Source organism: Lates calcarifer, linkage group LG21 (assembly GCF_001640805.2).
Source record: "Lates calcarifer isolate ASB-BC8 linkage group LG21, TLL_Latcal_v3, whole genome shotgun sequence".
Classification (NCBI taxonomy): Eukaryota; Metazoa; Chordata; class Actinopteri; family Centropomidae; genus Lates; species Lates calcarifer.
The window spans coordinates 19,016,933-19,260,130 of NC_066853.1; the positions used below are offsets into that span (position 1 = coordinate 19,016,933).

At 40.6% G+C, this 243,198-nt stretch overlaps 15 protein-coding genes, 2 long non-coding RNA genes and 1 other non-coding gene across 25 annotated transcripts; 12 read left to right on the forward strand and 6 right to left on the reverse strand.

Moving 5' to 3' along the window:
- Positions 1-8,597: 8,597 nt before the first annotated feature.
- On the reverse strand, positions 8,598-30,412 carry cog6 (component of oligomeric golgi complex 6). Of its 2 annotated transcripts, XM_018665449.2 has the most exons (19): positions 30,204-30,412; positions 29,743-29,886; positions 29,089-29,160; positions 28,820-28,878; positions 21,977-22,088; positions 21,390-21,472; positions 21,067-21,137; positions 19,958-20,051; positions 18,069-18,197; positions 17,159-17,250; positions 16,622-16,686; positions 16,414-16,505; positions 15,907-16,024; positions 14,884-15,015; positions 14,549-14,716; positions 13,931-14,038; positions 12,131-12,184; positions 11,929-12,009; positions 8,598-9,980 (listed from the first exon to the last, which is right to left on the reverse strand). In XM_018665449.2, the coding sequence occupies exons 1-19, from the start codon at positions 30,336-30,338 to the stop codon at positions 9,837-9,839; spliced, it is 1,953 nt and encodes a 650-aa protein (XP_018520965.1). In that variant the 5' UTR covers positions 30,339-30,412; the 3' UTR covers positions 8,598-9,836. The 2 variants fall into 2 exon arrangements, with proteins under 2 accessions (XP_018520965.1, XP_050921350.1); XM_051065393.1 differs by having other exon boundaries at positions 8,598-12,009.
- LOC127139030 (uncharacterized) lies at positions 12,129-18,157 on the forward strand. The gene is made up of 4 exons (XR_007808853.1): positions 12,129-12,275; positions 12,852-12,963; positions 16,628-16,691; positions 18,026-18,157. It is a non-coding gene; the product is annotated as an uncharacterized LOC127139030 (long non-coding RNA).
- Positions 30,413-31,848: 1,436 nt separating the features above from the next.
- On the forward strand, positions 31,849-74,323 carry lhfpl6 (LHFPL tetraspan subfamily member 6). The gene is made up of 4 exons (XM_018665573.2): positions 31,849-32,156; positions 33,208-33,727; positions 70,115-70,213; positions 73,464-74,323. The coding sequence occupies exons 2-4, from the start codon at positions 33,343-33,345 to the stop codon at positions 73,580-73,582; spliced, it is 603 nt and encodes a 200-aa protein (XP_018521089.1). The 5' UTR covers positions 31,849-32,156; positions 33,208-33,342; the 3' UTR covers positions 73,583-74,323.
- Positions 42,387-50,478, reverse strand: LOC127139041 (uncharacterized). Of its 2 annotated transcripts, none has more exons than XR_007808866.1 (3): positions 45,052-50,478; positions 44,490-44,542; positions 42,387-44,305 (listed from the first exon to the last, which is right to left on the reverse strand). It is a non-coding gene; the product is annotated as an uncharacterized LOC127139041 (long non-coding RNA). The 2 variants fall into 2 exon arrangements; XR_007808865.1 differs by having other exon boundaries at positions 44,926-50,478.
- Positions 74,324-83,651: 9,328 nt separating the features above from the next.
- Positions 83,652-83,724, reverse strand: trnak-uuu (transfer RNA lysine (anticodon UUU)). Its single transcript has one exon. It is a non-coding gene; the product is annotated as a tRNA-Lys (tRNA).
- A 695-nt stretch (positions 83,725-84,419) lies between these two features.
- On the forward strand, positions 84,420-89,498 carry nek3 (NIMA related kinase 3). Of its 5 annotated transcripts, none has more exons than XM_051065610.1 (14): positions 84,420-84,500; positions 84,659-84,782; positions 85,272-85,365; positions 85,482-85,579; positions 85,669-85,752; positions 86,124-86,191; positions 86,277-86,363; positions 86,993-87,047; positions 87,252-87,560; positions 87,706-87,820; positions 87,999-88,166; positions 88,283-88,414; positions 88,573-88,690; positions 89,087-89,498. In XM_051065610.1, the coding sequence occupies exons 2-14, from the start codon at positions 84,666-84,668 to the stop codon at positions 89,151-89,153; spliced, it is 1,512 nt and encodes a 503-aa protein (XP_050921567.1). In that variant the 5' UTR covers positions 84,420-84,500; positions 84,659-84,665; the 3' UTR covers positions 89,154-89,498. The 5 variants fall into 5 exon arrangements, with proteins under 5 accessions (XP_050921567.1, XP_050921566.1, XP_018520937.1 ...); XM_051065609.1 differs by having other exon boundaries at positions 84,493-84,558; XM_018665421.2 differs by having other exon boundaries at positions 84,493-84,558; positions 87,252-87,452.
- Positions 89,499-99,103: 9,605 nt separating this feature from the next.
- lpar6a (lysophosphatidic acid receptor 6a) lies at positions 99,104-101,919 on the reverse strand. Its single transcript, XM_018665610.2, is given in 3 exon segments — positions 99,104-100,358; positions 100,360-100,996; positions 101,375-101,919. Coding segments are annotated over 2 exon segments (1,092 nt in total). The 5' UTR covers position 100,996; positions 101,375-101,919; the 3' UTR covers positions 99,104-99,902.
- A 5,326-nt stretch (positions 101,920-107,245) lies between these two features.
- On the reverse strand, positions 107,246-117,232 carry rcbtb2 (regulator of chromosome condensation (RCC1) and BTB (POZ) domain containing protein 2). The gene is made up of 12 exons (XM_018665581.2): positions 117,005-117,232; positions 115,490-115,624; positions 114,643-114,793; positions 113,900-114,066; positions 113,649-113,807; positions 113,140-113,247; positions 112,901-113,043; positions 112,387-112,577; positions 111,297-111,423; positions 109,176-109,315; positions 108,937-109,067; positions 107,246-108,825 (listed from the first exon to the last, which is right to left on the reverse strand). The coding sequence occupies exons 2-12, from the start codon at positions 115,613-115,615 to the stop codon at positions 108,685-108,687; spliced, it is 1,584 nt and encodes a 527-aa protein (XP_018521097.1). The 5' UTR covers positions 115,616-115,624; positions 117,005-117,232; the 3' UTR covers positions 107,246-108,684.
- A 1,712-nt stretch (positions 117,233-118,944) lies between these two features.
- Positions 118,945-162,768, forward strand: fndc3a (fibronectin type III domain containing 3A). Its single transcript, XM_018665535.2, is given in 27 exon segments — positions 118,945-119,449; positions 122,582-122,725; positions 133,549-133,624; positions 144,176-144,252; positions 144,358-144,604; positions 144,886-145,185; positions 146,018-146,076; positions 147,358-147,524; positions 147,652-147,711; positions 147,804-147,879; positions 147,881-147,943; positions 148,770-148,823; positions 148,935-149,059; positions 149,249-149,423; positions 150,035-150,121; positions 152,705-152,843; positions 153,495-153,563; positions 153,693-153,811; positions 154,884-154,989; positions 155,215-155,390; positions 155,562-155,675; positions 155,836-155,985; positions 157,491-157,837; positions 158,654-158,866; positions 159,243-159,409; positions 160,627-160,751; positions 162,000-162,768. Coding segments are annotated over 26 exon segments (3,726 nt in total). The 5' UTR covers positions 118,945-119,449; positions 122,582-122,614; the 3' UTR covers positions 162,324-162,768.
- Positions 162,769-167,607: 4,839 nt separating this feature from the next.
- Positions 167,608-171,389, forward strand: mlnr (motilin receptor). The gene is made up of 2 exons (XM_018665432.2): positions 167,608-168,394; positions 170,756-171,389. The coding sequence occupies exons 1-2, from the start codon at positions 167,608-167,610 to the stop codon at positions 171,061-171,063; spliced, it is 1,095 nt and encodes a 364-aa protein (XP_018520948.1). The 3' UTR covers positions 171,064-171,389.
- Positions 171,390-177,780: 6,391 nt separating this feature from the next.
- zgc:153184 (uncharacterized protein LOC751652 homolog) lies at positions 177,781-192,438 on the forward strand. Of its 2 annotated transcripts, none has more exons than XM_018665609.2 (6): positions 177,781-177,983; positions 188,666-188,749; positions 188,927-188,998; positions 189,550-189,618; positions 190,554-190,775; positions 191,450-192,438. In XM_018665609.2, exons 1-6 carry the CDS (start codon positions 177,978-177,980, stop codon positions 191,876-191,878), a joined length of 882 nt encoding a protein of 293 aa, XP_018521125.1. In that variant the 5' UTR covers positions 177,781-177,977; the 3' UTR covers positions 191,879-192,438. The 2 variants fall into 2 exon arrangements, with proteins under 2 accessions (XP_018521125.1, XP_018521124.1); XM_018665608.2 differs by having other exon boundaries at positions 177,783-177,983; positions 188,663-188,749.
- A 2,330-nt stretch (positions 192,439-194,768) lies between these two features.
- Positions 194,769-199,292, forward strand: LOC108876239 (TPA-induced transmembrane protein homolog). The gene is made up of 7 exons (XM_018665611.2): positions 194,769-194,798; positions 195,253-195,330; positions 195,518-195,595; positions 195,965-196,097; positions 196,393-196,553; positions 197,288-197,358; positions 197,447-199,292. The coding sequence occupies exons 1-7, from the start codon at positions 194,769-194,771 to the stop codon at positions 197,631-197,633; spliced, it is 738 nt and encodes a 245-aa protein (XP_018521127.2). The 3' UTR covers positions 197,634-199,292.
- Positions 197,859-204,930, forward strand: guca1c (guanylate cyclase activator 1C). The gene is made up of 5 exons (XM_018665430.2): positions 197,859-198,002; positions 202,090-202,362; positions 202,847-202,996; positions 203,488-203,575; positions 203,921-204,930. The coding sequence occupies exons 2-5, from the start codon at positions 202,168-202,170 to the stop codon at positions 204,055-204,057; spliced, it is 570 nt and encodes a 189-aa protein (XP_018520946.1). The 5' UTR covers positions 197,859-198,002; positions 202,090-202,167; the 3' UTR covers positions 204,058-204,930.
- A 1,281-nt stretch (positions 204,931-206,211) lies between these two features.
- On the forward strand, positions 206,212-206,982 carry thrsp (thyroid hormone responsive). The gene is given in 2 exon segments (XM_051065533.1): positions 206,212-206,603; positions 206,605-206,982. Coding segments are annotated over 2 exon segments (414 nt in total). The 5' UTR covers positions 206,212-206,307; the 3' UTR covers positions 206,723-206,982.
- Positions 206,983-207,073: 91 nt separating this feature from the next.
- On the reverse strand, positions 207,074-208,488 carry ndufc2 (NADH:ubiquinone oxidoreductase subunit C2). The gene is made up of 3 exons (XM_018665532.2): positions 208,225-208,488; positions 207,822-207,965; positions 207,074-207,264 (listed from the first exon to the last, which is right to left on the reverse strand). The coding sequence occupies exons 1-3, from the start codon at positions 208,361-208,363 to the stop codon at positions 207,215-207,217; spliced, it is 333 nt and encodes a 110-aa protein (XP_018521048.1). The 5' UTR covers positions 208,364-208,488; the 3' UTR covers positions 207,074-207,214.
- Positions 208,489-209,298: 810 nt separating this feature from the next.
- rab30 (RAB30, member RAS oncogene family) lies at positions 209,299-213,553 on the forward strand. Its single transcript, XM_018665531.2, has 5 exons — positions 209,299-209,460; positions 210,798-210,896; positions 210,991-211,074; positions 211,185-211,368; positions 211,827-213,553. The coding sequence occupies exons 2-5, from the start codon at positions 210,804-210,806 to the stop codon at positions 212,075-212,077; spliced, it is 612 nt and encodes a 203-aa protein (XP_018521047.1). The 5' UTR covers positions 209,299-209,460; positions 210,798-210,803; the 3' UTR covers positions 212,078-213,553.
- A 1,386-nt stretch (positions 213,554-214,939) lies between these two features.
- prcp (prolylcarboxypeptidase (angiotensinase C)) lies at positions 214,940-227,456 on the forward strand. Its single transcript, XM_051065413.1, is given in 11 exon segments — positions 214,940-215,124; positions 215,259-215,559; positions 219,666-219,806; positions 219,922-220,023; positions 220,225-220,406; positions 220,775-220,901; positions 220,903-220,933; positions 222,257-222,429; positions 225,203-225,370; positions 225,489-225,676; positions 226,430-227,456. Coding segments are annotated over 10 exon segments (1,515 nt in total). The 5' UTR covers positions 214,940-215,124; positions 215,259-215,379; the 3' UTR covers positions 226,653-227,456.
- Positions 227,457-227,636: 180 nt separating this feature from the next.
- On the forward strand, positions 227,637-233,103 carry LOC108876108 (protein FAM181B). The gene is given in 4 exon segments (XM_018665424.2): positions 227,637-231,087; positions 231,089-231,159; positions 231,162-231,235; positions 231,238-233,103. Coding segments are annotated over 4 exon segments (1,230 nt in total). The 5' UTR covers positions 227,637-231,055; the 3' UTR covers positions 232,291-233,103.
- Positions 233,104-243,198: the final 10,095 nt, after the last annotated feature.

The window sequence follows — 243,198 nt, forward strand, 5'->3', positions numbered from 1 at the left end:
ATGTAATTAGAAACTAGCTTCTGGACTCACAATGTCACAAATACTGGATTTTTGTAAAGTTTTAGCAAAATAAGCATAAGATAGTGATCATGTTCCTTTCTAAGAGAGGACCAGACTTTGCCTAACAGGTAAACGAACCTCAAAATGAGGTTTGTGAGACAAAACCTTGGAAAACAGATCTTTTTAGCAATTTGGCATGTTGCCTGTTACAGATGTTGGGCTCAGGCAAAGGCAAAAAGCAGCACAAATCCACATAAATCACACAGCAAGACAAGTGGAAAAGTGTTTTGTGAAAACCTAATCCTCCATTCTTGAATTTTATCTAACTTCCTACTGTGATTTCCTATCTCAGGTCAAACATGACTTCCTACTTCTTGATCAATCTGGAGAATTTCATATCTCAGAGCCAAGATATCACTTAAGAGAAAGTCAAGACCTTTCGGCGTATGAATGGGAGGAAATGGCTGGAGAGTTTACCCACCATGCTAGTCATTCCAAAATAACACCCTTTCTTTGCCTCCCTGCTCTCAGGTTAAATACCAAAGCTTGTTTTCCCTGCAGAGATTTGATTTGCTTCCATGATTTGAAAGTGAGCATTTAAAAAAGCATTCTGTGGAAAGTTTTCAGATCTCTCTCCTCTTTCACCCCCACCCCCCACCCCACCCCCCACAGTGAAAACAGGGCCCGATCTGGCCCTGGCCCCGGCCCCCGGCTTGTTGGGACAGCTGCTCAGATGATCTGGGCTCTCTGCAGGTTCCATGATTCACTTTCTGAGTCAACACCACGAACTTGAGCTCTAGCCTTGATGCAGTCGTGATTCACGGGCAGATTTGTAAATTTGAATGATTGCTCAATTTGATGTGTATGGCATAAATACTTCAGTGTTTAATCTCAAGTGTGTAAGAAAGGCCAATAAAACAAAAACCAAAACATGTACAGTATAAAAATTTAGAATAATATATACATTCTATCATTCCAAAACAAGGGCACTGTAGAGCTTTGATAATTTTTTTTTTTTTTAAGACAGAAAACATTTCCTCTCTCTTCCATCTGGTGCACAAGGCACATATTGCTTTGTGTTTGTTGTCATGAGATTTGAGTTTTACAAATTATTTTGAGATAATGAGGAATTTTCTGCCGTGTTTGGAGGGTAATTATCACAACACAATTTTTGTGACGACAAGAGAGGAGCAGCTGAACCAGTGTTACAGCTGACAGTCACACATGTGAGATCCATTACCTATAAACTGGTCATTTGCTAGATCTTTTTTTTTTGTTTGTTTTGTTTTTTTGTTTTTCACTGTTGCTGAAATATTAGAAGGGGAAAAACTGCTGTAAAAATTCAAGCCGTTTATTTTGTTTCATAACAGTTATTTTTGTGCTCACAACTTTCACATTTTGACATAGGTGTTGTACTTTGCCACAGTGATTCTGAAAAACTTAATTGCCATTTTCCCCCTCCAAACTCCAAACTATTATAATACAAATTGAGCTTAAGTCACGTAATGATGACGCTCTTCCAGACTTCACAATTATTGCTCAACAACATGGCTAGTTTATCCAGTTTTCCATCTCCAGAACTCATCTGCTACAGTGATGGGCTCTTTTGCAAAAAATATACTTTTACTGGAGTTAAATTTTTACATATTTCCACTTTATATTGACAGAACACATTTTTCTCACTCATTGCCCATTGGATAACTTCAAAGAATGTATGTAATGACCTGGAAGAATGCAGTCTGTAGTGTGAGAAAGCACACTCCTTTTTTTTTTTTTTTTCTTTTTTCTCTGACATGGGGCATTACCAGAAAAGCTTCCAGTCACACCCATACGATGAGGAAAGGGTGAAGGTTTTAGTGTGGCTGATCTGGATTGCTCTGGTTCTGCTGCTCACCCTGGACTGAATTAGCAAGCCCGTCTTTCAACCGGTACCTCCCTTACCAGTCTGGCATGGAGAGTGTGTGGGCTGGGATGGATTAATGATGTCAGGCCAGCAGTTTTGTCACTGCCACTCCCAGTCTGCGTATAAAGCCACTAATCACCAATCTACCTTCGGCAGACTGCTCTGAGTTCCCTACTCATGCTAAATATTATTGTTGTGAGTTGTAGGTCTAGTGACTCATACTTTCCATTGACATCTTACTCATTCAGTTGCTACAATGGGAGGGAGTGGCTTTCTGCTGACACAGTGGTACACACATTCCCACACACTTCTCCATATTCAGCCGTATTCAACTGTAGTCTACGCTACAAAAAGTTCAGTTGTGTCTTTAAAGCAGCATAAGCCCTTCTGGAATCTCTACCAGTGACTAATAAATTGCAACAGCACCATTTTTTTCTGTATGGCTTTCAGTGGCCTGTGAGTGAAACAGATAATAAAGTTGCAAGTTCAAAATACAAGTGAAATGAGAAAATCCATCGGAAAATGGAGAAACACAATATAAAAACACATTTTTGTTGCTCATGGCAATCTGTCAGTTGAAAGTTGAAAATGGGAGTACCTGAAGATGAAGATGGAAGTTTGGGCTTTGTTTTTCAAAGCTGAGAGGTAGCTAACTTGAAGGAACTAGCACTGACAGACAGTGACCACGTCGCATCACCACATATCTTCTGCTAAAAGTAGCACTTGGACACACAACAAATGGTACAGCCAATGGCTGGATAGCCAGTTGTCTGCCAACATGTACATTCTGTGCCTGCATGAGAGGAAATCACTAGCGGATTGTCTATATGTGTCCTCCATAAAACTCTGCAGAAAGATGAACAAAACAAACTAGCAAACCACCGTGATGAGTCTGATTAAAATCGTGTCATTTGGTCAGAGCACAGATTACAAATGTATCTGATAAAAGGTGGATCTGGCATCATAAAGTTTTGCTTTGTTATGTGTCAGCATGGTAAAAGGAAAGGTGTAATATGGAGCAACTTCACTAAATGCAAACACCAGCTGGCCTCAACTACAGTTCAAAATATTCAATCTGCCAGTGGCTGCTGGTGAGGACTGACTACGGCCAGTCTTGCTGATCACGCAGCAAACACTACAATCATTCACACATGGCCTCATGGAACCCAGTGGTTTGATGTGTCAGAGCCCTGAAGCATGTAAAAGTAAGTTTTAAATCTCAGAAATCTCAGCACAGCAAGACAACAGGTCAAATCTCAACAGATGCAGTATATTCTGGTCATTTTATGTCATCACATATATTCCACCTTTAGGCTGCTGCTGTCTTGCTTGTTTTGCTGTCAAGGGAAACCTCTGCTTAATGCCCTTGTGTGTGTGTTCATACGTGTGTGTGCTGTGATTCTCTGTCACTGGCTAAGCTTTCGTGGTGCATGTGTGTTAAGAGTGCACACTATGGGGAGTCAGCATACAGGCCCACTTCACGTGGTTCGGAAGGTGAAGGGCTATTAGGGGAAAGGTGAGTGTGGGACTGCTGCTCTGGGTTACTCAGTAACTGGGGCTCTCTCCTTCCCCTTTCAGGCCTCTAGTGCTGTTTCTGCGCAACCACCCCGACACCTCCCACCACACACACATACACGCACACTACAGCTGTATCACTGTGTTCTCTCCTCTTTCCTTCAGTTATTTCTGCACGAAAAAAAAAATTAAACAATACTCTATACTAGTCCTCATATTCATTTCCTTGTTGAAAAACCTGTGTATGAATGTGTATGAATAACCAAAACATTAACTTGGGTTATATATACATATACATATAAGCTGTAATATGTAATTTTTAATTGTTTTTATTTTTTTATTTTTATTTTTTTTGCAATCTATGTTAGCATTAACAGCTGCTTACTTCACCTTGACCTTACTTGTCCAAGAAATGTGAGGTCAGCATCAAACCTGTGCTCAGATCGGCTGTCTCCAGCAGTGGAAAGTGATGCCGATATCAACTCTTTATTTTGCTTCTTTTCTACTACTGTAGTTAGCATATTAACTAGCTAGCCCCGGCCTGTCCCATCTCATAATACCACTTTGCGCTAGTGAGTCACTGTAGTGTCTAGTCTATCCACAGTCCAACATGAGAGGATGAAGTAGCGCTGCCAAGAGCGCATATTCTAATCTTGTTATGTAACGATTGCTGAAGCTTTTGGTAAGAAAACAGCTCTTAAAGCTAACTTTATGTAGCAATGTAGCTATGTAGCAAAAACTTACATATAGCACCTTTAAAAGTGTGAGAAGTTAAAGTTTTTCAACCAAAACTGGCAACCTCAACAGTCCCAAAACTGCATTTTACACAGTGTACAGGACATTTTAGGCTTATACAGAAATGCCATTATTTGGAGAATGCTACTTGTTCTGAGGTGCTTCAAAGAAACGTATTGTTGAGCAATACTAAGTAACATTTTAAGCGAGAATGAACACAGCTGACGTGAAATAGAGACTACAAATCACTCATCTCACCTGTTTACCATATACAAAGGGAGTGTAGTTGATCTGATGATGAGAAATGGATGCTCAACTTTAACACTACAGTGATGGAGTACAGATGCAGTGCGGATGTTGCCACCTGTGACTGGATTGTAACCTCTTGCTGTTGCATCACCATCCAGGCATTATGGCTTCAAAACACAGCCGTGCATAACTGCAGCCATAGCTTGTGCTCATAGTTTGTTTACCGTCACTGAGCAGGGACACATGAAAGTGGGGGTGACTGGGTCTGTGGCCATGACCCTTGCAACAAGTACAACTCCTGTACATATACTCCTGCATACATACACAAACACACACACCCACACACACACACACACACACATAACTCGGCCCTGTTCTTTTGCCTCAGGATGGGAGTCACGGGACTGTGCTTTGAAGAAGTGCACAGCCTGGCCGCATTCAGGCCAATGAGAGCGGAGACAGTGCCCTCTGTGTGAGTAATGATTGACAGCATGTTGGATTACTCACAGAGGCATTAGTCATGGTGAATTTGTTACATGTCCTTGTTCTCTATTCTGTTAGTGTGAATAGGTCTGTCTGTCTGTCAGGTTCATGGATTTGGTCATGTGCTGGTGGCAAACTGATGATCTTTGAAAATTTTGGCTAAAAAGCATCTAAATGTTCTTTAAAAAGGAAAACAAAGTTGTTTGAATTGAATTGAATTAGTTCAAAGTATGAATTAATTATCACGGTAAACAATCAACAAGTAAATACATACCCCCTGACAGCCAGTAAATTCCATGAAATCTTAATCATATTCAAAAATCTCACTTTTGTGCTGATGACTTTGTAAAAGATTTCATGTTTATCCAGGGGGAAAAACCACAGCAAGCAAGAGATTTTACAGTGATGTCTAAAATCCAACAACAACACAGGGCAAGTCTAGTCATTAGTGACACAATTTGGAAATTACTGAACGTGCTTGTGGTCAGGGCAGAGACTCTGTACAAAGTGTTCATACCAGCAAAAGCAAACATGTTTCTACTGGGAGGAAAAGCTTACACAATGAAGTATCAGAGCCACACGCAATACTGTACCAGCATTCTGGGGCACCATCGGGGGGTCCAACCTTTTCCAACAGCGTGAGGGCAAAGCAGCTCCATCATTGGCTAATCTTTGGCCGGAGAGAGCCAGTCATCTCTGTGCGCTCCTCTCATCCCACAACTATCCAAACACTGTGTTGTTAGCGTCTCTGATATGCTTTGTTTATCAGGCCACCTGGACATGCATCTGGTCAGCCAGGGAGTATGCCTGTCAATAGCAGTGTCAGATGGACGTGCATTAATAACTGTGTCTTATGTGTCAAAACCACAGGCAGCAAATGCTGATTTTTTAAAAATTATTATTTGTTGGTTTTGAAGTTTCTGAAGCCCCGAGCTGTGTTGAGTGCACAGAATGAAATGCTGATTAGGATGACGGGAACAGGAGAGAATCAGAAAAGAAAATTAATTACTGTGCACTTCTGTTTCAGGTCAATACTTCACAGTGTCTCCCTTCCTGTGCTAATAGACAAATTACATAATAGCCTCAAAAGAGAGGGAGGTGTGACATAAGGTAACCTCTCCAAATAACAAAAGCAATGTGGAGAAATAATTATGAGTAGCTCTGATATGAGGCAGGAGATATTTCAGCTGCATAATGAGATGGATGACCATGTCCTGCGCTTGAAGCAATGAGCGCACAATACATGGAGAGCATGTTACGTAACTAATGTCTAATTTTTCTAATAGGGCCTAATAAAAGATATTAGTTGTGAGGGGGATGAGTGGCCTAATTAAAACCAAGAATTTGGCTGAGGTGGCAAAATCCAGAAACAAAGCTTTCTCTAAACATTGACTAAGACCACGATAACAACAATTACTTGATTTCCAGGGATATACACATCTCCTCTTGCAGGAAGTTTGTGTTCAGTGTTTAATAAGGGGGCAGGGGCATGATGCAACTGTCCATAATCTGTGAGTACAGCACAGTTTGTGAAATGAAGAGCCTAATCAAACCAGATAACACATTAACATTGTACACCTTACTATGTTCTTACTTTGTAGTCTAGTGGCACAAAGTCCATTATTCCATCACTGATTTCCTAACAACTTCCTATCAGACAGGACATTATCTGTGTGCAGGAAGATTACAGCTGGAAAGTAGAAGCAGGCATTTTGAGTCAACCACAGTGTCCCTCATAAAGAACCATAGCAGTTGTGATAAAGATGTTGTTTTCAAAGCACAGTGTTCCAAATTCCCCCGAGGCTGCTGTTTTGTCACTTCATCTGACAAAACAGAGGTCAACAATTTGGATGTTTGTTGTTGTTGTTTCTTGACCTACTTGCTCTCTCTATATAATTTTTTAAAAAACTGTATTACTTCATTTTAAATATCCTGTGTTTAATATTTTTGCTATTCAGAGGGAGAATTATTAAAATGGAAGTTAACTGCAGTGGTAATTGATGTGGGATCTGCACAAAACAACAACAACAATAACAAAAAACTGAATGAGCAACCTTATGTCAGCATTTATCATGTCATCAATCAGTTTCCCAGATGTATGCAGACGATACTGTTTAATTTGTATCTGCATATTACTTCTGTTTCCACACAGTGACAATCTATAACTGAAAAGTTGGAAAAACTCATGGCATACCACAACATTTTCTAACTCTGAAAATATGCCTTTCCTCCAGGAGCCAATATATCAAACTTGAAAGTGAACAGTCAATCAAACTGGTCTTGTGCTTGATTACCATTCAAAACTGAGTTACGTATGTTAGATGAATGAATATACTTAGACTTGCTCAGAAATACTTCACTACTGTTCACATTGCAAATATGTTGGTTTATGTGCTACTTCATGAACAATACACATAAATAAGAAGATCAATGAAGCCAGGAAAACTTCATCACATCCATCCAGGCTCATAAAAAAATACTTGATGAAATCTTTCAGTGTTTCTTGTTAGGTTACTTGGTGTGCACCTATGGGAAAGGCAAGTTTTCATGCTGGCATGTAGTGAGGCTTATCTCTCTATCACTGTAACAACACAATTGAAATTTGAATCTGTGTGTACACAGTGTACTTATTTTCTTAGGAAAATGCTGACTGAGCAACAGACTCGAGCTTAGCTCGTCCAGCATTTACCCTGAATTTATCCCTTTGTTAGGACAAAAAATAGTCTTAGTGCTGTACACTAGAACAGCATCACTATGTTGTGACACAAAGCGCTCACTCCTACTAGTTACCAAATCCTACTTTGAAGAGATGAGTCATTTCCAAGCGAGGACGCAATACACGACATTTCTAGGCAAAAACGTGGAGAAAAAGCAACATTGGTGCAGTAAGATGTGTGATTTCCACAGTGGCAGCACATTGGTTTGAGTCATTTTCCTCTCAAAGTTTTTGCTGAGGCAATAGATAAGACTCGCATTGTCAGCTGTGGATCCACATTTGCCACCAGCCACTGGAGTGCAAGGGGAGAGAAAACTCAATATTGCTGCTATTATCCTTTAACCCAGATTCCTGCTGGTCTCATGCTTCAGTGGGCAAAAGCCTGGTGACTGCTGTCATATGGAGCGAATGATGGGATGAATGTTTGCCACCCTGCTCACCACTACCTGCCTCTAAGTGGTGACTCCATCACCTCTCACATCTGCTAACTCATTACATACAGCCACCAGTAGGAAAAAGCCCTCACGTTCTCAACTGTGGAGGCCCACATGTATTCGCACACAACTGATGTACAGCTGAGTTTCCGAAGGTGCGCCCTGTGTGTATTGTCACACAAGAACACTGTGTTGTTATTCAATAATCCTGCTTTTCAAACATCATTCCACTTTCTGCCAGAGTGCTGAGTAAAAACACTCAAGAATCCAGCTTGTATCAGACCTGAGCCAAGCAGAACTGGAAGAGAGAGCCGGTCTATTTAAAGGACTTACGAGTGCCGTCCAGATGCTGAACTTTGTGGTATTCCATTTATTCCCAGTACTCAATGTCCTGGCCAATGATATCTGAGTAACATCCGGTGAGCTGGGGAAATCCTGGGACTCAGTGCTGGCAGTGCTGCCAAGATCAGGCCCGCTGCCATGAACCTTGATGTCAGATAGCAGAAATGAAATGCTGCCTCTCAGGCCTGAGACCATAAAAACAGACCAGATCAATATTCACTTTATCTTTACTCTTCCAGCTTTATTGAAGATTACATGGGCTAGGTGGTGTCAGATTTTCACTGATATGATATTACACGCTGTCCAATGCTGTGAAGTTTATTATTGAGAGAGATGAAAAACACTGTTGGGATCTACTGCACTGTATGAGCATTTAGAGAGAGCATGGACAAATCAGTCCTTTTGAAAAGCCTCTTTTTGGGTGTTGGTATTTGGGGCAGTTCATTTGAAGTGTCACTTCTAATAATTTTTGGATTCTGTAAATTTCAGTTGATGAAAGCTGAAGACTGTCTTCGGGAAACCAAAGCCTCATTATGCATATCTTTCATTCAAAGGAGTATCCAAGTCAACACCAGAATTAACTATGGAAAAGTCGTCATAAAATGAAACATTACAGGACAAGAAGGTGTATTAGGTGCGCATGGTGGGAAAGTTTAGTTCACGTGTTGATCCATAAAAATGACTATGGAGTTTTAATGCTGTGGTAACAGTGAAGAAAAACATCCCCCCCCTCCTGACACACCATAATGGGTTTTAAATGGCCAAAAATTCATTTAAAGGTAGAATTTATGGTAAATGACTAAATCCAGTCTCATTATAGTCTTGTTTTCACATCTTAGTCAGCTTGGTAGACATTGTTTGAAAAGCCAAACGAGATGGTAAGACAGATTTTCCATTTTATCCCTGCAGCTCAAAACAGTGGAGATTAAAATAAACATAACGTTTGTGCTGAAGCTTCTGAGGTTCCTCTTGGCATTGCGGCTGAATTTTTCCTGACCACTTTTAAGTGTGGAAAAATAAGACAAGCCTCTTTAATTCAGTGTATCCCCTTTGTTTTATATAATGTTTAATATTTCCAATAAAAAGACACTGTTTTGTACAATTATGGAGCCCATCCAGGGTACGTGGTGAGAAAACAGACAGAAAGGAGACGATGTATGTGCTTTACAGAGAGAAAAACAAGTCAACTGCCTGCAGCAGTGAAAGTATAAGGATCATATACATGTAACGTTCCCTCCTCCTGGCACACAGAAGTCTCTATATACAGACATGTCTCTCTGAGGTCAGCGACCCACATCCCACATTTCCCACAAAGAACCCCACCTTAACAACTACTTTTATATACATTTGTGTTATTATACTGTACAAATTACACAGCTCTTTAAATAACCTGCAGGCTGTCCAGTGCTGTGGCTCACCCGGTGTTTTTGAGATCAACCAGGTGGGACAAAAGTGTCCCTCAGGACAACAAGGTCTGAACCTGCTGAGGGGATCTGGGCACCAGGTTCTCCGGATCTTTGTAGCTGTTAGCTGGGCTGGTCAGGGCTGTATAAACCTCTCCATAGGCTCTACACACCAGTTCTGTCGACTGACGGAAAATCTGCTCCCTGCACAAACAGATAAAACTCTTCAGATTTATATATTTAAAAAATAAAGCTACAGCAGTGAACAGGCTTTTTAAATTCCACCATTTCTAGCCTAAATCAGGCAAGCAGAGCTATATTATAATTACTCACTGTTCAAAGGCTGAAATAAATCAGCCATGAGTAAGAATTTGTCCTAATTACTTTTTTTGTTCAGTGACCATTGTGTGCCCCTGCTGAGCAAAAACAAAGAGTGGCAGTATGTGGTGCACACTGCCATCTATGGATACATATTATAGCATTAATGCACAAGCATCAGGTGTCTGCCTCAGCAACACACACCACTTTAGCAAAGACTCTTTAAATGAGACAACTAGAACTGTATTCACTCTAATCAACAAGCCATCTTTAAACCATCTTAAACATGTCAAGTGTTTATCTAATTTTATGGGCTTCTGGATCCAAAGATATAGATGTTGTAATTATGCAACCAAGATACATCTTTTGTTTTTCATCCAGATTTTTGATGATTTTTTGTGGAGCTGCAATGATAAGTCAATTAACAGATTAGTCAATTGAAAGAAAATTAATCAGCAGCTATTTTAAAAAGGGATTAATTGTTTAGATCATACCACACATTTGATGGTTCCAAGATCTAAAATGTGAGAATTTGCTGCTTTGCTTGGTTTTACACTGTAGAAAATTGAATAATTTGGGGTTTTGGTTTGTTGAACGTACAAAACACGACATCTGAGGATGTCACTTGGTGCTCTAAGACACTGTGACAGCCACTGTTTTCCGACACTTAATAAACCAAACTATTAATGGATTTTTTTTTTTTTTTTTAAATCACATTTTATTCCAGCTGCAGCTTCTTTGTTGTTTACTTTTAGGTGAGACTGACTGATAAGTTCACTTGGAGCATTTAAAAAAAAAAAAAAAAAAAAACCCACTAAACTAAAACTCTTGTTTTGCTTTTGATTTTATTTATCATTGTAGTTTTAAAGGATGTTTTTTTACTGTTCTGTCATAAAAACCTAAACATACTAAGTTAAGTGACAGATATAATGTGACTATCATTTGCAGTGGAGTATGAATGGATGATGTACTGGTTGGACAAGAGGAGCCCAGTGAGAGGATTCAAAGACACAGTGGGAGCTCCTCCGTTGTATCCCACTCAGGCTCTTGGGATCCATATTTTTAATTGGCCCCACAGAGAACACAGAACTACAGCAGGGTGTATACCACCTTACTCAAAGTGCACTAATATGAAATTTGAAACAAAGGGAGCCTAAGAGTACATTCCCATTATTTGTGCACTCCAGGAGTATTTTCGGAGTGCTGGCGGGTGTTTTTGTGTGTTTCGGTGAGCAGAGAAGCAGACGTGAGAGATAGTGGGAGAGAGAGGAAAAAGACAAAGAGGAGGAATGATTTCAGGGAATGAGTGTGAGTGAGAAATGGACCAGAAGCTAATTAATGGCGTCCTGCCCATCAGTCCTCCCATGTCCATTAATAGGGAACATTAACCTGAGGTACAGAGTGCTCCTCAAGCCTGCTGCACTTCCCAGTAAACGTGACTCACAGAAAGAGCCCTCCAATGTAGCAGCTGGATTGAGCTAAAAGCATGTGCATTTTCTGATCAGTAAGACAAATACAGGCAGTCTGAGCTGACCACACTCTCAATGTGTTGGTGGCTTTAACAATTTATCATCCAAACTCACTGTGCATTTAGTTGAGTGTTTTGTTTGGAATGCAGTAATGATCATATTACATCTCGGAAACTAATGAATGTTGAACATTATTAGGTCAATGCTCCCGTTCTATTTTTATCACTCTGAATATGCTCTTTACCCAATTGAAACACGATGCAATGTGGTAAACATTTAACTCGAAGCCTGAATATTGCATATATGCAATTCTCTCCCTGAACAGAGAGTGCTACTCTTCTCATTAGGGACAGGAACTCACTTGATGGCTTGCACTGAGCAGGAAGTTGAGCTGCGGCATCACAAGAGTGTCTGGTGACGACAGGTACCGATCAAACTGGACCTGTTGTTTGTTGAGTCAACAGCAGGTGATGAGCCACAGCAACATATTACATATAATCAAGTAACAGTTTATTATTCCCACCAGGAAAATTTGCTTTATTTATACACATAATGTAACTCACCATTGCTGCTTTCACAGAAGAGCTGTCCATGCTGGGGAGGAGGGACAAAGGACCCTGAGACAGAAAAGTGAACATCAGCTTAGAATCCAACTCAAGGTCACAGTGTTTGAACAGCAACAATGTTGAATCTCACAACTGAACAAAGGTCAGTGACTATGGATCTTCATTAGTTCATGTCTGCACGCAGCACTGAAATGGTTTCTTCCTGTGTTATTTGTATACATCGTCCTCAGCAGATGCTAAAAATGGATGGAGGCAGGGGCACAGTGATGTCTGAATGAGTGATGTCACCTCCTGTGTATCTAAAGGATAATTTCTTTTTCTTTGGTTTAAGAGGATGTTTATGAAAGATTTAATAGAAAAAAACACTGCATTTAGGCTAGAGCTGGAAAATATGTCTTAAGATCTGTATCATAATAAAATGTCACATTTATCTCAATAAGTACATGACACTTCCTTTCTTGTGCTGGCTTACTTTTTAAATGGCTGACTGGTTGGCTCTCTTTGATGTCATGGGTTGTAGCTATCCTCAATTTAATTATATGGGATTCAGACTATTCATACACTGAAAAGTGAAGACAGTAAATTTTAGTCAGTAAGAAGATTCAGAATGGTTGTGATTTGATAACTTTGGTTTATAATTGAGCAGTAATTAACAGCACTGAAGGGATTTACTGTGAAAAAAAATCAAATCTAATCTTTCTTTTTTTTTGTTTTTTAGAAAACTGAACTCGGGCATGTGAATTTTTCTGAGCAAGAGAAATTCCCTCCCTAAAGCTTGATGACAACTAGACAGACTAAATACACGGCTGACTTTGTGAATACGACAGCAGGTACTTTTAAAGCAATTAGCTGACACTGATTATCTAGAATGACAACATTAAGTCAAGCTTAAATGCCTAAATTGCCAACATTAAAAGCAGCAAACAGAAGGCAGTGCAAGGGTCAAAGCAACTTTGCAGTGCCTGGAGTGATTTTATGGGGATATGGGCACATTAACAAACATATGAGCCTACAAACTCATCTACTAGCTGCTAGCTGGTGAACAGTATTGTTTTAATCACTTTTTTCCCTTGTTTCTGACTTGATCATCTGATGTATCACAGAAAATTACAGGGATAAAAAAATGTTAAACAGATAGTGAAAGTAAACCTGAAAAGTCTAAAATAAACTTGGGGATTGTTGTCAGCCGTTGACATCTGGGATGCTGTCAAGTGTAGACCGCCAGACTTAATCTTTTCAAACAGAAGACTATTTAAGGAAAACCCAAGACAGGCCACCCTAGGAGAGAAGTAGTGTGCAGAAGAATGACGGTTCTTGATTGAGCTGCAGCAGCAGCAGCAGCAGCAGCAGGGTGTGGTGTGTCCTGACATGACCTGGGTTTTCAAGACTCACATGCTAAACCACAACTATGGGTCTCAGTTAGCCCAGTGGCAAAGTGTGTTACAAAGAGGGAGGAAGGCTCCGGGGCATCAGCTCTCTCATCTGCACAGGACACTTCTGCACAAGCTAATATATTCTAATAGAACATAATATGATCTGCCTCCCTCTGTCCTTTTCTCATCTGAAAGTCTGACAGAAATGCTATTATGTCCTAATAAAGACATTGGTCATGTGGTAACCATAGCAATAGGTATTGTAAAGCCTGAATAGGTGGTGTAAACAATACTATTAGAGCCTTTATGGTGTACAAAGAGGACCATTAGAGATGTGAAAAAATAAAAAAAAAAAAAAATCCACAGCTCTATAACTTAACGAGTGAATGCATGTGAAAATGTGGTTAAATGCTCCATGTGAGACCTGTTCAGCACTGTGCTGCTGGACACAGCTGTAGATATAACTCAGTCCGGCTCTGGTCAGCACGTAGGATGCCTGCTCGTTGATCAGAGTGTCAAGGTGAGCCTCGATCTAGAAAATGTGGGAGAGAGTGGCTTAAAATCCAGTCCAAGCCTGCATTATGAGCCAATGGTACTTGTGGTTAATGGAGAATCACTGTGCTATTGATAATGAAACTTCCACAGGAGCTCTTGTGGTTCTCAATTACAAAAGACAAGCTAAAAATAGAGGGCTAGATGGCGCATTTGAGCATGAACAACAATACATGACGCACACCCTTCTATGAGACTGCAAATTAAATCTTTTTAATAAAAGATTTAGGCTCTATGGGTTTTAATGAAAGGAAAAAGAACAATTAACTGTTTTTAATGAACAATAAAGACAATGTGATGACTGTCAGCTGAGCATTTGTGTTGGATCACCTTAGTGTTTTTCTTGTCCCATTGCCACTGAGGTGTGGTGTGTTATTATTAGATTTATGGCCTTGACTAATTGTAATTACATGTAAATAGATACTTAAAACTAATTCAATTGTCTGATTCACCATTAGCTTTTTGATAATAGGTTACAATTAAAGCAAACCTGAAACTCCAGCATCTCGAGCCTCTTGTCAGTGAACTCAAAGAGAGCCAGCGTTGTCTTCATGACATACAGTGAGTTGACCATGTAGGTAGCCATGTCAGCTGTGCCGAGATTACTGGCTGACACAGTGCACAACTGTAGGAGAGGATCTAAGATGCAAGACAGCACCTGGGAGAGACAATGTGAGACAGAGCCTTAAGAGATGAGTGAATTGAACTGGATTTTGTGAACAACAACAGATATTTACACATTTATAGCTCATTGATTTATAGATTTAACCGAAACAGAATCACAATTTCTCTCAATTTGATCTTATTTTGGAAATGTGTGTTTACCTGAGCAAAGTCAGCCTGACGGGCATCCAGAGGAACCACTGAGGAGTCATGGGAGGCCAGCACCTCCCTGAGGAGGGACAGCGTCTGAGTGAGGGAGGCTGTAGGTCCAAGATCTGCAGGTGGCAGCTCCACCTGTCCAGGCAGTCAAGGCAGTAAGAAGACAAGGCAAAGCACAGCAGAGAGAGAAAAAGAGCAAAGTTATTCTTGCAGAGATTAGTTGTGTGTGGCCTTCACAAAGAAAAGTGGTCCTCACAACATTATCAAAGCTTTACACATCCCTAATGAGCAGCATGATGGACTGAATATACAACTGCTCCCTGCTGCTACTCTGAGCCTCCGCTTGTTCAGAGTCAGTAGAGCTTTTTAATGAAGAGGGGTTTGATTTTGTTGGCCTCTGGATATACAACACAGAACTGAGCCCGGCCACCTTTGTCCACCTAATAGAGCAAATTATGAGAAGGCTGTGTTCCTGGCATTAGCTGGAATTGACACCAAAACCCTGAGGGCTTCAAATTTGATTAACACCAAGCTACAGGGATAATTCTTGTAACTGCTATTGATCAGTAAACAGCAAGCATGTAATGTGGAAGAGCTCCTGCTCGTGCTGAGGTATATTTGGATGCCAATTTAACTAAACAGTAACAAGTCTGGTGTTTTTTGGCAGCTAGCGCCATTTCAATGCTGTGGCCAGCAGGCCGAAACTGTTTACAAGTGTAAGTGCCTCAGAAATAGCCTTGTTGTCTTTGAGGGTTTAAACGCAGAGTCGAAATACACAGTGTGTGTCCACAGGGTACAATACTGAACTTCTGCACTGTCATTTAAGCCTTTTTATGAAAGAACATTGCAAACCTACTCTATTTTAAAATCAAGGCTGACTCGTCTTCTATCTCCTTCCTTAGGTGATAGTATTGTTTGCACACAGTAACTTTCATGTGATCTTCTTTTGTTTATGTGGTAAATGACATCAGGAGGACAGCAGAGAATATTCAAATAAAAATCCTCCTAAAAATCCTCAGATTGTACCTTGTCCATGAGTCTGCTTGCATGAAGGCTCAGGCTGTTGAAAAACATCTTTTTGCTGAGAACGTGCATTTCCTCTATGGTGATGAGCAAGGAGGCTACACCGGTCCCAATAATAGAGCTGGACAAAGATCAAACAAGTCAACAAGGCTGCATTCGGTGATTATTCAGATTAAAAAAAAAAAAAAAAAATCAAAATACAGCACAAGTCTGTCCATTACAAGCTCCAGGAGCCCAAAGTGGCTTCTTCAAATTGTTTATTTTGTCAAACCAATAGTGGAAAACAAGAAGCCATTCAATTTACAATAATATAAAACAGAGAATAAAAGTAATTTCAATGTTTTCCAAAACAGAGCCACAGTACGTTTTGCTTTATAAATTACTTAAAATGATTAATCGATTAACAAACTATTGCCAGATAATTTTTGTTGAGCAATGAATGAATGAATGATGTCATATAACCCATTGTGAATTATACTTCTGCTGCAAAATTGCAAGTGAGCTAAATACCTGATGGTGTGGTGGTAAAACTTAAGCAGGTTGGACAGTTTGTAAAGTAGGACAGCACCTGGCTCAGCGACAATGACCTGTTCTATCCGAACCTAGGGAACAAAACACGACATGACACAATATACATTCAACAGGGCTGATTACGTTTTTTTATTTATTTATTTATTTTTAATTTAAAATAGCTTTTTGAACTAATTTCTTTGCTCACTTTCAGTGGCCTGCAGACTCCTTCTGTGATGTGTCCAACCACCTCCTGCATGTTCTCCTCCACACCTGAAGTAAGAAGAACACACACACACAGTCAGAGCTATTTGGGATTATGTCAGCTGTTTTGAGAATATCATGTATATAAGCACAGTATTAATAAATGCAGCATTGGGGAGAACTGGGGTAAATCTGCCTGTGCAGTCACATGCTTACTTCTGTCTTCAATGTCAACTGGTATGAGAACCAAAGAGGTTAAATTAGGGGAACAAGCACAGGATTAGTCCATCAGGCTGAACTAAATGTGCTCGAATTAGATGTGTTCACACTCTTGAACTGCTGCCAACATCTCTAACCTCACTGAATGACTGGTTACCCAAACTACCCAGTAAACAAAGACTTGTGAGTCAATGTGATATTTGTTTACAAGCCTGGGTTCACTTGTAAAATACATCAAATCAAATTCAAAAAGCTGTATGTGCAGTCACACCATGAAGTGGAAATGATGGAGCCATGTATTAGTATTAAGGAAGGATCATACCTTGCAGGGTGACTTGTTTCAACAGAGCTTCTAGATGCTCTTTCTCTGAGGCAGTAGCTTGGTGCAGCCACGCCAGCATGTCCCCAACATACCTGAAAGAGCGACAAAACAGTCTGTTTTAAACACTACTTCACTGAGGGGGCCAACCCGAGGGCTAATCTTACCACGCCATGACCACAGCTACATCAAGGCATGGGTCATCATGTTTCACTCCCCTCACACACAAACACACACGCGGCTTTTGGTGTTACATAACGGTGGAAAACAGCAAGGTTAAACTTGAATTATTATGTGCAAGCCTGTGTGTATATGTGTTTGTGAGCCTGTGAGTGAGTGTGAGGACATAGGGAGGTGAGAAAGAACTTGATGTTCTCAGAACTGCTGATGCCTCCTATAAAGTGGAGGTGATTTTGTGTTCCACACATGGCTGGTATTCTGAGAAAATCTCCCATTTGGCTCCTGGGCACAAGAGGAAGAGGAAAGAGCATGTGGTATAACAGGAAACACAAAAAACACTCAGACACTCTTTGACAATATAGACATCTAACAACATTGGGGATCATGATAATTGGATTTCCTGTAATATCTAGACAACAGAAATAAAAAATCCCAATGGTTATAAAACAGTCTGGAAGCTCTGGTTGTGGGCACATGTAAAGAGGAAACAGGTTGAAAGTTTTATCTACACTCAATTAAGCTATACTGAACTCATTATTCAGCAGAGCTTCAAACTTCATGCAGAGATATGAGAGAAGCACCTATGAGTTTCTCCAGTTCTCAGTATATGGAAAAATAGCTACATTTCCATCAGAAATGAAGTTTCTTCCCTTTTGTTATTTATTTATTTATTTTTTTTGGCTCTTAAAGGGATCTGAAAAAGGAAGTGTCACATTACAACAGGACTGATTACCTCATAGGATCATGTGAATGCATCTCTATGGGCCGGGGAGTTCCTCCTGGCCCGCCGCGGGTGAGGGCGTCGATGAAGCCTCGTACCACGGCACACCTGCGTGCAGTCCCAAACTCATCCAGAGTGTACCTGACCAGACAGAGGAGAAAGCACAACATCACTCAACACCCAAAACCCATGACAAAAGATGGTGGTCACAGTGTTTTCATGCAGAATGTGCGTGTCGGAGGTCAGTCGCTGACACACATCAACAATGAATGCAGCTTTTCCAAAAGGAAAGAGTTTGAGGTTGTTTTGATTACTTGGCAGTGTGACAGACTAAACAGAAGTTAGTGCTGAATTAAGATTCCACCCAATCAGCCTAAACATCCCCAGCCAGCACATGACCTTGGGCTCTTTCTGGGCACAGAGACAGGTGCATTTCCGAGAACACAGACGGACAGAAGGAGGGTTTGCCATGAAAACATATCTTGGGGTAGCGTGTGAAATGTTCCATTGTGTTGTTTTGTTTTAGGGACAAAGTAAAACTCACAGCAAGCTTCAGGAAATCTGGGAGCCCTTTGCAATTCTTTTGTTCTACATGAGCACAAACTGCCTTCCTGTCATTTACATGGTTACCTGCTTTCTATGCTTTTAAAAACATTTTTTCCCTTCTTTTTATTAATTAGTATTTTTGGTTTCAGTCAGTGCTTGCCTTGCGAGTAATTAACTAGTATGTGTTTTCATATGTACTTCAGGCATTTCAGCGCACTTGAAGATTTTCAAGCCCCAGTGGTACATAAGACAGCCATAGGTCATGAGTCTCAGAATGACTAAACCCTTTTAATCACCTAGAAAAAACACCTTGAAATGCCCAGATTTCAGTGAAGATTCAAAACAAAATGGACAAGGTAAATCAAGGACACAGTTGGTCACAACATCCTCTGCATCAAGTTAATTTTCTGTTATTGTTGTTATTGTTTGTAGCTTGTGTTCCACTGGCAAGTCACAAGCTTGGGGGTGGCATTAAGAAAGAGGAGAACAAGGAGACCACACACCTCCAAGCTGCAAACAATGCAAGCTTGAAAGAATTATACAAACAATATGCAAATAAATTAATAAGTAAATAAATACATTTTCTGTTAAGAGTTAGGAAGGGCATACAACATGTTTGTTAGACCTTAAGGATAAACACAGTAAATTTTTGGGAAAACAATGAACATCAATAAAAAAATGTTTGTTTACAATAAAAAAAATAATCTCATACAATGTCTCAAATATATCAAGTAATGATTTAATGTGGTCATAATGATTAATTTCAGAGTGTTTTATAAACCTCCGCAGGAATGTATTTTTATTAATTCATGCTAAATATACGCTTAAAATTCACTGTACTTCTTGTACAGTATTTTCCAGAAATGTGTGGTTGCAGTTTGTTACAATGTTTGTGTATTTTAACTGTTGTTTTTTTTATAGATCTGTAATTTTTACTGCTGGCTGGATGGTGGTGATGTTTCCTGTTGTTTTCTAATCAAGAACCACTTTATTTCTCTTTGTTTGAGACAAGGATCTCCTCAGACATAAGCTCTCACAATTCACTTGTCTACTGAAGACAGCAGCGGTGTGAAATAAAAGGTTTTATAACTGTGCCTGTGGCCATTTCATTTATTTTTTATGTTTCTAGGGCCTGTCTCTCTGCTTTTAATATTTACTTTGAACAAATCTCACCCCCATTTATTCTTTGATTTTGGACATTTTATAACACCTATCACTATACAAGTTGACTTCTACTTGCTGTTAGTGCTCTTAGAGAACATGTAAACACTGACTGGCATTGGGGGAAGATAAATGAGGGGATAGACCATACAGTATTCAATTTGTGTGTTTGTGAGTGTGTGTTTATATGTTACTTGTAAAGGACAGGTCGGTCCTGTAAGGCCTCCATGGCTTGGGTTAGCACAGGGCTGATATCACATGTCTCCTGGGTCAGTCCTCTGCACTCATCTATGAAGGAAGAAAGAAAACAAGACAAAAAATATCCCACTAGTCAAATAGTTGCTGTCTTTGTAATAAGTATGCTTGTGTTATGCTCTATTCATTGTTGCTAAATGTTTTTGACCATGGCAACCCTGTTGGCAAGAAGTAAATCAAAGTACCAAAAACATTTTCAATCATATTTTCCCATGAGCTTTTTACTAAATAGTCAGTCAGTTTGCTTATGCCTCAGACAATACAAACAATGAGCAGGCTGTGTCCAATCTTCCAGACTGTGGAGAAAATGGCTCAACTCCCTCCACTCTTGTTGGACAGTGGAAATACGACTACAAGCCTTCCTAAAACACTGTGCAGTAATATTTTTGTGAAAATGTATTCCCCTATAAACAAATGAAAATGCATATAAAAATAAATAAACCTCTAGCATGTGCAGAGAAAAGGCAAAATAACATAATAACTTGCAGCTCTTGCATTTTACTAATACCAAATTTTCACTTGTTGAATTGAGTTGTTTGGCAAATCTAAACCACAGCAAAGTAAGAGTCTGTGGTGCAACTCAGAATTTAGTAGATGCTCTGTATTTTGCTTTTGTATAATTACACAAATTAGGTTTCTGTGATTTAAACTGTAAATTTCCATTTTCATTTTCAGTAACAAAACATTGACAAACAATTTGGTTCCAAGGACTCTTTTGACAAAACTCAGTCAGAGGTTATGAGTTGCATTTGTTCTCAAATTACTTATATACACGCTACTGCTGGATATCCACGGCCACTTGAAAGAGCACAGTTTTGTATTTTGTTATATCCACACAACACACACACACAATTAAAACAAGTGATTCAACAGTAGAGACCCTTGGGGACAAATGGAAGTAAACTTGACAAAATACATGGGCTTAATTGTCTGTCTTTGACAGAGCAACACTCAAGTTCAGTATGGAAGCCTCGTGCAAAGAGGGTCATAGTAAGTCAGTTTTATCCCTCACTGTGCTCGTGGTATTAACTCTGTGTACTGTACTCACTCTGAGCCCAGCGGTAGAGCTGCTCATATGATGTCTCCTGTAACACAGCCATCTGCTCCATGATCTCCAACCTGGAACAAGCACACAAACCAAGACCACATATTACATACTCATGACCTGCAGCATAGTGTCAGATCCCTGATAGTGACATAAAAACCAGACCTGGATGTTTTATTCCTACTTGACTGTTCCACCTTTCTGGTTCAAAATAAGTGCCATGAATTTGACAAGGATAATAAAATCACCATAAAACACACTCTGTTTCAATCTGTCAAAAGAACTGGAGCACAGAGTAACACCATGTTGTCAGATATACACCTTACCCTGCAGTTTGCTGGTTGGTTCGCAAAAGGATTTTCACGTCCTCATGGATGTGTTTCACTCGGCTGAGAGCTTTAAAGAAATCCTGGGAAATTGAACAACACATAAATGAATAAATTAGGGTTTCATCATTTAAGCAGATTTATAGAAGCAGATTTATAGAAGTCATTGTACATTTTTGGCCAAATTAAAAAAAAAAAAAATTCTCGAGTGAGGACAACATTGGTCACTGATCAGGCAATATTAACAGCTATAATCTTGATTTAAAGCTGACAGATGTGTGTAAAATTTGACATGCAAACTTATATATGTGCATAACAATAACCATGCAAAAAGGTAATCATTAGCATGTTTAATAGCTGGTATTCAGTACAAAGTTATGCGGAGGATGGTCAGAAAAGGAAAAGATCACCTCAAATCACTTCAAAATTTTAGCTAATGGACTTCTGTATCTTTTATAATATCTTTATAAAGACAGCTATAGCAAGACGCATATCTTTACCTGATACTGCATCCCCCATCCTGTGGGCATGGAAGGGAGGATTCTTTACACGATTTTGTTCATTAGCATACGTTATATGGAAATTACCTCAGTAATGGGTGCATCCCGAGCCCCTCGCAGCGTGGCCATCTCCTCATGAGTTAGCTGGAACTTGGCAAGGAAAGCCTGAGCAACCTGAGCTCTCACCTCCAGGCGGTGACTGAGGAGAACGAGACAAATGGTGTAATTTCCTTCACTTGACATTGTCGCCCTTTCATTTTTTTAAAATAAAGAATTCTTTTTTTCTTTTTCATTCTTCGTCATTTAGTTTTTTTTTTTTTTATCAGTTCAGTTGTCATCATGATTTGTTTTATCTGCTCCTTAAGGCCCTTGTGGACTTTTATCTCACAAAAATGTGTGAATTCTTCCTTCTGCCTTTGATCATTGAGTTTTATTGCTGTATTTCGTCATCTCCTTGTGTTTTCTCACTGTGCAAATAAAAAAGAACTGTCAGTGTGGAAAACTAGAACAATATTATATGCTCTCATTTAACTTTAAAAATGATGCAGGATGTCAACAAGCTGTAATGTTCAAAGTCCTACAGCAGATGGCAGTCGCACTCCTCTCTCTCTCCCTCTCCCCCACACACACACATACACAAACACAAAAACCTTTGCTCACAGTCAACTGAGAGTGAGACAACAGGGTGGGACACAGTAAAGATATCATGTGGAGCAGTCAGAAAAGAAAACAAGAGAAACAAAAAAAAGGCGGATATTGGCCAGGTTTTGTCACTATCAATAACAGCAGAGTGATCACTATCAGTGCCACTATAAATGTCTCAACACAATAGTGACCATGGCAACCGCCCCAGTCAAACAGGGAACTCTGTCATGGGATAGCAGAACAACAGCAAGTCCTCCCTCTGTCCCCATCTTTCCATCCAAACCACCTCGTCTGTATTCTCTCCCTAGATGTGAAGGCAAGGCAGAGTCAGTAAATCACCAGGCTGTTTTGGTGGTGGAGAAGAACGCAACATTATCTGACCATTGTCTCTCGCACGGCTATTACCAGTGCTCAGTCGGCTGAAAGTAAAGGGTTGTAAATCTGTTACAGGATCCTGTGATTTAGTATTTCGTCGCACAAGTCACCGAGCCACACACACAGGTCCTTGAGGCGTCTTCGCCCTTTACACGTTTTGTAAAGTGAGATTTTGTTGCAGCACAGAGAGGACAGCTTGGCCTTGACTTTCACGCACAAATAGGCCTTGGGAGGCATACTTTAAAAATGTACTTAATTACAGCAACCTGGCATCATCATCAAAACTCAAAGAAGTGACAATAATGACAACACATTTGTCATTCTATAGAGACAGAGCAGCCTCACCTTTACCTAAAAAAAACTGACTTTTGAGGTTCATGCTTTCACTGTGACACTGTCAAAATAAATCTTTTAGCAGATTATTTAGTTAATGTGACAGAAAACAGTTGGGTTTTTTGTATTAGAAGTAGTTGTCACTGCCAAACCCGAACATTTGTGTACAGAAACACACTGAACTTTAAAAACAGAGAAGAGAAAACTAAGTGAGAATTGATTGGAAAACACATCATGCTAATGAGAGCTAACAAATTAAAACAAGAGGCGCTTGGGCTACCTGATATTCAAACACAATTACATGTTGTTAAAAAAAAAAACAGGCTATGCTAGTGCGATCATTAATTAAACTAAGCAATGCATTAATTAGAGAAACTCTTTCCATTTGAACATGCATGTATTCATACGTAACATGAGAAATATTAATATGAAGTCTGTAAACCCTTGTTGAGGGATGAACTACAGTAAGAAAGGAGATTTTAATATGCAAATATATGCAGCAAGCTTTTACAAAAATCTAATTGGATCTGTTCTATAGAGAGAAACTGTGGAATCATTAAAGGTTGTTGAGTTACTATCTTCACAAGAGGAAGAAAGAGACAGAAACACACACATGCACAATAGTGAATCGGAGGGGGGGTCATAGCATTTTGATGGGACATAAAATTGATTGGCCACTCAATGGTCCTAATAGTCTTAAAGGCTTCATTAACCTTATCTCATCAGTCAAATTTAACATTCCATATCTTGGAATTTCATTCATGAAGCGTTTAAGTTACAGACTGCCTGTCAACGAGCTGGTGGCTTCAAATTAGGCTGTAGTCACTCTGTTTGTGAGACAAGTTGACTATAATGATCCACTAATGATGAGTTCATGACTTTATAAGAGGAGCTTCAAACTCAGAATCATAAAGTTAAACCTCCTGATCAGCAATTATATCATTATATATTATTATATAACTTCCTATGTCAAAAAATATGACCTCCTGAGTTTCATTTCGAGGTGGCAATTGTTCCCAATCTCTTACTTATTAAGGTTTCTAGCAGTGAACTTGTTGAACTTAGTCACATAAGCCCCCAATTTTTCATGTCCAGGCCAAGAGTGACAGACCTGTTCCTCCAGGATATAAATCACAACAAAGAGACAGGCTGTACACGCCTGTACAAAAAGAAGACAGGGGAATTGTTGGAGCTGTAGCAGCAGAGCAAAGGAGAGCAAAGGAAAGCAAGGGAACGATGGAGCGGCAGGATTGTTGTCTACAGTGCTGTCAGGACATGACACATTCTTCTGCAGACTGCAATTACCAAATACCAGAGAGAGGCAACATATTTGAGTGAGTGTGGCAACGTCACACTGTAAAGTCAAGCATGTAGAGACTCTGGGCTAGTGGTTCAAAGGAAAATGAACACAGTGATGTAAGCCTGTCTTGAAGGACCCCAAACAAGCCCAAGGTTAAATTAGATCTAGGTTACGTAATGTTACATGATGGGATGAAGACATGTTACAGTGTCAACAGTTTGCCTCTCTGTCTGTGCAAGTGCTCGGATTTCCCAAAGAAGCCCACTGATTTTGTCTATTCAAGCACAGAAGTCGTTTTTAAGCAATATAACACAGCACAATCTCATAAACAGCTTCGTCAAAGCGAAACAGTGAAATTTCCGGTACCTACTTAATTACCTCACAGAGCCGAGCTAACAGTGCAGGACCAAGTTTAGAAAAACTGAGAGCTTGATCAGCGAGTAACATCAACCAAGCTCGCTATTTATTATACAGTGTAAAACAGCAATATACTTTGACATCTGACTTCCATGAAAAGATTTACAGCACATCTTTCATCTTTTATTTTGAAAGCTGGATGATAATCATACAGAATGAATAAAGAGATCAACAGCTCTTTGTAATGAGTGAGTGTCCAACCCTCACCTAAGTTGTAAACCATGTGGGTCGATTATCCATTAAAATCTATTAAGGGCCATTTCAAAGGCTTGCGTGGAAATTTAGCATTCACAAAGCTGTTAGTTAGCCACGCGCCAGTGATCACAGAGTGCAGTCGCAGCCAGTCTCATCAGACAACACAACAGCATACTCACCGCCATACCCTCATTAACAGCCAGCTGAGCATTAATAAGGCTCAAGTGTAATTTTACACAGGTTGTCATTTGCACTCTGATGTCCCTGATCGTTCTCTCAAGGGTTTCAGAGCTCATTTTGCTAATGACCTACACAGAAGTCATATTGAGAACATTTGTTTTATTTTCAGGGAAAACAGTACAAATGAAACACAGCTTCATGTCTGATTATTAATCATACACTGGTGGAGCTACTGTGGGAAATGAGTGGCTGCCACAAGTCCAATGCAGGTAAATCTTAGTTGTGGTTTCTAAATTTATCTACATTGCACTTTGGCAAGCAGCCAAGTAGGGTCTACAGTACATAGCTGCCTGGACTGCTCAGTAATATCTGAAACTAAACAGTACTACTCCTTCAAATCCAGCTGCTCACCAGGTCAAAGTCCACAGAGACATCCGTTTGTGAGATGTCTCAACTTGTTTAGCATGATAGCATGTCACGCTAATACAAAGATCACATAGTGCAGGACAGGTGAGTAGTGTTACGTTTCATTATGGAACAACACACAACACCTATTTAGTGCTCTTGCTGACAGCGTGTTTGAACAGTGTCAGCCCAAAACAAAAGAGCAGCACGTCTGAAAGCCGGCAGACAAATACAAGGCGTCTACTCTCATTGGCTCGCCCCTTCCACCTTTGCTTCTGCACACTGTAAGCAATCCGCTGCTCCTTTCCGTTTCATTAAAGCTGACAAATGACACAGTGCCACCGGCAGATAACATAGCAAACAGTTCAGGACAGGTCTACTCTGCCGGGTAAATACACATCAGGAGGATCTGCAGAGCTTTGAAAATGGCTCTACTCTCTCAGAAGAGCTGCCCTATAAGAACAACATGGTAGATTATGCTGCAAATCTTTGCCTGGCTATAATAAGTGTCAACTGGAGAAAAGTAAAAAAAAAGACAGTGGCTTGGGACTGCAGAGGATTGTGTGACCTGAAATAGATCTGACCGAGATGACTGGAATGGTGTGGTGCAGCAGGCTGACTGGTAGGTGGCTGAAGGAGGACAGCTTGAGTGCACACTTCCCCTGGCAGCTCTTCTGAGACAAAATTGCTAAAGACAAGGTCAAAGCCCAGTGTGCAGACACAATCCCATCTGGCTGTGGGGTCATTGTGGTTCCGCGAATGAAAATGTCACACAGACGGACAGCAGGTCCCAATGGGACCACTATGCAAAGAAAAAGACAAGGCAGGGGGGCCACTCAGAAGGGCATTCGTGTAAAACCTCTGACCACTTACCTTCAACAAGAACTCCTGCACAAAGCGATACGACTGTTATTAATTCATTGCCTGCACATGTTCACCAGTGGATTTATCCCCACTGGTGTCTTTCGCTGCTCTCAGCTTCAAATCTCTTCAATCTCACTGCCTCTCCTCCTATGTCACCTTTTTGTCAAGGAGGTCCTGAAACTGTGCCAGCAGAGCATGGAATTGCTGCGGTACATCACAGCTGTCAGCAGTGTCTTTTGCCAGAAATCTACATTATCTTTGCCTGTGCCCCCGCCTCCGTGTCAACTCACAAGGTCACTGAGCACTGAGGTCACAGCCGCCACAAATGCTAATGAGCCCCACCCCAACCCCCAGCTATCAGTGAACAGGAGCGGGTGTTTCATTTTCACATCCATGTCAACACTCAATCAGACAAATTCATAGATTAATGATACCTAGATTAATTTTAGTGGCATGATTTCAACCAAAAAAAAATCCATTAGTATTCCAGGAGTTGTGGTGGGGAGGGTGAGTACCCAAGATACACTGTCTGACTCCATTCATGATTTTATGTCACGATGAGCTGTATATATTGGATCTGCATATCTGATGGCTTTTAATGTGTGTTGTCAGCAAATCTCAATGCACACACTCATACATAAGAACACACTAATGGGCTGCTCTCCAGTTGTAATAGTCTGGCCTCAATAAGATTGGGGAGTAGAGTAGGTGTAAACAGGAATCCGCTTTGATGTGTATCTCACCGCCAAACATCATAAGACATGACGAATAAAACAAATAAAGCTCCATTAAAGATGATTGCTGCCCCCCTTATGCAAATAGACAACTGCAAGAGAAATATTCATCAACCACATGAATCATTCATCCCTCCTCATCAAAAATAAAGATGTGCTTACCAGCTTCTCCTACCCTGCACCAAATCTCTCCAACTTCTAACACTAAAGAGGAGCAGTGTTTCACAGGCTAGAAATGCAATCTTCAACTTGTTAGTTGAAAAGTAACTTGCTTGCTTATGTCTTTATTTGTGCAAATATTTTAAATTATCAGTATATAATTTACATTTTAATGGCTTGACAAACAAGGAAGTGCTAGCATATTCAGCCAGGCCTCCCTTTCCAAACAACGTGCGTAATACAAGCTTATCACTTGCAAAGTGGACCATGCTGTTCCTGCCCTATGTGTTTTGATTGAAGTGCTATTTGTCTGGGAACTTGCCTGCACAGAAAATAGTGTAATTTCTCCTTGGAAATGAGACACCAGGGCCAGAGTGAAATGATGGTATCTAGCTGTGAACTGATGAAGATGACTATCAGCGACATATGTGACAGGTTTCCAAAAATAACTGTAACTCCCGAACAGATAAGGATAGAAATGGCAGTATGAGATTTTCTTTTTGAAATTTCTGTGGATAATTTTGAAAAAAGTTTCCATACTATCTCCATGATCTCAGTGGCATTCTGAAATGCCAGTTTAAAAGTTCATATGGTCTTATTTTTGGTGACAGTTAAGTTACAGTCAAGTTTAGAAACAACTTGTGCTTGTAACAGCAGATTACGGCTGTGCTTCCAGACCGATGGTTGCAACAACACGAGACTAAACAATAGTCAGTATGATACTTGTCTGATGTAATGGACCAACAATAATCACTACCATACATAAAAGGTTTAGTTTTTGTTGAGGTTTTTTTGAGAGCTCACTAAATTCTACAGTGCAATTTCAGGCCACATAATATGAATGTGTTGGGCTCTTTGTCGACCATATTTATGAAGCAAAACATCAGAGCAACCTTACACTATAATGCAGTTGAATAGAAAACTATTAAACTACAACCTTAAGTTAGAGTAGACCTGACGGAACACCTCTCTGATACATTTAAGAACAATTTCACAACGAATATACTAAGTTCTCCAAAGGTAGTAATGACTTCTGGATTATATTACACTGGACAGTAAGTATGGAAACTAATAACTGTAACATATATTGATTTTAGAAATGTCAATGAAGTTTCAGGCACTTAGCAGGATTCCTAGACATGCAAGGACAAAGGCACATACAGTACATACATGTACTGTATGTGTCAAGTTACAAGGTTAACATGCACGCACATGCACACACAGACGCACCGATGCACGCACACGCACACGCACACGCGCACGCACACACACACACACACACACACACACACACACACTTTTCAACCTTTGGATTTAACTCACTTTTCTCCCTGCAGTTTGTTGGTTTTTACTATAAGGTCTTGCGTTTGCTCCTTTGCAGCCTGTAAAAACACAAACAACAACAATTTTTTTTTAAAAACAATGGTTTGCAGACATTATATTCTCATATGACATTTAAGTGACACCATACTATTGCCAAACATACATGAAATTACCCTCTACTGTTGTTCTAAATGCTCAGTTTAGCTTTATTACATTATTCTAGAGATACAGGAGAATTTTCAAACAACATGTGGAGGTGATCACCATACCTTTAATCTGTTGGTCATTTCTTCACAACATGTGCTCATGGCCTGGACATCCTCATGAACACTTTCAAGCTCCTGTGGAGAATGTGAAATCACAGTTAAAGCAGCACTGAGGCAGATCTAGAGATACATATCTGTATGTTGTAGAGTATTTTGCACTTGCTTGTGTTGAGGTACATAAATACTGCAAACAAAACTGAGAAGTAGCCTGCTTTTATTCTACAGTTTTCCACTGCAGTATTTTGCTCTGGGATGGCTACTGCTATTTGATTTTACAGAAATCCTTCGCACAGTACCCTAAAAACCTATGATGAGGATCAAAGAATTTTTAAAATACAGTTCTCACTCCCTGCAATTAAATATGCCATTTTAGCACACAAAGCTGCCTCTGGGAGCAGTAAACTTTTTTTTACTAGGACACCACGAACTTTAAAGTAACAAAACTCCTTCATCAGCTGATGCTGTTTTGGACAATACAGTTAGGAACTGAAAGGTGCACCTGCTTAAGAGGCTATAAAAATGTTTCCCCACCCAAAATCACTGACACGTTTTGCAGCAGTCTGTTCTGCCTCAGTACGTTATTCATTTCAGTACTGAGTCAGAAAATATGGGTGTTTTTTTTTTAAAAAACTGTTTGCATTTTTCTGAAAAACTTACCTCTTTTACTTCTTTAAATATTCGTGCGAACTCCTCGTTAATAGTCAAGCTTCGTCTCTCTATGTCACCGCGAAGATTCCTCCTGGTGCGCAAACTGTTTTCAGTGAAGAACACAGACAGAGCCTTAAGAGCCTCGAGCATCTCCTAAAAGCAGGAAAAGGACATTATAATGTTAGTGTCTTAGAAGCCTGCTCTTCTCACTTGCAGAATGCGTTTCATTAAATCAGCTTGAGCTAAAACACTTAGCAGGGTAGACTGTTTCTGATAAAGATTACAAATGAGAGTCGACACCCGAGTCTACACAGTACACACTGAACGCTTGCATCAACCTGCTAACTGTTAAATACATAAAAATTGTGTTAGCGTTGTCATACTCTTTTTTTCTGCAGCTGAAACGCTGCTAGCTTGCAGATTTAGCTACAGTTTGCTAGCTCACAAGAAGCTAACCTCCTCCAATTTACCTTGTCATTATCAAGCCTCGTCTCCAGTATTTTGTTGAGCTTCCTTGACAGCGGGTTATTGGGTTGAGAAGACGCATTTGTATTCTGGACTACAGCTGAGTTATCAGCGGCAATTTCTACTTTAATATCAGCCATTGTAGACGGGAACCTCCACGTCAACTTTTCTGAGAGATGTTTTGGTCCGTCTGAAATCAACGTCCGGCCGGCGAGCAGATTACTGAACGATACAACGTTCCTCTACAGGGTTATTCATTTCTGCCATATACAGTCTATAATTTCTTCTGAAGTAAGTTGTTATTCTTTGCTGAAAAGGAAAGGACCACCAAGGACCGATAATGCTGAAGGTAATGATATCATACAAGTATAATACCCTTGTTCACCTTTTAGGCTTCTCACTCCTTCAACCAACTAGAAAGCCATTAACTCAAACATTAAAACTCCGTTGTTCCATTGAGTTATTACGTTACTTTGAGTTTCCCAAATTCTGAATAACACATATCCTGCAACATGTTAATGGCTTTACAGGGCTTTTGCTCTACACAGAGATCAAGTGGCTCTCATTGTTGATTGGCATATGTATCAGATGAACTTTTACAAGATAGAGAGACGAATGAAAGACATCTCCAGATTACAACATGTCCAGGACAAGCTGTCTAATTTCGTTTATCTACCTCTTTCCCCACACGCTCACTTAAGAAAATGTTTAACACCGAGAGTTAAGAGCAGAGACCAATGCTGCGTTCAAGTGGTGTTGGAAATATATTATTTTTATGCAAATATTAAATATACATAACTGCCAAACTGAAACCAACCTGATGGTGTACACCCAAAAAGGCAGGGACAACATGGTCCAAAAGGTGTACACTGTATTTTTGTACTTTGGACTCAACATTCAAATTTGACCCAAATTTATGGCATGATGAATACATCACAAATACATTACCTCGTGTAAATAACACTCTAACGCAATAATAACGTAAACATCTGATGATATCCAAGTCCATCCATTTTTTTCCCCAGAATCAAGTAATATCAAGACAGATAACCGAATGTATAATAAAATTCAAGAAAAAAAAAAAAATCTTGAAGCCCTCAGTTACTTCAGCACAAATAAATATCCATATGAAAATGTTAAAATACAGCAATATCAAACATCTGGTCACTCAAAGAACCACTGCAGTTATAACTGAAAAAAAATTAAAATCCAATCATCTTGCACCATATAAAAGCCCTGACCTGAAGTCTAAAAATCACGCTTGAATCTCAAAAAGATATCAAATGAAGACCCTGTTTGTTTGTATTTTAGTTATCTTAATCACTACAAAGACTTACAGAGAGTAATGTTTATTGTGTGCTAATGCTGTGCTATGCTAATACTTTAATCACTTAATGTTACTGTCATCGCTACAGAAACTCAGTTGAGGTTTAGTAGACACTGGGTTGTTATTTCCAAAACTTTAACAGTTTACGAGGCGTCCTGAATGCATCGGGGGCATGTAGAGAATGATAGTAGCGGTGAGTCCAGCCCCTGGGTGGGGATTTGTGTGATTGATGGTTACCTCCCGAGAGTGTTTCATGGACTCTCCCCCTCCCCGCCCCTCTCTCTCTCTCTCTCTCTCTCTCTCTCTCTCTCTCTCTCTCTCTCTCTCTCTCTCTCTGAGCAGGAATGTGGAAACGGGGGTCCAGTCAGGCAGCGCCGCACGTCTCTGCATCGTACGGGAGTGAATAATTGATCATCGCCTCGGTTAAATATATTGATGAGGAGGAAGTGATTTGTGAACGGATTCTGCAGTCACTTTTTGGATTAACATTCTTGAGTCGGACGCATTTCTCTCCTCTTTTTCCTCGACTGTAGAAAAGTTTGCCTTGAGACCCAACATAGCCGGAGTCCGCAGATGGAAATAACCTCTCAGTGCACACCGAGCGCACCTCATTCCGGGGCTCTCCCAACATGTAAGCTTTCCTCTTCTTTTATCATTGTCTTTGCCGCGTTTACGTGATTCACACTCCGACAGTGGGAGCACTGCGATATTACTGCGTGTTTCTTGAGGTCACCCCTAACGAAAAATCACTCTATGTTCCTGTAGGGGTTGTTTCTGCAGGGACTTCTAGTGTGTTTCCTGAGCTAAATGTCCAGTTCCAATGGTTTTGTATTACTTCATGCTAATTTCCATAGTCCCATGGCATGCCATAGTCTGTATTGTTTGTACTTTTGCTGTGATGTGTGTATAGCATCATTTTAAAGTTTACTATAGGATTGATTTGCTGATTTGTTGAAGAGTTAACAATACTTTCAAAATAAAACTGAAGTCTTAGCGGCTACACTCTGTAATATCAATTCCAATAAGAGGCTACCTATAGAATATATTAGTTGTTATGATGCATATTCACTGCTGCCTTACAGATGCTGGCATTTTTAAATCAATTACTAATTTTTTTTTTTTATTATTTCTCAACATTTCTGTTTGATAATAGAGAGAAAAGCTTCAAAAACATGTGTAAAATGGAAAATAATAATTGCCTTCAGCTTACCAAACTTGAGTTGATTTTTAATGGCCCTGAATTTGATAATTGCCTACTATTATATATTAATCAAATCATAATTGGACTGAATCTTCATTGAATAACTACCTGTTATTGAACCACATCCAGCTTTGTTTGTCTATTGATCTGCTTGTTTCATCATTTAGGAAAAGTCTTGGGCGACTTAACAGAAAAACAGATCTAGCTACTCAACAATCAGTCACAAAACCACATAAAGCCATACTTGAGTGATTGTGTTATTATTGAAGATCTGTTATTGAGTAATTTTCTCTTACTCTTGTTTTTCATATCCATGATTCTTATTTATTGTTTTGTCAGTGCCACATTTGTAATAGTGGGGGGACAGGTTTTGTGGTTTCCAAACTGTGATTTTTCACGTTATTCCAAAAGCCATCAACTTATTCCCACAGATGATTTTCCTGTCAGTGCTCAGTCTGGATGTTTTTCTTCCTCTTTACAGGGACCCGGAGTCACTGAGAAGGTGAAGACTGCTAGTGTTAAACGCTCACTGCGAGGCTCCCCACAACACAGCGACTGCTCAAATATAACTGCTGTTAGTTCAGCGACTGTGTGAACTATTGGCAGACTGTTTACCATGGCGTCTAGTCTGACATGTACGGGTGTTATCTGGGCCCTGCTGTCCCTGCTTTGTGCTGCTGCCTCCTGCGTTGGCTTCTTCATGCCCTACTGGCTGCTGGGCACGCAGATGGACAAGCCCGTGTCCTTTGGTACGTTCCGGCGCTGCTCCTATCCGGTGAGGGATGAAGAGAGGCAGGCCACGGTGATGCTGGAGCAGTGTGGGCGCTACGCCTCCTTCAACGGCATCCCAAGTCTTGAGTGGAGGATCTGCACGGTGGTGACGGGCGTCGGGTGCGGCCTCCTCCTGCTGGTGGCGCTCACAGCTCTCATGGGCTGCTGCATCTCTGACCTCATCTCGCGTACTATTGGCCGTGTGGCCGGTGGCATCCAGTTCGTTGGAGGTAAGATTACGGGGTTTTGTGTTGTTCTGTGTATGTTTGTGCATCCAACCAACCCTGAAGCTGCTTTCACAGTGTGGTCTGTGGGTAGTTTTCATCTGACGGAAGGCAGTACAGCACAGAGGCTCTGATTACAGTTATGAGGAGATCTGGGACTATGAAGTATTAAACAGTCAGATCACATACTCATTATGCTTTACTCTGCACGGAGAGACTAAAGATTCTCTGTAACTCCTACGATATAGATGTTTGTATAGATTTGGGAGGTTTTAATTGCTGTAATTAACTTCTCATCAAATATGCGTTGAACTCTTTGACAGAAGTGTTGTTCATGAAACAAAATCACATTGACAGGGGAAACAAGGAGGCATAGAAATCTTGATAACCATGCAAATTTGACCTCTGGCCAACTTCTCTTTGCCAACAAACCTGCTGTCGGCCCAGAAAAAACATCATTTCCTCAGATATGCAGGCTCCACGGGAAATGAAAAATTCTCCCAGTCAGACGCTGGTCATGTTACTCACTCAATGATGTTGGGTCAGTTTACATTTTTTATTGTAACTCATGACTGCCGCTTAAAGTGACACTCGCAGCATGCTGCTGTATTGAATTCAGTGAGCATTTACAAGCTGCAGTGTTGAGTGTGCTGGTGCCAGGGGTGTTTTGTGAATCGATTTTAGTCAGTTAAGGTTTTGGTTTCGCAAAAAAAAAAAAAAAAAACTTAGATGGGCTCACATATTGTAAATATAGAGCATATGATTTGTTGAAGAAAAAATCAAATCTTCATATCGGTTCTTCAGAGTTTCATACCATCCTATAGTTTATGCTGACCAACAATTTTCATCACTTGTGTGCAGCAACTTCTGGCATCAATTTACATCTTTTGTTTTTAGTCTGACTGATGAAATGATGGAAACATGAGCCTCATTTGGGCTACAAGCATGCCCAAAATATGTCAGCGTGATTTTCTGCTCTGGGTTTGATCCAGAATGCGCCTCTTAAAGTTGAAAAGAAACCCACGCCCTTTCTCTTTCTCTTTGTAAAAATAGAGTTCTGTCCACGCTGCAGCTCTGGCCATGGAAATGTCTCTCTCTTTGTTTGTTTGATTGTACTGAGTGGACACAGCTCTGCACGGCACAAGCTTTGTTTATGTGTACTGTTGGTTTTGCACATGTGTTCTCCTGGGACCATGAGGTCTGAGGGAAAGCTTCCATTGAAGCTGCAAGTTTTCTCTGCCCTAGTTTAAGAAGCTGCGGCACTCCGGCCCTCTCATTAACTCAAAAGACGTTAGCTTGCATACTGTGGCTCACCACTCTGCTATTTACAATCCCCATCACTTCAGTTTGGCTTTAAAAAAGTGATGTGACAGAGAAGCAGGTTGCAGGCAGATTTGACAGAGCTGCCAGGTTTTTCAGAGGGATAAATCTTCAGAGGACCACCACAACGCTCCATGTCCTAGTTCTAAAAGGCTTAGCTACTTAGGAACATCAGTATTAATGATGTATAATATGGAGGATGATTAAGGTGAAGGCTGGCTGGTTTATTCAGAAATGTGCACTTTTATGTAAGGAGAGCTCCTTTTAAGCTCACAGCAACCCCATACATAGAGCATTACAGCAAGCAGCTATTTTTGGTTATAGGATTAAAAAATCCCTGTCTGTCTTTCTTGCGATTTCTCTCTTTTTTCGTAGACTCACAAATCCAGACACGCATGAATTTAGATGGAGGGGGGAGCAGAGGAAGGCGGGGTACAATACAAGGGGCACCGCTCAGATCTTTTAACTTGAATGCTGGTGAGCCAAAGGGCAGAGATGTCTCAGAAGGGCTAATTGGAAGTGACACAATTGGGAAGCTCAGTGGGCTGTTGCATGTATTGTCTTCTATCACTTACGAAGAGAGAGAGAGAGAGAGAGAGAGAGAGAGAGAGAGAGGGAGAGAAATGTCGAGGCCGGGAAAGGGAAGTTGGGAGAGAGAAGGAGGAAAAAAAAAAACCTGATGATTGAAACGTTCTGCGTTCACTTCTTATTAACCGAGATCCTTGCTGAGAAATAAAGATCAGGGGTAAAAAAAAAAACCGAAATGTGTGCCGAGAGATATGATCAAATCTCAGCGATTAGTAGAAACAGGGAGTGGGAGCAAATGAGGTGTACAGCTGGTGAGGCAAGGCATGCGAATTTGACTACATGCAAAGGAGCCTCGTGGTTCACCGTCTGATGCCAGTATCATCCTCCTTTTGCATTTCCTCTGCTCCTATTGTCGTCCGCTAATGAAGAGTGTCTTACCAGAGAGGCCAAGGCTTCTGAACTGCCACATATAAAACATCCACTTTATCATCTGCCTGTAAATGATCTCAATCCCATGAAATAGATTAGGGATAGGGAAGAATTAATCAGTGCTTTATCTCATTAGCTGCAGACTTGACTGAAAGAATAGGTTTTAACAACTGTTACCGTCGGTAGTGTTGTTGTTTAGCTTTTGTGATGCAGTTTTCTTCCCCGCTCACTATGGGGCAAGTTGTTCTAGAGCTGGTTAATTACTAATGGCAAAGAACTCCTCTACAGGCCGGAGAGTTAGAGTCTGAGTATGAGAGTACGAGACTGTTCTGGCTCATAAATCAAAGGCCTGAGATCTCTGTGCTGCTTACATTAAACAACTGCCTTCGCTGTAGTTTCTTGTCTTAGTTATGCAGCGGTGCGGACTGTGGCGCAGACGGGAGGTTCACACATTAAAAGATTCCTGACTTGGATTTGGTTGTTAGGGATTTTGAACCACCCACCACCCCCCCACCTCCTGCAGAGCCATGCCTTGTCTTTTTAGGTGCCCCCAAGCAGAGCTCCACACAGCAGGAAGAAAGCTATTTAATGTTTGTTTTCAAAAAGTCACGATTCAAGAACTTTATGTAGCTTTTTATATGTTTAATATTTCCCTTCAGCACATTAATCAGCCTTTAATTTATGCCTTTGTGTCCTCCTTTATTTCGTCTCTCTCCTCTCTGCACCTGACAGGCAGTTTTGTTTTGATATCTTGCTATTTGATTGCCACATGGTGACTGACAGGTTGACAGGCCCTGTGACTGAATGACTGTTGTGCTCTATCGCTAGTTAAATAGTAAGTGTAGTGACGGGGGTCTGGTGCCTCACCTAGCCAGTTTCTAATGGACTGTATAATGGACTGAGGTACCTCTTGCCTCTGATTGGTGGAGGGCTTGTGAGAAACCTGATCCGCTCATGGGAGATCTCAGGAAATCTATGGGACATCTCACAGAAACAGATTTCAAATGTAACTTTCTCATATCACAGTGATGCAGGTGGAGCTTGAGAGTGAAGACTCAATCACAGCAGTTTGGAAGAGAGAGTGTTTGGGAAATACAGGTTGCAATGGTTGTGTTCACTGCAAAGAAAACCGGAGATAAATTATAAAGGCCTGTTAACACAGCTGTACCTAGACTGTGTACTCAGTGTTCTTATCTTATATATTTCATTGTCAAGGTAAAACTATTCTGTAACCTGGGCTCTCTAAACTTTGATTCTCTGCTTGATTTTTCTTGCCAGCCCTCGTTGGTTTTGCCCATTGTTCTCCAACTGCCTTATATCTCGTTCTCATACCACAAAAGTGCTGCAGATTCTGCGCTCAACTTCAAATATGTTTGAAATCTGCAGATGTCTGACAGGGCTCAATTCCCGGCTCAGGCTGTCTCACTGACCTGATTGAACCTAAAGATTTCAGTGATAGCCATGTGCACTGAGTTGGCTCCGAGATCAGGATTTTGTTTCAGATCTCAAAGCCACGTCTGAGACAGTCTAATTCTCACACTGTGCAACTGACTTTAAGGGATTAATAGGCTTGTGATATAGCCAACTACAGAGCCCGACCATAGCTTCACAATGAAATCTCAAAATCATTTAAAAACTGGCAGGAAAACAATGTAAAGAAGCCAAGAGTAGAGGAGTGTGATTTCATTTTACTCAAAGCTGATAAAAACCTTGGCGCTCTATTTTCAAAGGTAACAAAGGATTAATTAGTATTGTGTTGTTTTCAAAATGAGAGAAGACAAAGGGGTCTCTTTCTACATCACCAACAAAAGAAGCTGAATTTCAGAAATGCCTTTGTTGTAGAATAAAGATTGAAAATTTTTGTTGGAATTTTTGAGGAATCAGATTCAACACATTTTAAAGACCAAAAAGCAGTGAAGAATAGACTGACGTTTTGTCCATTTAATAACATGAATTGCAAATGTGGACCCAGTTTATGCTACTGACAACAGTATCCCGTTGCCCTTTCAAGACAATCAATCAAATGGAACTGCTGTGATCCAAAAAACAAAGGTCCTAAAGGCTGATATGCAGCATTTGCCACCAGTAGTCACATTAGGAGAGGCAGTGATGAAGCATAGTTTCAAAAACATGCCCGAAATCTCTAAAAAATATTGCTTTGAGTCACAGAGAATGTCAGCTGGATTGAAATCATTTTAACTCTTGATAAAAATGTCAGGAGATATAGCTGTTCGAGGCCGGAGGACTTCGATTGAGAAGCCGTTGAAATGCTACGTCCTTGAAGCTGAAGGCGAAATAACAAGTAAAACAATATGATGAATGATGGGCTGTACTCTGCCTCTTTTTCAGGGAGTTTGTTGGGACAGTATGTAGGGTACAAGCAGAGGACTTCACGTAAAGTGCTGCTGTTTCAGAGGAGGTACGGACCCATGAGGTATAGAGTCCCCAAGGGATGTAAAATTTAAAAAAAAAGAAAATAGTCTGAAACAGCTCAACGCAGCATATTTCACTGCCATAAGGGAAGGTTGAGGTCTGCAGGGAATCTGTATAGAGTCTCATTTTGTCTGTCATTGTTGGAAGAACTCTTTACTGTTTTTGCAGGAAAATTCAATGCCATCACTGCGCCATGGGCTAAGACCATTTATTATTGATTAGAGACATTTAATGTCTATTACATTAAATATTACCCCTGGGCTCTGACAGCTCTTTGATGAAATGAGATCAGGAAAAAATATGGGTTTTCACATGCATCTCTGCTTTCTGATGCGCTTCTATGATGTCTTTCAGAGTGAGATGACAAATTTATAATTTATTTGACATATATTTATCTTTGACCAGTTGCAAAGCTTTATTATTTCTTCAAAGCAGGATTGAAGAAAGAGCTAAAGCTTTAAAGACAGCGAAAGCAGAAGTACGGTAGATGAAACCGTATTAGACTAGTTTGTCTGAAATAAAGGAAATGTTTATGGATAGCAATACAACACACTGGCTCAGGCCTCCGCAGTGTGCACAGGCTCGCTGGCCTTGTTGGTTGAATACTTCCCATACTAGCCTCCGCTGAAGCTGCAGTTGATCTGAAATATCAAATAATTGGCTGTGTTGCCTTCTGGGAAAGCTTCTCCATTTCGTTTTCTGGTTGATTGGCTCTGTTTACACCTCTGTGCCAGCATCTCGTTTGCCCACACTGGTGTGGAGTGTCAGTAAATGAACAATATGAAGCCGCAGAGAGGATTCACACATGAAACACAGTCAACTCTAGGCCTATTTCAGTTAAGTTCGCCTCCGTTTTAAGTGTATCACTTTTCTTAAGCAACTCTGTTGGTCACCCAGAGGTGACCTGTAACACACAACATGTAATACAGTATCCTGGTCAGGCCAAATGAAATTAAATGTACCACATCTCTCTGCTCTACCTCTGTAACTCAAAGTGTATGTCAAGGGCACGAGCACGGGCAATAAATTTAAAGGTATGTAAATAAATTACAAGTGGGCCGCCATAGTGGATTCCAAAATATTGCCAAGGGCTATTGGCACAGGAGTATGTTGTCCTGTTTGAGAGCCATACCAGCACAGCCAGGAGCTTTGTCCTTGTGTCGGCTTTGTGAGTTCTTGCCAGCTGGATCACGCCCAGACCCAGAATGTGTGCTTCCACTCCCCTCTCACCATTAGCACTCATTTTCAAGAGGTACAACAAAATGAAATTGCATCCGTATGAGGAAGGCTTTGGGATGAAGAGCTCATGTTTCCGGGGGAATATTCTGTCCGGAGCGGCATCTCTTGACAGTCATTGTTTAATGGTGTCGGATCACAAGACATTTCCAGGGCGGTGGGTAAATATTCCCTGACGTTCTGTGTTATCCTTTTACTTCCAAAAGCCTATCTGTATTCCCTCCTCCTCGTAGGCCTGCCAGTTTGATGTGATGATGATGGACTACAGTGTCTCATCTGCCATGTAGGCATTGCATATAACTAATGAGATAGCACCGGCCCATATGCTTGAGAGGAGAAAGCCAGGCCTTTTCACTATGGACAAGAGCCTTGTGTAATGGTTTTTAGAATGCTACCGTGCTCCTCATTGCTTACATTTCCGGCCACTGATGGTTAGAAAGTGGACATCTCTTCCTCTTGGTTGATTGATTACCTAAAGTGCAGACCTCTCTTGCAACATTGTAATGTGGTCATTCAGCCCAGCAGCTATTTTTGCTCAACATACAATTCCCTCAAACCCCCATCAACACCACCACAAGGGTGTTTGGAGTCAGAGAGCAGCAAAACATAGTCTGTGCGCCATGGGCACTCTCTTTTTCTCCCACACTCTGGTCTGTCTTTCTCCTTCACCCTTCATTCTTCTCATTTTCTGCCTTTCTACTTTCAGGTTACTAGAGTATTATTTCTAGTGCTCCCACTCTTTAACTCTCTATTTCAGGCTTGTTTCACCTTTCCCCTAATTTTGCTTTCTCTGCACCCCTCTGTGTCCTTCCCCTCTCCTTCTCCACCTCTTCCTTCGCTCTCCTCCTCGTCCTCCACCTCCTCACAGTGGCTGTTCACATTGCTGTCTGCTGCAAGCAGAAAAAGAAATAGATTGGGCCAGCACCCAGTGACCCGAAGAGTGGACGTGGGCTCAGCCAGAAAGACAGAAAGATAGAGCAGATGAAAAAGAGAGAGACAGAAACAGAGAGAAACAGGGCGGAAAGCCCAGCATCAACAGGGATTTGGTTTTGTCAAACAGGAAGTCTGGGGAACCAAAGGACAGACAGAAAGGTTATTTCAGTCTGTTCCTCTGTTAAGTCATTGTTTTCACTGCCATAGTAGCAGGCGTGCTGCATATTGGGCTGTTTTTGTCACTGGGAACAGAACTGTTCCAGAAATCGTGTCTGGTGTGTCTGTGGTCGTGTCTGGCATTAATGCAGCCATTAAAACAGAGACCACAGGAGCTTGACAGTTGAGGGGAATGAATGAATTTGGGAAATGAATTTGGTATTGCTGAAACTATTGTTCAATTAAAAGATAAGTCAATTGACAGCAAATTTGATAATCAATTAATTGCTAATTTGTAAGTAATTTGCCAAACAAAAATATATCACGGTTGCTGGTTCCAGCTGCTCAAATGGGACGAAACGAATGGAATGAAAGATTCTTTGGTTTGGGGGCTGTTGGTCAGACAAAGAAAGCAATTTGAACGGGGCCTCTGGGAAATTATTCAACAAGAGTCAGCCATGCTATTTGCTCTGTGACACTACTCTGAACCACAGCAGTGCTTTGAGCTAAACGCTAATGTCAGCATGCTAACATGATCACAGTGACGATGCTAAGATTATGTTTAGCAGTATAATGTATTAACCATCTTAGTTTAGGATATTAGCACATTAACATCAGCTAATTAGCACTGAGCCTAACGTATAACACCTAGCAGATGCAGATTGAAATATTAATGTTGCCAGCCATAAACCAAAGTATTGGAAAAACTGAAATTTCGACTTGATGACGGCACTAGTTTTTACAGTTAATCTTCTGATGACCACGAATGTCATGGCAATCCATCCAATAGCTGATGAGATATTTCACTCAAAATGCATCACAAAAGTCATTAGGATTCAGTCTCTTGACACCATGACCATCTGTGTAAAATTTTATGGCAGTGCACCCTGTAGGTGTTGAGATATTACAGCCTTTACCACAAGGCAGACCAACTGACTGGCACCCCCGTACCGACAGCCAGGCCGCTAATGGTCCCCAAAAACATAGCTGACATATTCATTAATGATGAAAAGAATTATTAATTGTACCGAGAGACCTCTGGAACTTCATTAACTTCTTTGTGAGCAGTTTTATTTTCTGAGACGATTACCCTCGACATTCTCCTCTGCTTTAACAGAAAGGGTAAAGGAGACAGAAAAGTAATTGTTAACGCAAATCAGGTCTTTGCCGCCGACGCCTAAAACAGTGAATATGTGTGAATGGATGAATCACCTGCTCAGGCAGATGCTTAACAGATGGCGGTGGCTCCGCTTCTCTGTATCACTGGTGACACACATTGTGGAGGGCATGTTTGATGTCAATGCCCCAGCCTGTACTTACAGTGAGCAATACTTTAGTCACAGGTACGGATGCAGAAACAAACCTCTTTCATTCAGTTCCAGCCATCTTACTCCTTGTTTCTGTGGCAGATAAACAGTTTTGTGTGAACAGAAACACAAGGAGAGAACAAGGGAAAGGAAAAAAAAAAAGCTGTTTTTCTGAACTTCACCACATGTTATGTCTAATTAGGGATGAAGAAGATGGAAAGCCCACATTTGACCCGTTAGACATCTCTGAGGGAGTCAGAGGCCATGAGTCGGCTGAATAAATGAATAAGTATGGATTGGGTCTTAGCCCTGTGGGATAAAGTAGTTTGCTCAGTATTCATACCCTGTTTTACAGTCTCAGAGGCACCGTGCCTTTAACACTACAGTTAATTATACCCTGTTCTTCTTAGTGAGGGGGAATGTGGGGTCAATACTCCTTTTGTGCTGCCTTCTCATAGGTCAGATAGCAGGCCAGCGAGGAAATAGAATATGGGCTGGATGGATGTATGGAGACAGATCTCTAAATAAAATGGCAGTATAGAATAGCCAAGAGAGAAGTCTATTTTTGGTAAAGAATCCACAATAATTGCCTGTCTTTAGTTTCTGTACCCTCAAACCAAAGATACATTATATTGCAAACGTCCCTAAGAGGCAATGTGAGCACCCACTTTGGAGCAAGTTATTTTTGTCCTTTTCACCACTTTGACTCGTGGACATCTCATTTAATTTGACTCAATGTGTCCAAGTATCTCCTTCATCTTATTCCTGATGGGCCAGGAATAGCATTAAGGGCTGCATGAGGAAACAGAGCTCTCATGGTAAGTAATGTGTGGAAAAGAGTCGCCTGTGTCTCCGGGAGAATTAGATCAGGGTCAGCGTACGGCTCTGGGAGAGGAGCTTTGTCCCTCAGTGGGTCACTCAAACACATGTGGCTGCAAGACAGGTGAAGGTGGCGTAAAAAGGCAGCTGAAGGTCAGCATCAGAGGAGGACAGGGGTTGCCTGCACACATGCATTTGTCTGTCATGAGTGGCCTGTAGTCTGTTACTGACATGGTGACAGTAGTTAAAAGGGGAAATTTTCTGCTTCTTGTATCTGTTTTTTTTAATGTTTTTTGTTTTTTTGGGAGCATGCCTGTAATTTAGCCTGCATGTGGCTAAGTGTATTAATGTCCCGTGTGCTTGGGCTAGGGCTTGCGTTTACTGTCTGCCTTAAGGAATGCTGGGAATTTGGGGTAAATATATTCTGTTGCCCCCTGCCCCCCTCACCCCCCCACAACTTCCCCATCCCCAGCACCACTACAAGTTTAATTTGAGAGGCTTTTAATGAGCACGCTTGCATGTGTTGCACCAGAGAAAGTGTTTGAACTGAGTACATTCTACAGCTTTTCTTTTGTTGTCTTTACAGCAGTGGGCTGGAATCTATATTTAGCTTGTGATTGTGAATGCTAACAGAGGTAAGGATCTCTCTGCCATGAATTCAGCTTATATAAATTAGAGGCGGCAAGACCCTTGAGAGAATGAGTGTTGTTGTGTTTAGTGATCAATACAAATAAGACTTCATTTGAGGGAGTGGAATGTGCATTGTGGGCTTTTTTTGTAGCCTCGCAGAAACACACCATCAAAGGCACCTTGGCGTAGTAATAAGCAAAATGTCACTCCTGTCATTATCATAAAATGACAACCCTGTAATTGTGCCGCATGAAATTATGTCTCCGAAAAAAAAAAAAAAAGAGTGCCATGCCTCAGTTTTTATAAGGCTGACACAAGCTGAACAATAATCTCCATTTTGTGGCCCACGGCTGTACTGGTGGAGAGTGGGGAGGTTTTAGTGTTTGGGTTGAAGGCGATGCAGTGTGATTCCAGTTTTGCTTTGCTTCCCAGACTCTCATTCCAGCTGGTCAGCAGCAGTTGGGTGGGCTCTTCCCATTATAGGATCTGGTTTCCACAGCAGTGGGGGGTGCAGACCCAGAGGAGAGGCATGGAGAGAGAGAGAGAGAAAGAGAGAAAGAAAGAGAGAAGAGGGAGGGTCAACATTTAGAGAAATCCCCCCAGAGTCTTGTAGCAGTCAGTGGTCTATTGCTTAAGATAAACAAGTTAAGCTACAAGTTACGTTTAGATTCAAGAAATAACACACTACCATTCTGCTGATAGCTAATAGTCCATTCTGCTGAAGTCTATTTTTGCCTTCCACGAGCAGACTGTAGTCAAGCCTCAACAGTGAAATGGCACCTTGTTGACTGGCCTTCCCGTGAACCCGAAAGAGAGGAGAGAAATCAGCAGCAAGAGCGGCAACAACAGCGAGACATAAACAAAATCTGGCAAGAAAGAGCTTGAAGTCAGGCATTTACCCCGTCTTGCCAGCAAACAAAGGCTGCGAAAGTGCTCTGGAATAAGAGGCCCCAAGATGGGACACCCATTCAACTCACCATAAGACAGAGTGGCTGGATATATTTTCAGCTACTCAGTCCAAAATGCAGCCCTGTGAAAGCATAACACAAGGTCTCTGGAATGCATAAAGTGAGCTTCATCTCAGAGAGAGCTGCATGAGGCTATAAACAGGACAGAAGACGTTCTCTACCCATATTTGTATGTGTTTATGAAGATCAGCAGGAGCTGATGGCCATATATAGGATGGTTGTGAAAAACAACGTGGCGGAAAGAGCTGTACTGAGCTGTCTGAGATTTGGAAGCTATTATTAAATGCCATGCAAAGGCATTTGTTATAATAAATAAATTTGGAATAAAATACTGTTGGAGTCTAAATCAGAGGAATTTGCTTTAACAAGTCGGGTCAGTTTACAAATAGCTGTTTGTTAGGTGGGGATGATAATATCAGCAGCGATACCTTATCTGTCTCCTCACCTGTTACAAGTGCAGAGAACATTAGCAAGACAATCTGCCCTGCCATGCCCACGCCGCCTCTTCCTCTGCTGCTTTCATGCTCTTTATTACCATTAGTCACATATTCTCTTTCCCGTTTTCACTTACTTCTTGCTTGACTCGTGTGTGTGTTCTTTTTGCTCGAACAGCAACAAGATGTCACAGAAAACTCAAACGGAAAGCGAAAGCTGAGAGTTCTGTTCCTTTCCACAGGGAGCAAAGGAACAAAGGTACTCTTTGATCCAGCAGAGTGACTTTGCTCTCTGCTCTAATTCTGGGTCTGGACCAGTCTGAGCCCCCCTCCCCAGTGTTGTTCTCCCAGGTCCGACAAGCCAGCTCATGGCCCACGGGCTTGCCCTGGGTCACCATGGGAATGTCGACCTGGCTCTGGTTACAGTCACGCCATAATATTACAGAAAGTTTCTCTGCATGTCATCTAGAATCATACTGTGACTAAACCCAGGGCTTTTTAATCATCACATATTCCAGCTATTGCTTGAACTGGCTCGTGAGTCTGTGTCTCCAGCGGCTGGTGGTGTGGATGAATCGAAATGATTAAATATGAGTTATTCTCCGGCTTTATAGACTCGCCAATGTAATGAAAACACCAATCTTCGGTGAATAGCTCCAAGATAATGCAAACACTGACCACCATCATTTGTCTGCTTTGTGTTGTGGCTTTCATTATACATAAATCGTTGCTAGACAAAGTAATCTAAATCCATTGAAAAGCGAAAATGGGATCAAATTATTTTTTTTTCCTGGCAGTATCTGAGCAGTTCTAGTGTCCAACATCTGAAAAAATATATAGATTTTTCTATGAAATACATGAACCTCATTACATTGTCCACACCCTGCTGTTATAGTCCAACTCTACTTCTATCCAGGCACCATCACATGGGCAAATTGGAAGGAAACCAGAAGGCTTTTAACAGAGATGACTAAAGACAAGGGTGTCACCTGTTAAGGTGAAGCAGAATGGAGGATTTGTAATTACAGAGTGATTATATGTGGAGCCAAGCCCTTAGGAGCTGAAGTGTATTGCTCTGCTGCTGGTGATATCATTCACATCTACTTATCTCCTGCACCGCCAGCTAAGACTTGATCATTTAGTGAATGTGTCGCTATCGTGACTGTCCTGATAGTGCTACTCAAATGCTGGTCCTTTGTTGGCATTCCCCTCAGGGCAGCTCCTCTCCCTGCCGTCTGCTGCCTCCTGTCTCTCTGCGGGAGCACGTAAATGCAAGAAAACTGAAGATATGGCTTTCATTAGGAAATTGTCAGAATGGCTTTTTTAAATTGAATTTGGCTCATTCACAAGGCAGGCACGCATTTGATGTGATTATTTCGGGGGCGAAATTGCACAAATAAAACGAGATTCAGCTGATTGCTTGTCATAACAACATGCTTTCAGTGGCTGGCTGAGCCGAGCTGTTCTGGCAAAGTGATAGCAGGTTAGAAGTCGGCATCGCTGAATCTCTTGTGAGAGCTGCAGGTTCAGAAACTGAAGTCCTCCAGAGCTGTTCTGCTCGACATGTTTCAGCCTGACCATGATGTGCTTCACCATCTGACATTTGAAGATAACCACAGAGTAAGTGGCTGGCCGGAGTGTGTGTGTGTTTGTGTGTGCTTGTGTGTGTGTGTGTTTTTCTCTCAAACAGAGAGCATGGATGCTGAATGGCTCGTCATGTGCAAAGAGGGAGATAATAGAAGCCGAAAAGTCACAGGCGCTCAGGCCTGCTGATAACTCAGTGCAGCCTGTCAGTCACACTGCTGAGTGGACAAAGCATAGGTTGTACTGTTGTGATTGCCTGCTTGATATCTGATTTGTGATTCGATGTTATACTGATGTCTTTCTCCCACAGTTGACTGGCCCAGAAATGAAATGCTGCCCAATATTGTTTCTTTCCGCCTCCGTAACTGCATCAGCTCTCTGCTGTGAGGTGGCAGAGGTGGTTATTACAGAGGATGGCGAGTTTGACATCCGTCATACAGTAGCTTTGCCGAATGACAAACATACATCGAGGTTAGTCTGAGAGCCATCCGGTAAACTGACCCATGCTGCATGTACAAAACATCAATAAAAGCAGAGACAGCTGTGCAGTGTACAGGGACCCTGCAATACCCTGCTGGGTTTTGGTCAGTAAATGCCCATTATTATCTCAGCATCTTCCCCTCTAGCCTCCACCATGTCTGGAGCTTGGCGATCATTTAGCTTCCACTTCCTCAGGCTATGCAGTTGAAGATGAGTTATCCATTATTTTGCCTGTCAAAAAAGCAAGAGAGACAGAGGGAAAGCATATGGACTCACTGGCTGCTGATCTGTGTTGGAAATGTCCTCTAGGTTATGAGCAGGGTTTTTATTATGTATCTTGGCGGATGCTTCCGGTATGATTACACCAACTTTTGGATCAGACTGCAAAGCAAGAGCTGCACCTCTTAATGAAAATCAAGTGGCTGTTCTGCAGTCTGCTCCGTTGGAGAAGCTAGTTTGTCTGTCTGTTCTACAGTGGATTTCTGTCTGCCTGTGTTGAATGCTGGTGCAAAATTTCCAAATAGGAGCTCTTCATCTTACACTGTTTTGCCTGCAACAAAAACCTGATGTTAACCTTGGATGTTTACATTACTTAAGACTTTCCTGCTATCAGCACAACAGCACTGAATATAGTTCAATATGCTGTTAGCCAGTTACCTGCAGGAATAAAAAAAAAAAAAAAAAAAAAAAGAAAAAGACACCATCTGAGCTGAACTGAAAATAGCAATTTTTTTTTAATTGCTTTACCACAGCTGCTATTAAGTGTTTCTGGGTGGAGTTTCCCTTTTAAGCTGCCAACAGTCATATAACTGAATTAAGTATTTATATGACTGTATTCACAGGGAATTCACGATTAAAAAATAGTGGTTTCACAAAAACAGCAGAGAGAAACAGTCCAAAACGAAATGTCAAGGGTTTGTACAGAAATCGGGCAGCTTATTATTTTAGAGGACTGCATGTCAGAGGGTTTGGAGTTTTCATGTGTATGTGGGGTGAATCTCACGCTCTCTGCCTCTTCTTCATGCTCTCAGTCCAAAGGAAAGTGCAGACTAAAGCAAAACGGCAAATGTATGGTTACTGGTCAAGCTTTGTTCTCTATCCTCCAGAGGCATTCACAGTGAAAGATGTGTGAGTGTGCACACTTTTTCCCGAGCAGTTGTCGGCCAGCTACTGGCAACTGGCATATGGAGAATACCCCCTCCCCGGCAGTTTACATTCAGTTTGCAAAGATGCATTTACACTCCACATGTGCCACTCAAAACTTGAAACGAGAAAGGCACTGATGCTTTGCAAATATTTTCAGCGTAGTCTCTGTGAAGTTGTTTTTGCTGCTGAAATATTAGACCCATAAAGTAGGGTGTGGGCAAGAGTTTGTGATTTCCTTTACAGAAATAAAGAGTTTCCTTTCTTAAATCCAGTCAGGAGCTCCCATGGGATTTCACAAACATCCTCCTTCTTGGAAGGCAACTGAACAAAACAACAATTCAAAGCAGACAGCTTGTACAGAGGTATCAGAGGGATTTAAAGGTGTGTTGTCATTGAGGCAAAGTATTCAAACAGTCATCCTTCCCACTGCTTATTGATGGGCTCTCAGCAGGGTGTCGCTGAGTCAGGAAGACACCTGCCCCGAGCCACAGCAATCTGTAATCATGATCAAAGCTCTGATCCGTCAGCTGGGAGCCCACTGGTGTCCTTGCTGTATAAGCTTTGTTGTTTTGAGCATGTTCTTCTCCCTTTGGTGAGGCCTGCGGGCAGTTGCGCGGGAGAGGAATGGTAGTTGTGGGGACGGCGCGTGGTGGAGACTCAGACACAAGCAGACACCAGGCTCGGGCTTGTGACAGGGGCGTCTGCAGGATGTATTGATCTGTGAAGAAAAGATCTACACCCTCTCTTGAGCTACAGACAGACCACTGTTTGTCACTTGTGACAGTGAACGACTCTCTGCTGCCAGCCTGTTTCTCCTATCTCGATCTACATTCTTCAGATACAGCACTTTGTTGTCCTTTTCTCTAACATCCAGCCATTGACCTTCTTCTTTCGTCTTCTGTCTTTAAAAAACCCACCGAATGATCGATCCTGCGCCGTGCGTCCGGCAATTAAGTAATCCCCCTCGCACCCCGGCTAAACACATCCTCCAACATCCCCCCTCTATCTCAGCGATAATTACCCCGTTGTTAGACCTTGAGCTTGAGAAGTAACACCTATCCAAGGGCAATGTGTCGTGTGCAGAGCAGGACTGTGATTCATTGGCATGTATATGGCTGGCTGTATATCTTCAAGGAAGCAGTAATAGGTGGGGGCGGTGAGGTGAGCGTGGGGGAAATGGGCTGCTGTCGCTTGAGTGGCTGCTAATATGGTCTCTCCAGTGATAATATTAAACAGCTGGAAAGACGATCTGTTATTATTATACTCTAATGGCCTAAACAATACAAATAAAAAGCCTAAAGCTGTACATGGGTTTTTCATGATCAATATTGATGTGTATAGGTGTACAGCTCATTTCATGGAGGCCAAGGTGACACCTTCAAATGGCTTGTTTTGCCCAACCAACAGTCCAGTACCCGAGGATATTGAGTTTATGACTGATGATTTAGAGCAGAGAGGAGTGGCAAATCCTCATATTTAAAAAGCTGGGATGAGTCGTTGTTCACTTTGAGGCTTTGAGATGTTAATTTTCTGTGATTTGAATAACCAATTATTTGACTGTTTCAGCCATAGATACTGTATGTACTGCATATCCTTTATCTCAAACACTTCGTCACGTCGGCTGCTCCATTTTTGAACTAGAGAAAAATACTCTACCCTCTCTCTCAGCCATTGCTTTTTGCTGTGGCATGTCAACTGTGATCCAGACCTAATCTACCAGCCCAATAGTGAGGTCCCCGCAGGGAGCCCGGGGGCCCCCAGACCCGGCACCGCTGCCTCATCCGTCTTCAAGACAGGCCACAGGCAGGGGCCAGCCTCACGCCTGTCCTGTCGCGCTTGCATATGCAGAGCTACGAGGGGATGCTGAACCCCAGAGCCTTCATCTGGTCACCAGGCGGGCACCGGCACAGCAGCCTGTCTCTTCCCCCAGACTCTGTTTGGTGAGCGTGGAAATGAAAATCAGCGGAGGATGGCCCTCCATCCCCACCACACCCCCCCCTGCGGGGGAGTCTCGACCCTTCTCAGAGGCAACAAGCAGGCGTGACCGTACTCACACACTGAGGTGACGATGAGCAAATGGCATGGGAAGTTAGTTTTACTGGCTGTGCCGTTTTTGCAGTTTCCTGTTTTCTCTCTTTTCGCCCCTTTTTTGTTCGGGAGGCTTCTCACATATCTCATTTAAATGTTTGCTGAAATAACATTTAATATTATTGTTTTCTTCCCGTCGTAAATTTCAGTCACAGCTTTGTCACGTCACCAGGTTAGAACAAACAACAAGTCTCGCAGATACACAAACACACACACATGGTGCAGAAGAAGCCAAAGATGCTTTCCATGAGCATGTTTGTTCTCCATTACATTAAGATTTTAGGAAGACAAAGGACTGTTTGCAAGTCATTTGTGTGCTTGTTTGCTTGTGTTTTGTCACACAATGCATCCGTCTGACTGTAGTTCAGAGGCTTTACAGTCTGTTTTAGCAGCATTGCCTGGAACTTTAGAAGTCAGTATATGAATAATTTTGCAATTTTGAGTGTATCCACTCTCCACTTTCTTCAGAAACCTTACTATAAGCATCGGCTTTACAGGAAACACAATGAATAAAACAGTACAGACTTCCTGATGTTTTGCACACACTGTTCAACATTCAACATTAAAGCTGCAGCAGACAGACAGCCAGCCTTATGGTGAGTTGTTTACTCTGGCAAGTACACTCAGAAAGTCTTGCAATTGTGGCAAAGTGAATGACATGTTGCCCCCGAAAAAGCTGCAGGAGGCCCAGCTCCTTGTTTGTTCCTTTCGAGAGGAAGTCAAATACAGCTTTAACAAACTTCATCGTAACAGCGAAGGAGACAAACAGCTGACGGCTTCAGCCGAAGCCAGATGCTGATTAATCGTGAGATTAGAAATTACCCCATTTTAACCCCACCCCCCCCGCAGCAGAAAAATAACCCATGAAATGAGGCATTTTAGATAGCAGCTCATCTTTAACCATCCTATCCCTCATCTCTCCCCACTTCTCTCTGCACCAGCACACTGAGTAAAGAATACATTAGAGAGTAATGAAATAAGGGCATTTAAAGAAAGATTTGAATTGAGTGTCAGTCATGGGTAGACGATCACATTACCAGTTGTCCATTGCACTGACTTTCCTTCCCATTAAGAGGTATTCTGAAAGCCTCTAAAATGTAATTACAGTGGAAATGGGCTCATGTCTGTGCTGCTCAAATGTTCAGGAATGTCCAGAGAATTTTATTTGGCTATTCTTTTTCTCATTGTCGGTGCCTGTGTGCCAGTATTTGGAGACTTCATTAGATCAGAAAATCATCTCTTGGCAGCTTGGCTCTCCTGCCCTACATTTCCTATGGAGTGGATTTACATGAAATGAAAGAAATTGCGACCTACACTTGGTCCATGTGTTGGTACAAATCCTTGAGAACCCTGCACATCTTTATATTGAGGCAAAAGAAGATTCCGATGTGAAAGCCAGACATTTAAAGAGGTCTTTTTTTTAATCAGCTTCTTCCTCCTCTGTGCCTCTGTGCCCCAAACCCCAGCTCTGTTACCTTTTTTTTTTTTTTCACCTCCCTCTCAGAGGCTGCTGAAGGTTGATGAGAGCTGAGGCTGGGGGATGGGGGGGTTGTAGAAGGAAAGGGGCTCTGGAGGCCTCCCGTGGAATCTTTGCATACCACCAAAGAAAGTGGGAGGGATTTTTACACCTCTACAGGCTCCAGACCACCACCACCTACACCCCCCTCCCCTTCTCACTGCTCCCAGCCAGCATCATAAACTGTGCAGCAGCAGCTGGTGTCAGAGAGAAAGATGGAGAGAGTGGAGTGACGCCCTGGTATCTCACTTACCATCTTCTTTAAATAAAGGCCAGTAAGCAGAGTGGGGGGAGTTGCAGAGAGGAGCGGAAGATGTGGCACCCATCCCTACAGCGAATCGCCAGATGGAGCAGATCTAAATCAAGTTCCCCCTGCTATAAATACAATGGAAAACAGGCAGACACAGGCAATAATAAGCAGCAGCATATGCCGTGGTCAACCTCTGTGGGTAGAAAGGAGTGCTATTCCTCCATGCTTTGCATTTCTCCCCTGAATTCATCCATGAAGGCGCTCGGTTTAGCACGCACCACAGCAGAAGAAGCCCTGGCAGCGGGACATGCCAATCACACCACTGTACCCTATTTCCATGTTTTCTCTGCTGAGGAAAAACAAGTTGTATCCAATGAAAATGGATAACTTATGTGATAAAACACTGCGCTCATCCTTCACAGTCCAGCAACTGCTCAATATTACAAGAGACTCAGCGCCTTATAGCGCTGTAATTAAATGTTGAACAAGGGGCTAGCTTAGGTTAAAAGCTGCTGTGGTTGTTGTTTTTTTTTTTTTTTTTTCCTCTCTCCTATCGGGTATCATAATCTTTGGATGGGTGGAGGAGGATTTCCTTTGTCGGCCCGTAAGGATCAATTAAGCCATCAGGAGGCAGAGACAGTAATAAGACATGTAATGGAAGGTCTGCCTTCCGTGGGGAACAGTGTTGAATTCATCACCGCCTCGTGTTCTCACATTTATCACTGGCACATTACAACTTGTAATCAGTCACAGATGTCAGGGGTGGCGCTGACATCTCCGTCACTCCTCACGTCTCGACACCCATATCATTTACTGCATAATTCATTTAATGTATGTGCCTTCAAAATGTAGATTTCTATGCGTGGAATCTCATGTGGACAGATTAAATTAATTAGGTAATGAATGATAAGATTAGAACATAAAGTTTTTATGGTGTCCTTGTGGTTGTATGGAATCTGGATTTTCACCACAAAATGGGCCAAAACTCAATTCAGTTTCCTTACAACATAATGCCTGTGTAGCTGTGTAGGATACAGCGATAACACCCTCCTGTTTGGAATGGGCTTCCAGTTGAGAGTAGCACACTCCACACATGAAGTGTGATCCCGGGGTATGACTGTTTCATCCGCACATTATAACACATACTCCACATGCCTGTCTGGCAGACAGAGATGGGTAAATCTATTTGCAGCTTTCTAAAGAGAGATGGTTTCGCACTTCCTCGCACAAGTTGGTGTCATTCTAAAACTGCTGCTGCCAAAACAGGAACACAAGGAAAGAAAGAAAAGATTAAATTGAATGAGATTCAACTTTATTGTCATTGCATAGAGTACAAACGCTGAGACAATTAAACGCAAAGGGCAAAAATATGAATTAAGGTGCTTGATGTATGCATTCCTCTCAGCCAGATGCATACATCAAGTCAGTGCAATCCAACCTACCAAGCTGAGAAGCTGATGGGGCGCGTTTACATGTTGTGTTGCCAAGGTGAAGTACAACAACAGTATCACTCCAGCAGGTCAGTATGTACTGACCAAAATACTGCTGCACTGCACCTTGTAATTTCTGTGTTGGAATAAAATGGTTTGCTTGCGCAGCCAGCCCGCAAATTTCACTTTGCACATTGTTGGCCTGGCAAGAATTTCAGCCACGCTGAACAGTTGACTGACAGCCATCTCCTTCACTTGTGCGTTGTTATAAGCCTTCCCTGCACCTGACCGCATGAACTCACCACTTCTCTGGGCTGTCATTTGGTCTTTCCATCTGATTTCCAAATTAGTTTCAAACTGTCACAAAAAAACAACAACAGTTGTTGTCGTCATCCATTAAAGAGCAAAACCAGTCAATGAGCCACACAGCTGAGAATCACGCTTCATTTTATACCCACCACACCTGGTTGAAGTTGTTATTCACCAGGTTTTGGAGTGTAGAGAATTTCCAGTCATTTCATCCAAACTGCTCCCAACAGTTCAGTGATTGGTTTGCCATCTGTCAGGCTCGGTCCATTCTCAGTGGATGTTTTCTGAGTTTACAAGCTGTATGATGGTGTAAGAATGAGATTTTCGGAGGGTGCAATGTAACCTTCCCCAACAAACTTCTACCTCCTGAAAAACAAAACTTTTAGCGACTTCACGATGCACAAGTAGGTATAAGCACTCCAACCAACAATTTCAATTTCCATCCTATGGCCCTCTTATCAAGTAAAACTGCCTTTCTTTGTGCCTCTCTCAGATGAACTGATATCTATTGGTTGGCAGTTCAGAGTGAACCTGTGAATCTGTTTACTCTTTATTAAGGTCTTCCATGCTGTTCCTAGCCCTGATTTATGAGCATGAAGCTGCCTATCAACACTTCTAAATCTAATTTGTTAAACCCACACAAAAGGTAAGATATTGAGGCTAGGAATAATATGGATACATTATACCTATTTTGTATTCTTACCTAAAAGCCTTCCTGAGAGTAAAGGCTGAAGCCAGCAGCAGATGTACCACCTGTTAACCAGTGTGTCTGTATATACTCTCGTCTGTTCTAGTAATTGCACCCCTGCCTTGCTGTGCTCATATTGTATAAGTGTTAGTAGGTATTTGTATTTTCGATAATAAGTCCCTCCGTAAGTGGTGTATTGGATCCCTCAAAGAAAACACAGAGAACAGAGACGCTGTGAGAGTCTTGCAGAGCGCTGCCTGCCTAGTTGGCCTTGCCATATGGTGTTGGTGGAGGAGCCAGCGCCTGGGGAGGGTGCAGCCGTATGGTGGCAGGAAATACACAGACACAGCAGTATGGCAAAACAAGACAGAGGAGGAATGCAAGTCTCCTTGCTGCAATGCAAACAACAGACCTAACATGAGTGCACGTACTATGACAGAGACAAATGAGTGAGAGGATAAGAATGGAAAGGGTCAAAAATGACCTTCAAACTAAATTACAATGTGCACAGTAATTCATCTGTTCCTCTTGTCTTTTAATACATCACTCTGCATTTGCGTCGTTTTCCCTCTCTCTTCCTGTCGCGTCGTAACAAAAGAGCTCTGATGAAATCTGTTTTCCTCTAAGGCGCCCCAAGTTTGTTATTGAACTCAGCACAATCTCATCAATGACACCGTGAGTCAGGTCCGCTGCCGTTTGACATTTTAAAGGCGTTTCTGTTCTGCTTTCTGTTACACACTTGAAAAGAGCGATTGTGGTGCATTCAGAGGATTGATGAGAGACTAAAAGCCCGAACAGAAACCAGCCCGAGGAATCTGTTAGCAGCAGTAAATGGGTGGGTGAGCAGGTGGAGCGGTGGCTGTATTTTGTGTGACCTTTTCAGAGCGACTCAGAGGATTTCGGTGCCATCTGTACCCTCCGGGTACCAGTAATCCCATTGCTGCTACACTCAGCAGTAATGGTTACCTTAAACCTTTGCAACATGCCCCCGATCTTAGTCACACATGCGCGCACACACACACACACACACACAAACAAACTCACAGGACCACACAAATTTCTCTGTTGCAGTTTTAACTGAATACATCTCATATATCTCCCTTTGCATTTCTCACCTCCTCTTGCATTAGTGTCATCGTGTTCTAGTATGATTAATGTTTAATGCTAACCCTCTGCATTACTGTGGATATTTTGTCAAAACAAAACAATTTTTTTATGAGGGGATTTGCTGGAACTAATATATATCACTTTGCTATTCAGTAATGCCTCCTGCTTAAATACTGAAACTAAAACACTCATACGCAAGTTGAATTAACACAGAGGCAAATTTAGACACTTCAAAAACATCAAACAAGTTTTTCTTTTCCTCTTGACCCAAACTTGAAAGCACTACAGATGTGTTTATTGTAGTTATTGTTGCTGCCATAACAGGTTTTCTCCATCTCTAAATGCATTTTCAGGCAGGCCAGATTGCATCCTTATTCTTTTGTATTCTCTCCTAACCCCGTCGGCTGAACTTTGAAGTTCTCCTAAATGAAAGTGCGCTCGGTGTGTTTATTGACTCACTTGTGCTGTCACGTTTATGCTCATGCACCTGCCATGCCGGGGCTTTGAAAGAAGGGGGAGAAAAAAAAAGCATCTTTTCAAGCTGAAATACTGTGGTCCCTGCTGAGAGGATGCCTATTTTAGCTTTGGCTTTACGACAAAAAAAGTGAACATGCTGCCAAACAAAATAACAGGAATTCCAGTCCTCTTCTGGACGAATGAACTGCAAAAAAAAAAAAAGGCAACAAGGATTTATGAATTAATTCTCAGATGTGAACTGATACCTCGTGAACACACTCATGCATACACCTCACCGCTACCACCGGAGTCAGCGTTACTCTTGATGTTGGTGTTGGTATCCTTGGCATTTCCTGTCTCTGGCAACTTAATTTCCCACCCTTGTCGTGGCAATCTGGAGACTGCAGCATGTGTCAGAAAAGGTTTAGCAATTTGTTTTGTTTGACACTTGCTTCAGCAGCTTAGTTTCCTGTCAAATGTGTGTTGCAGCTGCTGGAGGTTCTCTGCTTTTCTTTTCATAACTGTTCACCTCATTTTCCTCTGCTCTGTATTCCCCTATGTGGAAAAACCCAAATCTTATGCCCCGACTCTGTTTTCCTCCTCTCTCGGTGAGTGAGATGCAGTAGTGGATGATCAAAGTCTTTCTTCCTCATTGTGGTGGCGGAAAACAGGGGGAAGCTTCAGGATATGGCACAGATTTTTCTTAAGGATATGCGTTGTGGACTGCCAGAACAGCTCTTCATATTAATCTCCTTTATTTATTTATTTATTTTGTTGTTTTTTAATGGTAATTAGTTTTACTGTGAACACCTTAAAATTGGTGTGGCCTAAAGATCTTCGCGCAGCCATCAAGAGACCACTTGAAGCGAAACAGAGTGGCATAAATTGTGATATTAAACCCCGGGGAAGTGTTTGTGCCTCTGTTTGATAATGCTCTCATAATTTGAAATCACTTTCTGTGGTAGGAGGTGACGACGGAGAGATTTGTATTTGTGGCTGTGAGTCAAAGCAATAGCAAAAACAGCAGGATGGAAGAAACACACACAAGATTGACAGTCCAGCAGTAAGACCAGAGCTGAGCTGAACTGTATCGGATTTGTGTGCCGTTGGCCGTATGCAATATTTCGCCCTCATCTATGATTTGTTATTGAGGCCTTCACGCAGGACAGGTTTTTTGGTGTTTTTTTTCTTTTTTTTTTTAATATTAAACTGGTTGAAGTGTGTAAGTGCTTCCCCCGAGAAATGATTCATCGCCTGTTCGCCGGGATGCAACCAAAGCTCGCCTCCCTCCTAACATATGAACCATTGGAGCAGCTGGAAGAGTTTTCTACCCGGTGTCCCCCCGGTTTCTGCTGTTCATTCATCTCAACATTGATTTTAATAGTTGGGGGAGGTGGGGGGTATGGGGTGCAACTTTTGAGGGATGGATGGTCTGCGGTCTGCAAAGTTTTATCTCATTTATATTTTTTTATAGCTTACAAGGAGAAACACTATATTATGAGGCAGCGCAACAACACTCCCTCCTGGGTGATGAATTGTGGGTGATTGCCTTTGGGGACAATCAAGACCAAAAGTCAGACTCACATTTACCTTGTTTTTTCTTCTCTCAGGAGCAGCCAGTGCAGATCTTTGCATGCTGGCAACAACACAGCATGTGCAAATAAAGATCTTAACACTGATGCCCCACCACCACCCCCAACCGCTGTTTGCCTGTGATCATCAGATCAGTTGCAGAGTAAGGACATAGTGACCTTCAGGTTTGGGCTGGATGGGGGAGGGGAGGGTGATGGGGACTTTCCCAGTAGGCTGAACTCAACCTCTCCTCCATCAAGAGTTCCCATGTTCCCAGACACCAGCGATTGTGTCTTAATGAATTCACTGAATACTAATCAGGCAGCCTAAGTCCAGGGGGTGGGGCAGGGCTTGACACAGACAAGGTCCTGTATAAATATGCAAAGGAATTTTTTTTCTCTCCTGCCATCATCACATTCCTTCCTATTTAGAAAACAGCGAAAAAATGAAATTGAGGTTGTTGCCTTTGAGATATCTCTTTTAGTCTAGCCTGTTTTGTCGCTTGTTGTTTGTTGCTGTCCTACTTCATCTGTCAGTTAGGCGCTTGTTTGTCTCATTATGGAGTTATGACAATTCTGCTTTGATTTAGCTGGTGTCCTGGGGGGGATACCCCGTGACTGTTTTTTCCTCACGGACTTCAACTCGCCCCAATTCTGTGTGTGTGTGTGTGTGTGTATATTTCACTGTCGAGACATTGTTTATATAAATTTCTCAGCACTACTGGCCAGAGGTTATATCCTCTAACATTAATCAAGACTCAACACACTCCTAATCTTTTATCCGAGTCCTGTTAGCCCCACGGACAAACTCTTTATGGCTCAATCAATCAGACTGACTAGCTCTGAAATGTCCAGCGGTTCATTCTCAACAGCCCTTGGCAGGCTATTCAGTCACTGTGAGGCTACCATAACAGTGCTACAGTAATCAACATTCAAGAAAAGAAAAAAAAAAAAGATTCATCCCTGAAAAAAGAGTTCGTACATGCAGTGACCTCTGATCTTGGACAATTCAGTCGTAATTTGCGAGCAGGAACAAGCCCCTCTCAGAGCCACAGGCACTCAGATTGATTCAATCAGGAGACGTATTGTGGACGAGCGTCTTTGACAGTGAATGGGAGCCTTTGTGGACACATGACATTACAGAGGGGAACTTTTCTGCCTCATCACTGAGAGCGCTATAATGACACAAAGTTAATTTCGCTGTGAAGTTTCACAGTTTCATCCCACAAAGTTGATCTCTAATTCATCGCCACCGCCTCAGACCCAAGTTTTATCTCTCATTTTAAGCTTCTGAAGAGAGTTGTTCACGTTCATGAATACTGATGGAACTTTATAAAGCTCTATCTCCACGGAACTAATACAACCTGGGGTCGGAAAGTGATTTGTGTAATTGAGGGGGATCGCTGATGATTTTAATCGTGATGTGGGTCTGCCATGGTCATAATTTAAGGGAAAATTCCAGAGCAAATTACCTGCTACATCTTGGTAAAGTCAGAGCCCTCAGGTAATAGTCACACTTACTAATCCCATGTAAACTGAATTTGTTTTTGGCATCTAGTGGTGTCCTCAAAAATTTTTGCAGTAGCAGTGGAAACTCTAGTGGAAAGTTTTTGGGGGGCAATTTGAAGGTAAGATATGCTTAGTGACAAACTCTTAAATCTTTAACTTAACAGAATTTTATCCAACTTCATTTCCTTGTCCTAATGTTTTTCCACAAACAGAGAGATTAGGAGCTAATTGATGCTGTGCTATCAGTCCTGTGTGAACTGAGCATGAAGCAATAAGAGTGGAAATTCACTCCCCCTACTCTGACTGTCGGAGAAAACCTCTGGTGCTTAAAGAGCATTGTTCTCACATCTTATTGCATTTGTTTTTCTTTTTATTTCTCTCTTTGAAACATCTCAGCGAGAGGCAGTTTTGCAAGGACTCAGGGAACTATTGATTTTCGTTCGTCCTTGCTCCCCCTGCTATAATCTGTGGATTCATGCGATCCACTGACTCTTATGACACGAATGCCTGCAGCTTGATTGAAACCATATGTTTGTGGGAGGCAGTAGTGTTACATAGGTGTTAAAGTCTGCGTAGCATAGCAGAAAGGAACTTGGCCAGGGCACCACGCTGTTTTAAAATATCTCATTTTACTGGAAACACATCTCACTGAGAAACTCCACTCCATTGTTCATTCTGCTTTACATCATGGTTCAAGGAGTAAATCCAAGCAAGCCATGGATTTATTTTAGATAATTATAGGTGATTTCTGTATTCTCTATAATTACCCATATAAACTGTTTAATTCTCAGCCCACCTGCTAGTGCTCAAACCTTTTGGGTTTGATTTTGTTTGGGTTCACGCTCATCCAGCTGGTTTTATTTCTTTACCTTAAATGTTTTTCATTTAGTTTGCCTCAGGGCTTAACCGACAAAACACAAACTGTTTATCAAGCTGAAGATTTAATGAATGTGCCTGTCAAAGCAACAACCAAGTCATCATATTTAGCCAGTGCTCTGACCAAAAAGCAAAAATAATCAGTGGTTGGGGAAAAGCCCTCAGGCGCTCCGCATATTTCAGGTTTCATTTTCACGTTTTACCACACCAGACGTTTTTACCACCAAAGTGAAATAAACAGGTGTCACTGTCATGTCTCTTTTCCGTACAATTAGCGTTAAGAACCTGCTGTTTATTCTAGATCTTATTTTATTACCCAAGGGTTCAAAGGACTCCCTACAGCATTGTTAAGAAGACAAGGCTTCACCAGGTGGCTGCAGTTTCATCACCAGCGTTTATCTCAGCATAATAGCATCCGCTTCAATTTACCCCGGTACTTTTTACCACCCTGTCAGAGATGACATGGCAACATTAAAAGCGAGATAGTAATAAATCTTCATATGAAATGAAATTGGGAGCCTTTACTTGACATCTGTTTGGTTTCAATCTGTGGAATCATCGGAGCAGAAATAGCTTTTCATCCTTGAGCGGACAGGATAAACCAGATATTATATGATTATGTAGGATCACAATACCAATTCACTATCATACAAAATGTCAAAAGCGCACACACAGTCCTGCACAACCTGATCTCTGCCTCTCTGTTGTATTGCCCTATTGTATTGGTCACAGATTATTTGACATTACATAATGTGTTCTTATTTCAGCTATTTCCCTCTTCCCAGAGGGCTCTCAAACGTCACAATAACAGCATGTGGTGAAAGAAGAGAGACACTTACTTTACTTATCTAACCTTTATCTACGAATCTATACAAAAGTAAGAAAAAGCAAAGTAACCTCTGTAGGCTTTGACATTTTTAAAAACATCAGCATGCGTCACAGCTAATGACGTGTCTGCTTAAAAGAATATTTTGACATTTTGGGAAAAAAGATGAGTGGATTGGCACTCCTGTCATGTCTGTACAGTAAATATGAAGCTACAGGCAGCAGCTGCTTAGCTTAGCATAAAGACTGGAAATAGGTGGAAACAGATGACTGATTGAAAAGTAACAAAACCTGCCCACTCAAATATGCAATGTTTTGATTTTTGTACAGATTATGCATACATACATACATGCACACATACAGTTAATTAATGAATGTCAGTTGTGCTTGCTTTGGTTACCTTTGGACAGACCTATGGTAACTGTTGCCCCCCCCCCCATCTTTTTGCTAAGCCAAGCTAACCACCTCTGTCTAAAAAAGTTGTGAGTATCAAGTTCAGTGTTAGTGGACTCTTCTTTTAAAGACTCAAATTGAACTATTTGTTCATTTATGAAGCTTGAATGACATATTTTCTCAGTGTAAAAATGGTCTGACTTCTAAAATGGTGAAATCTGCTGTCTTGGTTTTATGCTTTGTTGATCCAAATTTTATTCTGGTGACAGTACAACCTTCCTGGGCTTTAGAATGGGCCGCATGTCCTCCTGAGATTTCCACTCTTACTGGTTTTTACATTACACCCACACAATGAAATTTGTCTTGTTAGTTTATGGAATATTTGATTTTTGTGAATGAGGCTGCTGCTGTGAGTAAGGCTGCTTAAACTCTATCCCCAAAGGTAATAAGCTAGCCTGATGTGTGTCCCAGAGGACAGTGTGAATGCTGTGGGCTGGCACTTAAAAAACACAAGCTATGGAGTACTTTGTACACTTGGCAGTGGGAGTCAGTTTTTCCTCGATCCCTGAAGCGTTGCATTGTCTTTTGAAAGGAGGCTCTTTGTGTTTGTGGTATGGAGCTGCTCACATGATGAGCCCCAGTACTGTCAGTGAGGCATTTTGATGTCTAGCAGTGTCTGCATGAAGGATACTAAAACATTCATTGCATATTTGGATGCTATTAACATGAATATTAAAGCTTAGATTGCAGTGTCTTTGATTTCCCTCTCCACAGAGGGCCTTGCGTTAGCATGTTTACTGCTCATTGTAAAGGGTAATTAACTCAGGAGCTCTTTGCTGTAGGTATATGCTGACTTTTGAACACATGCCCTACTGTCATGCCTTTCTGTCAGGCTCTGTCAGTGGGAGGAGGGTGCTGCTCAACACATCAGACATGACCCAGTTAGAAGAGCTACACTTGTACGACCCTATAAAGTGGATCCTACCCGGAGGAGGATTTCCATGCCCTTTGGCTTTGTTGTTCTCCTCGCACGTTTTCTTCTTCACTCAACTCGCTTCTCTGATGGATGGAACAGCCATCACTTTTTAAATTGAAATTCCAGACCGGCATACTAATAAACATTTGTATAATAGTTTGTAGAAGATGTTCACATTCCTTTTTAGCAAGCTTTTCCACTGACTTTCTTTTTCTTGAATCACTGAAATTTCAGTTAAATAAGGCTGAAAAACTGTAAGCTGGCTTTGACTCTGTCTTTGTCATGTGCAAGTAAAGTAGCTTATTGTCACCACCCTGCCACCAAGCCTCACGATGATAATACAGTAAGTCATTAAAATATTGCAAGATATTGCAAAAGCTAATCTTCCCTTTGACTTTGGTGGAAAAAAAAAAAAAAAACTGAGGCAGCAAATTAATACCGGCACAGCATTTTCTCAGTCAGGTGATCTTGACGTGGCAGGTTTTCTCAGATACCGAGATACCCTGAACTGCTGTTCTTCATGCTTCAGATTCCTGCACTAGTTTATCACAGGAGTGACTCGATTTACATAAGAAAGGTAAAATTGTGTTGCATTTTGGAAAGGCTAGAGGAGGAATTTCTCTCAAACGCCGCTGAACCCCCCCCCCTTTTTTTGGTCTGTTTTATTATTTGACTTCTCCTCTTTACTGAGAGGAGGGGGAAGAATGTCTAATTTGCAGTGTGAGATCGGAGGAAACATGGTTAAGGTCGCAGGGAGGCATGGGTTTGTTGCTGCAAAGAATGAGACATACAGAAAATATCTGCGCCCTCCTGTGAAAAGCTTATTCTTCCCACACACCCAGAAGATGTTCTCTTTAGCACACCCAGCTTCATCTTGGGCACATTTTATGCACTGTGTTGTGCTCCTGAGCTGCTGATCTAATACTGTTTTTTTCCTGCTTAATACATGCCCAGTGCTTAATGAACCAGAGGTTCATTTTGCTCTTGTAATTGGTGTGTTTATTAATTACCGGTTGTAGTCGGAAACTGTGTGACAAATGAACAGTGTGATTAGATAAGGCCAGCTCTTGACAGAATGCCTGAAGGAAAAGCACTGAAACAGATCAATATAGCACGAGCTGCTCTCTCTGCTCTGGGCCAGTGATGGTGACTGATGGGTGGACATGGAAAGAAATGAGACAGGGTTACGGGAGAGTGACACAAGTCAACAAACTAGTATGCACTGTACATTGCTTGTTTTTAGCCTGTTCATTAGGAGTTTGTCATTTAAACTGACAATGCAACAATGAAAGTAGTCTCACTTTAGATGATTTTCCATTGCAACAACCTGCAGCACCCAGTGCATTGTGTTGCATCATGTTTTACAGTTTGCTCTGCTGAATGCCTTAAGCTTCAGTTCTGCTTGCTTGCGGACGTGTGCATGGACAGCTATGGACACCGTGGACGGGTAGTTCGAGGGCGTGTTCTATACATGCACAGTGCCTCATCATCTACGTTTCCTGCACAGGCGTACTACAAATAAAATCAAAATGGCAACATCCATGTAAGAAGAGCTGCTTTCTCTGCTGTACATGTAAACATGAAAAGAGAAAAGCACGGAGAGAAGGAAAGTGATGTTTGCCAGCTCTCAATTAAAACAGGAGAGCTTATGCGCAATTATCTCAACAAAGCTAAAACACGCAGCAAAACACCTTCATTTTAGACCATGCAAAGACCTTAATGGACTACTCCATGTTGTGTTGATGGATGTTTAAAGCGCTGTTGTTCAGTTCATTTTCTAAAACAAATTAGTCCCAGAGGACAACTGATATGCAGCAGAGAAAATAAAATGAGCCAAAAAAATACATGACAAAACAGCAAGTAAAGGTAAGTAAACAAAATACAAAAAAACAGGTCAAAACATGTAGCGTTGAAGGATGGCATAAAAATACAACCACGCAGAACTCACATGAACACAAGCGAACAATGACTCTTGTCAAGTCATTTGGGGGCTGATGGGATAAAAGAGTGTTTGTAAGTGTTTGACATTTTCTTGGGCCGGCGGTAGCAAGTACCAGAGGGAAGAGGGAGGAATTCGTCATGGAGAGGATGGTCACACTCTGAATAAAGTCCAAGCCCTGTGTAGAGCGTGTTTGTCACAGAGCTCTGATCTCACTGGCCTGGTCAGTAATACAGTTTCCTGTGTTTGATATTCAAGTTGTAAAGCCAACAAGACACACAGAAACGGACTCAAGACTGACACAGAAACTGACTGACTGACTCTGTGCAGTCACCCGTCACACAGTAGGAAATGTATCTCAAAATATTCCAAACAGTGGTGAGGAAGTACATTGTTCAACCAGAAAAACATCTTCACTGTGAACACACCTCCTGTCCAACCGGATGATTGAGGTAATTTTTGGGAAGTGCTGGTGCTCTGTGTAGCTTTCTTCAACAAGAAGAAACGAGTAGCTAAATAACACTTGAATGCCAGCCACTGGCAGCAGCAAGTATTTGTATGCTTCACTGTGCACATCGCATATCACACGTACTTCACAAATCCCCCCTTTCTCTGCATCCTCCTCATCCTCCATCTCTCACTGCTCCAGAATCCAACGTCTCTACTGAATCTCCAGATCCCCCTCTCTTGCTCACATGAAAATAAATAAATAACACCAGCTTCGCCAGCAAAAACGCTCACATAGGAGTAAGCCCCTCTGAAGGCGGCTGTGACGATCCAACTTGAATGACAGAGAATCAACACATAATAAGAAAAGCGAGCATGTGAGCTGTTCGTGTCGACATGTGCCTTGTGTTTCAAGTGAAGGGAGGAAAAAAAAAAACATGCTTCAACATGCAGGGATGGGTCTGTTGGCACTATTAGTCTCAAGGGCTGTTTAGGCTGAAAGTGCACTGGGAACCTGTCGCTGCCTCTGATTTGAAGCTCAGACAGGTAAAGTGGGAGAGAATGAGAATGAGGTTAGCTGCACGTTAACATATGAAAATCATTTTAATGACAATGAAGGCGAATACCAGCTATTCTCTTGCATAAAAACAACACTGCACGAAACATATTTATTTGAACTATTCATTTAGTTATTAAACTGACTCTTTCCTAAAATGAAAGCAGGAAAAGTGCCATTTTCATGAGATAACTGCCTTAACTTGATTCATGCATATTCTGGAGTAATGAGGCATTTTATTTTATTGATCATAAAGCTGCTTTATTCTGTCTGTCTTCATTATGTTGTTGTGTCTCTGGAAAATACTAAACCACATTGAGAGCGACTAGAATTATCTGGTCCCTTTGGCACTTTCTTTTTTTTTTTCCAACTTAAAGAAAAATTGGATTTCAAACCAGAAGACCAAAGGACATATAAAGGAGGACATTATTTTTGGCACCGTACAGCCCTGCCTTCCCAGGTGAGGTTGCGCTTACATCTCCCTCCCTCTTTCGGATGATCCTCCCAAGCCCAAAAGGGAATGTCTTACATTAAGCCAGCCCATTCAGGCACATCCCCACTCCAATTCCCTGGCCACCAAAATTCTCTCCAGCTTAGCGGCAGCCTTTTCTCTCTGTCCTCTTTGGCCTTTTGAATGATAACCTTGAATAGTATTGTCTTGGGGCATGAGGGAGGGTAAAGAAATTCCTTGGTTCTTGACAGAGAGCAGGAAGGCTTGACAAAAGGCATCAGCGCTGCCTAAATCAGAGAATGTGGGGGATATGAAAAGGGGGCAGTTTTTCTTTCAGGTAAAAAGCGTTGACAGAAAAGGATGGGGAACAATAGCGCTGCTCTGATGGAATAAAGCACTTCTCTGTGTGCCTTTTAAAGCTCTGAAAATGCAGTTTCAAAAGTGAGCTCAACCACGATGATGAAATCTGAGGCAAGGATATGCAGAGGAGAGATCACTATATTAGAGCAGGTTTTATGGATTGAACACTGATATGCTGGACTGATTGTATTTGATTAAGTCCATTTAACTGAACTCTTTCCCAGTTCATAGAATAGCCTTTCAGAGAAGCCATTAGGTCTGAGATAGTCATTCTGATAACGACCGCATGGAGATCAATTGAAACTCGATCTGTGAATAAGTTGCTCGGCCCCTTATATTCTACACTGCACAGCTCTCTCCAACCCTTTCCTCATCCTCTTCACCACCTCCGCCAGAGAGGACTATTAGGCATCAGCTGGCTGCCATAGCAACTGAAACATGATTCTGAAATGGGCTAAGGTTTTACAGACAGTGGTTGGCAAAAAAAAAAAAAAAAAAAAAAAATCAGCAAGGTAAACAAACATACCTCCCAGGCCTGTGTTGACAGAGCAGCACTCGAACCTCTCCTGGAGAGGTGAGGGCATCCTTAAGTTTGACCCGAAGGCCCCGCAGAAGGGAAACTTGTTATTTTTGATTCTTAATAACCTCTGTGGAAGGCACACAGTGAACACACTGTGGACGTGGCAGTGGCAGATTTCTCATATTTCTGATCTCTGTCTCCGTCTGTTCTAAAATGTCATGTAGTTGCTGTGAAGCTGCTGTAACAGCCTTCTGGTGACTTCCACCAACTACCCTCATGGCAGCTTAACGGAGTCCTGCAACGATTTCATCATGAGACGGCCATCTGCTCTCAGCAAAATGAGCGGCCTGTTGAAGTTGATCACATCATCTGATCATCTGAAAGAGAAATAAACCTCTCTGTGGTTTTGGGGACAGCAACAAATTCACAAAAGACCTTATCAGTTTGAAATGAAGTGACAGAATTTGCAGAAGTTTTTTTTTTTTTTTTTTTTTTTTTTTTTTTCAATTTTGTATTTCATTTACGGCACGGTGATTATGAATATTTCAGTTCTCATTTGACTTCAGTTCTAGCTCTGCTGTCTCTGTTTCACACCAGAGTGAATCCAGTTTTTCCTGAGGGTATCATTATGTTTTGTCTTATCTAACGAAGTCTAGCATGTGGTTTAGTGCTTGTGATGGTAGTGTGTCCACTAATTCAGTTGTTCTCAAGCCGGGGGCCAGGACTTGAGATTTAGGTCAGGAATTTTGGGGGAATTCACAAAATGATTTAGAAAGAAGAAAAAAAAAACACATACATAATACAAAATGTCTTCACATGCAGTCTGTGATTGGAGGTCATGAGAATGCTTTGCTTCAGTTTAAGGGGTCACAAGCCAAAAAGGTTGAGGCTGTAGCTGACAACCACATGCTAAATGACACAAATCCCCCGAATGTCTGTTTGTGCAGATCGGGGCGCATCTGTGTCAGCTTAGGGAATAAGAAGGACAGGAAGTCTCTGTCTACAACTGCACGCATGGAGAATCGGAGCCTCAGGTAGTTTCCTCTCACAAGTCCACACTGCTTTAAGGCAGCTTGGCTCATAAACATTAAGTGAAAGAACATTTTCATATATATATTTTTTTTTTCATTCCTGGTAATCTTTCTCCCACATCCCAGTCACCAGCCTCCCTACCTCTGCTTCTCAATAACCCACATAGTGAGTGTGGAGGATGGGATTTGATGGAATTAACTATCCTGGGAAAAAAAAGAAAGAAAGAACTAAAAGCCAAAAGAGAGATGTAGGACCATATATGATACGGAATTGAATTACACCTTGGTGAGGTGTTTATATTTTTGTTCATCTGCTCCCACGGTGATGTGTGTTTTACATTATCTGTCATAATAGTGTCATGGTAACATGTGAGTACTCACATTGATTTCACCCACTGGAGTGTTGCAGGCTCAGTGGAAACAGGAAGGAAACACCGACACCCAGAAACCTTTTCTTTTTCTTTCTTTTTTTATTTTGTTTGTTTGTTTGTTTGTGTGATTGCACAGTGGAATTGAGCTCTTGTCTTTCTTGTGGAAATAATTTCCTCCCTCCTGTCTGTAGTCTAGAGCGATTTTCAGCACTCACTGTTGTCATCATCATCACGTGACCTGATGTGGAAACTATGCACTGAAGTCTTCCCTCACCCATTCCTCTCTCTCTGAGGTGCAGCGGCTCTTTATGGTTTTGATCATTTTAACAAATGTGTTCATCAAGGTATGATTGAGAATCCCCATAAATCTTGATTTTCAAATGCACATTTGTACAGTATGAATAGAATGACAATGTCTTTGTGAAACAAAACCATATTTTGCCTGTTTCATTTTTTGTCTTCCCTTTCCCTGCAAGGAAATTCAATTTGATTACATGCTGCTGTATCTCGCTGCATTACACAACACTTGAAAGAGAATTTCTGATTTTTGTTAAATATTAATCATGAATACATTATCACGCTGGCATGCTTTACAGCCTTTACTGTTACAAATTTGAATCAAAACACATTTGATAACATTATACAGTGTAGCTGAGAATATTTTAATGACTGTGTGCATGCTCCCTTGATCCTAAATGCATTTTTGTACCTTGTAGAATAGTGGGTTTTAATGTTCATCAGGGGTCCACAGTGGCTGCTTGTACAGGGATTTACATCAAATGCTCCTGTGTTACTTTTCCTGTGCTGCTAAAGGTAGTAATTTTAGGTCTGAAGCAGAAACTCGTCTGAAGTTCTCTTAAGGCTCTGAAGAAGAAACGGCTCAGTGGTTACGTATGAAAATCCCTGGATCCCCTCTGATCCTGAGCTGTAATGACACAGACTTGGTCAGAGCCTTTTTTTTATATCCCTTCATTCTCATCAACATGCCAGAGTTTCACCGAATTGATTTTCTACCACAGGTGCCATAATCAGCCAGTCTATTTTCTCCCAGAAACAAGCCAGTGACATTCACCGTCCTCTTGGCTGCGGCTGGGGGAAAACACAGATGTCTTTTTCACTTTTCCTGCTCCACCTCAGATGTTAGTCGGTTTGTCTAGCCCATCTGCATTAGCATGTGGATTAATTCCTTGCTTGTTATCTGGCCTAGATGTAATAAGGCAGTCCTGGATGGCAGGGGTAATCAGGTTGGAAGGCAGAGCTTGCTTGCTTTTTCTTCCTCTGCTGCCATCCTCGCATCCCAAAACTGATAGCAGGGCAGACGCATCGGAGGGGATTAAGCTAATGTGATGGCGGAGCCACCTACCAGGGGCCCCCACAGGGTAATTTCAAGAGACAGGCCTTGGCATCCAGGGAATAACTTGTCAAGACCTGGCTACAGGCAAATATTGAGGATATTAATCCTTAATGTAATGGCCTTGACTAGATTTTGCTCTTGTCTCTGTGCGCAGCTTTAAGCACAGTCATAAGTCTCTTTAATCACTGACATAAAGCAGTCCCTCAAGGATTTTTTCGAGTTTTACAGTAATTATTGCATACCAAAAAATGCTTGTTTTTTTTTTTGTTTTTTTTTTTTTTGGTTGCCTCTGATGAGAAATTGCCAAGCTATTTGCATATGTTCGTTGTTCATTTGCAGCGGTTTTATGAGCTGCTGGCAAACCGAGTGCTTTGTTTTGTTGCAGTAAAAATGTGATGAAGTGTTAAAATCACAATCCGTGTCGTTTTACAAAGGGGTGTGAGGCTTGTTCAGAGGTAAAACTGTTGGAACAGGTCAGAGCTGCCTCCCCATCAGTATCTGCTGGAAACAGTTGATAAGGTGAAAAAAAAAAGACAAAAGACAAAAAGCTGTGATACAGTCACATGCATCACTCTATTGAGGAGCAGCAGCTCATTGTCTTTTTGGTCATTTTAATTAAAACGTAAATGAAAGAATGAGAGGGAATCCACACATTTCACCTTGCAGGATATCTGAATGCAGCAAAGAAAAAAAAAAAACAACCTCATGTTTTGCATTTTTCTTCCTCATTAATGAAAAGATTCTTAAATTATGAAAAGCCACAGAGGCAAGGTCTCACAAAAAAAAACAAAACAAAACAATGCAGACCTTCCTCAAGGAGCTGAACGAACACCTTGATGATGAGAGTTTGTCCTTGCTGCTGCAGTTCCCCCCCCCCACAAACGGAGTCTTGTCAGCCTCCAGCTGGAGTTACTGCAATTCCCTCTTCCCCCTCAACTGACTCTCCCTCTTTGTCTCTTCCTCTCAGGTCTGCTCATAGGATCGGGCTGCGCACTCTATCCGCTGGGATGGGACAGTGAGGAAGTACAACAGACCTGCAACAACAGCTCAGACCAGTTTCAACTAGGTAAGATGTCATCCAGGGAGATCCATCACACTACAGCCCGAGCACAGCGCCTAAATTACGCTTCGATGCTTCAGCCTTGACTGCGTAAATTTGTCTCGTGTTTGCTGAATGTTCCGGTCCCAGAACAGATAAATCTATGAAAAAAGTTGGAAACTGAGAACAGACTTTATCATCTGGCCCTTGACATTCTGCCTTTTTTTTTTTTTTTTTTTTTTTAAGAGCCAAGCAGACACAAGTCTCTGGTACTGTCATATACAAAATACAAAAAGACATGATCTCTTGGTATTTTGAAATGTATGATCAAAAGTCAACAGAACCTCCAGTTTCTGTCGATTTCTGAAATGTTTTATAGCTATAAATATGTGCTGAAAATAAGCAGGAGCTCGATTTGCGCTCTGTATTCAGCTGGCATTATCAGGACTATCTCCCCCACAGTAATATGCTACTGTATCAGACACTAGGCAGGTGGAGGAGCTATTCATACTGCAACTTCTCATTTATTTGTTGCTAATCAAATAATGTTTGATTTTTTTTTTCTTTTCTTTTTTTTTTTTTTACTCAGCGTGAAAGATTTTGTGAGGACTTAAATTAACATTATTACCAAACATCAGAGCAGCACATAGAGAAATCCATTTGGCGTGATTGGAATATTTTAATTAAATGTCACATGTGAGGCCCATCAGCCCATAACCTATGTAATCAGATGTCACTGGGTACACTTAGATTTGCTCTCTCTCTTTTAATTTACATCAGTGTCCAGCATGCTAGAGATTCTGCCACTTTTAATTTTTTTTTTTTTTTTTTTTCTATTTTCTTCCTCACACATTAAGACAGAGCTTCTGTGTGTTCATCGAAGTGGATTGCTGTAATTGCTTGTTACAAAACAACTAGTTAAGTCCCGCAAGGGTCCCCTGTAGGGTGAGATTTTCATTACACCTCATAATTAGGCGAGGGAGGGTTTTGACCCGACAGTGGCACCAGAGCACCACGAGACGATGAATATTCGTATCACATTTCATGACGATCTAGTCAGTAGTTGTTGAGATGTCTCACTCTGGATAAATTAATGGAACAGCTCTTGCCAACGATGCAAAAAAAAAAAACCAAGTATGTTCTATTCTTCTGAAGTTCAGGAATGCATGAAGATCTTTGTAACTCTGACATTACAGAACAAAACAAAACAAAAAAAAAAGGTTCAAAATACAGCCAACACTTTTTACACTGTGTTTTGATATATTTGCAGTCATGGATTCCTACAGATAACAGCTGTCACTATGTTGGCAGAAAGATGCCTCTTTTCTAGCAGCATCTGAATCTAAATCATCTCCATATAATTCAAACAGATATGATTCTGAACTGATTTAACTTCTTGACCATAAATTTCAGACAGTGTCATCAGAAGTAATTATGTTGAATATCAAGTTTTCATCTTGTGATTTCCTCTTTGAAAGAACAGGCTCTTAGTACAGATGAATTATTGTTAACAAGTGTGTTTGTATCAGTGCGTCGTTCAGTGCCGCTGGCATATTATATTTGCTTATTGAAGATGACTGCACCACAGTTATTTCGGATTCATTTCTTTCTTGTTAGCACCATGACAGGGCTGTGATGTTCTCCCACGAGAACAGCGGATTTCACACGAATGATGCGTTCGCTACAACGAGGACTTTGAATCTCTCTGTCATAGGCTCATTCAGTAATCACGAAGAGAGGAGTCAGTGCTTTAGTAATTCAAAGACAACCCTAAATGTAGCTGCAGAGCACATTAACTGCAGGTGCGCTCAGTGTGAAAATGAAGGGCACAGAATGAAGAATCCAAGTCATTACTGATGTGTTTTTTCAAATTGAATCATGTTAAACAGGTAAACTACAACCACATTATGAAAAGAGGGGAAGCTAATTTTCATTAAGTGTGACACTCCAACACGCTAACACAGGGAAATGTGTAACATAAAATGAGACTCAGAGAAAGCAGTATTTCAGTGTTGGCTGTTGAATCAGGTTTCCACGGAGAGAAGAAGCCTGATATGATTTGTTAATGAGACGCCTCCTCGTCCTCCCACCCGGCTTGTAATTAGATAACTGTATTCAATCAGATATTCTCCCAAAATTTGATATGATGTCTATCTTGATGGACATCACAACATTTTCCAAATTCCAATTAGAATCAGAGGTAGGTTATATCCTTGTTTAATAACGCTCATAATTTCCTTAGAGGATTACTGAGGTTGCGTTGTAAGGAGGCACTCTGTGTTTTAATTTGTGTTTGCTTTCAGCTTTTGGCTCGGTTTCAGCATCTTTTGCCACTGGTGTGCCGTCCAAAAGTCTGTATTGTGAGAGCGCATTTGCCACATACCAGACTGTCTGTTTGCAAATGAAGTCAGACATGTCATTTGTTTCAACGATGCTAACTCTTTTTTTCTCGAGAGGAAGGGAAATGTAGTGACTTGACCAGAAATGTTAAGCAGCTGAGCGACATTGTCTGCTCTTAACACTTACATGTTAATGCTAATGTTAGACTGTTATATCTAATAGAAGAACGGTATAGTGTTTTAAATGAGCTGCAGTTGACATAACAGTTATATTATCAACAGACCTGTCACCTCCAATCCTTACTACAGTCCATTCATGCTCACTAATACACACACATACTGCAAACATCCATTACCACTGATTAGTTTTACATTGTGTTTTGACCAAAAACAAATTCCTAACACATTAATTTTCAAGATTTTTTTTTTTTCAGTACTGCAATATATCCTCAAAAACTTGGAATGAAGGAAGAACCTTCTCCACAAACATGTATAGTGGTGGACATGATTCACACCTAGATCATCATTCATTATTCATTCATACACCATGGTCCTGTGACAGCTGCTAACTCTGTATGACAGGAACTATGTGTAGGACAGTAAAAATCAGGAGAGACTATATTTAATTTAATAAAATTTTATATTTCTGAGCACAAACATGATTTAAAAAAAAAAACATAGTTGTAATGGACTTGAGAACAGTTTTCCTTACTGTAGAAGTGATGTGAGATATATTTGCAGTTTTCCTAAAACGACTCAATAAATACACAGTAAACAGTAAGAGTATCTAAAGGAGTCTGTTGTTCCTTGACTAAAAGGCTTATTTGTCCAAATTTCGCTGTTATCAATTCATGGGTGACATCTTGCTGACAGACGGACGGATAGATAAACTGAAGGGTGAAACGATATCATCCTGTATCCTCTGCTTTCCTCCACAGGTTCCTGCCAGATCGGCTGGGCGTATTACTGCACAGGGGCAGGGGCAGCGGCTGCCATGCTGCTGTGCACCTGGCTGTCCTGTTTCGCTGGGAAGAAGCAGAAGCAGTACCCGTACTGAAAGAGAGCGTCAGAGGGACGGGGCGGCGAGGGCGGGGGGGGCAGGCAGGCAGAGACCTCGGGGCAGTACGACAAAAGGAGAGAGGATTCTGACTCGATGGACTCGGCAGCGGTACAGCACACCAGGCACCAAAGACTCCCAAGTCATTATGGTGCTCTGCACATCATGGGACACTACTCATCTGACAACTGCAGGGACTGTTTCATAACGCAGCACACACACATGGCTTTGAAAACTGGTTCTTCTCTTAAAAGCTGTTCTTTAATGAAAAACATACGGACCAATCCTATTTGTAAAATTGTTACATAACTATTTCTTTAACAAAAAGAGTATTCTCTCGCTCTTTGTTTTGTTTTTGTTTGTTTGTTTGTTTTGTCTTCCTCTCGTTGGTCATTGATGTTTATGTGATAGTGTGCCCTGTGATTAAGAGAAAAGTAATATTGCTTCATTGTTGCGTGGAGTGTTTCCGTCTCCTCTTCATATCTCATCCTTGCCTTAAACACAAACTGAAATGCAATAATCCCTATAACGTAAAAGCAATCCAACACTGGCTGCCTGCTTCCTCAAACTCAGCCTTTTTCAGATTCCAAAAACCTAAGCATAGTTTATTTAACACATTCATAAGATATATGTTGTGTATGATAATGTATTTTATCATATTAGCACATGTTTTGTATTCACTGTTCAGGTTATGCTTTGTCATTATTTTTGTTTTGTAAATAAATGTTTATTGAAAATCTGGATTTAAACTGTTATTTCAGTCACAGAACACACCCTGAGGTGAAGTGAGCAGGCTTGCACTCACATTCCTAAAAAGCTTTTCCCATGACCTCTTGATCTCAGCAGCGTTCACTACATGTGGGAGTCCCTTTTTTTTCTCCCCCAAATCGATAAAGAGGATAAGGACGGGCAGTGCTGTGAATTTAACTTTTCCCTATTATTGATGGGGTAAAGCCCGTGACCTCTAGTCAGATTATTTGTCTTTTGATCAGGTTGCTCAGCTTCAAAGCGTCACAGTCCTCTAGACAATGCCTGAGATGCAATCATACCCTGGGACATCGAGTAGCTGCGCACCCGTCGGCTTAATGTCAAGGGGTTATCTCATAGTTCCCCAACCTGCCTTCACAGCGTGAGCAACAATAACGGTAACCTTCTCATAGCAGTTACTGCGGCTGTATGTGTGTCATCAGAGGCGGGAGCTGCACCCAGCTTTTCAGTTACTATTTTTAGTCATATTTTTTTTTCCTCCTCTCCGTTTTTCCTGCTTTGATTAAGAAACAACACTTCAGAGATTCATCCAAGCCCAAATGTACAAAGTCAGCTCATTTACAATGCAGCTGTTCCCGATGTGTTTGGCCCTCATTAGCATGCCCATTTTCTCACAATGCTTGGCATCCCCCAGATAATGGCAACGCCCTCCCCTCCTCCTCCTCTCCAAACTCACTTGAGAAATCTCTCACCGTACTCGCTCTGTTTAATATGTTAGAATGGCTCCTCTTGCATTCTGCTCTCTCTCTCTGATCCACTGTGCTGATTGATATCACCACTGATTGTTACAGAGTGTCAACCAGATGCCTCATCAGCGGAGGCTGACACATTGGGGTCAAATTGGAGCGTTCCCTTCTTTATATCAGTACCCATACCTCAAACTGACAAGAGTGTACCGTGCAGTCTGAGATCTTGTTACTCACCGGGTGGCTGATTGTCTTAAAACATGCAAAATGTGTGGTATCCAGGCAAGTACAGCTGTTCTCATCAGCTTCTTAGTTGGTAATGATGTGAATTTAGATTGACCCGAGCTACTGTGAGTGCTCCTAAGTCTCATCTTTATTGCTGCGAAGACCACACACTGATTTATACTCACATTCGTTGTACTGGGGTAGGCAGAAATCTCTGGCAGATTTGTCAAAACCAGGAAAAATAAAGCCAAAACCATGAATGTGGTTAGATAGCAATAGAGAGAGAAAATATGTTTTTTGTAGTTTGGGTGAACAGATAAGCAGTATAGATAATGGATGGATGGATGGATAGTTTGGGTGAACTGACCCTTTAGGAGTACCTTTTAAACTTAAAGGTGTTAAGCATTTGATGCAACAACATTCTGATATCACTGTAATGGTTGAAGCCAAGATGTAATTGTAAATTACCCAAAACTTAAACTATATAGTCAGAATGACAAAATACATATTGACTATTGTCTGATGACTGGGATTAACTTCTCTTTTTCATTCATGACCGGAACATTTAGGATTTGAGCAGACCAGCAGGATTACCCATGGATCAGCTTTTCAGAGCTGTAGTATAATTTGATTTTGGAAGGTCATCTGAAGTTAGGCTCGCACAACTTTTCAAGACTGCTGGATTCAAAAAGTAGTACACAAAACACTTTTTTTTTTCCTTGTTAATTTTCTTTAACCTTGCAAGAAGACTCCCAAAGAGGGGGAAAACGTGAAGGGAAATCAACAAACACATTCATACCACCCGGTAAACGTTCCTGAAGCTGCAGTATGGCATCACTTGAAAACACCCAAATTGTGCAGTGACTTTTTTTTTTTTTAAATGCTGATGGAGCTGGAATTATTTAAGGGAAAAAACATAGAATCACCTTTAGAGAGTTCAGCATTGGCAGCCTGTTTGATACTTCCACATCAATTAATTCTTTCTAATTAATTTTTTTCCCAACAGTACCCTAGCGAGATAATTACTGCCCTGTGCTTAAAAAAGGTTCTGTGCTACTGTAACACCAATCTCCATAAAGATATTGCATAATTGATATTGCTGCAGGGATAGCACAAGAGCAGACCATGACTACAACCATATAGAACCTATATAGCAAAACAGTGGTCTGTCACCCTGATAACCCCTAGAAATCATCAGCGGTGGTGACTGGTAGTGAAGTAAATAAGCTATCTGTAGCACAATAACTAAAACATTTATACAGGTATTTCACTTAAGTGGAGTGGCTCAGGCCAGACACTTTGAAATCACTCAATCTTGTTGAATTAATAGAAAATCCCCTTGTTTCTCCACTGTGCTTAAAGGAGCAGCCAATTAGCCATATATGTCTGTTTTAAGAGATCTGACCATTCCTAGGTTTATATGCACAAGGCAATAAAGGGAATTCATGCTAACACACACCACACGATCTGCATCAGCAGAGAGGATCAGAGAGCGTTACTCAAAGCTCACACACAGGGATGGACGGATTACAACACAAGGTTCACTGGTTCACCTGCAGGGATACAGGGAGGCTGCGGTTAGCAGGGTTTTTAAATTAGCAGTTTGTTTGAACTCAGAAAAGGTAATCCTCATGCTGGGAGAGCATGTCTGGGTATTAATAGCGCCACTGTTTCCTTTTCAAAGGCCATTCACACCGACGCAGGTGTTTCCAGTCCTGGCTGATTACACCTCTGTTCAGGTAGAGAGTGGGTGGAGCTTTGCTGAGTATGTTACACAGAGACACCTGATTCCAGAGTCAATGTTTTGACTCTGTCATTGTAGGAAAAGCACAGGTGAGACTGACAACATTAACAATGGCTCTGCTCTGTTCAAGTGTCCCAGTAAGCCATGCCTTTATGATAATGAACCAAGATGTACAATACGAGGACCTTGAAACCAAATGCACCTGTGCTTTTCCTACTGTCAAAATGTCTTCTGAGGGAAAAAAAAGGCCCTGTCAAACATGTGCAACAAAGCTAACAAGGGACTCTGAGAGTCTGATGTCAATCAAGCACTAGTGCTGAGAAAAGGTGTAATCAGTCAAAAGCTAATTAGAAACACCTGTGCGAGTTTAACATTGGCCATAAAAATAAAATGTGATTCTCAAACATCAAACAAAGGAGAAAAACTCATAGGTCATCTGCATGCAGGATGATAACTCCCCTATTTTATTATTTATATCTTTAAAATGGGCATAAAATCACACAAGAAAGAAGACTACTTCTGTGCATCCCTCTAGTTCTATAAAGTTCGAAACATATCTTAGTAGCACATGGTGTTTTCTATTTGCTACAGACCTTCTCTGACATCAGTAATCAAACAAACCTGTGGGCTATACGTCTGGACCGCTTCATCAATAACAGATGTCAATTTTACCAAACAGAGAACTAATAACTTTTCAAATCTCACTCCTCACTCCTTTACCACTTCATTCTATCATCTCCTTCAGGTTATTTCCTGCAAAGAGTGGTTCTGAGGGATGACAGGAAAGGAGCAGAAGTGAAAAGGCTTTGGTTTCCTCCCACAGATGTCTTCCTTGTGTGCAGTTAGCATCAGTAAAAAACTGTAGGGTGCAGGCAGGCATCGCCTTTTCGAGCTACTTCAGTAAAAGTTCAAACTTAGACAGCAGGATTATTTCCAAGCATGGGTGAGACCTGGTTACAGCTACTTTATAGTTCCTAAAGACCAAAAGTACCGCTTCACAAATTTCTAGAGAACTGAAGTCATACCTCTGGGCACAGTCTCAAAGAAAAAAAAAAAAACATTGTGAGCTTCACAAAGCTTGTGCAATGGCACAGTTTCCATTCAATGCTGAGCGGAGTCTCTGAATGGAGTTCTATTGCACTATTCATAGTTATAAAAAAAATTCACAGTCTTCTCTTTAACTTGGGGAATATAAACCCCTATAGAGACTGAACATAACAGACAATCAACAGAGCACAAATATTTCAGGACCCTATGGAAGACCTAAGATATATGCAGAGAAGATGCAACAGCAGCATTCTCTGAGCTCCTATCTAAAAAATTGTCACAACACTGAGGTACTGTTCAGTGTAATAAACTCTGCTATCAACCCTGTGCAGTACAGAAGCCTCCCAGGAGAAACACACTGATTCTTTTATCCCTAGCAAAAGCTTGTGAGGGATGGATTCCCAGTTCCCTGCTGTTTTAATGCTGTTTAAAATTGTTTTAAGCCCAATTCCAATTCCTATCATGTTTTTTTTGTTTTTTTTTTGGTTGAATATGTTAGTCTTATGAACTGCATTGCCTGTCCACAAAATGTTGTCTCAGCAGAGCTCTTCCAGCAGGTCTTTGATAAAGTTTAGCCCAACATCTTACCAGTTATAAACAACTCTCTGGCCGCTGGTATTTATCTAGTTTCAAGCCAACAGTAGTTCAGCATTGATCCCTTAATCCTCACTAACAGTAGGCCTAACTTTAAACTGCTGTCTCTGTCAAGTTAGTTTGAGCCAGCTGACACTGATAATAACAAATTCCATAATTTAGAGACCTGTTAAGCTAACAGCCCATCACAAAATCATTCCCTTTGTTTAAGTGCAGATTAAGATCGGTTCACACCTTTTTGTCAAAAATGTATTCGTAATTGGATGTTTTAAAGCTGCAATATGTTTCATAATAACACTGAACCAAACACGCAATGTAAAAAGACTGCTCACAGTGACAAGCTCATGGAGAATTATCACTAAATCCTCAGCAATCAAGCTCTGATAAACTCACTGTATGCTGCCTTCCCAGCACTAAATTACAAAGTTTGCATACTTTGGTGGTACTTTTGGTCTTTAGGTGATAATCAGTTGAAAATAAAGCAGTTAAGAAGCTAGATCTTTTTCTCAAAAGCAAGAAGAGTTCAAAACACACTTGCAAAAAAAGTCAAAGTGTTAAAATACCATGTTCTATGGTTCTGCTACCTCAAGTGTTTGAGGTAACTTCCCCTGGTGCTTTTTGTGTTCCTGAGACATTTGTATTTTGGGACATCTACCACAGGATTGTACCACAGGTTCTGCTGTAATTTACCACGTGTTTGCTGGTACAATCCTGTGGTAAATGCCCCAAAATACAGCGCAAGTCTGAGCACTGAAATAGAACCCCTGGAAACTCAGAAAGTACAATGGCGAATTGTGGTACATAATGTCGCCTTCATATGATATTTTATGACAGGGAAATTTGTAAGGGAAGAGCTAAGAGAAATGTGAATATTGTACTTACAATCATTGTGTGGCCAGACACGTGACTGCAATCACTGCATTACATCTTTGTGAAGCGTTGCTGAGGCTGTGTGTCTGTCTGCTTGTTTTTGTTCTCTTCTGCCTCCTAGTGGTCAGATCTGATTAAAGCAGCTTTAAGTTTTCTCTCACTCGAGAAGTATGTAAAAATCAATGTTTTTCTTGATCCTCAGCTAACCTGGGTAGTCATTTGTTGCTATAATATAGTCTTGTTCACTGTTGTAACTCTTTCTACACTCAAATTGTCCTTATTCTTCCAATCACATGTCTATTTTGTAAACTTCAAGAGAAGCAGTACATGTTATATTTCTCTCATCCTGCCTCAAATAATCAGAGGCTTTCCTTTTTGAGGACTAGTCCAACATCCAGCCACACAAAGGTCCAGACTTTGATGCATTCCAGGACGGATTGAAGGATTGTTTGACTGGAACATTATTAGGTAACTGATAATCATATTGTGAGCTCTTTCTCCACTCTCTGTAGGTCTGTTATGTGCTGTAATGGTTTCTGAAACTGCTGTAGATGCTCTCTCCCACAAACTGCCAGGATGGTGATGTCATCCTATCTGTCTGTAGATGATGAATCAAGCAGGTTTCCTCTGTATTAGTAAACTGTAACTGTTGTCTCTAAAAAAAAGAGAGAGAGAGAAAAGCCATCCATCCCCAAAGCCTGTAAAGCGATAAGCAGCACTGAAGACAATGAACTGAAAAATAGTTACAAGGTGACAGTGTCCAAGATAATTATCTGGGGATAAACATACGCTCTGAGGTTAAGGACGGTGATAAAACCTTTATTTACGATGCTCAAATGGACCTTAAAGTTCAGTAAAGTCCCACAAAGTGTCCTTCACTGTCCACAAAGCAGCTTCACTGACACAACACAACAGATCAGTGTTTTGTTTCTCTGACGCCCATCTTTAACAGCCTGATAATGAGACTGGATTGCCATTGCGTTTCAGTTCATTCACTCATTCTATTTGAATCTCCGAGCAATTTAGAGACGTGGACGGTGATTCAGCGGTTTGGAACCTGGCTCCAAATTTAATGTTTCCACTAAAAGCTTGTCTTCAAAACAAATTATTGCCCTTCATAGCTTTCTGTTTCATTATCTAATTTCTCACATTTGAAGACTGAACACTGCCATCGTAATTACACTAAAATGTGTCACCAGGGTAACAAGATATTGTTACAGTATACTATAACAGTATCTCACAGACTTACATATAACTTTATTACATTTTACAACTAAGCATTATATCTCTCTCTGATTTTTAATAAGTCTCTGATGGGCTTAAGTATTCACCTTCTCAGACAGTGGATTTCCAACCGTTCCTATGAACCATTTAATGGCTTTTAATATAAGTTTCTCTTAGAAATTAGATTGGCAGGACATCAAGATTTTTTTAATGTAACAAGAGGTGTATTTCATTGATAACTTCAAACATAAAAATTTAACTGAAGATTAAAAATGACAGATTTTATGGCATGGGCAACTTTGTCTGAAAACATTTTGACATTACAGAAGGTCACACGTGCAGAGTGTCTCTGCCGTTTTTGGCAACTGACCTAATTTTTTGATCCCAAATTTCTCATTTAACAGTTATCAAGCCATGTCAATAGGGCATACTTTTTTATTCTTTTTGAAGAACGTGACTGAAGTTCTGGCTGTATTATATAGAAATGGTGATATCTTTAAAAAATCTCTTTAAATGTCCATAAACAAGTGTTGGGAATTTGCCAAGACCCCACTTGTACATCAGCAAGGCCCACCTACAGGCCAGACCCCAGGATTGAGAAACTTCTACACTAGACACTCTTACTGTCATTCGGTTAGAATTTTTTATTACCCCACAGCTGCTTCACGTCAGTCATGTGTCATTTTAAAAGCAGCACAAATTAGAAAAGATATATCACAGCATGTAACCATATGTTATGATTCAGCACTTAAATGTTAGCAGCACAATCACCTACAGCAATTTCTGACCTTGTGCAAACACAATCTTCTTCTCACCCCTCTCTCTCTCTCTCTCTCTCTCTCTCTCTCTCGCTCTCTCTCTCTCTCACACACACACACACACACACACATATACACACACAGTCCTTTCTTCATGACTTCAGGGGGCATTACATTGACATATATTAATTTCCTGGAGACTTACTCCAACCTTAACCAGCTACTACTAACTACTAACATTAATCCTCACGCTAACCTTAAAACATGTCTTCACTTTGACATGTCGACTTTGTCCCCATAAGTAAAACAATTCCCCATACTGTGACTGTGCAAACAGATTTAGGTCCCCATGAAATGAGTAATACCTGGACCACACACACACACACACACACACACACACTTGTACAGCTTGGTACTTGGTGCCCTTCTTTAATAACCAGTAATTAATGATTAGCTGGTTAGCCATGTGAAAATTCCTCCCCTATGAACTCACAAGAGCAGAACAGAACTAACAGTCTGACATTGTTGTACTTTAGCCATAAACACTGTCACCTGTGTCCAACTTTACATAATGGTTGAGTTGCTATTTGAGGTTAAATACATGTTGTGATAGTTTAGATATCAAGGATGTAAGGAACAGAACATGCTTTCACCTTCAGCTTCCTGAACCTTAAATACTGGGGTAGGTCAAATCAAGCTGTATGAAGATCCTCTCATTAACTAAATATATATTTATTAAAACCTTTTTTTCTTTCAAAATACAATTATTTGTCTTTGTACTTATGATTTGAACACATGAAAATCACCAGCTGGAGGCTGTGGTCAGTCCACTTTCTGATTTACCTCTAAATTAGTGCAGAATTATGTAAGGCAAAGCAAAGAGCTCACTGCTGTCTTGTCAGTAGAAGCTCAGCTGAGACCAGTGCAGGGTCTCTCTTCCCAAACTAAGCAAACTAAGACATTTTTTCACAGCTCGAACAAAAGCAAAAAAAAAAAAAAAAAAAAAAAAAAAAATGCCCATCACATTTCCCCAAACAGCTTGTGCAGCATAATCCAGGAGCTGTAGACAAATGGTTGCACCATGCCCAATATTTACCTCATTATTGCCTTTATTTTTCTCCTGTGGAAGACTACTTACTAATAGGTTCAACCACAACACTGCCAGAGAGCAAAACAGAATGTAATGAGGCAAATATTAGACATTTGGATCCACTCTGCAGTCATTTGGCTACAAGGCACTCGGTTTACCCTGCTCAAGATGTTAGGGGAATTCTGCTGAAAATTAAAGGAACATACCGGTGTGTTTTGCAGCTTCACTTTCAGCTCCTTAACTACAAATCACATACGCTTTACATTTGTGCTGCCCATTTATACATGCGTATTATACATGTTTTGGATACATTTTTTCTGCTGTCCCAGTGAGCCAGCGATTTCCATTAACTGCTTTGTGATATGAAAATCTATTGGCAGACTCTTGAAAGTTGCAATCTATCCCAGTGAATGTTAGGTCTGCATTGTTTTTTTTCCTCATTAATACATTACAGTTGCACTGTGATTCAGTTTACGTGCTGATTGGTTTTAAAAGTCTGAACAACAGCAACTCATAATTAGACTCTCATATTATATGGTTATGAATGGAAATCAGTGGATGCATTATTAACCAGGTCATGTCCTCTGTACTTTTTCTAGGAATGTAGGGGGTTTTATCCATCTCAAGGATGGGTTCACATTCTACAACTACACACAAGTTACACATGATGAGTTTTAGAAGCTAATTCTTGTGTACTTTTGGTTTTTTTTACATTCAACTTTGACTGCTTTTAGGTATTCATCAATTCATTCAGTAATTAAAACAAAATAAAGAGAATGAATAAATAAATAAACACATGAAATTATACAGGTTATTTTTTGATGCCTGAGCAAATTTTTGCCTAGAGGTGAAAGAGTACTACTCATCTCAGTACTCTTGTCCTGGCTATGTCTCTGCACTTAAGCATTCTTCACATTTCCTGTTAGACTAAAGGTGCATTGTCTGCATCCGTCCCTAGTTGAACATTGTACTCAGTTGTGATATGGGATATTTCATAGTATCTCAGACGTACAAGGAACTTAACTTAAGTATAGCACCACTTAAATATGTTTAAAACTTTAGCCGCCCGAACAGGGACTTGAACCCTGGACCCTCAGATTAAAAGTCTGATGCTCTACCGACTGAGCTATCCGGGCTCTTGAGAAAAGAGGACGCGGAACTGCTCCAGTATCGTAACCTGGAGTTTTCTTGTCTCGCAGAAGCATGCCAGGAAACGTTTCATCTGTGTCACGCTGCTCAATTACTTTTCCACCATAGCCAACATTTTACCTCTGCCACCATGCTGCGACCCGGCAGGCAGACACATTTTTCACCACTCTGCTGCTCGTTGCATTTGTAGCTCTGTCAGAAAAAGCATCTCGTAGCTCACGCTGATCACCAACGCTGACATGGACCACTGCGGGTCAGTTTTTCAATTTCCCTGGCAGCAGAATGGGTCAGCAGGCAGAGAAAGGACCCGATACTGTTCTTTACAGCCCCGGTCCTGTTATTTTTAATGAGTTAATATTAGGTGAAGGTTGGGCAATCCAAACTCTTATTTTCATAATTATAATTTAATCTTTACAGCAGATTAGTCGAAGAGGAATGGAAGAAAAAATCAACAACATAATGAGTAGAGCCTGTAGTACTACATTGTAGCCATAATATAATAAATTGAAAACACATGCGTCAAATTAAGGGGGAAACCGTTAAATGTATTACTTAAGAACTTCAAAAAACAAAATAGTCCAACACGAAACCATCAGACTAACAAGGCAAACTAGGATAATATTATTATAGTTGTATGGGGAAGAGTCTCATTCTAGGACATAGAGATTATAATCTACTGCCATCTAGCGGCGACGTCGCGCAGTGACTGCGCTACGTCATACATAATAAGGAAGTAGCGGCCAAACAAACAACACGAGTACAGGTAAATGATTCTTTGGTGAATTACACGTTGTACGGAGGAGTAAAATTTGACTGAAAATGTAATGTATAGTGGCGCCTCCACCGGCTCACTCTGTTATAGATTGATGTGTGTGTTTTTTCAAAAAAATCATTTGTGGTCTCTCATTGTGGTGTATGAAGGTGCTCCATGGAGACATATACACTCCTGAGAGTCATCGGTGAAGGATCTTTCGGCAGGGCTTTGTTAGTCCACTGTAAAAGCAATCAGGAGAAGTATGTGGTCAAGGAAATCCAGCTGCCAAAGGTATGAGCAAACAAAGAGATTGATTCTGTGCACACTGGATTTATCTTCAACCTTTAATCGATATTTCAGTTTGATCAATTCCATCGTTTTTTTTTTCGTTTCTTTTCTTATGCTTAATATCCTGCTTGTGCTTTTATTGTGAAGCATTTTTAAAAAAAACTTTAGTTTGAAAAAAGTCTCATACAAACAAAGCTTTGCTTACTTATCTATGTTGAACTGGGTCGCCTCAATACATTAGTCTCTCTGGGAAAAATAATCATCATAATAATAATAGAATATTTCAATGCTGGATTTCCACTATGCCATATGGAGAAACCATCACTCCATTGAATATATTTGCATCCAGACTGTTACGTTATAGACTGGGGTCAGATGTGGAAATGTTGTTTGCTCTGTGTTGATAACCTACCAGACTGCTGCCTGCACAGAAACATGGAGGCTGCTTGTTTTTGCATAATAAGAAATGCATTCATATTTGCATTTTTATAGAACCAGTCCAAATTGGAGATTTCAAGGAGAGAAGCCATCCTGCTGTCCAGAATGAAACATCCTAATATTGTGGCCTTCAGGGAGGCATTTGAAGGTATTCACAGACATGGCGTTCCCTTTAAAACTTATTACACAACGTTTTGTACTCTCGTGACATACAGTTATTATTATTTGGATTGCAGAGCAGGCAATGTGATTTTGTTTGTTCAGCTGATGACCTCCTGTGTATTGTCATGGAGTACTGCAGTGGAGGAGACCTGCTGCAGAGGATCCAGCAACAGAAGAATACACAGTTTTGTATTGATGATGTAGGCCTGGATTAACTGCAAGTATTTTCACAATTCTTTACATCTCTTTTCAAGTTTTGTTTCAGTGAAATATTTTTTTTTCCCCCCAGATCTTGAGGTGGTTTGCTCAGATGTGTGCAGGTGCAAAGCATATCCATGATAAACGGGTATTGCACAGAGATCTGAAGTCCAAGGTACAGTATTCTCTAGAAATCCTAGTTTATATTTGCTATGTATGTTGGTAGATTTTACTTAATGTCTACCAACATACATAGCACACTGCCATGGTTACTGCAGTGAGTCTGCAGTAACCATGCAGGACTCACTGGGAAGATCAGATTTCCTTTCTGAATCAGAGGCAGTCAATAATTTAGTTTATTGGTTGGTTGCATGTTGATAGAATCTCATCAGTGTGAGCGCTGTGGAGTGAAATGAACAATGATGAAATTGCTGATCAAGATATGATCCCCACTTATGCATAACATTGTTGTTTTACCAAGCTCGGCTGCTCTTACTCTCGCTTCACGTTAAATCATCAACACTTCTCTGTCATTTCCACACCTAGAACATTTTCCTGGCAGAGAATGGGACAGTCAAGCTTGGGGACTTTGGCTCAGCATGTATTCTGAACAGGTAGAGAGCGTTTGTCATTTCGGAATTAATGTACTTTGTTGCTGTTCCATTTTAATTTCCACTCATTTCTGGTATTGTGTTGCAGCTCAAAGGCTTACGCTCACACTTATGTTGGGACGCCATATTATGTGGCTCCAGAAATCTGGGACAACAAGCCGTACAACAATAAAAGGTACGTCTGTTTGGCTGGTTCCTCGATTTGATACGGCATGAGATTAAATGAAAATAAAATGAAACCTCAACAACTATGGATCCATGTGGGGAAATTGCATAATTACAGGGAGTGTTAAATTGATAGAGCAAAGAATATGCACCTTTCCAATGGGAATATGTGCATAAACCCCTGTAGGAATTTATGATATGTACAGAAAAATTACAATACGATTAGTTAAGTTTCATTGGTTCACATGGGGTACATTTGACATTACATCAGCACAAGAAACAACTATCATTGGACAAACAGACAACAAACTTTTTAATTCAATCAAAGAAAAAAAAAAAATCTAAATTTCCATGAATGCTGACAGTCTCCCCTCAGGCTTGATTTTCTGATGGCATAGATTGTGAACACAGAGCTTTTGAATAGCCTGTCTTGGATGTTTGAGTGTCAGTCAATGCTCCAAACAATGAGGAATTTTCAAAACAGAAAATAGTCTGTGTCCTCAGCTACGTTCCCAGCTCAGCAGTGGTTATGCAACTTGTACGTGGGTTAACCAGCCTTGTTTCTCTTTGTCTGTGCCAGTACATGACGAATGTCTGGTGTGAATGAACAACCGTCTCTTATGTTCCTGTCTTCTGCAGTGATGTGTGGTCTTTGGGCTGTGTTCTCTATGAGCTCTGCACCCTGCGACACCCGGTACATACCCCTCCCTTCTTTCTCTCTCCGCGTACCACGGGTTTTGACTGTGGGCCTCTCTCCAAATACTGTTGATGAATCACTGTATGAAATACCTCCTGCTGTTATCTTACTGCTCAGCAAGGTACTGCACTGTTGTGGAATGATGGAGGCCTAGTATCTTCAGCTGAGTTAAATTATCTTCTGTGTATTTTTTGTGTCCAGTTCCAGGCATCCAGCTGGAAGAGCCTGATTCTTAAGGTGTGCCGGGGCGCGTACCCTCCCCTCCCCAGCCACCTGCCCTACGAGCTGCAGTATTTGGTCAAGCAGATGTTCAGGACAAACCCAAAAGACAGGCCGTCCCTGCACACCATCCTGACCTCTCACCGCGTTTCGAAACTCCTGCGCTCACATTTGCCCTCTGAGGTAAAAACAGCGACTGTCACCACGCAGGAGACACTCGCTCCTGGGCCTGAAGTGATTTTATGGCCACCCATCTATCAGAACGACATACTGTCAGGACATAGTGTCAAAGTGAGAATTCAAACTCTTACACAACTTCCCCCAGCTGTGGTGACCCTATGTGGAATCTGACCTTTGACAAGGTTCTGTTAGTTCAGATGGCCGCGGAGCTCATGTTATGTGTTTGATTTACTGCACAGCTTTGAATTTTTTACAGGTGATAGAGACGGAGGAGCAGGGGAGGCGCATGGGTCGATGGAACATAGAAGAGGGGAAGAAGGTGGCTAATCTTCTGGGAGAGAAGAGTTTAATAAAATTGTCAACATTTGAAGGTAGAGTCCACATCAAAGTTAACAATGTCACCATGAAATAAAGGATATATTGCTGCGATTCTGGCAGAACCACGCTGCGTAACTTTATGTGAAGTCTCAGTTAGAAAGAAAGCACAGTTTTCACCATTTTTAAACAAGAATTATAACAAAAAATGTCCTAAATAACCCCCCACCACAGGCATGGAGTCAGCTGAAGGTCACTGTGAAAACAGGGAGCCTGGCCATCGAAAGCAGTGGGCGGCTGCGCCATCAGACACTGTGCTGCAGATGTTGGCCAATGCCAGCCTCGTCTCATCCGACAGCATGGCATCAACCAGCCAGACCCTCATAGGCTCTGCTCATGCAAGTATGGCAAAGTCAACATTTTCATTTCCTGAAATGTACAAAAAAGTTAGTTAAGTTTGAAGAATGAAATACATTATCAGAGTTTTGAATCTCTGTTTTTTTTTTTTTTCTTTTCAGATGTGCCAGAGGAACCAGAGGAGAGCAGGCAGAGGAGGCAGTGGGTGAGGGATCCTCCCGAGAGGCTACTGAGTCTGTTGGAGAAGGCCCGGCTGAGCAGAGCCTTCAGCACCTTTTTAATAAACAGAGGAGGTCTGGTGAATTAACATAAGAACCTTTTCTATAGAGCACAACAAATAAACTGAGATAATTTCCTAAAAGAGTAATTTCAGTCATCACAGAATTGTGTCATTACAGTGGAGGATCTGCAGCTTAATAGCTGTCTGTGGTGTTGTGGTTTCCATTTGCAGGAGACGACCTGCTAGTGGGACCCCTCTCCCAGCCGCAGGGTGACGACACTGACGGTCCAGAGCTGGAAGTGGCTGTAGACGAGGACCGGCTGGAGCCACGCTCTGATGATGAGGACACGTAAGTAACCATGATTTATTGCTGTGTTTAGCATGAGATCACTGTGAGTTTCTGGTTTTATTTTGACATTCTAATGAAGTCTTATGTGGTTATAAAGGGCCATCACACTGGTTTTGCATAGTTTATCCCTCTATGTAAAAATCAAGTTGAGATGCAAGGAGCTGATGTGCTGATTTAAAGTTTTTACAAAATGTTTAGGAGTTTTGAATGAAAAGAAAAAAAAATTGCTTTTAAACTCACCACTGGACAAAATAAACAGTATTCACATTAAACTCCCATTAAATATTAATATCTAGAGAGAGTGCTGAATGATTATCTGCTAGACCTCTGAGGAAAGTACAGAATGTGCTGGATTTGAGTATGTGACCTCCTGTATTGTATGTGCTCTCTTCACAGAGACTTTGAGGAAGAATCTCCATGTGACTGGATAGATGAAGTTGAAAAAATGTTTTCAGAACACTAAAGCCTCATTCCCTCTCAACCTACACATTCACAAGGCTGCCATTATTAATGTATATGTTTGTTTAAAACGGTTTCCACATGGTAAAAATAATTTTACTTGATGTATGTCAGACCAGTTATTGGTCTTATAGATGAGGACCAATTTTTCTAGTAGGTTATATCCAAGTTTACAAAATTCTAGTTAAGCTCAGACACTAAGAGTGAGACAGTAAGTTTTTTATTATATTGGATGTTTCAAGCTCTTGATCACAGTGCTGCAACAAAACACTATATTTGTACTGGATCTCAGCTCATTGTCACAAAACCTTTTTTTGTTTGTTTTACATAAAGATGCCTGGGATGTGTCTGTGCTGTCTCTCATTTGATTTGAACATCTGTTGTGTACTGTTCACATCACCAGTGATAACATTACCCAGTAGATTGAGGTCGTCTGGAAGCTCTTGTTTTTCTTGTCGGGGGAAGCAGGAAATATTAGACTCAGAGCAGCTGGGTCTTCTTGGGGTCACGCCATTTTGAGCACACCCACACCTTTTGATGTCCGTTTCCTCTGCAATATCAAACATAGACTAAACATGTTCAGTCGCTGGTATTCTTTGTGCTTTATTCTCTCGACGAGACACTAACAAACCACGCATCTGGCCCCTTTAGCTGTTGTGTTATTTTTAATTTGGTGTGGCCGCAAGGGTGCAGAGATAGAGAGGTGACAGTGCTGGTCTTTCCCACAGTAAGTGTCGATTATGTACCACTAGGTGGGGTTGGAAACGCTGCCGTGAGTGGGATGGACTGAGAAAAGCTACATTCTGGTTCAGGTACACTAAAACCTGAACCAGAATATCTTTGTCAAATTAAATGTCAGATCTGTGAGTGGTTGCCCTGTTTTTATGTGAATTTACGCAGACTATGTTCTTGGTTGTTTGCACCCTAGAGAGTATAGGTACTGTAAGGGAACAAGTAGAGTCTGTTATGCTCTTTGTTTTGCCGAATTAAAATCTTGACAGTATGAAAATAAAAGCAGATAATACCTTAACCCCATGTGACAAGAGTTAGACCAAAACCAAACCCTGCCCAAGACAGTCTGGGCTCAACAGGATAAAAATATTACAAACCCCTGAGTCAACAAACCTCACAATGGTGCTGATTCACCAACAGTCACACCAAGGATGGATTATCCTGCTGCCAAAGTTCCTCCAGTATAAGTAGCCTCCCATTGGCTGATGGGAATACTCCACTCTAGGAGAGTCTTTTGCCAGATATCTGCCCATGATGTGTTTTATTGAGGAAGCTCGGGGCCACAGCTCGCCCCTTATCTTGAAGCCACACTGACCCCCCCTCTAGGGCTCATACTCCAAGCTATATTATTATATTTTTACTATATTTCCCCTTGTACCTCCATGTCAATGTTCAGAGGAGATACAGATAAAGTTGTGAACTACAGCGTCAGCATGTTGTGTGCCCTGCAGATAGGAGGGTCTCCCATCAGTGTCTATGATGGACTTGAGAGTGTCTTTATAGCTCAGTCATCTAATGTAAACCGGGGAGCCTGGGTGGCTCTGGGTTTATGTTATTTGCAGCTGTAAATAAATGTTTGAACCACAGTACTTTTTAAACGTCAGTGTACACAGGCATTTGCATCAAAAAGTGTTAAATACTTTTAAGTAGGAATCAAATGCTTGGTCAGATTCTTAGGTTTGTTTACTTACTCTTTGATCAAATATTTCCTGATCAAAATCAAGACACTTTTTTAAAAAAACTTAAGGCTGTATTTGTATTGGCACAATTGTCAAAGCTTTTAAACCCAGCCCTAATTCCATGTATGGGCGGAAGGGTTTTAATTGCTGTTTCCTGTTAAAATGAGTCTGGTCTAAATGTAATGTTGGCTTAAGACTTTTTGTCCTAGAGTGAATAATCCTGTGCACACAAGCAACAGCCAACATGTGCATCTGAGGCACAGGGTATGGTAAAAAAAAAAAAACAACAACAACTTTACAGTATGTACAGTATATAGTTTAACCATATATATTTGTTTTTCTAGATTATTTCCCCCATTTTTATTTATTATTATGATTCCATTAAGATCTCTATATTGCTCAGTGGCACTAAGCTAGGAAATGGGACCACCATGAGTTACAACCCTATTTATTTAGGAATGTTGCTGTGGTTTGGTTTTCTTTCTCTGTCATAACCTTTGATATCAGTTTGATATAAACAGATTTTTATAAACTGCAGTATAGTTTGTCATTACATTATACAGTAAATCTAATACAAAAATTATCCCTCCAAAAATAGCACCTCTTACTATTTTGCAGTCTAATGGGGCTTCTCTGACACAGTCTTAACAAAACCTGATTTATTGTTGGTTTGAATTAAATTGTGCAGCTCTTCCTGTAACTGCTGGGTCAGGGGTGAAGGTGAAGTCCCGGCTTGGAAAAAAAAAATCCTGACTGAACAGTTTTATGCAGTTGTACTTCAGAAAATATAGAGGCAAACAAGCACATGAACAGGGGCTTCCTCTTGCAGGAAGGATGTGAAGTCGTGTCTGTTGTATCTCAATGGCTATAAATGAGTCAAGAGAGAAAGTACTCTTTCAATGAATTTCTGCATCTGTGCAGCACTCTCACACTGTCATTTAACAGCAGGATCGTCAGGTCATCATGTAACTTACACTTTAGATCTGTTTGATGATGTGAGTTTTTGCTCTGGACTGGAAACGTGAGAGAAGTGAGAAGTGAAACTTGCAGTATTACCACCATGTCAGTGTCAGAGGAGATAATTCCTCTGCGCCCTCACTGTTGTGCTTTTGTTGACAAGTATGAGCAAAAACCACAATGCTTTGGTGTGCCTCCGGTGGAGCAGCTCACGCTAGAAAAATCTGTAGGACTGAGACACACTGATCTAGAGTTTCCCTTCTGTCTTTCTCACTCTTTGTCTCACTCATCTTAACACGCTACATCCTGTATTTCCACGTGTGCTCAGAGTCACAGTGAGGTTGCATCTCTAAGCCTCCTAATCTGAGGAGCTTCATTGATTTTCTTCCTGCTCACCCTGGTGACCTGATAGCAAACAATCGAGTAACTTCCCCTTCTTATCAAATGATGCATGAAAGGCCTTTCATTTCGTCTTTTTGGGAGGCTGCCCTCACACCTCAACCCTCAGTTTCTGTCATCACTCTTGATGAAATATTGAGTCTTGTTATCTGTTGCAATCTCTGTTCCTCTTTTGCCTGTTTCACAGTCCCTGTTTTTGTGGCCTGCTTTCACTCAGGAAGAGCTCTGCAGATGCAAGATGACCCAGCGATCTCTGGACTGGCTACTGATCCTGATTCTGATCTTTCACGTTTCTCTTTAAGAAAAAGTGTTATTTTTCACATTACTGTGTGCTATTTTAAAATGTTCAGCTACATTAGTTTCTGTACTGTATTTGAGGTTTTAGTAGACATTTATAGCCTCACTCCTACTGCACACTGGAGAAAACAATGAAACCTGCTGCCATGACTCACCCACTAAGGAGAAGTGTTTCATGGGGAGCAGCTTTTCCTGTTAATAACAAAGCACTTAGGGGCTGCAGTTGGGTGTCTCTTTGCAACTATAAATATGGGAGCTGTCATTGTTATGATTATTTCAAGCCCTCTGCAGTGACCCTCCATTGTCTGCTGGCAGTGTTTTGTTGCTCGGTATCAGACAATAGAGGCCGGCGTGGCCAAGTGGGGTTTGTCGTGGAACAGCACAATTCATCAGGGCGCTCAAAGTAAAAAGGTCAGGAACAGTTAAATTTGGATCCCAGGAGGGTTTATGTAGGACAGTGCCAGCTCCGTGTATGTAGTCGGACCATTTGCAGTTTTAAAAGCTGTCATTGTTTGTGGCTCACATGCCTGGTGACTCCTGATGGGCTGCTTCACCTTTAGGCAGGGTCCCAGGCACTGCTGGCCCGTCCCCTTTGCAACCCTTCCCTTGAGCCATTAATAGATCAATAGCAGACTGAAATCAGCTGCTTTTTTAAGTGAAGAATTACATAGCTCCATATAAGAGTTTTTAAATGTGATTTGTCTTTTAGTTTTTAATCTTTTCTGTAGTTTTAAATAAAGTCGAACTCACTCCTCATGTCTTATGTTGAATGCACCGATCTAAGAGAGGCTTTAAAAATGTTCTGTTATTTTTTTTTTCTCTTAACTGTCAAACATCTCACCCTGCCATGCTAGCACTGTTGTTTTCTATGGCAACGCTTTGAGCTGTGGTTTTGAAATGAGTCTAATTTGTTGCTCCAGCTGCACATACCTGATGCAAAGAAACTCCTACAACGAACGCACCCGCAGTGAAAAGTGAGTTTCAGGCCTGTATCTTTGCTCTTTATCTACAGAAAGAATAGCAGGGGAAGACATTTTCAGAATGACTCAGTATGTTATATTTGTCTATCTGTGAGGCATGCGGTTTTATCAAAGAGACAAATGGCATATCCTTAAAACTGCTCAGTGATCTAACTAAAGGCAACATTTTCATTTGCCTTTAGAACAGAATTTGGGCTGTGTTTTATATGAAAGGTTTCATTGGTTGGGAGGAAAATAAAAGCTTCATTAATTCACAAAATGAGTTTGACACAGATTCATTCAAGCCCCAAATATGTACTGTGTCAGTCTAATCTCCAACATAAATCAAATCACTCAGTCTTGTGATTCTATGTGGTTGTATTTATATCTCATTGTTTTCAAACAGCACATTCACATTGTGCAAGTTCAAATAGGAAAGAGAGATCAATGACAAGTTAATAGTTAATGTTTTTATCAGTCATGCCACTTGGACTTTCCGAGCATGCATGCTGTTCTGTGTTAAAAATATGGGTGTTTGACATGTGCAGAAGGATCTTTCATGTTTTGGCCCATTTACTAAATCACACATACTTTATATTATTATGGAGGAAATCCCCAGCTGACATAGGGCGAGAAGAGAGGTACACCCCAGAACTCTAGATGATGGTTTACAAAACATGCTTCATCACGCTTCTCTTACTTCATGCTACCTCTGTTGGAAGTGGAATTATCTTGATCTTATCTCTCTGCTACATGGGGCTAATTGTGTGGTTTGTTTTAGGGCGATGCAGATAACCTGTGGGGTATCAATGAGCCATGTCCTTCCCACCCTGAGGCAACAGTTTCACTAAATTAAGTGTCTCTCCGAGACCCTGATTCAAAAGGATACGGAGGTCATCTTTTAAACATGCCGTATGTAAGTTTGAATAGGAACTTCTTCTTATTCTGTTCTTTTGGGTAGTGATAAAACCCTCATTAAAAACAGGAACTTATAGAGTAAACAACAAAGACGATTACATTTTACTAAGAGCTGTGGTTTTTGGACAAAGGATTGGGTTGAGCAGAGGACGACATCACCTCTCTCTGGAATTAAACAGTAATTTTCTGTGGTTAAAGGAGGCTGAATTCTGCTGAGGAAGAGAAGAAGTATTGTGTGCTCTGTGGAAATTCCTCATGGGTAACATGCTGACCTAAAGGCTGACCTGTAAGCGTCAGCTTTTATGTCTGGTTGTGCTGTGGAGTGTGCTATGGCCATTTGTTTATGAGTTCTGTGCTGTAGCATTAGTGGGGCCCAGGTATCACTAATCCTGCCATGTGCTTAGCAGAGCTGCTGTGTAAAACTTGATAGGTGAATTTCAGGCCTCAGTGCAACTTCCGTGTTCAGTACAACTGCGCGATAAGGATACAGCATTGTTCAAGACTTGTAGTAATAGCCAGCAGATATAGCAAGGTGGTATTATTACATTAATTGGTCAATCTGTGCTACAAAAGTGGCTTGTTTACTCATTTATCCTATCACTGACTAATAATGCAGGAACTCAACTTATCAGTTACACATTGTGAGGTGATGTCATATGTGGTTCATAGTAGAACACTTGCAAAAGTTTTTTTTGTCGGTTTTACATTGTTACAAGGATGTTTTGACAGGACATGTGGGACATGTAGTTGTTCTGGGGTTTGACCCAGTGACATTTCCTTTCTCTTATGAGACTGTCATTCGCACCAGTAGGCTGTCTTCTCTGGTTAGAAGCTGTACCTACAACAGAGGATTAATATGTTCACACTGGCTGGTCAGACATCGTTTAAACCCCCAGGAATCTCCAAAGGATGAGCTTCCAGCTAAGGAAACTCCAACCTGTCCTATCAAGCAGAACACACCTAATCATAATGTTTCTTCTTTTTCTTTTTCTCCAACGGACTGTAATATGATGTTCAGTCAGGCCAAAACACTCAGACTGAAGACTGGATGAACTGCTGTATTGCACGTGTACTGTACGTACAGTGTATTGTATTGAGGGCGGAGACAACCTGCAGTGCGCAACAACTTACATGGAGAGGGGCATTTCTGGGAGATAAATCTGTCAAACCAAAATATTATGTGTCAGAATGTGTACGCGTGTGAGTGTTTACGGGAATTCCAGCAGGATTCACAGAACAAATTTGGCAAGAACTGCCCATTTCCCATGTCATGCTAGGACTTGTGGCCTTTCAGTTTATTGTGAAACTGTTTAGTACTTCCCAGGTATTTCAACATTTTCACTGACGTGTTCATACCCATACACACCCACACACACACACACAAACTGAAAGAAACTAATCACCAGATTTACCATTTAAATTGATTAAAATCAGACCACATTAGGCTCTTCTCAGATGAACTTCACAGCTGCATAAACCATCTTCACCCATATCTGTGCAATTCTACGGGAAGCTCTTGGTTGGTTAACAAATGGTTCCAACCACCTTTTTTTTTTTTTGAATTCTTTCTTTAAGATAAAGACTCATCTAGTTGAGAAGAGAACAACCATGGGAACTGTGCACTTACTCGTCAAATGTGGTTAAAATGTCCCCATTTCATTTCTTGGCAGCAATGTTGAAATGTATATGAGGGCGCCATGACCTTTTTCTGGTCTCAACAGGTTGTACACTTTTACATGCTGCATACATGTTTTTATAAACACTCTGGTACCCAAATGAAGGGAGTGTTTCATCAACTTGCTGTTTATGCTTTCTGTTTCATTCCACAGATGTTATGCAACCAAGAGCTGATTTGGTCAAATACCCCCCCTCCAGGGACTGATAAGACCTGTTTATGGTCTGAGGCGACAGAGAGTTAAGGAGGATTACATGTGACTGTTGGTGCAGTTATTTAGTTTACCTCCCTCCTTGCAGACACTGAGCCCATTCCACCGCTGGTTATTAGTTCTGTGCTGCCTCTTGTTTTAGAATGAGTGAGGCTGTTGTGCTTGCACAGGCAAGATCCTTCTTTTTTGTCAAACCACATCCTGACAAATGATTACTTAATGCAATGTTCTGTCTCCTGCATTGTGTGCTTTTATTACCTTCTCCTTCCCCAGTCAGGAAAGTTGTCTTGCAAGAGAAATCTCTCGCTCCCCCCCGGAGGGTGACAAACATTTTATAGAACAATAATAATACCTGTTTACCTCAAAACCAAGGTGGGACTATAAATACCAGGGATGTGGTATGTCATTCTGGTGTAATTGTGGGAAAATAGTGCAGCTATCTAAATGGTCTCTGGGCATATTAGTGTAATAACAGCTATTTCCTCCTAAATTTATCCTCTTAGCCATGCAGGGAAAATGGTAGATCATCCTCTACAGGGACCCCCTTCCCCCGAGGTCCATAGTAGTATAGGCACCTCCCTTGTCATGTGATCCAGAGCTGTGGAGTGAATCTGAGGACGAAGACCTCACCCCAATCTCACCCCCCATACCTTACCCCTTCCACATACTGAGGTCCCTGTCAGTGCCCCGGCAGAAATTACTCCTGACACGAGTTCTCAACACACCAGAGGATCTCTAGTCAGTTGGGACTGACAGAACTTCAAAGTAGCCATTAAGAGGGTTGTTGGAGAAAACATGCTGTATTTACTACAGGGGGGAATAGGAAGTGAAAGCCATAAGTTAAAGGCTAGATCCAGGCTTGTTTTTGTCTCTGCTAAGATTTGGAGGATGGCACTGACTGTGATGACCCTGATGAAGGCATCCTCTCAGACAAAACACTAATACTGTTTTGTGTGACCTTGGAAGATTCCAGTAGTGGCCTCAAATTACTTATTTATATTATGTATCCCTGAAGGCTGATTTGTGCAAATTAAGCAGATAAAACTGGTGCATGACAAATGTTCTTTGAAATTGTTATATTTTTTCCACATCACTTTCACAGCTCCTCAGTCCATCTCAAGCTGTACAAGAGCGCTTTGATGCATCTGAAATTACCAGAGCAATGCAGAACAGAATACATGTGATGACAAGCAGTGCAGCGTCTGTGTTTTCTCACCCTGCACTCTGCAGGGAAGGAGAGGTCACGCTGATTAGATAGCTGTTGTGTATGCAGAGGAGCCTGCTGGGCTCACGTGAGGGGTCCCAGCCCTGTTACAGTGTGCTTATACAGCCATTAGACCTCAGTGTATACACAGCTTCATGTTCTTGATATTAAGCAACATGCTCACTGTAAGATGGAAACAACTGAGGAGTTACATCACTCCAGGAAGTGTTGGTTCATTTTCTGAAGAGATGTGGAAATATTTAGTAAGAACTGTGTATGCTTATCTTATTAAATCACTCTTGGTGCAAAATGACAGATAAAAAGATGAGATAATTTGTGTATTTATCTTAACTGCAATTAAACTGTTAAACTGTGATTTTTTTTTTGCTTTTCCCTCTGTGCCTAACCTTTGCCCTTAGATGACAACATGCCATGAACACCTGGTGGTCAGACAGGCTGCGTGTGCTGAATACACAACCTGAATACTGAGTGACTCATTCATACAGCAATGCGTAATGATCAAGGATGCGTAGTTATCCTCTTGAAATGAGTCACTGACATGTTTGATCAGTCCTGAACAAGTTCTAATTCACACTGTTTAGTAAGCTCGTGGTCATGTTGCAGCTATCCAGATGAGGATGTTGCTTTTGAAAGATGCATGCGCATGACATGAACTGCCTCAGTGTCAAATTGTATTTGTTTGTTTTCACAACAGCCCTGGTCTTTAACCCTGTCCTTGACTCGCTCACACAGCCTCAGAACCAGAGTTATAGGTGGGGCACGAATAAAGTGCCGCTGACCGACCTTCAGGCTATGTCAATAAAGTTAGAGCACCATGTGCTTTCTGTTATTCACTCTCACGCTGTGCTGACTCTTCACTGATGCTATATCACTTGTAAACTTGTAAATTTGTACACGGCAGGACAAATTTATACCACACATCTGTTTTTCCAGTAAACTGCAAACAAGATTTATTTTTTTTTCTGTTTTTATTTAAATTTTACTTCAATTTTGTTTTCTATATACAAATAAAGGTGTGAGCAATTATTTTTTAAATTATGCTGCATGACTCAAAATGGTGATACTTTGTTGATCAAAGGCTTCCTGATTTACTGTGTAGCTGTACTGGCTGTTCTGTTCTGGTGCAGAGAATCAGCCTTGTCAGTTTCGATATAAAAACACTGTGTCCTTCTGAGGGAGGACAACAGAATTTTACAGGATGATAAAGTGGAATTCCTATCTCAGTTAAGTTAAACATCACAGACACTACACTGTTTTAGCTCCTCTCTCGTGCTCACTGTGTTTAAGCAAATAACTGTGGCTGTGGCTTATGCTGATTGTTGACTTAGTGGTTCTTGTACCACATTTACATATATTTTCACACATCATGTTTGCCTGCCTGGAAATATGAATGGTCTGTTTTCTGTCATTAAGAGTTCCTCTTCTTCATCGCTGGTTGCCACACAGGAAGCTGGCACTCCCAAGAGGGACTCAGACAGGCACTATTAGACTTTTTACTTCCACTTCTGTACCTCCTCATTTGCATGCAAGACAACCATTTAAGTGGTTAAATGAAATGAAATCTGAGTCACAGCTGTAGCGTGCCATATGACAATTTTCACGTGGCATCTACAAATCAGAGGTTGGGCAAGCAGTCTCATTTAGTTTAATGCTGTAAATAACCAGGTACTGTACCAATATTTTGAGCTTTGATTCATAATTGTTTAAAATGAATTACACTGCAGTGTCAAAAGAGCATTTTCTTCAGTTCAAAGACAAAAGCTTTCATTTGTTTTAGACAGTACATGACTTTTATTCATTACTGTGGCATGAGTGCAGTATCTGGGATTCCATGTCAGTGCATTTAATGGCAATTAACACATACAGTTTATAATGAAATGCCACCAGAACAAAAAAGGCACTTCTGTGACCTATTTGTAATTCACAATTAAAAAAACAAACAAACATAGGCCTGTACAATTTATAGCTTGATATAACTTTATGTTAATTTAATAGATACTAATCTAAAGTTAGCACCACAACTTGCCATGAAAATATACAGATATACACGCACATGTAGCATTCAATATCATAACTGTCCTGCTGTTTCAGTGACACACATTCCCTTCCAGGTCACTGGCAGAGTAATTGCGCTTAACACAATTTCCACAGGAAAGGGAAATTAATAAGTAGTAATAAATAAAATAATAAATCCACAGATGCGAACAATGAGTCACGTAGCAGTAATACTGCAGAGCAGAGTTTGTCAATGACAGGTCCAGACATTTGCCCTGAGATGAAAACTGGGATCAGATAATACTTCTTTGGCAGGTGCTTCATCAAGCACTCAAAAAAAAAAAAAAAAAAAAAAAATCCATTCCCATGGTGTCATGGAAGTTTGTTTTTCTATGGAAAGGTGGATTCTGTAACAACCCTCACCTATCACACTGAAGACTCATTGTGGAAGACTTTAGCTTTTAGATTCCTCAGGCTGCACTGCAGGTTGGAGCTGGATTCTGACTGCAGGGCCTCGGAAAACTTGACATCATAGGTACGGCTGACCTGAGACTTTCTCTTGATGGAGTTCTGGATAGTCTCCGAAGTGAAGTAGTAAACAATGGGATCAAAGCAGCAGTTGGATACAGCAATGCACAGGGCTACTGGGTATATTGTTCGCACCACAGACTCAACCAAGCAGCCTTCTAAAGTTTTGGTACGGACCAGAGCGTAGAAGACCAAGTTTACGTTGTAGGGGATAAAGCAAAAACAAAAAATAAAGAGGTGCACAATTATCATGCGCAGGATCTTTGTTTTGTTCAGCTTCCCCCCATGACTGGTGGTTTGAGGACGACGCAGGGTCTGCAGCACCATTATGGAGCAACAAACGTTGAGTAGCAGCTGGGATGATGAAGCCCACTGTTTCTATGAATATCACCACCTTGGACAGGTGAGCTTTCCACTGCTTCGAGGAGAAGTTCTCAAAGCAGAAAGTAGCATTCATCTTGCTATTCTGCTTTGAGGTGGTGTCCAACATGAACCCTGTGGGGAGACTCCCTGACAGCACCAGCACCCATACAGCAGCGCACACTATTCTAGCATTGCGTTTGGTCCTCAGCGTCCTTGAGCGAAAAGGGTACACAATGGCTAAAAATCGATCCACGCTGATGCAGGTGAGGAAGAGCATACTGCCGTACATGTTGGTGTAGAACAATGAGACAGAGACCTTGCACAGCGTGCCTCCAAAAGGCCAGTTCCGGTTGATGAAGTAGAAAACCCTCAGGGGCAGCGTGCAGACAAACAGCAGGTCTGACACGACCAAGTTCATCATGTAGGTTGTGGTTTCATTCCTCAGCTTCAGAGAGCAGGTGAATATGTAGATGGCCACAACATTGGTGATCAGCCCCACCACAAACACAATGCTGAAGACGGTGCTGTACAAAGGGTATTTGAATTCATCGTTCTTGGTGCAGTTTGAGCTGTTGTTCCCAAACAGTGATGTGGTTAGAGTAGTAGTCGGGAAGGTAGTGTTGTACATTCTGAAAGACAAAGAGTGGAGGGATGAGGGGTGTCTTTAATGTAACAGCTGTAGAATAAAAGGGCTACCCCGCATACAACATCCACAATGAATGGAAGAGAAAAGTCACAGTACAGTCTTAAAACGGTGCGCACTGATAGACACTCAGGCCATTTGCACAAAGATTTCTTTCCAACATAACTGCACTTGTTAGACAGGGCCGCTACATGTGGTCAACATGATTCCCTCCTGTGTCTTGATGTAGTTATTTTGGGGGTTACCTCAGGCTGAAAAGACCCCTCCCAGGGGACAGAGATTCAGGCTGGAGTGTCCTCCCCTCCCCCTGCCCTATCTCTCAACCAGGCTGCACCCCAGGAGTTGAAAACTGAGCTTTACTTACTCAGATAAATCAGTCAACGTGTCCACAAATGTGTCTCCTTTTCACTCAGGAAGTCTCTGACCACCACAAGCTCCTGTGTCCACAAAGGGATTGATGGTATATCCACATGCAGGTCTGTTAGAGAATGTCCTCATGGCATAATCCCTCCTCTTTGTCAAAATTTAATCCTGTATTTTTGTCCCTTTGAGCACCACAGCGGCAAAGTTCTCTTCAGCTTTCCACCTCTCACAAGGTCCTGACCACACACCACAAGGTTTCTTCCCAGGAGCAGAGCTGAAGTTGGGAGTTGAGCTCCTGCTCTCTGCCTGTGTGTCACAATGTGAGTGTGTCTCAACTGTTTGTCCTCAGGGTCTGTTTCCTGCCCCCCCACCCCCCCTTTCTTTCTCTTTCTGACTAGCTGAGTCACTCAGCATCTACTTCTCTCTCTCTCTCTCTCTCTCTCTCTCTGTCTCTACTTGTCTCTCCTCATCTCAAAGCCTCAGGAGTTGTGCTCAGCTCGCATCATGCTCCGTCAGAGTTCCTACTTCTCCTTTGTGCCTGTGTGGTAGACAGTTTTTGTACTTTGAGTGGATGGGAGAGCAGCTGTAGTAACTCCTCCCACTGCCTCAGATCCAACTCCTCCTACTCCTTTGTCTACTCTTACAGTTAAAGAATCAGCCAATACAACACCGGTTTGCTGAGCGAATTCACCAAGCACTTCATCATGTGCTCAAGCATTCGAGATCCTGATGCTTGAATACTTATTGAAAATAAATGTTTTGAGATCTTCTTACTTGAGCCTTAAGTGAGAAAAAGTTAAAAATGTTAAAAATATTAAGTGATACCACCAAAATTGGCCAACTGTCCAAATCAACTAGACTTTAAAACTGTGCCTCTATGAGGCCAAATACAACAATTCATTCTTAGATATTAAAGAATAATAAGTGCAATAAGTTGTAAGTGCATAGGTGCATCATAGCGAAAGACTAACTCTTGATAAGGTTTTTTTTTTTTTTTGCTTAAAATGAAACTGACAGTTACTCATCAGAGACACTACAGTTACTTTCACTTTTGATATTTTAAGTACATTTTACTGCTAATGCTTCTGTACTTTCATTTAAGTAACATTGTGAATGCAGGACTTGTAGTAAAGAATCTGAGCATTTCTTACGACTACTGTACAGCATGACGGAGATGAGAAATCATTTTAAAAATGTAGGTAATCTTGCTCTTTAATGGGTTGCTGTTTGGTTTGTTTGTTTTTTTCTTCATCAGTCAAGCTGTTACAGAAGACAGGGGGTCAAAGTGCCTGAGAAGGTCTCTAAAAACCCTGTAATTGCCTGAGGTGACTGCCTCCACAGGTCTGACGGGAGGTGTGGAAAAATTGAACTGTCCTTGTCGTTCTTGACAGCCTGTGTGGGCGGCAGCTCTGTGTAAGAAGAACAGTGTTTTATTCTGAAAGGGACATTGGAAATGAGACAGAACAGAGAGCCTTCTCTATTCAGAGGCTTTTCAGCTGCTCTTGTCTGTCTGTGCCCACAGCTTTCTCTTCTCAGCGCTCTGTGAAACCAGCATTCAAGCTCTCCTTTAATACAAACTCTCAACTTGGCAGTCCATAAAAAAAAAAACACTGGGGCTTTTGTCACCAGTGAAGTAGCTGAGCAGGGAGGAATGTGAAGTTTATAAATAATTAGCCTCAGAAAGCTTGAAAGCGCTCTCAGCTTCTTGATGGGCAGTGTAGTGAGTGGCTACTGTAAACTGCCTGGATGTATTTGTGTTGGGTCGTTGTTACTGTGTCAAACAGGAAGTACACTACCTGGTTGGGTTTCCCATCAGTGAACAAATGTGATTTTCTGCTAAATGCACTCTTTGTAGTCCATATTTGAATACAATCATGCATCATAAGATGACTTGTTCAGCTGCTCTTTATTGGTTACAATAATATTTCCCGGTTTGGAACTGACTGCCAGTGATACAAACATGTGTGCTCTAGTTTAGTAGTATGACTCTAATCCAAAAATGGTTCATTTTGACTTCACAGAGCTACCAGCAATAGCCAAACAAATGAAGGAAAATCTTGTAGAGAATCAAAGAGACATTTGGTGTTTTATGGCCAGTGTGCCTCTCTTTGTCAGTCCACCACAAAATAAACACCATCAAGGCTGGAGTGAAATGCTCTGAGAAAATAGAAAAACCTGTACTATTGTCTTTGACTCGCAAAATAGTTCCATCCAGTGCATAAAAACAAGCTCTTCACATGCAAGTATGCGGTTGCTAAACAAAAACATGTGCCTGAAATCCCTGGACTGTTAAATTTCTCACAATGCCAGGAAACAGTCTGGCACCCCCCAAGGCCAGGACTGAAGGCTTCCAAACACAAGAGCAAGAATGCATGAGAAAGATAGTGGGTGACATAACGTTGTTGTGTAATGATCATCAATGACAGTCACAAGTGTAGTGAAAGAAGGGTTACAAATTTTGATGACGACTTCAAACTTCAATAAAAACCTAAAAGGAGAGTTGCAACATAAATTCAACTTCAACACTGAATGTTTGTGACTCAACACAGACTTAAACTTACTTAATGTTACTTAGACATTCATTCACACTTGAAACCCAAAGCAGAGGAGGTTTGAGGTTTCGTAGGTGTGTGAGACAGGGATAGCCGGTTATATTGAAAATTTCTAGTGGCACATCCGACCAACACAGCCTAATAAATGCGACTTAATGACTTAATCTCACTTCTTAAAGGAGTATCGGGAAACTCAAATCCTTCAGCATCAAAACTCATTGTGTTTTATCAGTGCAACATGAAAAATGAGAGAGAATGAAAACTGCTTGAGAAGGGTCTAACTTGGCCAAAAGACATTGTAGTTCACAGAACGGCTTCACCGTGACTCAAAGGGCCTTTGGCTAATTCTCTCATGTTTACCTTGGTAACAGAGGCTGCACCAATGTTGTGTTGCCATCTGCACACAAACAGCTACTCAAACCAGTGCAACCCAACAGACCTGCAACACAAACCACAGAGGCCGAAGGAGGCGTCCCAGCACTGCCACAGCAACTGAAACGCTCAGTGAACATAGACCAGAATTCTGACACAAATCATACACATTTTCTGTAAGATTAAAAATGAACATAAAGGAGAGGATGTTTTACCAGTGACTGAAAGTTTTAAGGCAAATGATGAATTAGGTGGGGTGAGATCATTCATTCATTCATTCACACTGAAGAAAACCTCACATGCCTGAAAGAGCTATGTGAGTCATAACCTTATTATCTTCATCTCCATCTTCACTTGGAAAGTTGCACCAATGGATTAATTTACTGCATGCCAAAAGTCAAACTAAAATAAAGTCTTGACATTCGGAAAACATGAGAAAAGAGTCTGTGGTGGGTCTTTGAAGGGCAGGGTGCTCCCCCCACTCTGCCTTATCACCCTCAGGCTTTGTAAAACAAACACTCCCACACCCACAAACACTTCATGCTTCAAACTGACACAACTGACTGAATGTACTGCAATTTAAAAAGCCCTTTTACTGCATGCCTTATCAACTCAATGTCAACAAGACCATCTTCAATAAGTGAGTTGAACATCTGCTACAGACTTCTTATGTGCACTTTCTTTAGGTGAATTTCACATGAACTGCTTAAATATCTGCTACCTCTCTTACAGTATTTACAGTTCTATGAATAGTTGTCAAGTGTCATGGTTTGTGTGTGTGTGTGTGTGTGTGTGTGTGCGTATGCCATTTGGCACCAGAGAGACTGAGCAAAAACTCTTGATAATGATTGTATTAAGGATTATCGATCCTGTGTAAAATGGTACCCACAGTATCTGTGCCACAGGATTTGGCTTGTGGTGTTGCATGGAAATAAATGGTAATATTAAAAGGTCAAAAGTTGCTACGTCATTGAAAACCAACATGTTGTTTAGTGGAATGCTATATTTAGAATTTTAAAAAACCTCTGCCGTTGTTCCCTTTTTCTGGGTAGAACTTGGTTTATATGAACTGAACAATTCATCCCTGACTGGTAATAAATATTTTTGTAGATGGTTTACTTTTCCCTCTTCACCACTCATTTACATGTTTCACAGCATACTGCAATTCCGAGCGAGCAGACTGTTAGACCACTGACATAATTTTGTCTTGAGGATAAAAAAAGCTACACTGCATGCTTAGTGGTCTAAAGGTTATGTCTGAGGTAGAGACAAGTCAACGGATGTTTGTCTACAGGTTTTACAGAAATTGAGGTAGGAAGCTTCATAAAATCAACTAAGGTGTAATTGTATAAGAAGGTATATAGGACAACCAGAAAAGTGAAAAGTCACACTCTTCTGGTGTGACAGCACACAGAACACAGTTAGTACAGCTCTCCCCTATCAAGCCCTAGCTACTACAGCATCAAAACAGAGGGTGGTGATTTTTAATTTTAGCCCAAAATGAAGTCGGTGGAAAGTATAGACGTATATTTACTTGTAAGCACTTGACCAGGTAGAGCATTTAAAATGTCTCTTACACATCACTGCATGTTGCTGTGAACTTATACTCAAGCTACATTTTTAAGGCATAACTTGTACATAAGTATTTTTACATCCTCATACTGCAGTTCTTAACTAAGTAAATGATCAGAATACTTTTTTTTTTTTAATAAAAAGGCTACAATGCAATAGTCAGTCCCTAATTTAGATCACTTTTTTGTCACTGTGTAGTAAGGTTTGTATATGGCAGAGTGCCAGTTACCGTTAGCAGTTGTATGCAGTTCCTCCTTTCCATGTAATACTGTGTAACTTGTATGCCAACTTTGTTGAGTCATTTTGTGACTATGTATGTATGTTTAGTCTTAGGCTTTACCCAAACAACAACATATTAACTTGACTGACTGACTGTCTAATTCTACATACTATACTATTAAAAAGCCCCTAGCCCCAAGAGAAAACTAATAAGGTAAAGTGAAATTATTTTGATCTGTTATATTGTACTATGTAGTCTGTTGTATATTTGTAGCTCAGTCACTAGAGAACCTTACATCAAACAGTCCTCAATACTATACAACACAGTGGGCGTTCTTGTCAAAGCCATACACACATAAATCTGACATCATTTGTTTTGGGAGTAGCCTTTAGCTGGAACCAAGTAACTGAATTATCATCTGGGAGCTGCTGATCTGGCTTTCATCACAATATACCCAGACATACCGTCTGTTAGGCCTCAGGGCACTATGAAGCTTAGAATGTTTAATCAAACATAAAATCTGCTTTCTTTATTTATAATATAAGTAAACTTATACTGCAAGGTGCTCCCGTTATTCTGACCACATCCTCTAACTTCATGAAAAGTATCTGAAATCTGACTGAATGATGTGGCACTGTACGTACATGTTGAAACCATGTGTGTTACAACTCAGATTACAAACATGAGTGACACGTTTTACACATGTTCACATCACCTTACTGTTTAAATGACATAACCCTACCAGTATTACATGTCCTTTAAAGACGTCACTTAAAGACAGCCACTGGACAAAGTAGCACATGAATCCCTATCAACTGTGTCTTGGGTTATTTTATGGGGAAATGCAAGCCCCAGCTAAAGCAACATTAACATGCAGATAGGAGTTTGTCTTTTGACTAAAAGCACTTGGTGACAAAGTGAAGAAGGTGTGAAAACCACAACATATATTCTAGGTACACAGCAGGAACAGCAGTACCACACAGACATGCTTTTGATAAAACGCAAGATCATAAGAGTTGATGTGTTCTGTACATTTGCCCAGAAATGGTACTGCTACTGGCTGGATATTTTCTTTACTGCTATTACACTGTGTAAAACATGTACGTGAAGACTGTTAATCATCAACAGACCAGCAATCCCAGCAATAACACATATGTCATGTTATGTAGTTTCATTTTAATGCATTTTAGATTGTCAAATGTTACCATAAGTGCCACAGTCAGCAATGTGCAGCATTTTCCATACAAAATAAGAAGAACCAGGCATTTTTAGTAATTATCAAAATGTTCCAAAAAATACAATAATTGGCTTGTTAAAGTAAAAGCATTTTGTTACATTCTATTTAGATGGATTTAGGAATTTAATGTGGAATTATCTGGTAACTACATTTAAAGACATTGTGGCCCTATACTGTGTGAGACTATATTCAACACAGTCACAGTTGGCATTTACACTAAGCTAGCACTATTTAATTACCATAAGGTGCTACCAGGGGAGAGATATAAAGAAACAGAGGTTTGCTGCCAACATATCAACAATTAAAAAACAAACAAACAACCAAACTTGTGTAAACATACCAAACTGCAGTGAAACACAACTGTAAAATCAGCTGCATCTACAGTGCAACATCATCGACAGGCTACACAGGAATCAGTATGCTTGGGTAAGTCATACAGTCTCCAGCTGCACAGGGAGAGTTAATCTGAACATGCAGTAGGATGTCCTTATCTCTGCATCTTTTGCTATCAGTCTGTTCACAGTGGCCAAAGCAACTGTCTACAGCAAAACAGTGCAAATGTAAGTCAATACAAACATCAAATGGTAACCATAACTTTGGATGGCAAAGGTGAATAACTACAACATAAAACAAAATTTAACATTGACTTACATAAGAGAACAGATATTATGATCAATCAGATACAGAAAAAAAGTGCCAAACATAAGATGAGGTTTTGTAAATAGAACCAACAGCTTGCATGTTTCTCCTCATTAAATACTACTTCTCAATCCAGAAAATTTGAGAATCAAGGCTTCAATGAAAAGCAGCACAATGTGAAAGGTCAATTCATGGCTGACATGTTTATCGCTGATCACTTCCTGTCACTACTGATCAGACATAATGTACTACAGCATGATACACGCATTGATTATTTGTTTTACTTACTGGTAAAGGGCAGTGTTCTTAAAATTTACTGACATCTCTACACCAAACCATTTACATTTAGTATAGAAGATTTCCAGGAATCCTGTCTGCTGACAGGCTTGATCAAACAAATCAGATGCCCAATCAGTGACCACTGTGGCACATCTTACTATTCAGCACTGTCTGCTTGTGATTGGACAAGTGCTGTAACCCAATATTTAACCCCCCCGCCAGCAACCAGTGTGTTTGGGCAAGGTTAAGGGCAGTAACACAGAAGCATCAGTCAGAGGGTGAAACCTTAAACCATTTGCCTCTCCAGTGTTTACATCCCAAGCAACAAGGCTCTGAAGTACTGATCAGCCTTGTGTTTACTTTGGTCTAGGGTCGACTCTCAGGACCTCAGTGAGCTTAAGCCTCATCATGTTGAAGCCATCACCACAGGGGCACTGTAGTCAGTTTTTGAAGGCCCCGTAGCGGCTGGCTTTGCTAATGAAGTTCTTGAGCAGGTCGTGGTCCATGTCCGCAAAGGCCTGGGTCTGCGTGACAGCTGTTAGGTGGTTGACGCAAAACTTGAAGCAGAACTCCTCCAGGTCCTAAAAATGAAGAGGGCTGTCTGGTCAGTGCTGAGGAGTATAACTGACTAGCTACTGTGAAGGCACCCACCACCATGGTGTCTGACTGTGTGTCAGGGGCTATGAGCTTACCCGAGCCTCATACTTGACAGCAGCAGAGAGCAGAGTGATGGCGTTCTCCTCAGAGATGCCTCTCTTGATAGTTTCCTGGCACAACCTCTTCAGCCTCGTCTCTCGGTAGAATGTAGCCAAATCTAGCAACCCTACACACACAAGAACGACACACAGGTGAGTGTATTTAAGACTAATATGCTGACTTCATTCCTCATGCTCTCTGTGTATAAAGGACCGTGGTTCGTCTCTGGGCTTACCAATAGCATCCTCTGGTGGCAGGTTAATAGTGTCTGTGTAGAGGTACTCCAGAAAGGCTCTGTACACCAGGTATGAGAACTGGTGGATTTCTATGGCGTCCTCATCTGTTTCATTCAGTAGTGCACGGAAATGCTCACACCTAGAAATGGAAGAAAAGGAGCCCACGTTTTGCGTGATGGACTAAAAGGATCCCATCAGTGCCACTGCATGTTTTAACCTACTTGTTATAAATCACTCTTATTCCACACTACTGCTATATTGCACGTAATGCTGTAGTTATTCCAAAACAAAATGCCATTTTCCAAGAATTCAAACCAGGGTTTGCATTAATTTGTTAAACACTGTGACGTTTACAGTGCAGTTTACAAAATGTATTCCACCCACACTTGATGTTCAGTCTGATTCTTCACACAGGTCTAGCAGGTTTCAAGAGTCTGCTAATTCATTTTCAAAGACACAGGTAATCAGTGGGAATAGGTGGGTGCCTTTAAGGAGGGAAAAATATTTGCAAAAGTCTGCAAGCACCACTTTAAAAAACATCCAGCAGCAGTTGTGGCTCATGGTGTTACCATTAGAGCTCACTATTTGACTGATTTTGATCAAAGTCATGGTTTTCTTTCCCAATATAATTTTCCTCAAAAGTCAATTACCCTAAACAATTATATAGAAACAGCTATGGGTGTTTTTAAATATTACGGTAATTGTTCCTGTCATAGTGCATCAAACTGAAAAAACACACATTTTCCAAATTAATGTACTGTTAAGTCAAGCTTCACTCTTCGGACCATTATACACATCCTGAGGCAAAGTGGAGGCACTCTGCCAACAACTGTAACCCACAGGAGTTTCCCATATTTGTTCCTTATGGCCCTCTGCATTTTAAATACTGATTACCATTTTTTTCTCTACAAATTTCCCTAAATACTAGTCTACAGGCTCAAAACACTGCCTCTGTCATTTTTTCTCAGGACATGGCTGAATAAACAGCTGAGTCTTGATTCTCTAACTGCATCTCAAACATATCATTTGCATGTGATCTTGCCAAAGGAGGCATTTTTTGCTGTTGTGTGTCCGTGTGAAGATGTGCACTAAGGTTGATGTCGCAGACAGTCTGGCTCCTTCCTACTGACAGTGCAAAAGAGCAAGGGACTGGAATGCAGATACTCCGTGTCCAAGTGTGGTTATAAAAAGAAAAAGGGGAAACAACAGGTCTGTCTTTGCTTCCCCATGACATTAGCAGGAAAGATGAGGAAATACTGTTTAACAGAGGCTGTTTAAAGGCTGTTTAAATATAGGAACCACATACACAGTAGGTATACAGATTATACTTGCATATATATATATATATATATATGTAGTGTGTGTGTGTGTGTGTCTATGTGTCTGTGTGTGTCTCCTCCTTACTAGTGCACTGAAGCTTTATTATTGTCCCTCACTTGTAAGCTGCTTTGGATAAAAGCATCTGCCAAATAAGTAAATGTAAATGTATATGTCTTACATTCATTATCAAAGAAAAACGACTCTGTCATGACAGCTGGACGATTAACAAAACGTGTTGTCTGTCTTGATTTCATGTTTCTATAATTCAATCACACACATAGGTCTGAAACATCAAAGTGTGTTTCTGTGCCCCTTTCTGGTATACCAAGCACCTTCATCACTCATGACTGAGCTCAAGCTCTGAATGTGAAAAATAGACTCATGTGACCACAATGAAAGTCAGAATGGAGAAGCAGCTCCGGTGAGGAAGAAAGAAAAATCATCTCTTAGAAAAACACAGTCGAGCAAAGATGAGACGAGTGAAGTGGTCCAACATCAGGGAGGAAAACTCTGAGACATTGTTTCCATTCCTATATAAGGATCATCGTGTGCACCCAAAGGTAATTCTTAGTTACTGTAAGTAAGAACAACAGTAAGCCAAGAGGGACATTCTAAACAAAAAAATTTTCTAGACTTCCATTCAATTGCCAAGAAGTCTATATTGCACTGAAAAATATTTTAAAAAGTAAATATTAAGTTAGCAAAAACAAAAATGGTGGGAGAATAAGAAAATGTACCAAATTATATTTATCAAATAGCACTAGTTCATATTTTCACTCTGTTAGGTCTATGTTTTGTACCTGATTTTCAGCAGGGCTTTGTGAACATGAATACACTTTCCATCAACCAAGAACTTCAGGTCTGAAATCTCTGGGCTGTCAAACTCCTTCTTCAAAGACTGTGCAACAGTCAGGTAGTCATCGCCATCTGATAAAAATAAAGAAAATAACCTTTGTTTAATGTCTTTAAAAAAGAGGGAATAATCAACTAAATATTTTCTGTTAAAGGACCAGTGTGTAGAATTTAGTGGCATCTAGTGGTGAGAACGCAGACTGCAGCCAACTGAATACCTGTCCCTTTACGCCTCCCTTTCCACCTGTGTCATTGAGTCTACAGCGGCTGCCAGCGCAACAAGGGTACCCTGCACTCCATTTAGATATAAATCATTCTAAACAAACTAAAACACAACAGTTATTAGTTTTAGGTGATTATACACGAATAAAAATATGCTTGTGTATATTATATTCCATTTCTGCCAATACAGGCCCATAGATGTTACACGCTGATCCTTTAAGGGGAGGCCCGTCTTTGAAACTAGTTAAGTGCTACATCATGTGTTTTGTCAATTTTACAGTTGTGGAACAACTGGTGTATTTCACTGTAATGATATTGCACCTACATGGTAAGCAGATACATTCTTATATTAAAATCCCAAAAATGACCATTTAAATTATGCCTTCAGACCCTCCAGATAGGAATCTTCTTAGCAGACACAGTAACAATTAAATTTCATAGGAATCACTACTTGTTCCTCGAGCACAGTAGTTGAACAGGTAACAATGAACAGAAAAAGTGTGTTAAATTGAGTGTGTTAAAATGTGTTAATTTCAGTGTGTTACGTATGACAATTTGAGCTGAGCTCAAATATGACCAATGTGGTAGATGTTCAATTGTTTGAAGTGAACAGGAAACAGAGTTTCCTGTTTTTTCACTGACTTCCAGGAATTTGTACCTATGACATACAGATGTGTGCCCGCAGCATTGTATGATTACCTCTTATTAGTCACAAGCTAAATGGGACAATCTTGAATTCACTGGTTATTGTGGATGTCTGAGTTCTGGGGCTCTTCCTCAGTTTTAGAAATCTTTATATTCTTACGTCATGCTTACCTACTGAGAGGAGGTGCCATGTGACTGCAGGTGTGGCGAAGCATGCAAACACATCATCTGTGCTGCTGAAGTGGGTGAGGTGGGGGCTGGCCACAGCTTGACCTCGACACTGACCCCACATCAGGACCTGCCCACTCTGGGTCTTGGCAGCTGACGTGTGGCTGGTGTGACATGCTGCCACCTCTACCATCCTAGTGACAAAAACAATATTCAAGTCTTTTGCTATTGCTAATACATAGCCTTCTTATACAGACAGTAATTTGAAATATGTCAAAAATATCTAATACAGAGGCAAAAAGGGCATTCTATTACAGACAAAAAGAAAGATTTCCACAGTGAGCATTACTTGTCTAATAACAGTCTTCTGGGGTCAGCAATCAGTTTCTTATTGCGCCACGATGTTTAACCATATATCCTTTAAGGCATTTAGTGACTAAAGAAATAATCTCACAGGATATTGAAATGCAGCTGTGGCAGAAAGGTGTCACTGCCAGGGTAAAAACTAAATACTGACCTCTCCTTGTCTGTGTTTATTGGAGTAGGGAGAGCTTGGTTGCTCTTATTGCCTGTTCCCAACTGCCCATATGAGTTGGCTCCCCAGGCGTAAACAAACCCCTCATCTGTAAGTGCCAATGTATGTGCATATCCACAGGCAACCTGTAAATAGAAGAGGAGTGTAATTAGCTGAACGTTAACTGAAATAAATAACCAAAAAGAGAGATTCCTAAGAATTATCTTTCTCTAGGCTCACACCTGGATGATGTTGACACCTTGAAGAGCAGCGATCCTGCATGGTGTCTGCTGATTTCCATTGTTGCCCAAACCTAGCTGTCCATTGCAGTTGTAGCCCCAACCATAGATCTACAAACAAGGGACAAATTCAGACAATGCACACACATTATATCAAGGCATTATCAGAGGGTGATTTTCAGTACGTTTGGTTCATGTTTGACATTTTTTTCACTGTTTTAAGTTTAACTTTTATCTATATATATTTTAAATAAATTAACTGCTTATTTGTATTTTTTATTTCAGTTTCTCTCTTCCTTTTCTTTTAGTCCCCATTGCAAGAGATAAAGATTCAATGTGATAAATAGTCTTTTTGGAGAAAACACAGCAACTTTAGCATGCATGAGGGCATTAAATCAGGGCAAAAATTAATTTACATAGATCTGCCCCAATCTGTTAAAAAAAAAAAACCTACTAAGAGCACTGATTCACTTATTAATGTTAAAAATCTGCAGATTGACGTGACCCATTACCTCTCCATTGTCCAGAACAGCCATAGAGCATAGCTGACCGCAGGCTATATTAACCACCACTTTGCTCTGCAAGCAGCTACTGACTCGCCGTGGTGTCGGCTGATTGGCAGTGGACCCCGAACCGACCTGGCCTGAGTTGTTGTAACCCCATGCGTACACCTGAACACAGAGATAAAATGATCACTGTACAAGGAAATACACGGAGAAAACAGAAAGAAACTAAAGTAAGGACACAAGTGAGGTAAAAATACCTCTCCATCAGTTGTGAGGGCAATGGTGTGGTGGGACCCACAGGCCACTTCTGTCACTCTCTTACTGAGGAGGTTGGTGGACACCAGGGCAGGGGTCAGTCCATGGTTGGTGGTCCCATTGCCAAGTTGGCTGTAGCCATTGTGGCCCCAAGCAAACACCTCTCCATCTACACAGCAAGCAGGCAAACTTTTATTTGTGTTGTCACAGTGGTTAATATTTTATAAGCAGGTAAGAAGCAGTCGACTTCATATAATTTACAACACAGGCTCAGTGCAACTCTCATTAGAAATCACAAGGGATGGAAATGTTGTTTAAACAGCATTTATGAAACTAATGACTTAAATATAATTGCAGAGAAAGCACCAAAAAAAAAAATTACACATATGCACAGATAGACTAGAAAAAGAGACAGCAGGCTGAATGACAAGTCTTGTTGATGTCAAAAATGACAAGGAGTTGGTTAAAAAAACACCAAATCTACATATCATCTAACAACACAACAGTGCAAAGTCATCTAGACCAAAGGAACAATCTAAGATCTAAATATAAACAGAAGTCCCATTACCAAAAATCACATATCTTTTAATATAATGAAAGTAAATGATGCTGTTGAAGTTTAATTCATATCATGTGCCTCTAGACAGCTGCATATGTCATCTTGTTTGTCTGTGATGTCATTCCTCTGCCTCCTGAGGAAATTTGCCCTTGAGGATAAATAAAAAAGTTTTCTGAACTGGATTACCTGCAGTGGCGATAACCACATGCGGCCCTGTTCCATAGCTTAGGGACACAATCTTCTTTCCACACAAGACATCAATCCTGCGCGGCTCAATAGTGCTTTGAAGGTCTCCAAGCCCTAAACAGCCGCTGCAGTTGGTGCCCAGAGCAAAGACCTGCAAATACCAAACATCACTGCTGAAATTCATCTGATATTAATAAATACTACATAAATGTAACATTCTGGTGTTTACTGATATATATTGATATGCCAATATATGTAGGGAGCTGACATACTGAGAGGAGACACAGTCTTCAACAACATTTTCATGATCATTTTTTATTTGTTATTGTTTCCTTCGATTAATTAATTAATTAATCAAAAATGTTAGTCAACAGAGAAAAATGTCCCTCGTAACCTCCCAGTGGCAACATGGTGCTCCTTTATAAAATCCAGTGGCTGAATCTTTTGTGAGATCCTGTTTTCAGAAGTAGCATCTGAAGTGAATTCCACCAAAGTACTTTTTTTTGCACCACAATCAACTGCCCCTGAAATATAAACTGTTTGGGCTACAGGGACAAACAAATGAGCAAGGGTGGAAAGATGAGACACGCTCTACACCTTTCCACAGGATAAAAATGGAGCTTGCTCGGGTATTAGGCCTATATGGCTAAAGATAGTCTCATTCTATCTGCTTATCCCTGTGCCTGTAACTGAATCTTGTATCAACGAGAGAGTGAGAGCCCTGCAGCATTTTCTATCAACTTCTAAACAGAAAATAATCAAAACAGTATTATGAAAGGAGGATTAAGTCTATCAAGTCTTGCAATACATCTCGATGTAAACAACAGGATTAAAGCCTGAGTGTTACCTCATCATTAACTGTGACATAGAGGGCTTCATTTGCAGCGCTGCCAAAGACGCAAGCCTGACGGATAAGCCGCAGTTCCTCAGGAGGAAGGAGTGCAAATACTGGCCACTTCCCCACGTCCAGCATACTACTAAGCTGTGAAATGAGGAGAAAAAAGTGAAACAGATGTGAATACAAAAGTACAAAAGCTGGTAATGTGGAGAAAGGGTCAAGAATCAAACTCTGCCAGAGCTGTTGTATTGTGGGCTGTCTGCACTGATTCCAAAAGATTTCTTTTAACATGTGCATGTTCCCTAACGTTTTAACTTTGGGTATACTTAGATGAATTGACTGAAATTAAATGCTGAATGACAGTTGAGCAGATATACATTGAAGCTGTCATATTGCCCCTGTTAATAAATCCCAGATTGCATACAAATCACCCTTGTTTTAAAAATACAGTTATTAAAAAAAAAAAAATCATGTGGCAAAATAACAACAAAAGAAGGTCATACAAGACTGATGAATGATAGAGGATAGACATAGTGTAAATTGGAAACTAAGCTTTGTCCAGTCTGTAGCAACAAATGCGTTAAGTAGAAACTGTGTCGATAAATTATCCACTGGGTTCTCTAAATCTTAAAAGTGCCCAGGGGCACAGACAGCAACTGGGCACTGAGCCCTGCTTTGTGGACAGATTAAAACATGTTTGCTTGTTGACTGAGGTAAATTCCATTAACCTGAGTTTACTGACACAATGTGTGAAGTTCAAGTTGTGTTGCCTCCACATTTGCTCTATCACATCTACAGCCTGACACAATATTTTCAGAACAATGGCTGGACCATATGTTAAGAATCTACTCTTCTTTTTAATTTACATCATGATGTTCTCAGAGTGGTATAACCAGACCACATAAATGGATTTGAAATGGCCTCTGTATTTAATGGAGATCATTTATCAGCTCAGCTCAGTTTCTTCTAAGATCAATATATGCTCATAAAACCTGTTTGTGTTTCTGTGTACAACTGCTTCCCATTAAACTCTTATTATACTATGTTTAAGGCATATAAAGGGAATAGCGTCTTTGGTATGACTAACATTATGCAGCAATTCTCAGCTTAATTAAAAGCATCAGACGCGCTTTAATCTAATTACTACTGTAGTTACTGTTAGATCTGACAAAACTACACTGACTGTAACTCAACGAGCAATAACATGAGCTTGAACTTAGCATGAACCCACACCTTATGAACGCCATCCCCTCCCCAGCCACACACAGCTTACGTGAGATGTTCGACACCTCATTTTGACAAATGACAGAGGAAAAAGAAAAAAAAAACCTCGCCATGTTGCGTTGTAGGACCTGCCGGTTTACAAGCTAACAACATAAAAGTTAACGTAGCATTAACATAAACGGTCACTATCAGCTAAATCAATACCATGCAAGAAAACTATTACAAAAACTATTTAGCTAATTAGCGTCAGGACTGTTGTTGCTGCTGGGATACGCCGATGGTTCAAACTGTTGACATTACCTTTGCTGTTGTTCTAGCTAATGTTTTCGTCCGCGACGTCGTTTTCTAATCAACAGTGACATTAAAAATTCGTCAGCCAACATATTTGGCGAATCAAGTTGCTGATGAAATCATCTCGGGAGTCAGATAATGCTATAACTTGACATCAGTTGCTGTAGTTGCACCTTGTTGGAGTTAGCTTTAATCGCTACACCACCGACTGCAAAAAAACATACACCACCCTCTTACTTCCTGTAGTCAGATGGTGCGTTCACTGAAAGTCGGAGCGTGAATATTTGATATTTACTATGAGGTAAAATGATCAAAAATACAGCGCTTAGACTACACTACATTGTATTTAATGTGTACAAATAAATAAAATAAGATTATTTGTTCATGTTCTGTTAGTCTTTCCTAAGATACACCGTATGCAGGTGGTTGTTTTCATGACAACCATTATGCTGTTTAAATTTTTATTCATTTATTTATTCGGTTCCGTTTAAACAGAAAGAAATAATAATAATAAAAACAGAATTTCCATTTCCAATGCCCACAAAGTGAAAGAAAAAGAGGCAAATTCCATTTCCAAAGCAAAACCGAAAGGGTGTAGGCTGAAGCTGAAGCTTTTTTGTTAACACCTACTCCTCTTACCTTACGATTAGATATGTCACTAATCAGGTTAAAGACATCCACACAAGGCACAAGTTTTTAATATTATCATTAGCGCTGTAACACATGTCTCTGCATATTCCTCCATGTCCACTCTCTTTTGCTTACTGAAAGCCACTTTGTTTTTTCTTTTATATGACAGTTTATAGGAGATATAGATCAAACACTTGAGGTTGAATTTTCTTATTTTCGTGCCTCTATAGACTCTGCATGGTGGAAACTGCAGAGAAAACAACGACAATAGCAACAACAAAATTAAGAGGGAGAATATGACACATGCAGAAACCAGCTGTCTCAAGGCCTAATCGGGATTTTTTTTTTTTTTTTTTTACAATTAGTTTTGCAGAAGATGACCCCTTTTTCAGTTGAAATTCATTCGAGTACTGTTGCAGAATTGCAGAAGCATATGTGGTACTCCAGCAGGTGGAGCAGTGGAGAGGCAATGTCGGTGCGTGACACATGCAATTGTTTGTGTCAAAGCTTTTACAGACACTCATTTGACACACTTATATATATCTCATCACCCTTTTGTTGTGCTTGTTTTTGACTTTTGAAGAAATGCTTCAGTGGATTTGCTTAAAATTAGTTACTGTGGTACTGGATTGTGAATGATGCATTATTGTTGATGTTACCTGCCGAGTCCCTGAGACTTTTCTTAGGAGGTAAAGCCGTAGAAATTAAACAGCAATTGTGTTACCAGAATTTCTACCTTTTTATTTTCTACCTTACATTATGTAATGATGAATATGGACTACGTCTCTACTAAGTATCTGTCATATAATTTTGACAACGATGATTATCATAATGCCAAAAGACTTGAGACTGAGAATTTAGTGGGGGTACTATGGGAATATTTTTTTCTTATTTAATAGTGCAATGTTAAGGACAATGACGGGTTTCTTATTGATACTATTAGTACCTCTGTTTTCCCACGGTAAAAATGAATGAACTGTACCACCCTGTAAAGGCGATATGATGCTGTTAAGGTGGACCGGAAATTTCCAATAATTGGATGGCTACGGTTCAGCGTCGTCTCGCGGCGTATGCAACTCCGCAGTGCAAGACTGAGTCTGGCAAGTTCGCACTTAGTTGGATCAAAAAATGCTCTTTTCGTCTTACCGCATAATACACACATTTCTCTGCGACTGACCCGGTGGACGAACCGATCACAGACACGTCAACCTTAAGGTTTTCCTTGAAGTCATGAAAATGTATCAATACAAATGTAGTTTGTTATCGCTCTACCGGATATCGAACACGTCTGGGATGCTAACCATGTTAAACTAATGTATATTAGAAATGTTTCTCTTCACCATCGTGGAATTTGGGATTCGTCATGATTTTCTGTAATACGCATGCGCGCAGAGCCCTGTAAGCGATGGCGAAATTCCTGCCTTTTATGCGAGGAGCAGGGTTGGATGGAAAGTTATCTCGATAAAATTGGCAATTCGGCTAACATTATCGACACTTAGCATCGTCACTGTCGCTCGCTAGCTACTTCTATTTGTTTTAGGTTTAGTTAATGCACGCGATCGTCGGTCATATTACGAGAAAAGCACATCTTCATCTTGCTAACTATTAGCTGGGTAGCATTAGGTAGCTAACGCTAACATGTCACATTTTGCCTTGTCCTGTGTTTATCTAGGAAGCTAGCTAGTTATTCGTCTCAGGTGTTGCAGAAGGTATCTGGTCATCGAAGCTCGCTGACGTTAACCATTTTGGTGAAGAGCTGCAGAGGAATCATCACTGTGCATCGGCGTGTCAGTCAAGACTGCTGCTGCTGTGCCGACTGACTGAGTGAGTAACGTTAGCTGTGATATTGGTAATAACTCATTTGTGTTGCTGACAGACTTCGGTGTATTAACTGTCTCCTAAGGGAACTCGAAATAAACGTAAAGGTTATCGTTTGTTAACGAGCTGTCTGCAATTTTATACTGCAGTTAGATAACGAACAGCCATGACACAACGCTAAGCACACACACCTGTAGCTAAAGTAAACAGTTATCTTGGCTGCAAGGTGGCTAACCTAGTTAACTTAGACTTAACTATGGCAAATAAGCAACATTGTCTCTGAACGTTGACTTTAATTATTATGGTACACGTTAAACATAATTGACAGACCTCATGTAACAGGGTTAGCTCGGGGAGCAACGGTAAGGCTAAGTCAGATGTATGCACTAAATGAATAAGCAGCTGTTACATCATGTGAAGCTGATTGGCATAGGGAACACATTTCTCCAGGTGTTTCAGCTAAACCGCCACATTAAAGTGCACTTTGTAGATGGGATACATTCTAGTTGTTGTTACAAACTGATGACCAAAATTTCCACTCATTATTGAGGCCTTACTTTTCCTCATTATTATCATGATTTTGTCAGCGCTTTTGTCAAATTCTTAACAATGAAGAATCAGCAGAAATGTCATCTAGACAGAATTTCCTATTATTCTAACCTTGCAGGGTGTTTCCCCGTTTCACCAAAACTGTAACTGAGAAACAGCTGTTGTGTACTAATCGCTGATCTCTTAGCCACAGTCAAATATGATGTAAAATCAGGCAACAACAGATGTGGCCACAATTTCGGTCTAGAAGTTGTGTTTATTGTGCTGTAACAGCTGGTGTTTTTCACTGGTTTTTATTAGGAAGCTGTGGTGATTTCTGATTATTAATGAACAACTTTTATAGTCACATATTTTCCTAGAAGAAGCATAGGGGTAAAGAGGGGAAAGTACCAATACTCATATATCAGCACAGGTAATGTATGCAGCCTCCACAGGTAATGTCAAGATCTTAATAACTGGAGTATACAAAACACTATAAAATCACCCACTCACTCTCATATTTGGAAAGTGATTAAGAAATTCAAAAATCTTCATTTCCTTTGTGAAAATAGAATTCCACTTTGGGCTTTACCAAGTGTGAGACAGGTGGGTGGTCATGGGCAAATGGAAAGCAGAGAAGAAACCTGTCATCAGGGATCCCCCTACTTCTCCTTTCACTGACCGCTAGGTAGATGTTGTGAGTGTGTTCTCAGCAAACACTCTTAGAATTTGACATTACTTGAAATTAGTTTAGAGCAATACACCACATGATTGCAGTGATTGACTTGGAGGCCTAATGACCACAGAAGGAGCCTGCCATCATCTAAAGCTCACCCGTAATACTAGGCTAATCTCATGTCAGTCCTCTACTGCAGCAATAGTTCCCTTAAATCCAGTTCATTGACCATCACACTGTAAACTGACTTTGTTGTTTAAGCTTAAGGAGGGGAGGGGCTAAAGCGAACAGATAAGCCAGATCACTGTCAGGTATAGGGACGCATGCGCTAGATTGTAATTAGGTTCAAGGACACATGTTACATTTCTCTCATGGTGTTCTGGTGGGGTTTTTTTTTTTTTTTCAGCTGGTCCTTTAATAAACTTGTACCACAAGTGCTTAGTCCTCACTGTGGCCCTTTGTCTTTTTAGTCTTATATGATTCCAGTGTCTTAAAAGGAACAGTATCTTCTCTGGATACTGTCATAGGGTTTGACTTGACACAGGCTTATGTATAGTCCCTCTTGGTTGATCTGCATTTGTTGATTGCTTGAATTTAGCAGATAAAATATACCACCATGTATGCTTGTAGATATTTGTGTTATGTAGAGGGTGTGGGAATATCACTGATTTATTTTTGTTCAAACACCAACTTAATTTGCATCACCTCTGAGAGGACACACTTGCTGATGTTTATAGATAGACTTTTCGTCTCTAGTAGAATGCTTCAAACATATGGACTGTACAAGTTCCGTGTAAATGGAGCATGCAGCTTGCAACGTGCAGCATAGACAAGTACCAAACAGGAGTAATTCGACAACATAGACTCCCACGACAGAATAAATGGAAGTTTCCAGTGCCTTTTACCTGCATGACATATTTATATCTTATTAAAGAAAACACATAAACACTCTCTTTCGATCTGTGATTCGGCCTGATTAGTTGGGATGGAACAGCTGGTCTAACCTAGGCTGCTTGTTGATGCCATCAGAAAATATCTTTCAGAGTAAGCAAGTGGGCTGCTGTGCCAGAAAATGCTGCCAGTACGTGAGTAGCAATCGAAAGCAATAGATGTATTTGGAAATTAATTATGATGTGTGTCAAATTCCCGCTCTGTTCATTTAGAGGTTATTTGTCTCATGTTGATATCTTGTATACTAGAGGAGGCAGAATTTTAAGTTTAATTTAATTTAATTTAATTTTAAGTTTTATTTTAAGTCTAAATTTAGACCTTAATATCATAAAATTGGGGGGGGGGGCATCCATCAGAAATGGAGGATAGTAGATGTGTGCACCCTATTGCCCATCCCGCATATCCTAATTATATTTAGGTCTTTTTGACCTCAGTATTTGTCACTCTGCCACATATGAAAAAAAAAAAAAAACACTTGCCATATTTTTAGAAAATGCTAAAGATATTTTGTAGTGATCAATAAGATCCCATCAATTTGAAGTAATTAATTTGTTCATCTGGCCGTCCTTCGAACCATCCAGCCTTCATATTCATAACTTGTTTCAATCTTCTATCCAGAAACAATACCACAGAATTTTTTGAATTTTTACTTTGTTAACACAAAATACCTGCAGAAAAACATTTTTAAAAATCAGATTTTCTCTTGGTAACAGTTACAAGAAAGATAGTTAATCATAATTTTAACACAAACATTATAGTGCATATCCATTGTCTAGTAAATATAAAAGCAATTCCAATATTATTCAAATACTGATTATCAGATGCTTATAAAGTTCCCTAGAGCAGAGAGAGAAGCCCCATCCTGTGGATATTCTAGGTAAATGTAGTTCTTAGCACAGGTTTAATGATAAGACAGTGGTGCCTTCAAACCTTTGTGGTATACTTTGTACATATCCCCACTGATTGCCATGTATTTCTTGCAGGAGTACCTCTTCAGTGGTGTGAATGAGGGAGACATGGCAGACCACACCCCACCTCTGGAGTCCGGCCAGCTTCTCAGCCCTGAACTCCCAATCCTGGCTTCACCACCACCCCCAGCCATGGTCAATGGGGATGGCCCCCAGCAGGTACACTCACACCTGTTTGCCCTCGTGTTCCCACTGCTCGCTGTTAGTCACACTTGATGCATCATGTCTGCCATGCCCAAATGGACTTTTTAGCAATCTTCCCCATAATTACAGTTGAGGGGATTTGTCAGAAGTGGTGCCTCTGGCTTATTTTGTCTGTTGTTAGCCCGATGTGTGTAGTTGTTGAGCTGTTATGCATTTAACTGCACGTAGCTGAGCCTACCATGTGGAAAGCAAAGGCATAATAGCGCGTCTTGGCTTTTTTGTGCTGAAAATGTTGGAATATATGTACTATTCTATGCATAATACTGGGCTACTTTGCAAAGCAGGGATATTGATGCCTTAAAATGCTACTAGATTTGTGGGCATAATCAGTATATGGTGTAAGTGGTAACAGTATATGATTTGACCAACACCAACAAGGAAAGACTAATGTGGTATTCGACTTGATATGTAGTGCAGCAGAGGCTAGAACCAGGGTTATTTATATTTGGAAATAATAAATCCAAAAAGTGTCTGAAACTCCTGCATGTAGAGTTGTGTAATATAATAACTATAGAAATATGATGTTACCGGGTATTATTCTTTTTTGAATTTTATGCTAATTTACTTCTTTTATATCTACCTCTATTACAATATCTCAAACCTAGCTGTATTTTCAGGAAGATTTCTCTCTATTGTGTTGCTATAAATTCAATCTGTTTAGTGTCAAAATTGCAAAATGGTTTTCTCATGCATTTACATTGACAACTGCACACAGTTTCTGCCTTTTGTGAAACCTAAAACATTTGGCAACTTGTTTCAGATGCTAAACAAAATATGCAGATATGGTCCTTACTCAGATAAGTATTGAAACAACCCAAACAGATTTGCTTTCCTCACTTCAGTTGCTCATGGAACATATTTCACAGGCAGCAGGTGCTTGCTGTTTATGAACCACATATCTCTCAGTTTTGATAGCAGCCTTTGCTGAATTGGTACAGGATATGGGGTGATATCCCCCCATCGTCTCTTGTCAGTGTCAGAGTGAGATTGAGTGGCCCTGACAAGCCTGGGTGATTTCCCTGTCATTTTGATGGTCATCAGTTCGATTTGCTTAAGTTTCCGTGACTTCCTGGGGGATTGCATGGAACCCACAGTGATATCTTTTCCGTCATTTCCTCAGTCTTGTGCAGTTTGTCCAGATAAGACTTGCTAATATTAGCACTGCCCTATAACTTGCCTTTCCAACCATCTTGTCATTTTCCACAGTGGAAAATCCCTCACCTGAATCAGGCTTTGTTCACGTAGAGATCAAATTTTGCTGCTTGCTTTAGGCTGTCAGGCTGTTGTTCTCATGGAATTCAGTTACCTTACCACCTCCCACAAAGGTTACCTGATTATCTGAACATGTCCCATGTCAGTGTTTACAGTGTTTTAGGAGGACTAGAGGAATAAAATGTGGCTGCTCCTTCTTGGCTTACATCATTACCACCCTGTTGCTCAGACCAATTTGAGACACTGCATGTTCCTGATCACTGAAATGTACTGAAATGTGTTCCTATGAGGAGGAATAACAAGTATCAGATAACACAGCAGTGTCTGTGTTTTTCGAACCACAGCATGATGACTTTGTTTTTGCAGTAGGGGTGTTTGTGTGCTCCTCCAATACTGACATACATGATCTACAATTGATAGAAAAACAATGGATTTCTATTAGGCTAAGACTTGATAAAATTTAATCCTCTTTATTTATTTTTGCTCATTCTCACTGAAATGCGGCATGAACTGGATGTTATACATTGCTGTCTCAGGGTCAATATCATCCATCTAAAACCATTATTTTCAACAATGCTATTTGGGTGCATGTCCTTGCAAAAAACATGGTTTATTATTCTTGTTATTACCTCTGACCATGTTGAGGAGTTGAGTAGGAGAGTGCACTTGCAAATTCTAGCATGGCTAATTTGCTAATTTGATTTGTAATTTGTCCTAACTGGGTTTTTGACTTCTCTTTTGATTAATCTTTGGTCCTGAATTGAAGTAGCCATATCTTTTGACTCTTGAATAATTTTTTTCATACATCTCGGTTCCTCTTTGCACCCACATCTTCAGTGTCTGTAGTTTTGATTGTGAACCTTAAGGCTATGTTAGTTTGCTAAATGGAAACTGGCACTAAATACAGTATTTTCTGCTGTCAATGAGGTTTTTTATACTGTGTAGAAAGCACATGGAGTTTAATGTGACTGATTTAATGGTGTCAGAGTCTGACTTCTGATCAGCTGTGATTTAAAAAAAAAAAAAAAAAAAGACCCTCCCATTTTTCATTATTCGATGTCAAGCTTTTCAAGGATTTCTGTTTGAGTGTTGCTGTGACTAAGATGTAGCTCATGTGTGTTGTGTGTCTCAGGAGGTGTGTAAATATCATGACAGCTGCAGAGTGAAGAGCAGGAACCACTGGAGGGGTCTGGGCCCTGACGGAGTGAGACAGGGTTGTGGTGACAGTGAAGAGGATTCACAGCGATGGCTGACCCCTCTGTTTCTGACCTTTAGTTGGAGAAGCTGCAAGGACACCTTATTCTTTGCTCTTGGTTTCTTTGTCCCAGTCTTGGCTTGGTATTAACGCTCTGTTGGACCAATTATTCTGAGTCAGAGAGGAAGCTGTTGTCTAGGGGTCATTACCTGAGATGATTCCTTTTTAGAGATGACTTTGGGTTCAGTATGATTCACTGCTTCCATTCATTTAAGCCCCTCTCCCCCCAAGTTTTTCCTGCTCTTGCCATTTGGTTTGTAGCTAAGTTGGTAACCGATGAATCAGTCCGTTTCTGTCAATGTTTAAGCCTAGCTAATGGCTTATGTACTTAGCTGTTGTCTGTGCTGATGGTTATGTATATTTTCTTCCATTTTGTTCATTACTCTTTTCATTAGACCTGCCATTTAATGTTTTCATGCTCTTTGTGCCTGTGTTTTTATGCTCCTCAGCTTTGATGGTTTTCAGGTCTGTGTTTGTAACCTGACAGACTGTAAAGTGATAAAAACACCTTTGAGAAAAAATTGATAAGCTGTTAGTTGAAATAGTCCATTGGAAGTTATTTTTCAGAATTTTTATTTTTCAGTATCACTCCTTTGTACAGACTTCTTGCTGTGCAGTTTCAGTTACAAACCCTTTCCTAGGAAACATCCAACCTTTTGGGAAATATGTATAATGACAAGATCTTTCAAGACAACGTAGCTCTTTATCTATTCTGACATGTTGTTATTTAAACACAGTCATGTAGGTTTTAAATCCTCTGACAAGGACAAGAGCTTGAGAGATTAAAAAAATCAGAGACCTACTGTTTGCTCTGGTCGTGTGTGTGTGAGAACACCCTGCATTGAATAGTAACAACACAAATTGGACAGGGAGCACACAGACATGAGTGTGTGGTCTGCCTGTGGCTACATGCCATGCGTGGGTTAATGTTACTGTGGGATAGTGAGACCTCACTCCCGTCTTTAGTGCTGGCCTTGTATGCTATAGCCAGACACAGGAGACAGGGCCCTGGACATGTGCCCCTCACAAGTTGCCAGAGGGCCTGAGATGTTGTGACAAAAATGCAACCCACTCTGCTTGTCTCCTGGTCAGCCACTGAATCATCTGTGAAGACGGGGGTGAGCCCACTATTTGTCAACTATTGTGAGGAGGTGGACAGTGAGTGACTCAGCAGTGTTTAGGACACTTTCTTCTAAGCCAGTGAGACAATCCATATCGTTATTACTGCACCAATTTACAGAACAGACACAACTGCTCAATATCTTATTGAGTAAATCAGTCAATCTCAGCACCACTCAATAACCATTCATTTCTCACATCTAGCATTGGCCTAATGAAGCAGTCACAGAAACAAGTGCTGCAGGTGATCAACCATCACTTTGGGATAACCAGAATGTTCCCACATTGCTGACTTGAATGTGCCCAGGGAGTCTGCGATCTCAGGGTCATTATTCATCTTGAGATAATTAAACTAACCCAACTTTTACAAGCATCATTACTCGATCGTGATTGGACCAAAATAGTTGTGTGACATACGCAGTTAGAAGACAATAAAATGTGTGTAATGTGTAATATTTACAGTTTTGGTCATGGTTTCAGAATTGTTACACCCCCTACAAAGTAGTATTCTCCATTTCTAATATATAATCTGAAATCATAATTTCCTCTTCAGTATGTGATGTCCAGCTAGGACTTTTCCCTAGAGCAGGTTGACTGACCAAACAGTGTCCAAGCTAGAAGGACCCTGGCCAGGAAGCTGACCTGGAACCAGAGGATGACTCTGACAGAAGTACAAAGTGGCTTCACTGTGATGAGAGATTGCTCTGGAAAGACTACATTCAGTACAGCACTTCACAAGTCTTGGCTATGTGGTAGAGGAGCCAGATGGAAGGTACTCCTGAGGAGATAGAAAAAGCACATGACAGCATGCCTGGAGTTTGCAGAAATTCATGTGAAATTTTCAGAGGGCATGAGCCAAAAGATAATGTGGTTGGATTTTACAAAAATGAATAGTTGAGCTGTGGTAGAGATCTCAGTGGCATGACTACCACAGTCTGTCACCTATCTAACACCAGCTCCACTGTGAAGCATGGTGATGGCAGAACCAGACTTTGGATTAATATATTTTTTAATAGGAGATGTGATTGGAGCAAAGACCAGAGCAGGCAAAGTCTTGAGTAAAATCCTCTTGCCAGTGACATCCTTATTTATATGAATGCTGATTTGATATTTCTAGCAGGACAATTATCCTAACGATGCTCCCAGACTACGACTATGTGCTTAGATAACATTTTATGGTTGCTCTGATTAATACATAAAACACATTATCTCCTCTCAGTTAATATTGCTAAATTAGATTTTTTTTCCCTTCCTGTTCCCATCCTGCTATACCGTCACGCAACGTTTCCCAGGGAATCTGGAGGGTGGAGGATCATCAAATTGCCTTGAATTATCATTGCACACGTAAGCGTATGCCATCAGCTGCAGGGAGACTGCGTTAGTGCCTGGCTAGTTCCGACACTGGCAGGATTTTCCCTGTGTCATTTGGCTCCTGCTTCCTGTCCACCCAGCTGCTATGTCACATCAACGCACAGTAAACAATTAAGAGGAACAAATAGTGAGAAACCTGAGTCACCAACGGCTGCGAAACGTCAGAGCTAGCAGCCATGAAGGCCCATTCTCCTGGGTAATAAAACACAGCAGTGGCCACCTGTGTGACAGCGTGTGCTAATTGATCCACACTCTCTTTGCATAGGGCTCCTGCCTGGATGTAAATCTTTATAACGGTGGGAACAGGATATACTGTTTAACCTCCTGGCATCGTTCCATAAATTTGTGACAGAGTATCTGATATTCATTGTTCCTGTTCTCTTAGTGCATGGTTTCTTCCATTCAGTGCTCTGTTAAAAAGATCATCTGTGTTGTGAATGTGACCAGGAAACCATTGTACTTTGCAGTGCTTAGTCATCTGTGTGAAAAGTAACCTTTTACGGTATCCTAGCACTGTTTCAGAGGCAATCCACTTCCAAATTAAGTCATCATACAGTATGTCTGTGATAGCGGCTACACATTCAGTGTGTGTGTGTGTGTGTGTGTGTGTGCACAGAGCGGAGGTGGGGGGTTTGTTCAAAATGTTGCTGTGCTGTGTGCAATGCAATGTGATGTCAGCCAGAAAGCCACTGAGTTGGCCAATCACATTTGTGCACATGTGCACACAAGTTTGTTCCTTGACTTGCCAGATTGTATTTCACTGTCTCACTGGTACATTAAACAACAGACCCCCACCAACACAGGCCCTTGCGTTGTTTTCAAGAACAAATATTGGTCTGAATGTGACCTATGGATAACTGTGACTGACTATCTCAGACAGGTAGAGCTATCAAACAGGAACCTGGCTAATCTAAAAACTGGTCAGTTTTTTTTACTGTAATTTTTTCCCATCAATTTTAGAAGCTTTCTCTTTTTTTGGTCAGTTTTTGTACCAAATATGTTGTAGTGACAATGCCACTGCAAAACTGGGAAAACTACAGGTTTTGCCTCTGTTTAATGTCTGATGTTGATGTAATGTATTATGAGGTAATCCTTTGAAATGCAAAGCTAAACAGTGAAGAGAATATTACCAGTATAAATTCATGAAAATGCCTATATTCTAAACCCTGAAACACTTACCACATCACAATACAGCACAATATTATGTAGTTGTAACTTTGAAAGGAAAAAAAAATCCCAACAATATTTTGGCCAAGACCTGATTTCAATTCCAGGCTGTTTATGCAAATTGTTCCAGAACACCAGCCTCCATTGTTGCAGTAAATGTGTGGGGAAATGGCAGAAAGTAATTAAAAAAGGTGCTTGCTCTTGCAAAAATAATAGCATTGGGTTGCTTGTTTTGGTAGAGCAGAGTTAAAGGTATCAGTTTTGTTTTACTTTGTTTATTTAGTTGCTGAGGCTGCTGAGTGTTATCTTAACTATCTACAGTTCAATGAGTAGAATCTCAGGAGTTGATGTGCCAATGCTTTGCTGTGGTTTTATCAAATCAGATAGCATTACTTCATAATTATTTTGTGGACACTGTAGTTTTGCCTTGCCAAAAAGATTTGCATGTTCGGTTGTGTTTCAGATGTATACAAAAAAAAAAGAATCAACCCGAAGGGGGCGCTATCTAGGTCTCACTTAGTACATAGCTGCTTGAATGTAGTTGTTACAAAAAAATTATGTAATTCACTATCTTCTCAACATAATCAAAATGATATAACATGAAATAGATTTTTGATTTGACCAATGCCAGTTTTAACCCCTTACTACTGTGTGTGCTATGGAAAGTGTGTTTCTTTCCATTCTTCCTCTAAAATGTATTTTACCTCGTATTTTCTTTGAAGTCATCTTAGTTCTTAAGCCTATTGTACTGGGGGGCCTGATCGTTTTTGCTAGCAGCTATATTTATCTAATTCCTTAAATCCAGCTTCTTTCGTTTTACAGAGTGAAATGAACTGGAGGGTTTCATTTTGTGGTGGATTTTGGTGTACAACTTGCGCAGCAGTATCAGTGACGCAGAGTATCTGTTAACTTGGCACATGCTGATCAAGTGATCAACACTGTCGCTTTAAGGAATGATCCGTTTAGAATGAATGAGGACAGATGTTACAGAAGCAGTGAATACTCGCAAGCCCTGTTTATTGTGTCGCTGCACAAATAGTGTCTCTGTTTTGACTGTCAGTGGGCTGCTTTGTGATCTTTGAAGACAGTAGAGAACTCGAGGCTGCAATTGTCGCCAGCGCTGGAGCTCTGCAATTGAACTCCCACAACCTCATCTCCTCTCCCATCGATCGGAGTATTAAGAGAGGGTGTATGGCATGTCGCTCTGTGAATGGGAGAGAGAGCCAGGGAGAGTATGAGGGGGAGGGATTGAGGGGAGGGAGGGAGGGAGGGAGTGGGACTGTAGCGTAGTCGTATATGTCAGCCTCAGAAGCTGCGTGGGTCGCTCAGCTCCCTCACGCCATTGTTGTTGTTGTGAAAAAAGGCAGAACAAAGGACTCCCCACGCTATGGAACCCTTATACCTTTGCAGGCTCAGCTGTGCTATGATCACACCCTGATGGAATGCTATTGAAATTAACCATATTAAGGAGCACAGCAGGCATTAACTAAGCTGGCACACAGTCAGTGACAGAGGCAAGGAGGAAACTGAATAGCAAACTGAGGCATCATCCAAAAGTCCTTCTCATTTTTTGGTCCTGTTTTCTTGGGTTCATCCGCCTCCTTTTTCCAGAGAGTGGCCACTGCTGATAAGGTTTCAGTCCCTCCTCTGAAGGTTTGGTGCGGACATCGCTGTGGCTTATTTGTTGAAGGGGTTGCTGTGGATACTGACGGTAGGGAGGCTTCACCGGAGCCAGAGGATAGAGTGAACGAGCCGCCTGCTGCAGAGAGTGCCGCTATGGAGCAGATGAGGCTGAACAAGGCGAAGCAAACGTGAGAGTCGCGCCACACTTTCTGTGAAGGATACATCCAGTGCAAGAGACTCAGCCCCATCTGCTTGCATTGCTCCCGCTGCACTCCACGCCTCTTGCCAGTTTCTTCCTGGATTTTGTGCAGGAGTTGATGGAAGTGGAGTGGTGTAAAGGATCAGCCCAGCCAGATGTGTTAGCATCGCAGGTCATGTGATTTCTCATGAGGGTTGGGTGAAGTGGTGGAGGGTCTGGTAGACCCTGGAGCATCTTTTCCTTTTCTCTGTGACTGCGTGAATAGCGACGCCTGAATGAGAAAAAGCAATGCGGGCAACAGTAAGTAGCAGTCAGATCTTTTGCAAGCAAGATTTCCTTCCTTTTGATTTCATTAACATGCAGTGAATGTCACAGTATATATGTCAAATGTAACTTCCAATGTAAAGATTAAATTATATATATATAAAAAAGAAATCATCCTAGGAGGAGTGTTTTCTTCACACAGAAGGGAGTGGGCAACAAACATATACATGCACCTGACTGTGAAGTGCCTAGACTTGATTCAATCAGACCCCTCCCCCCTCCCCTTCCTCCCCTCCAGTCTCCATCGCCACCACCATCTACACTTGCTGCTGACGCTGCTTGTGTGGGTGTGTATGAACATATGAGCTGCTGTGTGTGGCAGTCAAAGGGCTCTTTCCTCTCCCTGCTGAGCACATGAATGGGAGCAGTGTCAGAGATGGAGGTGCTGATGATTTCTGTGCTTGAAGAGAACCATAGCCAAAGCTCTTTGCAAGGGGAATGTAGATTCTATGACAGCGACTTCCACAAGAGTGAGGTAACTAGCGCCCACACGTAGTGCCGGGCAACAAAAACCTAGTTATGTGTGTTCTTGTCTGTGTTGATAAGGATAAGTTAGGAGAACGATTTGACGGGCGAAGTTTCACACTGTCTTGATTTTAATAACATTATCTGACCTTTTGATCAGGTGAATGAAAAAAAAATGTTTGTCTTCAGTTTTGTTAATGATGGTTATTTTTATTTGGATGTTGTTAGAAGAAGGTGACACTGTGAGACATGTTGAAATGGTTTGAAAAGTTTGTTCATGGACAAAAAAAATGCACCTTTTTCACAAGGCTTCTCCTTGTTCAGATCTGATGCTCAAGTCTGTTGCAATGACAGAAGCAGCATGACTCAGTGTAGGGTAGCAGTGTGTACCTGATATTTCCAACAGTCATAATGAACTCTGTGAATGGTGAGAGATTTAAAAAAAAAAAAAAAGGTTTAGAATTTAGGTTTTGGTTCATCAAGCATGATGACTACAAATGACAATAATACCAGAAATGTGCAGAAACAGTTCAGTTGTAAATCATGATTTATTTGGCTTATTCATTTATTTATTTGGAATTTGAAATACTGACTCAATCAATAGACCTAGAGGCTAATTGTTATTTTCTATTTTATTTTTTTACTGTGTTTAAAGAGGGCTCAAAGAAAAATCACATCCATTCTGCCCAGGTTTTTACTTGTTTCAGCCTGTAGGCAACATCTGCTGAATGTTCCTGAAATGTACAGGTTGTTCTTGTTATATATCTTATATACAGTAGGGAAAAAGATAAAGCTTAATTTACATTGCATTAACATAGACTTTGAAAGTTAACAAACAAAAGTTAAAGATTCCACCATTTTTTCAGGTTAATTTACAAAATGTGCTGCTGTTATGTCAAATATATTGTAGAAGATAACCAAACCATAATTCATTCATGGGTTTAGGCTTTTTTTATCATTTACCATAATAAGCTGTAGGCAAAGGTAAACTGATATTTTTCTATTTGTCATTAAGTTATTTTTTAAGTCATTCACCAAGATTGTAATATGATTTGTATGACCAAAATTAACTTAGAATACAAATTTAATGTAAAATTGAAGCTGTATTTATTTTACCATATGGCTTCCTAACAGTCAGTCTAAGATACAATCTGAAATTGGCAACGAGAGTTGTAGAATATGAACTTGTATATTTATTGTGCATGTTACATTAAACACTCCCTCTCACACACTACTATACTATACGTGGATTCAGTTATCCAGGTATGGCAGCGGTTATTGGTGCCCACATTTAGTCTCCCATATGAAAAAAATAATCTGTTTAAAAATGTTTTTCTTCTTTTGCAATTGAATACCTGTTTATCTCTGCAGCTGAACTGACAACCACAGTCATCACCACCTCAGCCCTGTCAGTCTGTCAGTCTGGTTATCAGTTAATTACTCCTTTTGATTTCATACCTAATACCTGTTTTAAGGGATTTTTGTCTGCTAACATTTGGTATAATTGAAAGAAAAAGGTGAAAAGTTTGTTTCATCTGCTACACGTATTTCAAAGCGTATTTTAAGGAGCACTTGTACCGTAGTAAACAGCTCTGTGCGTTCTTTGTTTTTATTGATATTGTGTTATCTCTGCTGTTTGTACCTGCCTCTGCCAGTTTCCCCTACTTATCAGGCATTGCAGAGATGCTCTCAATGGGAGATGGGATTTTATTTTTCCCTACTATGAATTTCAGTTGATTGTACTGTTAATGTTAACACCAAACACCGTCTGTGTAACACCAAACCCTGTTAGTGTTAAAACCATTGTGTGTTTTTCACAGGAATGGTGCCGCTTTTGTTTTGTTGCAGAAATCTCACTAAATCTTGAGAGTGTACAATGCCAAAGCCACTTACACAAAATAAATCAACCTTAATTTCTTTCTACACATGCAGACATGTGAAGCTGTACAAAAGGGGCTTCAGTATTAATGAAATAGTCGCTGTAGAACACGTATAAAACTTCACTCAGATAATCAAGTGAAACATCTCTTTGTTTCTCCACAGGTAATCCTGGTGCAGGTAAACCCAGGTGAGGCCTTCACTATTCGACGAGAGGATGGTCAGTTTCAGTGTATCACAGGTAAGAAAGCTGCTCTCCCTTTACATGTATGTCTTTTCAGTGTGTTTCTGAACTACAGTGCATTTTGTCTAATAATCCAGTTTAAAAATATAAGGTGACAAATTATGAATTTTATAATACATATAACACACATAGATATATTTAGACCCATGTTAATTTATTAACTCCTTCATGCAAGGAGAAAAGACTGTAAATATCTCCCCATGTGATCCTAGCCTTTAAAGAAAAAAGCAAGTTTATATAATCACATTTCTTAGACAATTTTTAGGGTACACACCTTTTCCAAAAAAATTTGGCAAAAGGTCAGTCATATGTAAGGTTGTAACAAATTTGAAACCAAGACTGAAACTGAAATACAAACTTGTATCATGATAAGACAGAATGATTGACCATGACTGATCATAGTCATGAAGTCAACACCTATTCAGGCTTGCCAAAGTCACGCTATGGCTCGAATTTGTCAGGTGGCACTGCTAAGAAAAACTAGGGTCCTCGAAATATGATCCTTGTAATGTGGTCCTGAAACTGCAGAAGCTCATTTCTAATACTTAGTATTCTACTTGTATCGTGACAACTGTGCAGAGCTATGAGACTTGTCTAAATTAATTGTTATTCATTATTTAATTAATAAAGAAAATATGGCAAATATCTGGAGCTTAATAATATAGTTAAAGTACATTTATCTAATTTACAAATAAGGAAATATATGAAAAATTACATAAAATAGTGAAACTGATGTTCAGTGCAAAAAATTAATCCACTGTTATGCATAACATGTACACTGTTGAACAAAAACTTAAGTGACATATCACATATCATTCTGTTTTTTCTTAGCTACAATGTGCAGGAAATCATTAATTTGGAGAGATAATTCGATCATCTTTAAGAATACATAGAAGTACAAACACATGTATATGTACATGTACATTAAAATAAGAAATTTCACTGTACATTTATGTTTGGATAATTAATAAATCGTACATGAACAGGTCATTTTCTTCCCCCACTTGCCTGTAAGAGGCAAAAAAAAAAAAAAAAAAGCAAATGACAGCTTAGAATGACTGTGCCCGTACTAGGTAATTATGACGAATCAGGAAGCTTTTTCAAGTCCATTATTGACACCCCCACAAAAATTTTCATCTGACCATGAGATTGCTAATGTTCCTGCAACTAACAGGAAATGTAATGTAAGTAAGTCTGATCATCTTATCAAGTGTAAGACTTTAATAGGCGTAAGCATAATCTGATGGAGTGAGATAGGGCTAGATTTTTGTTTAACCCCTTTATCTCCAGCAGTCACCTTCAGCCATGTTCATTCAGCTTTTTTTTCCAGCGTGAGCAGTCACAGAGGGAGGGGCTTGGCCAGGATGCACTGATGTATTTTCACAGAAATGACAACAGAATGGCAGTCATGTCTCATAGCTTCCAGATTGCTTAATGACATAATGGCCTCTTATGTTTCCAGCCAATAGAGAATAGTACAGCTTGAAAGAATGTGATACTGTATCTGAGTGCATCAGTATCTTTCAATAAAATCAGATTTTTTTGAGGATAAAAACACACACAAAATGCTGCTAGACCCCAGAAAATGTACCATTACCTTCATTCTTGTGGGGTTCATTTTAAACAGTAACTATAATATTGTGTTTTTTTATTGATTTTTTTGTATTTATTACAACACTTCCCCAAGTGCAGAGTGTGTCAGCCCTACATTTTTTATACCCTTGTGTTCAACAAATCCAGTATTTTTTTTTTTCCATTTTCTGCTCTACCTGTGTCATTTGACAGATGACAAAATGACCTATGCACTGATAATGCATAATGTAAAATAAACATATGGTGCAATCACGGTGTGATGGTAGAGGAGTTGGGGCCGAACGGCGGTGTTGGAGTGAGATGTGTTACACATTCTTATTTGTCCTGACGGCTGTCATTTCCTTTTCCTCGATTGTTGGTGAATGCGTTGGCTTTGTGACAGCAACAATGAAGTCTGGCTCCAACACGTCGCTGACATTGTGAACGGAAGACAGCTGGAGTAGTTGTAGGAGGTAGAGCTGTGGGTCCATAATTGTAAACGATTATGATCAAATGCAGTTGCCCGGGAAAACATTGATCTGAAAATGATTTGCTTTGTTTATGGCTTGCTCCACAGACACCCCTCTGTGTATTGACATTTCTGTGAGCTCACAGCCACTCTTTTTTTCCCCCTCTCTCTCTTAAAATTTCAGTTTAATTTGATAAAGAAAAATAAAAAAAGATGTCAGCATAATATATGTTTGTGAGTGAATAATGTTTGCTACCCTTTGAGACCACAGCAGGCAGGTGCTCGACATTATAGCATAAATCTCATGACCCAGGTATTGATTAGAGCTCACTATCTCACTGTTGAAAGACTGGTATTTCTGTCTGTAGCCTTTGACTATGCCTTGTGACGTACATGAATAACAACGGGACAATAGAACTGTGCAACAGGCTGCAGACATCCAGGTTTAGATGAAAAAGAAGCAAAGGCAGGGATATAAAGTGATGCTGCCCAGGCAGGAAGCCATCATACAGTTTGCTCACACAGGGGCTTTTCTCCCCTACTCCTGTCTGACTGAGCTCCCACACTGGCCCCCCATTACGAGCTGAGTAAACCTTCTTAATAGGGAGCGAGCATACATAGTCTCTCCATCAGAGGAGAAACAAAGAGCTGAGAGGTGCCACATAGATCAGTGTGACTGCTACTAACTGGCCTGTCACAGGGTGCGCTCATCTCTCTGTGACGTGAATAGAGGGATGACTCACCGCTTGCAGTGCAAGGAGGGAGGAAGAAGAGTGTGGTGTGTTTGTGTTAGTGTGTGCGGGCATGCATGCATGTTTTGTGCATGTGGTTGGTTGGTTTGATTTGTTGGCTATCCCTGTTCACTTAAGTGTCTGTTGTGCATATACGTGCTTTCACCTTTAACCGTAGTATGTACCGACGGGGACAGCGTGACACAAATACAAAGCCAGGATGATCTGCTTTATGTGTATTTTTCTGGATTTGCTCCATCCCACATCAATTTGTGTATTCAATCATGTATTTTTAGCAGCTGGATGTGCGTAACTGCTACGTGTTGGCGCATGACAGCCTGTTTAATAGAAACAGACATTCTTGTAAAATGCAGTTTATAGAGGGCATTTGCCTGGAGGAGGGGCCTTAAGCAAGGGTGGCTAATTAGAGTGGTCGTTGAGCATCCTCCTGCTCGCTCTCCTCCTTGCCATAAGAGGAGTTATGTATGTGAGTAGACATGCCCTCGTAGCTTCAACCAGGACCCCCAGAGCCCCCAGCATTGGCCTTTCTTGGCATCTGCCACTGTAGATTTGAAAGCTATATGACCGGCACAAAGTGATACACCACCTGATAAGCTTGGTGACTGATGAGGCAAGTCAGCATCAGGACCATTGGGTTGATTAGATCCACTTCTTTATCTGGCTTAGCCTGCCGGTGATTCACATTAGTTTGGATGATTCAGTCTCCGGTTGATGGCTGAAAGGACCGTCTAGTTCCACTGGGCTTAGTGAGCCTGATAGAGATGTGCCTTCTCTCACAAAAGCCAAGACAGCCATTCTGGCATCTCAACAGGGAGCTAAAGAGAGTGCACGCGCACGTGTGTGTGTGTGTGTGTGTGTGTGTGTGTCTGCATGTTAGTATGTGCATGCGTACAGCTGGCTCAGTTTGTAGCTATGTTTCCATTGTCCTTTGTCCTTTCTCTCTGTTAGATGCCAGTTGGTCAGTTGGCCCATCTGTCTACTTGTCCCTTATCTCTGATGCCATAGTTGTGAAACACCTCATGTCATTCCTGATGGTGCTGCAGATGTGCTCAGTCTATTTTCTGTCCAAGGGACTTGAGGCTGTCATGTCCCCTGTGCCTGAAACTGAGCAGCCAGGATGTGCACTTTCGAACATCTGATCTGACACTGTGTGGTGAGCGGGTATCCATATTGGCAAAACACCAGTATAGCCTGTCCTGGGAGATATTCCACCAGAGTTTACTAGAGGAAGCTCTACTACTACAATTGATATTTTGTCTATTGAAGAAAAGTTTTTAGGAACTGAATTTCAAATTGACCTGCTCGTCAGGGGCCGCTCATGCTCAGACAGAAGTAGATCATACTTTGTTTTGTCCAGCTACGCAGGGAAGGCAGAAATGTTTATACCTGATCTGTATGGTCACACTTGAAGGTGAGGTGCAATACTAGCTTTCATAGAGCGGTGGGAGATGCGATATTGTTTAAATATGAGAATAACACTTTTTCAGACATTGTCTCCTGGAAGCCATTCATATTATTGCATTCAGTTATACACATGAAAAGCGCTACAACAAAAACACATAGAAAATATTTAGAGAGAAGTTCATTTTCCCCACTGCACATGAGCCAAGAAATGGTTGCACACAGCCATCCACCCAAGAAGTTTTATTGGACTATACTGTTGCCTTTAGAAGTAAATCATGTGGACAGTGCTGAGATATTTTCTTCACAGTTCTCAGCTGGTGTGGTAAAGTGGCTAGAGAAACTGTTTTTGTAGTCAGTGGAGATGAAGAAGTCTTAACTCTCACTAAAGACAAAGATTCAGAATACATTAAAGATGCAAATCACCCCTACCTGAGACACTCGGATGCATTTAGCACAAAGTCTTTTGGATAAATTATATCCAGCATATTAAATGCCTAATATGTGGTCATCATTTCAAGAGCCTTTTTTCCTTTTTGTAGATTAAATCCTGAAAAAAAGACATTATTTTGCCTGAAGAGCAAAAATCCAGGCAGGAATTTTGACTTTATTTCCAATTCATTTCTACCTAAATGGTTGGATGTTAAGTAGGTAAATATCAGTAGCAGTATGAGTAGCTTCAATAGAAAAAAAAATATCAGTGTAAGCTTCCCAAAACTATATCGCTCCTTTATTCATCCTGCCACTCATTGCATTCTTTGACACTGTGTTCCTCCTCCTCCCTGTCCTCATTTCTCACCCCTCTGTTTATTTATTTTACATGGTAGTTGGTGAGTGGGCAGCAAGGACTCATAACCATAATGGAACAGTAGGCTTGCACCAGGGGACAAGCGGCACAGGTGTTTTGCTTCCAGTGGGCTTTCATGATCATACCCATTAAGAGTGAAGCCCATGCGATACCACAGTCATGGTCGGGCCTACATGTTTTCTCACCCCCAGCAACCTCCCTCAAACAAAACTCATCACATATGGTTCACATAATTGTCCTGCAAACATCACACACATTAGCCACATTAGCACATTATTTTTATGCTCACCACCTCCCCCAACCTAACTCCAAGGACATGTACACAAACATGTGAGTGTGGACGCACACACAGGCGCGGTTCATTCACAGCTTCTGCAGTGAGTAGCTCTAAGAATGACTAAGCTTGTGACTCATTCTCCCATTGCTGCGTTGATATCAAGGGAGAGGGAGAAAGGGTAAAGAGGATAATAGAAGATGATGAGAGGGAGGGGTGTTCCAAAATAACCTTTTGTTTTTTTTTTCTAAGTTTTGTAAGGGGTGGGATGTCCGGAGCAGGGTGGTTTCATGTCCACTCAGCTGTTTTTGTATTTGTTGAATTATCAACATCACCGGGATTTGTGAGGTCAGCTTCTTGTTACCGGAGGAGCCGGTGGTTTTTAGAGTGGAGTCGTCATATCCTCAATGAAGCCGAATAATTCATTAATGGAAAAAAAAAAAAAATCTGGCCCCTGTGGTCATGGCCCTTCTCTCTTTCTGGGTTTGTCTGGCTGAGAGCAACAGCAAAAGCAACAGCAGCAGCAGCAGCAGCATGTGATGTTCTGTAATAAGCACAGACATGAAGGTTACTGATTCCCTCCCCTCCGGTAAACGTCACTCTTGCCTGAGGGGTTGCAAGAACCATGCGGATGCCTCAAAATATCAGGAATTCAGACAAAGTTTACGAACATCTAAAAAAAAAAAAAAAAAAAAAAAAAAAAAAACCTGTTCTAATTAAATCATTCCATTGTTTGCTGTACAGCTTCCTCCCTCAGGCTCTGGCTTGCACACTGATCAACAGAGACTGTCATTTCCTCTTTTTCCTCTCGCTCCCGTCCTCTGTTTGCATGGATAGGTGGTGGTTGGATGCTAACAGGCATGTTGTGGAGTGGCAGCCTGGCAGTGGCTCCGTAATCTGCTAATAGAATGTTATACTTCTTGCAAATTGCTACCCTCTTAATTGATGGAGGATCTTTCCTGCATGCAAGAACAATGTGCCAAGCCATGCAAAAAAAAATCCACTGTCGTCACTAAAAATCAAGGTTATTATTTTAAGTTGCAATTAGTGCTTTTTTGTTTTATTGACAGTTCACTACTTAGCCTCTTTCCCTTGCGTGGTTGTAATTAGTAACCTCTGTCAGTTAATCTGCTCGCCTTCCCTTGCCTATCCTCATCCTCCTCTTTATTTGTGAATGGAGACAATTTATTAGCTCTGATTAATAATCAAGCCTGCTCCATCTTTATAGGCTCACAGTTCATCATGTTGCCATTGAGAGCTCAGTGAGAGCTCCCATATGTCTCTCTTCCTACCTGTCTCACTCTCGCCTCCCCAACTGTGCGCTTCTCCTGATGTTTTTTACACCCTCGTCTTAACCTAGCCAGCCTCTATCTAGCTCGTCTTCTCTGCCTCTTTTTATTCTCCTATCTGGTATTGTACATCCGATTAAACCTGACAGTTTGCTTGGATTGTCGCTGTTATTTCAGAGCCACGACTGCCAAGTTTCCTCTGTTTGCAGTATGCCTCAGAAGACCTGTGTGAAGTCCCACTTGAGTTTGTTTGTTATGATCTCTCTCCATTTTCAGACAAGAGGAAACAGGTGGGTTCCCCCAAGTGGCCTCACTACCCCTGCGCATCTGTGTATGTGTATGTATGTGCGCGGACATGTGTCTGGCCTTTGCTAAATCGCTCCCTCTGCTTTTTCACCCAACCTTAACAATTATCCCTATCTCTCCACCGTAACCTCCGGCCCCCCTCTTGACTCCAAACGCGCCGCACGGGTTCAGATCCTGTCAGCCTCCCACAGGAGGCAGGGAGGTGAAATACGGGTTATGTGATGTTGACGGGAGATGATGGTGCTCCCAGAGTGTTGCCTAGCCTCTGTTTACACTGCCAGAATGGGCAGCTTGTTTGTGGCTATTCTTGGCTCGGTGGCAGCCTGCCGTTTTGTGGAGGAGGACTGATGTTTTTCCTGTGGCTGCTTCCTCTGGAAGGCTGGCACTCCACAGCCACGTCAGCACAACCAATGCTCCAGTTGACTCAGGGGGGGAGGGGGATGTGGCCTTTTCTATCTGATCTCTGTCAGCACTCGTGCGTCAGTCTGATGTAAAAGAGTGGGTGTTTCCACCCCCCACCCCCACCCCAGTTCTCCACCCTACCTCTCTTCTCTCTTTCTCACTCTCTTAGATGTGTATGGCTCCCTCATCCTATCTCCCTCACCCTGTGCTTTCTGCTGGTCCTCCTCTCCCCAGGCTCTCCAAGTCGGTACACACAAAGCCATCTGAATGGACAAACAATGGCATGTAGAATGTTAAAGTGATTCATCTGATTTTCTGTTAGTCAGCATCAGCGGCACTAACCCGAGTTGCCTTAATCAGTCATCACGCAGGTGCACAGTAGCACCTGGCATAAGCATGGCATAATTTATTAGCCTTAAAAGTGAGTAGAGTTAAAAGAACACACTTTGAACTCCCACTCCAATGATATTGTAATCTGAAATCAATGCGGGCTGAGCCTGTGCGGCCGCCTTCATTCAGACTGAGCTCTCCCATGCTCCCTGAATTGAGATTTTTGTCTCCGCACACACCCTGTGTTCTTCGGTAGGGAAATGACTCACTGCCTGTCACTCTGCTGGCTCTTTGCCCTTTTGATTTCAGTATAAGAGGCCTACCTGCTTTCTGTCATGTCCAATGAAGTTCATTAGCAGGTAGACTAATGCAGTTTGTTCCCAATGATTTTTATACCAACAGAAAGTAATAAATTGTGAGACTGTCTGGCATTAGATTGCAACAATTAAAAGGAGCTCTAATTGGAGTGCATCTTCTATCCCACAGTACACACTAACTAGAGCGCTCTGATGACAGTTTTGAGAAATATCTGTGGCTAATTTATTTTGAAAGGTGCACATTGTCTTTATGCATTTGAAATGTAATCGAGATTTAATATCTTATCCAAGCCTGTGCCAACCTCCACCCAGTTAACTTTTAAGTCTCTGAGACAATTCATTTAATGATATTGTTGTTATGTTTTTGAATACCTAAAATATTAGTATGTTGATAGTAACTTTACTGCTGCTAACAAATACATGACACTGTAATGACAGGACAGCAGATCAAACATTTAATCTCTGAATTAGCTCTGTCAAACGAATTCACACTCCACCAATGGCAAACACTGTACCATGAATGTAGAAAATCACAGGTTATGGGCATTTAGTTCAGTAATCTTCTGTATAGTTGGGATACCTGCACAGAGCCACAAAAGGAGCAGCTGTGGTCAGAGCCAGTGATATTATCATGGTTAAACTCCTGTTCAATTAAACAAGGCAGTAGTATAGTCAAGTATGTTGCTTACTTCACTGACATGCTGAACGTAAGCACCTGTCACATGTAGCTCTTTATCTGCCAGTTTACTGTGACTGCCTCTTGTTCACCCCTGCCTTGAAATACTTTAAACTGGTCTTCTGATAAAGAAGCTCAGAGAGATGTCCAGATCTTACTGTACTGATTTTTTTTTTCTTTCATTTCATTTAATGATATTATTTGGTGCCAGCTGTCTCTGTCTTGAGCTGTTGAGTCCAGCAGTGCATTCTGAATTTGCTGTGTAATACTGGTGGACAAAATATTATATGGGATTTAATGTTTGGCACCACAAATTTAAACCTCCAAAAAGGTCATAAAGTTGATCCAACACTTCTTAAAAACAGTTGCAACTACAACTCAACTTTACAGCCTCCACAGGGGTACAATTTAATGCAGGGCAGTTGTATGAGACTGTTTTAGTTTTAGCTAGGAGCACCTAACAATCTGGCAGCTGCCCATATATCAACACTCGCTTGCTGTTGCTCTCCCCTGAGAGGTGGAGCCTGGACTTCAGCACCTGAGAGGGTGGTGCTAGGGGTTAGAAGTGGGAGGTTTCAGCGTATCATTGCACAGGCCAGCCTCTGTAGTCGTGGGCCCATTATGGCCGGTCATTTAGAAGTGTGTTCTCTCTGCTCACGCCAGCTTTGACAAAATGAAGGAAAACTCTTTCTCAAGCAGGCCACTGGGAGGTCAGTGTATGCTCTGGATCTTTTTCGCTCTCGTGCATGACATCTGGCGTTAGGGCCCTAGTGTTTATATCTTAGGTCTGTAAGAAGAAAAATGTGCGAATGTGCAAACTTGGCACAGAGGTCCCTCTCTCTGTCTCTCTCCCAAGCTTTCTGCTGAGTTGTCACTTCTCTGAGCTGAGCTAAGCCGCTGCACTGGCCCCTACCACAGAGCCACGCAGGAAACTTTGTTGTTTCTCAGCACTTTTGTAAAGTGGTCTTCTTGCATTTGCCAGTATTTTTTAAAAATGCATTTATCTGCCTTTTCTTAGTCATAGATATTTTAAAAAAAATGTAATACTCATTGAAAATGCAGCTGGTGTTGGGATTTTCCTCCTGCAGAGATAACATTTTAGGGTGGCTCTAGTGAAAACTTGCCAAGTGTCATATGCTGTAGGTGGTAGAATGGGAGGAGATATTACGGTTGTCCATGGTTACAGAAGTGAAAGTTCTTTTATTTTATGCAATGAAGGTTTACAGTGACTGATGGTCACTTTCAAGGCTTGGATAGACAGTACAACAATACAAAAAATTAGCAATCGTACTGTCCTAATTTCTTTTATTAAAAAGTTTAAAGTGCAGTCAGAAGACTGCGTACATAAAAATGTTTTGACAGAGGTCAACATAGCCTCATCCGCTCAGCAAGTTTAAACTTCTATCGCAAATTTGGGATTCTGGAATGAATGTTGCATCAAATCATCAACTATTATGTGGTGTTTTTATATGTTTGGAATTTGCTACAGTTCTGGTTTGTGTACCAACAGCCACTGAGATTCTTGGGTACTGTAGTGTTTAGAGTCAAGGCTGTACCAAACTGATAGAACGACTGTCTGAAGTATTTGTAACTGATGGATTTAACATAAAACATAATATAACTGTTATTATTCATATTCATTCACTATCATATTGAATTAAATCAAAGTTATCATTTAAACAAAACTTTCAAATGTTGGTGCGAGCTTTACAAGTGACTCGTTTATGCATTTATACATGTGTGAGAGACATTTTTTGATGTAAAAAAAATTTAGTTTGGTATGAAAACATTTTGTTAGCTGTTGAGCTCAGGCTAGGGCTTAAGTGACTCAGGTCTGAGTGGGGCTGAAATTTCAGCCCTGTGCACCACTGTAATACTCTCAACACATTTACTGCAGATGAAACAGCTGTTTGCCTTCAGGGAAGGTGTTTGATCTTCTCCCTTCTTCACAGGTCCTGCTCAGGTTCCCATGATGTCTCCAAATGGTTCAGTGCCTCCAATCTATGTGCCTCCTGGATACGTTTCACAGGTACTCATCCTATATTATTTCCAGTCCAGTGTTTCTGATTGCATCTTGTCGAACTCTAGGCAGCTTTGATATTCGCTCTCTGTGCTCTTGTTCGTTTCTTCTTAGATCATAGAAGAGAACGGAGTGCGGCGGGTTCTGGTTTTACCTCAACAACCAGAGTTCCACCCAGGGGGGCACTCCCCTCTCCACCACCCTCCACCTCCACCCCATGCCCACCTGCCTGCCTTCATCCCACACCCTGCCATGATGCCCCCGCCACCCCACCTGTACACAGGCATGGCAGGGGGCGTGAGCGACATGAGTTCTCAGTACATCTCCCAGTACCATCCAGCTCATATCTACTCAGAGCAGGGTGAGTTGGAGCCAGTGGTGTCTGGATGGTATTGTTATATCAGGATGTTATTTATTTGTTCTCAGCACTTTATTTGCAGAGTCTAGTTGTATAATCAAGGCCTGAGTCAAACTGTTTAGTCTCTCAGTCTTAGGGGGTTTACCTCAGTACTGCCCTGTTTATTTGTACGTTCTTCTCATAGTAACCTGTGAGTTTGCCATTTTCGGTTTGCTTCTCTGTCTTTCTTGTACTCCTGTTAGTATCCGTACAAACTCACAAGTGTTGCCTTTTTGTTCCCTCAGTCTCTGCAGATTCTCACTCCCAACATGGACGCCCACCGTTTGTTCACAGAGATGACAGAACTAGCAAAACATACGAGCGTCTGCAGAAGAAACTGAAGGAGCGTCAGGGAGGTGGAGGAGGAGGACAGGTGAAGGACAGCCCTCCCCCTTCGCCACAGAAGACTTGCAGCAGCCCCCCGATGGTGGACATTCACAATGGCGTTGGAGGGAAAGGGCTGGAGGCGGAGCAGGGGCAGCTCAGCCACGCAGTGGCCGGCCCTGACAAGCAGGCAGGCAGGGGAAAAAACGGAGAGTTGGGAGGTAAGGAAGCAAAAGGGTAGAGGATTGTCGAAATTTACAATTGGGCTGACACACAGCTTTTTCCGGATGTTAGGAGTGTGTTGTGTTGTGTTTAGGTGCTGAGAATAGTGCCTCATTAGCTGCAGCAGCTGGTGGCACTGAGGGATCAGCAACACGGCCAGCATTATTCTTGATTACATGAACTCTGACTGCTCATTAATCATGGAGTTTAACACTGCGTCTTGGCGACACCAGGGCATAATTAAAGAATTACTGTCAATTTTGAAAGTGGAGGAAAAAAGTAATTTCACCTCATGACCTCACGGAGAATGAAGAAATCCAAAAACACTGACATATGAGCAATCTACCACTAAAATGTTATGGGGTGTTAAAAAAACATGCCATCATGTACCATATTTTTTTCCTGCTTTTGATCATTCCTAGAGAATCAGGAGGAAGCCACAATATTTGTTGTGCTACAGATTTACTGCAATAGTTTATTCTCAGGGTTAGATCATCATGCAAAAAGTAGTTATACCACTAGATTAGATATTGGATAGATGGTGCAAAGTTACACGCATTACTACACTGTCCAAAGAAGCACACAGTCATGATCTTCAGAAGTGTTACAGTAGGGAAGATCGATTACAGAGCACACAATATCAGCACAAACAATTGCAGGCAGAGAATAAGTCATAAGGCATTACCTACTATATTACTGGCATGTTATCAGTACATGCCTAAATTATTTCTTCTCAGTGTTGACCTCCGTGCCAGTTTTTCCTAAAGACAGTGGTATTTTCCATCCATAAATCTATCTGTATTTTCTATTAATCTGTATTTCTCTCCTCAGAGCTAGATGAGGAAGCTCAGGCCCTGCAAGCACTGCTGAGTACCATCAGTAAACCAGTGGTTAGTATTCACTTCTGCTGTCTTTTGTTTCTTCTTCATCAAATTAATACAATTTGCATGATTTTATGTGACTCTATTAGCGCTGTGTTCATGAAAACTTGTAATGATGCAAATGTATTGCGTCATTAAACATTCTATTAACATCCATGATGAATTCTTGCTGACATCTTGCTAATGGAGTCAGACCTGCTGACTAGCATCCATTTGAGGGTTTTTATTCCCACATGTGCCACTAAACAACTGTGCTAGCAGTTACTAAAAGGTTTGAGCTTTGCTTTGAAAGAGGTGCTGATTTTTAACTGAATAGTTACTAAGCTCTCACATCCTTATGGTGCTATTCTTGAAGGCACATAGACAACCATTTATTTTGACCCAAAGTATAGATTATTTATTAGAGCTAGGCAGTAATGAGATAGAAATATGCATGTATGCAAAAGTCACACTTCGTTTATTCTTTGAAATAATCCTCGAAAACTGCTGGTTTAATGGTGCAAGGTTCACAGCAGCATTGTAGATAAATGAAGAAGAGGATTTTACCAGCAGCTGGTGGGAATCACTAGAACTAGAAATAGAATTTCCTTGACCTCATATAAGATGGGATTTGTCATGCTGTCGCTAAGGTCTGAACTCCTTGTAAAACTAGCAAAACAAGTCTATTTGAGAGATGATGGATACAGTTAACGGTGGGTTAGATGCAAGGTTCTGCTTCAGTGGAAAGTGGATTTGTTTTTTTCCATCTTTGCTACCAGACTGGTTTATTAAAGGACTGAGAATTGAACTGTAGGAAGTAAAGTAGTAAGGCCCACCTTACTAGGGCACCTCCTACCCTCTCCCCAGGGCAGAGGGGAGGAGATGCCGACTTGACCTGATTGAGTTCTTCCACGTATGAATCCCCCCCTGCAGTGTAGCTCTCGCTATTTTTAAACCTCCTTAAAAAAAACAGAATGAAAAATTTTAGGGCTGCACAGCACATCCCTGCCAAGTGCAGAAAAATCTTTTCCCAAAGTGGCACACTACCAAGCCGTGTAATTATTGAGATGGTTTTGGGAAATTTAAGTATAAGAAATTCTCTTTACGATAAATTTGTAGGACTTGAAACTTGGTGCAGTACTAATTACTAGATATGACCCTCTTTGGACTTGGGTTTTGGGTAGTAAAATTTTGAAAGATAGAGATTTGGCAGGTTGTGAGGTTAGGGGAGTAAAAAGCTTTTTATCCATGTCCTGATGTGATTAAATTACGTGAAACTTGATAGTGACCCATGAAACTTTCACATGATAGGTGTCAGACATTCAGGCCAGAGGAGTGGTCGTGAGCTGGAGTGCACCCACCAGGCCAGAGAGCGACAGCAGCAGTGCGGAGGACGATGCCAGCCCCCTGGAGTCCGTCAGCTACGAGGTCTCCATCTCATTTAGCGGCAAAGATGGGAAGTACAAGAGCATGTACTGGTGAGCACAAACAGCAAAATGCCGTGAGGCTCAACACCAACTGTTGTTAGAGATTTAACACAGACAGTTATCTGAAACAACACTAAAGGATGTGTGTGTGTGTTTTTTTTTTTTTCCTTCGGTGCAGTGGGGAAGAACTAAGTGCAACTTTAGAAGACCTTCGACCAGCAACGGACTATCATGTCAGGTCGGCATAACCCTCCCAACTGCTTTTGATTTAACTACAGTGTTAATACGCCGAGGAGCACTGTGTAACCGATTTGTTCTTCTTTTCCTCAGGGTCCAGGCCATGTGTAACTGTTTACAGGGAAACCCGTCGGAGGCTGTGAGCTTCACCACTTTAAGCTGTGAGCCAGGATCCTCCCAATCCTCCCAGGAAGGCCAGCGGGACCAAGAACACACTTGTACTCCAGTGGAAGGTAAAAACAGTTGGATGACTGATGGGAGTTGGAATTTAGGGTGGAGGTGGGGACAGGTGGCTGCAGCATCTATTGACTTAAGACAAAGATGTACTAAAAATGTGAAACATAGTAGATTAAATATTTAGACCACGGTCCCATTTTTGTCCAGTAATAATACATATGTGTTACAAGTAATTTTATTGGGTGCTAGCTATAACATATTTAATACAGGTTTTGTATGTGATACCTGCCTCAAAATTGTCCTTATAGGTAGCCTGAAGGTAGGAGAAATAGGTTGAAGACTAAAAGGTCACCCAATTAAAACCCTTAAACTGGCTGGGAGAAGGAGAAAAAGAGATTCAGAAACAATCTCCCCTTCCTCAACAACTGTTGCTGACGTCGCCTTCAGTGCGGTACTTTATCTGCCGTGGCTTCATTAAAGCTGCTCAATTGCTAGCAGTAAAAGATAGTGGTTGTACAGATCACCTCCCAGCTGTGAGTTAGTGAGTAAAAATGTGTGAGCGAAGCACCTCAAGAACAACCATACATGCTCAGTAAACCCTGAATTAATGAAACCTTTAAAACACACCTTGATGCACCTTATTTGTTATTAGAGGAGCTGAAGCTCGCTTCTTTGTAATTAATGCCAGTTGAAGGGAATGTTTAGTGTTAGATTTTGAACTGAAGATGGTGGCACTTAAGTCATCTGAAAACCTCCTACACTTCCTTCACTATGTTCTGCCTCAGTCTGTGAGAGGATACTGTTTTCACTCTATGCTTACATCTTAAAAGTCCTAACAAATAAATAACTGTATAAATAAGAGTATGTATGGTTTATGTGCAGGCTCCATGTGACAACGGCTCCAAAATCCAGAACTACATTCTTCAATGGGATGAGGTAATTTTTTTAAACATTTATGATTCATGAAAAAAATGTTGTCTCGTGTTTTATGAGCAACTGAGATTTCTAATTACTTGTTCTCAAAAGTAAAAACTTTATTCTTTGAAGGGGAAAGGCACTGGAATTTATGAACAGTGCTACTATGGACCTCAGAAGCAGTACAGAGTGACCAAGCTTTCACCAGCCTCAAGATACTCCTTCCGCCTCGCAGCCAAAAATGACATGGGTGTAAGGTAGGCACCCTAACATGCTAGATTATTTTCCTGGATGGTACCCTCCATGTTGTCCATTTTTATATTACTGTTTCTTCCATTCACTGTCTCCTGTCTGTGCGCACACGTGTGTCTCTCTCTCACGCTGTGTCTCTGCTGTCTTCTTTCTCCCATTCTCTCCCATCCTCTGTCTCTCTCTGCCCTCCCCAGCGAGTTCAGTGAAGTGGTGGACCTGTTCACCTCATGCAGTGTGCCATTGCCACCCTTCCCTCCAGAGCTGGAGATGACGGGGGTGACCTGGCTGTGTCTGAAGTGGCAGAGACCCTCTAGCTCTCCAAAGGAGGACGACATCTACTATATTTTGGAGATGGAGGAGGAAGGCTCAGTACGTCTCACATAGTCTTTTTTTTTTTTTAAGTAGAGAAATCAGCTGATTGAAGTGCATGAATGACTCCGCAATATCTGCAACTTATTATACGTATTGTCTCGCCTCTATGTAAAGTGTTTACTTTATTTGCTCAGTCATTGCTTCTTAGAGGCCAGTGGTGCCAAATGCATTCAGACAGCATTAAATATGCACAGCATTAACAAAGAACACTTACAGTTTTAACAGTTATAATCAATGAATAATAGACCTGTTTTCCTGGTTGATATGCATCATTGCATAGCTACTCAGTGTATTCACGTACTCTGTTGTTCCCTTCAACGCAGCCAAAAGGAAAAATCTAATTTACATCTTATTTTTTGCTTTACTTCAACAGTCTGCTTTTAAAGTTATGTGACATTTATAGCTACTGTCACCTCTGCCTGCATCACCCCAAGCAGCAACTTGCAGACACAGGGCTTGCCAGGGAAAACACAAAAAAGTTCCTCTATCCCCTGTAGCTGTTTGTCTCCCTGCAGAACGCTTTGTTTTCTTCTCTACAATGGTTGTCTTGTAAACCATTGCTCACCTGGTTGTTTCCTTTCTCCCTATGTCATTTATCTTTGTCCCAGGGATATGGCTTCCAGCCAAGCTACGATGGCGACGAGCTCTCCTGCACCGTCAGGAATCTCCACAGGAGCACCAAGTACAGGTTTAGGGTAAGGAAGCCCTGTGATGTTTGCAGTCAAAGCCAGTGATCCATAGGTTTAATTTAGGCTGCAGCATATGTAGAGGGGACAGGCTTCAGGCGAGGAGGGTGCAGAAGCCCACTGTGGCACTATGACTCATCCGTTTGCAGGATTCTGCCAGCAGGGCGGTGGGCAACTGACAGCATAAACAGGAGGACTCCACAGCTCGTTACATGTGGGGCCCCAGTGAGAAGCTAGTCAGCATTTAAGCCACGCTGGCTTTTTGGCTGGCAGTAGTGTGACTGAGTTTAGGAACAGACAAGTGTCTTTCTCTTCATGTCATTGTATTTTTGTCATCTCCCTCATTTCCCTCATCTCACATTGTGATGTTCTCCTCTAAGACCTGACTATTTGATTTGTTTGATTGTTGACTGTAAATGGCTCTGATGAATCACAGGTGAGACGTCAGACACAGAGACCATTGCAAGAAAGACTCGTGATGCTCCTGATAATAAACAGAATAGTGGCGCGTTAGTGAAACTGGCCCAGATTAATGATAAATTATCTACAGTAAATTGAAGGCCTGTGTTGCATCTGCATGTTAATACTTACAGGCAGGGTCAGTATGAAACAACCTCCATTTGTTGGAGAGAGATTGATTCACTATATACTTATACACTTTTTTTTTTTCTAACACCCTCAGTTTTCTTCTTTTTCTCTACTTTCATTAGCAGTATTCAAACTAAAAATCAGCTGGTTTTGACAGCTTTGCTTCTTACCGTGGTTTCTAAATCTGTCATGGGATTTGCTCCAGGCAGATTTATAAAGGTGTTGAAAATCTTAGATTCGGCTTTGTGAAGGCTTCAGATAGCCCCTGTGTAATATATCTGCTATCCATGTCAGAAATTGACTCGTGAGAATGAAGGGAGATAGAAAACCGAACACATCTCATGACGGATCAGGTAATGATTTCAGGGGCTTGCAAATTGTGCAGCAGAAGACCAAACCTACTCCTAGAAATGCGATTCTAACACCGCTGGGGTTAGTGGTTTAATTCCCACTAAGGCCATTCATGCTAAATACATATGCAGGCATAATACTCTAAGGCACTTCAGATAAAAGTATCTTGAGGTTTTCATCTCTGACTGTGTATTGCAGTGCTGGAGGACATTGATATACTCAGACTGAGTTTGAGTTAAGTTGTTCATACTAGGGCTTATGCCTATAATATAATTATTATGTATTATAACTGGAAAAAAAACATTACTTTTTAAAGGATATGGCTAGTAATATTCTATATTTTTTTTATTTCCAGCAAATCACATGTAAAGACCAAACCACATGATACATTTATCAAATACTAACAAGTATTGCTTATGTGTAGCCTCTGTGCCAAAGATCTCTGTTGTTGTCCAAGAAATATTTAAACCATCCTACTTCCATAAACACTCACTGGTGTGTATTTATGCACAGAAAATAGTCCCCAACAAATGTTTACTTTTGAGCAGTAATAGAAAATACAGTGCCCAGCTGTTGTAAGAAATTCGGTAGCCCTTTTAAAAAGTGAATCCTTATTAGTAATCATTTTTAATGATTAAAGGTCTTCCGTAGCAACCAACAAGCTTCGGGCTGAGTGTTTCAGATAGCGTAGAAAAGGTAGGAATTATTGAGTGACAGTTTAATTCATAATTGGAATTTATGGCTTTTTTACGTTGACAGTAATAAAGACATAGCACCTGCCCCCTTTAAATTTAGAGCAGGGTAGTTTTATTTCATCGCCTAAGTTATGCGTAGCTGCTATATTCTACAACGTGGTCATAGTCAGTTTGGTTAAATAGCTGTGTTATACTCTGAAATTAAACTCTTTATTAGTTGAAGCTCAAAGCTGCTTCACACTAATTCAAAGCGCTCCTCTCCCTAATACTTGTTATTTGCCTGCAGCAAAACACAACAAGTGCTCTTTCCGTCTGTCCAGCGCTTAATAACATGAAACCATATAAATGCGTAAAGTGATAATAAAATTAGTAAGCTTTACTCACATAGCCAGGAAAGTCCATACCACAGCATTCTTAAACATGATACTGACAGAAAGATCTTGTGTTACCCAAACAAACCGCCATATGCCCAAATGAAATGTTCATTAGTCACTTTCAACACTCCCTCCCTCCCTTATTTCCAATTATCCAGCTGCGCTGTGTGAGGGGAGGCTGGGTGCTGTGCAGGGTTTGTCTTGTACAGTATGCGGATGTGCTGTACTCAGCAGGCTCACAGAGATTTTCATATAATTGCACGTGCCACACTGAAATGCAAATACCACTGAAGCTTATTGCCTCATTTTTTGATTGCAATGCTTGTGATGTCAAAGCAGTTTTGCTGAAATGTATCTGTAGATTTAAGGAGCTGAATTTGTTTTGATAACGTGGTATTTGTCTGAAGCCATTCTGGTTGCAGGCAAAGTGCGTTACACTCACGGTGTCTCTCACATCCCTTCATTACCGTTCTCTGAGTCCAGTCGGCGCTTGTTATCAGGAATCATAATGACCTTTATTCACTTGCCCTTATTGATAGGAATAATATGAGTTCTCACTGCTTGTATTCATGCACTTTGTCCAGGTGGCGGCATACAACTCAGAGGGGAAGAGCAACCCCAGCCAGGTAGTGGAGTTCATCACAAACCCAGACAGACCCAGCAGTCCCTGCAGGCCTGTCATCAGAGGAAGAGTCCTGCCCAACAGCTTCAAGATGGCTTGGGGTGAGCACCTCCTACCAGTCTGCTCCCCCCCCCCTTTTTTTTTTGATAAAAACACCTGAGTCTTAGTTGTAGTTGACAACCTGACAAGAGTTTACAATTTCATTTTTCTCATGAAGCTCTGTCTGACCAGAGATTAATCTGCTAGAGACAGATGATTTTCCAAGTAGTTCATACAATGGATGACTGACAGTTCTCTCCTTCATTCGGACATCCGCATGAGTCCTGCCTAACCCTCACTGGGCAAACACATCACTCACTGCTGTGCCTGGTCTCTGCTTCCAGTTTTCAAAATGGAAAATAAATATGTCTTCGGATCTGGAAACATTGTCAAATTTCTCTCTGTTTCCACTGAAATGTGATTCTGAAGACATTTTAGGGGTGCAAAAGGCCACCTCATGCTTCATCTACATTTAGCTTTTCCTACTAACCGCATAATACTAAAGAGTTTTGGGAATTATCGGAGGCAGTAAGTTCCGCTATCATGAAATCATTCCCCATATTTCATAGTTTGTTGATTTGCTTCAGTGCTCATTTTACTGGAATGAATCAATTCTCGAGTGCATTTCCAGACATAACACAGTGAAAACTGAGCTTACTGGGTGATCGTGCTGTTTTATAATGATTTTCTTTTTTGCTTGTTTTGAAATCTAGAGCCCCCAAAAGATAATGGTGGAGCAGATGTCACAAAGTATGTCATGGAGCTGTCTGAGGGCTTAAGTGGTGAGTTGCAAATGCTGACGGTAAAAATGTTTCATTATTTAATTTCAAGTGAAAATGACGTTTTGGACATTAAAAATATTTGTTTATTGAAATAATTCAAATGTATTTGAAATGGTTTTTGTACTCTAGGCTTGTCGTGGGAGCTGGTGTACTCAGGGCCAGCCATGGAGCATGTGTGTGAAGGCTTGAAGCCCGGCTGCTCCTACCAGACGCGAGTTTACTGCATGAGCGAGGGGGGGCAGAGCCCAGTGAGTCATTCAGCATCAGCACACGTGCACACACAGTCGCACACATGGCCTTGTGTTTCGCCACTGGAATTCAAGGAGTTTGCTGATCAGTTCTGATTTTGAATGGGATCACAAAATCAATCTTTTCTTTTAATTAATATACATACACAAGTGCTAGCATTACTATTAATTCTGTTTATTTAACTTAGAACAGACTTATAATTGCAAAGCTGGGTCACGCCACACATCTAATATGTGTGAACAGACACCTTCCCCATACTGGTCACAGCAATCCACTCAACAGTGTAGCTGTATAAAACTGATAAACAAGTACTGTTTTTTTTCTATTGGCTGTATTTTTATTGATGCATTTCTTGGCTGTTACGTGTACAGTAATTGTTAGGCCAGGCAGCCATGAATCTCATCACGTCCCAGGGTCGATCTGATAAATTTTACATGACTAATTCTAGATATGCACTCTATTTATGGTGAGTTTTAATAGGAAATTGTCATTCACCCAGTCTCCTATGTTTTGGAGATTAGACTATGCTTCCTGGTGTGCAAGTACAAGGCAAAGCCCGCTAATCGATTAACCCTCCCTGCATGTGTCAGAGGATGTTTTTCTTAATTAGTTCAGTTCACAGACGCTCTTCATTAATTTCTTCATCAGCTGTTAGTGCATGCATTTATTCATGATGGGGCTTGTAAAGAAACATGAGTCATGGTAGTGAGCTCCTGCCTTTTGGTGCAGCACAATGTGACATAACACTCACATGTTTGCCTTTTGTCACAGAAGTTGAGTTTGAAAAAGACCTTCTTTTTTTTGCTCACCAGACAATCTGTCTTACTCTATCCACTACTTTGTGAGGAACACAGAATATCTCTCTTCATGCCGATGTAGCTTTGAACGATGCATTCGTATTTGTGTGGTTTCTGGTCTGCCGTAGCCGGAGACGGTCTGATAAGCTGGGTAAAACGACAGTCTTTGTCCAGTGCGTTTGTGTGGTGTGGGAAAGAAAGAGAGGCGGGGTGTGAGGTTGTCAATTTGATATTTTCTCTGGGTCTTAATTGGTGTGTTGTCTTCCCTTGCAAGCTGTCGGAGACCCTGCAGGTCCAGACTCCCGCAGTGCCCCCAGGGCCCTGCCAGCCCCCTCGGCTGGTGGGCAAGCCCAAAGCCAGGGAGGTGCAACTGCGCTGGGGTGAGTCATTCCTCTCCAACTCAGATCTGTGTGGGAAGTATTCTAGCTTCTGTTGATGCATTTATTTGTCTAACAAAGTACCTCAAAGCTATGAGCTTTGATTATGCAGTTTGTATTGTTTGTACATTTATCTTTGTATATATACTGATTTATTTATTTATTTATTTTAGCCAACCCTTTTTAAAGTATATTGATTTATAAATACCGGTTGCACAAATTTCCCAGGTCCCCCTCAGGTAGACGGAGGCAGCCCAGTGTCCTGCTACAGTGTAGAAGTGAGTGGGCCGCAGTCTGAGGAGAGCAGGGAGGTTTACCAGGGTCCAGAACTGGACTGCTCTGTGGGAGGCTTAATGCCTGGTAAAACCTACAGCTTCCGGCTCAAGGCAGCGAACAAGGCTGGGGTGAGAAAGACTGTCAAGGTTGATCTATCAGTAACAGAAGAAGGAATTGTTTTTCTCCAATACATGTTTTTGAGCCTCTCTCACTAAATTTCATTTTAACAGTCTAATATTAGATTTTGCAGTTGTATTCAGTTGTTTTCTTTTATTATTTCTTTTCTTCTGTGCATATAGTTTGGGCCTCTTTCTGAGCGCTGTGAGGTTACAACCGGCCCCGGGGCACCTGAGCAGTGCAAGGCTCCTTCCACCACATGCAAATCCCCCAGCTGTGTTGTTATAAGTTGGGAGGTAAGACAGGCTCTACTTCAGTTACCCCCACTAATGTACACAAATTATAATTATATATATTTTGACTGGAGGTAACATACGCAGCATTATTATTAAAGACAACCACAGTGTCCTCTTGTTTAAGTGCTGATGGGCATTCTTGCTGGTGTTTGTCTCTTAGGCCCCTCCTTGCAATGGAGCACCAGTGACAGAATTTCGTCTAGAGTGGGGAGCTGCTGAGGGCAGCATGCAGGTGTGTTACAGTGGACCGGGACTCAGCCATGAAATGAAAGGGCTGCTGCCTGCAACCAACTATTTCTGCCGGGTACAGGTGAGCATGAACAAACAATTTATTTGATGAATCCAAGGCTAATTATTTTATGAATAGTTGAATTTCACAATAACATCACTGAAACAACAACAGCAATATTCCAGTGTGGGTCTGTGGAAATTAATTTGATCAAATGAGTGAGTGCGATGCCCTTATAGGTTTGATTGGAATTTTTACTGGCAATGTCAGTATAAAATATGCAAATTCGATCCTCCTTTTCTCACCTTAGAGCTTTGATCAGCAGTGCTCAAGCAAAAATCTGCTTTTAAGTCCATCACAGAATCTGCCCCAGATAGATTTAGAAAGTGTAGAAAGGTTCTTAAAAGAAACTTAAATTTTGCTTTTTGAAAGTGCAGATCAGGGTATCTGCAATGTGTCTGCAATCAAAATGTGACTTGGTGGGAACAAAGGGGGGCATGACAACTGGGAACAGTCCTGCCTCAGTTGTTCTGTCTGTTGCGGCACCATTGGAAGTTGTGATCATAATTGTCCAAAAAACATTGCAATTACTGTAAATGACATCATACCATCAGGATGCAGCCGTGGTTTGGTTGATAATTATTATCAACTCAAACGAGTTTTAAGTCTCCAGGTTGTCGGGTTTCAGAGATTCCTTTTTGTGGGTTTAGGTGTTTGGCAGTGATTTGAAGAACAGCTGTTAACTGTGAATTGATTATTGACACAGTATCCCTCTCAGATCAGTGCAGGGTGTGGAGTCCAATTGAATTTGCTGAGCAGCTGCGTAGCAAAGGATTGTTATTTTTTAGGATTTGCTGTATTGGTGGACAGAGGTTTGATTCTGTGCACTTGCCTGTTTTGATGGCTATCCAATGCCTGCTACATTACCACTGTTTGTAGTCTGCAGTCGGTTCACTCATTACTTCGTCATGATGAGTGGACTGATACAGCAGCAGGTGTCTCTATTGTGCTGTTCCATTGAATGCATTTCTAGACTGTCACCAATGTAGTCAGTGTTTGTCTAATAGAAGAGACAGCGTCTGGCATTAAAACATTGGCTTTGTCCTTTGGGTCTGGTTCAGGCTGAAATTTCAGGCCATGCTGTTCTCTTGCAGCCTCTTTTGTGGCCCAACAGGGGAGGAAGGGAGGAACTCTGGCTGCTTATGGGTCCTCACACACATTTTTTTTTTTCACCATTGCCACTATTGGTCCACAATACAGACAGTTCTCATCTGGTTTAAGTGCTCAGACCATCCCTAAATATTACACTCTGGTCAGACTATAAAACCAGACTTTCATTATAATAGTAATTAAAAACCTAACCCACATTGTCCTAGTTTTTCAAATATGTAATTTTATTTGTTTTTCCATTCTTTAGGACTTGGCTAGAAAATGAAAAACCACATGTTGAAACCCTTACCAACTATGTTTACTTTGGAACTCCACCTTGTGGTCAAATGTGGGCGTTACACGTTTGTCCTCTCACGTCACAAGTGAGAGTTGACATCGACTTGATTTGCTGACTCTTGTGTCTCGCTGTTGTTCAGGCTGTGAATGTGGCCGGCGTGGGGCCCTTCAGCGAGGCGGTGTTGTGCCAGACGCCCTGCTCGGTGCCCGCAGCCGTCAGCAACATCTACGCGCTGAAGGAGTCTGAGCTGCAAAGGTACGAGACTCCAGTGGAAGCAGATGAGGATGAAGACGAGGAGGAGAACAGTTCCCGGCCTCCACCGCTCTACTCTCCATCCACCTGCCTGGGTATTTGCTGGGACCCCCCATGTGATCACGGCTCTGAGATCACTTCCTACCTGATTGACCTCGGAGAGCGCCAGCCCATCGTTATTGGTCCCGTCACCAAACACATCATCCAGAATCTGCAGCCTGACACCAGCTACAGGTTGGCGCTTCGTCATTGTAAATGCAAAGGGTTACGAAATGTTGCATTACATGCGTTACTACACAACACAGCACCTTGCGGACCTACCACTTTTTGAAAATTAGATCTCAGCACTCACAAGTTGATACAGGTCAATTTGTCCTGTCCATTTGTAAATCCAGAAAGCCTGGATTTCCAAATGGACAAGCAGCATTTTGGGTAACATCTAGTCATATTCAACACCAAAATTTTTTTTACAATGTCACAGCTAATATCATCTGATGACTTGTCTGTATTAGTTTTTCTTTTAGGATTGTCAAACAGGTATTTTTACATGAAACTCCAGTCATACAGAGTTAGAGAAAATAAAATCTCTCTCATTGATTCCTATTTTATGAAAGTCTTATTATTTATCTGAAATGTCATCTGCACAGAATGTATTTTACACTGGTTTAATTATGTGCTGTTTATTTTAGGCCCACACAGTACTGTAGCAGTTACATAGTGCAGTCTGGAAACTGTAGGACAGTGACATATTTTTCATTGTTTTGGCTCAACACATAATGAAACAAAGCCTTAGGCTGAATTAAAGTGCTGACTTTCAGCTTTTGTCCAGCTGAGGGTGTGCTCAGAACCAGATACAGAGCCAAAACATTCTTAAGTGTGTCACCATCAGAGTGGTCACAGACTGTACATTAACAGAGGCTGAACGTAAATATCTGTCAATGGGATAAAATACTGTTAGTGCCACTTTGGCAGTCACTGCAGTGCTTCCGCTCAGGTCAGCTCAGTCCTCGCAGCCCTCTGATGTTGACATCTCCCTTTCTTCTTCCTCAGGATCCGAATCCAAGCCCTGAACAGCCTGGGAGCAGGCCCCTTTAGTCACACCTTTAAGCTGAAGACGAAGCCCCTGCCCCCGCAGCCGCCCCGCCTGGAGTGCACTGCCTTCAGCCACCAGACCCTCAGGCTCAAGTGGGGCGATGGCCCAGCCAAAGCCGCCACCTCAGACGCCCTCCAGTATCAGCTGCAGATGGGGGACAAGAGCGGCAGGTCAGTGGCGCATTAGTCAGGCGAGAGGAAGTGACCTGACAAAAGATAAACTGATAAAGAGAGGAGACTGGTGTTTGAGCAAAAGCTTCAGATAAGCTGTATCAAGGAGGGTGGGGTACAGAGAAAGCAATGCGCTAGACGGAGTGCCTTATAAGGAGACAGGAACTGATGATCTGTTTTATGCCGCTGTATATTTCCTGACAGAGGAGTCACTTGTCTTGTTCTCTTTTTGTCATCTTTACCCTTTTGCTCATTAAATCTCTCTCTCTCTCTCTCTCTCTCTCTCTCTCTCTCTCTCTCTCTCCTCTCCTCTCCTCTCTCTCTCTCTCTCTCTCTCTCTCACTCTGTCTTTCTTTTCATGTTCCTGTCATTGCAGATTTCTATCCTTGTATAAAGGACCATGCCACACACACAAAGTCCAGAGGCTTAATGAGTCTACCTCTTATATGTTCCGCATCCAGGCCTTTAATGAGGCGGGCGAAGGGCCCTTCTCCAATGTTTACACGTTCACAACCCCACGCTCTCCTCCAGCCCCTGTGAAAGGTACAGTGGCAGCTCTCAGCTCTGCCTTTCTTGTCTCTTTATTTTTTTAAATTTCTTTTGATTTCTTTCTGTTCTTTCTCTCTCTTTCTCAGTCATTCGCTCACTTTACCCAATGTGGATCAGCTTTTATTATCTTTACAAACACTCACTGCTGACATACAGACAGCCAGTGTGCTCAGCTTTTAACCTCAGTCGACCCAAGTTTGACTCACATTTGATTAAGACCCAGGCAAGCAGAGATTCACTTGTCGGCTGTCATCATGAGTCGGGTTGCTCAGCACTGTGGTGTTTTCTCGACCAGCCTCTGCAAAAGCCTCTTTTGATCCTACATGTTGAAGTCAGTAATGAGGACGTGGGTTTTATTCTCAGTGCGCCACCTCTTTTGAAGCACGCTGTCATGTGCCAGTTTGTCAGTGTTACTCAACTCTTTGTTTGTCTCCCCACACAGTGAAGTGGACTCTCAACTATAAACTGTTTGAATTCAGACTAACCATTTGACATAAAGTGTAAGGCCTAATATCATAGTGTCACAAAGGATTAGAACCCCTCCCTGCTCCACGCTCCCGGCACTTTACCAGTTCAATACAACCACATATTTTTTATTGTTTTTGCTTAAAATGCCACCTACCTAAAGAAGAGCATGACTCATACTTATGGCACTCTGCTGATGGGGAAATGTTACATGTAGTTGTCTAGAATTCACTCTTAATTCAGCTGAGTCACTGCACATATCAAAGCAAGTTCTCTTGTATTAAAGCAAATGCATTCAGTAGCAGCCACCAAAGTTCAGATTCAAACAGAAAGTTGGAAGTTTGAATGTTAAAGAATTCAAGGCTACAATCATAGGTTGCAAATGAGGTTATTCTGAATTCTGTCCCTGAGTTTTTGTAGGTTTAGACCAAAGTAGTTTTTCACACGTCAGTGTGGTACTTCCCTTCAGTGAGGAGCATCACTAAATACGAGATTTACTCTCCTGTGTTTAGGATTATATGTTATTCTAACAAATGGGTAGAAGGCTAAGATGTCAGTACCACGTATACCATATAAAAATTTTCAGGCGGTGTCCGTAGAGCTGTTGGTGTTATTTGTATTTACACTTAATAATATTAATATTGATATTGAATAGCCAATATTTAGGATAATGCTTTCTACTCTTCACTGTACCTTTCATTACATCTGCTCTCTCTTCTCTCGCTCATGCAACCCTCACCCTCCAGCCCCTAAAGTGGAGCGTCTAGATGACAACTCCTGTGAAGTCACATGGGAGGTCCTGCCGCCCATGAAGGGGGACCCGATCACCTACACCTTGCAGTACATGATGGGAAACTCTGAGTTTAAACAGGTACTGATGTGTGAAGGTCTGGGTATTTTTCAGGTCTTCGTATTTTGTGTCCTTCACTTGTTACCTGCGACTGAGCCTCCATTCATCACAGTGGCTGATGCAGATCAGGATGCAGATGGATCTGGGTGGGGGGGGGGGGCCTTAATAATTTCAGCGTGGCATTGCAGCGTTCTGTATAAGTCAGCGCTGGCTTTAAATTGCCCATTATGCAAAGGTCATTGATCCATGTGGTATCCCAGGTGTCTAGCCCCTGCCAGCACATTCATCCCTCTCAGTGGCCTCCAGCTACGTTAACGTGGAATAATGGCTACCGCAGGCTTATGCTAATCCCACCACATCATACATGGCAATTGAATCAGGGAGTTGAAATATGTGGCTGCCATCCCGCATGAGTTTGTTTCCATCTTTATTGTCAGTCTCAGTGGCCTGGACTCAGTCTTTAAGAAAGGAGAATTATTCATTTTGCTTCAGTCTTTGGACCAACCAGGCCAGTTGATCAGCTGATGTATAACTGACAATTTGATAACTTTATACTTGCGCTAGTTTAACACCCAGTATAAAGTAAAAAACTGTTTGCACCCTCCTCCAGTAATCTTTGTCTTTTTCATTAGATTCCCAATTTACAAACAAGACAAGTTGTGAATGTGTTAATTTCATTTTTACACCTAATTTTATCATTTCAATGTAAAGTTATATAACTCAGCAAAGAGAATATCAAAAAAGTGTCACTCTAGCAACCAAACAGATCAGGTTCACAAGGCTCTCTAAGAACTCGTGGGTGTGTCAGCTGGGTAAACAGCAAAGGCAGATGGCTTCCCACTTCATCCAAGGTGACAAACAACATAATTCTAATAGATAAATCAGAAAATAGCTTGCAAATTAAATAGATAAAGCTAAAAGAGTAACATATACCTGTTTTTCCATTATCCCTGTCACAGAGATGATTGGTAACTTCATCCAATTTGTCAGAGGTAGCAACATGGGAAGGATTTGTTTGATACAAGCAAACCTAGTTTCACTAATATTGGTCACCAGGTTCACTATTTCAAGAAGATTCATTCAGCAGTTGAATTACTGTGTTTCCTTAGTCATATCACAAGCGTGGTGATGTGGATGGAAAGATGAAAAAGACAGAAATAATGGATTTGTGCAGTTAAAAAATATGTAGTATCTCACAAAAGACAAAAAATCTTATTAGATCTTATTTTTTAATCACACTTCTCCTCCCCTCCCCATCCTGTTTTGCAGGCCTACAAAGGCTCCGCCACATCCTTCCACGTACAGAACCTGCAGCCCAGCAGTGACTACCGTTTCCGGGTGTGCGCTATCAGGCACTGCCAGGACGCCCCAGAGCTGAGCGGTCCCTACAGCCCCACGGTGACCCTCTCCCCACAGCGGAACGAGGTGGCGGTGGGCGGCGGCGCGGCCGGCTCGGGGTCCAGGGCCGGCACGGAGTCCAGCCGAGCCAGACGAAGCCTGACGGACGAGCAGTGCGCTTTCCTCCTCCTCATGGTGTTCGCCGTCATCGCCATCCTCATCGCTTTTGTTATTCAGTACTTTGTCATTAAATGAGCAGTTTGCGCCACCCAGCTGCAGGATTATAGCTTTATTCTTTCCCCCCCTCTCTCTGTTGTTTTGTATTCTTCATTTTATACTTACTGTTTTCCGTTGTCAACAGAGTAATCGTGTTACTCCCATTAGGGTGTAAGGGGAGGAAGGGCTGGTGAGTGAGAGCTGAATATCAGTTATAAAGGATGTAACAACTTATTAGGCACCTGTGATACCTCCCTGACTCTCCTGCCTTTGTCACCTCGCCCCAGCTTTGTGGTGTCTGTTGTTCAGTTCAGATTTCTGTTCCATTATGATTAGGTTCTTGTGCATAAGGAATTCTGAAAGAGCAGGGATTTGGTTTATTTTGGGGAGAGGGTCAGGGGGAAGGGGCGCTTCGACTCATGTTGTTAATTACAGTATATATGTGTATGTATATATATATGTATGTGTGTGTGTGTGTGTGTGTGTGTGTATACACACACACACACACACACCACACACACACATATATATATATATATATATATATATATATATATATACATATACATATACATATACATATGTATGTGTGTATAGAAATAGTCATTATTTATATTTCCATTTATGTGTCCAGTATGAAACCGTTTTTGGTAGGTGTGCTCCAAAAATAGTATGTAGGTGTGTCATTAGCCTATGTGCTATTTGATCCTGGGACCTGGTGGGCCAGTGTTTGCACAGTGAGGTGTGTGTATATTGTATGTAGTTTGTGCCACCGAGGTACACGGCTGGGAGGGCTTCAGGGCCAGATGAAGGGACTTGAGCCCCTGCTGGAGTTTAAGGGGTCTGGTGAGAGAAGAAACAGAAATGAAAATCTTGCTCACATCATAGAACGTTCATATAGCACTTTCCAACCTTTTTGATGTTCAGAATGTTTAAGGATGCAAAAATGACTGGAGAAATGTTAGTATATTTTTGTACAGTGAAGACACAAGGACCTGTAAGTTTGAGGAAAAAAAAGCTCAGAATAAAGTTAGAAAACAAACAAAAACCAAACTAACAGTGAATTCTAATTATTTTTACTATCATATAGTTATACTGTAGCTTGTTTTTACAATCATGCAGCTGCTTTACTCCGAAATATTGTTGTTCAGCACAAAAAATGTATGCTTAACTGTATGTTTTGTTTTATTTTGTTTTGTTTTTTCCCCAGTAATTGATTTTGCACCTTAGTGAAAGAAAACCTTGACTAATTGCGTCTTGGGTCTTGTGATGCATTTTATAGAACACACTTTGAGATTGTGTTTTGGGTGTTTTAAAAGTTGTAGTACCACATAATGTGTCACTGAAACAGCTGATCTATCTCAGCAAAAAAACAAAAACAAAAAAATTATAATAATTAAAAAAAAAAAAAAAAAAAACAGAAAAAAAGTATGTACCAGTTGTTTCAGAGGCCTTAATTGGAGAGGAAAAAAATCTCGGGAGAATTTTCTTAATTTCTCTTAAGTTTTCAATGTTTTTCTTTTAGTGTTAGGAAACACTAAACTGTGTTTTATTTTCTTTTATTTTTGCAACATTTATTTGATGTTAGTAAACATACGTAATCGTGAGAGAAATGGAAAGTAGTTCTATGTATTATGATTTATTTTGATTTTTTTGTCAGGTCATACATGTGTGAAGTATATTTTTTTATAATATTGAAGTAATATAAGTTAATACTCTCCAGAGAAAATAATAAATCCTGAGTACTCATGAATCATGGAACGCAAATGGCAGATACAAAATATCATGTACTTCCTGTGAATCAATATTTGCCTTTTCTCTGTGTGTTAAGTATTCGTAACAGATTGCTAATGCTGAGTTTTCACTGGTAATCTGGCTGTAGGGTCTAGTGTTGTTTGGTTTTGGGCAGATAACTGCTGTTGCAACTGTAAAAATGAAATACAGGTACCTTGCAAAACGTCTTGGATAATTACATGATTTGGTCTTTGAGACATTCTGCAAATGTCTTCTCTTTGTCATTTAAAGAATTCAAATTCCTATTTTTGATAGCGATTGCAACGTGTGCCATTTTAACACCTCTTCACCCTGGGCTTACTACCTTTGGCTGGGGAGATTAACAAAATGCTACAAAAATGAGTAAAATATGCACAAAAATAGAGACCATTTTTATGTAATTTTAATGTTTGCAGTTACCTCATACACCGTACATTCCAAAATGAAAATTTGTTATACTATACATACTACCAGACATATCACTTTAAAATGTTCGTTATGGGAAAAATGTATAATCATAGGTATGTATCTAAAGTGTATCTGTATAGCCATGATATCTACAAAGGATCCATGCACAATAAAAGATTTATAATTCTTAATCATGTGTGAAGTTTGGTTTTATGTTTGTCTCCAGTTCCTGATATGTTAATAAACAGCTATGATGAACACCACAGCACACCACACCACAACTGTGTACAAGGTTAACTCGATATAGTTCGGTCACCTGTTCTATATCTGTGTGCAGGGCATGTTAAACAGCAGATATCCAGCCAATTTCTGTATGTGCTGCCCTGCATTGACTTTATTTGCTACACAACAGAATTCCAAAAGAAGTCTGGAAAGATTCCTTTATGTGGAAAGACGTATTTGCACTATATTCTTTTTTTTACTTGTTTGAGACAAATAAAGCTTTGAATCTTTTGAATTTGACAAAAATGTTACTTGGTCATTTCCAAGCCTTTGAAACTTTTGTACTGCAGTAAATTATCTTACATCTTAGTCTTGATGCATATACAGTTGAGTATGCTAAGACAAAGTCACATTAGCATTACATTTCATTTCGTTTTTATAGTGTGAAGTAAATTCAGTTTGACAAGTAATTAAAATCCTTGCTTCCAACAAAGGAACAAACAGTTGTGGGAAAAGACATGTAAAAGAAATCTAACAAAGGTAAAGTAAAAACAAAACCTATTATCAACGTGAATCAGATGAGCTCCACATTATGGACCCTCTGTACCAGTACATTAAGGTAAATGACAGGACTGAACCTGAGTTAGAGTTGACTGCTGTTTCTCCACTCAAAGAATGAGTTGTTACTGCTGTCATACTGTCATGTTAACTGATGGCCAAAATCAAAATAGAAACAGTTTCTGTTCTGTCACTGGGGCTACTTCTCTTTCCTTCCTTGTCTCCTTTTTCATTTTGTGTCTAAAGACAAGGAAACTTGTGCGCAAGCATCAAGAGGAAAAAAGATTTTGATGTTATTCTGTTGATATTTCTTCTGTGTGGTCTTCATTTGTTGTGACCTTAGAGTTGAATGCTGCTGCTGCTACACTTTGCTCTATTGTGTGTGAGGATATGTGTATGTGAGGGACACTGTTGAATGAAAACTACTGAGGTAAAACGTAAACGAGTTGCACAAGCACACCTAAGTGGTGTAAGCAAGCATGCCATGATTGATGAGGGTGAAAGTGGGCTTGCTTGTCTTGGTCACCAGTCTGTGTGTGGACATTGGCTCTTGCTGAGAGACAGTCTGGAAACCCTTTAAAAAAAAAAAAAGAAAAAAAAAGGTCAAACAAACTCTCCTAGTCCTGTTGCTTTGACAGGAGTAAACAATGACAGAGCAGGGACGTTCCCACTGCCCCTCTCAGGTCTGAGTGGTGCATCCGGCCATGGGTCAACCCAGAGTACACACACAAATACACCCTTATGTCAGCGTGACTCTTGTCACAAAGGTTCATTTAGATCTAATGGATACGATGGCTCTGAACCAACAGAGCACACCGCTGGTCATCCAGCAGGTCGTCCAGGGTTTGGTGACTAATGACACTTTGGACACAATACAGGAAAACCTGTAGATCAGGAACTGAAACTACGTCTTGTAGTTGTCAGGGAATGCCATCCTTTAAGAAATAAAGTGACAATTAAATTCACACACAGTTTTCCAGTTTTTATTTTGATCTGCAGAACCTGTAAGACACGTTCTCTCCTTCCAAAACATTAACTCAAACCTTTGAATTTGTGAATCAGAGGGATGTGAAGTTAAGAACATCATGCGCTAACTCATTAGAGGTCACACCAGACTAAAGCCTGTAATCTTACATCGAAAAACCAGGCTCTAAACCTCAACCAGGCACAAGAATTCACACAAAAATCTCTCAAATCAACAAATCCCCATTTATTCACTGTCTATGGATCACTGCCAGATTTTACACTCTGGATTTTAGTAGTATTTTGACCTTTTTAGGTCTTTGTGTCAGTTCCTAAAATGGCATTCCTCTCCAACCAGAATTGTTGAAGTTAGGTTTGTTATAACAAGCGTGATAGGTAACTTGAGGGTGAAGAGGGAGAGACGAGCTGGTGGGAGTGTGGAGTGATGAGGCCGAGCGCAGAGACAGATGGGGCTGGTGGGCAATTAAGCAAACACACAACTCATTTTTCAGTGACCACTTCCAGAAGGCTTAGCAAACACGCTGGGACTTCAGTGATCGATGCATTCATTAATGAAGTTATAGCCCTCCTTGTATGTATATGTCTTATGTATTTATGCTCAGTCCAGATTAGTATGATCCTCAATCTGCATTTATCCTCCCAGGGGAGCAGCAGCAGTGGAGGTGGGTGGGTTGGGGGCTTGTCCCTCAAATCTTATTCCCTTCATCTTATGCCTTTTACCATCATCCGTCCCGTCATCATTTGATTATGCAGATCACTTGGACGCGCACACACAGCAGCAGACAGCCTCCCCGATGCTCCTTGACTCCTTAGGGTGCTGTGGAGGAGGTGCTCCTTTCTTCGTCTCTCACTGGAGCTCGACTGGCTTGTTCAGCATCAGGGACCAGCTCTGCCACTTAGTGTGATTCCTCCTCCTGCTGCTGCTGCTGCTGCTGCTGCTACTACTACTCTCCGTCGACATACAACTAACACAAGAGAGACCAAGAAGAAGTTAAAAGGTTGAAAAATCCAGCTCAGTTTTAGAGGTAATGTCTCCAAGCAAAGATTTCTGTCTGCTTTTAGAATTGGAGTTAAAAGTTCATACCAGTGAGTTTGCATGCTGTAGCCCTTGTAATTACCTTTACTTTTTTGTTGATGTGTTTCACAGTTTAAAGTGGAAATAAATTAGCAGACACTTGAGTACTAATTAAGTGTATCTGTGTTAAAGTTTCCATTTTGCCACAAGGAAGCAATGCAATAACTTTAAATAGATACTGCTAACAGATGTTCATGAGTAATGTATACATCATTTGTAGTTAAGAAGATAAAACTCTTCCTTCAGCTACCTGTCGGGTCTTGATTTCACACTTTGCTGCAAGGGCACTGAGTGGAAGTTGGGATGCCTTGGGCCAGACCGCAGGTGGACCTTAATGCTGGTGGAGCACCAGAGGCCATTGACCACTACAGTTCAGATGACCACCACTACGAGGGCTCCCTCTTCCCCACCTCCACCCTCATCCCTGTCACTGTCATCTGCATCCTGATCTTCATTGTCGGGGTGACGGGCAACACCATGACCATCCTCATCATCCAGCACTTCAAAGACATGAAGACCACCACCAACCTCTACCTGTCCAGCATGGCGGTGTCTGACCTCATCATCTTCCTCTGCCTGCCCTTTGACCTCTACCGCCTGTGGAAGTACGTGCCCTGGCTGTTTGGGGAGGTGGTGTGCCGCCTCTATCACTATATCTTTGAGGGCTGCACCTCGGCCACCATCCTCCACATCACGGCTCTGAGCATCGAGCGCTACCTGGCCATCAGCTTCCCCTTAAGGAGCAAGGTGGTGGTGACCAGACGTAGGGTCCAGTACATCATCATCGCCCTGTGGGGTTTTGCCCTGGTTTCAGCAGCTCCCACGCTCTTCCTGGTCGGGGTGGAGTACGACAACGACACGCACCCGGACTACAACACGGGGCAGTGCAAGCACACCAGCTATGCCATCAGCTCCGGACAGCTGCACATCATGCTCTGGGTGTCCACCACTTACTTTTTCTGTCCAATGCTCTGTCTAATCTTCCTCTATGGCTCCATCGGATGCAAGCTGTGGAAAAGCAAAAATGACCTGCAAGGTCCCTGTGCCATGGCCCGGGAAAGGTCACACAGGCAGACAGTCAAGATACTGGGTGAGTGGATTTATTTAATTTCTGCAGACATGAAAGCTCACACCTATACTACTACAGCTGAGTGTCAGCCATCAGATAGTGTTTGGCCCTTTTTAGTTCAGTGTGAAAGTGTTACACTCTGTATATCAGAGAGCAGGTTTGTACGATCAAACAGCCAACTGTTACAGCACTGTGACTAAAAGTTTCACTTGTAATAAGCAAGTAAACTTGTACAAAATGATCATCGGTGATTATACACAAAAGTGCAGACATTTCACATTATCCAGAATTCCCACTTTCTAAAACTTTCCTCTCCTTCTCATTGCCAGAAAATAAAAAAAATAAAAAAACAAACAAACAAACAAAAAAAACAGTTAACTCTAATTCATTCATTGTAGGTAAAAAGCTTAAACCAGAAATCTTTTGCTTTACACTGTCAGTCTGTCTTTTATTATTGCTGAAGCAAACTAAATAAGTGATCACAAGCACTAGCTCAGCTGAGTGTGTGTTTGCTATAGCAAATTGAACTGTTGTTTTTACAGATATTTAGAGAACTGATTTGTACTCCATTTAAACCCCTTTTCAAGGTGGTCTGCTCAGCATAAAACTTCCAGCTCTCTGTATGTGCTTTCACTGGGCCATTGTGGTTCTTTTATCCTGCAAGTTTGAGGAAGGAAAAGCTGGTACCATGTGTGCTGTTATTGATGTCAGCTGCTTAATTATTCTGTTTTGTCTGAGACTAATCATGTCCTGCCACTGCACATACTGATTGGCTTAATTTGCAGCTCTGGCATACTGTGCAGGCAACTCTGTTTTACAGTATCTGTATTAACCAAATATTAATCATGATCCATCCACTAGGATATTAATGCTGTTCATTAGCTGAGCACACACTGTATCCTCATTTGTTGAAACCCCAAAATGGATTGTCATGAGAAGCCTCCATAAATCAACCTTAACAGAAATGTACAAGCTCCTGCAGTCAGTCAGTGATCACTGTTCCCATACAGCAAGACATGATCAACTCTGGAAAAAAAAAAAAAAAAAAACTGGCATCTGTTCTTTCTGAAAATCTACAATATGGGTCTTCAATTTATGGGTAACTGTTATTGACAATTCACTATTAACTGGGTTCATGAAGGCCAGATTTACCTCTCCTTTAATTATTAAATTGACATTTATTATCCTTTCAGAAATTATTGCTCCCCTCAGAAAAATTGATGGTAATTGTATCCTCAGGAGATTCTTGATCAATACCAGTGACTCAGTGATTACCTCACCCACCACTGAGATTTCTGGTTTTGCGAAAGATAAATAAAGCTTTGTTCTTTTTTGGATTTATCACATAGTTTCTGCTGCATTTATGTCCTAATTAGCTCGCTACTTGCCTGTATTGTGAAAATGTGACTGTGTTTTTGGGGCCAATTACAGGCCACCATCGCTTAAGGGAACAAGAGAGGTTGTGCACATGAGTGTGTGCATTTGTGTGTGGGCTTTAGGAGAGGCTCTTTTGATGTTGCTGTAATTGCTGCTGGTAATTAATAAATGTCAAGGGTTGACCATGGACCACGGATCATAGGCTACTTAAAGATCCTGAAAACCACCCATCTTAATCAGCTTCTTATAATATATGAACATAAACATAATATTAAGTGGCTAGAATAACACTGATTATTTCACATGTGAGATTAATGTATTTGTTTGTATTGATCCTCTCGGTGTTTTGAAGGAAACAGGCTCTGCTGCCAATCATAATTAAGCAATATTAGAAACAGAAACAGTGTCTGGTGACAGTTAAGAGATGCTGCTGTCAGTCAAATCTGATCAAACTGCTCCCACTCAGTATCAATGAAGCAGATTAGCTGAGAATGTTGTCGTTTATTTAGTTGCAAATACTTTGAGTCTGTTTACCCAAAGTACAAAAAAACATATTTTAGCATGTATGTCTGATGATTTCTAGCTATGCTATTCATCATCATTCATGTTATTCATCTCTAGTGTATCCAGATATCTATATTATATCTAATTGAAAGAATACACCTCCCAAGCTCATTAATTGATATTTCTTTTTTGTTTAATCTGTACAAAAAAGAGTAAAAACATCCATTTTTAGCTGTACATTGATGTCTGATGGCATTTAAAGGTGCTAGTGCACAGATTTGTTACCTTTGAATGGAGCCTAGCTGTTTCCCCTGTTTCCAGTCTTTATGCTAAGCTAAACTAGCCATCTACTTGCTGTAGTGTTATATTCACTGTACAGACATGGGAGCAGTATTACTGTTGGTGTTTACTAAACTCTTATTCTTATCTCTTGTTTCCCAAAATGTCTAACTATTCTTAAAATCAAAGGAATTTCCTCTTCCATCTTCTTTTCACTTTCAGTGGTGGTGGTGCTGGCCTTCATCATCTGCTGGCTCCCATACCACATCGGCAGGAACCTCTTTGCCCAGGTGGACGACTACGAAACGGCCATGCTGAGCCAGAACTTCAACATGGCCTCCATGGTGCTCTGCTACCTCAGCGCCTCCATCAACCCCGTCGTCTACAACCTCATGTCCCGGAAGTACAGGGCTGCGGCCAAACGCCTGTTCCTGCTGCACCAGCGGCCCAGACAGGCCCACCGCGGCCAGAGACAGCTCTGCGTGACGGACCACATCTCCACCCTGAATGAAAGCCTGACTGGAGTCTGAAGGTCGTTGACACGCCGAGCAGTGTTTTTGACAGACTTGTTTGACTTCATCACAGAGGGAGAGTTTTCAGGCTTCTTTAAAGTCCAGGAGTTGCACTTAAAGAGGAAACTTGTTCAAGATGTATAGGGGAGAACTGTCCAATGTTCTATTTTATCTTTGAGGGGAAATTCAGGGCTGAGAGCTACACTGCTCTTCAATGCAAAGTCTCTTTATTACCACTCAGTGGCATTTTTGTCCACAGAGGCTGGGTGAGGGTTCTCAAACATGTCAATTTTATGTCAAGAAAATATTAATTCATTGAATTCCAAGCAAAAAAAAAAAAAGAAAAAAGAAAAAAAGTTGTCATTTCCATTTCCCTATTTCAGTGTTAGCCGCCTCGTGCAAAAGTATTTACCTCTACATTGTGTGCTGCTGCATGTATTCCTTGCTTGGTGTCAGCACTTGTTGTGCACCATCTCAGTTCACAATTATCATCAATCCGCAGCACTGATTAGTAAGTGATCCCTCCTCATTAATGACAGATGACGTTTGCAACATCTGACTGTTCATTTGTAATGTTTAATTGTAGTCTCAGCTACACTCTTGTAAGATTGAATTTGTTTAATGTATGGTGAACAATTGTTATCATACTGTTTGTTGTTCTCATAAATCAAGAAAAACAAAACAAGTAAACCTATTAGCTGTGGGCCATTAGTCGTGCAGATTTGCAATTGGGTATTCCGGTGTGTGTGTCTGTGTGTGTGTGTGTGAGGATGTTTGCAGCGCTGCGTGCTATCTCTCCGGTGAATAGATGGAACATGACTCGATAAAAGCAGATTAGTATGAAAATGGGCCAGTTGTTGTCTGTGTGTGTGTTACAGAGGCCACCTGAGCCCTGAGGTTTTGGGGCTGCATACGTGCCGGCCATCACATGTAATCTGACACGGTTATTATATTACCTGGGCTCTGAGTTAGATTTACACCAGGAGACAACATCCCTGCATCTCCATATTCAAAGTAATGGCTGCTCTAAGTGCATTTCAAAGAGGTAAAAGATATTAGGTTGTCAGCAGCGGCAGAGGTTATTGCTTTTATTGCCTCCACTTGCATAATCTTGACACTATTGTACAATTCTTCTTTGATGTTGCATTTTGAATTGGAAATTGTGCACTTTTGTACCTCCAGCACCCTGGCAAGAAAGGTAACATCAGAGTTATGTATTTTTAACCTGAACAATGTCCCGATCCCGAAATAAACCCAGAGTTTTCCAGGTTCTGTCTGCCATACATCTTGTTCTTTAAAAGGAACTGTCATGATTTTGCCAGTGAATCATCGGGCCTTGGTTTGCACAAATACAAAGAGACAAAGTCACCCTGGGCTGACTCATCCTCATGACAGTTTCTTCGCCGAGCCATTCGTCTCTGCCAGAGGAGCTGAAGCAGTGGGTAAAAGCTTACATCTCGCAGACCATCCTGCCATCACCTGGGGAAAGATCAACAAACAGCACGACTCCTCTGTTGGTTATTTTCTTTACTGATAATGAAGAGAATGTCTGCGAGCGACTCGTCCAGAGCTGCCAACACCTCTTTCAGGACCTCTTCACACCACCTCGAACCATTCAGCATTAGAAATATACTGTTTGTTTTCTCTCTGCTTTTCAGGCCATGACTTCTACTAAATCAGCAAACCTTGAACATACTGCACACCTCTGCTGGGTGTGTAATATGAAGGCAGTGATTTATCTGAATTATAAAAAAGTATTCTGAATATAGATAAAATGTGGGGGCATATCTCCTGAGAGATTTAGCAGTTCATGAGGACTAAAACTAGTGAGCAAAAATATTCATTTCAGGAGATTATTCCACAGCATCTCTATTGGGTTATGGTAAGGTAAGTGATCAAATACTACAATGATATTTACTGTGTAATTAGAATTTAACTTCTCTCAAGGCTCTTAAAAATCAGTCCTGAGGTGTGTTATTAACTTCATGCACAAAAACTATTTAAACTGATTTGTGAGAGAACAGTTTGGCTGTGTCTGCATCATTGTAACATTTGGAAATAGTTTTATGATTGTTTTGCATTATATAAGAAATATACCAGCCCTCAGAGACAAAAGAACTTCATTTAATACTAAACCACAAACAAGACGGGGGCCAATGGAATGTCCTGGATTGGCGGAAACTGCATAGATTTACACATATATTTCTTAGTAATGTCATGCCTTTCTGCTTAGCAATATGTTTTTTTGTTTATTAGTGTGAATGCTCTCAGCACTCATAGTTTTTCAAATCTTTATTCAACTTTTTTATCTCATAGTTTTCGGCATCTAACTACTTCCACATACACCTTTCAGCTATTAAAACCATTCAACCACCGAAATGTTCAGCTCATTCAGGACATTATTGCTTACATTCAACTTTTTTATACTATTTATAATTTTTTTAAATTTTTGCTGCAAATTTTTTCCCATTCAAATGAATGGACGGAATGTTCAAATCTTTTAAAACTTCAGCCTCTTTGAACTTTAACTACTTCAGCATACTTTGTGCTAAACTTCATTTAAACTTTAAACAAGTCCCAAGAAGTTCAGCTATTCAACTTACATTCAACTTTTTAATATCTTGTACAGTTTTTGAATGACAGCAGTTTATATTTCATACTCATTTTTGGCAGTTTCTGAGTTTATAATGGGTGTGTATTGCGCTGGCTAGAGTGGGTGATGTCACGCAGTAGTGAGGTAGCAGCCTCTGATCACCAAGAAGAGCCCTCAACTGCCCCATTCATGTCCATTTTAGCTGATTTCATACAACAGCCAAACCGGTCCAGTTTTTAAACTGCCATGCTGTGGTTATTTTTCACTTTATCTACACAAATAACACATGTCTGTGTTCAGTGAAGTCTCCCGGTGCTGGCAATTTTATCAATAGGAGTTATGGTTTTTTGAATTATTAGGAGGAGTTCAAGAGGTGCGCAGATCAAAAACTGACTCTGTAGAGGCTGAGACCTTGATATTGCTATGGCAACCTGTGAGTGCAGTTGGACACACGTGGATCTAGCTGATCTCTGATGTCTGTGCTGTTTATCAAACTCTTGACTTACTTTTCTGTCAAAATCCTGCTACAAACTGTCTCCACAGCACATAGAAGACATGGATTCACACACAGTTCAACAGTTTTCACTTCAAACAGGAGTAACTTGGCAGTTAATTTCAGCTGGTGATAGAAACACACAGAGAGAGATTTTTAAAGTAAAACATCAGGCCAGATACTGGAATACACAGAGAAAGAGGAGAACACTTGAACACAAGTACTGTGTACACTCACAGAGAGAGACACACACAACTATCATCTATATATTAACACATGGGCCATTCTGGTGGATTCCTCTTACACAAAGATCACTGATGGGTGAATTATCTTTAAGCAGTGTTTAAGACTTCATAGCCTCTTTCTCTCCATTTTAACTGTTTGAGTCAAACCCTCAGCAGCTGATTTTACCTTTCAACTGTTTCTACCTCTTTTACATTTTAACTTCCAACTTTTGATTCTGCATTTAGCTGTTTTTCCTTTCTGGTTCCACCCCTGTTTGGGTTGTAACTACTCCTGCATCCTTTCTGTTACAGAAACCATTCAACTATCACAAGGTTTAAACTATTAACCTTTTTACATTTATGCTTATTGAACTTTCTTCAACTATTTATGCTTTTTAAAATGTTCAACTTTGTCTACAATCTTGCTATTCAAATGAATGCTTCAGCTGTTGGTTTTAATTTTCAGCTTCTGCATCTTCCCTTTCTCTCTGCTAATTTCAGTCATTTTAAACTTCAACAATTACTTTTGACTTTCAAATTTTAAGTTTTTCTTCTGCATTTCAACAATTTCAGCCTTTTAACTTTTTCTTTTGCATTTCAACAATAATTTCAGCCATCTTAAGCATTGCTTCAGCGATTCATTCAGCTCTCAGCATTCACAGGAATGCATTTTCCTAGTTTGCATTCATCTCCTAATGAAACTTGCAATTTCAGTTGATCTCTTTTGGGAAATTAATGTTTCTGTTCTGACAGAGCTGCACAGACCAGCATTATTTCAATGAAATGGTCCTTTCCACCAGATGGGGGAGCCAAAGTATACTGCCATCAGGAGGCACATACTGTGTATAAATGCACGTGTGCAGGCAAATTGCAGCAATATCAAACATTTCCTGGGGTTTAGATTGGCCAGACATTGCCTTTAAAATACATAAACACTGCCCTTTTAAATAATAGCTTCTGGTTTTCACGTCTCCGTGTAAGAAATCTTTATCAGCTTCCCCATATCAGCCCATTTCCACAAATTATCAAGAACATATATTTGCTTCCTGTTTGGCTCCTAGTGCCTGCTGGTCTATGCATGTGGCTACAGGAAGCTGGTCTAAAATGGAGCTTATTTAGACGAAGGGTCTGCACGACAGCTCTCTCTGGAAAGTCTGCAGAAGCCCACGATCTTTCCTACTTGTTTCTGTTGTAGCCAAGCTGCTCTCCTCATGACCTCCGGTCTGGTGCCATCAACTGACGGCGAGGTCAGTCGTCTGTAACACTGCGAATGTTCGCTGTGAAAGCTGATCTGACAGAGAGCCAGTGGGGAATCTTGTGCAAATGTAAAAGCCCTGAAATGGTTTGTCTAAGTTAACCCTTTGGCAATCATGTCTCTCTCTGCCACAAAAAGCCAGGCGTGTGCTAGTGCCACCTCACTTTCACCCTGTGCTCCTCTTCCACTCCTCTGTCACAGTTGAGTGGCAATAAGAAGACAAACACAAATGTGCCTTTGCCTTTTACAACCCATCAGGCACTTCCACAACACTTTCAAATGTCTCTAATGGCAGTGGTAATGATAATAAGCTTAATTTATAGAGCACTAATCACCTCATCTTCTAAAGCTTTTAGTAAACAGTTTCCATTGTTTAATGAACCATGTTGCTCACAGAAGAGTCAATGCCCTGTTTCTTTCTACAAATTAGTAGTTTCCTGCAATTTGGAGGCTAATTTATATCTACTTGGTAACTGTGAAGTGAACGATGATTGACATTAGTTCAACTGAGAGAAAAAGTTCAACTCTCTAGAGGCCAGAATCCGGTTTGTCTGTCAATTTCAGACCCTGTGAAACTGGATCACTTGCTTCTGGCTGTTTGACAAGTAAACAAAAAGATATAAGTGATAAAATAAACAGTTTAGATTTTCATAATAATCATAACACATTTTTCAGCAGTCATTTTACCAAACTGGGAGGATACAACAATATGGTTATATTTCTCCACCATGACTGTGGCCTTACGATAATATAAGGAATATTGTGTGGTCAATAAACCAGCGGGAGGAAAAAGCCTTTTCCTGCAGTTGGCTGGTGTGTTGTTGGTTGAAGATGCCTGTCCATTAGATGTCTTCTCCACATTCACACACCACTTAAATTGCCACTTAAGCGAGTGTCTCTCCTTCCTCCTGGCTCCAGGCAGGACAGCAGAGTCATTCTCAGATCTTAGATCCATATGTGAAAACTCAACATTAGGATACTTGTCTAAAAAGCAGCTAATAGTACTGTTTACATGCTCAGCTGTCACCAGCTGTGAGTGTCTTGGGATTGTATCACAGGAGAACCAGAGGAAACATGCAAAATGCACATATATTCAAACAAGAACAAGAAGCATCAGAAATAAGCAACAGTGAAAGCAAAGTCTTGCAATTCTGCTGCACATGACATGGAGTTGAACTGCAGTGTGTCAGACATGCACATTTAAACTCAGACCTAAAGGAAATCATGTAGCCTATGGTCCAAATGCAACTCATTATCCAAGCTATAGATATTTGTTTTCTTGAAAAGTGAAAAACAAACTGGAGGACCAGTTAAATATCTAAACTCAACCTCCATCCTTGTACAGAGCATAATTATACCCAATGTTGTCGCTGGTGATATCCACCTCACACAGCTGAGTCAAGACAGAGACAGCCAGGTGTGACAAAACGCTGCCTTCAAAATAAAAGTATGAATATCAACAGTGTATCTGTACTTTCCAGGTGAAAGTACATTTAAGGTTTAAAAGGGTGAAACTGAGAAGTTTGTTTGCCATCCAGAAATTACGCTGAGCAGAAAACCACCTCTACGCTGCACCCTGCAGATTGGAACCTGGACACATTTCAATCTCTGATGTCACAGCAGATGTTTTCCATCAGCTGGTGAAGGCAAAACAGGTGGTGACATCACTGATTTGGTTGTGGCCTGGAGTAAAACATGCTTGAAAGTTTTGGCACACAGAAAGCAGACCTGCAGCATTTCTTCTTCTCTCTCTGGCACTGTGTGGTTTGTTTGATTAATCGACTGGATACGTTTGGTAAATGATTTGAATTGGGTGACTACATGGTTTTTTTTTTCTCACTGACATCTTCCTCAAGCCAAATTTTGCATATCTGCCCAACTACTGATAAGAATATGAGAATAATAATCATAGTTTTCTATGCTTTCACACAATATGACATTGACAAAAAAAAAAAAAAAAAAAAAAAAAAACTAAATAGAATAAAGAATAATGAGAATAATTAAAGTGCCTCTTGCTTTGCCTCTTGGGTTGAAGCAAGTGGTTTCAGTGGCAATTACTGCATATTCTCTGCTCCGTGCGGGTTTTATTTTGAAAGTCCTTAGCAGAAGTAGTATTTATTTTTCGAACTCGACTGACTTGATGAGTGCTGAGGAAGCCCAGTGCGCGTAAAAGTTGTCCACTCCTCCTTCCCGTCCATGAGGCTGATTTGGCTCCAGATATAAACACAGAGCTGCTCTCTGTCCCCGCTGCGCTCCTCAGTCTCCTCACAAACAGCAGGCAGTTAGTTTGCTCCAAGAGGCAGAGAAAACAGAAAAAAAAAAAAATAGAAGAAGCAGGAGGGGACGATCTCTGGCACATTTCCCAGGATGGAGGTAACAACTATATGACTCTGAGCGTAGTTTTCTGTCCTAGCCTGTACTTTTAAGCCATATGAGCAAATATTGTTTACATTTAATGTGGTTTTGTGCAGCCATAGCGTGGCTTAAATGAATACATTACATCAGTGACTGAGTTTTTTGTATTTTATTTTTAATGCTCTATGTTATTACTGTGATATTTCTGGGGGGACTAAATCATGAGTTTAACAAATGATATGATGATAGAGATAGGTAGATTTACAGAACATTATATGCACATGTAGTTGGGTTAACCTCTACTAGTATAAATGTTCCTTATGGTCTTTTATGGCTTTAAGACATAAAGCTGTTACACTGCCGTGAAAAATAGTACTACATGATAATATCTTATTATATATTACAACACACTAGCTGCACGTGATATTTGTATAATGTAATTTTAAACTCTATTAAAGGATTGACTGTACTTCTCTCTCCTGAGGGTGCAGTTGTTCTGTTAGACACACACTAACACACACACACACACACACACAGGCAACAGCACACAGATACACTAAAAACAACAGGATTTTGCCTGTGCCTCCTCTTTAGCTCAGTATGTTTGAGCTTAAAGCTGGTATGGTTTAAAGGTAGGTTTGTGGTAACAGCTTCATAACAAGTAACCACACTGTGAGAGAGAGAGGAAATGGTGCTGACAGAACATCTGTAATGAGCGAGTGTTGTGTCTGAGCAAATATCATAAGTAGGTTTTGTCTTTGCTCTATGTTGCCATCTTGCTTTTAAGCCTGAATATTTCGATTGCTAGAAATTTCCCACCCAACGTGCCCTCAGCTTTCTCCTCTCAAAGGCAAAACTGTCCTTTACCCACTTGCAGTAGAGCTAAAAGAGAAAAGGCGTGCTTCTTTATGGTATAGGAGGCCTGTCCTAGCCCTTCCACACATGTGTTTTTCCTGCAGGATTTGCTCGCAGGTTTGTGGCCTCCTCCCTGCAAAACAAGCTGTTCCCTCAGACTTTTAACATCATTCTCAAGTATTTAATGTCATGTGGCGAATAGGAAGAGAAACGCCCATTTTTTTTCCCCACAGCACGTGAGGGAGCACATTAGTAATCTACCGCAGGACTACTCTCGTATACTTACACAACTCAGCTTTAGGACTCAGATATGCTTTATATGCCAGGCCAGCTTGGATTTAAGACCTTATTCTTCTTTCCCTGCTGCCAAAAAATGAGACAAAAGAATTTGGACTGCCCCCAAAATCTGAAAAAGATGAAAGAATGTTAAAAAGAGAGAAGGGGGCTTTCTTAGATAAACAAGTTTTTTTATGATACAGAATAGTTACAGTCTCTGTGAGATAAAAACTGTTTTGAGAGAAAACCCTGAACCTGCACATAGAGGCTGAGCGCTGAGAGGGTGAAAACAGGTTCAGCTGTTAGTGGTGAGTCCAGCTTTTTCTGGGTGAGAGCCTCGCAAACCCAAATCTCACAAGCTCAGGTTTCTCTACAGACTGTTAGTCTATCAAGTGATGTAAAGGGTGATGACACTGAGCAATGCTGCAATTAAAATTTAGACTGAATCCTCACTGACCACTTCTTCTGATCTGATCTTACCTAGCCAAGGCGATGTCACTGTTGATTTCTCACCTCAGTTTTATTCAGCATTATTATGAATTTCTGTTGATGGTTTTCGGTAAAGTGTGACACTTCCGTGGCCACTATGATTTTATTTTCCAGTCTTACAAATTGAAGTAAAACTTTGGGCAATTCACTTAGTTTGGCATTTGTACAGTCAGGTCAAGGTGTTTGTTTTCAGACATCTGAGGTCCGTCAAAGGCCATTTTGGTTTGCATACCTTGATGACACCCCAGCAATGTTTGTTGAGTCTTGCTACAGCAACACAATGTATCAGCTGCTTGCGCAAGGGTATGTTGCTGCTGATGAATAGAGATTTGCTCTCAGTTTTTGATTCGTCACTTCCTGTTTGTTGAGAATGCGTGACAGTGAACAGTCTGATACCTGAAATGAACAGATCAGTTTTGTCAGATGTTTGTCTGCTGCAGCCTAGGTTTGAGTGTCATAGGATGGTATTTTTGCATCATGTATTTTGCCTACAGCACCTCTAAAGAAGCCTTAAACCGGTCTGTGAAATCAGACTCTCACTCACCATCGATTTAAGCCCCCTCTTCTATTGGTGCTTTGATGACGTCACGGTATTAATGGGTGCTGTGCGTCTCTTGCTTAAGGAAAGAGATGCTCATGTTTGCAAACAGTGATCCACATCAACTTTAAGACAAGATTAACCAATGGAAATTCTTCAATTTTGTGTTTCCCTTGTTGGAATGAGACAAATTGGAAATTTTTGTGTATGTGTGTACATGTGTGTGTGCATGCACCTGAGGATTTGCACTGTATGTGGGTGTTGGGTTGTGAGGTGGAGGCTGGTGCTTTTCCTCTGATGGAAAAACAACACCACAGCTAGAGGAGTGAGTATTTGGGATTGGCTTGTCAACCATATGGTGTGCACATTTATTATGTAATCCATAGTAAAGTAAAGAGACCAGTCTGTACCAGCCAGACTAATGAGTTAGTTTTTCCCCTTTTCCCTTTACAACAGAATATTATTTAAAAGGGGTCATGCTAAAATTATTATTATGAACCAATATTTCTACCCTGACGACATATGACTACAAGTACTTGCACTACAGTCACGACCACTGGGAACCCCCCCCACCCCCCCACCCGAAAAAAGAGTACTGTAGCATCCTTTTCCGTTATCAGTGACAGATGCAGTCTGAGGTGTTTGCTGAGGCAGTATATTACCCTTTATGTGTTTCAGCCCAGGATGAATGGCTCACTTTGCCCTGAACATAAAACAGACACCTAACTGACCATGAAGCTCAGCGGAATGTAAAGCATCAGCATCAAGGAAAGCCTGTGAAACTTTAGCCTGTTCTCAAAGTCACAGTGTTGTTATGGTTGGATCTGTGTCAAGATCATTTTATACAGTTAAGCTTGAATAAAATGTATAAATGTTCCCTGATGTAATAGCTTATACAATTCATTAAATAAAATAAGATGGATGTAGAGCACGTAGTGATGATTGGACAAACCACCAGAATCTCATATGACTTTAAAAACTCTGATTCCACTTATGCTGTTCCTATTGTGGTTTTTGTAACATCCTGCAAACCACATCAGCTTTCTCTGATATTGTCTCTGTAGCATGGTTTCTAACTTCTGTCCACATATTTGAACTTTGTTGTCTTCTCAAACAAGCGCACTGCCAAAAATGTTGTATTTGCAAAATCATTTGGAAAACAGAAGCAAAGAGCAGGAAGTGTACAGTTGTTTTCTGCACAATCTTCATATGGCATTTCGTCTTCAGTGTTTCACAACATATTTAGTTTCCCTGGTGATAAGAATATGAAAACAGCAACTAGTTTTGGGGCTAAATGAACTGCTTGTGCCATGTTAAGTTAGTCTGCACTAATCATAGAAATAACTTAAACTCCTTGTGCAGTTTTTGACCACATGTGACACTGTTAATAAATGCTTCTATCAGCCAGTTCAGTGCAGTTAGTGGCTCATGTAAACATAGAAAGGACCATGGTTATATCAACTTGCAGAAGGCATTAACACATATCAACTATTCGCGGATGTAAAATGTTGTATGATTGCAACAATCCAGGTTTCGAAATATTCAAGTCTTTGCAGATGTTTTATAAGGCAGGAAACACACTCAACATGTTTGTCAGGCATGACGAACACATGCAGTGTGTTTTGGTTGCCAAACATTGAATGTAAAGAAAACTGTTTGTAGGTCAGAATGAAAACTCAGACTAGTTCTGCAGCACTGTATACCCTGAAGATAATGACATCCAGTATCAGCTGGAACATTTTCAACAGGTTCTTACAAACAGAAGAATAAGCAGCTCGCTGTCTTTGGAGATTGCAGTGTGCATAGACCTGCTGACTGAAGCATTTAAGTTGTTTGCAGTAGCAGCCTATATCTAAAATGTTAAAATATCATATTGGTTGTGTTGCAATCTGGGGAAGTTTTATACTCTGGTTTATTGCCTGTATTTACATCTCCATGCTGTCTTAAACTACTCCAGGTAGTTTTGTGGAGGCTTGGCTCGCTGGGGGACATTTGCACCCTTACGACCAATCAAATGGTTCATAAAGCCCCATAATTCCTTAACTGCTTCAGCTGCTTTTTATTGCAGAGTCGTTGTTGTTCTTTTCTTAACTATTGTATGATATTTCCTGCCATTACATGTAAACATACTATACATTCAGTGTTTTTTTGGGGGGGGCGAGGGGCTGTGGCAGATCCTGCCCCTCTGAGTTTCAGTCCAAAATAGTGTGTGGAGCAGAGAGATAGGCGGGGTGGGAGCTACAGAGGAGATAGCAAGGAGGACACCATGATCAAAACACACACACACACACTGTTGGCTATCAAGGAAGTTCTCAACATGAATGGGTACATATTCTGGAGCCAAACACACCCCAGTTTATTTATTATAGACAACAGAAAGTCTGAACCGTCATGACAGAATGGGCTTGAGGCAGTACATGTTATTGCCATCAAAGCTGGTTGAGCAGTTGAAAGAGGCAGGCTGTGTCAGGCTGTGTGCTGTCTCAGACATCTGCAGAATGTCAAACATGTTGAATTTTTGTGAGCATGAAGCACCCAAATGTGAGATACATGGAGATGGACCAGGCAGAGGGAGTGGAAACTACAAAAAACCCAAAACTTTATAACTTCCCTGCAGAACAGTTAACCCATACTGCCTGCACCTCCTCAACTACTCTCTTCTAAATTTGGCATCTGGCCATGTTCTTTATTTCCTTTTTTGGCTGAAAGGAGTACAAACACAATAAATGCTGCAAGCTGTACTTTGCAAGTGCCATCTTTTCCAAGGCAGATAAATTACATTTTACTCAAGGTTGTGTCATGATTTGTTACAGCTTAACCTAGATTATGAACATTTCTTCATATGCGCTTTGTCATTTAATATGTGTAGTATTTAACTGGTGATGCATGGGGAAAAAAATGGGAAAAATATTGAGACTTTTAAGATTTTACAGCTCAGAAGGCAGGTGCATACTGCAAGTTTGAACATGTTTTAAACACAATCTTTTGGTAGCATAGAAAAAAAAAATCAAATTAACAATGACAGCTGGCTAAGACAACTCAGAGTAGAGAGCAGAATAGAATAGGGATGAATTCACAATATAAGTAGAGTGGCTAGGAATCTGACTATATATACTATACTATATGACCTACTACCCTTCATTTTAAAAAGTTCAATCTCGATTTCATTTTATTAACCACTCAGTTGCCAGTATATTAGGTAGCTAAAACTTCCTTCTTTCAGGAAGATTATAATTTTGTTGAAATTGTTTAGGTCATTTTGGAGGCTGCAGTTTGTGGTCCTGTTGAATTGTGTTTTATTGATTGATACACCCATCCATCCATCCATACATCCATTATCTACACTGCTTGTTCTTTGAGGGTTGCAAAGGGCTGGAGCCAATCCCAGCTAACACTGGGCGAAAGGTGGGGTACACCCCGGACAAGTCCCCAGTCTGTTGTGTTGTGTTATACTGACATGTGTTTGTCCAATACATTTTATTCAATACTGGTAGGCTTAATAAGATAAACACCCTCCTGTATGATGCTGTAATTATTTTTACTACATTTACTTACTTTATATACTGTTGGTAATTTGCACATTCCCGTAATGCAGCAGAATATTTGAATCCTTAAGTGTCCAAGTCTCCCATGGATGAATGGATGCCAAACCCTGTGGCACTCAGTGGGAGCTCAGTTGGAACTACACAACATTGTAAAAGGGAAGGTGCAAAGGCCTCACTGAATGATGTCATCCCCAGTGTCTGTGCTGCTCAGCCTCCACGTCAACCATCTGACCCACTGTCCAGATGGTTTTTGTCTTTGTGATTTCTGGATCAGAGTGGATGAGAATACCAGAGCACCATGTAGAATTCCCAACAGATGCTTGTATGAAAGTGTTGTTTTTTTGTTTTTTTTTGTTTTTTTTTGCTTAGGTCCAAACATTTAGAGGGAGTAACTCTCTGCTATGAGCTGTTCACATTTTATTTTCTTACTCATCATTCACTCTCCCTGCCTTCGCATTGCACAACAACACAGATTATCTTAAACAGACTGCTGTAGTTATCACATTGAAATATTGTGGTGCATTCCCTGAACACGTCTGGCTCTGTAATCTTTTCTCATATCTTCACATTTTGTCTGTTCAAGCAGCACATCGTAAAAGCGTCTTGGGGTTGTGACTCGTTTGTTGGCGTATTCATTGTGGACTTAATCAGCAGTTTTATGTTCTCAGGTCATTTGGATCTATTTTCCTTTTCTCTAAAGGCTTATTTTATTTTATATTTGCATCTCCACCCTGCAGTACAAGTCTTATGTCTGCAGCACCTCCCATTTCCCATGAGGCACCGGCAGCAATGGCTTGTAGATGAGTGTGTCTATTTACCTCATTCCACATGATTGAGGCCCTCTCTAGTCCACTTCACTAGCGCGCGCACACACACACACACACACAGCACTCGAAAACACGCAAACACAGTGCCAGTGAGGGTAGTGGAAAAGTGAGATATTCAGATGAGATCTGGTCCAAAAACACATCATGTTTTCCTGGAAAGGCAGCGAGCGGGAAGGTGCCTGTCTGCTCTCTTACCACTTAACAAGTGTAGGCAGAAGGGAGCTGCTCACCGTGGTGGTTTTCCCCCTGGCAGAACACGCTGACTTGTGAAAACAAAGTCTGCAGACTCAAACTGAAGCCATTATGCTCTGTGAGCTTATTGAACAAGATCTTGCCTGAACAGCTGTGCTCTGGTGCACTTTATTTATCTTCACTTTCACAGATTTACAGTGTGTGGGGCTCACCAGTGAGAGCTTATGAGGATTGAGAGTAAAGCAGGGAGTCATTCCCAGAGAAGGGTTAAATATCCTGATCCAGACATCATCTTTATCAGCTCCGTAGTAGATTACATGGCCCGTTGCTCTCTGACCGCCGCTGTTATATCAAGCAGATATGTCAGGATTTGCTGAGACTAATATCATGTGCTTCTTCTCCTCTGCCTCTGGAAATAGGAATCACAGGAAGAGACAATAGCAGGCTTTGTGTGATTTGTTTGTCTCTGTGTTCCCCTTCCACATTTGCCAGTCATACAGTAAACCTCGTGTCTCCATCTGCAGACTGGAAATTAAGTTGTTGTTGGGATTAACCTTTAATCTTCCGAACGCAGCTCGCTGAGGATGCACACATTTTTTTTTTCTCCTACACTCCGCTTCAAATTAAATCCAACAAGCACAGTGTTGTAGAGGGTTTTCAGGTGTGGTCATGTTGCCAACCATATTGGAGGTCATCAGTTTTTAGCAACAGTGGCTCAAAACAGCTGAATACTGTCAGATTGTCCATGGCACCTCCAGGTGCTTCCACGAGTTTCTGTTGAGGAAAATAACCTAAAAAGAAAGTGTCCATATGCTGCACTACAAATGAAGTATTATCTGTGTATTTAATGCCACCAGACTGGAAAATTCCTTCATTTATGACATTATCCTTTAGGCTACCACTTTTCCCTTGTATGCCAGTTTAGCTATAAGCATATATTGGCCCTTCTTAAACAACACAACATGTACTTACTTTCAAAAGTAAAAAGGTTTGTGATAGAAGTGCATTAAGTCCTTACTGTATGCGGTAGAGAGTAAAGAGTTCTGAAATAGACCCAGGCCTGTTTTTGGAAAACCTCAATCACATGCGTAAGTGTCTCAGCTTTAAGAGTCTTTGTTTTTTTGTTTTTTTCGTTTCCTTGTTTAGACATGCTCAATTGCTCTGTATGCTAGATTACAGTAAGTTTCAGATGTGGTCTAGCATATCCAGGGACATTCTCTCTTAGGGGCTGAGAGGTTACAGAGCAGAGCTGTGATCCAGGCAGCCTACACAGCTCTGGGGCTTTTTCCCAGGCTTAGAGCCCCAGAAATAGAGCTTGCCCTGCTCTTTCCTGCAGTGAACCAAAGTTTCCCACTCTTTCAGAGAGCTTGGGGTCCCAGCTGAGTTGAACATGTGCAATACTGACAACCAACCTTCTATGGCTCCATATGGCTACATGTATACTGTGGATAAGGTTGCTGATAATTCTTCTGTAAAATGTTCTCGTTTAAATGATTGCAGATAAAAAGCTAACAGATAAAGATACAACAGAATATACTTGGCTGTAGTTCATAGGTAACTGTGGTAAGTTTGGATACTTGTAATACATTTTTACTTTAAACATGAATGAAACTGTATCTGCTACATTTATATACTGTATGCATGGTCAGTGTATTACAAGTCAGGGAGGTATTTGCATTGAGTCTGACGTTATTTTCATTCTGCATCGAGAAACTCATTATAGATAAGGGCTTGTGGTGAGAAGACGCATAGAAGGACATTAATGGATCTGAAATGACTTCTGAAACTAGAAAGTTGTTGAATAGTTAACGCTGATGAGGCCTTTTCAATCTTCATATGACTCTCACATTTTATGTAAGTCATATAGTCACATAGATAAATGATCAAAATATGGAGAATATAATCTTTGCTGTACATGACCAACCTCCATTCCCAGCATTCACTGTAAAAATGCAGAGGTTGCCTTCAACATATACATAGAAATGCAATGTTTTTACTCTGCAATCACTTTTTTAAATGATTAAACCAGAAGTAACTCACTGGACAGAAATTACTGATTGTATGTTTGAGTAGTCATTCTTCCTGTGAGTTATTTAAATAAAGTTGGACAATAGAAAAAAAAATGAAAACCTTGATTTCTGTCACCCAAAACATACTGAACAACAATTTAACCAAACAAAGCCCCACTTCCTCCGCCTGCGCTGTCGTGACTCGAGTTTGTGCTCTGAAAGAGGCCTTTGTTTTCGAAGGACAGGAAAGAGTTAAACAATCAGAGGTTACAAAATAATGGTGTGGAGGGTGGGTGGTCCCTGGTGATTACTATTTATCACGGATGAGAAAAGAGAGCTCAGGAAAAGGGCTGGGATGTGGATTAGGACACAGAGGCAGTGCAGAGAAGCATTAACACAGGCACTGCAGGGCTAGCTGATGCTGTAATACGTTTGGGTGGAGGGTGCAAGGTGGTGAGGTCATGTTGAGAACAAGGGGAAAAAGAAAAATAAAGCGTGTGATTAAAATGTGGAATGTGTGTATCTGTGAAGCTTGTGAGATCCATGTTTCCATGGGCTACAGCTCAAACTGTGCAGAGTGGGAGGGAGCTGAGAATGCACACCCAGGAAATGTGACAGAATTGGCAGCTGTGAGGAGAGGCATGAGCTTTTTAGTGGTCAATAAAAGCAGGATGGAAAATAGACGTAGCATGAAAGCCCGAAAAGAGAAAGGGAGGAGCACCACAGGCAGTGACTACAGTGCAAATCATCAAATGGCGACATGATGCATGAGAATCTGCACAGTTCAGACTCTAAACAAACAGCACTACCCATTCACAGTCCAAATACTTGGCACAAAAATGATTAGAACCTGAAAAAAGGGGTAATACTGGAGTGTTGTTCACAAGGCGACGTTCATGTGCATTCCAGCCTGCAGCCATCAGCCAACTTATCACTTAGGCCACAGATATGTGGAGTGAGTTAATGGTCATCAAAGTGCAGCGTGGAGGAGGGAAGTTTAGCAATCAGCTTGGGAATGGTGGGAGAGACAGAAAGTAAAGAGGCCAAGAAGCGATAACAGTGTGAGGCTGCAAGGACAGGTCCCTCCTGTCACAGGCTGCGGCGTGATGTTGAACAGCTGTGGAGAGAGGGGCTCACTTCCTGTGTCCAAACCCACAAAATGTGCTTTTTAGCAGGAGAGGAGATGAGTTCCTCTTAGGATAGCACAGAACACACTGGTTGATTTTTTTTTTTTTTGGTTTGCATATTCACCCTCCCTGCTATGTTTCTCAACCCGTCTGCATTTTGCTGTTGAGAAAAGGGAAGTGAAACATGCTCTTTATCTTAGAACATCTTTTTGTTCAGCTGCTTTCTGCACATGCGACACTTAATAGAAAGGAATTGTTTCTGTGGCCGTCTTTATTCAGAAAATTACTCCCCTATATGACGCCATTTACTTTTAGTGCCTCATCTAAGATGGGTGAAAGCATGTGTATGTAATGTGCCACATTTCAAAATATTTGCACTTGCACACAGATTCATCTCGGTCATCTCGGTTTGCTTATAGGTTTCTGAGGCTGTTGTTTAATATCTCATCTCTCACCATCTATGCAAAGTTTAAGGTGGTGATGTCTCAGTGCATGTCCAGTGTGCAAGAATGAAAGCAAGGTGCTCAAAGATTATGCTATACATATTATGCTGTATATACTATACACTTAATGTATATTTTAAATTGTTTAGTGTGATAATTGTGGACTGACTACTAATCTTTGATGACTAGCATTTTAACTGAATGTAACTGAAATATTTGAGCTCATTCCATGCATTAATCTATAGGTCCTAATAGTGCTCAAGCTGTAGTTCCCAAGAGTGCCACTATTAACCAATGCTCTTGAGCAGTTTGTATGATGAAGGAGAAAAAAAAGGCAAAGTCATACAAGGTGTCTACACTTTTTTAGTTGGCTTATTGAATGTTTTTCTTTTCCAGAAGGATTCTCCATCCAAGCCATCTGTGGCTGAGCTGGCTGGAAGGTTCAAAGGTCATATTCTACCAATGCCCGCTTCAAATGACGAGGTAGCATACTTTATTTCTATCTTATAAGTTAACAGTCTCCATGCAGAAATATACAAAACAGCATATTTAGCTGTGTAGAACAACACTCCACATTCTGTACAGTTGCAGTTGGTGAATACATAGAGCTGCGTGTGCTAACAGATTTCATTTACACCCCCTACACCTTTTTGTTTGTAGCTGTCATTTCGAAGAAGACCTCCATGTTCCCTGAAGTTGCAACATCAGAAAGACGATAATGAAGAATCAGATGTGAGTAATTCTGTTTCCTTTACTGACCCATGTGCTACAGGTCTGGCTTCTTGGTATACAGCACAAAGGAAATCCCCAGAAAACAGACTTGGATTTCTTTACTGTTTATTACTGTTTATTTTCATCACACAGTAGAAAGGGTTACTGTTGCCAAATCTGCAATTTTATCAGTTTCTTCTGCCTCAAACACTGGGAAAGAGCTGCTGTTTTTCTTTCAGTAAAAATCATACAAACCACACAGATCTATCTTTGCATCAAGGCCAATTGAAAGCACACAGCACAACAAAATGCACAAAATCACAAGCCTGTACAATACAAATGTTACTTTGTAATTTATGTTATTAATACTAATACAATTTAATATATCTTATTAGTTTTAACACTCACTGGATGTTCCAGTATCTTCCAGGGTGCTGTTTAATGACAGTGTACATTATAAACAAAATGGAAGTAACACTAATTCATGTCAGTCAGTTAGTTTTCCATGTTTCAAAAGGGATTCAGTGAATTTGCATTTTCATTAACTCTGGTCTGACTGTGTTCTCTTGCAGAAAACTGTTGTCTCTCCAAAACCTTTTAAAATCAAGATGAAGAACTCCCCCATCATTGAGAAACTACAGGTTGGTGCAACATTTAATATTTTGTGAGGAAATAGGAAACAAAACGACTCCTTGCCTCAGCAAGTGATGTGTTATTTCAGGATGTAGCACGTAGTCAGGAGTTTTTCCTAATCAGGAGACAGAGATAGTTAAAGCATTACTGCCCTCCACTGTTCAGTTTACACTGGTGCGTGAGCTGCTCGCATGCTGAGGAGAAGGGGAAGGGCTTGTCCCTGATGCCACAATTGGCTCAGATTAATGAGCTAATGGGATCATGGCCCACCCAGCTTCTGGTGAGGCTCTTAACTCGCCACCATTATTCCTTTAGTTAGCAGTTCACACGGTGGGCAGCCATGGGACAAAAGGGCTGCCGCTTCTCCCTGTTCCTCTTCTCTCCAGTGCAGGTAGGACACTCTCCTTTAAACATGAGCAGCGGCTGGGAGCAAACTCTGGATTTAATGTTGTTAAGTTCTCAGTCTGAATATGACAGGCGTTGTTTGCAACACTTAAAAGGGGAGTTTGAGGACATACCCCTGGTAGTGACTTTTCAACACAGTTAGGTGGCACTGGGAGAACAATGTCCTACACATATACCTGTATAATACTTGTAACAATATTCTTTATAATTTTCAGGCAGAGCTTTATGATTTAAGGAGGAAGGCCCACCTTGTCACTAGAAATACTGTTTACTGTAAACGTTTAATTTTCTTCTCATCTTTGAAAATGATGAACCTGTGTTTAAAGAAATGACATTGTTTAATCTGGTTTTCTCTGGTTTAGAAGACACTACTTACTGTCATCTTAGGTTTGTTGTTTATTAGTTTTGAAAAGTTCATTTTAAACAAATGTATGTCCAGTGATGAAGGTTGTTGTCTTATAATTAAGTTTTATGAGAACACAATGTACAAAAGAGATTATAGTGTCCCAGGCTTCAGGATCTTCCTTTCGCCCTGCAGGCAAACCTTGCTCTGTCGCCCACTGCTCTGCTGCCTACGCCCAAGAGCCCTGAGGGGAAGCTGCAGTCGGCACCATTGTCCCCCACCACGACCTGCAGCCCACAGAGCCCACAGAGCCCTCTGAGCCCCACCCTGAGGTCCTCGCGCCTGTCCAGTGAGGAGGAGGATCCCGTTGGCTTCGACAGCCCTCCCGAAGGCGCCCCGCTACCGAGCATCAACAAGGTAAATATATGGACACGTGCAGAGCTGCACATGAGCCTGACAATATTAAGAATAAATAGATCTGGGCTATTTGTTACAGCATGTCATTATAATGCAGCTGCACAGGGTTTTTCTTGTATTACTGTAAGTATCAGGTTGTTCAGCATGATGTACTCAAAATGTACTCTTGACTCTTCCATTCTAATATTTTTTGCACACTGGCTCTGAGTCACCAAGGGACAAACATGAGCTGCTGTCACATTGAGATCCTGTGAAGTGTTTACTCACGCTATTCGCCGAGTGAGCTGTGACATCACAGCCGGACACATGGGTCCTCATACCCGCTGACGTATTTCTTAGTGGGTGTTCAGCATCTTCTGTTTAAGCAGGCCTTGGCTAAGCTGGAGCAAGATGCCACTGTAGTGCATTAGTGCTGCTGCAAGGGGGATTGAGGACGTAATCCCCTTAGCCTAGTTAAGAGTCCCTAGGTACCTTTCTGTGCACACATATGCTGATTAGACTTGGGCAGTTAGTAGAAACCTTTTAATCATACAAATTAATTGACATGAAATAATAATTCTTCCCCTTTTTGAAATATGTGACATTTGCACTGTCTTATAGATCAGATATTTTTTTTCGCGTAAAAACTTAACCTAAATTACCTGTTCTGTCTCTTCCTTATTTTTTCCACACAGACTCGTGCACGACTATCATTCAAGAGGCGCCCGCCCACGAGACAGCACAGGAGGTCAGCTGGAGAGGAGGCAGGAGCGTTCGGGAACGGTCTGTCCCCCAGTGAACAATACAGCCCGAAAGAAAATGGGGACAAGGAGCAGATTTCCGACAGCCCAGCAGAGGAAGCTGAATGTGGGCAACTGAGCAGTCTGGAAGAAGCTGAAGACAAGGACAGGGACTGTGGACTGACAGAGGACAAGGTAGCAAAGAGTGACCCAGACAGTAACGGAGATCCAGAGGTGGAGCTGGAAGCAGAACAAGCCCGGGGTTCGGGGGCTTCGGAGGAGAAGCAGCAACCTTCAGAACCTTGCCCTGCTGAGATGATGGAAGGCAATGTTAAGACAGAAGAGGGGCAGGAGGAGATGCCTCAGGAGGCACACCAGGAATGAAATGACAGGGTGTGAACTGTGAATGTTTACTTTAAGAAAAAAATATATATACGTGTAAGTTATTCAGTGCTTTGATTAAGAGAACTCCTCAGAAAGAGTTCATCTGTTCATTTGTTGGTACCCCCTCTGTTTTAATACCCTCTGCCGCCCTCTCCAGGCTGTATACAGAACAGGTCTATACACACTGGAGAGTTCCGAGAAGCAGCTGTTGCTCTGCACATGGGAATAAGCATCACTGTTTATACTGCATCCATGATCAGAGGAAATTACCTTCATGTTGTAATAAGTCTGCATGACCAGACTCCTATTTTTGTGACAAACAGACTCTTTGTTGTCTTTACTGAGATGTGACACAAGTCAGAGACATTGTTAACAATGCACTTCCACGTTTCTGTCGCATACACAGATCTTTCAAAATACCCAAATGCTGGGTTGGCAAAAGACAAAAAACTAATATTAGATTTCATATATATATTAGCAGATAAATATCCTGGCATCGTACTAGACCTCTATCACTTTAAGTTCAAATTATTATTAAACTTTGCTTTATTTTCTCTTGATGTATGTTGAGTCAACATCTCTGCTTGTCTCCTATTTTGTATACTCTAAAGTATATAAATCACAGTGCTACTGTGGAGTGGCTCAGGTCCTCAGAGATTATGCATAGAAATATTAAGAAAATAAACAACTTCCTTCTTCTGTAAAGAAAATTTCATGTTACATGTGTTTTTTTAATCATCTCAAACCTTGATGACAATTGCTTGCTAAGGACAATGTTGTGTGTGCTGGGAAGTCTTCATTCAGGATGAGGGCACAAAAGCTGAAAGATTTTACAATTAGATGTTTTGTGTGATGATAATGGATGGCACTGTCCAAATGCAGATAACCCTTGCACACCTGAGGAACACCCACATGGGTGATTCCAGTTATTTTCTGTGTCTGTGTGACTTGATTATTGCTGTTAGTGTGGCTGTCATTATTAATAACTCTTATACACAGGACAGGGACACATCTTCCACTATAGCTCTGCCTATTTTCAAACTGAGGCTGAGGTCAGAGGTGGTGTGAATGCAAGGCCTTTAAAATCAAAATTCTATTAAACATATAAGCATATTAAATGATTTCTAAATAAAATTTTAATATCTCTACATATAATCTTATCTTTTAAGGACATAATGAGCCTGTTCCTGTGGGCATCATTACCATGGTGTGTAAACCAAGGGAAACACTTGTTGAGAGTAATTCAAGCTGGTTTTTCTGTGAACTGTGCTGGCCTCTGCTGGTATTCATTATGAACTACAATTGCAGAATTGGGATAATAATAAACTGTATCGCTGTCCCCTGTAATCAGTGGGCAACCGTAACCCTATGCAACTTGACTTAAATATGTATCTAATATCAAGAATGGCTATTAATTAGTTAATTCTCAAGCCCAAATTTTTACATTTCCCAATTGATTGTTTTAATCAGAATAAGGTTAAAAGTGTAGTGGCAGGTGACGCCTAGAGGAATTCATGCACTGTAAATGTGTAAACAAAATAGCTGAAAAACCAGCAAGTCTTTAACGCCAGCATGACCGAAAAATAACTCAAAATTTCTGTTAAAAATAGCTTCAACTTGTTATCATACTACTAAAACAGCAGCCAACGGTCATTTTGAAGCAGTGTTCTTTGGTTAAGTAAATATTTAACCAAAATGGCACTCAGTAGAGCGCATATCTCTGTCAATCCTACACATGTCATTCTAACTAATAGAAAAATAAAATGAAAAATGAAGTAGTCTGATAACATAAATGATTTATTTGTCATAAAACACAGTGGGCTAAGTCATAGTAGGTATGGGAGGTCATGTAAAATACATCTCACTCTGCTGGTGCTATATGCACTTTTACTTAGAATTGTTTATAATAACATACAACTAAAGTAACTGGAGTGTAAAGGGATTCAGTCATAGATGTCAACACCATAAATCTGTCTGACTTGTTATATCCAGGTGCATTTATCATTTCTTGAGAAATTGACGAAAATGTGTGAAAATGCCTTATTTTACAATGTTAAAGAAAGATGTGTGTGTGTGTGTGTGTGTGTGTGTGTGTGTATATATATATATATATATACACACACACACAAACATACGTTGATGCCCCATCTATCAAGTTTGGTGCAAAGTGAGCAGATACTTACTTACTTGCGTAATCCTGCTTACAAATAAACAAGCAAACAACAACAACAACAACAACAATAATAATAATAATAATAATAATAATAATAATAATAATAATAATAATAACAACAAAACAAAACAAAGAGACACAGGTGAAAATATAGCCTTAACAATGGAGCGCTTGCTTCAAATACCTATACAGTGTGAATTTAAGAAAGTTTTTACACGCGAATTACTGTTATATTAAACTTCATAACATGTAACAGTAAGGTTGATTATGAATCACAGAACACTGAGTGATGTTAAATCCAAGAAAACGAGTTGTGTCATGTTCTGCCGAAGTTTCCTCCCCCGCTTTCTTAACTTGACGACGCCTCCCAACGTCAGCAGCACCGAAACTTCAAGGAAACTCACCTGTCTTGCTGGCAGGGACAAAGGGGTTCGACAAGACACTAATGGCTTCGTCTTGGGGAAGGTAGGGGACAAGCTGTCGACGTTTTGCTGAGTGACCTGCTGCTTTTGAGGAATTGCTGCCTTTTAGAACCGCAGCTGGGACGTTTATGGGCCCGCTGAACAGTGTGGTTTCGTTATCAAAAGTCAGCACAAAGGACCCGCATTTCCGGGTTAGAAGTTGGAATTGGCTATCGATAAAACTCCCATATTACTCTGCGCATAAAACAAACCAGCATGGAGTTTCAGATGCAGCCCATTACGAGGAATGGGAACGATGGCGCAAATTCTTCGTCCAAATGAACGGGTGAGTTCATGAGATGAGCAAATGAGAGTTTATGTTTAGTAGCCTAATAATGGAAATAATTGTAATACTTAATAGAAGCACACAATATCTACATCTATAATTGCCCTACATACTCACATCTAACTTTTTAACCATGTAACATCAGAGCTGAAACCACCAGTCAATTAATCAAATAAAATTCTATATCTTTATAATCTGGATATGTATGAAACAAACAACCTGAGGATGTCACCTCAGGCTTTGTGAAACTGCAATGCCATGTTTCACAATTTCTGATGTTTAATAGACGAAACTAATCACTGAATTGAGAAAATATTCAAGAGATAAATTGATGATTAAAATAATCTGCAATCATAACTTTAAGTCACATATATCATAATCATTTTGCATGAAAATTGCCATTGTGATGTTTGGCATGGTACAGTAATATTCCTTAATATCTGACTGCTCCCAGGTGACAGTGGGTAATGGAGGTGGTGCAGCCTACAGGATTCCTGATGCAACAGAAAGAGATGGGCTGCTTGGTGTACAGGTGAGCTTTCATCGATGTTATCCTCTAGTTTATCTGGTGGTTTGTTTTGTTTTGTTGTGAACCGTCTGTTCAGAAGAAGAAGAATAGAATAGCACATACACTCTGTTAAAAAGGGAGCTCTCCTCTCCATGGCAACAATGTGTTAGGAAGGTGACATATGTCTGATGTGTCTTTTTTGTTTTCTCAGGCTGGTACTAACGGGGAGGCGATACCCTCTGTCCATGCTGCAGAAGCTCAAAGGAGAAATATATACACAGCACAAGAGGTATGAAGACATTTAGTAAAACACGTCTGCAATTTTTTGAGAATTTCCTCCTTGGAATAAAGGAAGTGTAACTTTTGTGTTACCATGTGATAGCTCACTGAGGTTTTTCTCCCCATCCATCCCCTGTCAATACACAAGACAATACACTCATAAATAATTTAAATGGATACTGTAGTAGTAAGACTTTTTCTTCACATGTCTTGATGCTTGTCATCACAAACAAAGAACAATAGCTCTTCTACAGTGTAGTGTTTCTTGAATGACGTCTCATTAAAGTGATACTCCAGCCAAAATCTATCGTAAATATCAGACTTGAACCCCTATATATTGTAGCCATACCTTGACAAAGTTATTTCATTATGTTTCTAGGAAAGTGCCACATGCAGAATAAAGAGAGAGCTGAATGAGACTGTCTTCTGGAAACTCAAACTATGGATGATTTTTATCTTCATTTTTCTCCTCATGGTTGCTGTGATAATTATTTCACTGCTGGTCTGCTCAGGTAAAGTTTTATGATGAATGGTTTGTATATTGAGGAGTGTTAGATTATGTTACATTTAGTAAGTGACTGAACACTCTTTCAAAGACTTTATCATACTTGAAAGTACAAATGTTACGAGGCCAGTTAAAGGCCAAAGCATATGTTATTAGGCAATGCTCATGAGTTTAACATCAACACTTGCAATGAGACTGCAGACTACTTCAGAAATATATACAATGCAAAGACAGTGATAACATCTTATGCCAGAAATTATACTGATTAAGTACTTTTTTCCCTCCATTCTCTCTCTGAGCAGCAGTCCATGAGGACGAGGATGAGAAGTTTGACCCTTCGTTGTTTACAGTTCCTCGTTATTTCAATGGGAACTTCCAGCTGCCCAATATGGTCTTCACAGAGGAACTTTTCACCCTCTCCTCCAATAATAGCCAAGCACTTATTGCTGAACTTCAAGAAAAGGTTTGGCCAATTATTACCTGTATTTCCAATAATGTAACAATTCATCTTAAATGATTGTGTATATATTTAACTCAGAGGATAATTACAAATGTACAAACTGTGGAATATGTTGGCAAACATTATAGAATTGACTTGTATAGACACTGTTTCTTTCTTTTGCTGTAGCGTAATTTGTTACCTAGCAACAACACCCATGTCAACATCATGAATAGAAAATTTGCATGATGCATACAGAGAAATAGCTTGATACATAACAACTGGGGGGAAGATGCGGGGGCATTATGCACAGTAAGAGAATTACAGTTTCAGGCAAGATAGATTTACTTTCATTTGACATTTTGCTAAAACCTTCTAAGTTACTCTAATTTTAACCACATTATAGAATCACATTTCACACGTTAGTCGTATTTGGTTTTTGTTTAGTGTGAGAACTGCTTAGCTGATTTCCTCCACAACTGAGGGTGACAACTGTACATTATGTAGGTGTAAAAGTCAACACCAAACATCTTCTAAACTGAGACAGTAATGCCACAAGTTTCATAAAACAAAAACCGCTGATTGACACTGCTTTTGCCAACGGCTGAAAGCCCTAATTAGCTGGTTTACTGAGAATTCAAATCAAAAGCCTTCAGCAGCAGAATAAAGCTCAGGCCAAATTGAAAGTAGGTTTTTTATCAGCCAAACTGTTTCATTCTCATTGTTTGCCTCTGCATGTTTCAACGTGCCGCACCCAGCTAGCTGACCTCTACACATCCTCCCCTGCCCTGGGGCGATACTTCTCCAAGGCTGTGATATTTGCTTTCCGGTAAACAAACATCACCCTCTCTACATCAGACGCTGCCTTTTGTCAATCCACGTGGAGTTTCAGGACTTCTGTTTTATTCTTCCCACAGGAACGGCTCGGTCATAGCTGACTACCAGCTGACATTTCTCATGCCTGAAGAGGAGCAGGATCAGCTGAGAAACTTTACTCTGAGCAGGGCGATGGTATACAACGTGTTCAGGCAATTTCTGTATGACCAGGAGGCAGACACCTCTGCGTCGATGTACATTGATCCCCTATCTCTGAACATGTTTTGAAGACAGTGCTGGCAATTATCCACAAACAGACTGGGAAACCAGAATATCTTGCTTTCTTTATCATTTAAGTGAGATACTCATGAAACACTAAACTTCCTATGGCAGCGCGGGTGCTGACAGCATATGATTTGACAGACTTCAGTGTGATCTTCCCACGAGTTGTAGAAATGCATAATATTCATTACCACAGGAAGCTACGCAGCCACAGTCACACAAACGCACCATGTTTGTGGGGTTGTATGTAGCTCATATAGATGAAGGCTCTGAAGACTATTCTTAATCAAATCAATCCACAGTGCAGGATTTGTCAGGTAAAACTGACATCTAACCTCTGTCAAACTGAGAATAACAGCAACAATCAGTGTTTTGGTAAGTATATGAAATATTTTTTTCCTTCTGTATTATACATTTTGTTGTGTTTTCCAGTGCCTTGTTCAACTACAAGTTTATTAATTGTAAGAGTGCTGATGTAAATGTCATTGCTGTTATTATTTGTATTCATTCCCTGGCTACCACTGTAATTTTGTGTGTGACTGTATGTATGTAAGAAAAACCAGTAGCTGGTTAAGTGTTTTTTAATGGAAATACAAATGTTTGTATTTGCATATCTGTGCCATTATTCTGTGTCATCAGACATGATTTGCAAACTCAAACTGTGGAACGCTGTAAAAACATTTGCATAGAAAGCGACAAACGCTGTAGGGAAATCAGTCTGAGGGACCTGTACAGGGAAATAAGCCTGCTGGAGCTATCACTTTGTAAGTGAAGGCTATGCATGTCCATGTAAAACCATATATTTTATACACAAAGAAATTATAATTGTGCAGTATATCACTAAATGCATCTTTTTTTTTTACATTTATATTTCTCTGACATTTTGTTTGACATATACAGCAGGGCACAGTTTTATTCTTTGTTGTTGAACAGTAGAGGGAGTACATGCCCCACATGCAGCTGCTACTGTTTCCTTTGTTTTTCCTCACCTGCTTTCTCTGGCTCTGTTTGCAGAGAACCATTGAGAATTTACATTGATATCCTCATCTTAAGTAGAATAAGTAGCAGGTTGTTGCAGTTAATGGTATGGGCAATATATAACACATTTATTAAGTAGTAACTGTGTAAGTATGTCAGATTGCAATCTGTTTCCTGGCAGTAATCATGTCAACATATCGGTCCTATAATAAGATTACAGCAGTGATCAGTGTTTATGCCAAATTGTCTGGTTCCAAACAGTTGTTCTATCACCAGATGGTTATTAATTACTCATCATGTCAGCCGGTTGCACTCTACAAGACATCATGAAAAGAGTTCAAGCCTGAGCCAACTAAGACACTAATTGCCACGTTTAAAAAAAAAAATTATAATAATAATGTTTAAGGTTGATAGTAATGTTTTTTTGAAATAGTCATGTAAGAAAAAATGTGTAAGGTCTACAATTTCTCAAATGAATATTTTTTCAGATACTGTATTTGTCACTGCTGAAACTGTGAAGTTAATGTAAGAGTTATTGCTGTCATTCAGTTACACTATAACCTCACTACAACCATAATACCAAGATATTGTGCAAGTATGAGGTTGACGTGAGAATTATCTTTGAATGTAGGTTTTTGGGATTTTATATAAAATAAATTATCATTCTGATGACAGAGCGCATTAAAACACTTTCCACTGTCCAATTTCAGTATATTTTTTAGTATATTTTTTTATTTTCACTGGAAGGCAAGGTTTAAGGAGATTTGATCTCAACGATCTAAGTTTTATTGAAGACTGTTTTGAAAAGACACAATTAAAATCACTTGAAAAGGAAAAGCACAAATTGTTAATAGTACTGTATGTGGAAGGAAATGCTGAGCTTTTTTTTCACATGCAGTTCTCAAATGTCCTTGCTCCATGACAGTCACATGCTTGTCAAAAGGTCACGTTTTAACAGTGCTGCAACAGAGAGGTTTCAACAGCTTATTACTGTACATGAAGCCAAAATCACTCCACCTGCTCTCTGAAATCTGCAAACATTGCAAATGTCAGGATAAACAAGTATAAACCTGCACATTTCTGTTTGGACTGAATTTATTGATTCAGACTGGACGACCTCTGTTGACTTAAACTGCTCTTTACTGTATTAAGGGGTTAGAGGGGATATTTTCTGCAGGGTGTTTATCTCTGTTCCATTAAAGTAAACACTTTTCTTAATCTATTGGCAGCAGTGAGAGATCATTTGCTAAGGCACAGGGCAGCAGCATGGATCCTGGTTGTGTCAACCTGATAGACTAGTAGATTCTAGCTGCCTGTAGTCCACTGGTGGTCCATCTTGTCAATCCTATTTTGAGAGCTGTTAATCTTCTAAAGCCAGATTTACTATAATAAGCACTCTGAGCTTTGATAGCCTGGTTGGTTCAAACAGCACCACTCATGCCTCATTTGTGCTCATGAACCTCTGAGATCGGTCATGCAGAGCCACACTTAGGTCAGTCATGGGTCAACAGGGTGCCTGTTAAACATGTATTTATCCATTGTGAGATGTTCGTGTGAGATTTACCTTCATTCTCATATACTCAAACTCTAAACGCTCAAACGCTAATTCAGTATTAGTGTTACCATTTTTTATTTCTTAGCAGTAGTAGAAAAGTGGCAAAGACAGCTCTTTAAGCATAATACCTTTTTTGCTTGTTACTGATACTTAGAGAAGAAGGAAACATGTGAACCCCCCTCACTCACCTGCATGTTGATATCACAAAGAAGATGTTTAAGTTATTTTGACCTGGCGGAGGCAAGTGGTGAATATAGAAAATTCTTTTCTATATTCATTTATATGAAACCATTCATTTTAGGTAAACTCAATGTACATTATGTTAAGGTGGATACAACAACAAATTTAAATAAATAAAGTGCAAGAATAGCCACACTGACAACCACCCACATTCTGAAGCACACTGGCACACCACAAAACCATTCCACAAACACAAACCACACTCTCACACACACACCCTCAACAAATCTGGATCCTGGGTTAGAGAGACCGGATCTGAGAGGCCTGTCTGTTGGTGGTGAGTGAGTCAGAAATGCACTGAAAGAGGTAAAGTAGAGGAAAAGTAGATTTGTCGTTCTTTCTCTTACAAATATTTCTATTCTACTGTAGATATTAAAATACTGTACATCCAGGATCCAGGGAACAGTATATCCTGGCTATTGATGCTTAGCATATACTTTTATTATTAAATATTTACTTCAATCCAAATGAAACTATACTTATTTGTGTATTTAGCTCATATGTAATCTCATGTGTCCCAAATATATTGTCAATTTGTTGTAAACCAGCACAAAATCTTTGTATGCGCAGTGGTATGCACTCTCTCTCTCTCACTCTGCAGCAGCTCCTCAATAGTTCGACCTGAGCATTAGCAGCAGCCTTTTAGGCTATTAACTTAATTAGAAATTAAGAGTTAGATATTGTATTGAGTCATCAAATTGATAACATTTTTACTCTTTTATATTTTAACATAACTTTTATTCACTGTATCTTTGAGTCATACTTTAAAAACAGGATTACAGAAAACCATAGAAATGACAAGCCTTTAATACTCATAACTCATAGCACAACAATGAAAAAAATCAAAATTATTAGCTTTTGGTGAAAATATTATAGTACTTTAATAGTACAAATATTTTCATGTTTCTCCTGTTTATTCAATGTACCATGTGTCTATATTTATCACAGATAATAATAACCTTTATGTAATATTTCATAAGAGGCTTAATGTATGTCTAGTAGCTCAGGAAATATCCTTTAGTCTGTTCATGTATGTAAAGAGGATAAGTCTGTTCCAAGAGGTTCTCCCCTGGTTAATTCCTGAGGAATCCCAGAGGTTTGTGATAACCTGTGTGGGCGGGCAGAATGCCAACAGCTATGTTTGCCTAAAGCTCTGTGATCAAACATAGATGACTTATTTGCACGCAGAAAAGAAATGTGATTGTGTAGATGAGAATACAAATTAAGTGGTAATGAAAATTCAGTAAGTATTTAATAATAGTAATTATTCATTAATAATAAAGTGCAATATAAAAAAAGAAAATGAAAAAAACTAATCAATACTGAGACACAAATATGGGGGAGAAAAATTAAGGATGCAATGCAAATGCAACTCCCAGTCCCATAGTAGATATGGATTACAAAGCAAAGGTCATCAATGAAACTGTATCTCCCTGAGACAGTTCAAACCTGAGGGACTTCCTTTGTTGCATATTATAGTCCCAACTCCCAAGATATTGGCATCCTGCCTCTCTTCAGTCAAAGAGCATGCAATGTCCTGAGGTTCTAGGAAGACTTCTGCAGTTATCCCATTAACGGGTTATCTCTCCTTTTGGCTGTCCCAAGACTTAAAGATTAAGGCAGTTGCTGCATGAGGCTTCAGCCAGACCTCAGTGCTGCCAGTTCTCTGCACTAACACTGTCCTCTCAGCCTCCAGCTCCAGCTCCATCTCCAACTCTGCAAGCTCTCTGCAGGATTCTGGACAGAAATCACACCTCTGGAGGAATAATGGGTGGCCACTGCTCAAACCTGGATGATATACTAGAGGAAGACATGCACCACTGGTACACCAAATTTATGAGGGAATCTCCCTCAGGGCTCATCACGCTCTTTGAGCTCAAGACAATGCTCGAGATGAATGGTATGACAGAAGAGGCCAACAGTTATGTGGACCAGGTCTTCTTCACCTTTGACATGGATGGGGTAAGAAAACACATGAAACACATTAAGGGGAAAAAAAACAGATTGTGTGATTCCCTCAAAAAACGTTAACAATACCAATGATTTGTCAGACATTTGCCATATCATCTCAAATTGTTTTACATGAAGAATGTAACATTTTAAAAGGAGTAATTAGAGTCTACAAAGATTTCTGACACAGGGCACACTGATGTTATACAGTACTCTGTGACACCTGACTCCTCCACAAAGGTTAAGACAAAAGTCACACATATACATGCACATCAGAAGTACATGATTTACAATACATCTAACTATCTGCAGTAGTTTCCTCAGAATTACATTACCCCTATAACCCTTGCATAAATATGCTAAATCATGAAATTCTGATTTTAAAAAAAGAGAAAAAACTGACATAATAAATATTTTTTGGATGTTACACATACGTTGCCAGCTTGTGGATATATAGTCCTTTCCCTGACTGTATCTTGTATGTGTTCTTTTGTAGGATGGTTATATCGACTTTGTTGAATATATTGCAGCAATAAGTTTATTACTGAAAGGAGAAATAAACCAGAAACTAAAGTGGTACTTCAAACTCTTTGATCAAGATGGAAATGGGAAAATTGACAAGGATGAACTTGAGACTATATTTAAGGTACAGTATATTTTCTTTGAGTGTTTCATAATCAGAGTTTCACAGACCAAAGGAACCTGGCAGCTCACAGTTCCCTGAATTGTAAAGCTTAGCTGCTCAGCTGTAAGAGAATAGAAATGGGTTTAACAGGCCATGATCTAGACAAGACATCTAATCCAGGGGGCTTCTTATATAACCCCAAGTCTAAATATGGCCTTGTCAATAACCTAATTCACTGTCTAAGGAAGTCATGTAGTAATCACCCTACACGTTACATGACAGCTTTTCATCTTGTCACAGTTATATCATTAACTTGCCACCAGTCAAGTCAAATCATGACCTACTTATTGTGGAATAATGCTCTTCTATCTGTAATGGCTAAATGCCATGGTTGTATTAACAGAAGTAGCCGTTGTGGCTTATAAGTCTCTTTGTTAGTCTCAGGAGCTACTAAGACATTAGGCTTTTGTTTAATCAAATCAATCAATTAACTGTGTAAACTCTTCTATCAGGCAATTCAAGACATCACCAGGAGTTACGACGTCCCCCCAGAGGAGATTGTGACTCTTATATATGAGAAAATCGATGTCAATGGAGAAGGTATCAAATACTGTTTCGTCAGTCCATGATATAATGATTTCTCAGCCCTCAACACAGGAACAGTTTATGGCTGATATTTTGTGTGCGTTTGTGTTTTTGCTTGCAAATAACGTCACCATGACAGTCCAGTAATGTCCAGAGGCTCCTGGTTTTTAGAGTAAAATATTGCTTTAATAGGGAAGAATGTTGAAATAGACATTCTAATAATTGTGTAATTTTATAATATATAAATTGTCTCTTTTAAATAGTAAACTTTATTGGGATTATAGACACTAATACTCTAAAGAAACCGCACTTAAAATGTTGTTAATCTTTGTTGTTAATCTGCTGTATTGTTGCCCTCAGGTGAGCTGACGTTGGAGGAGTTCATCAGTGGAGCAAGAGAGCATCCTGACATCATGGATATGCTCAGCAAGATGATGGACCTTACCAATGTCCTGGAAATCATTATCAGAGGTCAACAGAAGAAATCTGTGAACTGAATTGATCATCAACAAACCTGTATTGTGTGGAGAATCAAGATCTTTTGGTGGATTTTCAGGAAAGAGTGTATGTGCTTGATGAAGAGCCAAGCCCCATCTCAGACAGCACAGAATAAATCAATGAACTGACTGAGCAGTCCTACGCAGATATGATCTTTCTGTAAGTTGCCCAAGGAGTGGAGAGAATTTGTCCTCCTCCTTCTGCTTGTGCTCTCACATTTCTTATGATGGCCCTTCAGTTTTGTTAAGGTTTAAAGCACTCCAACAGATGTTTGGAGAGTCTCAGTGAAGACAGGCCCATCTGCTTTCAAGTTCCCATCATACCTCAAGTAGATGGCGCAAAGCAAGGTGGATAAATCACTTTGATTTATGTCATTAAGGGTTTACTGAGCTGGGAATACATGGGCTTCTTGGTTTGCAGAACTGTCTGGCACAAGTGGGTTGCTTCAGTCCAAAATGTCTTGGACAGCTTTGGGATTATTATTATTATTTTTTTTTTTTTGAACACAATGAATTCACATTTCAATTCTGATTAGTCACACCTGCCAAATTCAGTATGAATTTCTGATAAAACCTGTTTATTGAAAGCATCATAGTCACTTCCTCTGCAAATCAATGACATAATTACTAGTGGGTGTGTGGAAATAACATCTAAAACACTCAATGAGATTGTTTTGTGTTGTTGCACTTGTAATATCTGCATGAAAACTGTACTATGTACAAAAACTGGATGGTACCCAAATACAACATACTGGCTGAATGTCAAAATATTGTTGTCATGTACATGAAATGTAATGTTTCACAATATTTTGCTGCAATTAAGGTTACATTGTTGCCTTACAAATTAATACAATGTTTTTTGTTGAAATGAGATTTCTTTTCACTCTTCATTTTTTGTGTCAGATTGAGATGCAGGAGTACAAGGAATATAACAATTTTTCTTTGAATGTATGTTTAACTTTTTCTATGGTAAACAGTATTTACTATATTGTTAAGTATAGTGCATTAGCAAATAGCAGAGGTGTTACTTAACAATCAGGAGTGAAGTTTTGAACAAGAAAACGTGGACCATGATGTCACATATGGCATGTAAAAGCATCATTATGTGCAGTACAGTTGGACTCCTGGCCACTGAAAGAGCTCAAGGACGCCATCTTGTGAGAAAAAGGACTAAGTGATTCACTTGTGACAAATTAAAAGTGCTGAACATGGTTGGAGGAAGTTCAACGCTCATATTTTCAGCCCCTTCTTCATTGTGGCTTTTTTTTTTTTTTTTTTTTTTTGCTCATTCTCCTACTTTACCAACTTATAGTGAAAAGAGAGGGGCAGCATGCTTCAATACAGTCTACTCTGTTAAGTGAACCACTGTTAACAGCAGACAGGCTGTGTAACTATCAGGGTTTATAATATCTGGTCAAATTCTCGTTCGCTTTAGCAGCCAAATTCTTTTTGGTATGAAAACTGGCACAAAGTTGTATCCATGGCATTTGCTTTGTTCCTCTTCTGAGCTAGTCTGCCAAGGGACAGACTGTCTGCAGAGCTTTCATTTGCATTTGTGCAAAAAATAACAGCGCTTGTCAAATCAACTCATGAAAGAACCTTAAGATCAGCTGTCATTTGGTTTGGAGAGGAACAAATGTTTGCACCCAAGCCTATTTGGACCCATTTCATCCAGTGCTGGCTTTCCTCATTTTTATTTCAGGATCATACTAAGGCTTAATTTTCTAAGACTAACCATCCAAGTTCTCATTTTCTTTACCATATGTGCAATCAGAAGAACCTGAAGTTCAAACCTTTCAAATAACCTGCAAATATAAACACAGCTGACCTTGGCTTAACACTAAGGTTCTTAACTTTGGGTCAGCATTTGACATCCTCCAGCTCTTTTTAACATAAATCAATCAATATCAAACCATGTTATCCCTTCAAACTGAGGTCATTCAAACATAGTGGTCTCAATGGTTAATGATTTGACAGACGCTCATTTTAGTGCACACCGGTCAGACATTATTATGAACTTGGAGAATTGAGGGTTGTGTAAATCAAATAAAGATAAGGGTTTGACTCCACATAACACTCAAAACAGTCCTAAATGTATCGGATGATTCAATTACGCAACTGGGCTGATCAACCCATCTGTGCTGGCCACATAAATTCACCACTATCTGCTCTCAAGGCTTTGCACTGCACACTGCTTCCTACTGTCTGCCACCACAGCACAGGAACAGGTGACCACATCCAGCCAGAACCATGCAGTCTGCCGAGGCCAAATTCAACAAAAACAGCCTTCTCTTGGCTCTGAGACGATACAGCTCAGCCGTCAGCGACATGGAGCAGACCATTCTCCTGCCGAGCCTGCTGCGAGATGTGCCCTCTGATGATGTGTGGGACAGTGAAGCAGCAGAGGAGTCATGCGGAGACCTGTACAGAAACTACGTGATGCTCAAAGCCATAAGAAACACAGTGGAGAGTGGCCTAGTTCCCCTGGATGACCACAAGACCAAGAACAGCACAGCATTCAACAAGACCCTGGAGCCTCTCTTGGACACCTGAAGCCCTCTTCCGCTTCCACCTGAGAGGACTGTTTTCTGTGATGAGCGACCTCACCAAGAAGACTCAGAGCCTTACTGAGAAATATATGGACATTATTGGAGTGGCAAATTAGAAAACAGCATATGTGGACATCAAACAAAACATCAGGTGTCTGTTTAAATGTGGTATATATAGTCACTTGAAAATCTTAAATCTCTGAACTGTTTACATTCAGTGACCCCAATGTCTCAAACTAAAAAAATGTGGAACAAAATGCATTGCCAAAACTGATCATTTCCATCTCTATATTTGCTGACTGTAAAAGCCCCTTGGAAACTATGGTTTGAAGATGTAGCAAAAATATTGATTGATTAAATTATAATGGAAACATTAGTGTTTTTGTATTGATTTGTTTGCAAACACACAACCTCAGAGAATTACACTCATTGTTTTTACTAAAAAGAAAAATTTCAGTCAGAAAAAGTTGAATTTGGATATTTTTTTTTTTTATTTACATAGCGGTATCTCTTGCAATACAAGATTTCACAAAAAGATCACTGAGGACAGATGGTAGTCTGCAAATGTTTTCTTTCGCCCTCTCTTCCATCGCACCAGCCGTTGACACTTAGCGCACGGGGTAGAAGGGTTCGACAATCTCTGCAAAAGTCTTCTTCTCTGATGACACAAAAGAAACAGAGAAATTACATACCTACACAGGCCACCCTGTTTTAAATTCTAGTTTCCCTGTGTAGACCTACAAATGTCCTACTGCACTAACACTAAAGATATTATGGCACAAACTACACAGCATGAAGCTTAGTATATTGATATTGACTATATTTGAAGATACTGATTTGTGACCAGCATATGACTGCTGTTATGGTGGCATGGAGAATATATAATCATATAATAGATCACAACTGACTCATGCAATACAATAACAGTACATGCAGAGAGTGGTTGTTATTTGATATAAAGACAATAGAGCAACACTACAATACCATCTTTGGATAGCCGTTCCCATGTGTTCAGTGAAAATCCACCTGGCCACTGTGCATTATGTCTCAAAGTGTTCATCAAAAATGTATTCATTTAAGTCTTAGTTTAACTGCACAGACAGATGGGGGGAGAGGATTAATCACTGACCCTCCCAGACTTAAATTGTGGAGTATGAAAAGAAACATTGCAACACATAAACAGGATGCACAAATGTACATCGAAAAATTATTTACCCTTTGGTGCAAATTCCTCTGGATGGAGTTTGATATACTCGTTCATTTCTCGGTCAAGTCTGGCGTAAGTGTAATTTTCATATTTAGTGACGTGGTAGCCGATGAACCAACCAATTGTTGTCAGCAGGACCTGCCGATGAACACCTAAATAGAGGAGAAAAGAAAACAGAGTAATGTAATTTAAGCACATAACGTGACAATAATATAAAATGAACCTTGCGTTGAATGCACAAATAAAAGCCTTAATTGCGCTGTGGTCTTTTCACTAATTTCACTTCGCTGTACCTGTTACTAAATCCAATTCAAAACTAGAATGAAGAAATAAACAAAGCATAAGTATGCTGGGTCGGATTAAATGTTGCACCAAAATAAAGTCGGAAAGCCAGCTAAGAAACATGCTAACCTGATTTTAGCGGCGGCCTGTGGTTAATAGCATTCTGAAGCATCGCGGAAAGCCAGCCTGTGAAGCCCAGCCACACCGAGTTCCTGTTGACGATTCCCGGAGGAGGGAGAGACTTTCCCTCGTCTGACACGAAGCCCATGGCGAGAAAAAATCCCTTCAATTCAGCTTATTGTAATGACCTCCCAGATGCTTGTTTCTACTACAACTGCTATCACCTCTCGTAGGAAGTCAAGGGCACGGGGTGTAACCATAGCGAGATGTCCGGGCAAAACATTTGAAAATCTTTGGTTCCGTCTATTCTGTCTCCTAGCAACTGACGCCAAAGGACAAAACTTTATGTTAATATGCGATAAATGTGAGTGCTTTTCAAACTTACCTTATATTATTTTGATTCTGAACGTACACAAAATACTAATTGATATTGAACGAGGCTCGCTGTTATCAACAGCACATTACTACGTTACCACCAAAATTGCTTAATTCTGGTAGCTAGTTAGGGAAGAACAAATACTTTAGTAGGTGTTTATTTTAAGTAAGACTTCGCGGTGGCAATGGCAAGGCTAGTATTTCCACTATACCTGTATTAATAGCTCTCAGCAACACCAAAGTCCTTCCTTACTATGTCTCTGATAGTACTGGTAGTAGTCTTATGGAATAGTACAAACATTATTATCAAAACTATATGTAGCATGCTCGGCCCGTGTGTCCTTCATAATAACGTTAAATCTGTTAAACAGTGTCTGTTTCTAATTTTTTTTTTTATTTTGTACTGCAAATGGATTATATGACACTGATTAAGATATTTAATGCACTGAAATTGAGGAGCTGAGATTATTATTTATCACCCAGCAAAGTTAGTCCTGGTTTTACAGTCGACAGATACATAAACTATAGTTTTATAGTAAAAGAGCGTATTCTCTGTGAAATGTATTGGAATAAAATTATCACATTTAACAAAGTAGAAATACTTAAGTTACAGGCTCTCAAAACAGCACTGAAGTGCTGTACTTGAGTAGATGTACTGAGTTACTTTGCATGTGAGCTGATGACATCATTGAGTGCAATCCTCCTCCTCCTCCTCTCCCTCCTCCTCCTCCTCTATCAGACAGACTGCTGAGCTGCTGAGGATACACAGGCAGAGGAATTATGCCCTTCCCAACAGTGGCTTTCCCCGTTTGATGAGGTGACCTATGCATATCAAGTAGTTAAAAGTCCGGGGATATCCCGGTGTTTTTGGTAAGTGCAAACTATTTCCAGGCTCGATACGCAGCATTGACTTTGGTTTTTCCCTCCTGCATCTGCAGATAGTGCCAAAATGGCTAGAGTCACACGGTAGCTGCTAGTTGCTACTGTTGCTAGCTTCGCCCTAATGGCTTATCAACTCAGGGGATAATGAAGCGTTATTAGGAAGAAATGTAATGTGAACTAAGACAGAGAGCGTGCAGAATGTCACAGTGTTACACTGCATTACAAAGCAAGGTAAGAGTTAGTAAGGAAATGCGACACGGGAAATTTTTTCTGTATATGAAAGCGATTCCAGCTGAATTAAACCGTAAAACATGGTTCATTGTATTCAAGCTGCAATTTGAGGATTGACGTCGTCTCGGAAGCAACAGTTTGATTTCTTATAAGTGCTTTCTTTTTTCTTTCTTTCTTTCTTTATTTTATTACAATGACACACTTAGTTTTCACATAGAGGCCCGATTCACAGTGCTGGTATCGGAGCAGATGTAACGATGCTGCAGGGAACACTGAAATTCTAAGTGACTATCCCTGTTTACATGCAGTTTACATGCCGCTGTGTGGTGTGTGGACATCAACCAAGGAAAAAGAGACACATTACAACCATCTTGGTGCTTTTTACAGATTATTCACACCAGCAGTGTTTGGCTTGGCTTCACAATCTCCCAAAAGTGATGCAGGGCCCCTTAAAACTGTAGCTATGCAGAAGCATCAGGGATCACAGGTTGAGCAAATATCATATGATATAAAAATGGGAAAATCCGGTGGAGAAATGAAATGGAAACATTTCCTCTGTTAAGCAATGTGCTGTCGTTCTCAAATTCTGTCTCAAACTGTCAGTGCTTGAGGGCAGTAATGATATAGCATGGAAGACATGATACAGTTGAACAAAATATGTATTTTAACATCATCTGTACCAGACAGCGAAGAGTTACAACTACCAATTTATTATGAACAGAGACTTTTGCTTTGATTGGGTAATACCTTTCTTTTTCTCACACACTCTCCAGTGCTAATGAGCTAAATCTGAATTCAAATACACATGTTTGAGAGCCACACCAGGGCATATGTCATTCACAATATTCCGGTCAGTGTCAGTGAAAAATTTTCAGGTCAGATGTTGGTTACGATCTTCCCCTGATGATGTTGGCCTGTATGCCAGTTTCACGGCAGTTTAGTAGTTTCATCACTGTCTCTCTTCAGGACCTCTTCAGAAGTGTACCAGTGGCTTCAACATGCACTGGAGACAAATATAATCATTTTAGTCAAATGCCATGATGTGTTTCAAATGCATTTACACATCTCCTTTTTGTTTTTCCTTTATTTTTCAGTTTAGCATGAGCATGGAAGATTATGACTACCTGTTCAAAATAGTTCTGATAGGGAATGCTGGCGTTGGGAAGACATGTCTTGTCCGGCGCTTTACTCAGGTTTGTATTTATCTGTGCTTATGAATGTGGAATTATCACAGGGTATGAAATTATATTCTGACATAATGTAGTATAATGTATAATCTAATTTTAGGGCCTTTTCCCACCTGGACAAGGGGCTACTATTGGAGTAGATTTCATGATTAAAACTGTGGAAATCAAAGGGGAGAAGGTCAAGGTATACAAAGATTAAAATGTTTGTTTTTTTTTTTTTAACATATTATGTGCCTTTATGTTTTATAGTAGTTTGGATGGACAGTTGCTCATTTCAAATATCTTGTTTTCCAGCTGCAGATATGGGACACAGCTGGACAGGAGAGATTTCGCTCCATTACTCAGAGTTATTACCGTAGTGCCAATGCCCTCATTCTTACATATGATATTACCTGTGAGGACTCCTTCAGGTGCCTTCCAGAGTGGCTGAGGGAGATTGAGCAGTATGCCAACAACCAAGTGGTGACTATATTAGTCGGTAAGAACACTTTCCTTTGCCCTTTAATGACTGATGTACCTCTTTTATCCTCATGTTCATCACTGATTATGAGATAACTGCATAATAGCGGGCACAATATTTTACTGGAATTGACCTGGTTTTCTGAGCCTGCAAATGTGACCATGAATTACTGAGCAGATGTCGTGGCAGTTTCTGAATACACTTTTGTCAGTTTGGTAAAGTGCAATTTATTGTTTGATTTCTGTGAATCATTTTGTCACTCAAGGAACTTAGGGGAAAAAAATCATTTCTGTCTGGAATAGAAAAGCTCACACAATGTCTTTGGTTACATCCATCCCACACAAGCATGCACTCACACTCAAGTACACCCACCTCCACTTCCATCTGCCTCATCTACACCCACCCACCACTGTTCAGGAAGACAGTCTGTGTTGTGACACAAGAAGCTACATTCTTACTGTTTGTATGTCTTGCAGGTAATAAAATAGATCTGGCAGAGAAGAGAGAGGTTCTCAGACAGAGGGCTGAAGACTTTGCTGAGGCTCAGAGCATGCTGTATCTGGAGACCTCAGCCAAAGAGTCCGACAACGTTGAGAAACTTTTCCTCGACCTGGCCTGCGAACTCATTCGAGAGGCCAAGCAGAACAAGCTGGACAACAATGACACTGCCCCAATGCCCGGTGAGGGTAAAACCATCAGTTACTTGAGCTGCTGCAGCCTCAATTAGGGAGAGCTCAGCCTTCTGGCCATGGTAACTCAGTAGCCATTGACTGTAGAGGGCAGATGGCCGAGCCCCAATGCCTCCGTCCCTCTAAGATGGCACAAAGCCACTTAGTTCCGTCATTTCTAGTCCCATGCCTTTTTTAAGCTGTACAAGGGAATTAGTCAACTTTAGTTTGGCCTTCCAGGAACAAGCATTTTAAGATGCTGCCATTATGGAAAACATTATCCTCAATGCAACAGGATATAAAGTATGTCTGCCTGATGCATCCAGGAATCTGAGTAGGGCTCCATTTTGTCCTCTTCATGGTGAAATGGCAGAATTTTCCTGTCTGGGTTTTAGGCTCCATTTTCATTAACCATCAATGTTCACCAGCAGTATTATGTGAGTGGAAAGCTCTACCAGGTATTTTGTTACAGATTCAGCAAAGCTGACAAAAAGCTTCATTATCATGGGAGGTTATCAGTTAATGGTAACAATATGTTTACACACAGTATGTTTTTGAGATTACCAAGTCTGATCGAGTCGCAAAAAAACTTTGCAAACTTTCCCTGAAATCAGTTGCACAATCATTTATGTCCCACTACAGTTTCTTCTGCTCTGAGAATTGCATTCAACATTATTAACTCTCATGTTCTCATTTCTGAGTAGTTATTTGCACCTGTCATTACAAACTGTGAAATATTTGTTCCCAGTAGGAGACTTTTACTTGCTGCTAAGATATGTTTTAATGTCAGATAACATAAATTTAAAACACACATATAAATACTACATTCAAACAGTATTCTGTGACGCCATTCTTTTTGTCATATTCTTGCAGTGCTTGCGATTAGTCAGGTGATTTAGTATGAAGCAAGTTGAAAGGCCTCTGAAATTGTCATAAGTAGAAATTATGAAAAGTTTTTATCACTTGACTTTTTTTGATTGTCAGCTGTTACTTTTACCCATAGACGTGGTTATTTCTGCCTTTGTTGTTGCTGCCTAGCCATGAAATTGTATGACCTCTTATTTGTTTGAAGCCGTTTGTTCATGTAGTTTCGTATATGACTTGTTGTATTTCATATGCTTTTATTGTGAAATTTGATTGTCCAGCATGTTTTGCCATAATTTGTAGTGTCTAACTTTATCTCTCATATATTTGCCATAACTGTAATGTACTGTATTGCACAATGCCATATACTGCACACTTATTTTTATTATAACATTTTGTCCTTTGTTGTACAGAGTTGTAGTACATCTTGGCACTTTGCTTTTATACTTTTTATTTTCAGTAATCCCTTTGTACAACTGGCGAGCATTTTGTTTTGCCTTTTACCTTAGACTTAACAGCAGTTACTGTTAATTCCTTTCATCTTCTTGTCAACCCAGTCTGGGAAATACAAAGGAAAACACTATTGGGATGTTGTGCTTTTTTTCCTTTATGTGTACAAAATAATCCCTAAAAAATTACTCTGTACATTAACATTAAATAATTACACTAAATATCTTGCATTTGTTATATGTTATTCCTTATGGCCAATTATTGCACTGTAGATGGTTAAGTGAGTCAACTATTCCCAGAGACAGAGGTTTTTTTTTTTAGTGTAAAAACATTCATGTTCATTGATGTATGTGTAACTACATATTTCTATCTTAAAAAGTCTATGGCCCACCCTAGGCTATACTGGGGCCACTGGAATTCAGTTTCAACAGACCACTGTGGTGTGAACAAATGCAGCCAAACAAGGACTCCTACTTTCCAGTAGCGAGTCTTGCTACCTAGTCTGTCTCTTCTATGAGAAGGTAATCAGTTCCAATTATTTATTTATTCTACAGAATAACTAGTATTTATACCTGCATCCTTATTTTCCTTATTGTTATCATTTATTTGTTTTACTTAAGCAATGTTATCGGTGGATTATCATGAGTAGACACTTCCCACAAGTAACTACGTATATAAAGTTTTATTGTGAAATTAGATACAGGAAGTGTGCTCACATAATAAAGTCTGTATAGACGCTGGACTTGACTAATTTAATATTGCAACTCCTCATAATGACCACCAGGGGGCAGTAAAACGAGTCACGTACACGGGTCAACATTTCGCGCCAACATAAGACAGGAGGCCTAGGCGCCGTTTCCATACGGAAATGGGCCTGATTCCATATGATCTGGATTGGAATAACGATTGACGGGAGACTCCAGAGGACCTGCTATGGCGCTTGAGAAGAATAAATCTTACAGATGATGTTAACGATAACTGGCTCCATAAAGGAATTATTCTGTTAACTGGTAAATGCCCCTTAACTAACATCGCCGTGAATTTAACATACTACCCAGTGATAACAGGTAGGAAATGCAACATAACATTTAAAAACAGCATTTTTTCCTATTGTAAAAGATGGAGTTGTAGTCTCTACCTGTAATTAGGCTACTAGATAACGATTAACATGAAGGTTAATTCGGTGCATAGGAGCACTGTGACCACGTAGGACGCTGAACAGTCACTTGAAATGCGTAAGTCACCCACCATCTCCACCTAGCATAAGATGCTGCGTTAAAACAAAAGCAAAAAAAACAGATGTTGATTGACACGCAAAATATAACGATATTTGTTCAACCAGTTGTTTAACCTTGTAAGTGGCAATTTTGCTATGACCATAGTCTTCATGACTATGACGACATACTAATACTTCCGGTAAATAATTTCGAAATAAAACATCCACAATATTGAAAATGCAGCAGGACACCGCTTTGCTCAACTACAGAGTAAAACATTTGACATGACATTTTTTTTTATGCCAAGACAGATCATATATGAGACAGATATGGTAATACGTCCGGTTCAAACTTTCAAAATAAAACATCCAAATTGGGAATAGCAGTAGATATACACCGTGGCAACACAAAGTGGATTTTACACTCGAAACAACCTCGTTAGTGATTTTGCGTTTCAAGCACAACATCCTTGGCATCAACGTGCACACATAGAACTCGGACTCCCATCATCCCTTGCGTGTGTATTTACAGTAGGAGCCGATCTACTGTTTCTGCTGACTGCTAGCCGACTGCAGGTAAATTAAAGTTGTTGAAATGTTGGGGAGACGTTGAACCCGATGTTTCCTGTACAACAGCTGGCTACATCTGCTCTGCTGCTAAATATAGGTCACATGCTGCCCTAACAGCACCTCTGTGGATTTGCTGACAGGCGAGTCTCACTTCCTTTCTTTGACGGGACAGGTCTCCTCTTCCCGGCCGAGATCATATGGGACCTCGGTATCATGTGCTGAAGAACAGTTTGTTGTGAGCTGTGTTTGAGGGCAGCAGAAATGAAGGCTGGAGGCAGGAACGAGATTTTGGACAGAGCCGCAGCTGTCTGCATCCTAACGCTGTGTTTTGGCTGCTTGCACGTGATCGCCCTCAAATCACAACTTTTTACCAGACTCGGTGGCTTACCGTCCTCCACTGAGTTCCCCATCAACTATAAAACACTCTACTTTGACCAGAAGGTAAGTTAAAAAATTCTCTTTTTTTTATAACTCACCATTACATTATATTATGGGTACGTTTTACTCTGGTTTCTTCCTCTTTTACCTCTTTCTCTTTCACTTCTCTGATTTATTTGCATGCTAGAGTGACTGAGTTTAGTGGTGTGAAGGAACAATAATGTAAATAAATAAATACAAATTATCCCCATATATGAATTAAAACATCTTGTGATGTAAAATAATAGAATATGTATTCATAAAGCTGGTGTCATAATGAAAGGATGATATTTAAAAAACCATAAAGGAGTGCATACTGAAAATAATATATTATTTTGTTATTATTATATACATTCAGATGTTATATAATTACTGGCTTATTATAAGTTGCTCACCTTTTCATTTACCTTTACATTACTTGGCTTCATTGTTTTCTATTTACTTAAATTTGCACCACTTGCTCTTTCTAATATATTCAATGTACTTAACACTGTAGAAGTTGTTCATGCGTTGAGTCTGCAGACAATAGATGTTTCCCTGTGGCTTCCTGTAGTGAAGGGAAAACCATCACAATTGGTTCAGTCCTTGCCAGCAGAACAGTAACTATCCCTCCTGGCTCGCTGCCTAAAAAGGTCTCCAGGGCCCAGTGAATCTGAAACACTTTACCTCAGGGATGTTTGAGAGATCCTCTTTCACCCCTTACATTTTCCATTTACTGTTACTCTATGGAGAATCAGATTGCATGTTGGGTGTATGTAATGGTACGCAACACAGCATCATGTATAATGCGTTGTGAACCTGACTCATACAATCACAAGACCCTGCTACTGTTCTATTCCTGCAGTCAGGGATATTGTGTAATGTAAACTAAATAAACTAACCAGGTTACACACATGCATCAGTTTGGTGTAAATGAGAACACACACCACCTACTACAACAGTAGACAGTGTTTAAATGATAGACATTTAACACAGGTTGCATTGGTGCATTTAAGTACTCCATCTGTTCACAAGTTGATAGAATCTAAAATGTCAGGATCACTGAGAATTTTAACTCGTGCTTCACATTCCCTAACAGAGATCATTGTATTAGAGGATTTTTAAGGGAGACCAAACACGATAAGTCAAACCTCACAGTCTGTAATTCTGGGCATTGGTTATCTGTCTGTGTTCAGCCGTAAAGTTTAAACTCTGTTGAACATTTAAGCCTGTTTCCAGGCTAACGGTTTTGCAAGCACTTTCCAAAATCCATGTTTGAAGACAGTGGGAAAAGATATGAAAGTGAAAAGAAACAGTCCCTGATGCTTTTTCAGCCAATTCTGTGTGAGATAAAAAAGAAAAGATTAATGAGTGAAGCATTTTAGAATAACACACAGATTATAAGAAAATATATTATCAAAGCACTGAATATTAGTGTAATTAGAGCTGGAATGTTGTGTTGATTAATTACAGCAGCTATTTTGATAATACATTAATCATATAAGTTATTTTTCATGCAAAAATGCCAAATATTTACTGATGCCTGATTCTCAAATGTGAGGATTTGCTTTATCTTCTCTTACGTTTTAGTAAATCTAACATCTCTGTGTTTGTGACCCTTGGCCAGACAAAATAAGACAGTCGATCATGTCACAGAGAAACTGTAATGAGCTTTTCATGTTTTTCTGATATTTTATTGATATCTCCCTTTTAATAGATTAAGCAAGAAAATAATCAGCATATAGGTGGACAAAGAAATATAACCATTAGTTGCAGCTCTAACTGCACACCTATATAGTGTTTGTGCACTAAACAGTGTTTGGATATGGGGAGGGGGTGGGGGGGGGGCAAGGCTCCACACCTGGTCCAGCCCACGGCATCCTGCCTAATCAGCCAAGCTGACAAGAAGATAAAGACCATTTCCTCCCTTCTGACGCCCATTGTCATGTCTGATGTGTGTGTGTGTGTGTGTGTGTGTGTGTGTTTTCTCAGTCAATCAACAAGAAACTGTATGCTTCTTCTCAACAAAAAAGTCCCTGTAATCCACTTTTCAGTACCAGTAGCGAGTCTGCTCTTATTACAGAAGAATCATCAATCATGCAGCGTTTTTCTACACTCTCTGTGTGAGACAAGCTGCTGTGAAGAGAGCACCAAAGTGATCCAGCAGTCGTCCAGAGGAAATCCTCTTGACTGCATTTTGCCTCCAGACAATGAATGGAAGTGTCCTTTAGCATCCTCCAAATTAGCTGCTGCAGTTTACTGGAGGCTGTGCTCGTGGTTGTTTCCCCTCATGTCTCCAGTTGCTGGACAACAGACGCAGCTTTTCTTTTCATGTGGAATAATTCACGCGCTGGTCCAGTAGATGTACAGTGTATGCTGTGAATCTTAATTCAAACGGAGAGCGCTCAAGTGCTTCCCCCAGTAGCCACATGGGGGCACTACTTATCAGGGTGTGGATTTCTTACACAACCAATCTCTGAGGATTTGTGATGTGCATACTGAGTGGGTGCAAGTGATACAGTACTCACCGGGGGTCCTTTTGGTGAAGCGCTTGATATTCCACCACTATTTTTGGCTTCGATATCATAGTTGTTTAAAAGAATATTTTTCTGTGCATTTCAAGAGAACTTGGCTCTCAGTAATTGAAAAACTTGACTCCCAAAATACGACATCTAAAAAACACTGGTGTGAAATAAGAAATAACGCACAAAATCCAAACAAATTGTGTGACTTTAAATGACACGAAGTAACTTAAATGCTTCGCTCACAAAATTCTAGCATCACACTTTGGATGAACAATACAGCCGAAGCTTATTTTGCTGCCAGGCTGCCGAACTTTTCCTTTAAACTGTCTCATGGTCCCCTCGCACTTAAAAGCACTGCCAAGCGCTAAGGAGTCGAGGGCTGAATGAACACATTGAGGCCCCAGAATCTTTTTGCTGTCATTGGCTCATAAAATTGCTGCCTCCTTTGTATCCACTGAGGAGGGGAAGAGAGCGAGGGTGAGGGAGAGGGGGGTAGAAAAAAAACAAAACAAAAACATTTTGTATTAAGTGTTGGGGCTGTTTCAAGGGTTGGAAAACTCAGTAGCCTCATGGGGTTGTCTTCTCTGTGAAGTTGTTGGTTTCTGTTTGCCTTTGTTTAATAAAGAATACAGGAAATATAGTTGAAAGGGGAAGATACCCAAGAATCCCTGAGGTTTGATGAAAGGATATCTCAGAGCTCATCTAAAGTGGAACTAATGTGGCATCCCTTAAACTGGCTCCAGCATTTTTTAATACAAATTGGGGCTAATTACCCCAGAATCCAACTTCAGGACTGTCATTTCAAAAATGCTGGCACGGGGCCAGGTTTCTGCTGATCACGTCCCCACCTCAGAGGTGTTTATGTGGACCAGACTGCATCCTCTAAAATGCTGTCTGTTGATTTTAACATCACTGATTTTGTTGAATTCATGTTGCAAAGGGAGACTGCTTTGTGGCTCAAATAAAGACGAGTCCCCAATTTGACTGCGCTTCGAACGCTAGTCTCAGTAGGACATGTAAAGCAAACACTTAACTGCAGCCTCAATAGGCAGTGAATCAACGCCGCTCTGACACAGTGTCAACAAAAACTGAATGTTAAAAGCCTCTCAAAGGGAAAGTGTATTACCCGTGCACCTGTGCACCTTATAAACAGTCAACTCATTGTTTATTTCAGGCAGTAAGGTTACAAGTACAGCATAATCTTTAATACAGGAGGCAACAGAATTTATGAAAATGCAGTCTTTACAGTGTGCAATAATAAAACCATCCCACGCTGGCATACAGAAAGTCAGAGATTATCCAACTAAACATTATTTTAGCTCGTTAGTTTATGAAAATCTTTCATGGTCTTGACAAAAGCCTTTTTTCTTGTCATGTTTTTTTCCATACACACAAGAGCTGTCAACAGGTTATTTGATACAGTCATAACATATCAAAGTTTTTTTTTTTTTAATGCAGAAATGGTTCCTGTTGTGTTCATAAGAAAAGAAAAAAACATGAGAAATGATTACACACCCCTGCCTTCTCTATCAGTACCGGCATGAGACATACAGCAGTTTGCGTATATGAACACACTCAAGATTACACAGTAATTTTCCCTTGTGTCATGTTTTTATCTCTTTCCAGATTGATCATTTTGGATTCTTGGAGGACGGCACCTTCAAACAGAGATACCTGGTGGCAGACAAACACTGGAAGCAGCCCGATGGACCCATTTTGTTCTACACGGGCAATGAAGGCGACATCACCTGGTTCTGCAACAATACTGTAAAGATCCCAGCTGTCACTTTGCATTTACACTGCACACGATCCTTAGTCTAATTCAACACCCACCTGTCGTTGTTGTTGTTGTTTTAGTTTATTTGGTTCTGTTTTGTTTCAGGGCTTCATGTGGGAAATTGCAGAGGAGTTTGGCGCCATGCTGGTTTTTGCAGAACATCGTTACTATGGTGAATCCCTGCCATTTGGACAAGACTCTTACAGTGTAAGTGAAGATGCAGTGTCACAGAAGGAGATCACATTTAAGTCTAATTAAAATCTGACTAAATATGTTTGATTATGTGTTTCTCTTTTTATGTGTTTTTCTCCTGTTTGGGTTTACAGTCAGTGATTAAGTTACAGCACTGACAAAAGCACATCTTATATTTTCACTTCATTTTGAAAAATGCTTGTCATTTGCTTGCAGGACAGCAAACACCTGAACTACCTGACCTCGGAGCAGGCTTTGGCAGATTTTGCAGTACTGATTCAAAACCTGAAGAACACTATACCTAGAGCCGTGCACAGCCCTGTCATCGCCATTGGAGGTTCCTACGGAGGGATGCTCGCTGCCTGGTTCAGGATGAAATACCCCAATGTAGTTCTTGGGTAATATTGTTATGTTGTTATATGTTAATGTTGCAGCCTCGTGTTTACCTAACTGGTCATTTCTCACCAATATACGGGGTTCCTGTCCAGTATTTCTATCTAAGTTCTGCCTTCATCAACTCCTGTCGGCAAACGAATATCTACTATAAACACCAGATGTTCATTTGAGCCAACAGGGTGAATCTGTGCAGTCTATTTTACAAAGGTACTGCAGAGGTATGAGACATCAGGTATCAGAGTTTGAATCAGTGCTTCATTGACTTTCATACTTCTTTAGCAAACGTCTTATCCAAATGTTATTCAGATATTGCCAAGGACAATGCATTGAGAGGAAATTAGAAATGGTTTTTCTTCTTCTTGTATTTCAGAGCCTTGGCAGCCTCAGCACCAATATGGCAGTTCCCTGATATGGTGCCATGTGGAGATTTCTACAAAATAGTAACACAGGACTTTGCCAGAAGTGGCCATAACTGTGATGCAAACATTAGAAAGTCGATGGAAAGCTATCAATAACGTCACTTCCACTGGTAAGTCAGAACACTCACAAGTTGATTTATGTTATCTGTCATACTATAGAAGATATGACTTATTTGAATTATTCAGAATAATAAATCAACCGCGTCGAGTCTTATCTATGACGGAGGCTTCTGGACTCTGAGAATTTCTGTCCATATGGTCCACATTTGTTAAGTGGTGCAAGTGTCTACTAAAGCCTGAAACCAGACAGCTGTTACTAAAACCTGTAGTACTGCTGGGTATAAACTGTAGAGCCTCTCCACAGAGGACAGATTGTGAGAGAGATATGGATCCATAAAATTTATAAGCTGCATAACTCAGACTATCTTAGTTCGTTAGTATTCCGCTCAGATCTGAATAAGAAAGTGTGCCTTTATAGGATCCCCGGGTACTTTTTTCCCATGATCACGATCCTAAACTTTACAAATAAGCTTTATTGAATAGAGTGGTACTTTTTATTCTTGTCACACCGCTAGTAATAAATGTACACAATAAAAAAGTCGATACCACTTACTAATAGGGCACCTTTTACAAAGTTTTTATTAGCTGTTATTGATAGCTTGAATAACTGTGAATCAATCATTTACTAATGCTTTATGGAGCAGGTATAATCTATTGATAAGAATGTGTTTTAGGTTGCCAGGTTAGAGAAAATCTTCCCCCCAGCATTATACTTGTTTTGTCTTTTTTGTTACCTAAGTGACAGTTAAATTGCTAATAAATCAATTTTGAAAGTTGAGCAGTCAATTTTAGGAGACGTTCTGATGAGTTTAATAGCTGGCTACAGGACAGAGAAAGTGTCAAGCTGGAGGAGGACTGTCCCAGCCTATAAAGAGTGCCTTATTGGAAAGTGGTGCTGGTCTGTTTTTATTTTGTGATTATTAGTGTACAGAGAATGTGACAAAGACAGGAGAAAGGAAGTGAGGCGTGTGTCTTTTTTTTTTTTTTTTTTTTAAAGAAAAACCACATTTTTTCTGAAAAGATGACACATGATACTGCGCATATTCTAAACTAAATGAGTATTTGCTTTTGTGCTGGAAGTTAAGTTTGAGCACCCCTGATAAAATAAAGGTAATTTCATTAGCATTGAGCAGCTAAAGCTATCATAAGGCCTTGATATGGCATCTGTGAAGATCCGTGGGAACTGTAGTTGTTAAATGCTAACAAAATAATCATTGTTGTATCTTTGTTAAAATGGCAATGTCACTGTCATATAGCCAGCAGCATAGTGCATACAGTAGCAAACACGTATGACAGCATGAACAACGCAGTTACTAATAAGTAAGTTACTGATGTTTTGGCATTTAATTATTTTTTTGTTCTCTTTTGACAAGCGTCTGGTCTTCAGTGGCTGTCAGAGGAATTCAGTTTGTGTGCCCCTCTTAAAAGCGTGATGGATATTGCCATCTTCAAGAACTGGCTTCAGGAGACTTGGGTGAACCTGGCTATGGTGGACTACCCCTACGAAGCTAATTTCCTCCAGCCACTGCCTCCCTGGCCAATCCAGGTACAAACAGCCACTAGTAAGGAAAAATAATCCAGTAAAACTTTGAGTTCCTGTTAAACTTCAAATTTATTTACTATCAAAGTTTTTTTTTTTTAATCTTTTTTTTTTTTTTTCAACTTCATTGCAGCTTTGGATTTTGTTTATCTTAGGTTAAGCACCTGATCTGGCCTGACAGCCTGTGCTTAATTGAAATGAATGTGCGATTCAGCCAATTGTGTTACAAGTGTTTGTTGTGGTCTTCCAAGCTTTTGTTTACAACAGCTGTCAATTAACTTCATTAATATTCATAAGGATCTAGTTTCTTTTAGATTTTAAGTATTCTTTGGATGAGCAGCTACAAGTAAGCCACCATTCTTTTCTTCTCCCATACCAACAGTCTTTTCATTTGCACACTCCGTCAGATCTCTGAGGTGTTCCTCTTAGGACGCTCACACGGCACCACAGAAAGAGGACATTTGCCCAGCGCAGCTCATGAGGCCATTAAACAAAGGTCCACCACTCTCATTTGAATGGGACTGTAACAAATACTTCACTAGACACTTGATGTGAAAAAATAATCGCAGTAACTTGCCAAATTTTAAAGAAAAAGCTGCAATCATGTCATGTGGTTGATGCAAAAAAAAGGTTTCAAACGCACTTTCCTGTTGTTGGCGTTACAAAATATTCTTTGTTTTCATGCTAAAGCGGCTGTTTTCTGGAGGCTGATTGACTTGGGTGCAGTGTATTCTGCCAGTCACCTTGGCATGTCACGTGCATAAACCAAGCTCTGCTATTGACCCCCGCCTCTCTTGTTTGGTGCTACAACACCCCTCTGAGTCCCTCATACAGCACTCTCAAAGTGAATCCTTTACGAGAGTGATACATTTTTTGTTATTTGTTTATCACTTGGCCACTGAATAAATCAGAGAGCATCATGTTGGATGAAACAAACCCTAAATGGTCATTCTGAGTTTTTGGCTCTTTGCCTTTAATGTATGCGACCCCTATGGGTGGTTTAAGCGGTTTAGGCAGTGGGTGCAAAGAGGAGCTTTTTTAATGACAAAGCTAATGTGATTATCTGAGTGAGTGTGAGAACGGGGTATTGAGGGCTTAGAGGAGGGAAATCTGTTGGCAGAGATGAATGTATAAGCCTAATCCTATCTGAAAAGTAAGGAGAAGATGCTTTGGAGCAATTTCAGTGTTTTTTTTTTTTTTTTTTTTTTTTTTCCACGGTATAAATCTTTGGTTGGACATGTCTGTGGCCCTCCTCATCCATCGACCACCAACTCCTCCCCAGCCCACAGACAAAAGCCTTAGTAACAGACTCCACACTAGCGCAGCTCCCCTCCAACGTCCAAACAAGAAAGCCCAGTTTCCCTGCCTCACAAAGAGCGCAGGACAACAGCCATGGCCAACTCTGCTGCTGCAACCATAACAACACGCAGCAAAATCAAACAAAAGCTGAAACTCAAATATTTATCATTCACGCTATTAATTCAGAAAATCAACCATGGTCAGACAAAACAGTAGTAATGAGAGGAAAAACTTTAAATTTTCACTCATTTAGATCATTGGCTTTAAGGAAATGGACGTTTTTTTCCCCTCTTGTGCCAAGATTAGAGCAATAAATTCAAGTTCATTCCAGGGAATTTCATATGCAAATCAGGCGCCACCACTTTTTATGTGGAAAAACACTTTATGGGCCACAAGAAAGCAATCTTGTCTTGTAAACAACTTGGATATACAGTGGCTTCAGAAAGTGTTCACTTTTTTGCACACTTTATAGTGTTTGTGATTTAATTTTAAATGGTTAAAATAGCCATTTCTGCCCGTCAGTCTCCTCTCAGTAACCCATAATGACAAAGTGAAAATATGTTAATTGAAATTTATGCACATTTATTAAAAATCAAAAACTGAACTCCCTTCTGCATAAACGTTTTCAGACCTGTTGCTGTGGCTTTCCAAAATGTGGTCACGTGCATCCTCTTTGCTTTAACTGCTTCAGAAGTGTCCTCAACTTGATTGGAGGATACATGTGGCAAACTGAATTAAATGGACATAGCTTAGAAAAGTACACAACTGTGTATACAGGGTCCCACAGTTCATACTGAATGTGAAGACAGAAAACAAACTATGAAGTCCAAGGAGCATTGAAGAAAACCTGCTCTAGAGTGCACGTGACCTGAGGCTGGGGTGACGGTTCAGCTCTCAGCACAACAATGTCCCAAAGCATACAGCCAAGAAAATGTTGAAGTGGCTTCAGGACAATTGTCTCACTGTCCTTAAGTGTCCCAGCAAAAGGCCAGCCCTAAACCCCACAGTACATCGGTGGAGAAACCTGAAGATGGCAGTTATCAGGGGATCTGCCAGAAGAGTGGGATAAACTGTCCAGATCATATCCAGGCATATAAAGCTTGTAGAGACATCCCTAAGTAGACCCAAAGCTGTAACTGCTGCCAAAAGGGCCTGGGGTCTAAATAATTATATATACCTTTCAGTTTTTGATCTTTTAATATATTTGCAAAAACTTCTAAAATCCTGTATTTACTTTGTCATTATGGGTTATTGAGTGTAGATTGATGGATAAAAATTGCTGGACATTTACAATAGCGAAAAGTGAGGGGGTCTGAATACTTTCTGATGCCACTGTAAGTGAAGATATTTAAATTTTTAATTCTTTAATGTTATTTAAAATGAAACTATTATTAGCATCCACAGCTTGCTTGAACTGTAATCGAATCACTGACTTGTAGTTCATTCTTTTATGTTTTGCTTGTCAATGTGTTTTTTCAAGGTGGTGTGCAAGTATCTTGGTTTCGATCCCACTGTGTCAGACTACCAGCTACTGCATGGTGTCTCCCAAGCGGCAAAGGTCTACTATAACTACACCGGAAGCTCTTCCTGTCTAAACATATCTCAGACAGCAACTGGCAGCCTCGGCCTTCTCGGCTGGTTTTACCAGGTGTGGTAGCACAAAGAGCAGGGGTCGGCCACGTCATGCTGAATAAACTGGTGCGTACATGCGTCAGTGGGCAGCTTTACCTGTCTGAATGAATGTGTGTTCAATCCCTCATCCCCAGGCCTGCACAGAGATGGTGATGCCCATGTGCACAGATGGTGTCCAGGACATGTTTGAACCCGAGGAGTGGAACTTCCAGGCCTTCTCTGATGAGTGTAATGCAATGTTTGGTGTCAGGCCACGAGCTGACTGGGCAGGCATAGTGTACGGGGGGAAGGACATCATCGCTCACAGCAACATTATCTTCAGGTAAACACTGGTTGTAAAATGCCAGACGGCAGAAGGTTCCCTGTGTTTGTCTAGCGCGGTGAGATCAGTTAATTATTCTGCCTGGCTTTTATTTCAGGCAAATTAAGAGTACCCATCTGTGTAGCCACAGGAGGTAGGCAGACGCATGTAAAAAGTAAATGAAAAAGCATTGAGCTCAATCACAAACACTAAGGTTCAATCATTTTGGGGTGGATTCCCGTTAGCAGCTTTTGTCATACCATGAAACGGTCTGGCAATAAGCAATTTGATGTGTTGTGAGTTTTCAAAGCGCCACTTCAGAACACTTTGAAAAGTGAATAATAAAATGTTTAAAAAATCGTCACTTATGCTAATCATGAAAAGCAGCACTGACCAAAAACAGTGGTCAGTGGTTTAGTCACTTAAATGCAAGTGTAAAAAATTGTCTGTTATCTCATGTTATCTCTTGTAAAGTTGGCATAGCCCGGTAGACACAGGAACTAAGGAAAATGATGAATGAATGACACTAATTAATAAATTGTTTTCTTTTATTTACTTTCCTTGCTGTGTTTTCTTGTTTTTACTACCTTAATAAATTGAAAATATAGAATGTACATAGCACTAGAATGTACAAAAAATGATCTTAAAAGTCACCTCTGCTGTTAGTTTGTTGTTTTGCTGATTACAGCCATGCCCCACATGAACACCCTGATATGTTGTACATGAGTGTCTGAGTACATTCTCAGTGTTTTTGTCTCTGCTGTTGTGTTTCAGTAACGGAGGCCTTGATCCGTGGTCGGCTGGTGGAGTGACTTACAACATAACAGATTCTCTCATTTCCATTATGATTCCTGACGGAGCCCATCACCTGGACCTCCGCTACAGCAACGACAATGACCCTCCTTCAGTCCGCGAGGCTCGAGCGTTAGAGGTGAAGTATTTTAGGGAGTGGATCAATCACGCACCAAAGACACCCCGAACTGCACCAACCCCTTAGTCTCTAAAAGCAGCAAAATGTTAGGGACGAGGATGCTTAGGGTTTAGCTTTAATTAGCATGATGTGGTATCTCACAGGGTGCTCTCTCAGTCATTTTGCCAAAGTGTGTCCTTTCAGTGTTGGAGATGCTTTTTTAAACCTTAAATTAATACATTTTTATTTAAAATTTTCACTCTTGATTTCAGTAACAATGTCAATCATTTAAGAGTTTTTTTTTTTGTTTTTTTATTTTAATTTCAATCACATAGCCATGTTCAGTGCTGGAGTATCAGAGTACAGTTTTCTTTGACACACTCCATTTCCTTATGCCAAGCTATACATTTCCAAGAGCTGGGAGACAGAAAGGTACTGTATTATGAGCAAGAATGAGATCTGTTTGTGAAGTAAAAGCAATTGATCACAATGTAGTTCTGTAAATATCTTAGTTTGTTCATGCTATCACATTATCATCATCAAAAGACGCGATCGTCCTCATTTAGTTTTTTCTCACATATGAAGTTTGCCAAAACCCACTGAGGCCTCTCTGCTTCCGAGCTCATGTTTTTTTTTTTCCTCAGTCAGTGCTGACAATCAGGGCAACTGTTATTCACATCTTTGATGTCATATTTGTCATTAAGTGTGATTGTTACAAATTGAAACCCCTTAAGTTTTTTGTCATCATTCTTGGTGATTAGCCATTGTTGTCATTCAGGTGTATTTGTTCTTTCAAAATGAGTATACATCGAAATATGCTTCTTAACACTTAAATAAATCTCAGGAGAAAAGTTTGGCACCAAATATAAAGAAAATCCATTTTTTGAAGAAGTGTGATGATTAAACTTGATTTCTTGTTGCTCACAGAAGAACAGCGTCTTCCTCGCTTTTTAAGTTCTCTATTTATGTCTCACGCCAAAATTCTTTAAAGCTTGTCAGAAAAAAAACACATCCACCAGTGAAACTGATTAAAAAGCTACAAATTATATTGTCACATAATCTTTCTAATTATAATCATATATGGATAAAATGTTGATCTGTCGAGCAGACTCTTTGTCATGTTTTAGAAATACTGAGGCTTTTAAGTTGCTTCCACCTAGCAGGAACAATTGCGTGTGCTTGAGATTTAATAAAAACCCAATCGGAGGAGGCCAATAAAGTGAGTGGTGGGAGGTTATTGCGGCTACGCCTGCTGACCTCACCCCTGTGGACCAACCTGTGGGATTCCCCCTGGCACGCATTCATTCACTGGCTGCCATTAAAGCTCTAAATTGCAGTACCAAGGCAGCCCATAGACCCTGGTTTGTTCCCCCCCTGCTAGTAATAATATTAATACAACTCCTGGGGTGCTAGAGATGTTGAGAGGGGTTGATGGAAGGTTAAGAGTGAGGCGGTGAGTGGATGCAGAAATCGGCAGGGACCAAAAGACCCTTTGTAGTTCACCATGAAGTCACTGTTTTTTTTTTTTTTTCCTTTCTTTTTTTCTTATTTCAAATGTCAAGATAAAAGGCTAAAAAGTCATGAAAATACCTAAGACTAAAACACTTGAAAATGATTCTTTTTTACTTTGTAATTTTCTTTGAACAGTGCTGTTCAATTCTTCCTTTACCCCTCCTCTTTTAAAGCAAAAGTTCCTGACGTGACATGACTTTGTGAAGCAGATGGGGAACATGTCCTGCACTGGTATGTGGGTTGATTTCCTACCAGGAGGCTCAAAGCCAGACTTCTCAACATTTTGTCACAGGCTTGACTGAATTTCAGACGCCTCTGTAGAAAGAAACATAGCTAAACATGGGGGAGGATGGTGTCTCTACCACTAAACGCCCTCCTTAAACTTTTCTCAGGACTTTGAGAGGTCATTAATTTCGTCAGCCTTTTCTCAGTCTCTGACACCGGCCATCAATCAAAGGTGTTATTAGTATTCGCTCGACCCCAAACTCTGAGTATGTCCCCTGCTCAGACAGGGACCACACACTAGTAGGAAGAGATTAAGCCTGTGTGTGTCACATCACGTTGCACTGAGCACCCCTGCACCCTTGGGGTTGGGTGCTGCTGAATAAGTGAATTCTCAGGGTAGGAGGGCGTGGTGGTAATGTTTAACTGTATCTCAACAATATGGATCTGTGTGCTTAACTTGCTGGCTGTGGGGAAAAAGCACAGCAGCTTATTAATGATTTTGTCCAAATTAAACTTCCCCTGAGGTCCAAACATAATGAGTTTTTGAAAACGCAATCCATAGTTTGACCTTTTGTGATGAACGCTAAAATAAACACCGGACTGTTGTATGAATTTAACAAATAACTCAACAATTAACCTTACACTTAAAATCTGTGGAAACAAGGAGTGGAAACAAGTTGAAACCTCCTCAGCTGTGCTCTCAATTTGTGTATATATATATATATATATATATATTTTTTTTTTTTTTTTTTTTTTCCGAGCTACTCCACAACAGCCCATCCCCTCACTCCCTCTTAGCCTTTTATGCAACAATAGAAACTTGTTTCCGGGATCTGTGCGTCAAGCTCTGCGAAGTGAATGACCCACCAGCACAAAAGCCAAAGCCCCTTGACTAGAAAAAAAGGGGGACGGGGTAGGGGTTGGGGGGGTATGCCTGCCATGACTGTGATGATGTCACTTTGCCAAAATTGTGAGAGAGGGAGGCCAAATCAGTTCGGGCAGGCGTTGAAAGCCCCGTGCTCCTCCGCTGAATTCATGAGATGTTGTGATATTGCTGCAGCTGACGTCCATTTTCCTCCTACACTTTACTGTAATTAACTAAAAGTTTTAATCTGACAAACATACATCTGAAGTGAGCGTAACTAAATAAACCTCTGCAGTTTCCCCACACAAATTCTTGTTTTCTCTCTGAAAAGTTTTTCATTGCCCTCTGCATAAATAGAGAGAAATTCTTTGTTGTGTAACCATCTGTTGCTGTTACATCTGAGTTTTTCTGGATTTCTTTTCAGTCATAGACTTGTGTTGAGCCACAGATAATTAGATCAGTGCTATCAGTTTCACTGTCCCTTTTTCTCCCCAGGAATTAACATAAGAAAGAATTTTTAATGGCCTCACTCCCTTGCTGCTTTTTTTTTTTTTTTTCATCCCTCCAACTCTTAAATGAGTCACTGCCTCACCTCAACGTGCACTTTTGTAAGATCTGCTTTCAATTATTCAGCTGCAGTGTCTCCTAAAAACCCAAAAAACGAGAATAATAAATGAAGGTTTAATGTGATCAGAGGATTGCACAGACATCTGGTGCATTTTTTGACAAACAAATACAGAATATGTGCAGTAACAGTAAGTTACACATTTTTGTTGTATAGTTAACCTATGTCAAAAAAATCCAATCACTCAAAATTCACTTAAAATGCAGACAACATTCTTCTTATATTGGGATAAGTGTTGGCAACACAATAATCTGGCTCTTGGACACATCCTTTATTGTATTTACCACTGGCCGAGAAACTTCCTGTAAATACGTTATTGTTTACAACAGAAGTTTCATACCCAGGATTTCTTAAGGTCAACATTTCTTCTGGCACACTGAGCCTGAACTGCACTTTATTCCCCTTTAATTTAACAGCTCCGGCAGCTTTTCTAGTTAAATCGACTGTTCATTATTGAGACCCATTTTACGAAGGGGCTGTGAGGTGCAATTTAATGAATCTCTGGCACAAAGCTCCCTTTCACTGCCGGGCAAAGAATAGAGGCTATTTAGACCCTGTAGGGCTTTATGTCAAAGGCAGCCCATAATAGTTGTCAGGCCAGGGCAGAAATTCCCACTGGCCTGGGAATGCACTAGAAATCAACTTTTGCCATGAGCAGATTAAGACACAAGCAAGCAGTTGGGAAGATTCTCCCAGATAGTGGCATCTGTTTGGGCACAAAGATTTTCCCACAGAAAGGAAGCCTCTCTCATTACTGTATAGCATTGATTTTTTTATAGTTGGGTTTGTTTCAGTGCCTAAACGAACAGTAATTAGATTACAAGTTAACGTCTATTTGGTAATCCAGACAGGAAACGCATTAGTAGGCATGATGATTGAATAGTGGTTTAAAGTGTTCTGAAAAGCAAGCAGGGATCACAGGAATAATGGTGCTGATTAGTTGAGGAGTGTTATGGGATATTTATCTTTATTTTGAAAATTGCTTTCTTATTTCTAGTTTAAAGATGTTTTTTAGTAATCATTAATGTCAAAACAAGATAGTTTGTTTTAAGTTTAATCGAGATATTTAACAATTCTGGCCAGCAAAAATACTCAAACCAAGATTTTACCGGTTTCTCTGCTCGCTGTTACAGTAATATCCTCCACTTTCATGAGACCATTTGTGGTTCAGAGCACACACAAACAGTTAAACTAGAGAGGGAGAGTTCTGACAGAGGTTATTGTCTTCAACTCAGCAGGGAATTTCAGACAAATCCCTCTTAGATGCAGGTGGTCGGGCACAAGCAAAGAGTTAAGTCCCGGGGTCCCTTTGCCCCTCCTCTTTGATGTTCTGACATCATTAGTCCAGCCCCCTGTAAGATCTCCTTGCTTTCCTCAGAGCCCGTCACTTCTACTCTGGAATGTTTACAGGAACTTCATGAACAACATCAGGACCAAGTGTTTGTGTCAGAGGAAAAAAGACATGCTCTGAAGAGACTTTTGGGTCAAGGATCGCAGCGGATGCCACAGGTGTAGCCGCTGGGCTCAACAGAGTTATGGCTGTTCAGACTGCAATCATGAACCCTCAGTTCATGAATTTCTGCTTCCCTGGTTCTGTGATGGAGTACGACGTGGAGAAAAGTCTGGATGGGAGTCTCCTGGGTGAGGCAGAAAATGATGAGGACTACAAAGAGACCACAAGGGACTTGCTCAGCTTCATAGATTCAGCCTCCAGCAATATCAAGCTGGCTCTGGACAAGCCAGTGAAATCCAAAAGGAAAGTCAACCACAGGAAGTATCTACAGAAGCAGATCAAAAGGTGCACCGGCATTATAACACCAGGAAACGTAGGAGAAGCCCCAGTAAAAAGACAGGGATCCCCCGTGGCTCAGCCCAGCCCTTTGCAGAGCAAAACTCTACCTAAGCGTGATGGGGTCCAGGCCAACTTACAGAGCAAGAGCTTGGCAGCCCTCTTCAGCCCTGTGAAGGATATAAGGGGTGAAAAAGCAAAGAAGCCACCCCTGAGGCATCGCAATCTGCCCCCTTCTTTCTTTACTGAGCCTGCCAACTGCTCCAAAGTCAGCTCCACATCTGGGATGACACTGAAGGACTTGGAACGAGGAAATCCCGAGGCTGCAGACTTCTTCGAGCTCTTGGGGCCTGATTACAGCAACATGGTCAGTGACCAGGACCTTTATCAAAGCATGCCTCTCCGGGTGCAGCCGGAGATGGGGGGCCCGGATCCTGCTTCATACGACGCTCACCATTTAGTTGGTGGCCTCCTCTACTCCGAGCCCTGGACTAGCTGCTCTGGACCCTCTAAGAAACTGGGGGAGAGCCTGCGAACAGGCCCGGCCCAACCTCCTGTCTACTGTCACTCTGAGGCTGCTACTGGGCCCATAGAGGACAACGCACTGTGCACTTTGGCCTTCCCGAACTTCTTCACAGACTGCTCCATACCTCAGGTCACTTATGATTTAAGTGGTGGTTATAACAGAGCTAATTATTCATCTCTATGAGAAAGTGACCATTCTGTTGTTAGAAGTGCCGGTAAAAAGCAGATAAAATTGCTGTTTAACAGTAGTGTAAGAGAGTTTGATATCTGTACCCTATTTGTTTATCTGTTGTGGAAATAATATTGCAAGCTGGATTTAAAGATATTTTATCATTCTTGCTCAACAGAGTTGTGTATGAAAGGGCTTTCCCCACATGAAAACCTGTTTTTTTTCATGAAAAAACTGTCAAAAGCTCTTTAAGATTACTTGATGCCACATACTTTTCAATATGCCAGTTTCATTTTCTACACAGTTCTGTTTAATGTTGTACTGTTTCACATGTGGATATGATTTTTTTTTTTTTAATCTCAGGTGATTTCAAATGTCATTCTGATGTGATGTTGGGTATGTTTCAGTTTAATTGCCAGAGTATGTGCCTCTGTTCATCAGAATGAAACTGGACATTTGTCAATGACACATACCATTACCTTTTCATACTTAACAAAAAAGAAAACCCTGCAGAAATAGCTTTCGGTTTAGTCCACTAAACAGCAGTTATTGCTAGGAGATCATATCATAGAACCGTTGCTGCAACAATCTCTCAGCGAGGCACTTTTTTCCGGTCCTATTAGAAACGATTCTGTGCTGAGACATAGAGGGGGAGATCCATTTAACTGTAATGATGATTACAACAATGTGTGATGCCATATTTGTTCTTCAGCTCAGAAGTGATTTTCAGCTGGCAGATTCACCACTTGTATTTGCTTTTTGGGAGAAGCCTATAATGTATCTAGCTATTGTAAGAGGACAAAATAAAGCTGGTCTTTATTACTGTGACCACAGTGTCTGTTTTTGTGTTCATCATGGATGATGAGGCATGATTATCAGAATACAAGAAGGTACAAAGCAAATTCAAATACATTATACAGTCTTAAGTAACCTGAATGAAGTCACATAAAAATCTTTCTGTATGTAAATAACAACAGAGACTCCTGTATGTTATAAATACAATCCAAGTCAGTACACAAACCTTGGAAACACAGAATAGTTTAAATAGTATTTACTACAGGGCTGCATTGTATAACATTAGAAATGTGTTTCCAAATGTTCTAATCCCTGGCAGACAGCATTTATTATGTAATGTGCAAAATTCAATGTAATATGTGTACACACATGAGTTGGTTGAAAGGACTATATACTGAAAATACAAGAGCTGGTTGCATACCATACCAACATTTCCTGTTTTAAATTCTCACAAAAACTTGGGGTTCCAGTCTCAGTAGTTGAGATGTTAACAATTCTGAGACAACCTAATAGCATACAGCAAAAATATATATGCAAAGACCAGGGGGGAAACATTTTTGAGAAAGCAAAGGAGTGGGGAAAAAAAAAAACAAAAAAACATTTAGTCCTTTAAACACATTGGAGAAAGATTTCTGTGCTGCATGACTAATCTTGCATTTCTTCTGGGACCAAGAGCAGGTTGATAAACAGTCTGTGCTATAAACACCTCAAAGTGTTATGAGGATGTGGAAAAAAAATGAAAGATCATGTAAATGTTAAACCTTTTAACATCATTAAACATAATTAACTTATTAAGTTTTCAGCAAACACTATTTCCACTAATGAGCACAGATAGTTAAAGTGTGACATTCATTTCTAATTAATTTACACTTTTGGCTGCCTCACCACTGCACTGGTCCATTTGGTGGCTAAAAGCATAAATATGGTCATCCTGCTGATAATTGTTGAGGACTCATTTAATTCCTGTAGTGTTTTAAGTTAAGCTGACTGGACATTTAAACTTGAAACCTTCCTCAGTATAACCTTCTCACAGGAGATCATTCCCAGGAGACTTAACTACCATGACAAGTACACATTATCATCTCCCTCTGCTGGTTGTTGCTCTTATTCATTTACCTTCTAACATGGAGGCAAACCTCATCACTCTGGGTCAAGCATCAACCTAGAGGCCACAAGGTGAACTGATTGTGTGATGCTATGGTCCTAAATGTTGGTAATGAGGGTCAGTCAAGCTAAAAAAAAAAAATCAGCATTTTAGGTCCCTGAAACCACAGTGCATTGTATGTAAAAGCAATGAGAACATGCTGGTTGTTGTTACATGTGGAAGCATTCTAACAAAAACATTGCTAGTGACATGAAGACACATTTCCTGTGATATCCAGCTGTTTCAGTGTTGGGCAGAAACTATTGAAGAGGATTTTCAAATCAAGAGAAGTCCTCAAATTCTGCCCAGCAGCGTACAGTCGTTCTTGTAAAAGTTGTACTTGGCAGATGAGATGCAGCTTACTGGGGGGTGGGGTGAGGTGCTTGTTATCGAAGAGAGTTTATTTTCAGTTTATTTTTACAGTTCATTGACTCATAGCTTGCTCCCTTTCTCAAATATCAATCAAGAAAAAGTATAAAATGGCAGAGCACCGTAAGTACTGTATGTCCGTAGGTGCTGTGTCCGCAGGCCCACAAGCAGTTGCTCAACAAAGACACTAGATGGCAGTAATGTTCCATTGAAAACCCAATGTCTACCACTCCCATCTTGATAGAAAGGTACTTGGTATCTGATGTATGAGATTATGCATGAAACTGTAGCCTTGCGTGGTAAGAATTGAGTGGTTCTTTAGTTGTCATTCCATAAAATGAATCTGTCCTGAAGTAAGTAGGTTGGAAGGTAATGAATGCTCTTTTTCAAGCATTGGTTTTAAATGGATTCCAACTCACCACTGTTAAGATGCTTACTCCTGTAAGCGTATTATATGATGGTTTGCATATTCATCGTAATATATGCTCTACTTTGAAGCTAAAATTGTCTGCCAGGACTTTTTTCTCTTACCCCCCACTGGCTGCCTTTGTGTGCAGGTTGGTCAACACTACCCTATGTCATTCGCAGAGAGAGAACAAAATCTGGCAACCTGCAATACAGCAAACTACAGACACAGAGAGCATATGGATTTTCTGTCCCTGAGTTGACACCAGCTGATACATTCAGATTAGGCCTTACTGATGGAGCCACAACTGTATCCTGCTTTAATATATGGCACAATGGAGACGCAATGTTTGTCAAAGCGATTAACAAGATCTGTGTTGGCGCAGACCTGAATAACAAGAGCCAGATATCTGCGTAAACCAGACAATATACTGCAAATTTTCTCTGGCATGGTATGTGATGTCCTATAATGCAAAAAAAAAAAAAAAAAAAAATTGTGTATATGCAGATGATATAAGGTGTTTTATTATATATGCACAGGCATATACTGAATGCAAATACAGGCATACGGTATAAAATACAACCAGTACTGAAATGAACTCTCTGAAAAAGAGAGAAAAGTTATACATTTTAAAGTTGTTTTCGTCGTTGTGCTACATGGGAAATTGAGTATCCATCTACACTTGCCCTCTCCCTGACCTTTCACAGCTAGTCCTCATGTCTTGTTAACACCATCAGGGTGGAGGCACAGCACCAGATGATATTCACAAGCCTTTATAGCCTCTCAATGACATGCAACTTTCGTCTCTGAGCTAAAGGCAAAGAAGAATTTTTACATGTTTGTACTATTAAGGGCAAATAAATACTGTGATAGAAAGAATTCACTTGTCGACTACTGAAGCATGACATTACCATTATCTTTAATTAATTGCTTTGCAGGAAAAATTACATATTAGAACAGGCCCATGCTTGGCTTGATAAAATTAGCTGTGAATTGCTCACAGTATCTGCTCATTATACTTTATCTGCTTATAGATTTTGCATTAATCTTTGAGAATTGACTTTTCCTTTTGCAGATTTTCCAACATACATTACTAACACAATATATTTTTCACAACCCCAGTACTGAGTAATAATCCCACCTGTGTTTCAGCGTGCAAATAGTGTCCATCTATTTTCAGCTCACATAGCAATTGTTGTATCTCTTTGTCCTTTAGAAGATTTCCTTCTTCAGATAGGTTCTTTCTCAACTTGTTCAAACTAAATCCATAACTTCAGAAATGTTATTTCATCATCAAGGGTGTTGTAGGCTGCCTCCCACCTTTCAAGGACCTCCTACTGCAAGTTCTTAAAGGACAGTAAGCAAGGTCAGTGCCAAGAGATATGACTTCACAGTGCATCCTGCATTTCTCACATCTTGTGTTGCAAGACCTCAAACAGTGATAGCAGTTAGTATCAGTAAACATTAATTTTAAATTAATAATGTATCCCTGCCTGATGCATTTCTTGTCTATGAAAGTGAGATTACCCAAAAAGACAGTTTGCTTACAGCACAGTATATTTCTTTCCATATGCATTTCATGTTTCACCGATTTCCGTTCAAGTCTGCATTCATTTTCAGCAGCTATGATGCACTGTTTTCCTCCTCAGGGTGTTGTGGGTATGCTTGCTTACATCTGTGTGTTTTTGTCAGTGTGATAACAATTGCAAGCTGTGCAGCTGACAAAAGTCTTGGCTAGATTAAAGACAATACTGCCTCAAATATTTCATCTCCAGCAGATGCTACCCATACTGACAGACACAACTCTCTCATGCAAATGACATTAATAAATATCAGTCTAAAAGCCATTCTTTACTCAAGTGACAGATTGTAATGGGTGTGCTTGCTCCTGTTGTGACCTAAAGAGAGACAACTTGTTTTACCTCAGTGTTGTTAAATGGACAAACCTGAGCTACCAAAAGGGTGCAGGGAAGCCAAATGAAAATGTCACTATAGTAAATTTAATGTGATGTCTTAAATCTGTAGGATGGGCCTGATGATAGACTCTGACGCTCTTCTTAAAGAGTTGGAGAAGTATTTTCTTTCTCCACCTTAGTACTTACGAGTTATATTAACACAGACTACTATACTATTAATTGAGTTTTAAGTCAATTAACATTATTTCTGACCGGTTTATGAAGGTTGGAGTGCTCAGCAAAGTGAAAATTGAAAAATAAAAGTTTTGTTTTCCATCCATCTTTGACTGCTTATCCAAGCCAGGGTCATGCTTGGGGTAGCTGAGTACCTGAGGCATGTTCTATTCAAGCAGCTTCCACAGGTTCCTCTCCTCATAGTGGGTCATGCTCCGTCAGAGCTACAGCTAGACATTGTGTGTCTCCTGATAAGAGCTAAACAGAGGCTTTAACACACTGAATATCTATTAACCCTAAAATGTTCCAGTGTCTGAGTCCACCTCTGGGCCTCCTGAATTATTCAGGGTTCCCCATGCCCAATAGTGTCTCTATGCTCTGTAAACCTCCAAAGAGAAGTGACTTTTGCTTCTTACTGAGGTGAACTCTTATTGATGACACCCTCAGCCTGTCAATTTCTGCCATTTGTCACTGCCATTCAGTTACTATCCAAAGCATGTTACCACAGGTGAAGGTCAGAAGGTAGATTAGCTTGTAAATCAAAAGCTTTGCATTGTGCTTCTCCAAAACATTGCTCATAATAGTGTAGCTAATGTTCCTAACTGGCAGTCAAATTCCAAAACCCTCTTAGTCTTATTGTAGCTCTCTCTCACCTAGGATGGGCCAGGTGACCTTTATCTGGACCAGAACCACTGCCTAGGATTTGGAGGTAATGATGATCATTTTGACTACTTTCTGCTGCAAGAAGTTAACAGTAACATCAATGGTTGGCAGGATGACATCAAGTGCAAAACAATAGAACAGCATTATTTTAACACAAAACTGTGCACACACTGATGCTGTGCAATGATTTCCCCACACCTTCTTAATTTCCTGTCTTTGAGCATTAGAAACAGGAGAAGGGACAGGGCATAACTGTTGGTGATCTCAGCACGCCATGCTCCTGCAGTACCTGAGGGGAAAGTGGTCATTAGCCTTTTCCAAATCCTCCAAACACATGTAGACAGGATTTGCATATTCCCACAACCCTCCAGTTATCATGAAGAGTGGAAAAACGCATGTCCATGTCCATGAGCAGGGCAAATATGAAGTTTGATAACTGCTGTAATTAGTCCTTTTTCCAGCTCTTTGGCATTGGCCTTCTGGGGATAAACCAACAGTGCAGGATTCTTATAAACTACTGGTTCATGAGAAATGTTCATTTCGTTCATTCATTTTCATCTTTACAATTCCTCAGAATAACTTGGCATTCAGGGAGTAGGACAGCAGGTATCAGCGGCACTAACAGTTTCAAACATATAAACAATTAGCAATGTCTCCTTTACTATGCTGCAGTCCAAAGCGACTGTGCACTGCCTGATGCCTCGCTCGACTGCTCCCAGATAAAACAAATCATGACTGGTTATTTATTTACCTGTCTGTTTGTTTTGTTTCTCTGCTGCGCTCCAGCACTCTGTGGCAGCGGTTGGCGTTAACTGTGTAAAAATGCATTTGGGGTGCAGTTGTTGTCCAGTGGCTCGGAGGGGACATTCCCCGCAGGTACTTCCAGCAGCAACATGGGCTGTGGAACAGACTATACTGACACTGTTTACATGTACATACCTCGTGCCACCTGCAAAAGAAAAAAAAAAATGCAATGTTACTTACTTGTTGACAAAATAATATGCACACAGCAGGCACAATGATAAATATGTGATGAACAAATCATGATAACAATTTTAAAGGTTTGAATAGTAGGTGGTTGACATTGTACTCTTCCTCAATACCCTTGTTTAAGCCTCTGCACAGTGGAAAAAGCACTCATTATAATTGGCAGTGGCAAAATTAACAAAATTAGCAGTGACAGTATCAGCAAGCTCTGACACATACCCTGCAGCCATTTTCAGTTGTTAATCTGAAATGCAGTCCATTTATGGTTGTGTCCAATACCTCAGAGCAAGCAACTAAACAAAAAAAACAAACAAACCCCCCCCAAAAAAACAACATTTTATTTCTATTATAATCACTTACTGGCTTTAGGTTGCGACAGACAAACAAGATTGTTGCATAACACCTCTGCTGAGGGCTGGATATGTATAGCCTGTCTGTGGTAATTTAATGCAGCCAAGTCTGCCACTGCACTCGACATGATAACACTTCTTTTTGTGAATTCTGCTTCTCTTCACGCAAAGTGGGAACGTGAGTAACATTCTCGCCTCAAAACAGGTGTTACTTTGTGAAAATCATCAAAATTGGCTGCCAACAAGGCCCACAGAGCTGTTCAGTTATGGAGTTTTAGTATGTCTTACTGGTGTGCTGCAATTATCTCTCTATTGAACATCTTGACTTGTGACTCATTGCATCCTGTAAAAGAGAGTCTCTCCCTGGCTACTGTCAGGTGCAAATGTTCAAGGATGTTGGGATGAGAGTGTGTTGTGAAGCCTCTCTGTCTTTGTACCATACCGGGGGCAGGATCTGATCTAACAATATAAATGATGTGCCTATCATCTGAAGGAGAGGAAGTTGTATTATACCACCTGCACATCCCTTGAGAAGCATAATAATCTGTAAAAGCAGAGAAAATCCCATTACCTGTCACAGATTTCTTCCCTCATAATTGCTGGAGCCTCCCCTTTGGGAGGGACAGGGGGGGTGAAGGACGCCAGACGCGCTGATATCAGACTATCTTCAGGAAAAATCTAGGGGACATCTATTTTCGTTTGGTCATTCCCATAGCAGGGTTTGGCCTTTCTCAATCCTTGAAAAAGGGGTTTTGATATTTAAAAAATACTGCAATGACACCTGTGCACCATCAGTTATGCTAAATACTGAAACCCAGAAGCTGTGTATCAGCTGAGTTTGTTTGTCTGTGTGTTGTTGTGTGGAACATCTCAACATGTTGACAGATTTGAGTGTAATTTGGTAGAAGGTCGGGCAGTAACCTTTGGTGGGCCAATTTTTCGGTGCAGATTCACTTACTTTCAAAACAGTTTCTTAATATTTAAAAATCGTTTTACTGGTTTTACTGATATGTTCATATCATATATATGTATATATATATATATATATTATATATATATATATATATATATATATGTCTGAAAAATAATAAGTGGAAATTTAACCCACTAACCAAAATGAGTTTCATTGGCATAAGATTTTTCTGAGTTGAAGCTTTGTATGGTCACATGAGCGGCAGGTGAGGGGCAAGCAGGCAGGGCAGAGGTTAACAACAGGCAGGCAAAAACACCAGTCAATCGAGGCAGAAAGAGAGCAAGCATTAGGCAAAGTCTGAAAAACCGACAGCCATGGTAAAAACAGGCAGGGTGCAGGCCTGGAACAAAGGCTGGAAAGCTGCATTTGGGATTTTGTCACTGTCCCTCTATCCATCCATCCATTGATCTATCCATTCATTGATTAATCCATCCGTCTATCCATTCTTTCTTATCTGGATCCAGGTCACTTTGGGTGCAGCCTCAGCAAAGTAAATCTCTTCCAGGGGACTTGTGGGTGTCATGTTTCCTCCTAATTGTAATTGCCCAAGGTTTTCCAGGTGTCACCCAAGATGTTATCTGAGGTTCCTGCACAGAGTTGCCTCAAGGAAGCATTCTGATCAAACCCTCTGAACCACCTCAGCTGTCTCAGTGTGCAGGAGCAACGGTACTCCTCCAAGCTCCTTCTGGATGCCTAAATCCTAACTACACTTGGCTCTTTGTCTCTACATTATTTTTATTTTGGTCTTTTGGTTTCTTTTGGAGATTATAGCACCTCAACTCACTATTTCTACAGCACGACAAAGCAAGGCAAGACAAGTACATTTAGTCCAGGTGGGCCCCCAGTGCTACATCTGCTGCATATGATGCTGGCTCACACCTACACAAAATACATAAAGAAACTTCCAAAGGAGTAAACCCCCATCACACCATGCATCACAGAACATTTGACAGAACAGTTAACCACACAAAGCAAAAAAAAAAAAGAAAAAGAAAAAAAGGTGAAGTTAATTACTCTGGCTCACAAACACCCCTCAGAACCAGCACAAACCCTGAGCCTCTGTTAGTTGACCGACATAAGAGAGACTCTGTTGCCTAAGATCACACGGTCCACACAGTTTGCTCTGCTCCCCCAGCTCCATTTGTTCAACTTTACATCTAAGTCTACCCAATTACAGTGTATCGAAATATCTGGGGTCACATCTGCTAAGAGGCTCTGAGTTTTCCTTTCCTCCCGTGACAAAACAATAAACAAGACCTGGTTGTAATTCAGCCGAAATAAAAAGAAATGTGAAAAGTGAACATAATCATCGTGTAAGTTATGTAAGAATCGTAAGCCACAAATGCTTACAGACATTATGTAAGCCTCAGTCTCTTCACAAAATACTTTTTTTTTTTAAAGATGCAATACATCAAGCTTTTGTTTTGTCTCACTCAAGGATGAATCATCTCAAATAATTTATAGGATTCTGGCCATCGAAGACATTGACTCTCGGGCTAACAATCTAAATATGGTGGTAGCATAAATCACATCTAAGCATCTTCTTTCAGCTTCTTTCATACAACAGTCTCCTTTTTCAGGTTTTTCATTTTTGTTCATTCTATCCTCTGTTGGAGTTCATCTCTGTTGTGTTTCTGGCTTTCATTACTCAATCCGTTCATCCGTGTAGATGATTTGACTAATGTCCAAGAAGTTGTTTTGTCCAGGTATTTCCTTGGATGGGACTACTTTGTTTGTTTGCTTTGTTATTTCATCTGCATCGCGGTGCATGTTGAGCCCTACGAATCTGTGAATGATGCCATGCCCCCATTTATAATGAACTGTTTATCTTGTGTCTGGTTGCTGGAAACGTTTGATGTTTGCTCGTGGAGAGAGAGAGAGAGAGAGAGAGAGCGAGAGAGAGAGAGAACTCATTCTTGTGATATTTTGTTATGTTTCATTTGCAATGTGCAGATTTCTGTACACTTTAAAAGAGGAGGAATGATCTTGAATAAGTCATAGGATTCTGACTATCGAACCATCGACTCTGAGGGTGTCGAATTTTGTTTCTTTTGTGATTTTGCCTGTGAGTTAGGTCATCTCTCAGCGTGATACTGTACAGTTCATAAAACTAAGTTTACTGATCCTCGAGGAGAAATCAGGTCATTGCAGAAGCAGAAAATATGGCAGTGATAGCACATTTACAGTCCAGTGGTGAAGAACATAATTTCTACTGTTAAATACCTTTTGAAAACTCAGGCAATTTAGTCCAACAGTTTAGAAACAACGTAACAGACTCTGGTTGAATAATGAGTTCAAATGTGTTTTTTTCCTGTGCCTGTAGAAAAGATGCTTTCTGATCAATGATTGTTATTTCAAGTTCAGCATCTGGTTTGGCTGTGGCTGTTCAGCATCTGGTTTGGACCTGCTTTAAAATGAAATTGTTGTTTAAATGCTGTTGAAACAGTGGTTATATGACCACTGAACACCTGAACCTGAACCACCTGAACATCATCCAAATTCAAAGAAAAATCACAGCCATGTCTTAATTAAGTCCATGCCAATGGACCAGAATTTTACTTATGCATCTGTCTTGTGCAAAGATTGAGATCTCAAGAGATGTTAGTGAAAAGTAAGGACCTGATGACTGTAGTAATAGATTACTAATAATAGATACTTGGCCAACATTAGACAATACGAAGGTATTTGTTGTATTATTTTGCTACCATAAGTGCTATTTAAGGGGGACAATGTGTTTTCCATAGATGCTCAGTCACTTGTACTAAGCTAAAGCAATGAAGTAATAAAGACATGGTGCCTCTTTATGTCCTTGTTCGTTTTTGTGATATGCTAATGTATGCAGATTAAGGGTCCATTAGCATCTTTGTCCCAGGAGATATGTCTGCACAGACTGATTGTAGTTCTGGGGCCAAAAAATTCATATAGACCAGCCAAGTATTTTATTATTATTTTTTTCCTCATCTGGTAAATTGTTCCATTAGCCTTCCTCCGAAAAATAATTCTAGGCTTTCCAAACAACCAGACAGCCTATTCTCCAGCGATATCAATAATTATAACTAGTTTCCGACAACACAATTACACGTTGGAAAGAAATGCTTCATGAGTGC

Coding starts and splice junctions, on each gene's coding strand:
- zgc:153184 (XM_018665608.2), top strand. Junction 188,999..189,549: donor ACGATAATGAAGAATCAGAT/GTGAGTAATTCT, acceptor GTTCTCTTGCAG/AAAACTGTTGTCTCTCCAAA. Junction 189,619..190,553: donor CCATCATTGAGAAACTACAG/GTTGGTGCAACA, acceptor TTCGCCCTGCAG/GCAAACCTTGCTCTGTCGCC.
- lhfpl6 (XM_018665573.2), top strand. CDS start 33,343: ATGGCGTCTAGTCTGACATGTACGGGTGTTATCTGGGCCCTGCTGTCC. Junction 33,728..70,114: donor TGGCATCCAGTTCGTTGGAG/GTAAGATTACGG, acceptor TCTTCCTCTCAG/GTCTGCTCATAGGATCGGGC. Junction 70,214..73,463: donor CTCAGACCAGTTTCAACTAG/GTAAGATGTCAT, acceptor TTTCCTCCACAG/GTTCCTGCCAGATCGGCTGG.
- ndufc2 (XM_018665532.2), bottom strand. CDS start 208,363: ATGGGCTTCGTGTCAGACGAGGGAAAGTCTCTCCCTCCTCCGGGAATC. Junction 207,966..208,224: donor CAGGCCGCCGCTAAAATCAG/GTTAGCATGTTT, acceptor TCCTCTATTTAG/GTGTTCATCGGCAGGTCCTG. Junction 207,265..207,821: donor AGAGGAATTTGCACCAAAGG/GTAAATAATTTT, acceptor TTGTGTCATCAG/AGAAGAAGACTTTTGCAGAG.
- rab30 (XM_018665531.2), top strand. CDS start 210,804: ATGAGCATGGAAGATTATGACTACCTGTTCAAAATAGTTCTGATAGGG. Junction 210,897..210,990: donor TTGTCCGGCGCTTTACTCAG/GTTTGTATTTAT, acceptor ATCTAATTTTAG/GGCCTTTTCCCACCTGGACA. Junction 211,369..211,826: donor AGTGGTGACTATATTAGTCG/GTAAGAACACTT, acceptor TATGTCTTGCAG/GTAATAAAATAGATCTGGCA.
- cog6 (XM_018665449.2), bottom strand. CDS start 30,338: ATGGCTGATATTAAAGTAGAAATTGCCGCTGATAACTCAGCTGTAGTC. Junction 17,251..18,068: donor CATTCACATGATCCTATGAG/GTAATCAGTCCT, acceptor TCGCTCTTTCAG/GTATGTTGGGGACATGCTGG. Junction 16,025..16,413: donor TTTTACCACCACACCATCAG/GTATTTAGCTCA, acceptor ATCTTTGTCCAG/CTCTATTATTGGGACCGGTG.
- mlnr (XM_018665432.2), top strand. CDS start 167,608: ATGCCTTGGGCCAGACCGCAGGTGGACCTTAATGCTGGTGGAGCACCA. Junction 168,395..170,755: donor GCAGACAGTCAAGATACTGG/GTGAGTGGATTT, acceptor TTTCACTTTCAG/TGGTGGTGGTGCTGGCCTTC.
- nek3 (XM_051065609.1), top strand. Junction 85,580..85,668: donor CACAGTTTTGTATTGATGAT/GTAGGCCTGGAT, acceptor TTTTCCCCCCAG/ATCTTGAGGTGGTTTGCTCA. Junction 87,561..87,705: donor TGTCAGGACATAGTGTCAAA/GTGAGAATTCAA, acceptor AATTTTTTACAG/GTGATAGAGACGGAGGAGCA.
- LOC108876239 (XM_018665611.2), top strand. CDS start 194,769: ATGGCGCAAATTCTTCGTCCAAATGAACGG. Junction 194,799..195,252: donor TTCTTCGTCCAAATGAACGG/GTGAGTTCATGA, acceptor GACTGCTCCCAG/GTGACAGTGGGTAATGGAGG. Junction 196,098..196,392: donor TTCACTGCTGGTCTGCTCAG/GTAAAGTTTTAT, acceptor CTCTCTGAGCAG/CAGTCCATGAGGACGAGGAT.
- guca1c (XM_018665430.2), top strand. CDS start 202,168: ATGGGTGGCCACTGCTCAAACCTGGATGATATACTAGAGGAAGACATG. Junction 202,363..202,846: donor TCACCTTTGACATGGATGGG/GTAAGAAAACAC, acceptor GTTCTTTTGTAG/GATGGTTATATCGACTTTGT. Junction 203,576..203,920: donor AATCGATGTCAATGGAGAAG/GTATCAAATACT, acceptor TGTTGCCCTCAG/GTGAGCTGACGTTGGAGGAG.
- rcbtb2 (XM_018665581.2), bottom strand. CDS start 115,615: ATGCTGGACGTGGGGAAGTGGCCAGTATTTGCACTCCTTCCTCCTGAG. Junction 114,794..115,489: donor ATGTCACAGTTAATGATGAG/GTAACACTCAGG, acceptor TGGTATTTGCAG/GTCTTTGCTCTGGGCACCAA. Junction 109,316..111,296: donor AAAGCCCTGCTGAAAATCAG/GTACAAAACATA, acceptor TTCCATTTCTAG/GTGTGAGCATTTCCGTGCAC.